This window comes from Thermobia domestica, chromosome 13, assembly GCF_964235325.1.
Source record: "Thermobia domestica chromosome 13, izTheDome1.hap1.1, whole genome shotgun sequence".
Taxonomy (NCBI): domain Eukaryota; kingdom Metazoa; phylum Arthropoda; class Insecta; order Zygentoma; family Lepismatidae; genus Thermobia; species Thermobia domestica.
This window is the reverse complement of record NC_137466.1, coordinates 32,014,488-32,230,312: the sequence shown is the minus strand read 5'-3', so window position 1 is coordinate 32,230,312 and position 215,825 is coordinate 32,014,488. Positions and strand designations below refer to the sequence as shown.

Here is a 215,825-nt window from a genome sequence, read left to right as displayed (position 1 = left end):
AACAGTTTTCATTTTGAGGAAATAAAGATTGTTGCACACAATAGATTTAAATGAAGAATTTTAAGCAAAGTCGTTAAAAAAATAAAAAAAGAAGAAAACATTATTTTAAATTAATTAGATTTTTATTACGTTCTGGTAGTCAGTTTCATGTATAAATATGTTCTAGTATAGAATATCTCAATGAAGGTACAGAGAATAGGAGGAATTATAAAGATATATATTGCACTTGTTGACAAATGATGAAAAAAACTACCGTATTTTTAGCGCTTAACGCGGAAAAAATCACAGTTGAACAAAAGGGAAGGGTTAGTACTCACCGCAACATTTATAAAAACTAAGAAACGGATCACTGCCCTCATCATCAGCTTCAGTAAATCTGGAAAAGATTGAAAATAGGAGATAAAATACATGTGGAAAAGTGAAAGGATAAAAAGGAAATTCATAAGCATAAGAGGAAAGGCATTGAATTTGCGTTTATCCCTTTCCACATTTTTCTATCGTTTAATTTTTAATCTTTTACAGTTATGGAAGCTGATGATGACTGTAATCTTTGAAAACGTTATTTAATGTGTATAAATATTACCGTTAATACTGATCTTCCTCTACTAGGGTTATCAGGGAAAAAAGAATGCCCAAAGATGAGACATCGATAGATCTTACTGAGATAAACAAATTGACATGTATATGTATGAGTCTAAAAGTTGTAGAAAACGGAGCAAAATGAATTTCTTTGTAAACATAAAAATTGATGCCGTATGAAATCATGTGACTTATTGAGGTGAAACTGTACTGTAAAAATTTGTCTTTTAGAGTAGAACTAAAAGATGGTACACGGGAATTTGGACTTTTTCCAATCACCTTTTATTATTAAAGTTTCTTCTTATATATAATAGTAATAATTGCAGTTCAAATAAACGTTCTTCTTAGATATTTGGTGGTTTTGTCGGTGAGTTTGTAGGAACCCAAAGGCCATCAAGAGTCCTACGATGACAGGATACAAGACTTTTTGGAGCCAAGGAATATGTATACGTACTTCTCAGAGAACAGGCGTCCTAGAGAGTGGAGGTAATGATCAATCTGTAGAAACTGATGCCTTCAGCAGTGTTCCGGCTCCTTTTATCTAGAAATGTTGCTGACTTGGTTATTCTTCGTCACTTGACGATTGTGTACGATGGTTCACGACGTCGTCTTCGTAGTTGTCGTCTGAAGTGTGTTTACAACCAGCACGTTGGGAGCACTTATAGAACCTTCCAATATCTTTATTAAGCTCTTCATTATGGCACTAGCACGACGGTAATACATAATATGGTTAATGAAAATAGCCTAAAAGTATAAATAATTCTTAAATGTTAATTTCTGTTTAACTAAAATATTGTCCAAAGATAACATATATCGAGCTAAACAAAATAACGTGCTTACGACTAAATTCTCATGCGTAATTTTTGAGTAAACTGGTAAAAAATTAACTTTTGTGGAGCTACAAGTACTCGTATGTAATTCATTACCAAATACAATTGACAGTTTTTGCTTAACTGGAATAAATGATCATTTATGTACTATATATGTAGAAAATTATACTGTTAACTAACAGATTGTATGTGTTGTTTTGGTTTTCCCTAACGGTGAGACATATTCTCCTCTACGCATGTAGGGGCCGCGGTGGCTCAGTGGTAGAGCGTTCACCTCTGGTGCTTGGGGTCCCGGGTTCGATCCCAGCCCCCGCCAAGTGAGCTTTGTGGTGGACAAACACCGTGTGCATAGGTTTTCTCGGGGTTCTCCCGTTTCCTCCCACTTTCTTCATTCCACCATTTCATTCATTATTCATCATCACCGTCTCCTTTAGCCTAATCGGCATAACCGTGGGACGTAAAACTCAAAGATTTCATTTCTAGCATGTAGTATTTGGGAAGTTCCGTAATGTGTGTATTTTGAACTAAGAATCAAATAATTATACGTTGTAATTTTAACTTAAAAAAGAAAAAGAGAAATAAAGATATGCTAATGCAATATAAATAAACTGACTACACTTTTCGTTTAATATTTTATTTTTATATATGTACAGAAGTCTATCAGAAAGTGTCCCACAATCCTCTGTAACTTGTTTAGTATTACAGTACAATGAAGTATTGTGGAAGAAACTTCAAAGTTTTAGTCACAGTAGCGTATCACTGCATCTAGAGTCCAGTAGCTTCCCTGTATCTCTATCTCCAGAGATTGGTTGTTACACCAGTTCCTGACACATGCAACGAGCTCCTCCGTACTCGCAAATGTCTTACCACATACATACGTTTCAAACTGCCAAACGATGAAAGTTTTGAAGAGACTAGGTCCTTGTGTAAGAAAGTTGCGATACTAGTGTCCATTCCGTTTTGTATTTACTTTTTTCGTTTTCATATGTGCTGTGTATGTTCTTACATTGTAGTAATGTAGCTAAATATCATTACCCCATACAGTCTCTTGGTTCGTAATGCATAATTAAGCTTTTTCATTGATGCACAATATTCCTCTATGTTGGTGATGACCTCACTTTCCAGAAAGTCAATGAAGATCGTTCCATTTTGATACCAAGAGAAACTGATGCTCAATGTATTGTATCCTCTGTTTTTTCTAGAAGGTTCAGAGTGCCTCATAAATCGCTTTTACTTTCAGTTATAAAGAAACAACCATACTTAATCTTAAGTATTAATACCGATCCGCCACTAAAGCTTCCAAAAATATCGTCACAGACACGTCATCTCCCTCATCAATGAATAGACACAAGCATAAAATATTTTCGCCGGTATTTTCGGTATCATTTGTTTCCTGTGGGTTCTATAGGCAAGCTATATATGGAACTTAAGTTGATTGTATTTTGTATTGACTCATAAATATAATGATAGAAAGACTTGCAATTATTTTTGTTTAAATTTCCGAAAGAAGAAACTTGAAAAAGCAAATGAATCAAAGATATTTACATGGAAGTGTACATCGGCCTATGCTTTCTTTATCTAGCAGACGTATTTGTCTTGTCTGGATACTTCTGGAACTTTGCACTGAGGTTGACAAGGAAAATTACGGAATTATTTGACTCATCCATAGCGTAAAAACTTAACATAGGTTTTCCTATAACGTAACATTTGAATATGTTATATAATGGTTTCTTAATATATATTCCATAAGGTACCTTGTTGTTATTTATCTGTCATGTAAAATGAGATTGTCCAAGGCTGCTCCGTTATCATTGCGTATGATGGCATGCAATCTACCAGAAGAACATAGTTTGTCGTGCATGGTGAAGTTACCACTTGTTCACATAGCTATAGTCCATTGAAGCATCACCGTATACTGCCAGACGATTCCTACTAATAATTGTGCTAATAAGTTATTGGCAGATTCGTACAAGAATTCCATCACAACAGTTGAGAGATGTTAACATAATTTCGTCATCCATCATGACACACCTGTAAAGAAAGGGGAAATCTTACTGCTGAATTGATCAGCTAAATCCAGAATTTCTTCGCACAAAATATAGTTGCTTTACCGTGTTACACAGAAAAGTTATGGAGGGTTTAGCTATACTTTTCACCTATTTTTCTATGTGGGCATTGTTTTCGATTCAATCCTGGAGTGTGGTTCCCATCCCACATTTAAAGTTAGGGCTACTCTACACGTGTACTTTTATTGCTTAAAGAAGATGCTAAACTCTTATCAAAATAGTTTCTATAATTGAGAATAGTAAACATAATAGACAATTCACTTACTTTATGTCTTAAAGAAACTTGAAGTTCGTCGCTGTAGAAATAAAATTTTGCCATTGGATATTGTGTACTGAGTCAATCCAATCAGAATGATTTTTATTCGACGTAATACTATTCTGCTTTAACTCTTCGGAGTAACTTTTCGTTATTATTGTAAAATTAATGTTTTATTTTATATTTAATTTTTGTTAAGAAGTTTTTTCTCTTACATGGTTGGAAACAAGAAAAGAAAAGAAACGAAAATATGCTGTATTTTTCTTTTTCTTAATACTCTTCTAAAAAGTCTTGATTATTTGTTACTGCTACATCCTGTAATTAAATAAAACTAATTTAAAATTTAGGCTGAAAAAAACCATTACAATTAAAAATTAGTGTCAGATAAAAGTAACAGTTAAATTAAAGAAAAAATGAAATCTTTGAGTTTTACGTCCCACGCAAGGAGATGGTGATGATGAGTAATGAATGAAATGGTGGAATGAAGAAAGCGGGACGAAACGGGACAACCCCGAGGAAACCCACGCACACGGTGTTTGTCCACCACAAAGTCCACTTGGCGGGGCTGGGATCGAATCCCAAGCACCACAGGTGAACGCTCTACTACTGAGCCACCGCAGCCCCTAACAGTTAAATTTAAAAATTAAACTATTAAAATAACTATTTTCACTATTGTGTAATGAGAATAAATAACTCCAGTAGTTTCCTCACTTCCTTTGATAACTAAAGTTCAAAGTTTCAGTTTCAAACAGTATGGCTAATAAATAAAGTAAGTATAGGCTGCCATATAATACACTTTTGTTTTCATACAATATGTTCCTTCATCATAGATCTTTTATTTCAACTTTAAAGTTTCTTGTTCCGGAAATTTAGGCAAAAATTATTACTCTGCACTTCTCTACAATTTTTAGAAGTCAACTGAAAATATAATCATTTCATACGTAGAAAGTTTCTTATTCATTAGTTACACAACCAGGTGTAGCTATAAAACTGCAGACATATCCAAGCATATTGTATTGAAGTCTAAATTGAATCAAAATTTGGCTACTGATATGCTCCATACAATATAGGTATCTTAAAAGTTATAAATGTTGTGAATTGTCCATATTTTAAAGTGTATTAAAGATTAAAATTGAGCTTGAAACGTTTGTTCTTATTCGGTCACAATTTTCTCAGTCCACCAGGACGTTTTTTTCATGTCTTTGGAACCTAGTAGATACGTCATACTTAATCCATCCATAATCTAGATATGTGAAAGTTAATGTAAACTTAGTGGATAAATTAAAGGGATGAGAACTTCAGTTGATTATCATGAAAAGTACTGTTTTCAAACAAAACATTAAATAAAAAGAAGTTACAAAGTACAGTTTTATTAATGACAATTTTGTAGGTTTTAATTTAATTTTTATGCATCTGCTGAAGCTATAGTGTCAGACGTAAATCTTAGAATACACGCGACTGTCATTCTACTGTGATACTATAATCTTCAGTAATTATGATTTGATTTTATAAGATCATGAGAGAAAATTTCCTCACTACTTACATTACACAACATTGGTCATGCTAGTTATTGGATAATTAATATTTAAAGAAAAAGACAAAAACTATTAAACAAAAAAATATATAGAAGGAATTCACCTTGCATCCGGTGCTTTTGTATCCGTGTTAAAACTTAATTTTCAATATTTGAGCGCGCTTGGGGTCGTGATTGCGAACATTTCTACTGCAAACTGGAAGAAATCACGTATATTTTATGTAGTTTTTTAGTTTTGTAATGACGAAACACTCCAAGGTTCCACAAAGCACTAAAAAAAAATTTAATAACTTAAGGGTTAATACTATATTTAAACTCGAAACAACTATAATGTCTCAGTCATTTCTTCCAGTTATTATTATTATTATTATTATTATTATTATTATTTTTAATCCTGAACCGAGTGCGGGCTGAAAAATTTAAGATTAAGTTTTAACACGATACAAAGGCACCAGATGCAAGGTGAGTTCCTTTTCTATATTAAATATGCATTCTACAGCATCTACAAGTTATTAAAACATGTATCTTTAATAATGGTTATTTAGCTCGACATTATACATATTTATTCTGAAGAATGTATTTCTTGTTTTAAGAAAAGCACAGGGATGCTGTTGGGTTGATGAGAATTATATCAGAACGATTTCTTGACGTAAAAGAAGAGTCCTGTTTGTTCTTCATCGACTGGCACAAACATTTCGAACGTGTTAATTGAACCAAACTTGTGAAAATACTTAAAGAAATCAGGGTCAACTGGAAAGACAGACGAATCATTTGCAACCGGTACATAAGACAAGTGAAGTTGTGCTTGAATGAAAGAGAAACCAATAGATTGGAGATTGTAAGAGGAGTCATATAAGAATGTAGTATGTCGCCCCAATTATTCAATGTTTACAGTGAATGTTAGTGAAGGAAGCATTAATGAGACTTGGAGATTTCAAGTTTGGAGGTCAGATCATTAGCAAGATCAGGTATGCAGATAATATACCTGTAATTATAGCTAGAACTCAAGAAGGACTACAGAAGATGATTGACAAAATAGATGACACAGGAAAATTGTATGGAATGGAAATAAATATTGAAGAATCGGAAGTCATGAGAATATCCCGTGAAAACAGGCCCTTACAGGTTAGAGTAGAACAAAGAGAACTTGAAGAGGTCGATAATTTCAACTATCTGGGAAGTATTTCGACGAGGGATGCTTACTGCATCAAAGAGATAAGGTCAAGAATTCTTATAGCTAAAGAAGCATTCAACAAGAAAAGATCACTGTTAACCAGCAGACTTAATTTTGGACTAAGGAAGAAGTTGCACAAGTGCTATATGTAGTATTGGACTGTATGGTTTAGAGAATTGGACATTACGGAAGTTAAAGAAGAAATATTTAGAGAGCTTCGAAATGTGGTATTGTAGGAAGATAGAGAAGATAAAATGAACAGAGAGAATAACAATGAAGATGATTTTAAAAGGATAGGAAAGAAGAGGACGCTTTTAGCCATCATCCTTCGTAGCCAGACCAATTGTATTAGGCACATCTTGCAAAGAAATTGTCTTCTTCATACCGCTATAGAAGGAAAACGAAAAATAAAAAAGAACACAAATGGTCGATGATTTGAAAAATAGAAGAAACTATTGAAAGTTAAAAGAGGAAGCTGAAGATTGAGAAACATGGAAGAAACATTCCAAGTCCATACCTAAAACGATAATTATAATTAAAAAAAAAAAAAAAAAAAAACATCTCATTAGTCCCAGGATCTGCCAAGAGGTAGAATACTTAATAAGAAGTTCAAAATTTGAAGGTAGCTTTCTATGTAAATAAGCATAATATATCATCGCCTACAAATACTTTTAGCAACACCAGAAGCTCCTCTATAATGGCACAAAGTCATGTGCCTTCCCAATTAACACGAAAAAAAAAAAAAAATTACTGTATAGACATTTATTCCTGTATAGGAATGAGGAACGACCGAACAAAACTTTCAGTCAATTTAAAATGGTATGTGGAACCTAAATAAATCCCCATGAAAGATTTGGCAGCATACCGTAAGTCACGATACTTGGTGGTGGGCTAATGGTAGAGTGCTCAATTCTGGTACCTGGGTCCCTGATTCGATTCCAGCTTGCTCTATTTAGCTCCATGTAAACTTTGTGGTGGACAGAGACCGTGTGGGTGGATTTTCTTGGGGTTCCCCAACTTGATTCATTCTACTATCTTCACCGTCCTCATTAGCATCTGTCCACATGTGTGGGACGTTAAACTAGAAAGTCAATTTCATGGTATGCGGTGACTTATCGGCCAAAGATCCCCCTATCTGGGGGGGATCCGTAACTCCGTAACAATAAAATACACTAAATACAATACACTACAACAACGAGATATCCTATAATGAGTGCAAGAGTTATATTAATATGTGCAAAGAAACATGTCTGGAATGAGCTCTTATATCTCACACATCGTGCACACAAGAGAATCAAGATCACTTTGAGTCATTTCGGACATATTTTATCTCTAAGATCTCTATCTTAAGCTCCTTTCAGAGCTTAAATACTTCATTGTCCAGATATTGTAAATAATTCTTATATTGTATAAAACAGTGTTAATTTTTCCACGTATTTGAGTGTACCTCTCGTACAAACTTTATAGCTTTTTTCTCTCAACTTTGGTGTGTGGCCTTGATTCCTTTGTGCTCTGAACACCAATAGGTAGGGGTAATGGGACTTTCGGCTCACCCTGTATGTACGTAATGGGTATGTATCCAAATGGTTGTTACATAATCGATTGAGAAATTCAAATTGAAGAAATAAGTTGAGAACAGTGTTGACAATATCAATTGATTTCCAATTCTCACATAGATTGAATTCTTCGTGGTGAGTAAGTACCGAGGTTTTATGTAAAATAGCTAATTCTGTAGAGCCTATGAAAGACATCTATTGAATATAAGATTATGAAATCGCAAATTCGTTGTTATTTTTCATGTAATATGCCTTCAAAGTGAAAAATCGTTGGAGGTTTCAAAGGCAGGGCTGATTTTGCAGAGGGGATTACTGATGTAAGTTTGCTCTTGTAGAACTCCGTAACCACTACTGAACAACACACCGTTACTTATACTTTGTTGGTAATTTAAACTTATCCTCTACAGCAGACATATCAAACAGTGCATCAAGTAGGCCAAATAGTCATCAGTAGAGTAACCCACATTATCCTTTATTTTTTGTTTAATTATGCTTTATTTTTTTCCTAATTATGCTTTATTATGCTCTATTGTTAATTTCAATCATTGTTTTACATTAATCGTGTATAATGTAGAATATTTACTATACATTAAATAATCTAAATATCTTGACCTGTTTATTAATATTTTATGAAGCAATTTCTTTCATATTTAATGAACTTTCTACTTAATGCACTGTAAAGAGATATGCTTTGCTCAAATCAGTTTTTTCTATCACTTGTGTGCACCCGAGAGGTGCATATATACAGAAAGGTAAAGTATACAGAAAGATGCACAAAAAGTACAGAAAGTGCTCAAGCTCGAGAGGCAGACATAATAATATAGTGTGGAGTTCTTGTGTACTATTCATTGTTGGCGGAAAGTTTTCTTTTTTTCTTTTCTCCACATCAAAGGGTTACACCGAAAAATTTACAGAAATAAAAATAAGCTTTTCATTGTTGCATTGTTATGTTCTCGATGATTTTGCATTGTAAATATTTTTTTTAAAAAAGAATACTAATATAGTATATGTTAAGCTTGCAATTAAATAGAATTTCCAAGAATTATGCTATATATTTTAAATTATGCTTTATGCTTTATTATGCTTTTAAAATTAGTTTCTTCTGGACCCTCAGACAACTACAACCATGTTCAGGGTACCAACCATATGTGTAAATTGCTATTATGCTTTTCATGCTTTTGGGTTGCTCTAGTCGTCAGTATGAAATAGCGCGGGCCACAAGAAAAAATCGTACTTAATGATGTATTTTAAAATTTTTATGTTAATAAATCTTCTGTTCAAGTTGGACTTAGAAAACTGATTTTGTAATTCAATAGCAGCCTACTTCTTATCTCTTTTTTGTGTGTATACAATGTTTTTTTTTTCATATCCTTATAAATATTTAAGTTCAAACCAATAGAAAGAAAGAAAAAAATAAAAAATAAAAGAAACGTCACAACGATCGCATTGATTGTGGTTCAGTCTTGGTGGGGGACTGTCACAAACCCACCAGAAAGAAAGAAAGACGAAAAGAAATTTGTTGTTAAAGTGATAAGAAGAACATTTTTTTGATAGCAGACGATTCTGCCAATTAAAATGATTTTATGAGTTTACGCCCTGTAGACTATGCTGAAAGAAAACATTAAATTATAGTAAGCGTAAACCAGAATAAAACTGAACAGAACCAACTTAATGTGGGATCCGAACCACATGAGCTATTTGATCTCCCACGATTAAAGCACGTACGCTTAGTCACAAGGGAGCTCGAGAAAATTCACAGACACGATGCTGTCTACCATAAACTCACATGATCTGAGATGGTATCAGGGACCGCATATAAGTCTGTGGCTATTTGAGAATGCGTTTTCGAAGCGTTACCCTCCAGAGCGAACGCGACCAAGGTGGCTATTTGGTAACTTTATTTTGCCAGAGCTATAAATCATACTGTGAGCCAATCAGGGTTTCCATGTCTTTTTTGCCAAGTCCAGGTCTATAATTACAGAGTTCCAGTACTCTGCACAAAGCATCTTCAAAGCAGCTGTTTCTTGCTAAAATCCCCTTGCCTGGCAACACGTCTTCCCCCCCCCCCTTCCTTTTGGCATCTTTTAAACAGCAGGCAGTCTATTGTTCCGAAACGTACCAAATACGCTCGAGCTGACGTTTTCTCAGCGTTTTTTATTGCTTTCGCGTTTGTGATTAGCCATCCACATATAAATATATGGTCAGCGTATTCCAAGCGTACGCATGAGCAATAAAAAATGCGTTGCGAATAGCCGCCCTGTAACCAAAGGTGTGCACTGTGTTACTAATCCACTATGTCTCCCAGAAAAAAAAAAAGTGTTTTAGCATGTTTTGCAACTAGATTAGAAACATGTGTGATGCATTTTCAACATAGAATAGTAGTTAATTAGTTAACTCAATATTTTTACACTTTTCTACTGTCTCCTTTATTTTTTGCTAAGGATTTGAAGTTATTAAACCTGATAACATATTTTCTCCCTTCTCTATTTTTTTAAGTCAAGAATAACACCGACGACAGGGCCGCTCTTCCATCGCGACATTCTGATTAACTGGTACTTATCCAATCAATTGGCTCCAATTTCAACAAAGGACTTGATAACAGGTATTTCTGTATACTATTTCTTGTCAGTGACACAATCTCTGTAAGACTGGTACCTGAGGAACTTGAAGGAAAAAGAGTCTAATTCATATCGAAGTAACCTTCACATCGCCTTATTATGAATTGAAGGGGGAGGGTCATATTTTTATTATTATTAGTAAGTAACAGTTGTTCCTTAGAGTGTTAATCGTAATAAACAAACATAAGGCTAGGTTAATAAATTTTTAATTTATTAATATTCAATAGAATCAAATTACAAACCGAAATAATAGGTATATACAAAAAAAAGCATCCGTAACAAATGAAACTCAAAATTTTTAAGTGAATTTAGATTGGCACAAAAGAGGATTGCTTATTTATTGTATGTCTACTAACAACTATCACTACTACTACTACTACTAATAATACTCTCCTACTTCTTGGCATAAGAACTTGAAATTTTAAGCTTCAAAGCTGATCAAAACTGCAGTCCTTGTTCTTGAGATGGATTGTGCCTACTTTCGAAACGTGGATCCACTAATTGACCAAATTAGGAAAGAAAGAAAAAAAGAACGAAAACATATCCCTTCATAACAGATGGAAACGAATGAAGCTGCTAATAAACCGGGATACAGAGTGACACTGGAAAATCTCATGTTTAGTACTCTCACCACAGCAGCACCAGCGCCTTCGTTAGTCCATTGCAGCAAATCCTTGTGGTGAGGATAAAACCAGCCTCTACTATTTTTTTGTGTGTGTTTGTTTTACGTGTTTGCTCCCTAATCTTCTAAGGTTCTTTTTGTCCTGTCTTGAAACTGCCACGCGATCTTCATTTTACAATTTGCCATTCATTAGACCCTACTCAGCGCAGAATATTTAGTTACGTAATGACAAACGTTTACTGAACTTCAAATACAACACGAAGCAAAAAATCCACGTTATTGATATTAACATCTCTCTTCTCTTTGCCAGTAATCATTAAATTGTTCTACAGTTAGTTGCCTTTGGGATATGGGACTATAAAAATTCATCAACAGCACCTGCTCTGACGCCGAAGAAGCCCTCGGCATCTTTTTCTCAACCATCTCCCACAAGAAGGAAAACATTTTCTCACCGAGAATCGCCGCCGGTGTTCGTTCAAACATAAATCAGAAGAACTGCTTTCTAAATCGTCTGAAACTTGTTTTTGTTCAGTTTTGGTTTTCCTCTCTTCAGACGTATCCAACGCTCCATCATTTGTCAACAAAGTCGTCCAGTTCTGGAATATTTTCGGCTTCTTCGCTACACCACACTTCATCAATTTCTTCGTTCTCAGGTTCAAAATAATAATAACAGCATTCCAATGACAAATATCGTCCGACTCTCTAGTTATAGGGTATATCTTAAGCCCCAGTAGATGATTGGAGACGGTCCACTGTAGCAAAGACAACAATGCAACTGGACCATAATCCAGGATGCTGGAACTAACAATCACTCTGCGGTTCATAGCTATAGGAAGAGGCATTGTTCCTCTCCAGTCACTTCCAAGAACAATAACACTATTGTTGGATCCATCCAATAAAATGTGAATCCGATCAGAAAAAACATAAGGCAGTCCCTGGTCATTAAATTGTTCCTCTGAGAAGGTTGGCAAGACGGAGAGCTGACCCAATCCATGTAACAACGTTTCGGCTCTTATAACGAACAATGTATGGATGGAAGAAACATGTCTATAAGTACATGTCCATCTTATGACGTCAATCATCTTTAAAAACAGCCTTTTTCTTCTTCTGGACATGTGCAGACTTTTCGACATATAATTCAGTTCAGATTCCATTTCTTCTGTTTGGATGGGTAAATTAGTTCGATGCACAAATAGTTTTCGGCATCTATGCATCCATTTTCTGCATCGAGGAAACAATGCTCTGACACAAAATCGACTCTGATGCTTACTGATGGATAAATCAGATTTGCTGCTCAAGTATTCAGAATCAGCATCATCAAGAATTTCAGATGTCTGCGATGATTTTTCTTCAAATAACAGACGTGTCCAATTTCTAAATAGTCTTGGCTTCTTGACTAAACCACATCTCAGCAAGCTTTTAGTTTTCAAGTTGAAAATTATAACAACAGCAGTCCAGTGACAAATATCATCAAAATCTCTGGTGATTGGGTGTATTTTGATTCCGAGCAACTGATTGGATATTGACCACTCCATGAAAGTAAACAGTGCAACTGGCCCATAATTGATGATTGAGCATCCAATAGTAACTTTGACATCCTGAACAGTGAAAAGGGACACTGTACCACTCCAGTCACTGCCAACTATTCCAACATAGTGCTCACTGTTGCTGTAATAAACGTGCAGCTGATCACAAAATGTATACGGAAGTCCTTGGTCTTCAAACTGGTCGGTTGAAAATGTAGGTAAAACAGACAGCATTCCCATTCCATGCAGTAATGTTTCACCACGGATAGTCATCAAATATTGAGTCGACGATAACGGTTTATATACAAAAGAATATCGAAAACGCTGGATAATCTCCATCAAGAGTCTTCTTCTTCTTCGTGTCATGAAGCTGCTATTTAGTGGAAGATGGCGCTGTGTTGACGTGGAAGCAACCACCTTTTCATGGTCGTATGCTGTTGCACTAACAGATTCATCAACTGTTCTTGGATGACAAATCAACCTTCGTATCCAAGTTGCAAACCGTGGCAACCAGCGACGGCAAGAGAAGAGTCGTGTTCTGTGTTCAGTTCCGGTCCTATTCAATGGCTGAGTAGAGGTGGTAGTTTCTTTGTATTTGAACGATGTTAAAGATCGATTCGATGGCAAACACGTAGCGGCTGATGTGGAAAAGACCAACACGGTCCTCGATGGTCTCAGTTTCACCGAAGTGAATAAAGTAGATGTGCAGGAAGTCATTATAGTTAGCGCTCAAAAAATTTCACGTTTAACTATTTAGATTCCGATAGCTCATCTGTTGCTTGGAGATTTTTACTGGCAAATCGTATTGCATAAATTATTGTTGCAATAAGCCAACCAAAATATTTTTATTCTAATTGTTGGTGGATAAGTGTTTTTTGCAGAAATACGATTAATTTTTAAGGTGTTGGGTTTCTTTTACATATTTTTGAAATTTACGTAATTTCTTTTACATAAATCCTTTTATATATTTATCATGTCTCTAGCTGTATCCGTCCGTCCGGCAGACAAAACAATGTCTGTCTGGCCGGAAGACAAACACTATCAAAAAATACTCGAATCAATATTGACCAGGATATACGTAAAAGAGCAATAAATTAAGTTCCAAATCGAGGTCGTTAGTTGAAATATTATTCAAACCAGAAGTGGTAGAAATCAAGCAATTCCGGTTTTAACGTTGATCGCTATAGAGTATAAACGGTAGTAAAAGTGGATTTCTGCAATAAATTAAGTGTTTCAGGAATATATTTAATTTCCACTATAATTCCCCTACTAACACCGGAAGTTGTAGAAATCTACTATTGTTACTGGTTTCAATATTTACTAAGAAAATCACGCCATAGAAACCAAACTCCATGTGGTACACACATAACACTGCAAGTTGTTTTTATCGATTTTACTAAACAGGGTTTCTCAACCCGGGGGTCTCGGCCCCTAGGGGAATCGCGAGAGAGTTTTATGGGGGTCACGAAGATAAGTGGAAAAGATAATTATAATAAGAACCTAATACCGGAAAATATTTTAAAATATTATTTTGAATTTTGTTCTGATAGGCATATTTTTATTTTTATTCATACTCTAAAGAACAACAAAAAATAGGTCTACTAAACATTTTCAACAGGTGCGGAGTTATTTAAAAATCAATTTAAATGAAACAGGTACGATATGAAACTAATGAGAAGTGCATATTGAAATACCAGAAAAATACAAATGCAACAAAACCTGCATATTGAAATATAATTAAAATTGAAAGCTAATGAGATACGGTACCTGAGCATGGTGTGGTTTCGCTAACGCTGGAATATCCGGTTCAATCTTTATGATGCACATTATCAAGCCATTTTCAACTGAAAAGCGATTTCTTGTCTTTGTTTTAATGCTTACCATGGAAGAAAAACAACTTTTGCAACTTTATTTTTTGTCATATCACTCAAAATTAAGGGAGTTATGAAGTTTTAAAATTTTCAAACGGCCTCCATTTTGAAACAGTATGTTGAATCGGATTCGATGTTTATAATATGAATGAACTGACTAAATTTGGTTTTAATCCATTTGCTTTTAGGGAAGTTACTGTATTCACTATGTACAAGAAATGGATTCTAATATTAAAGAAATAGGTAGATATCATGAGATCTCCGTAATAGGTACTTATATTAAAAATTCCACACAAATTCATTACAAACCTGAAATAGTAAGGGGGTCGCTAGCAAGAGAATGTGATAAAATGGGGGTAGTGATAGGAATTAAGTTGAGAACCCCTATACTAAAGAATATTTAAAAGTATATTAAAAACCGAAACAACAAAGCAACTTGTTGGTAAAATGTAACCTATCGTTAATTCGAGCCCAAATGACGAAAATCCTTGAGTTTTACGTCCCATGGTTATACCGGTTAGGCTAAAGGAGACGGTGATTATGAGAAATGAATGAAAAATGGTGGAATGAAGAAAGTGGGAGGAAACGGGAGAACCCGAGAAAACCCACGCACACGGTGTTTGTCCACTACACCCAAATGAAGAGTATGTGTTTTAACTTCTCTTCGATGTGATTGTTGGTTGATTTGGGGTTTATCGCCCCGTTCAGCACCGAGGCTATAATCAAGAGCGCCGATTTCCCTGTAACTTTGGAGGGGCATGCATAAAAAAATACATGTAACAATACATATAACAATAAAAATACATATAAAAATATATATTCATAAAAGTACATGGGGGCTCACATGGGCTTTGGGGAACTCGGGCCCCCTCGGTTCCCCAGGATCGGCGCCCTTCGATATAATACGTAGACCTGCAGTTTAACGTAAAATCTAAACCACACGAGTTCTCGCCGGAAATCGGAGCCTGGTCTCTCGTGCCAAAGGCGCGTACGTTAACCGTTCAGCCACAAGAGAGTTCTCGACGTGTTCATATCACTATCTAATTAGGTAAGGATAAGAACCTAGATTCGATACTCACGAAACTTTTATCACTTACTTTTAAAGTTAAAAAAAAAAAAAAAAAATAGCTTGGTGGTATTACCCTCATCACTGGTGTGAGGGGTCCCTGATTCGAACTCAAGTCATGTGAGTTTGTGGTGGACAAACCGTACCTGTATATGAGAGAAATATTGGGAATTTTTATTTTTTTTAAAGTAAGTTACTATATAGAAGATTATATGGAAAAGGACACGGCTGAAAGACGTCAATAAATGTGGTTTTTTGTTTAACCAAAACTGCAAAATGTTCGCAAATACTTTTTTTCTGAGTAGTCGAACGATTGTCCACGATTTTTAGGAGAATTTTTAAATCGATTTTTCATACCGATTTTCTCAACAGATTAACTAATTTCCAGTGGTTACTCAAAGTTGAAATATAATATTGTTCTTCCTTTGGTAGAAACGTATTTACATGGAATAAGCCAAATTCGAGCAACTAGTCTGGATGAGCAATCTGACACAAAATTGCTAATTTGATTATAGTTATACACGGCTATTAGCAAGTTTAATTATTTTTATAAGTTAAGTCTGACTGTAATGTGTACAAATTTTACACCAATTACACTGAAGTGCCGTAAGTGTACCTACTAATGTGTGGGACTTCCTCGAACACGGAGAAGTGCAACAATTCGACTTGGCAGGGACGCGACAAGTTGCTAGTAGTCCACTGGAGGAATGTGTTGTCATACAGCATCGATTGGTATCCATATTTTGGGGGTTGATCCAGGTGGAGGATCCTGGGCAGGGATGGCTCGTTCGATGATATCCCACCTGTGCTCGATAGGGTTCATGTCCGATGATCTACGGGACCAAAGTGGCTAGAAGTGGCCAGAATGTTCTTGAAACCAGATGCGCACCATTACGGCTTGGTAACATGGTACATTGTATTCCTAGCAAATTCCGTTGTTGGCAGGGTACAAGAAGTCCATAAATAGCTGGAGATGATCACCAATCAGTGATAGCGATGGCCGTTCAATGTCTCGTAAAGCTGACCAGAGAATCTAAACTATCCTATGTAAACACGGAATGTTGACAGTTTCGATCCTTGGTTTTATGGGGTCTGCGCGACAGTGTGACTCTACAATCCGCACGTACTATCTAGAAACGTGACTTATCTAATCACGCTACCGGTCATTCAAGACCCAATCCACATGTTCCCGAGCTCAAATGAGTCGCTGCTCTTGATAGTCAGAGGTTAGTAATGGCACTCATGTCGGTCTGGAACTGCAATATCTCACGGAGATGATATTGCGCTGTTGGTGGGACGTCCTGCATTGATTCATGCTATCAGTTTACGCACTGTTGCTTGTCTGTTTGCCCAGACGTCGCTGGTCGCAGTCACTCAGCACACGTGGGCGGTCATTGCTGCCTTGTCTCTCAGGGGTAGAGTGCCTCTAATGCTTTACTTATCGCCAGAGATGGAGTGGGTCAGTAGGTCAAGTTTTCTGAGTGGGTCAGTGGGTCGTGGGTCAACAGCATGTAACCCACTGTGACCCACCACCCATCATGATCCACTGCGACCCACCACCCACCGTGACCCACTGCGACCCACTGACTCAGTCTGATTTACCGACCCACTCTGCTCACTGCATTGTAGAAGTCTCTTAAGAAGACTGGCAAATTTGTCTTCGTTTTACTTTCATGACCTTCATTTCCCTTCCTTTTCCATTTGTTTCCGTCTACTTAGCTGAGGTGAGTATATCTAACCAAGTGAAAAAAGAACTTACGGCACTTTTGGATATTGATATTTTTAATTGTAATTATTAGCAATAGAGCTTATACTACTACTTGGCTTTCGAGGCCTGTCAGTTTTTCGAGGAGCTAACTACTGGAAACAATACATTTTTGAATCACTGTAATATATAAATTATTACATAAAAAATTGAATGTAATTATGTGTGCCTGATCATCACCATCAAATTACAAAGTCAAATGAAATTACTTTTGGTATATAGTTAGTCCTTAATCCACACTGGGATGTTATTTTGCTTTCATTATAATACATAATATCCTAAGGAGGTAGTGACGACCCGAATTTTTGCGAAAAAAAAAATGAGTATCTCCCAAGCCGTTAAACTTACGGAGCTGAAATTTAGTATATTAACTCTTTATTGAAAATAAACAGAATGTGTCCTAGCATTTTTTAAAGTTCTCCTTTATGGAGGGGGCACTTTCTATATATGGAAAATTGGTAGTGAGTTGGTTTGTAAAAATGATCGTAAACGATCGATATTAGTTAAGAAAAGAAATCAGAAACAAAAAATACAGTGTTTTGCTTCATATATCCATTGCTTTCTACTATAATAATTGCTGAAACTTATGTTTATTATATGGAGCCCTTACAACACAGGGCAATCAATCCATAAAGTTGTGAGAAAAATAAACAAAATGTGTACTGTAAGCTTAATTACACGGAAATTTTAAGTTTGGATTGTACGCATAATTATATGGAAAATTTTACTCTCCCCCCACTTTACATTGGTCTACTTACCTTGATTTGGGACTTTCAAATTTCATCCCTTTTTTCCACTGAAAAGTATCGATAATTCATCAAGGAAATAATTATACTATGATAATTTAATTGAAATTCTTCGTAATTTGGCCCATGGCAAACAGCAGTGTAGTAATTGAAGGGGAAGGAGGGAAATTCCCATTCACCTCTGAAAACTTCCCACGAGGTTTCCTTTCGCTTTCTAGACGGGGGAGGAAACTTGGTAATGGCATCAAACCTTCATGTGTAATTACAAAATTAAATTTATAAACAAATAAGAAATCATCGGTTTATCAGGCTTTAATTGATAATCTATGCACAAGATTCTTCTCTATCGAAGGAGTGGTAGATGAAGTTTCTGTTCTCCATGAGTCGACATTGCCAACTGACATGGTCGATATTGTAAAGATGTTGTATGGCGATAGAGAGATGATACTTCTTGCGGAGTATTTCAAAACTGACCGAGAAAAATCTTTACCAGACTTAAGTCTAACAAGCAGATTGTCGATGAGGAGTTACAGAATCGGGTAGAAGTATTATCAATTTCCACGACAGAGTGCGAACAGGGATTTGCCTTTATACATTTATAAATGACTGATATTAGAAATAGACTAAATCCTCAAACATTGTTTAACTTGTTGTTCATCAATATTAATGGCCCACTGCTAGACAAGCTCAAAGTAGACGAGCTATTTCTTGGCTGAAGGATGGACATCATTCCGCTGCGAATGATTTACCACGAAAAAGTTCTGGAGGCCAACAGGAAATCCTTTAAACTACGGAGGTAATTTATTTGACCTTTAAACTATATTTAAAGCGTTTTCGTAAGGGTTTACAAAGAAGTCCATTTCTTCGCTACTATTTATCGAAGACACATCAAACAAAAAGTGTTACAAACGTTATTGTAGTACCATTTTCATATCGAAATATCCGTAGTTAAGACAAGCAACAGGGTATTTTGAAAACGAAATATTCCCTAGTTCATGGTGGCAAATTACGAGTTTTGGAAAATGTATAGTTGTATTACTAATAGTTTATTACTAATTTTTAATAAGTCTCTTCTTTGCTTTAGGTAAACTACTTTGAATAAATATTCATAATAATTGCAATTATGCATATTTGTAACGTAACTTTAACGTGTGTTTTAGTGATTACACAAATTACAATTATTTACATACTTTATGGAGGTGCTCTCACAGAGGGTACCCGAGCACCTTTATGCACTAAGAAAACTCATTCTTCAAGTCTTTTGTGAGAAAAATACTGTGAACTGAGAAACCATAACCATTTCCATATTGTACAGGAGTATTTTCCTGCAAATAGAAGTTTCTTTTGGAATGCGTTGAGAAATTAACACTTGCAAGAATTCTCTCTTAGTACATGTATATTTTAGGCACACACTAATTTCCCCCCACCTCGAAGTGCTTCAATTTCCTCACTGACAAACACTTTATCATTTGATATTGTAAACGTCTAAGCGATTGACCAGAAATTCAAACTCCGATTAGTGACAATTTCACAGTCTTGTTTTATTACAAGTGTAAACTCTTTAGTCAGTACAGAAGAGGACATGGATCGTGTTCAGAGTTGATGACGATGAATTTTGGTGAGTCAGAGTAGGTCACAGTGGATGAGAGTGGTTCATGGCGGGTGGCGGGTCAGAGTGGGTCACGGTGGGTCATGGTGGGTGGTGGGTTAGAGTGGGTCATGGTGGGTCGTGGATCAGAGTGGGTCACGGTGGGTGGTGGGTCAAGTTTTCATTGACCCACGCCAACTCTGCCATAACCTCGCATGCTAACACCCAATCTTTGGTAATTAACCATTAAAATAAAATTTGAAACTGAAGATAAACTTTGAAATAAATAAAGTGGGTGTAAGCAGCGGGGATCATTCACTTATTTTTATTTTTTATCTCAAAATATCAAAACAATATTGAACATCGAAACAAGAAATTCAAACAAGCCTAGGCCTGTAGGTGTAAGTAGAGTTTGAAGTGTTGTAGATTTTAAATGAATTTCTACGGTTTCCTGAATAATCTCATAAGTGTTAACTCTGTGTATGGTGAATATACTATGAGTTCACCAACAATAATTTGGCGCCTAGTCCCCGTCACTAAGAATAATTTGGCCAATTTTTCGATGAGCTGAATTTTTACCGCATACTGTTGTCTACAAACTTTGGTTTGGTCTGGTTAAGAAGTGCTGCTGATAGTGTAATTAAACATGCATAGAAAATATTTGGGGTCGTAGCACCCTAAATCCTGCACCAATTTAGTTCGTATTCGGAATGGTTCGAAATGTCAGCCCATATATATTCTTTGAGCAATGCTTTATTTTGATTCGGTGAGGAAATGCAAGATAAATATGCAGGGCCTTATCCAGAGTCGTGTGATCAGGCCCACAACCAGAGGGGGCTGGAGGGGGCCTACCCCCTAAAATTTTCGTGGCCCCTCCAGACCTCAATACAAAATGCAATTATTAATACAAAAAAAAAAAAAAAACACAATTTAGATATTTATAAGAGAATTTTTAATTACTTGGTCCCCCTAATATATTCATGGCCCCACAAACCTCTGAGGCTGATTTCGGACCTGCGTCTGTTTAGTGCCATACTAAAGAGGTCGACTAACATATGTTTCCTGCAGTAGTCAGGTTTTTAGTATGATTCTAATCATACGTCAAAACGACTCTGCATAAGGCCCACAATACGTATTTGTGGGGACGTTGCATCCCAACCCCTCCACTGATTTGGCCACTCTCTAACAGTAACCGAATTTTTGACCCATACTAATCGTGTGTAAAACTTTGATTGATTTGGCTAAGAAATGCAGTGGACAGTGAAAATTAAACATGAATCTAGAATGTTGGAAGGGAACATAGACCCAAGCCCTGCACAGTGCACTAATTTAGCTAATCGAACGGGGCCGAATTTCTGCCCCATACGAGATTTGTGCCAAGTTTCGGTTCATGCGGTTAAAAAATTCAAGTGCAGCTGCTAACACGAGCTTAAAACCATTATGCACATGTGCATATTAACCAAAACCCTCCGCAACACATCTAAATAAGAATTTCTTCGAAATCTACCTTAGAAAGTATCGAATATCGAAGATTGACAATATGGATATCTGCAATACCGATATCGACAATATTGAATATTGATATCGAATATCAATATCGATGATATTGAATATCGATACCAACTATCGAATCGATATATCGCACGGCCCTAACTCTATGTAATACTGAACATTCTTTAGAGCCTGTCATCTGTCTCAAAATTGATTTCAACTAATTATTAAATGCCTCATTATTTTTAAATTCTAAAATTTCGCGACACCCCTATATGGGACTACGTGACACAACAATGTGTTGCGATACACCGTTGGGAATCACTGGTCTAAAATGTAATGCCATTATTTTAAAAATCATTGTAGTACATGTAGCCATTGTGATAATATGGTGGACTCTAAAAATCTGTGGCGTCAAATCGCTATGGGGACTGGAAATATGAGCCTGGCGCCTACGTAATTTAAGATAAAAAAAATAAATAGGTCTATGTATTAAATTGAATTTGTATTAGTTTGGTGCCTGATTCTTCATTTAAGTAAATGCTCTAATATTATTAACTCATTTTTCGGGTACTGGCTACACTGAATTCCGCTTGCTTTTATTCTTTTGTCTCATTGGTCACGTGGTCAATGTACGCCATCGTTAATAGTGTATTAAGAATTGCGCGAAAAAATTATAAACATATAAATCTGAATTTTCCTATTTTCGAATACCGTAGTGGGTTGCATTAAACTTTTTGACTTCAAACAATAATAGTTAGTGAAACAGTTCTCGGCATATTATTATTTGTTTTGTTGTGGACGGAAGGAACATTTTGTAATTCTAGCGGGAGTGAGAATTTCTTGTGAATAGAGTATTCATTTTTGAACTTCAGTAAATGAAAGCTGACTAAAAAGACATAGTATCAAAAGAATCGCAATGGGAAGGAAGTTCAAGAAAGGCGACAAGGTTTTTGCTAAAGTAAGAGGGTACCCACCATGGCCTGCAAGGGTAAGTTAGTCTTTGGAGTTCTGTACGACATCCAAAGAAGTAAATTTAACATGTTAATTAAGATAGCAAATTGTTACATATGATCTGGATACTAGGCATGAGTTAAGAAAAGGAGAGTCGTGTGTAATATGTACTGTTTTTGCTTGGATAGGTGTCGTTTCGTTCATCATAAATCTAGAGTTAAGCTTTATTGACCCGTTGAGAAAATGCAAAATGACTTGGAAGGAATGTGACGTGTCATTAACAGGGTTGTTGATAGCGGAGCTGAAACTTGTGAATTTCGGTCCCAGAATCTAAATAAACTTTCCCATTCGTTTACTTTACAAAGAGACAATTATATTTTGTCATAATTTGCAAACATGCATTAGCAAAATATCGTTAGTCTGCAAACTAATGGAGTAACTGTGAAATGACTGTTGCGCTCGGAATTGTTTTTTCGGGAAAAAAGATTCCCGAGGCGAAACCCAGTAGAACCCATTTATGGCTATCGATCCTGTTAGTTACCAATCCTTGTGATTTTTTCATGAGTTGGTATCGAATTAGAATACAGATCTTATGGGAAGAGAAATTTTTGATTGTATAGTAGACAAAATCTATACACACTTTGTTCAAAATTTTGAGTTATCCTGCCGCAGATGGCGTTCCCGAAATGCAAGTTTTGCTGAGAAATGAATAGAATCACACGAAATGTCAACATAAAGGTAAGAAAAGAGATAAACGTCATCACTATATCGTGAATAATTAGGGAGAAAAAGGAAGTTATATTGTGAACCAAGAATTCGAGTATTGATACGGTATTAGTAAAACTTATATTGTGGAGCATGACTACGTGTATTGATACGATATTAGTTAAACAGGCATAGAGCATAATGTGTCAGTGTTTCAAACCCGCTGTTTTATTAACATCCAGAACTGTATGGTACAATTATGGAGGGAAATACATAAATGCGCGAAGACTGGCTATGCCCTTGGCATTACTTCCATGACTACCTGGCTCCGCCCGGTGCCTTTGGCGCACGATCGCGCTTTTACGCGACATTTAATGCGTGGGATCGAGATACGTGTCTCCTTGTATGCCCCCATGTACATGATACAAGTAATTTCATATTTTTATTTTTGAGGTCTCAGGGAACATAATAAGGTAAAGAGTCATTGTTTTCGTGCAACGTTTAAAATTCAAAGGTACTAATTTTGTGCAGAAATATAATATGAAGGCAGTCACATTTACTGAAGAGCGAAGAAGGTTTGTGCATAGGAAATATTCATGATTACGTTAGGGGTGACGGAGGAGAGAGTAATTATGGGTAAGATATATTTAGATAAGAGGAATTAATTAGTAATATAACGCTGGAAAGAGGACAGGTCTAATCAGGGGTCGCGATTTACGGAAGATTTGCCAATTTCAATAACATATGCAGAATGATCGATCTTAAGTGTCATTGCCACCTCCCTTATACAAGATTACCTGATCTCCTTGTAATAATAATCGGACAATACGTAACATGAAACAAATTTCAATTCAAAATTATAATATTAAATACTAAATGTATTTCATATATTTGTAGAACAGTTTAAACGTAATTTTGTATATAAAGCCAAGGAATTGCAGGCAATGAGAATTATACTAATGTACACTCATGTCCAAAATTATTGTCGCATGTCTATAAATATGTTGTTGTAGGAATATAACTTCGAATTCGCCCGGTATTTCTTATAATGTTAGTATGTGTATAATCGACAGAGACATGTATGTGGCAAATTTCATGTCAAAACAACAGTAAATAAGAACAATAGAACGAAAATAAACTTTCTTGTCTATTTAGCAACATTTTGTTTTACTCATTCTAATTTTCATATTTTTAATCCTTTTCCTATGAAATTTATCACGAATATACAATTCTCGGTTATACACATAGCATCAGTATTAAAAATACCCTGCAAAATCATTATCAAATTATATTCTTACAAGAAGACAGTTATAGATATGCGACAATCATTTTGGACATGACTGTACATTCTTCAAGCGTAGTTCATTTGTATGTTTTAAATTTCAAATCATATTTCTGGTTTTCACGAGAAGCGCTAAGGAGTTTAGGTTTGATTTTAACATGTTCCAAGAATTTAGCACAAGACATAGTTGACCTTTACACAGAATTCACCTCTAAGTAAATTTGTGCTTATATGATTCCTACCTTTTGAACTCGCTCGTTGCAACGTGGATAGCGTACCCGAGTTCGATTCCCGGCGGGAGTTCATTTGGTTTACTTCGTGAGTTCAGAAGTTGAGCTTTATAAGTCTACGTTTCATATAGCCTCGCTGCAGAAAGGTGCGCTAAACATAAATTAAATTTTAAAAAGTAGACCTAGCTTTAATCCATGAAGCATTCACAGAATAAAAATTCGTTTTGGAGAGGAATTAACAACCAACTACAACTGATAACACAGAATTAGTTTTAGCATGTATAGAGCACTAGCTTTTCGGAGAGAAACTTATCCATTTGTTTTCTGCTGATCAGGAAGTATCTATGTAGGTGCACTGATAAGAGTGCAGTTTGAGCAGAACAAGTGATGTTTGTCACAGGATGTGACATTGGAGGAACAGGATCACTTACTTACGTAATAGGTGAGATTAGATGTCAATTCCTTTGAATGTTCTGCTTAAAGTGCACTTTTCCCGTTGTGGTAATTTTAAAACCATATTTTTCATACATTTCATCACCATCAAACACAAGTTGAATTTCTACCACGCGTTCAAATGAAGATAGATGTGTAGGTTCAAGTACAAAAAAGTAGCAAAAAGGACTAAACTGCAAGACTTGTAAACCAATATAAATTTACTTTGTCATAAAAATAATACATAATAATAATAATAATAATAATAAAAGACATTCAGTTCGTGCAACTAAACAATTTCCTTAAATAGCTAATGTCCGGTTAAAAACCAGACAAATGTCAACACCAATGCAGCAAAGTTCTAGAACACAGTTCCCCCTTCTCTTTTAGCTGTAATAAAGTGAGAGAGCAACGTGCCGTGCGGGGCCCTAACCCGCCTTCACTCGCTAACGTTCGCTCGGCAATACTATGTGAATTAAATATTAAACTTTGGTACAGAAAGGAACCAACCTAGCTACTAATCAATATAGGGGGGGACCTGTGTTCTAGAACCTTCCCCACTAATGCTTCAATGCTTCTTGGAGTGGATTTAACATTTGACACACTTATGCCGGACATATGGAACCACTCTGGTCCCAGTTTCAAGAAAATCAATGGACACTTGCCTCACATAATTTTATGTGGCTGGTGTACATTTCTTTAGTAAGTGAATATCTTGGTTATCGTTAGAACAGCTTTTGTATTCCTGTTATGTTAGTGTACGATGAACGATTCTTTCCATTGTATATGGCTATTCAATTGTAGAAATATGACACATTGTGTCCTACGGCTCTCAATGCTAGTAAGTCCTCCCTGATTGGCCCAGCCTGTGTTTCAACTTGCACATGCCTATTCTAAATGTTTAGTGGTACACTCATTCCAATGCAGAGGCTATTTTCAAAGTAGACATCAGGTATCTAGGAAGAATTTTCAGTTCATTTTAAGAGATTAGGCCTACGTAAGAAACACATTTTCAGTAATGGCTCAGGCGGGCCGGATTGAAGCGTTCAGTGGGCTGGGACCGGCCTGGAAGTCAGGTGTTGCACGTGGCTGAACAGTCAATCAGAGTAGTGAATCAGGAATTTTATAATTGTAGTTGACTCGCGATTATACTTAGGGACCGAGCCTTCCTCTGATACACAAAACCTTTGGTAAAACTGAGATTAGCTGTTATTAGGTACAGTAGTAAGTACTGAAAATGATAAAACATCTTTTTTACATATTTTTCTTTACAGTATACTAAAACTTACCCAGTATTTTTACATACATACAGTACCATACAAAACTTAATTTTTGAAAAAATCAGTGATTGTTTTCTGGGCCATCTTTCGGCCTCTTTTTGCTGCTGCGATGTTACACACGATGACAGTCAGGTGAGGCAGATTTGGAACTTTGCGGTTCGCATGCCAGCTCTTACAACAACTGTAATTGCGTTTTTTTATTTATTTATTTTATAGACTGCCTCGGTTAATCCAGAGGCTCCATTAATCGGAACTCGGATAACCGCGAGTCGGTTGTTTATTTTTGAAAGAAAATCACCCAAAATAAGAACAGGGGAAAAAATGAATTACGCAGCTTACCAACTCGCAAACTAAGAAACAAATTCAAGAGATTGTAACTCTTCTTATTTTCATCGATTTTATTCCAGAAATATGAGTAAAACATAACCATCTCACTATTCGAATACTGTAACCCGTTTCTATACGTGCATGTTAAAACTAACTAAATGTATGAGTAAATAAAGGAGCACACGATCCGAATTCACATAAACAACAAAATAGCTGTTTACTTACCTAACGTATGTTTCTTTTATTTAGATTCTTATGATTTCGATACATATTTCAGCTTCCTGGTATCTTCTACAGAGGACGTCTCCTTTGAGCGTTAAATCGGGTAGATGTTGCTTTTAGTATTCTTTGATGTACACAAATTTCCAGAAAGCAGTCACTGCACACTTCTCTAAAACTCAAATTATCACAAAAAATTATATCCGAAAACTTAAGAATATATATACTCCTTTGTAATGCAAAGTCACTATTGTAGAACATTGCTTATGAAAACTTGCTAACAGTTTTCTGGTCGGTATGGAATATTTATGTGTAATCACGAAACGACTGGAGTGAGCTAGTTTTGGAACTGCGTAGCGTAATGATATAATTTCAGTTACATTCAGCGATCTTTTGATCAAGATTTAGTTCCGGCTCGCTAGTCCTAATGTAATATGATTCATAAGTAGCGTTTTCGATTTGAAAGGCAGTTTTGTGGAATAATTGAACCTTATTGATGTGCGTTGCTAAAGACAACTGTTTAGACAGTGTTGATACCGCGAGGTCTTGATCCTTGGAGTCTCACTCGTTGATACATTTCTTTTGTCATTCCGATATAAGTTTATATACACTCAAATATTGCCCAATACGTGCCTGAAGAACTTAGATCATCCACATAGTAATTTTTGTATGCAGTGAACTTCATTTCAAGTGGATCCACTTTGGTGTGTGTATCTAGTATTTCTTTAGAGTGTACAGGTTAGTAGTGTTGATAGAAGAAAAATCGGCACATCAATTAAAGCAAGTTCACTGTATAGGCCTAAATAATAGATATGCCAAAGTCATGCTAGATAAAGGGAAAATAAAAGTGTTAACAGATTTATAAAGAAATTAACAAAAGTATCGTAAGTAAAATGGATTTCGCTCCTTATGTGGCCAATACTCTCGTACATACTTCAGAAAGTCGGTAACAAATGTGGTTTTAATGTAGCGCTAAAATCACCAATAAATTTAGTTTACGCACGGGGAGCAGGTCAAAACTCCCACACTCAGAAAATGTCAAAACGCCCACAAAAACGGTCATAACTCCCACACAAATGGACAAATTTCCCAAATCCACGAACAGTCATAACTCCCATAGCCAAAACTCCCACACTCAAAAAATGTCAAAACGCCCACACAATCGGTCTTAACTCCCACATAAATGGACAGATCTCCCAAATGCACTAACGGTCAAAATTCCCACACAGGTAAGCGGTCATAACCCCCAACGGTCATGACTCCCACACAAATGGACAAAACTCCCACACATAGCAACGGTCACAATCCCCATACAAATGGACAAAACTCCCACAGGCAGAAATTGTCAAACCGCCACACAAGTGGACAAATCTTCCAAATGCACGAATGGTAAAAACTCCCTTGGACTTCTTTTTATTATTTTCAGCGTGTCAAACTTACAAGACTGCAACCAGGATCATTTCAAAGTGTGGGAGATTTGTCCAATTATGGGGGGATTGTGACCGTTGCTATGTGTGGGTGTTTTGTCCATTTGTGTGGTAGTTATGACCGATTTTGTGCAGTTTTGACCTAGCCCTACGCATGCACTGTTTTTTTCTTTATTTCTTTCGTAATAAGAACTTTCCCGGTAGTTTTATGTTCCTTTCTGGTACGAAAAAGCAGCATTTTGATAAGCTTCAGTTACATCTGAAACATGTTTTGCTCTCTCTCAAGTTGGCATTTGCGGGCATCCCTTACAAAAAATCGAGAAGACGTTAAATTACTTGTTTTGAGCCGTGTGTTACACGTTTTACTGGCACTGTTTTCCTGAACGATGGAGATATATTTTCACTCGCCCACGATCATTTTGCGCCTCGTGTTGTTGTTTCACTATCTCAATTGAAGTTTTATACATTCAGTCCTAAATTCCAGTCATATATATCACTAAGTAATGTCATTAGTAATTGTTTTGTAGCGTAGGAATTAAATCATTGGAATCAATGAAACTGAAGAGTGATGATGAAAGATAACACAGTGAACTTATTACCATTCTTAAAAAGTTTCGTAAATAACAACAGTAGACATGCAAAGACCAACAAACTTGTAAAAGTTTTTAATTACTATATTTAATATGGACGGTACTATTTTCTGCGAAGCTGTAGTGTTTTCTACGCTCCTCTTATAGGAGAAAACTATTGATTATTTTATTATCAGAAGCGTTTGTGTAAATCTAGTAATGATTTTTTATAGAAAACCACGCAAATATCAGGTTGTCTAGAAAGTATTGAGATACTGGGAGGTCAAAATTGAGAATGCATTTATTGTGATTTTAAAATAGCATATGAAACTACATATGCAGCATTTTGTTTGATGACTGCCATTTTTCCGGCAACACCAGAATCCCGTCACTATAGAACGTGTATGATTCTTGGTCAAAAAGTTGTGACACGTGGTTTTCACATGTCTCCTGAAACTAACTTAACACTAATTCAGGGAGTTCTGCAGAAACCGAAATAATGGGTCCGGATATACGATGAAGACTTGAAAATTTCTCAGCTAAGTTCTTTTAATTTCTGACGGGTGGTAAAAATTGTATGCGGTGTGACGTCAACATGGTATACGATAAGGTTTCTGTTGACCGTCTTTAGAATTGCTAGGTAGAGTCGCACTAATTGTCGACAGTACGAGTTGGAGTTCATTCTTGAGCTTCTTTGTCACTAAGCGGTTAGCGTATGTGCCTTTGGCGTGGGAGACCCGGGTTCGATTCCCGGTGGGGACCTCATGTGTTTCGGATTTCATGTTAATCAGTAGGTCCAGATCTCATATAGCCTAGCTGCTGAAAGAGACGTTAAACTCTCAATCAACTGAATGGAGTTCATCCTTCTGCCCGGGGTAGTAGCTCATGATGCACGATGCCCTTTCAGTTCCACCAAACACAGAGGATAACCTTCCTAGGCGTCGGTGTGGGTTTGTTACAGATTGTGTAGCTTCTCCTTTCTTTGACCATGATGTTTTTCTCACATTATTATCTTAGATTATCCACTTTTCATTACTTGTAATCAACCACTGCAGAAATGACTAGTTCCGTTATATTTCTGTATAGATTTACAAATATTCAATGGAGTCACTGTGTTTGAGACAGATCATGTGGCACTTAAAGGTTGTGTTTCTTTTTGTGCCCAACTTTTTCTAAATCGCTTAACACACTTCGCTTATGGATGTTTAGGTCATTGGCGATGTCGCGACTGCTTACATGCCAATCTTCCTCAAGCACGTGTGCCTTTGGTGCACGTGATCCTGGGTTCGGTTCCCGATATCAGAGGACACAAAATAATTTCACGATCATTCACTTTCATCAATCGTCCGTCTCCTTTAGGTCGGATGTTATGATTGCTTACATGCCTGTCTTGCTCAACTTTAGCTAGAATATCATCCACGTTTTCTATGGTTGGTCGTCCATTCAGAGAAGCATCTTGGACGTAGAAATTTCCAGAACGAAAGTGACTGAACCAATTTTTGGCGGTTGCTTTTGGTAACATATCTTGCCCATAAACAACACAAATTTCTTCACGGGCCTGCGGGTTATTTGTGCCTTTATCGAAAGAAAATTGTAAAATGTATCGCAGTTCTGTGGAAAGTTTTCTCATCGTCACGGCGCGATACCTTACTTGTAATTATACGAATTCCAAGAGTATTTGCACATCTACTAGCTTCAACTATCAGTTGTTGAATGACGTTGGGCCAGACCCACTGCGACTCACCTTGAGATTTGGAACACTAAGGCCATCTCGTGCACAAAAGGCTCACTACTTTCTAGATAACCTGATACTAATGTGACAGCCTTATTCTTTTCTTTCTTTTTGTTTTTTCAAAATTGGAAACTGACATAATGTAAATTTCTTTTTAAATAAATTGTAATATTCGACAATATATGCACAGTAATCGAAAAATCCAGATGCACACTACTTTTATAGAATAAATAATAGTATTTTTGCAGTCTCCCTCGAATGGTAAATGTAGCAACGGCATAAAAAAATCGTAGTTCATTCTCTAATAAGGATAAAATGGCAACTTTCTTAAAAAATAAAATAATAATAGTAGTCACATCTTCCTTTGAGCAAGTTAGGTCATAACAATGTGGGATTAATACTTCGTGAAATGATAATTAAAAAAAAAAAAACTCAAAGAAAAATATCCCCATGGTGCTCAAAAATAATCCAAGTTGAGTATAGAGTTCCATTTCATACAGTCTCGGTGCTGGAAAAAGGATGTCAACTAAAAATAGAAGTAGGATAAGATCTTAAAAGAAAATGCAGTAAATAGACCGAATTTGTTTTAACTACTTTATTCTTATATAATAAACAGCTTTAATTCATTCCAAGAAACTAGAACTTAAACAAGTTTGTTTGGCCTTGTAGGGTCCAGCATTTGAATTTTCTGGCCTATTTGAACTTATATTGCAGTGCAACCTGTATTAAATGCAGTATCAAACAATTTTTATTTCCGTAGAAGTTATTCCCTATAAAGATCTGTTTTTCTGTTTCAGGTGGAAGCTGTAATTGAAGGAAGACCAGTAAAATATAATGTTTTCTTCTATGGAACTTTCGAAACGTAAGTGTGTGTTTATTAGTAGGGAAATAACATTCACGTATGGGTATTAACTTGGTATACGTCTGTCATATAATGATTGCTAAAATTTTCAGTGCTAACTTCCATCTTCCTTAGCGGCTGTTTGTGAAATTTTCAACAGCAAATTTGTTACATTACATACTATATTAAGATTAGTCTAATTTAATGTATGTAATCATGCATCAGTTAAGTTTCTTAATGATCAGATATGGAGTTTTTATCTTGGAAATTTATTTCTGGAGTTCTGTTAACCTGACATATGTATATATATACTCAAACGATGTTCACACAAAGATTTTTTTTTTTTTTTTTTTTTAATATAGTTAATATGTCAGTGTACTAGAAGATTATAGATTTCTTACTTCAGCGAGCATATGCTTTAAACATTAAGTGCGATTAACACTATATATTCAAAGGAAAAAAAAAAACGTGTTCTCTTTAAAGGGTTTACCTATAAGAAACTTAGAACTTGAAAATGATATACAGCAGAAACTACAAATGGTAATGAAATAAGTTTTGTTTTATGGTAGAAAGCATTCAGTGGGTGGAATAGAGTTTGGAAGTTCAATATGGCACCACTCTTGCACAAATATTGCACGGTAAATTTGCATTGTTTGTTGCTTATTCTCATAGACTTGAGATTACCCCATAGAAAATAGTCCAGGAGGGAGAGATCACATGATCTGGTCCAGTTCACTTCACCATTTCTCGATAGAACGCGTACGCCCCATAGCAGAACATGCCGCGATCTACGATGTGGTCGCAGAAAGTTTGCCGCGCCTGTGCAACAAAATTGCCAGAGGAAAAAAAATAGCCAACAGAAATGTATAAAAACATGTCTGCTATGTGTAGATGTCTTAAATGCACGGACGACTCGCATAAATATAGTGTGGACTGTTTTTTATGTCGCGTAAGGCGTATTTTTAACAAACACACGTGTTTCTTCTGCAATATTCCTGCAGAAAATTTTTGACTTACAAACGCTCATCGCAGAAAGAAAACAAAAGTTCTTCTATCGGACACATACGGTTCTGTCACATTGTGATCGTAAATTTGAATAACTTCTATGGATTATTAAATAGCTCCATGCTAATATGCCATAGACTGCTGCACACAGCTGTCATAGAGTAATCTAGCCAGTGTTCCCAGAACACGATTTCGAAGTTCTGATGTTCTTATTCGTAAACCCTATACAGCATTGGTACATTTGCCAGCAAGAGAATATATACTAATAACTCCACACATAATATTCTAACAATAACTTCCGAACGAATGTACAGTTCAAATTCGATACTTTATTACGAATGCTATTCTTTGCATGTTAACAAAATACTTAAGCTCGTTCTATTCGTTTTAAGGGTAACGACAAAAGAAGGTGGATCTATTGTGTATATTGTTTTGCTATGGATTGTAAAATCTTTGATTTGTAGTTTGGTATTGTAGATGGTATATCTGCTGGTGTATTATACGGGACGATCAGAGACTTAAGTTTTGAAGTTTAACCTTAGGTCTAGTATATGTCCCGTTAGAACAGTCGGAATTTGCCGACAGGGTCTCATTAAGATAGAGAAACTGTGCGATTATTCCGGACAGATTGATATCTGTATGCATTAAGGTGATCCAAAAGAATCAAATAACCATATCTGGCCATTGAGCATTTTTACAACTTATATATCAATCAGATCTGATTAAAGAACTCGATCGGTACTGAAATTAGACACATCCCGTCACCCACTTCCAGTACACGATACCTAAACCCTGTTCGGCCTAAGCTCTAAACTGCGATAAACAAAGCCACGTGAAACTAAATCTCGCCGATTTGCTTTTGGCCTACAGACGCTTATACTCCTCCGCAAAATAGTTCATGTGATTTGATTATTATTTTTACTATGAAGCTCCATATAAAATTGCTACATTATTATAAATGACAAAAATATAATATAAATTATCTTATAAAACTGCGATCGAGTGTAATTAATGAAACAATAGAAATAAATACTAAGCATGCGCAGTAATTATGGCGCCAATTCAACTGTGGAGGCGTGTTCTGTTTTCAAGCCTGAAAGACGGCTTGCATGAATCCCGGTTCCGCGAGTGTTGTGGTGAAACACCAACAAGGTAAACATTTACTCACTAAAGAACAGTTGTTTACCAGCGAAATTCTTTAATCTTTCGAGTTTTTTCTTTCTCTTCTGCTGCTGCTGTAAGTATCTGGACAACGAGACAGTACTGTCAAAATGCACGTGTATAATTTGCTCCCCTGCGTGGGGAGTGGGAGTGATACATCACTAGCCAATCGTATTTGTGACGAGCGGAAGGATACAAATATTTTGTTTATCGGAGTTTAGAGCTTACGCTGAACAGGGAATAATTCACTTTCCGGGGGTGAGATGTATTCAGCGGTTTCGCGCATTCATCTGTATATGAACTGAATCGTCTTAACCCAAGAAAGAGCCCTTCCCATTGGTTTAGTGGTTAGCGCGTGTGGCTTTGGTGCATGTGGTTCCGGCTTCGATTCGCGATGGCAGAGGGGGAAAAAAAACTCAAAATGATTCACTTTCATTAATCATCTGTCTCCTTTAACAGAAAGGGTATAACTGTTGAACTTTAAACTGAAAAAAAAGTACCGAAATTGGACATTTCCGATATGCAATACAAACAGGTACTGAGAAGTATTTAATTTTGGTTTGGGTCGTTTTCTTTCATCAAGATGAATTCATTGAAATTTAGGTGCATGTACACAATCAGGGACGTACGCAGGGGGGGTCACGGGGGTCCGGACCCCCCCCCCCCGAAATTTCGACTTTTTTAAAATTTAGCCTAATTTTAGGTGCAATTTTAGGAATTTTAATATAAAATACCTTCATATTTAGTTTGGACCCCCCCCCCCGAAATAAGTTCCTGGGTACGCTACTGTACACAATCACTGAATATACTCCACCCATGGAGAGTAAATAAGGTACCGTGTGCCGGAAGTGTCCAATCTCGGTACCTTTCACTTTCTTTCAGCAAGACGAAATGATTGGTATTGAGGTTTCGTGAAGGCAATTGCTGGATATACCTCATCAAAAGCAAAGGGTATCCATTGCACTATAAATTCATCTGGAGTAAACTGATAAGTGTTTTGAGATTGAAGAACATAAATGGCGCGAGCTGTTTTTACACTCCGATAAGACAAAAAGCAGTAAATTATGTCAACGTCTAGTTTCTTCTAGTACACCGTTTGAAACAAGAGATATCACCTGTGAAATGAAAGATCACGTATACTGTTGAATGTAGAGCTTAAATATTTTAGATGCTCAGCATAGAAGAGGTGAATTCAGGATGGAAATAGAGTTGTTGAAATGTGATCAACTTCCAACATAGACAAGAGTAGGTGGCCAATTTACAGAGTATTTGAAATAATGTCAATCTATTCAAAAGTGTGGTCAATGAACAGGTTTTACTGTATATGAAAATTAAGTTCGAAGAATGAAAAATTAGCTAGTGGACTGAGAATTGAATCCGAATCTCCGGCGTACCGGTAGATGTTCATTAAATTAGACACTGGGTTGCTCAAGCACAGCAGAAGTTACGATCTTAATGGCTGATCGTCGACATCAAGAATGATTTTTTTTTTGGTCTGGAAGCGGACTGGCACTGTGATCAGTAAACCATAGTTCAATGGCTTATTTTTTATTTTTGAATTTTATTAAATTTTCACCTATAGATATGTAAGAAAAGATAAATTGTTTATCATTTTATCATATACGAAAATTGTTTTCGTTTATAACAATAACAAACAATCTCTTCAAGTGATAGTAAACTGGTTCTATTCCTCGTTCTTTGTCAAAATGCCATTGCACGTTTAGATGAGAGTTATTCCTTTGTCATTTTCAGTCCTCGTCGCTGTCATACGTGTTGATACTTGACCTGATTCGGTGAAAATTTTTATAAACTCTTTCCTTTGTTAAGTTGGCTCCATCCGGTCAAGTTATTTCGGTCAGCAGATTATCCATCTGTTTCTGCTAAGGCTGTCATTAAAGCACTAAACTTGCCACATATTCACACGTATTTCTAACAGTAGTTTACTCTGTATGAGTCTTCACGAAATTCTGAGAATTAAGTATTCTTGAGAGGATCTCGTTTTGGAAATTGTTCAGTTAGGAGTTGGGTCTTTCTATTTTTTATGAAGTTTCGCGAAGTCACTAAGTTTTCAGTTAATTTGGAAATAGTTGATCTTAGATATAATTACTGTGTCTAATTATTTTTTTTTTCACCTGTAAACTTTCTATCAAAACTGAACTTCCTTTTTTTTTTTTTTTTTTTTTGTGCAGATCATCGATGATTAAAATTAAGAAATTGTTAGAATTTGTGAGTGATTTTGGATAAAGGTATGTTAATTTTAATTCTTAATTTTTTTATTTATTTTATTTTTTTTTATTTTTATTTATTTATTTATTTATTTTTACAGCGGAATATGTAAAGAAGAAGACGTCTTCCTATATCACGAAGCTAAGGATAAACTTGGGAAGCCACAAAAAAGGAAGGGATTTAATGAGGCCTTGTGGCAAATTGAAAATGATCCTAACGCAACTGTGCCGTTATCCAAGGTAAAGTTACATATTTTATACTATGTGAGTAATAAGTATAATATTACAAATCTTCAGTACTTGGTTTGACTTGAGATATATCCTAACTATATATACATCAGCTGATATAAATTATTGAGCACTTCATGTAGGGTTACAATGATTAAATTTGGCATGATTGTAGCTTTCCGGAACTAACCCAAGGAAAATTGTCAAAAGTGAATGTTTTTAATTTTGGGGGTCTAAAGAGGGGATGAATTTTCCTATGTTATTTACATGGACCTTTTTATGGACTTATCTCATGTTTTAGGTACTTAGAATTGGAATAAAAACTTGAAATTCGGTATACTTGTACGTTTTCGTTACCGTTACCTAAGTAAATCATCAAAAATAAATATTTTCAATCGTAGAGTGGTTTTATTAGGAACTGAAAAAAAAAAACTTTCCCATGTTATTTATATGGGACGTCTTCTACACCCCAAAATGTTTAGGCACTTCCAGCAGGATTAAAATGATGAAATTTGGCATGATTGTAGCCTCCAGGACTAACCGACAGAAAAATTGCCAAAAGTGAATATTTTTAATTGTTTAGGGGTCTAAAGGGAAATGAAGAAATCCTCATGCTATTTAAATGGGCGTTTTTTAAGGATACAAAATCTTAACTTATAGATAGTTGAAATAGGAAAAGAAACTTTAGAATTGTGGGCTCAAGAGGCGCAAGGCTGTAGGCTGAGCAACGGATGGGCAGATTCTGGAAATATGAAGAGCAAGTTCACGGAATTCACTGTTGATGCAAAGGCCGATAGATAAGAAATGTGAGATTGTAGGCCGAGCAGTCTGAGGGGCGGAGTCCCCAGGTAGCCAAAGGCTAGTGTGTAAATATAAAATTAAACTTAGTACTATTTTCAGCTTTGCAAAATTAAGTCATAATTACTAATTTGTTCTACTGGAGTGACATATTCTACTTGCTTTTGTTGGACAAGGAAAAGTCTTTCAGTTTTAAAATTTTATTTTGCCCCAAATAGTGCACTTCTTCAAGTATTTTAAGATCACTGTTCCGAGGGAAGAAAAGTGCTCATGTTAGTTTCGAGGTGTAATTAAGGGAGAAAGTGAAGTTTTATTTATTCAAAATCTTGAGAGAGAGAGATCGAAAGACAGATCGTCTGAATTACTGAAATAGGTTCTAGGCTGCATTTTTTAAAAAATGAACTCGTACCGTGCACCATGAATTCCGTTTCTGGTTAAGGTACAGTTATATTTCGGTTATCTGTGTGCATGTGCAATGTGAACTAAGACTATAATTCTATTCAAAATAGTGTTCCTTGTTCTGTAAGGAGACACCAGTCCCCGTGTATTCCACAAACCGTTCTCAATGTCAATTAAATTCAACGGTGAATTTGAATCCAATCACCATAACAGTATGGTAAATGATAGTGAAATATATTTCTATAACGTCTCATGGATAAGAGTTTAGTCCAAGGAAGTGATAAGATTCAAATTTATTTCTAGGGAAATACAGGGTGGCGCGTATTGTATCTACCAGTTGCAGTTGGCAACCCTGATCAAATGCGCGTACGAATGCTGCGCATGCTTACGGCACTGAATAGCAGGGCCTCTGGCAATTAGTTTACCATGGAGCGGTGGTCTGTGCAGACGCGAATTGCGGCGGTGGAAGCCTTTATACGTTAATGCGTGTGATGAATGCCTTCCCACGTCGCCTGCAGCAGTGCATCCAGGAAAAAGGCGGACATTTACAGGACGTTATTTTTAAAGTTTAGTGAGCTCCTTCGACAAGTGTTGTACAGTGTACAAATTGCCAGTCCATATACTTATATTCCATAACAGTTTTGCATTAAAACTTGCATAACACACCTTTGTATTTTCATTTGAAGTTGGTAGATACAATACGCGCCACCCTGTAGTAGGAAATTATCTTACCCAGGAAACTTCGAAGACTGATATAACCAATTCTTAGTTCTAAAATACATTTCACCACAAGTGGACAAGACACTTTATTGAACATTTATTCTTTAATATTTATTCTTTAATATATTTTTTCTTTACTACGAAAAACCATGGAAAACATTAAAAAGAGTGAATTTTCCTTTTACGAACTGCACAATTTCTCGTTTTGGAACGAAGCAGGTGTTTTGCTGACTTACTGTCGCCAGCACTGATAAGAAAACAACACTTTTGATAATGTGGAACTTATGTGCGAGAAAGCCAGACAATCAATCGCTTCCTCATAATTGCCAAATATGTTTTATTTACAAACTATTTTCTTTCTTATACGAACATATGGACTATAACAGTTTAATTTCATTTTACGTTAAAGTTGGTTAAAAAGTTAGTTTCGGACTGTTTCGTTTCATTTCAAGGAAAAACTGGATAATTATCTGGACTGATCTTGCCAGGACTGTAAGTTAATTCAGTGCAATTGTCCTGTATTAACATATATGAATACTGGTCTACTTTATAGTGACATTTCATAAATTGTGTGACAATCTCTTAAATGATCTGGAAAATTTCCTTTCTGGCAAGCCAAACCAAACCAAGCTTCTAGTTCTCAAATTAGTACATACTTGAACTCGGTAGAAGTAACTCGTCGTAGTTACTCCGTCTTATTATTCAGTTTTCTATATGTGGTGGACGAACACCGTGTGCGTGGGTTTTCTCGGGGTTCTCCCGTTTCCTCCCACTTTCTTCATTCCACCATTTCATTCATCACTCATCACCACCGTCTCCTTTAGCCTAACCGGCATAACTGTGGGACGTAAAACTTAAAGATTTAATTTTCAGTTTTCTATATTTTAATAGCGCATATTATTGGAACTGTGAGTTTGCATTGAATACTCGTTTCTAAAGTAAGAAAGCAATGGAGTAAAGATTCTTAATAATAGTGTGAAGTGAAATCATTACTGACATTTTCTATATATTGTGCTACATTATCAGTTGAATTTTTGTGAAAACACCAATCACTGTTATGTCACAATTTTTACATGGAGCAACCAAGAACATTAATGTGATATATATTACTAGCATTTCTTACAGTGGAATATCATCTTTGTCAGAGAAACATTACTCCTCCCTTCTTACCAAAATGATTAATACAGAGTTGTGTTTTTTCAGTAAGTGTGAGAATGCCGTGTATTAATGGGTGAGGATACCCCTTACGCGTTGCAGCTCAGAGAGTTAGAGGAGGCTTTCCCGCAGGTAGAAGATGAGCAATTAACAACTGATGTCTTCTGCCTCCAGGTGTCCGTTTATACATCCAGTCTTCGGAGGCGGAGCGGGTGGAAGGGATTCTCTTCGTGTTCCATCGGTGTGACGGTATCTGTCTGCTGCTTGTGCCGAAGCACGTGTTTTGTTCATTGATATGAAGGGATCTAGCAATAGTTATACATTTGTGATCATACATTAAATGATGGTGCTTTTCTTAACTTTTAATAAATTTTATTTCAAAATTAGAGCTCAATTGTGGCTAAGCGGTTAGCGTACGCGCCCTTGGCGTGGGAGATCCGGGTTCAGTTCCCGGTGGAAGCTCATGTGGTTTGGTTTCCACGTTAATCAGTAGTCCACGTCTCATATAGCCTTGCTGCTGAACGGGACGTTAAACTCAAAATCAACTCAACTCATTTTAAAATTACTGACATTAAAAACAATGCAGCTATTTGCGAATAATATTTATGGTATATAAGTTCAAATAAAATTTCACTTTCCATCTCTAATCATTCCTTAAATCAAATTTTTGTGTACTTTTTTGATGTTAATACGAAATATTCGAAGTATTATAAAACAAGATTGTTTCAAGCAAGACGTGCAAAACCATTTTGTAACGAAAGCAGCTTTTAAGAGAGAACACAAAAAATGTTATGGGAGTTGGAGAGTGTGCCATGGGGACACCCCTACTATCATCCGTCTCCAAAAATACGTAACAACGACTGTATTTCTTTATTTAGCAATTCGCAGTAAAATGGAAGAAAAAAGGACGTTAGAATTTGCGATTCAATTATCGTAAAATAACTTGTTCCCATATTCATTTGTTTGCTTCCACGCTGTGGAACGAGGTTTAATGATGTGCAGTTCTTGTTATAATGTTTAGATTTTTATACTTTTACTGTAGGAAAAAATGGTAAATAGGATCTCCATCTTGTTCGTATGTTGGTGTTCTATATCTGTATTTCGACAGTATCCTTGGAGCCTGGAGTTAGAGAAGCAAAATGGTTCCTCTTGTGACGGTTCATTATTATGTGTTATATCGAATGAAGGGATGAAACGAAAAGTGTTTCAGATGTTATACGAGTTTGAAATATTTCGCATGTTGATACGAAAACACAAATTCGGTGGCGTAGACGGTAGAGCGTTTACTTTTGGCACCAAACTTTCTGCATTCAAACCTTGGTGCGTGAACATTGGTTTGTGGTAAATAAATACCGACGGGGTGATTCTCCCGTTTCCTCTCCTATTTGCATTCGTTTTGTTCTTACAACATTAACTCAGTAATTACTATCTTGGATGTGCGACGTTAAACTAACTATTTAATATGAAGTATAAATACTGAGTAACGGGTTTTCGTCTGTCAATAACCGGGAAGCACCTTTGGGAATTGTGGAAGTTAATCACAATGATTGACTTCTTTCACTCGAGCAAATAATGTTCCGTAAGATTTTATTTTTCTCAGGAATAAGTTGTTGTTTGCTCGCTTTCTCGCATGGAAACTTAGTTAACTTTCACGATAATATTCGTTGCTGGAAAATTGAATTTTGTAAATACCCACATGTGCAAAATTAATAATTAAAACAAAGTAATAAAGCTATTATTGCAAGAAATTTCCAAATGAATAAATAGAAAACTGAGAACGAGTGTGTACATTTCGTTATCGTGTTTTAAGAACGTGACCCTGTTTCATTGTTTAAGTGCGTTAGTTCATCATTTTAATTTCTTAGAAACTTAACAATGCTCAAATGCCTGGATTAAACACACAAATTGGTTGTATCCAGATGGGAAAAGAAATAGCAAATGCAAGTTGATTTAATGCAGTGGATCGAGGGCAGGGTATGTGGAAAAAGAAAAATAGTTTATACAATCTTTAACAACAGGTTTTTATTTACTACAGCATATTGTTCTATAAAGGGCAATCGAGAAACAGGGGAGAGTTTGTAGTAACAGCTTTCTGCTGGTCTAGTGCGCTTGTTCAAGTTGCAGAGGCAGTATTGAAAGTGAAGAGGAGGTGTTGTGTTCAATGGTCGTTGTATTTAGTATTCCTGCGCAGATAACAAACATGACAGTTTCCAAGTATTCCAAGACCACGTTCAGTTCTTCCTGGTTGTTAAGATTTTTTTTTTTTTTTTTTCTCGTGGTCTGGGGAAGTCAAATATGACAAATTTTGTTCGCGCTCCAACGCTTTTTGCTGAGTAACATCGGATGGCAAGTGATAGCTAATTACTGGAAAGTTAAAAACCGTATATAGATAGCCTCGTCCGTCTCAATATTAGAAACATTTAATACCTTTGTGAATAATTAATAAATAAAAGGAGGAAAGATGTACTTGCTATGATCGTCACCCTATTTGTACCTCATCTGTACAGAACTTAAGGATTTCTGGTGATGTTACGTGCTCAAATGTGGATCCTATGACGCAAGTAGGTACGAGTTCGGAGTCGAAATAAAATAGTTTACAGCGATTCTTACTAAAATGTAGCATTACTGAAGCAAAATTACGATGGTGTATTCAAACTGTAATGACATACATCAATGCCCACTGCTTCTAAAGATGCCAAAATATTCAAACTTATGTTCCCAGACTTAGATTGCCAGGGAAATGCAGCTTCAACGTGACAAAATACTATCACTGTCGTTCATAAGGTGTATCACCAAACTTTAGAAGTGAACTAATTCAGTTGTTGAAGGATACACAAATGTGCGATTCTGAGTACCGTGAAAGGGCAAGTGTTCATGCGTTATTTGATAGGAAATGTTTTTAGGAAATTCTACAGCTTCTGATCTTTTAATTGCTTTCAGAGAGAGGCATTCACCGTCATTGAACTTATTTATATAAATCAATGATTGTCCCAATGCAAACTTTACATGTCTGCATACCTTCAAATCATATATAAAGACGTCGCCCAAATGACCGTGTAATACTTGATATAGAAAGCTGTGAATTAGTTTGCGTGGAGTATTTAAGATCGCAATTTGAGGCAACCTGCATAACATTATTTAAAGGTGTTTCAGCATGCTATGCCGAGTATACTCATAGAGGCTCAGAAAATTTTCCCGTCAAGTTTTTTGTTCTGTGTTGACTTGGAAATAGTAGTGTTGCTTACCGAACCATTGACATTTATCGCTATCTTCCGTTGTATATTCAGGTTGTTGGGAAGGATAAGTAAGTTTCCAGTTCTGCGAGCTGTCAGTTCGTGTCAGATATGTTGGAAGAAGATAAAATGATTATTCCTGAACTGATATTTTTTAAAGCACTTGCGTCAGAAAGAGAAACTTTTCTTTGTGAATTTAAGACGGACGCTTCTTTGAGTACATTTCTTTACAATACTGTATCGGATGTGATACTTTAGTTGTACAAGTTCATGTATAGGAATTGATGTGTAAAATGAAAATAATAAAATTAAATATAAAAATTTTTAAAAAATGTAAAAACTGTTGACATTGATTTTTGCTACACATATCCTTTAAGAAACATCAATTAATAACGGATTTGGACATTTTGGATTTTTGCCGAAATTGAAGAAAGTATGCACAGAAATTTGTTCTGTAACTTTTGGGGAAGTCATCTTTAAACTATAAATTGACTAGAACCTTTTCGTGTTTGGATCTTGATGTTTTTGCAGGACGTGATGTTGGAGTGAATGGCATGAAGTATCTTTTAACTGAACTAGTTGAAAATAGTTGGGTTAGGAGGCAGATGGAGTTGTGAAGTAATTCAAAGAGTTTTGTTTAAATCCAAATCGTAATAAAAAATACGTCAATATTCCAGAACTGATCAGCGTTTGGGTGACTTTTGACTAAATAATTCGGATACTTAATAGCAGGGTTGGCAAAAATCATTTTTTTTTAAATAAAGGAAACCGGTTTTTTGGTTTAAATAATTTGCTCTATGTATTTATATTACATATGGACAGAAATAAGTTAGATTCGCCTTGGTGGTATTATGCAACAACGGGGTTATGTTGGAAGGGATCACATACGCTTAAAGCGGAATCCAAAGTGCTTCTCGGCTTGCATCCGAGAGAAATTGTCCTCCTTTTGGATTGTAAACAGCAGAATGGAAGTTCCACCAACTCCACTCCAATACCAATAGTATATTCGCTTTTTCGGAAATCAGAACTGTCCCGTTTCATTATAAAATTGGGTGGTCCGGTTAGTAAATTTCTTAAATCGGGAAACTCCCGCCTTAGCCACTGGGAAAATCCTGTTATTACTTTCAATGCAAAGCAGTAGCGGGAAAATCCCGTTATTGCTTTGCATGTAAAATTTTAGTCAACGTTTCATAATCAGTACGCTAAAACAGGTATCAAATTACAAATTGAGTATGTAGATATCATTCAATAAAATTAAACTCAAAGTCCAATCCAAGCTAATGTTGTAGACAGTCGATAAATTTTACCAATTTCTATCAATATCTTGAAGCAACCTTGGCTTCTTTATAAAACAACGGGTACTCAGGCAAGCAGAAATACACAGTTTGGTTTCGTTTCGTATGTTTAAGCTTAACAATTTTATGTTATGTAATACCGAGTTTATCGAAGAGAAGACTTTCGCTTAAAGTGACATCCAAACAGCTACTTAGTTCACACATGTAAGAAGGGTTGTGGTTCGATCGAGAATTGAACATAGGACGCCTGATTAAAAGATGAAAAGGAGATAAAACTAATGGAGATGATTTGATATGTGGAAACGTCACCATACATTTCACATGATTTAAAGCATTTTTGTTTGTTTGTTTTAAACCACCTTGGTTTAATCCAGCCAACCCTGCTTAAGAGTGCAATGATTTAAGAGATAATGGTTGTAATTGTCTTGATTTCTTTCATGATAATTCAAATCTAGAAAGAGGATTTTCAATCCATGCGCAATGTGTAACAGATTATTTAAAAGCTCAGACTAATATCATGCAGAATTGTAAAAGTTATAGTAGTTTCTTTTGGTGACCTTGAGAAACTATCCATGATTCATTATGTACGAAATCCCTGTACTCGTTTTCCAGAAGCAACAAATCAACGAAGGGAGGAAGAGAAAAAGAAGCAAACACATAAAAGTCAGAATTAGCTTGAAGCTAATAATGGAGGATATGCGAAATAATGGCGTGGAAATAAAGCGTTTGAAGTAAAATATGTTACTTAATACTGTCGATACTTTTCTAAAGGTATGTCGTTGATACAGAACAGGTAGTTTTGTATGCACATATCTACTCTTTTTCGGTAAGTCTCTCACTGTGACTTATTCATGTCCTTTCATATGTGACGAAACTTTCATCAGAGATTTAAAATAAAAGTTTCAGGGAGGATGTCTAATATTTTTGCTATTTCTATTAAGTAAGGGTCAAATTTATTTGTAAAAATTACAGAACTTCTTTGTAAGTACAGAGACAATAATTCCGTGTTTATCGCAAGTAAAGGTGAAGGAAAGATATATTTTGCACGGGAACCCCTTAGCTCATGGCAGCTTCCAGGGTTTCTGTAGCGACTATAGGATATGGTATTATTGGTAACCTCTTTAGCTCATGGCAGCCTCCAGGGATTTTAAGTAAAGTGATACTCCGTCGTCTAGGGGACTTCAGGAGCGCGTGTTGTGGGTTATGCGATCTCTGGTCAACTGATAATTTAGACGTCTCCTGGTCCTCTTTTATAGGTGACTCTTGGGTGGTTCGTTCCTCTTCGGGTTCCGTCGTACAGGCTTCTTAGTTCATGTGTTGTCTGCTTGAACTGATGATTACAAACAATAGTACGTGTTTTATAGATGTAACGCACAAAAAAGTTCGAATACTTGCAATATTATGCATTGACATGGTTGATTAGGAAAAAAATATATTACTTATGTATTATCGTTGTCATTTTTCCTTGTTTGTCCATGAACATTGGAAAGTCTGTGTAATTAATAACAAAGCAGGAAAAAAAAAAAAAAAAGGAAACCTGAAAAAATCTAGGAATTCTTTCCTGTAACTTTTGTCGCCACCCTGTTAGCTCACATCGCAATGCGTAAAATCTTGGTTACAGACGACCGTAATATAATGAAAACAGTATTCTAAAGAGGAACGGAATTTTTGGTGCATGGTAAGAGTTCATAACATGTCTTTCGAGTTCACGTTGGATCTCACAGAAATACCACTTACAATTAGAAGTAAGATTTGTGTTATTACTGCAATTAGGAGCTTAAAACTACTGAAAATCACATTTTAGAAGAAACAAAATTTCCGAAGGAGAGTGATTCATTAGTAGTAGGTAATATATATATTCACATAGTTATTGAACAACAGTGCAACACTTTCATCCGGAGTTTGGAACATGAATTCGAAATTCTTTTGGAACATCTGTAATGCCTATTTGTTTTACTGTAGGTTGCTGTGTCTGTGTTACTATGGACACTATTGCAATTTAGGCTACAAGAAGCCACGAATTACTGTCTCGTTCGAAAAAGTAGGCAGAGGCATTTTCAGGGGAACAAAATTAATTTTTCGGCAAGTAAAGTATGATAGTGTGTATGATATATTAAGGAACCTTGTTATTTAAATAATGACAAACCAAGAAGAAAAATAAGTTAATTACTGGTTTAAAACACTCTTGTGAATGAGCAATTACCATTGTTTCCGAGCAGATGTTAAGCTTGAGGTGCCTTTAGGACTTCTGGCAGGTATTAAGCATGTTCAACATTGTTGTTGTCAGTATCTCATTATTCGAACTATGTTGAAAACCAGACCACCTGTAGAAGTGACGGAAATCGTGGAAGGTTGTTATGCGATGCCAAAGCTCTAATAGGCAGTTCAAACATTCTCATCGAAATGTGAGCTTTTTCGGAGGATTCAAACTACTATGAAAGGTTCAATTTTGATTTTAAGTCTTAAGCAAGTGAAATCATACGAGTATTTCGGAAATCTGAGGAACAGTTCTTGATTCCAACTTCCCAACTCGCTGACCCTGAATAGGAAAATGTTGAAACCATTTTACTACACACATCTGTTTTTGATTTCCGATTTCATGAAATCAAATTTTTGTTGAAGTTCAGGATCCTTTTTGAGGACCGTGGCTGTATGAGATGTAAACATGGAGTTCAATATAGAATCTGAACCACCGTAATGCGTTCAAATTGTGGTTTGTATTCTTCCACACGCAACCGAACCCAGCACCCCGTACACCAAAGGAGCACGCGTTAGCCATTGGACTAGCAGAATCATCATCAGCCAGATTGATACCTTTCTTGTTCTGAAGATTCTGATCATAGGTGCGTAAATTTTGGAAGGCCATTTTTCTACATTATTAAAGAGAATCAACGTTTTTCTTTTAAAATATAACAACACTGAGACGAAGGATGAGCTAATAGTATTTTCGGTATTATCTACAATTGACAGTGCACAGGAAATAGTCGTTTGCATTTTCTGATAGTAGAGATACCGGCTAGGCATCCTGGATATTTTCGTGAATTCGTTGCAGTCATCGTCTTCCACTAAAATTCTTCCCAGAAATGTTTAGTAGCCAAGGAGTAGTGAAACTTGAAACAAATCTGAACGTCATTACTCCATTATTACAGAGTAAATTACCATTATTCTTTGAGTGTGTAACATACATTAGATAGCGTAGTTGCACAGTATTGACTATTAGCATCAGTTCATTTTATTATAGAGAAAATAGGGATAAAGTAAAAATATAAAATGTGATAATTGCTTAAAACGGCCCTTTGATTCAATATACTAATTCTAAGAGACAGGTATTTCTTCTTCAAAAGAACGAATAACTTATAGTAAAAATTCAAATTAAAAAATCTCCAACATAAATGCCAAGAGAAGTAGTGCATAAATACTAATAAATCTTAGATTTGTGAGGAAGAAAACAGAATAATTTCTGGTATACTATTTATAAACTGTAGAATAGAGCTGAGTATAAAAGTCAAACAAGGTATTTCTGAGAACTAAATGAGTGCAATTAAATGCCTATATTAATGCAAAATTGTAATCTTTACAGTCATTATCAAATGTATGAGCAAAAGTATCAACATCAATTGTATAAATAGCAATAACACTTACCAACATACAGGTGTGCGTGGGTTGTCTCGGGGATCTCCCGTTTCCTCCCACTTTCTTCATTCCACCGTTTCATTCATTTCTCATCATCACCGTCTCCTTTACCCTAGTCGGCATAAACGTGGGACGTAAAACTTAAAGATTTCATTTCATTTTCACTTACCAACATGCAGTACATAGATAAAGTAAAATAGATTTTCCATAAACATAACTCATACAAAACCTCACTCAATAGGTCCTGTTAAACTTGTAGAACACTGATCTAATGGACCAAAGAAATGAAGAAATGGTATAACGTGCAATCTTCGCAACAAACTCTTCACAAAATATGAATATAATTAAATATAGCCATAGCCATATGCAATTTAATTACTATGTATCCCATTCGTTCCTTCAAATTAGGTGCTCCTTCACCTAGACGGTTCCGAAAGCAATTATATCGAGTGCTATCCCGTGCCTTCAAACGGAGAACTAGTAATTCCTAAGAATGCCGTCTAGTGTTGGTGGCTAACAACTCAGTGTCAAGACACTCGCTACTCCCGCTCGTAAGTAGCAACGCGAGGCTCCCAGGGCAGAAAATTATTCTATCGGTAATGATCAAGAATCTCAAACTCGTATTTAGAATTAAAAACAAGTACGAGAGACAAATCTGAATCTCTAATCGTTACAGGTGTTAATATAACTATGGATGTATATTTTTTTTTTACCTGGTGGGCGCGGTGGCTCAGTGGTAGAGCGTTCACCTCCGGTGCTTGGGGTCCCTGGTTCGATCGCAGCTCGCGCCGTGTGGACTTTGTGGTGGACAAATATCGTGCTCGTGATTTTCTCGGGGTTCTCCCGTTTCCTCCCACTTTCTTCATTCTACCATTTTACTCATCTCTCATCATCATCGTCTCCTTTAGCCTAACCGGCATAACCGTGGGACGTAAAACTGAAAGATTTAATTTCATTTTTTTTACCCTTCTCGTGCAGTGGCTCAGTGGTAGAGCGCTTACCTCTGGAGCGTGGGGTCCTTGGCTTTATCCCAGACCAATAAGCTTGTGATGGATATCGTGTTCGTGGGTTTTCTCGGGGTGTTCCCTTTCCTTCCCATTCTCTTCCACTAGTTGTTCCATCAGTCACTTGCCTTAATCATATCTACCTTAGCATAGAGGGCATAATAATGGATGTTAAACTCGAAGACTGAACTCGGAAGATTCATTTTGTAATGAACTGCTAAATTTCGTGCTTATAATCTATATACACTTATTTTCCGTGTGATTGATTAGTTATCTGAAACCGAACTCAAAATATTTAGATTTCCCCAAGAGAGTTACATAATATATGATAAATGGACAAAACAAATTATATCACACACCAAATCGTTTATGCGAATTCAAATTTTTGCAAAGTGCAAATATGCACGACTGAACCGAGAATCGAACTCGGGTATCCAACTTAACTGTACTGATGCGTTTAGCATTATACTGTGTTGCCTACTCTTTGAACAGTCGTACATTCTATCCCTCTTGAAGTCAGTGCTCAATCAACCAGAGCAGATAGACTCTACTATAACTCGTGTTGTGAGTGGACAACCAAAATGTATGACTGCTTAGGAAACGGACTGGTAGCGTAGTGGTTAACATCGACACGGAGTACTTCTCGCTGGTCAAGAAGCTAGCGCGTGTACCTTTGGTGCACGTGGGGCCGGGCTCACTACACGTACTGAAAATCTCAATCACTTTTGAGTGGAAACTGTAGAAAACAGAGTTGAAAGATTAAATGTCTCACATGTATGGACTGCATAAACGACAATAATTAAAGAGAACCCTTATTTAAATCTTTGTATACCTTTTTAACCTGACTAGTTTTAGTTATTCATGAGTAAAGCCCGGAATTAATGTCGAAATAAAAGCCCGAAAATGGCTGGCAGAACTGAAAAATAAACACCTAAGAATGGCAGGTAAAATGGCAAAATAAAATAAACAAGCAATCACGAACTTTGGGGAAAAAAATAGATACTAAAATATGTAAAAGCTATAATAGGCTATAATTCGTTTACTAATCGAATAAAATGTTTCATTTTGCACTTTGTACTTACCACTTAAAATTCTGGAAACTTGCACAACCCGTGAAGGGACGACATGTAACAATTCATTCGCCATTCTTCAATAGTAACAATGAAACAATAACTTAAAAACACTATCACATTTTATTCATGCGAGATTACATTAGCATAAACATTCAAAGTACACGAAATACTAAAGTGAAGTCATTTTACACTACACTAGCAGTTTATTTTCACTTACGAAAGGTTTTTCATATATTTGTTCTGAAATTATTAACATCTTCTTAAGATTTTCAAAGGAAAGACTTTGTCTCCTGTCAGAAAGAATTCGCTTTAGATGTGAAAATCATCTTTCCACATCTACAGATGTCAGTGGAGCATACTTGAAAATGTAATTGGGAAGGATCCATGTCACTGTCAACAGTTGTATCAGCATCACCTTCCATAGCACTAGCGATGTCCTTCAATTTTCCCAAATCTGGACTAGCACTTAACACGATCACACGCCGAATGTACTCGCCCCTGTCACCAGGTACAACACTCAGATCGTTGAGAGTACCATTGAAGATTTTCAGAGAGCTAGCGAGAGTCTGTTTTTTTTTTTTTTTTTTTTTTCTTTCTTCAAGCGTGGCAATAGCATCTGGTAACTTTGCAAAATGTGTTGCAATGAAGACTAACGTAAGTCCTTTTTCAAGGAATTATTCTTAAGCAAACTTTGAGCAACCTTAATTGAAGACGCATCATCCTCATCAAAAGTATCAATGGTTCTTTTGATGGGTTCAAAGTTGTCAGCATAATAGAGAAAAGCTGTAATCCATGTACCCCATCTCGTTAAGACAGACTGTGGTGAAAGCGGAAGTTCAGGGGCTAATTCGCGAAACGCACTTGTTCGTGGGAAAGCTTTCAGAAATACCTTTTTCACATTTGACACAAGAAGGTCAACGTCAGGAAAATGAGAACGAACTTCCTCTGAAATTCTGTGTAGCGCGTGTGCCAGACAGGTGACATGCAGCATACGTGGGAATAGAACCTTAAGGGTTTTTGCCGCACTTTTCATGTATGCAGCTTCGGCCTGTGACAAAAAGAAGGACCTTATCGTATTTTACACATTCTGGCCACAGAATACTCAGCGATTTTGTAAAAACCTATGCAATTTCCGTGCCATTTTCTTTTCCCAGAACTTCTGATGCAATCAAAAATGTTTGTATGCCTTTTTCCCCTTCCAAAGTTCCAATTACAACGTTGGTAATACAACGTCCTAGAATATCGCAAGTTTCATCAATTGAAATCCATATATTTTTGTCCCAACACTTTTACGGATATCGTCAATAGTTCTGCTGCACGCGCTATCAATGTAAGTCTCTCTCAAAGATGATTCACTTGGAACTTTTTGTTTTGTGTATTTCTTGAGAAAGTTTCTAAAGGAAACATTTTCTAACTTGCATAAAGGAATGTCCGCGTTAATTAGAGCTTCACACAGATCATTCGCAAAACTGTTAATGCGCGAAGCGGGATTCGTGACTGTTCCAAGAAGATTTTGAATCTTTTCATCAGTTGATTTGCGTGTCCTTGCAGAATTGTGTTTTGCAGTGCTTATATGGTGTTACAAAATAACGCTTTTCAGCGGAAACCGTAGTTTCACATAACTTACAAAACAGTACAGAACTGCCTGTTGAAAACATAGTACGCCCGAACTCACTCACAAATTTTTCCAACTTCTGTTACCTAGAAAGACCAACTTCCGGCATCTTGAAATACTGAAACGCACATAAATACCAGTTCTGTATCACACGCCTAAGATTCACAATAACTGCTCACGTGGCTACTTCTTGAAAGTAAGCATCTTCGTTTGTCATTCCAAGAACCAAACACTGTTTCAAACTTCCAAGAACTGAATACGTACTAGCATCCCCGCTCCTCCACTTGTCAATGGGAATAGACCAGTTATTATCAGACAACGAGATCGCTGGGTCAAATAAGAGCGACTCAGATCTGTGGTATGCTGTCATTCATGAGTAAATAAAAAGTAATGGAAGAGAAAACCTGTGACAATGGCAACAAATTGCTTCTAAATTGTGAAATTGCACTTTAGCTGAAAACATCATGAAAATTGCAATAATGGCACTTACGGCATTTTGCCATTAATTCCGGGCTTTATTCATGAGATCATTTCCTTTGGTCATAAATTAAAAAGCATCTGCTTTGGCCACCCATCAACCCTGACTCGTCATCAACCAACTACAGCTTGGTGTTCATTAGCTTCCTAGGAATGCAAATTTTTTTCCCTAGCAGTCAGGAAACTTATCAAAAGGTCATTTATCTTTGTATCTTTTAAATCCGAATACAGTGCTCGCTTTAAGATTTACTTATGTGAATAAATAAATAAATAAATAAATAAAATAAAAAAATAAATACTTTGTATAATCTAAAAGTTACCTTAAAATATTCAAATTTCCATTCCTTGTTCTGTGCGTACGTTACAAAGAAGAGTTGACTTATCTACAAGATCCGTGCCCTGGTAGTAATACCAGGTTACTTTTATAACATCAGAATTCGTAGAGGGCGTGCATTTACAGAATATGTTAATTGTGATATATATATATATATATATATATATATATAATATGGGGGCAAGCACATCGCTTTCGAGACCGTAGTTCCAAGTGGCCCTTAGCTACCTCACACAATACTGTGTCAACACTAACAATTCTGCGAACGAATGTGGGACCACGCACACAAAAGACAAAACGTGTTAACGGTTGGGCACAATTTCTAAATCACATTTAGCTAAGAACCACTGTTAAGGGTCGTTTGAAATGTAGTGTATGTACTGTCATTACATTTTTCGCCTTCAGTGATTTCCATGTGAGCCACTACTTGCTGGATAAACTTAAGCAATATTGCGCAATATTTATGGATCGATGTCTCCTGTTTCGTTTCTCATTGAAACTTGGTGAATTCAAGTCTCTCGTGTAGCGTTAATATTCTTGGAAAAAGAAAGAAAAAAAAAGAGAGGAGAAAGTTCGATAGATAGAAAGTGAAACATGTTTTACATTGGACCTCACTTAATTCGATTGTGTGAAATTCGTTTGGTGAATTGTGATAAGAATAGTGTAAGTGTTGCATCAGAGTATCATATGCTGTCTTTGACGAATTTTGTTCAGAGAATACTGTGAAATTCTCTTAGAAGCAAATCTCTGCTCGTGTTTATTATGATGTAGTTTTGTGTTATGCCCTTAGGCAATTGGAAGTTACTTCGATAAGAAATAAATGTCCAATAAAACATGCAACTCGGTTATGCAGTCAGTTATAGTGACATAATTGTGTATCGTAAGGTCCAAGGGAGCACGCTGGCTCAGTGGTAAAACTCTTTCCTTTGATGTGGGGTCCGTGGTTCGCGGGACAGGACGTTTGGGCGCCGCCATTTGGGCGCGGACGTTTCGGCGCTGCCGTTTGGGCGCCGGACGTTTGGGCGCCGGACGTTTGGGCGCGAAGCCGTTTAGGCGCCAGACGTTTGGGCGCGAGGTACATAGTAAAAATCACAATTTACGAAATATTAAGTAAGCTAGGCACTGAAAACTAAGCGCGAATCAAGATATATACATTTCCTACACTTCTATCTTTATCTAACCTCATTTATCTATTTTCTATCTTATTTATTCATCTAAATTAAATAGTTTAATGCGTTTGTGGCATTTGTTGCCTAACCTCGTCATGGATTGATTTTTCGCTTACTTCTGACCTAATGTTGATCTAATTTTTGTATTATATAAGAAAGCTAGAAAATGAAGGAATCAGACGAACTGTTAATAATTTTCTTAATGTTAATTAAAACATATTGATTTAATTTTTGTATTTTTTAAAAAAAGTTAATAATTACATACTTATGAATATTAAAATTTGCTTTCTTTCGTATTACGTTTGCCAAACTCTTCTCTTCCTTAAGTCCAATAAAGAACTACCAATAAAAGATTTCCGCGCACTCGAGTTGAGAGAAGTGGCCCCGCGTAGCGTAGTCGCTAATGCTCTCGCCTTCTGTGTGAGCGGTCCCGGGTTCGATTCCCGGTAGGGGCATTCGGTCGAAAAAGTGTAACACGCTTTTTCAGGCCGGCCACCCTGAATGTTTTCCTCATTCACACGAGGCAAATGCCGGGGTGGTACCTAATTTATAGGTCCAGGCCGCTTCCTTCCTTCCCCAATCTTTTCTTCCTTTCCTTTCCCCGGATAGTGTGCCCCCTCAAACGTGACGGGCTAAATGGCCTTACATGCCGAGAGCCCAGAAATCTAAAAATCCTAAATCCTAATCGATTTGAGGGAAAGCTGTTAATACAGGGTGTCTAAGACATTGAATTTAGGAACTGTAGTATGCTGTATTTCTGGTATCACTTTTTTTATTAACATTCCAATATAAAAATCAAAACTTAACACACTTTTTTTTCGTCCCATTGTAAGCATTTAATCTGCACTAAAGAAAGTGGCGAAAGAAAAAAAAGAACGATTTCAAAGTGAAACATAATAGTTGAGTGTACATATATTGATCATTTAGCCACTAAAAGTGTGTTTGACATCCATACTTATTGCATAACTACAGTAGTAGGCCTGCTTTAAGTTTTTTAATGGAGTAGGCTCACTATGTACGTAATGCAGTCAATCATATCTAGTCTGGTCTACTTACCTTTGGCTTGAAAAGTTATCAAATAAAAAGCATAGTTAACTTTGGTTGAAACTTAAATTTACAAAATTTAATTGTTAATTCAGTTTTTAGAATTTTGAAATTCCAGTATTTCTAGTATGTAAAACAAAATCCAGTATAATTCAAGGACTTCCACTACAGTAGACACCTTCTGATATCCTGATTCGAACTTAGTATTCAACGCCTAACATAATGACTTTTTAATTTAACTCGCGCCCAAACGTCTGGCGCCCAAATGGCTTCGCGCCCAAACGTCCAGTGTCCAACCGGCGGGGCCCAAACGTCCGCGCCTAAACGGCGGCGCCCAAACGTCACGTACCGGTGGTTCGATCTCCGGTCAAGTGGACAACATAGTTTACGTGGGTTTCCTTGGGTACTCCCGTTTCCTTCCACATTTCATTCTACCAATTCTTCCATCATTGTTCATCTACCTTAGCTTAAAGGGCACAATCGTGGGACGTTAAACTGGAAGATTTTGTACGGCGCAAACGGTAACATCGGATTTTTAAATAGATATGCCGATATTTAAATACATTTAACGGAAACATCTGGAGTTGGAAATACGTCAGTTGACAATGGTCATGTGGCGACTTCAGCGTTTGGCTGTTGGTCGTGGTGTGTGAAGACGAACTCCGTACTACGTGAGGGGCAGTGGAACGGCAGTTTGCAGTGAATCTGTATCAATTCCAAAGAGAACCGTCGTGCAACTGGATGCAGGTGATGGAGGAACTGAAGCAGCACCTGTAACAGCCTATGTCGACAATCACAGTCTACCTCGAGTTACATAACGGACATACCGAGTTCGGTTGCAGTATCGAAACCGCTTACAAGGGACTAACACTTCAGCACGATGTAATGGTGGTGCGAACATAAAAGATGCACCGCCGATTACTGGAAATGTATGATATGGTTGGGTGATTTATCTTGCGCCTTATTTCAGACTACGGCCCGTGTTTATGTATGACAGAGACCCAAAGAAGCGTATGTTCCGTGTTGTCTGCGCCAACCATGAAACATGACAGCGGCTCAGTGATGCTGTTGGCCGTGATATCCACACTCCTTGTATTATCAACAAACTTCTGCCAGGGCAAACGATTGAAAATGGCGTGTTTTGGGACAAGATATGGATATTTTAATTTAATAATTGCAACCACTATCCCTTTTTCTTTCCTACATTTATACGTTAAGTTTTTTAATTTTTTAAACAGCAACTTTGAAGCACACATTTAATTATTTTCCTAGATATGATCGTTTTATTATAATAATTGCTGCCTCTATCCATCCCGTATTTCATTTCGAATTTCCGAAAGTCTTTCCGTAGTGTTAAATTGCATCAAACATCCTTTGTACTGAGCAAATTTAGGTTTCAATCTTAAGCCGTTTGACATAGGCTTTGACAAGTCTGTCAGTCAGACTTCGTTCATATATTTAAAATACTTCCTTGTTATTGTTGGGTATGGACATGATGGTTTAGTGCTGACCTTCGATGCGAAGGATCCCGAAGTCATGCTATATGACATTGTAATGTATATCGTGTCTATTTCTCCCTTTATTTTCCCATTTTCTTCGGTTCGAATGTCATTCGATGTTCTTTCGTCGCTCTTTTGTTTCACCGGCGCTTTTCGAATGCTAATGCTATAATAAAACATCAATATTATCTTCCTTATTATAAGAAGTTAAGGAATTTTGATATCATTGAGAATTTATAAATAATAAGAAAAAAGGAAGAAAAATGGATTTCATTAGTTTGTAACTTGTACATACAAAAGTACTTGTACGCAAAAGTTAAAAAATTTTTGTATGTAGGATTGTGTGTAGAGACTAGAAGAAATACTGTTCAGCGGGATTCAGTAAATTTTAAATTTGCTTTTATCTTTTAAACAGATATATTTTTATTCGATTTTCTTTCCCGTCCTGAAATTAATTATATTTTGCAGTCTGCAGATTATTCCTGCCGTTGTCTCTGAAGTATGTCAATATCTGTTTAAGTAGTTATTTGTTTTATGGCTTTATTATTTGTTTTTTAAAAAATTCGTTTTCTTGTAGATTCCTCGTAAAGATGACGCTGGAGACAGTGATAATGAGGGTGCTCTCGTAATCGACGAAACAGGAAGTGGTGGAAGTGCTAAAAAGGCCCCGCCAGAAGCCAAGAAACCTGTGAAGAGGAAAAGAGATGAGCCCAGCATTGAGCCAGAGGTAAGGCTGTTCATTGAATCGTTTGTTGGTTGCAATGTAGAATAATTCGAAATGGGAGGGAATTGAGGGTGAATGGAACGGACTAGCAATGAGGAGTTGGAGATGGTAGAGAAGGCGAAAACTGAATGATCAGGGAGGGGATCAATGACTGCGTCCTTAACGCAACGAGGTTATAAAGGACGAGATCTAGTATTAACGTAGGCTCCCAACTACGACTAAGGTTTGAATCTGGTGCAGTTTGCGAGTGCACAGACCATCATAGAAAGAAAAGAAAAGAAGTTCTAGAAGGAAAGAAAAGAGGTAGAGAGAATGGGTTGGGGAAGAAGAAAGGAATGAGGGGAGGAGGAAGCTAATCTTTTTCTTTTCTTTTCTTTTTCCTTCTCTCCTCCTTCCTTTTCTTCTTATCTCTCTGTTTTTGAGAGACAGACAAAGAAAGAAAATAAACCCTCACCGTATAGGTGTTTCCCTCTCTAAGAGAAATTGATTGTAGGACCATCATAGTTTTCGTCAGTAACTGGCTGTGTTATTGTGTTCAAAGAATTTGTATTTTGGTGAAGCGTACGGCGGAAAGAAAAGGGGAGGGGAATTAATAGGAAAGTAACAGATGCACTACTGTTACGCCAATTAGAAAAGATTAGCAGTGGACCGCAGTTCATAGAAACTTGTCAATTTACGGCAAGTAAGTTGACAGTGAGTTCATAATATGGCTGGTAACGTTACCTGTATGTTACATAGAACTTCACGGCGTAGGAACGAAGGAGTAAACGAGAGAGCCCCGAGAAAATCTATATCAATGAGGATTTTTTTCTTTCTTTGCGCAGGTTTGTTTCTTCTATTATTCAACGTTTGTAATGAGGATTATTGTAATTTTCGACACTACTACACTTCTCCATAGGGCTTTCAAAAAATATAACAGTCATTATTATTATAACAACACTATCCATGGCTTCGGATTGGATATTGTAACAAACGAAACACTGAACGTAACACATTAGAGTTTAAAATACAGTGTTAAGTTGAAGCTTTGGTCAGTGTTTCGTTTGTTACATTATTTATTATTATTATTATTATTATTATTATTATTATTATTATTATTATTATTATTATTATTATTATTATTAGTATTAGTATTATTAGTATTATTATTATTGGTGGGTTGGTTCTGTTGATGAGAGTAGTATCACAGTGTCGTACACCTCTTTAATATGTATTGAAAATGAATATGTTCGTGCTGCTCACTCCTCACTTGCTGATCGAGCGTCTGGAGAAATTGAAACTCGCCTTTAGCTTTTATCTAAAGACAGTTTTCTTTCTAGAAGAAATGAATTGGTCAGATAATTGAATGAAGAAAAGAGAGCCGTGATACCGTAGAGTCCGATCTTTAAAATTTTGAGAAAGGCTTTAATCGTAGAATAACGATTACATTAGAAGTTCAAAATGTTGTGAATGTAAAATGAAAGATGCCGTGGTTTTTTAGTGTAAAAAGGTTTTAATGTAGTCAATTATGCGGATTACAATTTTTCCCCGTAATTTAGTGTAGATGATGGACGTAATTTATAGAATTATCTTCAGAGAAAGGAACTAGGTAAATAGTTGAAAGGAAATAGGACTTAGGTGATACACATAGTTCGTACTTTTTAGATTTGAAAAGTCTCCAAGCTTTCAGTAAAGAATTTCTGCAAGAATTCTTTTTCACAAAAAAAGGGTCTATCAAGTGGTCAGTTGTACACTTTTCAATTTCAGTTGTTCATCCTTGCACTTAAGCAGCAAGATTTTTCATAAAGTGATTCGATCTTCATGTGAATAACTTATTCTGTCGAGAAAGATCACACTGTAAAGTGACTGAAAGCATTCAGGAAAAAATTTGAAGACGCAGTAGCCAAGGTAGATCCGTATCATTACTTTATAGAATATTGTTGAATATGCTTCAGCTTCTTTCTTTAAATAATTTAATTCAATTGTTTAGAAATGATAACATTAGTGTGGACCTACCTGGTTTCTTGAGTCTTCTGTTTTAAGTTTTCTTGAACTGTTCCGTCCACTTCTCTCTGCCTTTTTCAATAGGGTAAGGTTTGTCCTAAAGATCAAATCAATTTATTGAAACATCTTGATCTTTAAGTGCAAGGGCTGTATAATAAAAGTTGTCCTTTTGATAAACTTGTTTTTGTAGAGATTTCTTGATGGAAACACTGGATTTAACAAATTTTCTATGGACACGAATCATCTACGTGGGCACCACTACTACTATTCTTGAAGATAATTTTAAATGTAACTTAGAACATCTATGCAAAAGTTAAAGGAAAAATGGTGATTTTATGCGTCAATACTTTTTTTTTTTTTTTTAGGTAAATAATTTAACTTAACTATTTAATTTTTAAATATAATATAAAGCAAGTTGCATATTCTGAATATTTCTATTTCAGCAACCAGATGCTAAGAGAAAACGAGTGTCGACGCCAGCCGCAACCCCTGTTTCAGCGAAAAATACTCCTGAAGTTAGCTCTGCCAAGCAACAGGAACTGTCGGAAGCTGAAAGAGTTAGTCGTAGTGGTAGAAAGATCAAACCCAAAAGGTTTGCTGATGATGAGACTGAAGCATCTTCGCCATCGGCTCATTCTATTCCAATACGAGTGGTGGATGTCACACCACCTGACTCCCACGACGAGTCGACTAGCGCAAGAAAGGAGAAGCAAACGAGAGCGTCAGCAGCAGCTGAGGAGGTAAGATAGTTACATATGTTTCAAAATTTATTTGTTTGGAATAACATTTCACTCTGCATATTTATTCAGACTTAGAAGTCGTGGTCCCGCGTAGCGTGGTCTCTAACGCTCTCTTGTTTGGTGCGAGCGGTCCCGGGTTCGATTCCCGGTGGAGACACTCGGTCGAAAAAGTGTAAAAGCTTTTTCAGGCCAGTCATCCTGAGTGAGGTTTTCCTGGGGTCTCCTCATTCACACCAGGCAAATGCCGGGATGGTACCTAACACTTAGGTTTCAGTCCACTTCCTTCCTTCCCTTTTCTTGGATAGTGATCGCCGAGGGACATCATCCTTTATACGTCACGGGCTAACATGGCCATAGATGCCAAAAGCCCATAAATCTAATTTCTAAATCCTAAATCAGATTAGAAATCGGAGAACAGTATTGACATTGTAGTAGTGATGATGGTGGTAACATCTCAGCTAGCCTGTGCCATCGGCTAAAACTGACAATGTTACAGTATTTATGTTGTATATGTAATGTCGATTTGAAGACCGCGCTGTGAAGGAAGAGCAACGATATTTCCTCTTTCTCTTACACATATACCACCAATAAGGGTCAGGTAATTGTAAGCCTCTGAATGGTCTGAATCTAAGGCTGTATAATTAATAATGTGATATGGAGAGCGCCACTTTTAGTAACCTTCATCATTCAGATTGTTGCAGGTACACGTTTGACTAAAGCTGAATCTTACTGTGGACGAGAAATGAACGGGAATAAATCTAATCTCTGTCGGGGGATGTTTGATTGCTTTATAGACGGTTCACCTATTACGCTGCTGTGGCTTTGTGAAAGAAGATTAGCAGTTAAAATAAATATATGCAGATGCTGATCCCTTTAATGGAAACACCTAAAGAATGCCTAACTTATCAGATTAATATGGCTTTACCTTTCCGCCTGATTCGTGTCTCCAAACTGTACCACAGATGTTCAATTATGTTCAGATCCGGGTATTGGACACGTCAGAGATGTTAAGGCTCATCTTAGTGTTCCTCAAACCACACCGCTACACCTCCAGCTGTGTGTGAACGGACGCATTATTATTCGATTGCCTGGAAACATCTGGACTATAGGATGCACATGGTCCCCTAAAATGGCGACATAGTGACGCGACCGGTAACCGTAATCACAGGAGCTACTAAAAACCAGCATATTGCGGCTCACATCATCACAGACTCATCTTGGAAGCAGTAGAGTTGTGGCGGATAGATTGGTCTGAATTCTACACCTAAAACGTGTTAAATTGTAGTAATTATGATAAAATGTCTTATAGACTAACTAACTAACTCTATGGCCTATGGAACCCGGAGGTTCAGTGCCGCGTTCACAAAAGCTCTCCACTGACTTCTATCCTTAGCTAATTGCATCCAGTTTCTACTTTGTATTCCTATCTCTGCGAGATCCATCTTAATATTGTCTTCCCATCTGCGCCTAGGTCTTCCTAATGGTCGTTTTCCTATGGGTCTACCAGTCAAGACTTTGAAAGCGTTTCTACTTTCTTCCATTCTAGCTACATGACCTGCCCACCTAAGCCTCCTAGACTTGACGACCCTAACAATGTTGGGTAAACCGTATAAACTATGTAGTTCCTCGTTATGAAGCTTCCGCCATTCCCCATTCTCGTTCCTCTTGGGTCCGAATATTCTTCTCAGGATCCTGTTCTCAAATACTTTCAGTCTATGTTCTTCTCTCAGAGTAAGCGACCATGTTTCACAACCATACAGAACAACAGGCATGATTATCGTTTTATATATTTTAAGCTTCAAATTCCTCGACAGAATTCGCGACGACAAGAGATTTTGAACCGAATAGTAACACGAATTCCCTGCTTTTAGTCGACATTTAATTTCTTCGTGAATATGATTTTCGTCTGTTAATATTGATCCTAAATATTTGAAAGTATCCACTTTATCAAAAGCATTATTTAGTATTTTAACTCCTCCACAATTTGCCGTATTACGGTCCCGACGCACTTCCATGTATTTAGTTTTCTCTGCATTTACTTCTAAACCCATGTCCCTGCAAGCGTTTAATAAGATCTCTGCATTTATTTCTACTGTTCTCCTATCATCCCCTATTAAATTTACATCATCAGCATATGCCATAACCTGGTGAATTCCGTTCAACTCTAGGCCCTGGTTGCTATCTTTGATTTTCCTTATGGCGTATTCCAGCACAAAGTTAAATAATAATGGCGACAACGCATCTCCTTGTTTCAGGCCATTTTCGACGTGGAAGCTCGTGGACAAAAATTTTCCTACCCGGACTTTACTTTGGGATTCACTTAAACATATCTTAATTAATCTAATTAGCTTTCTCGGTATTCCAAGTTCTGTAAGAACGTTGTATAATGTTTCTCTCCTAACCGAGTCGTAAGCCTTTCTAAAATCAATAAATAGTTGATGTAGCGGGGTATTGTATTCCCACTTCTTTTCGAGTATTTGGCGAATGGTAAATATTTGGTCGGTAGTTGATCGATTTCGTCTAAATCCGCACTGATAATCTCCAATAATTTCATCTGCGTATGGGGTCAATCTTGCTAACAGAATATTTGAAAGGATTTTATAGGATGTTGACAGAAGAGAAATGCCTCGATAATTATTACAGTCAGTTTTGTCGCCTTTCTTGTGAATTGGAACAATGATTGATTCTTTCCACTCTTGTGGCAATTCTTCCTTGTTCCAGATAAGGAGAATGAGTTTGTGTATCTTGTTCCACAATTTTTCGCCTCCAGCTAAAATTAACTCAGCCGGAATTTCATCTACACCCGGAGATTTGTGTTTCTTCAATTTCTTTATAGCGGCTTCCACTTCTATTCGATTGGGTTCTGGAATATACGGTTCTGCGGTGTGTATCTCCTTTTCTCCACGCATATTAGTTTTTGGCTGCGTGTTCAGCAAATCGTCAAAGAAATCTTTCCATCTATTTAAGAGGCTATCCGTATCGGTGAGAACTGTTCCGTCAGATTTCTTTAATATATAAGCACGAGGTTGATAGCCTTTCTTAAATTCGCTGATCCCCTTATACATGTCCCGAATATTTCTATCTTTACTATTATCTTCAAGTTCCTTAATTTTACCTTTCAAAAAATCCCGTTTCTTTGTTCTAAAAGTTTTGGAAGTTTCCCGCCTGATATCTGCGAAATTTTGTGTAGTTGTTTCATTCGGATTTTGTAGCCACCGTAATTTTGCCTGTTTTCTCTTCTCTGCTAATTTAATGCATTCTTGGTCGAACCATGGTTTGTTCCTACGTATTTCCGCGTGTCCCAATTTTTCTATTGCTGAACTTTTAATGCTATCTCTAATTTTAATCCAAGTATCCTCAACACTAGTGCACTCCGAGTCTTCTAAAACCGCGAATCTATTCGAAACTTCAATCTGGTATTCCTCTCTTACCTGGCTCTCTTCTAATTTCTTTAAATTAAATCTCTCCGTTTTTGGACATTGAATATTACCTTTATTCAACGATAATCTCTCCCGTATTATCGCTACTACCAGGTAGTGATCAGTGTCACAATCAGCCCCTCTAAACGACCGGACGTCAATTATGCTAGATTGTCTTCTTCTATCTACTAAAACGTGATCAATTTGATTATGTGTTTTTCCGTCTGGTGATGTCCAAGTGTATTTATGAACGTCGCGATGTGGGAATTTTGTACTCTTCACGATTAGGTTTTTGGATGTTGCAAAGTTCACGAGTCTAACACCGTTGTCATTACTTTCCTTATGCAAACTTTCGTTCCCTATAATCGGTTTGAAAATATCCTCTCGTCCTACCTTCGCATTGAAATCCCCTAACAGAATCTTCATATGGTATCGCGGGAGTTGGTCAAATATCCGTTCCACTTCTTCGTAAAAACTATCTTTTATATCGTCACCCTTATCTTCAGTTGGAGCATGTACATTTAAAACAATAATATCACACCATCGTCCCTTAAGAGTAATAAAAGAAAGTCTGTCAGTAACAAATTCAACCCGTTTAATTGCTGGTAATATTCGTTTGTGAACGAAAAACCTTATGTCTTATAGACACCTTTTATAAATAAAATTCTGAATAGAACTGAAGGTTTATATATTTTCTATTTAATTTTTTGTTCTCATGTGTGAGTAGAGAACACATTGTATGGAGAACTTATTTTCATCAAAGTTTTAACAACGATGAAACAAGCTTTTATAAATTATACATAACATTTAATATTCAATTGGCGCATAAACTTTATTTGTTACGATGTTACTACTAGGTTACATGTTAGTGGGGTGATAATAGGTTCGAGTCCCATATTAAATCACCTGCCTAGTATTATTTGACCTAATGGGTAGAGTGGTCACCAAATTATTAACAAATGAAGATGATCACTTTGATCTGTTTACACAGAAATAACGTTTCCTGCTGGATATTTCGCGATGTGTATTGTAGGGGTGTTCCAATAACCGGTTTCGGTTCGGTTTGTAGTCTAAACCGAATCAACCGGTTTGGACTTCAAACCGGTCCGGTTCGGTTTGGGAACGGTTCGGTTTGGGGACGGCTCGGTTCGGTTTGGGAACGGTTCGGTTCGGTTTGTAAAGTGTTCGGTTTGGGAACGGTTCGGTTTGGGGACGGCTCGGTTCGGTTTGGGAACGGTTCGGTTCGGTTTGTAAAGTGTTCGGTTCGGTTCGGTTTAAGAACTGTTGGGCCCTTTTTGAGGACTGTTTTGTTCGGTTTCAGTTCAATATTTGAAATCAACAGAAATGCAGTTTGCATTATTAGCAACCGTCCACCCAGACATTATAATAAGGGTGAATGTTACGTTTTTTGGTATAACTTTATTCAGATTAAAATTATTTCGATGTTACTGAAACAATTTAGGGGTCGTACTTGTGTGGGTACTTTTACTGATGCTTTGGATTTTGGAATAAAACTCTTAATATCAGTTGGAAGACAACTTTACGGCATGGGTGGATTTAAGAGACACCGTGCTAGGGGTGGCAGTTATTTGAAGGGTGGATGCTATTCCAGGAGAAGCTACGTTTAGAATGAAACATTAAATTCATCTTGAAATGACATGGGGGGAGGGCATGATTTACACCTGTATGTGGAATATATCGTGGTGTAATATTATCAGGTAACCAAGAAAATTTATGCTGTTTTTGAGAACGGTTACTTTTGTCGCGTTAGTGTAGTCAAATTGATTCTGATGACGCTACACAGTATGGCGCTAAGTTCGTTGTACAAAAACAGAGGGGTGATTCCTGAGAGAAAAAAAAAAAAAAAAGTTCCAGTACACATAGGACGAAAAGTGTGTTGTTTACGTGTTATATGCTGCCGAAAGCATGGAGTTAAATATTGCACAAATTACTGATTGTAGACGTGATGCGGCATGATATCGACAAAATATCCTAACCTGCTCTATCCAAATTTGGGAGTTTTCAGATTTGTGCAATGGCGGCACAGGGAATTCCCTGATATTTTATGACGTAAATTGAGTGGACAACAACATGTAAAGGACATTTTACTGCCTGGAAATAATATTACGTGGCAGGTTAGTACTCATACACGAAGATAAAAGATGGCGGATGAAGTAAAAATTACTGTGTGTGGTTGCGTACCTCCTCAAAAAGTACTAGTAAAGTCGTTGTATATACAAAACCTACATCGTGACGGAGAAGATAACCCAGAGCCGTAGCTGGTAGCAAGAGGGCGCCGAACAAGCAATAAGAAAAAAGAAGTGTTGAAAATGAGTAAACGATGTGGTGCCCCGTAAACGTATTGGCGCCCTATTAAATCAATATTGTTGTCGGTTTGCAAAGAAATAGATTTGTTAAAAAATTTCTTACTCGCTACGCTCGCAATCCAAACGTTTCAGTAAAACTCACAAGAAGATTTTACTTATTATTTACAGAAAGTAATTATATAATGATTTGTTAACGATGTGATATACAAGGTGCCGAGTATTGACTTACATTGTACGTGGGAGCACGGTCCAAGTCTGAAATATGTGTTCGGCGTTTTGATGATGATGAGTCTGGTTAGTTAATCACGCTTTTCTTATAATATTAATCACGACGGTGAGAATGAAAGTATGAAAAATGAGAGAAATGAAGACACACATGCAAGCTGCTATTTGAGCAGGAATATTAAAAGTGAAGGTAAACAAGAAGAATAATAACATTTTCGAATTTGAAGCTGTTGTAGAATGGGGGCTTAACAGGTCAGAATTTAACCCAACGAATTTCATCTCTTTCAGACTGATCACTACCAGTGATTTTTTTTTATTCCGTTGACATATGAAATGCTTCTAATTTGAAAGAATTTATTGGGATCATTTCTCCATCAAATACTTGTATTGCCACGATTTTTTTCTGCATACGTGGTATCTAGTTGTGTGATATTTTTTTATCTATCTACATACATACAAAAGATATACAAACATTATATATATATATATATATATATATATATATATATATATATATATAGATATAGATACACTCCAATGAGTACTTTCAGGCTCTTTGCTATTTTATTCTTTTATTATACACAAATCTGCTAACTGGTCGTATGTTACGAGTGAGTTAAAGATTAAATTCAGCTCCATGTGGACACAGCTGAATTTGCTTTGACGGAGTTTGCTTGGTTAGCCAAAAGTAAACGAAACGGGGACGCGGCAGAAGTCCTAAATGGCAGAAGTCCTAAAATGCAGAAGTCCTAAACGGCATTAGACCTAAAATGCACAAGTCCTAAAAATTATTTCGCGGCACAAGTCCTAAATGGCAGAAGTCCTAAATGGCAGAAGTCCTAAAGTGCAGAAGTCCTAAAGTGCAGAAGTCCTAAAGTGCAGAAGTCCTAAAATGCAGAAGTCCTAAAAGGCAGAAGTCCTAAAAGGCAGAAGTCCTAAAAATCATACCGAGGCAGAAGTCCTAAAGTGCAGAAGTCCTAAAAAAATCTCTTGTGGCGCTACCATCGCGTCCGTAAGAAGAATACTGTCAATCTGTTAGTCAAGTTTTAGATATACTGTTTCATATTACAGAGCCTTAGTTCTTACAAGTTATTTGTATAAATACATATTCTATCGTTCTGAAATAATAAATAAATAAATAAATAAATAAATGAAGCCTATTGTCCTTTCTTACTCTTTCCATGATATATTTCTATGTTGACAAAATTTTAACTTTCTACCAAATGTGATTCCCAGATCTTTCATAATGTCTGTTTTTCTCTATTTCCACACCATTGACTTCATAAAAGTAACATAATATTGTGTTTTAGTTATGTACGTCATAAATTTTGCTTTCCTTGTGTTGTTTTGAAGTAAATTATTTTTACACATATATTTCTTGTACAGAAGTCTTTCTGTAGCAAATAATTATCATATTCGTAATTAACTACTCCTGGGATACGGCTGTTTCGGTGTAGGACGTTTTGGTGCAGGGCGTTTCGGTGTACGGATTGCTCGGTGTAAGGACGTTTAGGTGTGAGGCTGGTTCGGTGTAAAAGTTCTAATGTTTACACCGAAACGTCCACTCTTCAAAATGAAAATTATTCGTTAGGGAGAAATAAATTCACGAAGTAGAATATATAAATTAATAAATAAAATAAAAATTAAATGTTTCTGTAATTGGCAAGGGTTACTTATTTATAGTGAGTCCCCTCGCTTCACTCTGTCAGAACTTCTTATATCCTCAAATGTTATAATTATTAATTGATTGGGAAAACGTTTTACGGTAATGATATATAGTAAAAAAGTGTGTGATGCATAAACATTGTGTACACCACACACACCTTATTACGGCAATAACTGCACAAATCGCAAAATGCTGCACAATCTTTGAAAGAAAATTTTCAAACACAGATGGTTTTTCTTCCAATAACCGCTTTTATATCATGCATACCCAATAAGATTAGCAAATCTAGGAAAAGAAAACTGATTATGAATCAGTGATGAGATCTTAATTATATTATTACGGAGATGTAAATTCGTGTTATAGTTGTAGAGAAGGACATGTCAGAAAATGTCTCAAGAAATTTTTTAACGGGCTAAAGAACACAACAAGAGGCTGAATCCTACCAGTTGTTCCTGCAGAAATTGTTTCTATTATGAGTTACTCTTTTGTTCTTAAAATAGGTCAAAGTTGAATTGTGACCACTCCACGAAACTAATAACAAAATGGACTTTGCATTAGACGCTTGAAGAAAAATCTCTTGGAACCACGATCTCACAAGACTTGATGTTAATTTTTCCGGATTTGATGCTTTTACAAGGATATCTTCAAATTTAAAGAGGTTGTGTTGGACTATAAGACCAAATGTTCCATTGTTTTCCTACAAAACAATTAAAAGTGGTGATAACAAAACACTATTTGCAGAAATTGAAGGCTGTATGATGTAGCTAAGAGTCATAGAATTTACTGACTGTACCACCCTTTCTACTGTTTGTGTCCCTGTAAACACTAGAGTATTTAAAAATTAAACCTATTGATCAGAGTTATAAATATTTAATTTTCCTGAAAGGCAGTTCTATTCTGAAGAGAATCATGTGCGACATATGGCCCTAGGGTAATTAGGGAAGTGTCAGGGAATTTTTACCAAAATATACTTCTGTATAGGGGAATTTTGGACATTTCAAGTATTATTTTTTGCGGGCTTATTTTTGCACGTAGAAGATTGAAATTGTGCACAAACATTCAGTCCACCGAGTAGTATCTACCAGATTTTTTAAAATCAGATTTCTGCGTTAAAACAGTGGGGTACAGAGGGGCTAAACCTTGAAAAAGGGAAATTTTTACCAAAAAATCCCTTTCACGAGATTTTCCCGCCTTAGATATATAATGAGGACAAGTGGATGGCACCGACTGAAAGGCAGTTCTATTCTGAAGAGAATGATGGGCGAAACATGACGCTAGGTTAATTAGGGATGTCTCAGGGAATGTTTAAAAATTTCCCTCTGTATACGGGAATATGGGACATTGTCGGTATATATATATATATATTTTTTTTTGGCAGGCTTACTTTTGCACCTGGAAAATTGGAATTGTGCATAAACATTCAGCCTACCGAGTAGTATTTACCAGATTTTTTTCAGGTCTCTGCGTTAAAACAGGGGGGTCCAGGGGGAGCTAAAATTTGAAAAAAGGATATTTAGACCCAAAAAATCCCGTTTTTTCTCATTTTCCCGCCTTAGATACATGATGGAGACACGTGAGTCATACCACCTGAAAGGCAGTTCTATTCTGAAGAGAATGATGGGCGAAACATGACCCTAGGCTAATTAGGGATATCTCAGGAATTTTTTTTACCTGAGATTATGGTGTTTTACGGTAATTTGGGTCATGGTGGGAATTCCTGATAAAATTTCTCTCAACTTGAAATTTGGCACACACATTCAGTATACCAAGTACTATTTCTCAGATTTTTTTAGATGGCTACGTTCACACAGGGGGGTTCCAGGGGGGCCCAAATTTCGAGAAAAAATTTCCCTCCGAAATTTTCACTTTGACATTTTTTCCCGCTTCTGGTATATGGTATGAGCATGTAAGTGGTACCATTTGAAAGCCAGCTCTATTCTGAAGAGAATGAGGTATGAACCATGATCCTAGCATAAATAGTGACGATGCAGTAGCTGCTTGACTGAAAGTCTAAAAAATAGCCCAAAAACACAAGATCCCAAAAGGGTTAATGGTCACCTGGCAATACATTCGGTCGCAGACAAAACCCACCCAAAAGCTTTAATGTCTAGAACAAAAGTCTACTAGATACATATTTTATGATTAAATATTAAATACACACTCTATGTACGAAAACGATGTATACATTAAAAGCTCAATAAATTTAAAATTGAAAGGACAATTAAGTTATTCAGTATAATTACTAGTTGATATGTAAAAGCGTAAAAATGAAATGAAATCTTTGAGTTTGACGTCCCAAGGTTATGCCGGATAGGCTAAAGGAGACGGTGATGATGAGAAATGAAGAAAATGAAGTAAGTGGGGGGAAACAGAAGAACCCCGAGGAAACCCACGCACACGGTGTTTGTCCACCACAAAGTTCACATGGCAGGAGTCGAGATCGAACCCGGGCCCAATGCACCAGAGGTGAACTCTCTATCACTGAGCCGCCGAAGCCCGATGTATAAGCGGAAAAAATAAACATATGTAACGATCACCTACGATCAGGACAGTATACAATGTGAGAATGAAAAAAAAAATCCAATATTAAACAAAATAAAGCTGTGTTTTCCTACAAGTTAACAAGAAACTGTTGGAAAAGTTTCCGTGGCTGCATTAAGACATGGAACACAAGCTAAAAATTAACTTCCCAAGTAAAATTTAGTTACAGAAAGTAGTTCGTGACCTGAAAAACCAAGAACAGTAAGGAGTATTTAAACTTCGGGTTTTGAGGTCACAGAGGTCTTTCTCGGAGGGTCCTACTGCACGTTTGCCGAGGAGTTCTTGATTAACAAGCTGCCTCGATTTCGGAAGAGAGAGGCCCAGAGTTCAATTCAGTTTTATTCAGCTCCATAAGCCACGCAAAGAGTTTGCTGTGGGCTGTGACTGTTGCCTACCTCAGAGGTCCTGAGATCCATACCGTTCTATATAGCTACGCAAAAAGGTTTGCTGTGGACTACCACTGATGCTCTCTTTAGAGGTCAAAAGTTCGATCCCGACTACGTAGCCACACAAAGAGGTTTGTAGTGGGCTCAAACCTGATCGCTACTCTAGGCTTGGAAGAGAAAGACGTGATGCATGTAGTGAATTGCAGTGCCTATAATTAGTATGCAATTAAAACAGTTATCGTGGGATATGAAAAGAACACGAGAAGCTGACTTCCAATACGAGGCCGAAACGTGTAAGTAGGAAGTAATGAAATTTAATGCATAAATGATAGATTCACTCTTAAAACAGTTCTAAGCGATATAGCCCAAGGCTTATCTTATGCCTGGCGTGTTATTTCAAATCATTTTGCTAATATGATAATCTTTGTAAGTCAAACAAAATATATATTATTTTAAACTCTGTTAAACTAACTTTTGTGACACACAGAGTTTGACCCTGGTTTAGCAGATACGCAGTAGTGACCAACAGATTCTCTTTTGTTGTATGTATATCTTATGTAAATAAACAATCATCATCATTATATATTTTCTCCCTTATTCCATTTTGCAATTGTTAAATAAGATTAACAAAAGTTTGTAAGAACTAATAGCGTTATATTAACAAAGGTTCACCAAGTAGTTTATAAAATAATTTAGTCCTTATTTGATGGAATTGCAGGGGCTTATCGCCCATCCTTGTTAGGAAGAAGAAGCATATACAGTTTATTGCATTGCAGATAGCATACCCTACAGGGAAATTAAATTATAGGTCACACTCTATCACTACTACCACACCAAACTAGTAATATTCCAAGACAAGAACCATTGTCTTGTTCTACAAATAACACTAGACTAGCAAGTGATAACACAATACGTGTACAGAAACCAATACATAGTCATTCAGGGAGTAGCCAGCAAGTTATTCTAGAAGGCCTTGATTTTTACAAACTAAAACCAAATCTAAAGTTTCTGTCAAGATTATGAAACAATTAATAACGCATAGATACATACGTATTTCAGAAGTGCATATTATTATTATTATTATTATTATTAGTAGTAGTAGTAGTAGTAGTAGTAGTAGTAGTAGTAGAATTAGTAGTAGTATATTTCATATATGCTACATTTCTGAAACTTGAGTCTTGAGAGTACGTGAAGTTAAAATCAAAGGTTATGTTACGGACGGCAAATGATGCCTTAACACCAAAAACACATTCCTGGCCGGGACCGGGGGTTAGTCTGTTTTATGTTTACTAAACGTGTTTAATAATTACAGCAAATGAAGGATGTTTATAATAGAATGTGAAAGAATAAAGTTTTAAAAGAATTAAACTACGTCAACATGTTAAAATAATTAAAAGAATCTAATTAATTAGCCACTTTGTACTCTCATTTGCTTAACTGGAATAACCGAGGCCTAAAGGAAAAGAGTTTTCTGCCCAAATCTTATAAGCAGTGGGATATTTTAATATTATAGAAATTGACCCTCCTTCCCCTTAGAAGTGTAATTTTCAAGATACTGAAACATATAGTATTTTATTACTTTTAGTTAAAAGTTCAAATACCGAGTTTCACGCATCTAGCTTAAACAAATCCTTCCTTAATTTATTTACATATTTTCTGAGTAAGTAATGGGGAATTCGAACATAAAAAAAGTGCTCCCTTTGCTCTTTCCTTTTTATGTGTTCAATTTTCAGTTTTTTTAAACAGGAAAGATTATATGCCAAGTTTCATTTTACTAGCTTCAGAAACTTGCGAGATACACTACCCTTTAAAAAAATCTTGCCCCACCCGTTTTACGATACTTATTTCCAAAAATTCTTTATGTCCTGCTTTCATAAGAAAATTATATTTTATAATTAAAATTTAACGACTCTACTTGTAGTAGTATGCCCCAAAAATCACTCATTTTTACTCTTTTATATAAGAGTACAGAAGATAAATACAGTCAAACAAATGGATTTCCATGAACAGTTTCCGATTTCTTATAACTACCTGATTCGTACATTTCCCACAAGCTGTGATTTTAAATTTACGCTCTGTCAAGGTCCAGGTTTAAAAAAGGAACTAACTGGAAATATAATAATATTATGTATTTGTGTACATGTGTAATATGTATAAAATTATTGTCTTATTGAAGCTTTCGTAATCTGGAAATAAACTTTTGATTTGCTTTTAATATATAAAAATCATGCTCCCCTAGAAAAATTTGCAGGCTACACCCCTAAATGACTATGTAGTAATTTCTGCAAAAATGGCACAGGACCTAAAATTTAGGTCTAATGCCTATATTTTTAGGACTTGTGCCATTTAAGACTTAGTAATGTCACCCACTGTATTGCATAATAAATGTTCTTTGCTCAATTTTAAATTTACTGCGTTCTTTATGTATACAGTTGGTATTTAATGTTCACTCGTGAAATGTCTAGTGAGCTTTTGTCCTAATTAAGTAAACTTTGGTGGATTTTTGTCCTACTCTTAATAAAATACGCTCCGCACAGTATATATTGCAATTCTGAATGTTTGCTTGGTTTCAGAAGTCTGGTAAAATATGCTTTTTAAACATTTTTTTAGTATTTATTTATTTATTTATTTTTGTTTTAGGAATTTGTCTTGGGATTCTCGTATCTCCATTCGAAAGAAACGAATTTCTTAACAAATTATGTAATTAATTCTTAGAATGAAATAGGTTGTATTATGTAATTCGTGTATAAGTGCAGAACAGATAGTGATAATAACGATCTTAGTAGTACAAATATAGCTGTTACTGTTGGAATTAGATACGTTCGTAACATTATTGCCAACTAGTTGCTGCATCGTCCCAATTTCGTGTGGTGGTGGCGAATTTCAGAACTAAAGCAAGTGAATGATAAAGGCACAAGTCCTAAATGGCAGAAGTCCTAAAAGGCACAAGTCCTAAAAATCATATCGCGGCAGAAGTCCTAAAGTGCAGAAGTCCTAAAGTGCAGAAGTCCTAAAGTGCAGAAGTCCTAAAATGCAGAAGTCCTAAAATGCAGAAGTCCTAAAATGCAGAAGTCCTAAAGTGCAGAAGTCCTAAAGTGCAGAAGTCCTAAAGTGCAGAAGTCCTAAAATTTAGGTCTAGTGCCCATATTTTTAGGACTTCTGCATTTTAGGACTTCTGGATGTCACCCAACGAAACCACGTTCCAAACCCTTTGGACAGTTTAGTTTGTCACAGTTCTACGGACAGTTCTGAACGGTACGATTCGGTTCGGTTTGAGAACGGTTTGGGTTCGGTTCGGTTTGGAAACGGTTCCGTTCGGTTTCGGTTAACCGTTCCAAACCGGTTTAAGTGGCAAACCGAAACCGCGGTTTACGTTTCCAGGAACTGTCCACCCCTAGTGTATTGTACCGTAAATTCTTCCATATAAAGTGGATTTTGTGTTTTAAAAAATATCTAAATGGAATGAATTTATTTACGTTAGAATTACATGTTTCAGGTACACGATGACGAAAATCTGCCAAAACTGTATCACTTCAAATATCACGAGGTTTTTTTTTCTTTTTCTTCTGATAAACAGTTTCAAGTGGATTTTTGTTGTTTTTAATATCCATCTAGGAAGTTGTTTATAATTGCTGTCATGTGGCTATGAAAACCCCAGTCATGTAGTTGTTTCAAAATTTCTTAGTGCCAAGTTGTGCCATAAGCCGTATCCAAATCAGAAATATAACAAAAGGATACCGAAGATAGAATAAAGTTTTTATCTGGCTGCCAGGGTTAGCAAGATAGTCTGTAGTGGATTGGAAGGATCGAAAACTAAACTGAATCTTGCTCAACAGAGAATTTGATTCTAAATACCAGCATGCGCTCAGGAAGCTTACAAACACAGCTCATAAGAGCAGTGGGTCTGTAGCTCGTGGCTTTTGTTGCAGGTGTGTCTGGTTTCAAGATTGGAACCAGAACTTGACGCCACCGAGTGGAAGAGTCTCCATCAACCAGATTCGATTAAACAGTTGCAATAATGATATCTGTGAATCGCTCGAGATGTTGCACAAGATATAAGATATACAATCAGTCCCTGGAGTAGTGTTGGACGACTCACTTAAGGCAATGTTGAATTCGTGTGCCGTGAAGGGGACATTACAATCTTCAATCTTGGTGCTACGGAAATTTTAAGATGTTCTCTGTACGAGTGCGAAAGCAATTAAACTCGACTAAATAGTGTGCAGAGTCACAGACAGACAAGTGTCGGCCCATTATGTTGGCTATTTCTTTCGAGTTAGTTTCCAGCACTCTGTAACAACAGTGGCCATTTATGGAGCGAACTTGACATTAAATAGAAGTTCAGCTACCAAGAGACGCTACGTAATCTTTCCAACTTCGGCACTTCGCAGATTTTATTAGGTATCTAGAACGGACATGAAGAATGCATAATTCTCAGCAGTTTTTTTGCCGATTTAAAGTGGCAAGAACACGTCGACAAGCCAAGATAGCTTTATGTGTTTCCGCTGACCACCAAGGAACTCTCGTTGTGGACAGTGCCTCCGTATTCTGGTATGTAACCGTGGGCACAGTCTGCTCAAATAGATCTACAGCTGCTTATACAGTTAAATACACCATACAGGGAGAGGTCAGTGCATGAGTACGTACCGGATTCTAGAAAAGTGATCATTTAAGGATGACTATTCCAATCTCATCGAGGAATTTCATCACCTGACGCCATGATTATCAGTTCAAATAGAGCCCGATAAGCGATGGCATGAATTCAGATTTCCGAAAAGTTGATTGTAAAGTTAAATCAAATCTGCTGCCAAAAAGGCTTCAGTACGAGTAATATACAAGAACAGATGATGATCAGGCGATAGAAGCAACCGGAAGTTTAAATAAATAGTCCGAGGATGAGGGTCACAGAGTACAGGAATGAATGTGCTACCAATAGAGCGATTATCAATATGTTTTTTATACCTGCAGATCATGTAACGAGATGAAACAGATGATTGAGTAGGCTTTAAATGAGTTTCCTGCAATCAAATAAGGGCTAGTGAGTTGCCAGTTATAGTGTTTCAATTTCTTAAGACGACAACGGAAGCTGTTTAGATTCCAGTATAGAAGTGCCATAGTTGGAAAGATGAACGTTTAAGACGAACCTTTCCTCGTGAGCCAGTTAATGTCCACTCACTATATATCAGTTCGCCCTCAACCATCCAATTTCAGTGAAATACAAGGGTTGGATATTAGTGATTGCAACAACGGTATATCTTAAGAAGTAGAGTACTTGCAAGGTTCGAAGTTTTTCAGGCCCTCGATGTAATCACCAGCATTGTGAATCACGTGTTCCCAGCGATGTGGAAGCCGCTAGATGCCGTTGGCAGTGCCTAATCTCTGGATAGTGCGGATGGAACGATCGGTCGCCCGGAGATCATCAACTGTACGGGAGTGTGTCCCACGAAGTGGTTCCTTCATCTTCGGGAAGAGGTCATAGTCGCATGGACTTAAATCTGGAGAATACAGGGGGTGATACAGCAACAAATCAGTGCTGAATGTGCCCTTGTATTGTCATGCAAAATGATGGATGGTGAATTCGTCAGGAAGTGGCGTCGTTTTCGTCTTACAGCTGCTCGTTTTGCAAAACATTGCAATAGTGATATACACTAACGATGTGTCCTTGGGGGACGGTATGGTTTATTATTACACCATCCAAGTCATATGCAATGACGAGCATAACTTTAACATTGGTTGGGGTATTCCGAACTGTTGTTTTTCTCGGTGACCCAGAATGACGCCACTCGCTTGATTGCCGTTTCAGCTGTGGTTCATACGCTTTGGCCCAGGTCTCATCAATAGCAATGATCTGCCGTAAGAAGGCCTCACCTTCACGTTCAACCGCTCCAAGTGTGTTCGAGCGGCATCATTTTGCAGCCACTTGTGTTGTTCAGTCAGATCATTTGGAACCCACCTTGAGGCGGTTTTACGCAATCCCAGGTTCTTCAGTGTTTTCAGCACAGTCGAATGCGCTAGTCCTGTATGATTGGCTAGTTGACGAATCATGGCGTTCCGATCCACTAGCACTAACGCGTGTACGTTCTGCACATCTTCTTCACTTACAGGAGGATGGCCGGAGCGAGGCATGTCTTGTGACATTTTGTCGTCCGTCATTAAAGGCTTTGACCCACCTTGCTACTGTACGGTATGGCAATACACTTGCACACTTCGTAGCACTGTTTTGTATTCCTATCTCTAGCGCATTCAATTTTCAACCAGCTCCTCTGATCTTGCTTCGTAAACATCATTCCGCGAACACTCATGCAGCGTGACTGTAGTCTACAAGCACTCACTTAGAACTGCCTTCTAACAGCGGACGTTGCGCGCGCGCATGGAGAGGAGGGCAGGTGAGTTCATTTGCTCTGAGAGAGGGTCGGCATTTAATCTACCGCTGGTATGAATTATAATGGAGTGCTTTATTCCTGAGTATGTGTATAGCAGTGTTGCAATTGCTAAAAATCCAACCCTTGTAAAAGGTGGCTTGAAAATTGTTGAGAATTTTGGTTTCCTCGGTGGAGGATAGGTCAATAAGACAATACCTAATATGCTGACTTAACTTTATGCCAGCAATATAGTGAGTTATGCTGCGATAGCGTTAGCTTCAGACACCGTTACGAACACGAGATGTTTTAGAAAGTTCGGGAGATAATGTGGTGGCTGGGGTTTTGATTCAGTGTTGTAGCTAGGAAGAACTCAGTTTGTGTGGAACGTTAGATATCTGTATAGTCATGGATTTCCGAGCAATAGCAGCAACAGAGAAGGACGGAACACGAAGCGAGGCTTGAATGTTCTCTTTTAGACATGCGAGGCTGGAATGCATTGGTTGCGAAAATCTTTTCGACAGTCATAAGCTTTCGGGTACACGTTTGTCCTTGAAAAACTGGACAGTCCCAAGACCAAGCAGAATGATGGATCACTTTTATAATTGACAAAAGGGCTTGGTCGCTGTACAGAAATTCGCACCAAGACGACTTTAGCCACCTTCGCACAAATAGCAGTCGCCACATTACACAACGTGCAGGTATACTCGAAATGCTATTTTAAACGAAGAGAACTGGGAATGTAAGGTCTTACTTTCAATCGATAATATCCAACCTTCACAAATGCCGGGAGCGTAAGCAAACTGAAAGTAAGAATCAGTGATTGAGTTGGAAGCAATTTACATGACTTCTTACTTTTTATTCAAACACTTCTTCAACATGTTGGTCTGCCAGTTGAACTTTAATTTCCTCTTCAGCGACGTTCAAATCATCCTAACATGTGTAATCACTTCTCGACTGACATTCAGTAGATGGCAAGATTCTACTGATTCTAACTTGTCTGTCGGGAAGATTGGCCCTTATCTTTAAGTTCAAGTTAGTCCCAACGGTATGAGGGGTGAGAAGGAGTAAGAAATAAAATGTCTAAAACGACCAAGGTTAGTATGGAATCCATAGTTTTGTGATGCGCCACTTCGTGCAACATCGCGCACTCGGGACACCTCACAAATAACTTACAGAAAATAGTGACGTGACAGGAATAATTCAATTTTAGTAATAATTATAAACCAGTTTATTTACTGTTGTGTGCAATAATGTTACCATTGTTAATCTGTTGTTATTCATTCAAATTTCCCAAGTGGACAGAAAATGCTTGAAATAATAATAATAGGCTAATACTTGAAATTTAAAAGAAAGTAAGTTAAAGTTTTGCCTGTAAATATATATGGAAAAGTTGCACATTCATTTTGCTCATTTCAGGACGAGAAAGCGAAAAGAACATAAATCAAGTGGTTACAGAAACAGCAAAGAAATTATCAGAACTTTTTAGAAACTATAAAACATTATAGCTTCGTCTACTGTCTTGTATGTTGTGAAGTAGGGATTCAAACCTTTAACAATATAGGAACTACTCTAGATTTACCTAGAATTAAGTTTATTTATTTAAAATAAATAAATAAATTTATTATTTCTATGTTGAGTAATTCATCTGCTTTTGCTGACCCTCTTATTTGATAAATTATTTATTTTAATGTATTGTAGAGTTCGGAAACTCCATCACCGAAGAGGACGTCCAAAGCAGCCAATAAAGAGAATGAGGCATCTCCTACACGCGAGAGTATAGGTAAGTTGAGACATTGTGGATAATCAAGAAGGCTTAGGCGTTATTTCAAGTTGTGTGTAAAATAAAGTATCGGAAAGATGTTCTCAAGACAGGCTGTAATTAGTGTGAAATTTATGCACAAAAGTAATGTCTAATTAGGTAGCTTAGTGCAGATCTTTTGGTTTGAGTTTAACGTCTAATTTAATCAGTGATCCATGTGAATTGATATCTAAAATTTAGGATAGAATTTGAGTCTAAACAACACGCTCTTTACCTTGGGTTAAACTCTGAAACATAGGCAACAACGCATGCAATATGATGCCTTAAAGTTCAGTAATTAGTAATTTGAGTCGTAGTCAGAAGTTCAAACACAGAAATTACGATAGTGGTTTCCCATAGTTAAGACTTTATATATATATATATATATATATATATATATATATATATATATATATATATATATATATATATATATACCAGAATAGAACGACGAAAAGAACCGGTAATCATTTGCTCCATCTGTTTTCACAGGGATCAACTAAGATATGGGAGTTCAAGAGCAAGCTATATTTTATTTATTTTTATCGAATAATAATTATCCTGGAGCGGTCCCGAGTTCGATTCCCGTTGGGGATACTCGGTCGAAAAAATGTAACAGCATTTTCAAGCCAGTCATCCTGATTGAGGTTTTCTTGGGATTTCCTCATTCACACCAGGCAAATGCCAGGATGGTTCTAACATATAGGTCCAAGACCGCTTCCTTCCTTCCCCAATCCTTTTTTCCTTCCCTTTCCTTGGATATTGTGATCGCTTAGGGACGTCATCCCTCATACATGAGGGGCTAACATGACCTTAGATGCTGAAAGCTCAGAAATCTAATTCCTAATCCTAATAATTAACCTAGTGACAGACCTTGCTTGACTTTGAGAACATGGTAACTTATATTGGTAGAATACTCACGTCTGGTACGAAACATCTAAGGCTTGATCGCAAGTCGTATGAGTTGATTCTGAACAACTTCGTATCCGTCTGTTTTCTTGGAGAGGATTTGTTCCTTTCTGTATCTTCATTCTTATCCCACTTACTTTAATTATCCGCTTTCTTTTACATGCAGGGCAGAATTGTGGAACGTTAAACCAAGCATCAAACTCTGTTTGTGCCGAAGTGTGCACATGACCGCTGAAAAATGTGTTGCTGGAAATATTTTTTCCCTTTCGTTTCTTGAACGTGGTAAATTTAGTTTTGTGGAGGGCTTAAGCGTAAGCATTCAGGACATTTTAAGTTAAAAAATAGTACGTTTATATGTATAATAATGAAAGTGACTATGTTTGTCACTTAATAAATATGAACCACCCGCTCGATCTCGATCAAATTTTCAAGATAGATTAGGTTCGCTCCTAGGATGTTTTTTTATCATTTCACCTTGACGGTACAACTCAGGAAAAGGGGAGGAGGGGATATATAAAAATGATGGAGAATGACCGATATTAGTGTCGAATCTATAGTTTCGGGGTCGCTAGATGAACAGTGACACTTCCGATGACATTTAAATCCAAATTCAGCCCCGCAACTTGGGGAAGGGGGAGGAAGAGATATACAGCGTGAGCATAAATCTTGCCCTGATTACAAAAATTTATTACAGAAGAATCGTATGACATAATAATGTAAATACAGGTCAGTTACATAGGTTAGTATTACAAGTTTTTTTAGACACTAATAGATGGCACTAGTGCTACCCAAGAGTGACGCAGTACGTTATTTGGCGCGCGGGTTAGTTAGCGAAATGGCATCGAAGCAGAGGAAAGCGCAATGCGTGCTGTGGTATCACGAAAGCAAATCGCCCATCAGTGTTCAGCATAAGTTTGTGACTTCGTATGGCCGCAGCCCTCCGGATATGAAATCAATAAAGCAATGGTATGAAAGATTTAAAGCAAAAGGCAGCGTTGAAAATCTCCCGAGAAGTAGGGGGAACTGGAATACCGCTTAGACATTCTCCGAGCTACCAAGGGGGCACACGTTGAAGTGGTCTAACGTAAATGGTCTTAAAAAAAACTTGTAATACTAACCTATGTAACTGACCAGTTTTTACATTATTATGTCAAACGGTTCTTCTGTAATAAATTTTTGTAATCAGAGCAAGACTTTATGCTTATCCTGTATAAAAATTATCGAATATGACCGATATTAATGCCGAATCCTTAGCTTTCGGGGTAGCTGAGATGAACAGTAACGCTTCCGATTCCGTTTAAATCTAAATTCAGCCCCGCAACTTGGGGAAGATATACACTGCCGGAAAATAAAATTGCAAAACCCTGTAAAACACGAGGGAGATTGATGTGCTTCCAGTATTGGGTTCTTTGGTGATAGTGAAGTAGATGAATAACTGTGTAACAGTTTCGGGCAATAGATGGCAGCGCCACAGAGGGACATTTGCGCCACCTGTGCCGAGTCTGTGTTATGAATTAGCAGAGGCCAAAGATCAACATGTGCATGATAGTGACTCACACAGTAAACACAAGCAAGACAACATGCCACGACGACGCAATCGTGCTCCACACATTCAAATGAGTGAGTTCGAACGGGGTCGTATTGTGGGCCTTAGAGAGGCTGGTTGGTTCTTCCTTCGAATCGGCAACCACGTTGGCCGTGATGCATCCGTGGTGCAGACGTGTGCCAAGATTGGCGTATTGTGAGGGCGGCATTGGCAGACCGCACAGCTACCATGTCCAGCATTCGAGCAAATGTGGCCCCTGAAGTTTCCACACGCACTATTGGGAACAGATTACTAGCGGCAGGACTTCGGACATACACACTAATTGCACCTGATGCCACATCATGGCCGTACACAGTTGACCTGCTGTCAGAAAAGGAGCACCTGGAGGAGGGAATAGCGTTCCGTTGTATTCAGCGATGAAAGTCTATTCTCTCTCTGTGCAAGTGATGCTAGATTGCGAGTGCGACGTCGACCGAAGAGCGTCGGCTCCCACTTTGCGTGCGTGCAGGACACAGTAGTCCCACTCCAGGTGTTATGGTGTGGGGCGTGATCAGCTACAACTCTCTCGCTCACCTTCAGTGTTTGTGAATGGGACATTGACAAGCACCTCTTACGTGCAACAGATGGTAGAACTGGTTTTACTGCCTTTCTTGACAGGAGGGTCCTGTACTCTTTCAGCAACATAATGCTAGTGAGAAGTTACATAAAAGCCCAATGAGTACTGTAGTGTAATAAATCAGAATGGATTATGGCTCCCTTCTGTAAACTTTCGGTCGAAAAATATGCTATACAGTATTTTAGGAAGTGTTCACAGATTAATGAGCGGAGTGTACATAGATCCAATGAACTTGAAAGGTGTTTCTGTCTTGTTTTGGTTGAATTACAGTTTGTCTTAAAGAACAATAAATGATGTATCAGTTACTCTTCTCAAACCACATAACAGATCTTCTCAACGTTTCAGTCTTCTTGTTAAAATATGTAATATACTTGAATTGCATGTTAATTTAGAATAGATTTGCTTATAAGTGTATGCATGGATAAACAGCTGTGTGATTCTAATAGTACTTTTACACTTTTTTCATTGTGAATGATGATGGCAAGAAGATATTTCTGGGACGAGATATTCAAGGCGTGTATCTACCCAGGGTCATTTTACGGGCTTCTAAAACTTCTCAGTATAAATTTTAATTAATACTTGTAAAACTTGGCATGATTTCAGTTGGTGTAAAACTGGTATGATTTCAGTTGGTATGTGGTTTTCAGAAAGTTCTTCATTGTTGAATGAACAGTTCCAAATTACTTGAAGATGGACCAAATATAAGCGAAGGTTTATTCAAGACTATCTATTGATACATTTTTGATACCTCAGTGGCAGTTTCTAATAAGTTCATAAAACCTCGCGAACCGCGTCATTTGACAACTGCACATTGTCTTGAATCTCGTTGTCTTTGGAAACTTCCTTCTCCAAAGTGATTTTTCAGATGTCCAAATAAAGTCTCAAGGTAACAAACTAAAGCATAGGAGAAGATTTCTAAAGTTGCCCAGTGCAATTCTTAGACTTTCGCTTGCTCAACAACAGCGGTATAATTTTCGCATAAGAAGTAGCAAGATGCTACAGATGGAAATTCTTGCATTTTTTGAACTGTTAAGCTCTTTGATATTTCCTGAAAGTTCGCAGTAATAGATAATGTTTACATTCATTGGGAAATTTTACGCACGCAACACTTTTAGCATTTTAAAACACGATCATGAGAACCTTGTCAGCAGACAAACGCGGTTTCCTATTCACTTTGAACGCAGATTCATACTGTACTTCTTTATTTCAGGAGTGTAGTGGTGTACCCTCGATTTATCATATGTAAGACTGTAGCATTGCGATCCAAAAGCATCTGCAAGATTTCAACTTGTATAGCCTTTCCCATCTTGGAGTGATTTTATGGAGTTGCAGCTCCTTTATAATAATCATCTGGATACTTCGGTAATTTATTCCAGTTGCAGCAAAATGTTAACATTTTACAATCAAGTATAATTTCGGTGCAGTTTTACAAGTACTTTATTATAGCATTTTATAAGTATTAAAAATATCGTTCCAAAATCGTGCTATGACGCTTGAATTTCGGCTCGTGAATACTTATTTACGATAAACAGTAGTATCTGTTAGTATCTATTAGACTGAGACATGCAATCACTTATTTGGGATCAGAGTACAGGTATAGGGATAACTGAATAGAGAGGAAGTGGTCTACGCCACGTGTTCGCTCGCCATCCACAACGAACTGTGGGTTGCTACCGTTTTTGGTTTATCGGTATCGTTAACCACCCGGCCCATATTTCCTCAATCATTGGACTATTTGAGTCCTTGAACATGAGGTGCACCTTCAGGGTTTGTTCCTCGACCTCGGTTTCGCTTTTGGCGAGTAACCCTGGTCTCACACCCAGAAAGTGGGATACGCCCAGTGCGCGGCCAGACCTAAATCCTTAGTGTCTACCAGTTTATTCTACTGGTCGAGTTTGCCTGCTAGCGAGTCAGGTCCTTTCATGCTCTGCAGTCATGGGGCCGGAGCGTTATATGGCAAACTTACCCTCCGCCAGTCAAGCATTAGCTACCGATTCCCACGGCTTGACCACAGCCCAGGAGAGTCCAACGCAATTCGAGAGCACCAGGCGAACCTGAGGGGCCTTCGATCATTCTCGGCCCTGCCTACATCTATCTTTGAATGACAATCGCCTTTCCCGTAGAGGCAATGCAAACACGTCAAGGTACTCCCGTATCTCATACCGGATCTAAAGGTACGTGTTAAGTACCATGTGGGTTTGATGCCACCCCTTATCCCGAAGAGACTCCCGTCCACTGAAATTGGAAATCTTAACCAGATCCCTAGATCGCCACCTGTCCCCAGTCGCCGTTCAGTCACTCTAAGCAGTAGACTGAAAGACCCTCCCCCCATAGGATCGTCCAATCAACGCAAGACTACTTCTAATTACTGTAGAGGTACACCGTATGTTACCAGAACCAGTGACTAATGTAGACTGTATTTTTAAACACATGGTCATTTGGAAGTAAAGTGCCTCCGTGGCAGACTCCAGTCCCCCCATCCAGAGGGACTTAGCGAGAGTAACGTGTTTCCACACACATCCTTTGTTTCGATCTCCCCTCCCGGAGTCCAGTCTACCACAATGCATCTGGTTTGGGAGAAGGAGGGGCCTCTCCTCCTTTCTCAGCATAGGCCTGGGACCGGTCACGGTGGGGTTGGGCGGCTGGATAGACAGCTTTTCACGCACGTTTCGTTAGGGTAGTGGTTCCCAATCTTTTTTGATTGGCGACTCACTTTACTGAACGCCCGCTGTGTCGCGATACAGTTGTTCGATTTTTTTTTAATTAATAATAATATCAATTTAGTAGTGTAATACCAAAAATTTCTGTAGAGTATTTAGTAGGAGAAAGCATTATTGCTGATTCTGAAGGCGTTCACTGATACAGTTCGTCTCAAAATTGACTTTAAGTAATAGTGTTAAATGCTTCATGATTGTTAAATACTATAATTTCACGACATACCCGATACCACTGCGCGACACACTGGTTGGGAACAACTGTGATAAAGTGGTAGAACATCCCTGGGGCACCAGGGAGAGATTGAGTTTTGTCACAAGTTCACTATTGCTATACCATTTCACTGAACCATCAACGTGTGCTTATTCCCCATAAAGTGTGTGGAATTTGTATGCTCACAGTACGTAATTTTGTGACCGCACTCGAAATAACTGAAGATTGTTGTTGTGTCTGAGTGCAACTGATGATGTGTACTAAGCTAGATTGGTAGCATCACTTCCTCCACTGATGGTACTTACAATTTTCAAAACGCAGTTGTTTTTAACCAGAGAAGAGTTACGTGTGTGGTGTTCAGAGAGAGAAATTATATTTCAATCAAAATGCGAATCCACTTAATTCATGTTAGCTGTTGTATGGTTATTGTGATCACTCATTGTAACATTGTTACAACCGCTGAAGAATTCATATAAAGCATATATTTGGGGACTCCCGTAATATGTGTCATAAGTGATGTAAAATTTTCTGCTTAGGTTCGCGTTGGAGGATTATTTTCAGTTTTGAGTTCTGTATATTCAGTTTTGACACATCATTCAGATAGTTCTGCTGCGAATCAGGTAAGACATGTATCACTTTTTAGAAATTGTTACTAGTCATGTGTGATATCCTAGAAGCAGTCACTCTAGTGAGAAAGGTATCATCTTACTGTATTTCAAACACCAGAGCTCTCTAGTGGCTCTATAGTTCGCGTACAATTCTTCGGTGCCTTAGACCCGGGCTTGATACCTGGTGGGAGCTCATGTGGTTTGGATTCCACGTTAAGCTGTAGGTCCACGTCTGGTATAGCTTAGATGTTGGAAGGGATTCTAAACTTCAAATCCACCCAGCATCGTATTTCATTAATCTGTCCTTTATTAATTACAAAAGAGGTTTGATCTCAATGTTCCGACACTGACAAATTTCGTTAACAAAAAGTACAATGGTATCTTATTTTTCAACATGGTGTCCTTGAATATGAATGCCCTTCTCCTAGTGATGCTCGAATTTCTTTTAAACGACTGTTTGACCCTTAGAACATACAAACATACTGGTATCAACATGGTGCACACTTAGTAAAATATATATATATATATATTTAAATTGTGTGAACCTTGGCCGTAATGAATGTGAATTTATTATGATGCTTCGATATTTTTATCATCTCAAAAAGAAGAATGTTCAACCTCTGTAAACTGTTATTTTACATTTCTGTGACCTCTAGCCTTTAGAAATCTGTAGTCAATGAGGGCAGTTTAAGGTAAGCGATCAGGATGTTTCAATAATCCAAAGGTTGTATTATTAATGGGAGCTTCCAAGACTGATTGCTAGGTGCAGTTGTCAGTATGAACATTCTATGTCACATCTCAACTTGACACGATATTTGTCTTTGACAGCAATATGTATTTTATAATTAAATCAACGTAATTAGAACTTATTTTGACTTTGAAAAAAATATTCTTAATAATAATAATAATAATAATAATAATAATAATAATAATAATAATAATAATAATAATAATAATAATAATAAACTACAATTGTTTATATATTAAGCGAATTTGATTTCAAATGTAGTAGGAATATGTTGAAGTTTATATATATTGCAAAGAAGAAATGCGGATGCTCTTAATTTTAAGTGACTCTATTAGATCGGCACATTTTTCATACTTGACACATGTGTAGTGGATTTTAGTTGCTTTCTAAGCATATTTTCTTTGTTTGTCAGGATATTTTATGGTCTTCGCGAACTGTATGTATGAGAATGTATTATTTCATATAGTACTGTATTGTTTATGTATTGGATATTTTATTGGTTGAGAATTTAAGAGTTCTTGATTCAAACGTTGACACAGAGACAGATATGAAAAGCAAACTTCATTCGAGTGTAACTGCTGCAAAGCAAGTTTCCTTCCAGTCCATCAGAATATTGGCATTGACGTTTGAATGTTCTCGTGGATGTGGTTGATAGTTGTATGCCACTAAAACGTCACCTAATCCAGGGCCACGTCACGTATGCCTAATCCAGTTCCAGACATGCTCAATTAGCGAGATGTCAACCATTGTGGTCAAGGGAGCTGAATGCGTTTAGAATATGCTGTGCCCCATCATCTTCATACGGATGGATTTTCCTGCTGGAACAGTTCGTTCTCTATTCACACAATGGCGTGGGAGGCTCGGGTTCGATTCCCGGCTGGAGCTCATGTGGTTCGGATTCCACGTTAATCAGTAGGTCCACGTCTCATATAGCCTCGCTGCTGAACGGGACGTTAAACCCAAAATCAACTCAACTCAACTCTATTCACACAAGAAAGATTTTATGATGTCTAAATTATAATTGTATAATACTGCTTTTAGAGTGGAACATAAGATAGTACACGGGAATTTTTTTACTTTCCCAATCCCCTTGTATTATAAAATTTCCTTCTATGTACAGTAATAAATAATTACAGTTCACATATTAAGTTGCTCTTAGATGTGTTGGTCGTTTGTTGATGAGTTTGTAAAAATCCAGAGACCAACCGTTCTGGGGTAACAGGATGCAAGGTATTTTGTAGCCAAGGTACCTCTCAGAGACCGACCGTCCTAAAGACTAGATCCTAGAGAATGGTGAGGTATTACGAGGACCAGACGCCTAAGCAAATGAGCACTCAGAAACCAGGTGTCCAAGCGAGAGATGTTTTTAGAGACCAGACGTACTAGAGAGTGGAGATCGATGCCTTCTGTACTGTTGTGGTTCCTTCTATCTAGAAATGTTGCAGACTTCATTAATCTTCATTACGTGACGATCGTTGATGATATCTTCGTGATTGTCGTCTCAAATTGTTTACAGCCAGCGCGAGGTGCACCACCGTGACGTAAAGGAAAAAATAATAAGCCTGGACTTATTTATTTTTGAATGCCACGTCATCTACTGCAGCTGCTGGACAGTTTCAAGGGTTCTAATGGCACATCATCCTGCCTCAGTGATGGTTTTGTGGGGAATGAGCCACTCAGGCACAACCCAGCTGCATTTTTGTGAAAAAGGTGTTAAAACATCTGCCAAGGTGTACCAGGACACAGTTCTAACACCTATGATGAAACCACTGTCTGCTACCATGTTCCCTGGAGAAAGATGGACCTTCCAACAGGATTCCGCTCCAGGCCACAAAGCGAAAACAACCCAGGACTGGCTGGCACCTAACGTTCCCGACTTCATTTCTACCGCTGATTGGCCTTCTGGCAGCCCGGACCGTAATCCGTTAGACTACAGACTTTGGGCAGTCCGTCATGCAAAGGTCTGCCATAAACGGCATCTATCTGTCGACAGTCTGAAACAATCCTTGATCCGAGTAGTGAACAATTTTTCTATGGACGTAGTGCGTAATGCCATTGACCAGTGGCCGGACAGACTTCGTGCCTGCATCAAGACCAGGGGGGGGGGGAGGGGCATTTCGAAAAATTATTTGTGCGTCAGGTGTGCAACATATCAATGTAAAACATGACCAAAATAAATTGCCTTGGTGTTAATACCCTCTGTGTTATTTACATTCAAACTTCAGACAGTATTTATGGTATAACTAGGTAATAATAAGTTGCCCCAGGACATTGAACAAAGTTATCATGTCTTGCAAAATGTTTTTGATGGAGACAAGGATCACGTTGTCATCGGGTTAGATCAATCGCCCTCAGAAAGTGAGGAAAACGAAAACTAGAACATGTTTTAAACTCTTGAAGTGGTAAGTTCCAGTTGTTTATTGTATCTATTTATGTGAGAATTTTCAAAATAATATTCAATCACGCCTGATAGTGCTTTATGTGAGATTGATTCTAAGTTGCATGAAGGGCATAAACAAGAAATAATAATAATAATAATAATAATAATAATATATATATATATATATATATATATATATATATATATATATATATATATATATATATATATATATATATATATATATATATATATATATATTAAATAAAAGACTAACATTAGTGCATCACGTTAACTCCTAATAGTAAATCACGTAATTGTTTATGTTTCGGTCTTGGGTCTAGCCTAGAAGGACTGGGACGATTGGGACCAAACTTGCAGGTTCCATAGCTAGGGCCTACGATTAAAAAAAAAATAATAATAATAAACTTACCTATTTAAAAGAGAGACAGGTGGCATAACCTATATAAAAGAGTGAACATGGAGGCATATTAAAAAAGAATGAAACAAAATTTGCTGAGCTTACTGTCTATGAAGAGTAATTTTTTTTAAAAAAATATTTCTCTGTTCAGCGGGAGCAGATGGGGGAATAAGAACTCTGATACGTGGCTCTTTTGAGATGCGGTGTGTCCATTCGTTTTCATAGATGATGGTGCAGGACGTCAAGTATGAGGAGCAGTCAAATGAAAACCGAACAACCTCCATAAAACACGTTCTTCGTAAAAGTTGGCAACACTGCTGTTACTTATCGATACTACCATCTCGGGAGGAGAAATGCGTAGTAACATGTTTGTTTATTGGTCAATAAGTGAGCGTAATGAAAAGTGTTCGTCCTGGGTTAGAAATGGAGGCAAGCAAAGAAGAGCAGAGAGGTGTGGCTCATTTTTTGGTGGCTGAGAGTGTTGGAACGTGCGAAACTCATCGTCGCATATCTAGTATGTATGGCGAACACCATGTCACTGACAGATGTGCAGGAGTAGCATAAGAGATTCCGAGAAGAACGCACATCACTGCAGGATGATTCGCACTGAGGACAGGCCCCTGATGTGATTGCGCGGATTGATGGTCTTATCCGGGAAACCCGACGAATCACAGAGGAAGAAATTTGTGTTCAAGTCTGAATTAGCCATGGCCCCATGCATATCATTATCAAAGAACGCCTGCACTTCTGAAGAAATGAGCGAAGTGGGTTCCGCATCAACTGACGGAGGGACAAAAGGTTGACAGAATGGCTTCGTGCAGTTGTACAACGAGAAAAAGTATGCATTTCTGTCCCGTATCGTCACATAGGACAAATTGAGCCCGAGAGCAAACGGCGAAGTCAACAATGGAAACGCCCCCAATTCCCTCCCCCCTCAAAGAAATCCAAAGCTGTTCAATCAAATTCCGGTAAAGTCATGACCTTCGGCTGAAGGGGCCCTCTGCTTGTTGACTTCTTCAAACATGGGGTCACAGTAAATGCTAATCGCTATGAAGACTCTTTGCAGAAATTGAGGCGCGCCTTAAAATAAAACTGACCTGGAATGCTGTCGGATAGAATAATCCTTTTGCATAATACTGCCAGTCTGGTGAGAAATACGCTTCAGAGGTTTGGCTGAGAAACATTTCAGCATCATCCATACCAGCCTTGATTTTATCCTTTGTGGTTTTCACATTTTTGGCGACCTGAAGAAAGTCATTTGTAGTTTCAGTCGGACGAGGGAGTGCAAGAGCGGGTGAGGTTGTGTATCAGTCAGCGACCTAAATCCTACAAGACTTGATCATCTTGTTTCCCAGTATGATAAATGTATTAACGCATCTGGCAATTACATTTGAATTTTAAAAAAAAATCCATTGTACTTTTTCGCGTGTGTTCGGTTTGCATTTGATTGCTCCTCATAAACCTGGTGGAGGAAGGAATTTCATCAACAAACACATTGAACGCATGGAGTGGACGGCCCGGTCACACTTTTCAACCCCATGAAACATGCGTATGATTCATTGGGAAGGCGAAGCAGAAGCTTTATGAGGCTACAGTGTAGTCTCGCTGCACTGTGTAGAACTTGTTCTCGCAAGTTCTATACAGTATCGCCTTGTAAGATTTTTGCTTGGCAAGTTGTTTTTAACACTAAAGTTACAAATTTCCGATTTTCGGATTTCATTAGAACTTGGCAGCGTTTCAAATCTCTATTCCTTGTGTGAACGAATGAAGTAATAAATGTACGAAAATTTGGCTGTATTTTTCACATTTATGTTTATAATGAGATTGGTTTTTACTTTGTTTTCCTCACCAATCCTGTCATTACTTCTAATCAAAATATAGCAATAAAAAAAAGAACTCAAGTGAATTCATGGTAAAATTTCAGTATAAGTTTATATAATCGAAAATTTTAGAGAGAGAGAGACTTGAGATACACACGGGATAGACAAAAATATGGAAATCCTGAAGAAAATGTACATTGCCTTTATTAATAGTGAGTAGGACCACCTTTGGCACGCAGAACGGTCTGCAGTTGATGGGTAATGGAGAAATACAGGTCGCGTATGGTTGTCAAAGGAATGTATCGTTCTTACGCCAAAGCAGCTGCAAGTTGTAGAGACGACGGTGGTGGGTAGCGGGCTCGCACCTTGGTCTCCATAACTGACCACAAGGACTCAATGATATTGAGGTCTAGCGATTGTGGAGGCTATGCCAGATGTGACATTTCATCTTCGTGCTCATCAAATCAATCCTGGACAATGTGAGCTGTGTATAATCTTGAAACACATTATCGTCTGGGAACAAAGTTTGCACCAGCTGGGATATAGCTGGTCACTTAATCTTTGAGACTGTCAGCTCAAACATGATTCACAATAACCTGCATGGACCAGTCGCTGAACTATTAACTGGCCCATCTGTTCGATTAGCCAGGTTGTATACCTCACAGAATGTGCCAGTGACTACAGCGACACCTACCATTCAGACGCAAATCGTGTTTGAAATGACTACATCTTTTATACTAGGTGTTTCCATATTTTCGTCCATCCCCTGTACATATATATGAGGTGGTATGAAAAAGTTTAGAGACATTCTGTATCACGCCAAAGATAATAGTGCAAGGTTGCACGCATAGGCACAGGGAGCACCGCCATTCATAGGTCAGTGTGCTAAGATACATCATCCTGTGTACATCGGGTGAGCGCAGCTGGTGCTATCTGACTACGTGCGTTACCACATCTGCGATTTCATTATGGACACAAGTTAGAACAATGAGCGAACGCGAAATTTTGTTTTGAAATTGGGCAAATCCGCCACAGAGACGCTTGACATGATTCGGCAACTGTACGGCAATGCTGGAATGAGTTGTTCGCCAAATAACCTCCTTAAAACCTGGCAGTAAAACTCGTATTGACAGTCTGGCCTCTGGGTATAATTTCATGGTGTACACTCATGTCCAAAATGATTGTCGCATATGTATAACTGTCTTCTTGTAAGAATATAATTTGGTAATGATTTTGCAGGGTACTTTTAATACTGTTACTATGTTTATATTCGGGAAATGTATATTTGTGGTAAATTTCATGGAAAAAAAATTATAAATACGAAAATTAGAATGAGTAAAACAAAATGTTGCTAAATGGACACGAAAGTTTTATTTTCATTTTATTGTTCTTATTTACTACTCTTTTGACATGAAATCTGCCATATAGATGTCTTTGTTGATTATACACATACTAAGATTTTAAGAAATACCGGGCGAATTCGTTATGAAATTATATTCCTACAACAACATATGTGTAGACCAGAGTTGGCGTGGGTCAATGGAAACTTGACCCACTACCCACCGTGACCCACTGACCCACCACCCACGGTGACCCACTGACCCACGACCCACCATGACCCACCACCCACCATGACCCACTGAACCACCACCCACCGTGACCCACTGTGACCCACCACCCACCATGAACCACAATCATCTACCGTGACCTATTCTGACTAACCAAAATCCATCGTCATCAGTGTCCCTGTCTCACATTTTTCATTCTTATTAACACTATTCTGAACAACAATAATATCTCCACCCCCCCGTAAACGTAATTGAATTTAAAGAATGAATGCAGGGTTGCCATTTCTCAATTCTCAAATCGTTGTTAGGGGCCGCGGTGGCTCAGTGGTAGAGCGTTCACCTCTGGTGCTTGGGGTCCCGGGTTCGATCCCAGCCCCCGCCAAGTGAACTTTGTGGTGGACAAACACCGTGTGCGTGGGTTTTCTCGGGGTTCTCCCGTTTCCTTCCACTTTCTTCATTCCACCATTTCATTCATTTCTCATAATCACCGTCTCCTTTAGCCTAGCCGGCATAACCGTGGGACGTACAACTCAGATTTCATTTCATTTCAATATCGAACTTTTCGCAGCTTTATGAAAATGATTTAACATTGTTTGAGGATGGATATTTAGGTGATTAGCGATGTCATGATCCCTTCCATCCTGTCTTGCTAGACATTTGCCAGAATATCATCCACTTTTGCTGTGTTTAGACGCCCACTGCAAGGAGCGTTTTGGACACCGAAATTTCCAGAACGAAACGGAGGAACCATGTTTCGGCTGTTGATTTTTATAACGTATTTTGCCCATAAAGAACACAAATTTGTTAACGGGTCTGTGGGTCTTTTGCGCCTTTATCGAAATAAAATTGTGAAATTAGCGCAGTTTTGCGGAAATTTCACTTGTCTTCATGGTACAGTCAGCGACAAAATTTATTTCCGTTTAATGAAATTAGTTCCAAAAATAACTTCGGAGTGAAAGGACAGTTTTAGTACAGTTTTCAGTAAATTTAAAAGAAGGTAATTTTCTGTAAGTTCCATCCTTGAAACTCGGTGAAACTGTGTAGTTCCAGTTATTCCCAAAATAAATTTTACCAAACGGAAATAACTTTCGTCGCTGACTACAATACTTACGTCTAAGTATAAGAATTCCAGCGGTTTTTGCATATCTACTAGATTATTTTTCACGAAGCTTTGCACCCTTTGTAAACAAAGCAGTCTGGAGCGTAGAAGTGTTGCCAACTAATCACTTTAAAAATGTTTATACACTGATCGCCAGTTGAATTAGACACACTTACCCAATACCGTGTAGCACCACTTTTCGCTCAGATCACGGCGGCTACCCGCTGCGGCATGGACTCCACCAGGGGTCTGAAATGTGGCATCTCAATCCATATCTGCCGCAAAGTTTTCCCAGAGCCCGCACGTTGGTCGGAAGAGGGTCTTCAGCCCGAAGGTGTCGTTCCGTGGCGTCGCAGATGTGTTCCATGGGATTGAAGTCCGGTGACCATGATGGTCAGGGAAATATTGTCAAATCAAAAGAGTGCTCATCAAACCAGTTGCCATCCAAAACAGCGGTGGGTCAGCTCATTTTCGTGCTGAAAGATGAAATCACCATCCGGATTTTACAGCCGAGCAAATGACAGGACATAATCATATAGAACATCGCGGTAGCGTTTACCTGTGACGGACCGTGTTACACCTGTTATGGAACCCATTTCGGTCCATGTAAACATGCCCCAGATGAGAATACCACCACCACCGGCCTGCACAGTTCCCTGCTGGCATAATGGATCCATTGCTTCTTGCGGTTTGCGATGCATCTGTACCCGTCCATCGGCATGTACCAATGTAAAACGTGATTCATCTGTCCAGGTAAACTTTTTCCACATTTTCACGGTCTAGTGGCGGTGTTCCTTTCACCATGCTAAACGTTTCCCTTGTTGTGAGGTTAGAAGGGGTACTCGCATGGGCCGATGGCTTCTGTACCCCCATGGCGAATAGATGGTTGTGTGGCTGCTAACACGGCATTATAGTTCTGCATTGAATCTCTCCGCGATTGGACACACTGTGGCCTGTCTATCGGCTGTTACGATGTGGGCCAATCAGCGTCTAGCTCTGTCGTCGACACGCCCCTGGCGGCGGCAGTTTTCCCGCGCGGATGCGGTTTTACCCGAAGCCAGGTACTCAGGATACACCCTTGACATGAGCCACCAAGTCGTCTAGCCCCTACGATTTGATCACGGCCAAATGCACTCAGGTCCTTCGTCTTGCCCATCGCACACTGTACTGATACGGATACCGAAAGAGGAAGCACACGGGTGATGCGTTTCATTCACATGCACCGGTGGAACCTCTGTAAGGTGGTTTTTGCAACTGTTCTGCTGTCTAATTTAACTGGTGATCAGTGTATATTGTGATAACAAATGAAGAAACAAATTAGAGGGGAAAAACAAGGAGATTAAAATCAAATGGTGTGCTAGAGGTAGTAGGACTAGGAACTATTTTCTCTCTCCTGAATCTTTGAAGTAGAATATAAACATACACGCGCACCGGTAGGAGGAAGGTAAGAACCGTACGTTAAATTTATCCTGTCATTGTGTTACAGCTAATCGTGACCGGTCATAATCTCCTCTGTATATCAAAGAGTTCATGTAACGGCACGACAGCTACAGTTTTGCCGCAGCTAAACTTTATATGCCTATTCCTAACGTTTCTGCTAGCTGCGAACCAATGTAAAATGTTGGAATCAGTCACCCTTCCTGTGCTCTGCTTTCTTAGTAGCCTATTAGCATATCTATAGTTGGATGGATGGAATAGAGTAGCGTCTCTTTCAGCAGCGAGGCTCTATGAGAAATGGACCTTCAACGTAACGTGGGATCCGAATCTCTTGAGCTTTCACTGGGAATCGAACCTGGATCTCCCGGGCCGAAGACGCTTAAGCTAATTATATACCTACAAGGGAGTTCACAAACAAATCTAAAAACATGCGCACTTATACATACTTCCCATTCAGAATATTGAGTTCCTTGTAAAAATGACAACACTAACTTTCTTTTACTCTGCTTATTAAACATTTTTTGAGAGGGCAGCTATTTTTTATAAGCAAGAAATAATATTTTTAACATTACAATACCACATGTCTGGGGAGCAGTCAGAGGGGAGGACGATGCAGAGGGTACCGTCCTCTAGCCCCGCTGTTGTCTTCACTGGCTCATACTTTTCCATGAGAGGCGAATTAAAGTTCGAAATAAGCAGTTGAAAACTATTGACTTTACTTATTTATTGAATAGAGGATTTATTCGTTTCTTTTCTTTTTTGTCGTACGTAATAAAATACCTATAAAGTATCATTTGAATCTTTGCGGCTTATCTTTTCGTTTGATACCCAACAGAAAATGTCACCCCACATACAAAGTATCAGTAGTGAGACTATGAAGAATCTATCGATACGTTACTCATAAAATTCTTAAAAAAAACTTTCGGTTCCACATAAGAATAAAGAATCACACAATCTGCATGCAGCACCTTCCTTTGAATTTTACCGCAACTGGGCGAAAATGAGCACAAAAGTTTTGAATCATCCTATTCAACAGGAGGCTATAAAATTCTTTCATCTTCAAGATTCCTTCAGATGTTTTGGCTCATGACACCGAACACTGAGTTTTCGCATTTCTTAAATATTCATTTAATTTCTTGGCATCGCAATATACGAATTGCTTAATAATGTATCAGGGAAATATTTACTATTGTTTTTCATTTTTGTCTCTTTTTTTTTTTATTTATTTAAATTTTGACAATTTCGTTATCTCTAACTATAGGCCATGATACTATTTGAAGTTGTATAAGGAACTTAATATTTTAAATAAGAACAACAAATACAATTCATTTTTTCATTTTCTTTCTTTTTTTTTTGTGATATAATGAACTTCCAGCCCATTTTTCTGAAATAACACTATTTAACAATGATTCTTGAAGGAAAAATGAAAAATAATTAAGTTGGCAACAGTGAGAGTGGAACGAATAGCAGTTGATTCTTCCGTAAGATAATATTCCACAGCAGATGCAATATATTAGTATTCTGATAATTAAGTTAATGTATCGTTAAAGCATACTAAGAATATTTCGGATCCAAGTAAAAACACATTTCTACATGTTGTCTAAACCTTGGGCTAAAATTAAATTTTTAAAAGAAGACGGTTACAACCAATGACAAAACACACGGAGCGCGCGCCACTATTTAAAGATGCCACCAAAGCAAGCAGGTAGGCTATTCTCAGTTATTATAATAGACAAGGCAAATCGTAAGAGCAGGAGAAAAGTAAATAGCTTATCAAGTGATATCAATGTTGCTTATTGTATTGAAGAAAATTAAAACTTCAAGTAGCTAATTTTCATGTTCTCATAATAGAATGTCCGCATTGCGTATTTATTCACTTATTTCGTATGTTCACACGCTACGCAAGGTGAGAAAGTACAAGAAATATAACTTAAAGGGAAAAGTTATAAGCTGTATTCATGGATTTACTGAATGACTTAGGTAATACTCGTGGATAAATATACGTGGTGTTACATACCGGCGTCAGCACTTAAGTCTCATTTCAGTTGATATTATAACTAATTGTGATTTTAGCTGTAATTATGTTGGAAAAAATAACAATGTTTGGCTCCGTACAAAGGAGGGTGAGATTGTTGAGCATTGACTATTTTGTTCCGTGTAAGGACGTGGTGAGAGTGAGACCAGAAGCAGCGATGCCAACCTGAAACCTTATAAAATCCCATCTCGAGAGGCAGAAATTCCCATTTTGCTCTTGAATTTCCCACGCCCTACAAAATTTTCAAAATTTATAAAATATAAAAAGCGAAGCTACTGTATGTCAGTCACTTTCGTCAATATATGAGTGAATTCGTATCTTCTATGTAATCAAACAGTTTATGAATAAGAATCAAGAGAGAGAATTGAAAATGGTGATGGAAAGAAGAACTTTTTGTTGTTACAAATTAGTATTTCCATCACGTATTTGTGTCGTAATTTTTGATAAAATATAACGAAACTAAATAGCTTCGTTCTCCAGTAATTTCGCGTGGAACGTTTTGAAAGATGATTGTTTCCAACTTGGTATTTTTTTTATCACCAGAATTGTTAATAAGTTTCATGATGCTTTTTTTTTCTTCTTCTTGGATTCTCAATCCATTGTATAAATCACATCCATACTAGCCTGCATTTTACAGTAACAGACTTTAACAATTAGCTCTAATTTCATGTTTATTGAATACTTATTAGTTTACTTCCCGCCCATAGAGAAGTCTATTGGCGTCGATGAAGTAAATATATGAAAAATCCCATATATACTGCTAATTTCTACGAAAATTCCCTTTATCCCTTTTGGAGAAATTGTCAAAAATTGCACAAAATGGGACTTTTCCCACAGGTTGGCATCACTGACCAGAAACCCACATCGTAGGGACAGGAATATAAGCACGTGCTACAGCAGAATTATTGCAGGAAGCAGATGAAATAGCCAATCATTAACACTTGTGCGCGAAGTGATAACAACATCGAGTTTTCTTTTAAGGCTGCAATGAATCGTGAAAAAGAATTAACTTCACGTATAAGCAGTTGAATGACGTTAGACCCGACGCACTGCGACTCATTATTTTGGACACTAGCCCAATCTTGTGCCCAAAAGACTTTAATACATTTTGTGCTGGTACCTGAGATTATCTTATTTGATCTATGACGGTCAATGCTAACACTGGAAATCCTTCATTTCTACCACTTCCGGTTTCAATCGAGTTAACAGAAAAAAAATAATCATTTTTGAAACGCTGTATCGATTACAAAAGACCACTTTTCGCTAACCGTCTTTGCTTTATGAAGATCAATATTAAAACTGGTAGCGGTAGTGAATTTCTCCCATTTCCGGTTTTATTATGGAGATGCGAATGAAGGTAAAGATATACCACATTGACTTGATACCTAGTCTTCCATTTCAAGCGCTGCTATCGAGTGAAGGAATTCCACTCTCTTTCGCTTAGCAACAGCTGAACCCTTATTGGCTCAACGTGCAGGTGTGTTGAGGGTGTGAGTTTAGTTCACATTTTTGCCACGGCTCAAGACATTTTGGCAGCACCATAGTATATTTTCTTGACTCAGAATCGATTCCAAAACACTTGTTTTTGTTCTACTACGATCAACGTTGAAACCATAATGGATGGGAAGGCGCGGTGGCTCAGTGGTAGGGCGTTCACCTCCGGTTCTTGGGGTCCCTGGTTCGATCCCACCTCGCGCCGTGTGGACTTTGTGGTGGACAAACACCGTGCTCGTGTGTTTTCTCGGGATTCTCCCTTTTCCTCCCACTTCATTCCACCATTTCACTCATCTCTCATCATCACCGTCTCCTTTAGCCTAACCGGCATAATCGTGGGACGTAAAACTTAGATTTCATATTTTTTCCTCTGGTGGAGGCTCTTGGTTTGATCCCAACTCCCGCCAGTTGGGCTTTGTGGTGGACAAACATCTTGTGCATGTTTTTTCTCGGACTGTATCCCTGACTCAGTCGTCCTGACAGAAGATTCCTTTAGTTTCCCGCAAAACACACCAGACAAATACAGGGATATTACCTCAGGTTCAGGAGCCAAAGGTATAAAACGGATTATTAAAACTTTTTTTTTAATGAGTTCTTTTGGGGAGAAGGCGGATTGATAATTGTACGTCACATGCTCCACGAGATAGCAAGAAAAATTCGGGAGTTTCACGATTTGAATTGCCGTTAGTGTTGAGAAGATAGAGGTGTATCTTTAGTAATTTCCTTTTTCTTTTTAATGAAGTGTTTGCGATTTGTAATTAACTCATCACAAACAATAGACCACATCGCTTCAATGTGAAAAAGAAATTACAGAAAATGCCCTCGTCCCAGGTCCGTATCCAGGGGGGTCTAGGGGGCCGGGACCCCCCTAAATTTTCGCTGCCCCCCCCTAAAATTTTCACGATAGGTTTGAAAATGAACTATAATATGGTGATGCACTATAATATGGTTAGGTCGCCCCCCCCCCCTACAATTTTTGGCTGGCTACCGGCCTGCCTCGTCCCTCTCAGAACGAAAATTTTCAGAAACTGTAACACATGTCCACTTATTTTTAATGAAGAGTTATATACCGAATTCCATCTTACAACTTGACGATCTTGTAACATACTTTATTTTTTAAATACAATTTGAACCCATCCACCTCCCCCTAAGATGCGCCCTTAAACCCAGCTCAAAAATTAACTTCAAATTGTTCAATCGTTTTCCCGTGATGGAATCACAAGCAACAGAAAACATCACTTTCAGTGGGAAGAAAGAAATTAAGGGAATTGCCTTCTGAGAATTCAAAAACGTTGGGACACGGTCCCACTTACTCTTAATATGGAATTTATATACCAAGTTTCATCTTCCTAACTTGTCAAGATCGTGAAATACTCTTTTTTTGTTGTTGTTGTAGATTTGAGTATTTTGATCCTCCGCTTCTCTCCTTAGAATACAGGGGGATCACGGTGGCTCAGTAATGGAGCGCTTACCTCTGGTACGTAAGGGCCTGGTTCGATCCCCGGTCAGGTAAGCTTGTGGTGGACAACATCGTGTCCGTGGTTTTCTCGGGGTACTCTCCTTTCCCCTCATTTATTATTCTACCAATTCTTCCATCATTCATTCATTCCCCTTAATTACCGTCTCCCTTAGCCTAAAAGAGCACAACGTGAGACGTTAAATTGAAAGATTTTATTTCATTTTTTCCTTAGAATACGCAGTTTAATCAAAGTAATATGATGAAAACCAGTTGGAGTTTAAAAACCCAGGATAAAAAATACAATTACATCCAATAATTCGTTTCAAACGGTTTAGCCGTTTCCCGTCATGAATCACAAACAAGATCCTTTTTATTTTTATAGAATAGATTACAGTTGAACACTTACAGCGAATTTGATTAATCGCAAATAAAATATGTTATCATGATTCCAAGCTTTTTTCAGTGGCATTTTGTTCAGGTGGTGATATCTTGAGAAATACATATTTTAAACCAATTCTGAAACTAGGCATGTACTAAGAAACATGATTGAAGAAAGTAATTTGGCTATTATTTCAATCCACGTTTTGAAGTATATTTTGGAAGTTTGTGGAAGAAGTTTTTTTGTATGTGTGCTTTACGAAAAAGTGGGGGGGGGGATTCCAACAATTCTGCAATTGGAGAACTACCTGAATTAAGAATTAGTGCACTCATGTCCAGAAAGCCAGAAATAATACCTGATAGTTGATGCGCTAATCACATACCTAGTTGAACGTTCTACATCTGGCTAGCCATAGCCCTTTATGGATTGTAACGGCAGTAAGTTTAGTACTTATTTCTATTTGTTATTAATTCACGGGTACTACAAACACGTATGACTAATGAAAACAGAAAAAAAAAAGTAATATGGCTCAGAGGGCTAATCAATGGAAATTAAAATACCGCTAATTTTACAGTAATTATATGATTCTTCCAGTAGATAAAAGATAATTGAAATGTGGAACAAGAGTGCTCAAGACAATATTATTTTGCATGAGATACCGTTATCACGAGTCGCCTAGTAGTTTTCCGTTTTCAACCATTTAGAAATGCGAAAATAAATGGCGATTATCTAAATGGCTGGAAATGGAAAGCAGAGAAGTGAATCGTGGTAACGGTATCTCATGTAAAATAATATTGTCTAGCGAGCTCTTGTTCCACTTTTTGATTATCTTCTGTTTATTTGAAGATATCACATAATTACTGTAAAATTAGCGGTATTTTAATTTCACCGTGATGGGGGGGGGAAAGCTCTTAAGAGTACATGCAAATTGTCCATGTGGCGATATTTCAGCAAGTCAGTGTGTCGGCTTATATACATAAGGCTTTCAGCGCTTCTTCGACATAGCAGTTTATTAACCTCATGATGTTTCTGATTTCGCCACTGCTGTATACGTGTTAAGTTAATACTTTTTAATATCATTGAAGTTCTAATTTCATATGAGAAAATTAAGTTAGCAGCCATCGGATATCGGTTCTTCATTTCCTATTGGTTTTCATGAGAAACTGCAGATGAAAGAAATTAAAGTAAAACCAGTTTCCCTGACAACTCTGCTTGTAACTGACATGTAAACAAGGACATCAGTTTCCAGCTTTGCGGCATGCACAGATAAATGAAACTATCATAGTAATAGTTATATACAGTATTCCCCATTTAGACTCGGCTAAATTAAATAAGTGAATCAGGCAATTAAATGATAGTCAATGTGATAATAAACACGATTGCTTGCTCTTACCCATCAATGTAGTCTGTTGGACAAAAGGACCATGCCAAGTGTTACGTTAGAAACGAATAGCATACTATTAAAACGTGGAAGAAACAATATAATCCAAAATCGAGTAACTAATCCCCGGCTCCGGCGCCACTGATGTTCATCTTATATAGTTCATCTTGTAATTAATTAGACAAAAGAAACAATCGTATTCATTTCGTTTGAGTTTATATCTTGATATTTATTCTGCCAAAGTTACAATGCACAGGAGTTTTTTTTAAGTAATTCATTGCATGGGGAGGAGATTGTGAGTTTTAATAGTAAAAATAATTGACTGGCAACGTTGCGAACTCGTATACAGAGGGCGCTAGTTGCACTTCATAGCAGAGGAAGACATTTGTAGAAATTGGCGCTTACACGGTTTGTGCGAAGCAAAGGAGGAAATAATTATAAGGATTACTTCATAATTCCTTTTTGTGTTCTGATTTAATAAATGAATCAAAAAGAATGCTTACAATTAAGTGTACTGCTAAATGTAGATTAATTTAATAATAGGAAACTTATTTCGTTTACAATAAATGCTCATATGTCTCTTAATTTCTGTGTGCTATTTGATATAATTTCAGCGTGATTTTGAAATAATACACATTTTTTGTTCTTTATAAATCAGTAAATCGTCAATAATGCTATGGAACGAGGACTTGTAGATTAGAAGCAATAATATAACTGTTGAAATTTATTAGATTATGTAGTAATAGTTGAATTTCTGAAATTTGTATTTGTATATCTTTATCTGTAATTTGTACAACAATTATTCATGTTTCATTTTAGGACGAGATTTTTCGTACAAAGAAATTAGCGTAATATTAATATGTATATTCTGAGACAAATTACGTAGTTAACATTTTGTGGATACATTGTTGTGGCGCTTGAAATGTGATGTAAATATGATATTGAAGAATCAAAATCAATATTGTTAGCAATTGCGATTAAAAGAAGTTTAGTATTTTTTTTTTTTTTTTTAACTTAGTTCTATGGTTATTCGTATTCTCATAATATGCTTAGAAATTGATCAGTCATAAATACGAAGCAAATTTCTCGCTGCAGAACAAATGGAGTTTCACAGACATTTTAATCATATTTAAGCGTAATTTATTGAATCGTTAGGACCATTTACAAATGAATTGTAATGGCTGATGGAATGTGGTCCCTTTTTTGTGCTTAGCTGAGGGAGGCATAAAGTAGTTCGGATTCAACTTATCAGGTCGTCTGAAATGTGGATGGAGGACTGTAAAACCGTCTATCATTCGTCATTTTATTCGAAGATGGAAACAGTGAAGGAAATCTTGTTCGGCGGTTTCAGACTTGAGCCTAAATGACAGGCTTACGTTTGGAATGCAAGATGCAATACTTCATTGCACACTGATTATTAGGGCAGGATTCGTGTGTATTCCTCTTACGAGAAAATCTTTCTTGCTCGTTGTAATATCACGGGCGCCGATTTTGGAAGGAAAGGAGGGGTAGAAGTTACTTGGGTCTCCGTGTTTATTGAAATTCATCATTGATATCTTGTTTGAAGATATCCGACAGCTAAATGCACATACTTGAACGAGCCCCTAAAATTTATACAGAAATCGGCTCAATGTAACATATAAATGAACTCTTTAAAACACACTCTTAGTCGCGATTGCAAATTCTGAGTTCAAATAGCATTTCATTGCCTCTTAACGTTCGGTCAATACCAAAAATGTGCCACACCGGGAGCATGTGCATCCAGTCGTTCTTTCAGAAAAAATGTTCCGGGGGGGCACTTCCGGTACTATTTTATTTATTATTATAGACATTATTTTGGACTCATCCGGGGGCACTCTCAGAGCTCCGGGGGAAGTGTCCCCCCCAAAAAAAAAAAAACATGTCTGGAAGAAACACTGCGAATCAGAACACTCATTCTAACCATTGAGATATGTGAGAGCGAATAGTGCTTGTAATCCTCTCAGCTCTTCGGTGGCGGACCTAGAAAGTAAAAACTAGGGGCAACCAGAACCCAGACTTACGATAGGTGTATCGTGAATTATTTTTGTCACTCAACTGGGGGGCCTAGGCCCTCCGGCCCCGGGCTAGATTCGCCTCTGCAGCTCTTACTCAGTAGCATTTTACTTTGTGTGTATAAGTCTCTCTCTGTCTTATACGTAATTCATGCCCTTAAGTAAAAAATGTACTACCGACATGGCAACACATGTCCGTAGGTTTCCTCGAAGTTTGCCGTTTCCTCCCGTGTTTTCGTTCCACCAATTATTTCCTAATCATTCACTTTCATTAATAATTCGTCTCCTTGAGGCTAAAGGACATAACTTGAGTTTTCACTTTCAAAATGATTACATATAATATTTAACAACTACCCCATACCAGTAATAATAGTAAATTCATAGTTTATTTTATATAGCTAAGTGTGTGGTCTATGACACCTAGAGGTTCATTCCCTGCCTTTGTTATTTCATTTGCTTTCTGTATTGTATTAATAAGACAAGGGTTAATACTTATTGTAATTGATTGATTAGTGAGAGTTTAGTGGGGAGGTCAGCAGCGAGGAAAATAGGGCTGGAATTATGTTTCTTTTAGGGATAACCAAAATTTTCCGAAATCGAAATTTTCTAAATTACGAATTTTTTCCGAAATCCGGAATTGGCCATTCCTAATTTCTTTTGTGTCTAAACTTCTAAACTCAACTCAAACGATACCAATTGTTTTAAGTGACACCTAGGAACCGATGTTAATTTTTCTACCCTACCCTACCCTAAGGTTTCTTTCCCGCAGACTTCCTAGTGAGAATTATGTGCAACCCGTGTTCAATTTTCAGACATCAAGTTTTATTACTTTTTGATCGTCAAAATAAATTAATTGAAAATGTAAACTGATTTACATATCTTATTAGTCATACAAACCGGATTTTAGAAAATATTTATCCAGTCTCTGAGTTTCCATCGAGGGATTTTCGACAGGCAAGCAAGGCAACTGACTACGGCTGCCGGCAGACCTTAGATGCGCCACAAAAGAAACGTTCAACATTTGGAACATCCTTTTATGTAAATTATTGTTATGTTTGTTTAGTACATTTCATTATTGCTCAAAGTTAACAAATCTAAGCTTTATGTCAAGCTCCTTCGTGGTTAAGCGGTTAACGTACGCACCTTTGGAGTGGGAGACTCGGGTTTAATTACCGGCGGGAGCTGATATGGTTCAGATTCCACGTTAATCAGTAGGTCTCATATAGCCTCGCTGCTGAAAGACGTTAAACTAAAAATCAACTCAACTCAACTAAGCTTTATGTCAAAACACACATTCAACACTAGTCAGAATGCAGTGACATCATTACTAAACTGCTGACCCCAAAGATACCTTTACATACTGCAAAGTAAGTGTGGTGTAGACGAGTATGAGGTTAAAGCAATACTGTCAGAAATATGCTGGGACGATTTCATTAACGGACGGCTTATCAAGGGGTGGATGTAATAGAGGGTGAAGGGCCTCCGGCCATAAATTGCTAAGGGCTACAAGATGACTAAATCCGCCATTGTTTCCCGATGTACGTACGCGAAAGGCCATACCGTACAATATATCAGTTATCAATAGGTAAACTTTCAATTCCAGGGGAGGTTTGAATTTTCTTCCTACCCCGACAAATAAGGGTAATTTTCTGGAGGATGAAAATGGAAGTTGCTGTTTTGTCTCACACGGCTTTTAAATAAGCATTTCAACAGTCTGCAATATAACAGTACTTTATTTTCGAACGACAGTGATAGTGGGTACTTCCTGCTAGTTTAGTGGTTAGCGCACACGTCTTTGGTTCGATTCCCAGTGGGAGAGCCTTAAAATTCGAGAACATTATGGTTGTTCGGATGCCACCTTAAACTGTAGTTAGTTCTACGTCTCGTATAGGCCGTCTCGGAGGAGTCGGTGCGTGCTGAAAGGGGACATTAAACTCAAAGCAACAACAATAGTAGTGAAATGTCTTGTGATCGGTGGGAAATTACAATAGTGATAACAATAAACGAGATTTTTACGAAGGTATATTTTTCATGATACTAAAGTATATCAAAAAAATGTTTGTAAAACAGATGTTTTACGTCCCAATGTTTTGTCCGTAGACTAAAGGAAACGGCAGACGGATAAATAATGAAAATGAATTATTGTGAAATTAAATTTTTTTGTGCTCTCCCACTGGGGCCACATGCATCAAAGGCACATGCGCTTAGAGCTGGACGGTTTAAGGAGTCGTAAACCTTAGTTTCGGTTTGTAATATGAACCGATTTCAAACCGTTAACCGAACTGAAAACTCTTCTGTTTCCCATTGATCATGAACGTGTTCTCCCAAAACTGAAACAGCAGATCCACAATTCCTTAACCTAAAAAGAAATTTCATACATTTGGGAACTTTTCCAAAACATGTAAGAATATTCGGAAAAGTGTCAATCTAGTGTCTTGTTTTTCGAACCGAACCGAACAAAATTGCGGGTCTTTTTTGAAATAAACCGACACATTCGATTTAAACCTTGAACCCAGCCCAAACCGGTTAGTCGGGTTTTCGAACACTTATACACGCGCTAGCCAAGTAGACCAACGAGGAGGGAGAAACTTTTGTTTTCTTTTCTTTCTTTTTTTTTGTGTGTGTATGTGTGTGTGTGTGCGTGTGAGAGAGAGAGAGAGAGAGAGAGATTTCCTCCGTCTCTTCATTTCCATATATACATGCCATACAGTTCAGTGTGTTGAGACCAAATTGTAAAACTGGAGTAATATTCTCCGGGAGAATGTTCCAAATTTACTCGTAGGGGAGATCAGTGGTATTTGAGTATAGTAAGAGAGAAAACTTTTTTCCCTGAAAACTAATGCAGTATACTGTTTAACTTCTAACGTCAAAATATTAGTAAGATATCACACCACAACATAAGAAAGAACGAAAGTCTTACTAATAAAACCGATAGCACTAGTCGGCAAAATGATTTTTTTTTCGCTCCCACGAACGAAAATAGGTGATTCCTATAGGTTCCGAGCTCCAGAGTTCGAACCCGTAACCTGTTTTTTTTTTTCCAGGACGTACCAGTTTTCAGGGAGGAGGTGGGGTGTTTCAATATCCGCCCAAAGATGCTATTCTCCAGTCATAATAATTTGCACGTTATAATTTAGATATCAATATAAATTATGCAGATAAAATTGCATAAAAAGTTAGTTTAACACTTACGTGTCACTTGGTTTTCCTACTCCTCTTGTAATTACTACAGGGTGTCTCGCGTGTCACATTCCAACAGTAATCTGTCAACATATTCACACTCCATTTACCACTGTAGCGCCTCTCCATGGTAGCTATTTGCTGGTGGAACCTTTCCCTGTGTTCGTGAGAGACCTCCCCCAAGCTGTACATTTCAGGGAAGAAGTCCAGGTGGCAATGCAGGAAGTGTAATTTTAGGGACATATTACATCCCATGTTACGAAATGAAGTAATTAACCTGCGCACAATGTCTTTGTAATCAGGGGACTTACGATTCCCTAGAAAGTTACTGCACACTTCTCGAAAGGCCTCCCAAGCCTCACCTTCGACTTCATTAAGCTTAGAAGAAAATGTAGTGTCCTTTAAAACGTCTCTGATTAGGTCCCGTAAAAACACCTTCTTTCACCTTGGCCTCGCTGAGTCTTGGGAATAGTTTTCTGAGATGATTAAATGCTTCACCATCCCGGTTCAGGGCCTTGACGAAGACCTTCATGAGCCCTAATTTGATATGAAGGGGTGGTAAGAATATTTTTTCCGGATCCCCAAGACGTTCATTAGCCACGTTCATCTCCCCTGGGACCAGTTGCTTCCTTGGCGGCCGTTTTGTGATGGTGTACTGATCTTTGGCTCGACTATCCCAATGACACAAGAAGCAGCAGTGCTTTGTGTAACCTCCTTGTAAACCGGTGAGGATGGCAGTAACCTTAAGGTCAGCGCATACAGACCACTGGAACTGTTCGTACTTTATTTTCTGCAATAGGTTTCGCATGTTCTCTTATGTTTCTTTCATACGTACAGCATGAGCAATAGGGATGGCTGGCTTTTCATTGCCATTGTGTAGTAACACTGCCTTGAGACTTATTCTAGAGGAATCTACGAATAGCCTCCAATCCCCAGTGTTGTAGTTCAAGTTGAGTTGTCCCATAGGCGATGGAATGTCACTGCAATACACCAAATCACCATCCTTTGTAAAATTAGGAACTAGGCTTACCTCTCTTTTCCTATACATCGATATATTCACATCTTGGTTTAGTAGATTCCATTGTTGAAGTCGTGATGCAAGCAACAGGGCCTTAGACTTGGGAAGGTTTAAGTCTCTGATCAGATCATTCAGCTCTTCCTGACTTATCACATGTGGTTCATTAGTGTCAGGCACTGGAACGTAATTGGGATCTGACTGTGTACTCGAAGATTGTGCAACATCCTCACGAGCAGCAGGTTCTTCATCGGATGAAACACTGCACAGGATGTATGAGAGTCTGGTGGTACGGGTACAGGCAGACAAACATCATGTTTCACAGGTCTCCTCGCGGAATCCAAGTTAGGATACTGTATTTTATGCTTCATGTTTTTTGAGAAACCTTTTATATTAGTCAGGCAGAAGTAACAGTCTGAAACATGATCACGGGGCTCGCGGCAAACCATAGGTACGACGAACGGCATCGATTTATGTGTACCTTTCAACCATCCTGTGAGAGTACGCGCACACGAGTTACAACTTTGTTTCGGAGCCCAAACGCGATCCTGGTCACCGATTTTACACCTGAAGTACAGATGGTAGGCTGTCTTCAGGAACGGTGACAATGGTCTACTTTGTCCCTTGAAAATCACCTCCCCACATATGTAGCAGAATGAATCTGTCGAATTGTTGCAAGTTCTCGGCATGTTCGTTTAACACAAACGTCAATATTTCACGCAGAAATATTTTTCACCTATTCACATCCTTCTAACACGAAGATCAACTCGAAACTAAAATATTTGTTTCACGCGACAACGTGGTGTATGTCTTGGCGCCTTTTTTCAACAATCTGTCTGTCTTCTAGACAAAAGGGAGCCGATGAATGATCTCAAGTTGATTACGAAACCTTTCTCCGTCAATAACGCCTAGGTTTTAGTGTATGTAGTATGGAACGACAATAAATCTTTGCAACCCAAGGGGAGGGGACACGTTGCCGGGGGGTCGTGAGCTAGAGAAAAGAATATTTCTAGGATATAGCCTAGTAACAGTTCTTGGATTAAGATAAAAATTCAGAATTATGCACTCCAAACACGGAAAACACATATTAAATACGAAAAATACGATTTTTCTGTCAATTATGGAAACAGCACCCCGCCCCCCAAAAAACTTACGTGCTGGAACTTTCTCGATGAGATATTCGTAATCAGCGTCTCGAAATCTACCCGGTACACCGTTTCACCCTCGTGGGAGAATTTTCATGCCGACCAGTGTAGTCAGGGAAAAAAATTGAAGGGAAAAGGCAGAAAATGAATTTTACTATAAAGCACGGGGCTATTTGAGTCGTTGCTGTGCATTTGTTATATCTTTGTAAAATAATAATTGAAGACTCGCTGTAGGAAACAATGTAAGTGTCACCTTGAAATTGCTTCACTTATTTTTTTGAAATACGTTTATGCCTTAGGTGTTCATACTTCGTTATATGCTAGGTTGTATTTTAAGCAATAGTATTTTCTATTTTCTAACGCTTGGGCACAATTTACTAACTTTTGTCTATTGTTCAGTAACTATTGTTTCTGGCACTTACATTGTTTTCTACAGCGAGTTTTCAATTATGTAAGTTTCATGCTAAGTTACTGAGTGAAAATTAAATGAAAATAACTATTGTAGAAAAGAGTTCCAGACTAATTTCTAATGTTATCCAAACTAATTTTTACTCATTAGAAAGACATAGGCTTAGAAGTAAATACAAAGAAAACTAAATACATGGAAGTTTGTCGAGATCGTAATACAGTGGAACCTGTCAACTTGGCCACTTCTCTAAGTTGGCCACCTGCTTATCTTGGCCTAGTTCGTCTTGAACCTGCATTTTCCCATAAGACATTCGTTACTTTCTACTCTATAAGTTGGCCACCTGTCTATCTTGGAAGTTAGCCACACTGAAGCAATGTTTACCCTATGATGATAATGATAAATTTACCTGCGTATCTTGGCCACGCAAAATACCGTTGTTATTTTTCTTAACTCTTTCGAATTCCCATGTGATAGGCAGATGTTCTGTATTTTTGACTGGGCACAAAGAAGCATAGATTCGCACGATTTGTTCTTGGAGGTCAATGGCAAGAACACTACCCTCATAAAAGGGTGGTGAAGGAAGATGTGAATAAGAGAAAGCACGTGCAGGAATTCAGGAAATGGTTGTACGTATTTGTTTACCCTGTCTGTTTTGGTAAAACCATTAGCTATATCGGCTTCTTTCATCAGTGGGAAGCTTTAGTAATTCCGGAAAATTCTCATGGTTAAAGCTCAATTGTCATTTATTGGCACCTGACTGCATGTCAAAAGGTAGCGGAGGTTTTGAGATATGAATTCCCTCAAGATTTTCTCAAAACATCTTTTGCTCCGAGGGAAACACTTCTAAAACAAGAGGTAGTTAACTACAATATTAGAATGTGCATATCTGCCAAAAAGAATAAAGCAAATATGTCTAGAATGAACCACCATTCAGTAAAAACTGAAAAGAAGTCATATAAATTGCATATGAATTTCTCAATATATAACTTAGCTTTTCTTGTTTTCAATCTGAATAACTTAGTGTGCTGTAATATTAATTTTAATAAACTGCATACATACACTTCTATTTCATGGTTGTTTGTGTTATTGTGTTTTCTTATCAAGAGCACCGATCCTGGGGGACCGAGGGGACCCGGGCCTTTCAAAGCTCATGTGGCCCCTATTTTATTTATGAGTATACAATATTTGGTATAATTTGAGTGCAAATTGTCTTAAAATCTTCATATATATACCCTCTGCATCTGAATGCCCCCCCCCCTTCCAAATTTACACAGAAATCGGCGCTCTTGCATACTATAGTAATATTTTCTAGTGCCACTGCTTATTATAATTTTACAATCAAGTAATACTAGAAATCCTATTATAAAAATTCACAAATTACACTAATTTTCTGTAAGTTGGCCACTTTTCGATGGAACCGATAGTGGCCAACATAGACAGGTTTCACTGTACTGTATTATGATTTATGGATGCTTTAAAATATCAAATAAAGTGGATAGGATCAATATTAACAGACCAAAACCATATTCACGAAGAAAAATTTCTACTAAAAGTAAGAATCTGCGTTATCATTCAGTTCAAAATCGTTTGTCGTCGCGATTGCCGTCAAGGAATTTGAAGCTTAAAATATATAAAACGATAATCATGCCTGTTGTTCTGTATGGTTGGGAAACATGGTCGCTTTTCTCTGAGGGAGGAACATAGACGGTAAGTATTTGACAAGATCCTAAGACGAATATTCGGACCCAAGAGGAACGAGAATGGTGAGTGGCGGAAACTTCATAACGAGGAACTGCATAATTTATATCGTTTACCGAACATTGTTAGGGTCATCAAATCTAGGACACTCAGATGGGCAGGTCATGTAGCCAGAATGGAAGAAAGTAGGAACGCTTTCATAGTCTTAAGTAGAAAACCAATTGGGAAACGACCATTACAAAGGTACAACCGCAGATGGGAGGACAATATTAAGATGGATCTCGCAGAAATAGGAAAACAAAGTAGAAAGTGGATTCGGTTGGCTACGGATAGAAGTTAATGAAGAGCTCTTGTGAACGCGGCACTGAACCTCCGGGTTCCATAAGCCATAGAGCTAGTTAGTAAGTTAAAAGCCAAAATCACTATACTACGAAAGTTACGAACTAAGAGAGTTTTAAAATTGTTAAAAAGCTCCCACACACATCTCATTATATCATTGTTTAAACACAAATTCGATAGACTCAAATAGCACCGTTATTTTCTTTTGAATGTAAGAAAGTGGCATTCGCAGGCGTGACGGAGAAAGGCTATGAAATAGCGTCAAGTATACAATTATTGACTGACATATGCAAACGCTTCAGTAAATAATAATATGCACTAATACAGTTTTGGCACCTTATCTGTCTTATGCATAACATTATGCCAGCCCAAGAAAATAAGTGTTGCAAATCACCTTCCTAAGGAAATATTCACTTTTTCGAGAGCTATTGAATAAATTGAGAATAATAGAAAACACCAACCGTTTACACAAACACCAAATTGAAAACTGAACGGAAGTTTATGCACTGCTGCGCAAGTAAGTGTGTAGTGAATGCTGCTTTACTTATTTTGACTCGAATAGCTCTGGTCTCCCCTACCAAAATTTGTTCCGAGTTTGATTTTCAATGGGAGAGCACAAAAATTTAATTTCACGGTCATTCACTTCCACTAACATCATCCTCCTTTGGCCTAAAGAGCCTAGTGGTGGGACGTTATACTAAAAATTTCATGTCATTTCGTACCAAAATTTGAAGATAGTTTACTGGAAAATGAAAAACAAAATCCTTTGTGTTCTTACACAGATAGCTGTAACGATTATGTTTAAATTTCACAAAATCTCATTAGCAACTCTAAAGTATCGTGTAATTAATTTTTCTCAAAAAATTTCAGAGAGTAGTTTACTGCGTTTGTTTAGTTACGACAGTTTTCTGGAAAATGTATATAATGAGTTTTTCATTTTGTGAATAACTATTTTCTTAACTCCATAATGTGACGTAATCCATTTCTTTCTGAGAAACTCCGAAAAATTGTATTTTCATTGATGGCAGTTTAAAAAATATATATTACAGTTTGATTCATATTTAATAAATATTTATACAACACCTGCATAATATGATTTAATTTATGTAATAGGAACGAAAAAGTTCAGTGTGGTGGTCCGTACCATATACATGTTTTTATATACCGGGCGGGTGTATTAGAGTTCAGTTGGGAGGGGGCCGGGATAATTTTCCCCTTGCAGTACACAGATATTTTCTGGGTAAATTTTAAACATTTCTGTAACTCTTCTTCCTGCCCAGCGTATTACCGTTCATATTACCCAACGGGAAAATTAGTGTTGTACGGGAGCTTAGACGAATGATCAGCGTTTTTGTTTCGCAGTCAGGGGGACTCGCTATGCTTTTCGTATTGAATCCCGCCAGGCAATTAGTCATGGGTGATTTTTTTCTTTCTAAAAATATAGGAAATAAATATATAGTTCCCATGTTATTTTAAGTGTAAAATCGCTTCAGAAGTTTTATAGAATCTTGTTGATAATTAACAACCTTACATTAACAGATGTTAAAAATCACAATATAAATCTAAAAATTTTCAAAATATTTTATATACGTAATTTTTAACCCAAGACAATCGGAATATCCGCTCTATCCAGTTTATTGATTTATTGAAGTTAACATAGATTGTATTGAGAAGAGACCTACTGACTAAAGAATCCATATCACTATTCGGGTTTTCTGCTGAAGTTGCCATTATGATTTGCGTGTTTTACTATCGTGCAGTTTGTATCTGTGCCATTAATAATTGAGAATCTGCAAAGAATGACAAAATCAGAACGAGCAACCATAATTGAAAAGGGAAAGTATCACATATTTAATATTTTCCTTTTGTGTTGGTTGGAATTATTTTTTACTGTTTTGTGAATTTAGGTAAAACACTGTACGAAAGTTCAGTTTTGTTCACAACATCTGACATTGTATCTTTAATGTTATAAAATCGTTCTAATTTAACTTGCCTCTGCTAGATTTCAGAGAAGTCTTACTTCCAAAAATTCATTCTACGTACAACTTTTATGATGTGAGCTCCAGGACGAAACTCGTTAAAATTAATTTATTCAGCAACTGATGGTCTGGGTCGTCTTAGTAGTTCCTTTGCTATCTCTGCACGACTGCCTCCGCCTTTGGAAGCCATGGAAGTAAGCAGACTTATGTTCACTCGGGATGCTTCTCAGCATTTGTCACAGTCTATGGATTGCTGCAATATCGTCATGGCATTTCTTTGAAAGGTCTCGTGACGGGGACACACAGCCCCGATGCTGACGTCTCCATAAAACCCCTACTCAATCTATCTACCTTTCAAGAGTCATATTGGTACTAACAATCTTTACCTCCGTCAGTAATGTTTTAAAATAAACATGGGACAATTCACACGTTTTCCAACAGTTCAGTAGCAGTTATTCCTCGTGTTTGATTTCTTGTTCCTTTGTCAGTGTGGGAGGAACAAGTTCTGTTTGAATCGTTATTCAGTTTGAGCTCTTCTTATATCATGCAGTCAATAACGTGACGGCATTATTGCAGTAACTGCTTCGCACGTTACACATTTACAGCTGTATATGATGCTGACTGGTGGTCAACTTTGGAATTGTTATGTACTGAAACTCTGCTTTCCCGAAATATTTTGTCCCATTCAGTGACACGGCTTCTCGATAATACCTCATCATCATATGCTTCTTATAGCAAATTCCATGTTTCAAAAGTTTTCCCTAGCTTAGTGCAGAACTTAATGTTAACTATCTCCTTGGTTGAGTAATTAGTTCTAGTTTAGTGTATGTTTCTGCAGCTGGACTATATGAAACGCGAACCTACAGGTAACGTGAACTCAAACCACATGAGCTCCTACCGGGAATCGAGCCTGAATTTCTAACGCGTACACCAACCATATAGCAACGAGGAAGCTCTGCTTGGGATTCTTGTCCAAGGCTGTAGAACACATATCTGGTGACTGAATAACATCCATTTCTTACCGGTGTTTGAATACCACTGGTAAAGAATCGAATAAATATTCAGACTTCTGTGACAAAGGTTATATTTTCATTTCGACTTCTTAATACTACAGTTCTTAGGATGACTTCATATTAAACTTTTCTCTTATTTCTTGTGTTGTAATCTGGCGTACTTACATTCTACGACACTGGGTAGTTCCCTACCAAAATATGTATGATAGTTGAAATATGTAAACGATTGACAATTCCTTCTTTATATTGTTTCGTATTGCTTTCCCAAAATCAAATGAACCACAGTGCATGCGCAATTTTTACTTCTTTTAACTTCATGTGTAGAAAATTCCTTTCCATATTAATATAATAAATTCTAAACTTTCATATTTGGAAAGTAATCGAGTTAGTTTTGACCAAAAAATTCGTACTTGTGACACAATAATTTGAACCTTGTACCCAGAAGTTAGTTTTAGGTGTCTTCTATATGGCTTCTTATTGATAGTCTTAGATTCTTTTTGTTTTTCTGTACAACTGTTCCGCTTAGCTCACACATGGCAGCCTTATCATCTTTGACATACAACCGATAGCGCAACGTAAAGCGCAGTGTCAAAAATTAGGAATAACAAATTTCAAAAACGGTTATAGAATCAGAGTAAACGAAAACAGTAGTGATTTTGATAGCATTTAAAACATAAGAGTAGGTTTAAATCAACCAGGACGTCCGAAACTACCTTCAAAAGTGTTAAAGAAGTACCAGTATAGTCTACCTAATAATCAATATAGAATCGCGTCACGGAATAGTGAAGAAACAAGAGATTTATCAGAAAATATGAAGTTCTAGAAGAGGGTGCGAATATCCGAACGAAATCAGAAAAAAAGTTAGAAAATGAAAATACTTACTTGGCTTGGCAATTGTTTTGTAGTTACAAAGTACAAAAACATTATTTTTGATATAAATGACGTGAGAATAAAAGGCATTAAAGAAACGGTAAGTATATATGGTTTAATTAAAGAGTTTGAAGGTAATGACACATGTAGTAATCGTAACATTAAATTTTCCAGCAATAATCATCTAAAACTCCAAACAATGAAAGCGAAGAGTAAGATTCGAAGATACCCAGAAAGGGAAAATAAGAGAACACCTTTAAGCAGTGAAACGATTAATCAAAATCAAGTAGACGACAATAAGAAAAATACAGGAACGGAAAATGAATGTGCGTCCAGAGGAAGTAATAGAAGAAACATCCCAACTCATAAGAATATTTTGAAAGGAAATAATGTAATAGAAGCCAAGAATAAACGTGAAAAATCACAGACAACGAGAAAGAAGAAATGTAAGATTTCTAGCCAAGATAATCCAGTAGAAATAAACGCTATAAATGCCGAAGTGAAGCCGCAAAGATCATCGATAGATGAAAGAGAGGAATCATCCCAGGAAAATGATAATTCTAATCATGGTAATTCAGATAGAAACCAAGTCGCAAAACCCAAGAAAAAAGTTGGGAAAATATCGACAGAAGAAAATGGTCCAGAAGAGCAGGAGGTCGAGGAAAAACAGCCAAAGCCTCAGAGGAAAATTGATAGAATCCCTCAGCATGACATCCTATCTAGCCGACATAATCTACAGGAAAGCGATCTTGAGAATTGTAGGAAATCCCCAAGAAAAAAAGATAAAACCTCGAATAAAGGTAAACCGTCCAGTCAAAATAAACCAGAAGTAAAAATTATTAAGGAGAAACCAAATAAGTATCCGAGAGTACTTGACGGAATCCCGAAGAAAAGTTACTCTTCTAACCAAGATGATCCTGAAGAAAGTCAAGAAAAGCTAGAAAAATCCGTAAGAGAAATTAATAGAATTCGTGAGAGAAGTAAACCTAGTCAAGATAATACGCAAGAAAGTCAATTTCCAGAAAAGAAACGTGGGAAATTGCCGACACAGGATAATAAAATATTATCAAATATAAGTAAAATCCCCAATCAAGATAATTTAGACAATGACCAGAAGGAGGAATTTAAAAGTGAGTCTGGCAAATTTGTAACACAGGAAAGTAGCCAGAAGTTAAATAGTAACGAAATGCTTATTCAGTCGAACGCTGAAGAGAATCAGATAATGAAAACGGATGTGAAATGTGAAACACCTCTTCCAAATGGAGATGATAGGGAGTCCATGAGAAGCGAAACATTCGGTCAAGGTAACTCAGAGGAATTGAAAGAAGTGGGAGGCAGTATTCTAAATGCTTCCGATATTCAGGTTATGAAAGTCGAAAAAAACTGTCCTACAGACGAAAATAAAGAATCTCAGAAAAGTAATATTTCCGATCATAGTATTCCAGATGGAAGTCCAGTAATGAAAATTGTGAACAAAGGTGGGAAATTGGCGCTAGAAAGCAATAGAAAGAAAACTAGAAAAGTTAAAAGCTCCTACCAGAATGGTTCGGAAGAAATTAAAACCGAAAATAAACTTGAAAATGTAACAGCAGAAGATACAGAATGTAAAATCGATGAAACCTGTAGTGATGTCAAATCAAGTAAAGTCCAGAAAAATAAACATTGTAAGCCGCCAAGAAAAAGTGGAAATGATTATCATAGTGGGGAATCTTCTTGTACCTTGGATTTCTCAATGCAAGATGTTTCAGCAGTACAGAATCGTGAAACCATATTGAAAGAAGATAATGTAAAATGTATGGTGGAAAAACAACTTGCGATTAATGAAACAGAATCATTCGATAACGAACAAGACAAACTTACTACAACTTCATTATCTTTAGTAGAGAACACAGATCAAAATTTGGTCATGGAAACTGAATGTCCATCAGAAATAAAGGATGAGAAACCAGTTAGGGGACAAGTGTCAGTGCAAAATGAAGATAAGAAGCACATTTCGATTCCACCAAATGTTCAAAAGAATGTCCGTGATAAAAGAATAACCAGTGATAGAGTTTCAAATATGATGCAAGATGTCAAGCATTTGAGAATGTTAGAACAAACCAGTCATAATATGTTGGGAAATAATTTTGGTAGGTATTGTTTTCAAATTTAGTCACTTTAGAATCAAATCAAATGTCACGTGTAGTTCATGGTGATTCGTACTTTAGTTGAATATATCAGTTAACCATTTTGTGCGTATCTTGTTATAAGTTACGTAGAAACTCATTCGATAGTCCTTTCCAGTAATCTTAAGTTTATTTTCTATAGTGATTTACCTTCCCTTCATATGTCACACTATCTAGATTAAATGCAATATACTGAATGTAAGTAATAGGTTAGTATGTATTATATTAACGTATGCTTTTTAACGCTCTAAATTTATATATAAGAGCAAACGTTGTTACCTGTGGTGTGTCTTGGAATACCTTTCGCTGCAATATTTCGGAAACCTCACTGTTTCCTTTTTCCACCAGGCCTTTTCTCTATTACTTCTAGAACTGCTACATACTTATGTTGTTTTTCACGGAAAAAAGGGAAACTTCAGCACGTGAAACCAAAGTTAAGTAGACTAGTACGATTACGTTTTTCTTAGAATTAATAAATAGTATACAGAACAGTTTAATAGGAACTATGGTAGCCATATTAATTTTTTTTTGAAACGAGACCTAGGGGGAAAAGCAAACAGTGAGGTTTGAGAAATTTAACTCTACAACGCCCTACAGATAATAATATTTGCTCTTTTATGTAACTTAGGTTTTATGCGTCAACTGTATGCTATCAGAATGCAGTTATATATATATATATTTCTTGTCTTGAACACCTAATCTGTTTTCGGATTAAGCTATATTCTTCATCAGAAAGTTGTAAGGTATTAATATGAGACTTGGATAAATGAATAATATATTAATATCATAATGAAGTTTTTATTTATTTATTTTAATTCTCGTAAATATTAGCATTGCAACTTAGTTCATTAAGTTTTTTTGCATCTATCCCTCCCCAGAAAATTCTGATGAAGGATATCGCTTGACCCGAAAAGCGTTGGTGTAAATCCAAATACTATGATGTTTTAGAAAGAATGAATGATAGGATTTTATATTGATTTTTTGTCCATCATCTTCGTTATCAGTTAAACGTTGAAACTGAGAATACAAATTCAGTTCAATCGATTGGTGTATGAAAACTCATCCCACCTGTTTTTGCTTAAATTAGGATTTTTGATTAATAACATTAATATATCAAATTTTAATTCCATTGTCATCTTCACTTTCCTCTAACGCTAGTAGACCATTAATCGGATTGTGAATTAAAATGTAATTGCGGTTTTTTTTTTTCATTGAGTATACTATTTCAGTAATCGAAATTACAACTCAGGTACGAGATAAGCATATCTATTTGATTGGTTTGCCGCACTAAACCGTATTAGTGTAACACGGAAATAGTACATTAAGGTGAAGATAGCATGAGATTACACATACTAGCAATACGTGAGATACATTGGGCCTTATGCAGAGTCGTTCTGACTAGTGATTAGTGCCATACTAAAGAATTCGACTAACCGTGCTGCAGTAGTCAGGCTTTTAGTATGAAGCTAATCATACGTCAAAACAGCTCTTCATAAGGCCCATTATGTTTATTTGCCGTGAGATGTCACATACAGAGTTTCAGTATAAAAGGAAAACGTACAGGCAACCATTCCTATGAATGATATTGGTCAAGAAACTCACCCATTTGTACCAGAACAATTGTTTTTAATATATAAACCGTGACAAATGTCTTCCTTATTTGATTTCACTTTGTACACTCCGTCACGAATTTATGGCCAGTGATTGTTCTAGTTTGTACCAAACATTAAATCAAACCAAAAAATTGAATTGGAAAAAAGTAGAGATTACGAATGTAGGTCCTATACATTCTTCGCGATCTCTTCCTGATTTCGGAATTTACCCACACTATGGCTGTCGGAAGGATCCTCAACACACTATTATTACCTGTAGGAGTAAATTACTTACATGAGGTAATTAGCTTCTACTATCTGTCCGTTTGAAATTAGATTCTTGACAAAGATTCAAAAGTAGTGACTCCATGTATTCTGACTGTTATCGTCTCCCAGTAGACCACCCTATATTAACTCCAAATATACTTCAATCCGCTTTTAAAATTTTGCGAAAGACTGAAATTTTTTATTTTTTTGCAGTACCGTATATGTTTTGTAAATTAAAGAAAAAAACAATACTTGTATATTTGCATCTGATATTCAACATGTCTCATACGCAATATGTGTAATGAGACAAGTGTATTGAAGATTTTGAAGGTATATGTACAGTGTGTTTGGGCACCCATCCCAAAAAGTCCTATATTTTTACCCACAGCTGGAATTAAGTCGTATAAATGTGCATTTTCTTTGATCGATCGAGGTCTTTAAACAGAGCCAAGGTATTAGAATTTCCTATATACTGTTGCGAAAACATGAACTTTTAAATCAAGGTGGATGGCCAAGAATTTTTGAACAAGACTGTACATATTACCTATACTGTTGGTTATCTGCAATGTATGTATCCAACTCGTGTGCATAATCATTAGTCGCTTTATTTCTTAGAAACCCTTTCAGAAGATCTACAATTGTATGTTTCTGGAAGTAAATAAACCCAAGGGGGAGAACTTGTTTATTGAAAGTAAAAATACAAGTGGCAGTGGTATTGTTTATTGATTTTACGTCCATTGTCGTGAATGTATGGTCAAATTGACGTTAAGTCTTCTCACTGATATGTTATATAGGAAAACATTTGTTAGTTCGGATCAGATGGATTTGAATGTCTTCAGTTTTCGTCAGGTTTGGAATCCTTTTCCTTCCGGTAGCTTGCAGGAAATTTAGAAGAGTTGACTCAGATTCATGTTATAAAGTTAAAAAAGAAAGGAAAATAAGACAACAGACATTTATTTTGCCCTCCTTTGCTTGCTGATAGCAGAGCGAATGCAAATGAACACTCAACAGGGTTGGCAAAAACCACGGTTTTTATTTAAAAAAAAAAAAAAAACAGCTTTTTTAGGGTTTAATCCCCCTTTTGTTTAAACCAGGGTTTTTTCGGTTTTAATAATTTGTTCTATGTATTTATATCACATATGGACAGAAATAAGCTTGTTTAGCCTTGGTGGAAGAACCGGGTTGTGCTGGAAGGGGTCACATAAGCTTAAAACAGAATCCAAACCGCTTCTCGGCTTACATCCGAGAGAAATTGTCCTCCATTTGAACTCGAAACCGTGACTAATTGGCCACAAATGCGATACGCCTGCCGACTCACTCACGAAAAATTCCTAATAATAATAATAATAATAATAATAATAATAAAACGTTGTACTGATCTTTACACACTTGTTAATATAATTGTAAGGGTCATTTCAGAAGGACAAAAAGATAAACAGTTGTACAAGTGAAACCAATATACAGAATTACATTTGGACAATTTCAAAATACTGCAGAGTACAGAAGAACTAATTTAGTCCAAGTTAGCTTACTACGACTTTTATTAGTCCAATTTAAAGAAATGCGACGACTTAATTTGCGTATCACTATGTAAAGTCAATAAAGATACGAATTATTTGAGTCCATTTTGGCTCTGATCCATTTTACATAAATAGGTACTAAAGATTCTTCTGATTTCAATAAGTGCCTCTCGTGGGGTTCGTATGACCCCTTCCCCCAAAAAAAAGTACGGCACTGCGATGTATTTTATCAATAGTGAACATTATTAAAACGAAACAATATTGGGAATTTTTCTTTGATTGCAATTGCATAACAATAATAAACTACCAAAAAAATCACAAAAGAAACATTCATAAACTTATATGTATATATAAAAAAGTTGCTTTTGTAGTATAAACTTTCTGAGTAATGAATGGGGAATTTAGGTCTAAATATAATACGAATAATATACGGAAGTGAAACGTGTGATAACCCACAAATGTGTGACGAACACTTACACTTTTACGAACATTTTTCGTTAAAAACGAGCTGGTTTAAACCACCTTGGTTTAACTCAGCCAACCCTGATACTCAACAAGGTAATTTTCCACGTTTCAGTGAGTAAAGGGTTCAGAGACTTTACCAATGTTTTGAGCACTTACTTGAAGAAACGATCTTATTTGCGTCTATCGTCGTAGTTGGGAGAAAGAAAACAAAGAACGTGGCTGAGTTTTTGTAGGTTGTTAATATGTTGAAACTGTAACATTTAAAACAATGTGTGAATGACAAATTAAGACAGATATTTATTGTTTAAGATGCTTTCATATGCAGAAATATTTTTTACTGTATGTTATTTATGAAGTACAATCTGAATAGTTATTCCATTAGAAGTGCTTTCATCACTATCTGTATTAGTTTTTGCTTTAAGATACGTTTATTTTGTAAGTTGGCCATTTTTCAGTGGAACTAGTGGCGACCAACTTATATAGGTTTTACTGTAGTTTGAAGGTGACAGCAGCCGCTAATTTGTAGAAAGGAATTTTGTTTGTTTATTTTTACGTAATTCCAAGAATTGAATTGTCACATTTCGTATTGAATATTGATTTTTTTAAATGCTTCATGTAATGTACTCTATTAGTAGAGTAGTAATATACTCGACTAGTTACTGTTGAATAAGAGTGATGTACTTACACTGAGAAACTTATTTCCGAGCAATTTACTAATTTGTTATTAACTAGGTATACTTGGAATTAGTGACTTTTTTCTCCCTGAAAAGTATTCTTATGTTAAAATATTCACAGTATAAGAGTTCTAATAATCTTTAAAATATAATTTTTATATATCTTGACGTAAATTTCGTAATGACGTAATGACTTGATATATTTTGACGTAATGACGTAAATTTCAGTGTTTGCAGATCTTACAGTAGCTCTCTGAAGTTGTACGGTTTTAACGTAAGCTTGGCTTTGTAGGACAGTACCAGTGATACTGACTACAAGAGTAAAGGAGGGAAGGGGGAGAGGATTTGTACTTAAGATTTGTATATTTGTTATGAAAATGAATTGCTCTTCTGATATTTTACGAAAATCGAAGCGGTAATATTCGTATCATTTGAATTAGATTACCTTCTCATCTACCAGTTTAGTCCTCTTAGCGCTGACTAGTCTTGAGTTTTCTTTTAGGGATAACGGTTTCAACTGTAAGTTTCCAGCTATTGCCTACATTGAACTCATAATGCGCTGTAAGACGTCGTACGGGAAAACAAGGCATTCATTTGTTTTGTACTTTTTTAACCGATGTAGTTCTATTATAGCACACTATCGATGAAAATTTTCTTTGTTCTGTTAAACGGACGACAAAATCTCGTGATTTTAAAGTGTAAATTCATAGCTTTTCAAATTTATTCCCTGATTCCTTTTGACTGCAATAACGTACAAATATCTATAATAATTATAATGTTTTCGCTTCATAAAGTGTACTTGGTATATATATATTCCAAAAAGAGCATATTCTGTCCGTTCGATTAAATTTCATTGCACTTTCATTAATTGTCAGTTGTCGAAGGAAAATGAAAACAATCATGGCGTGCACGCCTGTAAGAATTTTTCACGTAGTACAAGTTCTACTCAAGGAACTCGTAGAAGTTATATTCAAGGAGAGAAACGGTATGTATACATACATGGTGAACCATTTATCCTGATATGCCCCTGTAACTTAATGGATAATAAAATAATAATAAAAAAATGCAGTTATCAGCAAGGAGATATTGTTTGTGTGCTCTGTGATATCATAAGATTAATAATGTCAACTCAACATAAAATTGTACTTTTTAAAATGTCACTATATCAGATTATTACACATTCCAAATCAACGTGTAAAATTAAAATATACAATAAAACATTTGTCATACAGTGTTTGCAAACTTAGGACGCCATAGTAAACAAACCTCGAGAAACAATCTAAGTTTGGAGAGTTCCACAATAGCAATAATGCAAGTAAGACAAACGAGGTACTGGACATCCAAAGTACCTTAATGTCGAATACTGTGGTCATCATATGACGTATTTGAAACAAGTAAAACCGAAGGTGCAAGGAATTGAAAATTTTAACTTTTTTTTCAAAATACTTAAAAAATGAAAGATTTCACAAAAAAGAAAAAAAAATCAGATAAGTATCACATTGAATTACGTATATGGTTTCCAGTTTAGAGATGGAGATCATAAAACCGTTTATAGCAGTTGTTATTTCAGGCCATTTGGAAGATATAAAAGAAATGTGAAAATCTGATACATTACTTGAAATAACTTATTTGTTTGAACTTTTAAAAATAATTTTGATTCACTTTGCTTTTGTAATACTACAAAAGTACTTTTTAGTAAGTGTAATGTACAATAGGTTTTCGGAATTACATAATTTTAAATAGTGTTCCAAACTTAAACTGTATCTCCAGAACGATTTGAGATATCAAATTACTGTAAACAAAATTGTGATTTTCACATCCATTGAAAAGCTATGCAGTTGGATGAGGAAGCAGTTTTTCGGAATAAAGGCATTTGAAAAAAAAAAAAAAAAAATAGTCTAATAACCTGACGTAGTGACATTTAAAAACTAATATATTTTATATTGGGTAGTCAACATTGTTAACCTTGTGGTATCAGAGTATACCAAACAATGTACCATTGCCGATATTTGCAGTCCAAAATTTCAGCGTTCTTTGTTCATTAGTTTATCAAGGGCGTTCTTTGTTCATTAGTTTATTAAAGTATCAAGATATAATCCACCCTATATATATACGTAGGTGTTTATATATATATTATGTTACATATAATACACCATTGCTGATAGTTATTTAAGTAACTGGAATATTGGCTTACTTCTTTTTTAAAACAATTTGTGATTCATGGTCAATCGATTTGAATGTTAATCGCCAGTTGTTTTGGAAGTTACTTAGTATATGAGGAAATCTTATTTTATGCATAAGCTATAAAAATTGTATACTCATTTATATTTCATTTTGTTCCAGGAAAGAGTACTAGTAACGCCACTCCGTCAAGGAAGGGTAAAAAAATCTATGCCACAACAAAGGATGGCCAACATGTTGAGATTGATTACGACACTGATCGCCCTGAAACGTTTACGGTAAGTTTCATTACAAAAAACATGGATCACTAGAAAATGAACTGCTCAAAGCTTATTTAAATATATATCAGCCGAAGATGATTGGCTAATAATTGTTTCATGTATGGTACATTATTTTTTTCTTTTTCCTTTTTACATTTACCTCTGGCAATGTAAAGGCCAAGTTTATAATTGGATTCTAGCTTTAATCATTTCATTACTTCTATCGTTATGTTCTTCGACCGTTTACTCTATGCGAATATTTCAGTGGCCGTTTCGTCTTCCTGTCGAAAAAATTCACACTTTTTCGACCAGTTGTGAATATGTTTTTATTGTTATTTTTTATTTTCATTGTTGTGTTTAAACTAATGTTCAGTTATCTTCTTAAAGATGAGAAAACGTATAATCTTTTTAAAAAATGACATCCATCTCTCTTTAGAAAGCCTTCTATTCTTATCAATAAATGGAATGTGGGGTAATGTAACGAAAAGATACGAACTTTTTTCCGCCAAATGAAATCTTTATTCAGGGTAAAGTATTAAAACTTACTACGTACGCCAGAGAGAAAATGTACTTTTAAAAGATAAGTGAATGATCAGTTATTTAACAAGACTAAGAGTTTCTCTCTCTCTCTCTCTCTCTCTATATATATATATATATATATATATATATTTCCATAATTCTTGATAATGGACAATTCCGTTCATTCAGTTTATGGAAATGGTTGTGTGGTGTGTTATTTGCTGTATAAACTGTTAAATTCTGTCAGGTATTTGAGTAACTCGGTGTGTGAACTAAGATGTTAATGCTTTTATTTTATTTTAATTTTCCGGTTGACGACACACACACACACACACACCTATATATATATATATATATATATTTGATAGATAGATAGATAGATAGATAGATAGATATACGTACGTAGTGGCCATTGATAAATGTACCAAACGTCGAAATCATGAATCTGTTTATTTGTAAATATTTGTGAAGGATACAACGAGATACTTTGTATCGTTTAATAATTACCTGTACCTTGGGCAGAAAGTGCTCATACTCAAGCACTATACTTGATATAATGTTAATTTAAAAATAACAAAAGAAGAATGTTTTTAATATATGTAAGAAATGTACATTATTGTATAATTCGTTGCTATGTAGTTGTTTATGGATACCTAATCAACATGTATGTTTGCAAGACAGTTTTGAGTGAAAATACGTTAAAAGAGTATCAATTAATAAACCATTTAATACCGATCATCGACTTGTAATTTCGATAGAAAAGGTGAGAATAATAGTGTATATAATTATTGAAGATATTTTTATGTGTAAACAATTACTACCACTCAAGATTTACTTATAACATTAGCCGAACCAGGTTGACGACTACCTTTGGTGAGTCGTTGTAAAATTTTTGGTTTACCTCACCCGGGAACTTTGTAAATTCTTATCCTGAAGTATAAAGTAAGGGTGAATTTACTTCTGTAATAAGGTTCATGACTACGAACTTTACTATACTTCGAAGTGGTAAAATAATCACAAGAAAAATGATGATCGGTGAGGCAATGGAGAAAGAAAATGGTGACAGTGGTAACGAAGAACAAAATCCAGCTCCTGTTGTACCCGAAATGTTATCGTTAGAAGACAAAATCTTAATGGCTTTACAGAGACAAGAACAACGATTGGAACAAAGTTTAGCCCAGATGTCGGAAAATTTAAAGCAGACTTCCAGTAAACAGTATGAGGAATTAAAACAGACGATGGAGCGGAAATCCGAAGAATCCAGCAAACAGTATGAGGAATTAAAACAGACGGTGGAGCGAAAATCCGAAGAATCCAGCAAACAGTATGAGAAATTAAAACAGACGGTGGAGCGAAAATCCGAGGAATCTGGCAAACAGTATCAGGAATTAAGTAAACGATTGGAGCAGACATCCGAAGAGACGAAACAATCTATTATCCAGGCGATGAGTGACATCACCTCACAGTTCGATGAAAAGCTTAGAAGGGTATCTGAAGATTGCCAGGATAATTACAACCATGTTATTCAAGAGGTCAATGGTGTAAAAAAGGATTTGGAAGTAATAGAATCTTCTGTACGGCAACAAAAGATTCAGGTCACGGATAATTCTACCAAAATACGTGCGAATACTCAGTTGATATCTGCATTACAAGAGGAAATCAGGATGCTACAGATTAAGGACAACGCATACCACAACAACATGGTTAATGATCATTTGGAGTTCCCTTGTTCACAGGAGATGACCTCGCATTCACCCGTAGTAGATCAATGTGGACCTCACATTATCTCATCTTCTAGTAATCCATCCGATGAGGACATTATTTTGGAAGGAATCCATCCAAGGAATACAGATGGGCGGAAAAGAGATGGTGGAACTACACATCATGCAGTAGGTAGGAATTGTCACTCAACACGAACACGGAAAGGTGAAAGAAAGGTAAAGTTAAGTGTAAAGATGAGTGAAATACGTGCTATGAGTAAGTTCAGTGGTAAATGTAACGAAAATGCTACCTCTTTCCTAGAAAAATTTCAGGATGAGTGCAATATAATGTGTATAGATAAATCGCAATATATGAAACTAATCCCTCATTTATTACTCCCACCATGTTCTTTATGGTTTAAAGCAGTACGAGATCACGTCAATACATATGGTGAATTTAAAGCTGCGCTGATTGCAAATTACGAAAATGACTTTTTGCTTGCAAACAGAGATGCCACGATTAGAAATCAACCTTTCAATCCTCGTTTGCACAAATCTGTTGTTGATTTTGTTGTAGATACATATAACGAATTAAAAGTCGTAAATCCGTTGCAATCGGAATCTAGAGTAATTGCATCAATTCGAAATTTGCTACCGTTTAAACTACAACAGATCCTGTTTTCTACCCAGTGTATGAGTTTTAATCACTTATTAATGATTGTACAATGTTATGAAACTCAATACCACGCTCAGAATCATCAAGCAGGAGTAGGCAAAATTAAAAATAATTCAGATCACTTTGTACCTGTTCGTAACCTAAATATCCGTAATGCGAACGATACGGAACACAACCCAAATCGAGTGAATTTAAGCAATCCGAACGAGCAAAATAGGCAAAGATATGTTGGAAATCCGCCTAACCTAATTAATCGTGGCAATCCGTATGTTAGACCATATAACCAAAATAGATTCAAAAACAGTCGAAATTCATGGCGAAATTCTAGAAATGCTATAAATCCTATGTATAGACATAATCGTAGTTCAAGAGATGTCACTTTGTATCAAAATCAAGATCATGACGCAATTCATGTACAAAACAATGCGGAACCTAATCACGATTGTGCAGTACAATGTACTTTATTAGAATCATATGCAAGTACGAATTTAAGCTGACTACAGTTGATGAAGTAAGGGTTAAACCCATATCAGCTACTGATTCTTATGAATATGTTTGTGTAAAAATAGATTTATTTTCTCCCTTTTGTTCGTCCGAACATAGGTTACGTTTAATTTTTGATTTTTACTTAATTTAATTTTCTTTAATTCTCATTAACCAATGATAATTTTCAAATGATTTTAATTCTCTCTTGTTAATGTGAAGAATTATAATTCGATTTATAATTGATTAAAGGCAAAGGTTATTTATATTATAGGTATTTGTGTTGAGAATTTGTTGTCAAAGATTATGTTAAGAATAAGGTTCATTCTATTAAGCTATTTATCCGACGACTGTCTTTATGCGCTACTTTATATATTACCCGAATAAGATTCTTCTATATTCTGATGCCTTATGGATACAATGTATATTTTAAAACATCATCTAACGTAGTTATCATATAATGCGCCCTGGAAAGATCAAATATTATTTTTCTTAACATCACCGTTTTAATAATGGTTGAAAATGCTAATCATTGTGACTTATGTTTTTAAAAAGTAATTTGCCTCTTACGATTTTGACTGCGCACCCTTCATTAATTATATTATTAAGCGACGACGTTTTTTTTGTAATAAAAGATAAATGAGAATGGAATAAAAGATTTATTATAAATGTATTTATATATATGAAGCTTAATGAAGATATATATATATATACGAGGGGCGATCAAAATGTAAAGGACATAAGTAATGTAACATCATTATTGTAAACGGACCAGTGGTTCTTAAATATAAAAGCTAAGCTCGCTTGTAACTTTTATATTCAGTCCCATCGTCGGGCGACATTTTTATACAACGAGATACTTTGTATCGTTTAATAATTACCTGTACCTTGGGCAGAAAGTGCTCATACTCAAGCACTATACTTGATATAATGTTAATTTAAAAATAACAAAAGAAGAATGTTTTTAATATATGTAAGAAATGTACATTATTGTATAATTCGTTGCTATGTAGTTGTTTATGGATACCTAATCAACATGTATGTTTGCAAGACAGTTTTGAGTGAAAATACGTTAAAAGAGTATCAATTAATAAACCATTTAATACCGATCATCGACTTGTAATTTCGATAGAAAAGGTGAGAATAATAGTGTATATAATTATTGAAGATATTTTTATGTGTAAACAATTACTACCACTCAAGATTTACTTATATCATTAGCCGAACCAGGTTGACGACTACCTTTGGTGAGTCGTTGTAAGGACAAAGATAAGATATAATGTCCGAGAATTTAAATTAGTAAAAATGGATCGGTATCTGAGTCTGCATGTTTTAACAAAAATCTCAATTTAGTTCATGATGCATTCTTAGCAGACGAAAACTATGCATAAAAGAGATACACAAAAATAATACCAAAAGAAGATAGTTAAATTTACTCTAGCATTTCGTTGAATTTGATATTTTTAGACCTAAGTAAGTAATTCAGCGTAAATATATTACACTCCATTGTCTGCTACAACTGTCAAGAGTTCCCACCGACGTGGTAAAGTGAGAGATTTCAGTTTTCCCGTAAAAAGTTCCGGAAAAATCAGGGAATTTAAGTACAAATCTTTACTTCTCAGAACTCGTTTCTCTTTTTTGCTTTACCCGGCTGTTTGGTAGGAAAATTTAGTTACACATCCATTCTATATATGTGCAGTCATGTCCAAAATGATTGTCGCATATCTATAACTGTCTTCTTGTAAGAATATAATTTCATGATGATTTTGCAGGGTACTTTTAATATTGATACTATGTGTGTAATCGGGAAATACATATTTGTGGTAAATTTCATAGGGAAAGAATTATAAATACGAAAATTAGAATGAGTATAACAAAATGTTGCTAAATAGACATTTTTTTTTTTTTTTTTTTTGTTTTATTGTTCTAATTTACTGCTCTTTGGACATGAAATTTTACACATAGATGTCTTTGCCAATTATACACGTGCAAACATTATAAGAAATACCGAGCGAATTTGTTATCAAATTATACTGTATTCCTACAACAACTTATTTATAGACATGCGACAATAATTTTGGACGTGAGTGTACATGCATAATAGACGAGGAATCTCCTGGTCACCAAAAAATATAGTTGCTCTCTTACATTAAATATAGACCTAGAAATTTGTAAATCGTGATCTGAAAAATCCGGAATAGTGAAGGAATGTTTGGTCGCCAAATAAGTGGGAATCCTGAACCTTGTACTTGTATGATAATGCTGGTGTACCTCTATAAAGATATTTAAAGTAAAATAATTAAGCAGGAGAAAATTAGGATTTCCAATCTCGTCTCACTTCGATCCATATTTCCATTTCATAGAATGAATCAGTGTTTTACATAAGATAGTAGTCCGTATGAATAATATATAATTTATTTCTGTTTTAATACTGAATTTTAGCAGTTTATGCATCCTATTAGTTGCACATGACATCCTATTGTTTTACGTGATCTACATAACAGGCTTGCTTTTGGTCTTTTTTTTTTTTTTTTTTTCTATTTTATATTCAGCATATGTTAGATTTGTATGAAATATCGAAATACAGTGAATTATCATTAGAAGACGAATGCAGCAACGTTATTATGAATAGAGATAGTATAAGCTCTTTCGTCGAAGGAATATTTTCCGAGGGTCTTCTGATTTACCACGTTTGTTGCCCTATGTTGAAACATTCAATATGATAGGTTTCTTTGGAAGGCGTTGTAATAGGGATTATGCGTTTCAGCCATTCTTTTAAGTAAGAAACTAATTCTGCATATGACAGTTCAATTAACAAGGGTCTAACTGCAGAAGAATCTAATTTAACAGATAGTATGTCGTAATGTGTATTGTTATGCTATGAAAATAACGGAAACTTTGGAACCTCAACCGGGGGACCGGAAGTTACATCCTTCACGAAACAGATTTTAATATTATCCGATCTGTCTGGTTATAGCTGGTGCTCTGTATGGCATGGAAATTGTGGTGAGAGATGGAGCGGTTATATCTTCATAAGATGTATCTTATATACGTAGAAACTGAAGTGTGTCTCGCATTTGCGATTGTTATGTCATTTGACTGTACTCAGAATAAGCTTTTAGGTATCTGTGATGTTTTCATCAATTTTTCTTTCTTGTTGTTTATATGCATAATGTTTAGGGGAAGATTGTACAGCGGGGGGCACTTCTAAATGGTACAGCCATATGGAGATTTACGGCTAAGGTGTACCATTTAGAAGTGTCCCCCGCTGTACAATACTTCATAAAAATAAGTTCATCAGAGCTTAAAGACTTCTAGTAATACAGTAAACCTTCTATAATCCGTCCGTGCGCTACTTTGACTCGTCCAATAATGCGGCGTTTTCTGGTGGATACTGCAAGCGTAGATGGGGAACAACTTGTCTATGAATGTCAATCATTACTTTTTCTTTAAAATAGTTTTCCTATAATCCAGTGATTTCGATAATCCTCTGCAACCTTGGTCACATTTCTCAAAATTACTAGTTTTATTAATTTTACACGTCGTAAATTATCGTGAATACTAGAATAATGGTAGAAGTCATTTCTAAATATTAATGCTGATACTTGTAATTTGCCTTGATTTTATTGTATTACAAATGTAAAATACGTGATTTTGAAGAGTTTTACACTAGTATTACAAGACTAATAATTTTGAGAAACAGGTCCGTGTTTGGCGAGAGTATTGTATCACCAACTTCTACTTAAGAAAGAATACGTTGTATTAAAGTCGCAAGCTTGCATTGAGGTTTAGATACAGCAATGTTTAAGAAAGAAAATTTTCTCTTTTCCGAAAAATTTTTTAAAAAAGTTCAATCAATTCGTAGAATTTGTTCATTAATTCCGCATACGTTTGCCTTTTTGAGGACATTAGCACAAACGGTTTTATTAAAATATAATATGTCCGGTTGTGGCCAGAAGGCTTTGGAAATGTGGTTCATTATTTCTGTATATAGCTGTTTCTCTCAAGAATATTGGTAAAAATTCCTGAATTTAAATCGTGTTATATCGATTTTTTTCTGGTTTTCGGATCAAGAATTGTATATAGAAGCTCTCATTTCATACATATCTTTTTTGATATGAAAATGGCCTGTAACTTCATAATCATTTTATTTATTTTTCGTACAGTCTGAAAAAGCTCGAGTATGGTGGGATATGGCTGTAGCGAAGAATGTGTTAAGACTAAAGAGCCAGATAGAATCTGGCGAATACATTCCACCTGATATTCAGGAACAGCTCAAAAAGAAGATTCACGTGAAGGAGGAAGTGAAAGAACAGTTAAAGAAAGAGAAAAGACTGGAGAAGAAAAAGAGTAAATTAAGGTTAGTATTTAAAGTTTGATACTGTTGAAATCGAGCGTAGCTATTTAAAGTGGCGCAACTTCTCCCTGAATTATTATTTTTTTCTTTCTTTTTTGAACGTGTACGTAGTAGAAAGTACATAGATTTATTGGATTTTCAGTAAAAATCTTAGCATTGTTTTAACTGTAGTAAAAGTCACTAAATTATTATATGAATTACAAAAAGTTACTAGTTGCAGCGAGATATATCAACTTCTTATTTAGAAGAGAGAGAATTTAAGATGTAGATAGTTCAGATATGATCAAATTTTTTTTTAGCTCCAATAAGCCTAGTGGTTTGAGATTACACCAGAGTTTTTAGAACTAATCTAACCCTTTTTACTCATATTATTGCTTCAGGTGATCTTAGTTCAAGTAGTGTTACGTGGTGAACCTCTTCAACCCTTAGCAGCAATCGACTGTTTGAATTCCGTTCTCTTAACAAGACTTTACTGTTATTTCACCGAAAGTGAAGTAATTTTGTAATTATAACGTTATGACTTCTCGAATTATCAGTCTTCCTATGTAACAAGCAGTGCAAAAGCAGTTGATGCACTATTGCTCTAACCTACAGTCAGTACTCGAAGTTCAAATGTCTTTCGCAAGCGCCTATGTACGAAAACCACTTTTAAGCTGTGCATCAGTGTCTTCGCGGAATGGTCCTTAAAAACAAGCGCAACGTGTCAGGATCCAGTGTGTGAATATCTCAAAATACAATCAACCGTACTCTGCGTCACCATTTCTGGCGGCTGAAAGCATTTAAAATTTACAGTTGTCGCCTTGCTGATGTATATCGGCGCAACCCAAATACTACCGGCTCCATTTGTTAGGTGAAAAGTGAATTTTGTTGCGACAGTGGGTAGGCATAGGTTTTCTTAAATTGCCTACGATACATGTCAGCAGATCGGAAAGATTCTTGTAATTTGGTCCATCTCAGAAAGGTGTCACGGTTGTAGCAGTCTGTTACTACATTGTACTAAAAATCACAAAGCTAGCGAAAACTGATTAACACTCGAGTTATTGCCAGCAACAGATAATCAAGCCAATCAGCATGAAAGAACTAACATTCATGCATGGAAACAATGCCAACCTGTTCCGCGAGTGCTAAGGCAAGATGTAGGAGCTAACACCGAACCCAAGATTCCAGGATATTAATCAAAACTCCATATAATTATTTGAACTAGCTCCTTCGTTGCTAAGCGGTTAGTGTACGCGCTTTTGACGTGGGAGATCTGGGTTCGATTCCCAATGGGAACCCATGTGGTTTGGATCCCACGTTAATCAGTAGGTCTCGTCTCATATAGCCTCGATGCTGAAAGGGACGTTAAAATCAACTCAACTATGATTTGGGCTCCTCAATAGAAGGCTTTGTTTTCACTACCTTAGAATCCTTTGTAACGATGATTTATACACAAACTAATTTCATTGTTGTATATTTAAGCATTACATACTTACAGGGCTGTAGAAATTATATAAAACAATTATCAGAGCACTGGAATAATAGAGCTACACGCCACAAGATCGTGTACACGTAATTGCTATGGTTGAAAAATACTACATCATGTGACTTGGATGATCGTAAGCTGCAGAGTAACTTTCAATTCTTTCGCTCAAGTCTTGAGTCCAGTGTTTAATCAGATGTTTTTCGGTAGAAATCTCGCTCTCAAAATCCTTAAATGTTATATTGGTCCGCTCGCGTCGTCTGCAAAAAAAGCTCCCATTGGCTATTATAGTTCTACTGCTTTTAGTGTGTTTGGTGGGATACTATCAAGACCTTCCCACAGGTCGAGAGATAATCATGAACAATGGGCTATTATAGTACATGAGTCAAGAACTGAGGAAAACTTCCAGTTGCACAGCAAACTGGCCCAATAATTCTGTTTCATCAAAAGTGAAAGCAATGCTCAAAATAACGTAAAATAAAAACTAGTACAAGGATAATAATAATAGTAATAATAAAAAAACTCAAAACAGATTCGTTCATTCTTGCTTTGTACTCATTATTTCACCATCGTAATTGAATCTATCCAGTGTTGTATAGATTTGAAAGGAAAATGTGTTGAATTAAAAAGGTTTAAATAGTATAGAGTGCTATACGCTTCTCTAACTGTCTCAAAAAGAACGTTTGATTGGTTGAAGGATCGTAATGAAGAAAATATAAGTGGAGGGAAAATACTGATATATAAAAGATAGTGTAACGATTATTTAATAATCTATTGTAATAGTTCGCGAAAGTTTAGCTCTCTCAACTGTTTTATTATTTATTAGTTTCCTGTATCAACACATTTATTCTGAATATGACAATCATGTGATGCTTAACATGTGGTCATAATTGTGTAAGTTCAGAATTGAGTGTAAATTAAGTAATTATAACTATTGTAGCAGGAACTTGGACGTGAGAAACGACATTTCTCTTTTTCAGTTGTGTGTGTTGTTCCTGACTGATACTGCCAGTATATACGTACGTGGAGTATTGATCAGTTTAAGTTTTCAGGGCATTGAGATACGAATATATTTTCTTGCAGATGGCTGAAGATCGAAGCACGCGTTGTGGAAATTGATGCCCTTATCAAAGCGAATCTGAGTATGAGGCATGCAGATTGCGACCGTTGCTTACAGTTGATGGATGAACTCGCACAACTCTATGTTGCACCTCTTATGTTAAAAAAACATCCGGAAGTGGTTGAAACCATGAAAAAGGTACGTTGTTTTAGGTATGGTTTTAACGATTTTCCAAGTAATGAAATAGAACTATAATTTTTAAGGTTTTTATATATACACATCTATATCTTATCTATGAAGTGAATTTAACATAAATATACGAGGCGTATACCGCGTACTACTGTAGTACTACAGTGTACAAACAATGCTGTTTACTCTTGTTTGTAAACATCACCACATGGATTTACTACACACTACTTGGGATTACTAGAGCAGTAGACGGCGAACCACTGGCACCTCGTACGAAGCACATGACGACCGCCATCCTCGAGGCCTATAAATTCGACAGCAACCGACGGGCCAGTACCAGTTTTCTGGTGTCCCTCTTACTGCTTGCTTCGGGGCTCTGTTGGAGATCCTGTCCTCGGTCATACAGTCAAGGACTACCTAATTTCAACCTGATAATTTAGAGCAAAACAACTTTGTAGTATTTTCTGTAAATACTGTTATATAGTGAATTTTTATAAAATAAACTGGTAGTGAGAGTCGATTTCGAACTTTGTTTTATTACCAGCTCAACCTATCAGAAAATTTTACAATATAAAAGAATCGTTTTGTTATTGCAAAGGAGAATCAAAAATTATTATTGATTCTATACTAGTACATACCTTGGTTATATTTCTGCATAGTCATCACGAAGCTGCTAATATTTTAACGAATGGCACAAGCTTTCGTAGACCTCTGTGTAGAAATCTGCATCTTAGACTTCAGCCAGTCGAGAACCGATCTCTTGAGAACTTCACTGTTATTGAAAGTTGTAAAGCAAGCCACATTTTCGTGTGAAGGAAGAAAACTTCCTGGAATTTGAAGATAAATCTGCAATATAGAGTTTAGCAGACAGAAAATTCCTTTCACACAAAATATCTGCTGTAGATCAATGATCTGATGAACCACCATACAAAATAGTAGAATTCTTTGTCCATAATAAATTGCTTTATGGTTTAAAAAAAAAAAAAAAAATAACAGTAAGCAAGAACTATGGTGGAGAGCTAGTCATATGGCTAAGAATTCCGTGTGGAACTTCTTCCTGAGAAATCCACTCCTTCTTTCCTTACAACTTCAAACATGAAAGAACTAACATTCAGCAAGTAATATTTCCCCTCACTTTGTTTCGAAAATCCCCCCATTACCCCAACACTGAGTGTAACTTTTCGATATTTCAATGCATATTTACATTTTTAACTAATGTGTTTAGTGTACACTGCTTACAATTACCGCATGAGCTACGAGTAATCTAAATGTGTGTACCACTTTATACCGTACACCTCTCATTTACGAACAAATACTCATTCCCGATTCAGGGTTTCACTATGTATGTAGTAGATATAAAACTTCGAGTTAAGTATTGTTCTGTAAGTTAACTTCTAATTATTTAGAATTCAGATTTCTAAACACTAGCATTTATGCGAAAGTTAAAGAGGGGGAGGGGGTAATTTTAACATTTAAATGACCCAAGAGAAAAACATGCCAAACTCATTTGTCAATTTTTAGATAACAGTAATTTCAGATAAGCTTCTGACACTTTTTCTTGTATTGACTTTCGTTCTAAATTTTTTCACGACTATTAACGTATTTTCTGCATGTAATGAAACATGGTGTCTGTCGGTCATGAAAGTCAAGAAATTTAGCTTTTGTGTCACGAATTTTTTTATCTGTACAAATACGAGGGCTGGAAAGAAAAAAGTGGCAACACTGTCCCATCCCCGCACAGGGAATTTTGAGCGAGCTGCAGTTGACAACACTTGTAGCGGGTGGGTGAAGCTACAACATGGGTGGTGGCGCTAGTGTAGGCGCGGCAGTGATCGTAGTGAAGTGTGTTGAATGCAGGTTGGCAAAGCAAACCGCTCTAAAGGTGATGTTTTCCAAGTTAGAACAACGTTCATGGATAAAGATCGAACTGGCCAGTGCTAAAAACGCCACGGAATGTCACTCCGGACTACGTGAAGCATGTAGGAATGACGCATTGCCGTATCGGACTGTGGCACGTTGGGTAGCAGTGTTTTGTGCAGGACGTGGCAGTGTGCAATAGGAATCAGGTGGAGGACGCCATGCGGTCGACAACCGAGTCGATGCTATCGTTGCTGCATGTGGACAGGAGATGGACTTTAAGGGAATTGGCGAACGAGGTAGGAACATCCCATACCACAGCGTTGAATGTGTTGCACAATGTCCTTGGATACCGAAAAATTGCATCCCGGTGGGTACCGCACCACCTTACAAGTGTTCAGAAATGGCTGAGATACGCCCTCGCAGGTGATAAGTTGGCACGGTACAGACGGGAAGGTCGCGCGTTCCTGGACAGGATTATCGAACTTGACGAAACGTAGGCGCGCTCGTATGAGCCAGAACTGAAGTGCCAAGCAAATGAATGTCGCCACCTATCATCTCCCCGACCCAAGAAGCTGCATCAGGAACCTGGGAATGAGAAAGTAATGCTGAAAGTGGCATACGATGTACAGGGTGTCATTTTACGGCATGCATTTCCTCCGAACCAGACTGTCAATGCAGTGTACTACCGCAGGTTTCTAGAAGAACATCTTTGTCCTGCACTCCGCAGGAAACGACCCAACTTCATAAGGGATCCGCCCATTGTTTTGCATGACAACGCCCGTTGTCACAACGCAGGTGTTGTGAGGGACCTGTTTGCGCGATTGGGGTGGGAGGTTATAGAGTACCCACCTTATTCACCGGACATGATCCATGTGACTCATCTGTTCCCTTTGATGAAATAACCACTGCGAGGGATGCGTTTCCGCAGTAGATATGCCATACTTCGAGCTATAGGGCGCTCTCTTGCAGACATCAACAAAGAGGGCACCGCTGCTGGTAATCTGCGACTTCCCCACATCTGGCAACGGGTGCAACATACTGCAGGGGATTACATTGAAGGCTGTAGAAGTTTCATGATTGTCCAATAAAGGGTTCGTGAATGATTTGTCTGTTGCTACTTTTTTCTTTCCAGCCCTCGTATAAGTACAGGCCGGAAATTTTTTTTCTATAAAACGTCAAAATTCACCACCAAAAATGTCTATGGTCGGCTTCAGACGCTACCAAATCTCAATCAAAGTATGCTTCTATCGCATGTATGAAAATTCGACCTAATTCGCACCCAAATTCGCACTTGAGAATATTACAAGAATGAGATTTTATGGTTTGGTAAAGAAAAGGTCACGAAAAAATAACGAAATTTCATTTTGAAATTTTAGTAGACACTGTGAAAGGGAAATCTAAAATTACATTCGAAGTTACCACATTGTTACTTTAAAACATTAAAAATCAGGCTTAATAGTTTTTAATGTGGAGTTTCTGTGGCACATTCACTATTTTGGAGGAGAAAATTCTCATTTTTTATAAAATGCAGATAGAAGTCTTAGGAAAATTAGATTTGGTTACGTCTTCTGGAGAAAGAAGGAAAAACATTAAACTCTTAATATAATTTTGCGAATAGTTGTAAAGTATTAGGGAACTTTATATGAACAGGACTTATCATGTATCCTCCTTCAGAAGTAGACATGTTTGTCAGTAGGAAAAAAAAGTAACATCAGTAAAAGAGGAGTTCTTTGTATTTAAATACTGAATCGACAGTAAAAAAATCATTAATAAAAATCCTAACTACAATATAATGCAAACTAAATTTTCTTTTTCTTTTTCAGTTGAGAAGATACATTGGTAATACATCAGAGTGGACAATGTCAGAAGAAGAGAAGGTATGCAAATAAACATTTTCTTCAGTACTCTTTCTCTAAGTGTTCGAATTACCCTTCGCGTTCGATGTTCAAACTTATTTTCTGTATTTTGTCCATTTGCACGTTTCTGAATGTCACCAACTTTCGATTTCTTTAATTTTCACTTCCTCGAAAACACCGTATATATATACCGAGAGAAAATACAATGTGTGACATTAATCTACATTTTGTAAATTACGTAGGTATTCGTAAATTTTGAAATACAGACAAAATCATTGGTTCTGTAAGGTTAATCATCATATCATTTGGTTAAGAAAAATGTGCCAACGGTTTTTAATTTTCTTCATAAAACCTTTTAAAATGTGATTTTATTTATGATTTGTTTTGTTTGGTAATAGTTTTCCATAAATTTGTTAGATAAAAAAGTAAAAATGAAATGAAATCTTTGAGTTTTACGTCCCACGGTTATGCCGGTTAGGCTAAAGGAGACGGTGATGATGAGTAATGAATGAAATGGTGGAATTAAGAAAGTTGGAGGAAACGGGGAACCCCGAGAAAACCCATGCCCACGGTGTTTGTCCACCACAAAGTTCACTTGGCGGGGGCTGGGAAGATAAAAAAGTAAACCTATCGTGGTACACATATTTAAGAATTAACATCGACATCTAACGTTTCATGTTGTGTAGCGACACTGCTTAAGTTCGTAATTCGCATCTTATTCAAGTGGGGGGAAAATCATCCTCGAAGAGGGTAGCGACGACTACAGAGTATAATTATTAATGTACGATGAAAAAATGACTCGATTCATTCCAACGATCTTTTTCTCGATGACTGCCAGACATGCTAATAGGTTTTTCTATAATATAATGACAGAAGTAAGGAGTATTATATGTTCGAAATATTTTTCTTGTGCATTTGTACCGTTTATCATAATAATCTACTTTGCGCCATAAAAAATAATTAGAACAGTAACCTGTTTTAGAGAAAATCAAAGTTCATTTTGTAAAATTTGTGATCAATAATATGTTGACATGTTGATAGTGTGTATGCACTTACATAGAACGACAAGTGTTTATATTTTCAGTGCTGATATTCGGTAGAACATTTTTTTTTTTCCAAAAGGTATGAATGAAATAACGAACATCGTAAAATAAGTCCTTGTTTTTATCCTTTGGTGGAAAATGCTGTGTACCAGTAAATCGAAATTGAATACTTCGATTAATATGGGAAACTAAATCAATTTGGAATTACAATATCTGGATAAATTCTGTAGTTTTTCTTGTGCACATGTTAAAATTGTAGTAGATGATTTAGAATGTAACTATTGTGATGCGACAGCTGAGTACTTCTTTCTGTTGTATTATTTCGTGTTGAAATATGTTGTCCGAGAGGAAGTACGTACTAATCGGCTTGGAACATAAAGTCAGTGAATACTGTAGTTTTCTCTGCTTATTAAAGTACCTAGAAAAAATGTTACAAGGTAACGTAGGGAAATTGGAGATCTGCGTTTTAAATAACAAACTATTGATATGTATCATACTGTGAATTTTTTTCTGTAAAATCGTAACGTAAACGAAATTATTCATGTAACTAATACTGTGTTCTTTATACGAAATAACTACTCAACTTACGTTTATATATTTCAAGGACACAATCCAGTAGTAGTTATGTTGGTGATTTCTTCAAATAAATTATACTCTGATGTGAATCTTTATTTTTTGTAGGTGACATTTGCATCAAAGGCGTCTAAAATTAGAACTAAAGCGGAATATATTTACAATAAATTTAAGGTATGTAATTACTGTAGACTATTAAAATTTTTGTATTAGATATTCTTGTAAACTACTTACAAAATTATAAAAATAGATGTTTATTGCTTTCTGTAATCCTCGCGTAAACTGATCAGAATAATATAGGAGATACCAAACGAAAGAAAAAAAGTAGCGTTGCATCGAAAAGTACCGTGTTGCTGTGTTATATGTAGACATCGGATTTTTATGCATTTAAAATTCATGAAATATGCATGCAACTATGTGTTAAATGTGTTAAAATATGCATTTAATGTGCACTAACAATGCAGTAAAAGAGAGCATTTTCAAACATGCAGTGTAGTTGTGACAAAGTTTTGTAGGTGAAATATAACATCGAAAGCACTTTACTTTCAGGAACTTCTTTTTAGATTTTTTTAATGACAGTTACTTTTTTTTTTTTAACACACATGAGATTAAAATAAACACAGTGATATGAGAACGCGATCTCTAGTTTTTCTTCACATTTGTAAAGTAGAGTGGATTTACTTTACAGGAAATAATACGAACCTCACTTCTCTATGTGTTTCCACTGTACATACATACACACACACAAAAGTGTTCGTTTTTAATTTACTTCCTTAATGAACCGTACAGTACATCACAAGATACTTCTCTTCATTTATTGGTGTCAGTTTGTGACATTTGTAGCCAGGCAACTGAAAATTAATCCTTGAAGTTATTTTCCATGGCTTCTAGAGCTAAACATTCACTGAGCAGCGTTTCTCACGTCTCTTGTTTCTGAATTGATCATCACGATATTATCATTATCAGATTAACACGTCTTTATCATCATCAGATTAAGCGTCTATGCTCTGCTGATCGGTTGCTAACATTATTGGTCCTTTATAAACTAGGCATTCTTCCATTCTCCCATGCATAAAGCCGATCTGATATATAGACGTGTAAATGTGTTGAAAATACAAATTCAAACTGGATTTATTCCATGCTATATGCATACGTCGAGGCACGAGTTTTTCGCAATGCGCGATAAAACGAAATGCGTCAGAATTAAGTAATTTTCAGTTTCTTGACGTTTTATGATATTTTGTGAGAGTTTTCATTGGTTTCCGTTGCGCGATATAACGTGAAATTTTTAAAATTTCTTTTCATTACTTTAAAAACGCTAGTTTTCAGCTGACGGAACGGTCGACCGGAGCATGAACAGTACATTTTGGTTGATTCGGACACGGCTATAGGGAACATGTTGCGCGTTAGCTATCACCATCACAGCTGGATGGAAAGTTCCAAAGTGATGATTGAAGTTTGTTGTAAAAGCACTTACATACCGTGGCTTCCAACAAGCAATGCCATTTTTTTAAGTATGGACTGGTGATAAGTGACAAACGTACAACAATGAAAGAATAAAGTGGAAGTATGTAACATGCTTGTGTTTAATACTTAAATGTAACTTGTGCCTATGAGTTTTCAGAAGATAGTAAAAATTTCCTACTCATAGTAAGTTTAGTACTGATTTTCCTTCAGTTTGATTTTAAAAAATATAATTTTCTATAAATTGACAGTGCCAAGTGAAATATTCAGTGTATTTTGCTTTTAGGTAATTAGTGGTTTATTTTTATAGTGATCTATGGATAAAAGGAACAATTGTGAAAATGCCAGGGAATTCTTTTTCACAAGAGTTACAAAATGCGAAACTTTATTTGGAAAATGCGACGAAACGCGAAATTTTCAAGTTCTTGGTGCGACAAACTCGCGCTCCTATGCATACGTCTGAAATAAATACAACATAATAATAATATATTTGATGATTCCCTGAACTCTTTGTACTTTGTAAGGTCAAAACAAAAGCAGGGGCCAGCTGTTCATGGCCTCAACACTACGAAATGCGTACCTAAATTACATGCCCTTGTGCTATGTGTAATTAAATAAATATGACCGTGAATTAATTTGAACTGAAGGATGGAAGTATACCAAATTTCAAGCTTCAATTGTAATAATTTTCTGTATGTTGGTAAGCAAAGAAGAGGTGCCTTTCACATTGGCATGAATAATGGATTTCAGGATAGGGGAGCAACGTAGTTCCGCGGTATATATTTTTTCTGCATGTAGTGAATAAGCTGTAAATCAGTTGAAGTACGTTTGTAAGAACAGCTATCTTACAATACTGTGGAGAAGTCGGCTTAGTAATTTACAAGCAAGTGGAAATCAATAACCCATTTGTACCATCACTGCGCAGAAAACTTCGCACATGTTGGGGCATGTCATGGAGTATAAAAGGAAATTTCAGTTTAACGTCCGTGCATACCCTTAAGGCTGAAGGAGACGGGTGATTAAGGAAGTGAATGATTGTGTAAATTAAATTTTTCTGCTCTGCCATCGGGAATTATGTTATGGAGAACATGACTGTTGAGGCTGGAATTCTCTCATGGCAATCGCGAAAGTCAGTTCACGTAGTCCCTCGACATCCGAATAAAAGGAAGCCGATGTTTGTATTCAGTTCGATGTAACAGATGTGAAGAAGGCAACTATCAGTAAAGTATTTGCACAAGCAGGAAAACCTTAGGGGATTTTGCTCCTATGGTTTTCTATCTGACTAGACCTAGTTTTTAAAGAACGATCGAACACATTATTAATAGCCGCTTATTATAGGGAGCTAGCTTTAATGCGAGGCTGAGGAATTCAGAGTTGATTGGCAGGTTCCCCACCCCGTCGCCAAGAAACGGTCACTCGACGGTCCTGGGCAGGGTTGTCAGTGCGTTGTCAAAAAATTCAGCTAATACTCACTTAATTCAAAGAGTTTATCCAATTATGCAATCCCTATCGAAGATCCCTGTATACGTGGACACACGCAAATTAGGCTGTGATAACAAATGCTTCAGTTTTTTATCCCTCGCTTCTTCGTCGCACTGCACTATGGCCCTCATTATTACTTCTTTAGCTTCGCTGTGTATAATTTGCCCTCTCTTACGCTGTGAAGCCATTGTCAAATGAATAAGCAACAAAACCGCAACCACAACAGCACACAACAAATAACCAACTCATACTAACTCTTCAGAATGACATTCATGTGACAAATTTTTAACCCTGGCAACGCTGACATATAGGAGGAGGAAAGAGAGTATTGCAAGAGTCAGGCAGAAAAATTGTTGAAATTTTTCCCCCTTTACCTCAGCCCCCGCTGGTAAACAAGCTAGCTCCCTATAATAGGTGTCTCCTTAGTAAGTCCATATAGCGCCAACTGGTGTCAGGTCTTTGTAGAAATTGTGAAAAATATGTACTAGGCGGTATAGATTAGAAGACATTCAGTGTGTCACGTATTCTTATAGATATGCGAGAAGGAATGTACTTTATGACGTAATTTCTTGCTTTCCATAGTACAAAGATGTCGTTTCTATAAAGCACAGCTTTTCAAACTAGCGGCATGAAAGACAGTAAAGGAGGTGCAGGCTTCTGAAAGATCTGTCGTATAGGCTAAACAGGAAATGATGTAAAATAAATATTCATTGTCATTTAAAATCCAAACAAGATTACATGGAGCAAATGAATCTTGAAGGGAAGAATACGTATATTCTAAACCAAGGTTTTTCAACCTGGGGATCGCGAAGATAAGAATGGAGATAAGAATAATTAGAATCTAATACCAGAAAATATTTTAAAATATTTTGAATTTCGTTCTGATGGGCATATTTTTATTTTTATACATACTGTTAAGAATAATAAAAATAGGTCTACTAAACATTTTCAGTAGGCACAGTGTTGTTTAAAAATCAATTTAAATGAAAGAGGTATGATATGAAACTAATGAGAAACAGAAATACAATTAAAATTGAAAGCTAATGAGATACCTGTATTGTGTTTGTTGCAAATAGCTGTGTTGCGTTTGTTGATAAATCAACAATGCACAAATTAATGTCGGCAATAAAAGGGATTACTTTGTTTAGGATCCGTTGTTCTTTTCAAAATTGTACACATATGTGTACGAGCGAATAGTCTTTTTTCTTTCAGCAAGCTGGCCACGATGAAGCTAGCAAGGTATATTTTTGGTGTGGGATTTTGTTTCCTATATTTTAAATATAAACAAGTTGGTTTTGATAGTTTTGGTGATACTGGACACATACACAACAATGTAATAATTTTACAACAATATGAGGAAACTCAAAGTGGCTGCTTCTCGAAAATTAAAATACTCAATAACTTTTTTAACAACTGTCCAAGTTTTTAAAACCAAAATTAGAAATCACTTTATTATTATTATTATTATTATTATTATTATTATTATTATTATTATTATTATTATTATTATTATTATTATTTATTTATTTATTTTTTATCATATGACCCAAACTTAAGGAAGTTTTAAATTTTTCAAACGGCCTCCATTTTAAAACAGTATGACGGATCGGATTCGATATTTGTAATATGAATGAACTGATCAAATTTGGTTTTAATCCATCCGCTTTTAGGGAAGTTACGTGTCCATTATATACAAGAAATGGCTTCTACTATTATAGAAATGGATTGATATCGTGAGATCTCCGCAATAGGTATATTAAAAAATCCCACACAAGCTTATTACAAACCAGAAATTATAAAAGGGAGCCATCCCAGGTCAAATCAATACAATTTGAGAACAAAATTTACCTTACCATCTCAGATTGTCATGAAATTTTGCACACGGGTACTTTTCATATAGACTAAGAAAAATACCAAATTTCAACTTTATCTATCGACCGGTATTGAAGATTTAGCTATGTAAAGTTTGGAAAAAGTGCCCAAAATAGCATGTTCAATGTATTTTGAAATTGGAATTGCTGTTCTCCTAATTGAGCTAGCGAGCTGGTTGAGGTGTCATTTTACAGCATTTTTCATGCCATTTCCTGTGGTATACGTCATAGAGGCTAATACAAATTTTTATTTTCAAAATGTACATATTTTAAAATTTTGAAATTTATTCCATGAATGTATAGTATTGTTGTAAAGCACCTGGCAAAATATGACTTTGGGATGATAATGGGTTCGTTGTCAAACCTTATTTCCTCATACTTTAAAAACTAACTTAAAGCAAGGTAAAGTGCTGATATTTTTGAACTTTAAAATAATATTAATATAAGTTTCACAATCAAAAATGTTACTGTAAATAAACGTGGTTTGTAAAAAGTATACATATAGCACTGGTACAATAGGGAGGTTGGCAGGTTTAAACCAGGTATATATATATATATATATATATATATATATATATATATATATATATATATAAAACAATGCATAATGACACAAATCGTAATCACAAATGCCACATGAATTTCATAGTGACGTTTTCACATATGTCGAATCATCTGTGTTAGTTGAATCTAATTTTCGCCTTGTAATTAAGGAACTCACAAAATTTCTTCCAGGTGGAAACCGAGTAGTAGTTCAGATGCCACTTCAAGCAATATGTCCAATCCTTCATAACTTCGCTGTTACATAAGGACGTTTAGCCTAAACAAACCAAACGAATTGAAGCAGTTTTAGCGGGTAGGCATGAGTTCATTGACAAGCAAGAAAATCTCAAAGAATCAGAATTTGCTGTCATTTGTGAGCACAACGCTACAAGATGAAACATAGAGTTACCACTGGATAAGCTAACAGGTCACAATCCATCCTTTTGTTTTATATTTCAAACAGGAAAACAAAGTTGAAGATGTTAAATATGTAGTTGTTTCCGATTGCCTGGAGCGCAATACAGTTGCTGCTTACATCTTTCAACAAAAGACTCATATAATTTTTGACATCCAAATTTCAAAAACTTCCAAGCAGGGTTTTTAATTTTTCGGACACGTCTACCGCGCAATACAAAAGTAAGAAATACTTTTTGAACCTCTGCTTCCATGAGGCAGCTTTTAAAGTGAAAGGAGGGTGGTACTTCTCGGCTATAGCACATGGACAAGGGCCTTGCGATGGAGTAGGCGGTTCAGTAAAGGGATGGGAGTTTGTGCTGGTTTGCAAAGATCCTATGACAATCAAATTCAAACCCCAAGATAGCTTTTTGATGGGCAGTAGAAAACATTACCAAAGCAAATTTTGCCTACTCAACCCAAGAGGAATATACTGAAGCTGAAATGTTCCTGGAAAGTCTCTTCGATCAAGCATTGACTATCAAAGGAACACAGCAATATCATGCATTCATTCCCAAAATTACATCAACATTATTGGTGAAACACTTTTCAGATGGTTTGCAGGGTTGGGAAATGTCACAGTCTCCAAATAAACTTCAATTAGAAGCAGGTTGGCTGGTTTAAACCAGCTGTTAAAAGGTTTAAACCAAAAATCGAAAAATGTTCGTAAAGGTGTAAGTGTTCGTAAAATCTTGATGAACACACCTTTGTGGGTTATCACGTTTCACTCCCGCATATTATTTGTATTATATTCAGACCTAATTCCCCATTTATTACTCAAAGAGATTATACTACTATAGCAGCTTCTACTTTTTTAAATATAAGTTTATAAATGTTTTTTCTGTGATTTTCTTATAGTTTATTATTATTATTATGCAATTGCAATCAAAGAAAAATTCTAAATATTGTTTCGTTTTAATAATGTTTACTATTGATAAAATACATCGAAATACCGTACTTTTTGGGGTAGGGGTCATACAAACCCCACGAGAGGCATTTATTGAAATCAGAAGTATCTTTGGTAGTATTTATGTATAAATGGGTCAGAGCCAAAGTGGACTCAAATAATTCGTATCATTATTCACTTTTCTTACTGATATGCAAATTAAGTCGTTGTAGTTATTTAACTTGTACTAATGAAAGTCGTTGTGAACAAACTGGGACTGTTACAGTATTTTCAAATTGTCCATACGTAATTCTTTTATGGTTTCAATTGTGCAACTGTTTATCTTCTTGTCCTTCTGAAATGACTCTTGACAATTATATTAACAAGTATGTAAAGATCAGTACAACGTATTTTTATCATGAGTCCTCCTTGAGTCGGCAGACGTATCGCATTTGTGCCCAATTAGTCCTGGTTTCGAGTTCAAATAGAGGACAATTTATCTCGGATGTAAGGCGAGAAGCGGTTTGGATTCCGCTTTAAGGTTATGTGTCCCCATCCAAGATAAACCCGGTTGTTGCATAACGCCAAGGCAAAACAAACTTCTTTCTGTCCATATGTGATATAAATGCATAGAGCAAATTATTATTCAAAAAAAAAAAAAAAGTTTAAACCCCAAGAACTCAGTAGATGGAAAAATACAGGGAATCCTATAGATAAAATCATTATTATAAAACTGAGTTGGCTTAAAGTAGACAACGCAATAATCTTCTTTAAATCATATTCATAATTAGCACCAATACCAGCTATAAATATTGTTATACCTGACAATAGGAGTAATACATCACTTGCATACACATTTAATAAAACATCTCTAAAAAACGAATTAAATAAACCCCGGCGGTCCCGGGTTTTTTGGTTTTCCCAATAAAAAACATGGTTTTTGCCAACCCTAATTAGAAGACATATCTATCAGGCTATGTCACCGCTGCCTATGAAGGGAATTGGTGGTTCGGGTATGTTTTACAGGAAAATGAAGAACTTGATGAAGTAAAATTAACTTTTCTTCATCCACGTGGCCATCTCCGTCAATCTCATATCCAAGAAACGCTGATGTTCTTTGGATGTCTGTAGTGGACGTTCTGACAAAAGTGAATGCTGTAACTCCCGATGGAAGAAGTTACGTTCTCCTTGAAAGTAATGTATACCGAACATATGTGGCTCTTTCAGAATTCAATGATAAACATATCCTATTACTTATTGAAAAGTTTTACTATGAAATCATCTGTACTCTTTCTTGAGATTAGAGTTCATTTTTATTTCCACAGAAGTGTAAAACTTAGTATTCTTGTGTTATTACCTTACGTACAGAGTATTCTTGAAAAAAAAGTATGTGTTTTGAATTTTTTAATCAATGAACCCATTATCATCGCAAATTCATATTTTGCCAGGTGCTTTACAACGATACTATCTATTCATGGAATTAATTTTAAAATTTTAAAATTTGTACTTGAAAAATGTTGAAGTAAAATTTTGATTTTGAAAATAAAAATTTGTATTAGCCTATATGATGATGTATACCACAGGAAAGAGCATGAAAAATGCTGTAAAATGACACCTCAACCAGCTCGCTAGCTCAATTAGGAGAACTGCAATTCCAATTTCAAAATACATTGAACATGCTATTTTGAGCACTTTTTCCAAATATTACATAGCCCAATCTTCAATTCCGGTCGATATATAAAGTTGAAATTTGGTATTTTTCTTAGTCTATCTAGAGGGCATCTATGTACCAAATTTCATTAAAATCTGAGATGGTGAGGTTAAGTCACTGTGTAGAATTGATATGGAATATCCCAGGGGTCACTGGTAAGAGGATGTGATAAAATTTGGGTCGTGATAGGAATTAGGTTGAGAACCACTGATATGGATAAAGGAAGCCACATCCTACTACAAGGCATTATGTAAACACTTAACTTCAGTTAAAACGCCCTTGCATCCTAATACAACAGGTTCAACGAATTGACTTGGACACCCGACTTGACTTTTGCGTTCAAGAATATTAACATTTCAGGAAGTTTATTTGGGAAAAATGTAAGTAGTATTGGCACCAATGATTAAACGCAACACACAAAGATTGAAAGAAAAGATCCTAAAGATTTAAAACAACATATTTTTGCTGAGCACGACTTTAAGTGTGATAGAGCGTAAGTCTGTTAAGGGAGCGAATTGTGTAGCGTAATGTTAACGCATCCGCCCAATATGCTGAAGACCCAGGTCCGACACAATTGAATTCACACTATAGAGGAGTTGATGTAATGGGAAATCGGTTCCGTTATTTCCTTCATTTATCATTTTATTTCCTTAAAATGAAAAATACCATTGTTAATAATTTCATTCTAAAATTTGGTAACTGTCTAGTGATAAAATATTATTATTATTATTATTATTATTATTATTATTATTATTATTATTATTATTATTATTATTATTATTATTATTATTATTATTATTATTATTTGTGAAAGTCTGTATACTATGTAATAAGTGAACATCAATCAAGTTTTGTTTTTCATTCTTTTCTTCATTTTTTTTCTGGAATTAATTGAAATTACAAGAATAAACAGATAAATTAAAATATCGAAGCTGAAAACCATAAACTTTGGACGGCTAGCCATATTATGACATAGTCGTGAATTATTTGAACCGAAGCAATTAATTTTCTGCAACTCCAGTTTTTGCGTGATGTTTGCAAGTTCATTAATTTTTATTTTATTTTATTTTATTTTATTTATTTTTTTTCTTTCTTCAGAACATGTTTGCTGTTCCGGAAGGTCAGTCATTTTGGGACGTTTTTGCAGAGCATGTGACGCAGTTTCGTCAAGTGACGCAAGATATGAAACCAGACCACGTATTTGCTTTAGTTTATGACCCAACATGTAAGTAAACGGAATCTTTCTAATTCCTTTCTCTTACCTGCATGGCTGATAATCCAAGACACTACGACAAATTTCGGCCATATTCATGTCTGTAACTACACACTACTTTCCAGACAATAAGAAAGAAAGTCATCTCTGCATTATTGTACACCTTATATGTTTAACCATGGTGCATCTTTCCTTTATGCAAGAGACAGTTTCGAGATTAACTAATATCTTTGTTAGTTTTCATTAATTGCGAAATCCTAACCCTTGTGTTCCTTTACATCATCTCTGTATTCATGTCTTGTTGGTAATTGTATATTGCTGCGAGAGTTGTTTATAATTTTGATTCTTATTGTTATTTTGATACCACTGAAGAGTGTGTATAACGCACCGGATTCTTTCAGCTTCAACAAGCTCACATATAATAAATATTTAGTTTATCTTCATTTGCCGCGTCAGTGTTGTTTCTTGCCGATATCTTTTCGATGGACACTTCTACTTTCAGTCGAATAATTTTCAAGCAGTTCTTCATATCCTTAATCCATGTGTTTGTTTCTTCATTGCAGTTGTTCATTCAGGTGATGGAAAAACTAAGGTGAGCTCAACTAAGGTGAGCTCTTTATTATAAACAACAAGCCTCAGGTGTACACTCCGACTTATTACGTTCGGGACATAAACGTAATTAGAGAAGATATAAAGGAATACGAGGAAGATTTCGCATCTGTTCAGAAATAATGAAGATATTAGTCAATATCGAACCTGTCTCCAGCATAAAAGAAACTGAATAGTGGCAAAATGCACAATTTGCCCTTGATTGCACTCTATAGCTAATAAGGGACAATGAGAAGTGAGTTAGGATGAAGCAAATGCAAAAAATAAAACCATGATGACCTAGGAGAATTAAACCAGCCAGTGTGCGAGAAGTTGCCACCGGAGAGAAACAGACTGTCAGGGTGCAGAGCATAGAGCTAGAAATGACTGGTGTATGTATTTATAATGAAACAAAGTATTCAAAAATATTACCTTACAATCCAGCACTGGTCCTAGTTTAATTTCTCCCTTGTGAATTTTCGGAAAGCCCGTCATGAATAGTATCTTACCTTCTTCATTTAGGACTTTTTTTTATAGCCTTCCTTCATTGATGATACTGTGTTTTTTCGTTAATTTCTTCAAACATCATCATGTTGCGTGTCATTTCATAAGTTTCGTCACAGAGGTCACTTTTTTATTTATTTATTTATTTCGTTATTTGGCTTCACATTCTTGTTTACAGAATGGGACTTCGTAGAATCGCGTTATTGTTAGTTGGCTCGCATATTTCCAAAACCAGCATACATTTTAAATATGAGCTAGTGTACGCTATTTTAATTATCGGCTTCGGTGGACCTTTACCACCCACGAAAACTATACTTGAAACAAACTTCATTTAATATGTTACTGGCTTCAGCGTGACAAGCGAACAAGATAAGTAGCCGTATTCAGAATGATTTCAAACTAGATCAAACAGCTTCGTGAAGTGATTCTATTTGCGAAAAGTAAGATTAAAACATTCTTGGATATTTTCTTCTTACAGACTTGGTTTAAAAGTAATAAGCCCTTTGAAAAGTTCCACACTTTATATATACCTAACATCCTGTGTCTTTGAAACCCAAAGAGTTGAGTATACAAACACACAGTACCAAAACTTAGTTCTATAGAAAGTAATAACAACATGAGCAGTCATATGATTTCACGGGGTGGCGGTGGCTCAGTGGTAAAAGGTTCACCTCTGGTGAAGGGGCTCCTGGGTTCGGTTCCAGCTCGCGCCAAGTGAGTTTTCTGGTGGACAAACACTGTGTGCATGGGTTCTCTCGAGGTTCTCCCGTTTCCTTGCATTTTATTAATTCCACTCTTTCATTTATTTCACATCACCACCGACTCTCTCAGCCTAGCCGGCATAACGTGGGACGTAAAACTTGAAGATTTCATTTCATTTTTCATACAACTTCACTCAAAGTAGGATAATGAGACCGTGCGTGCAATACATTAACTCCCTTAAAGGGAAAATTGCAGTACGTTGAAAAATGTATTATAGAATTTTTAATGATCCAAAGTAGAATTTACTCTGGAAGTTTTTGATTCAGAAGTCTGGCACCGTAGGACAAATTGGTAAAATATGTGTATCAGGTAAAAATAGATTAGAATATGGATAAGTTCAGTGTTTTCAAATGCAATTTGCAGTTCTATGGAAACCAAATGCCTTAAGAGGTCCAGTGGTCAGCTTAGAAATTTCAGTTGGTAACTCCTTAATAAATAAATAAAAAACTGCAGTAAGAAAAAATGTTCTCTATCACTTTCTTGAGAAAACGTAAATCTTTATAGAGTTACAGACATCTAAAACTCAAATGAACAATTTTTGGGTATTACAAAAGCGATTGAAATAAGAGTTACTTTTTTTTTTTTTTTTTCTATTGTGGAATCCAAATTCCAAAAACAATTCTTGTGGGGTTACCATTTGAAATTTTCATGTTGAGCCAGAGCTCCTATGATGATGGCCCTGGGAGCATTCGTTTTTACAAATTTGCAAGTTACGTCTATAAGTATTAACTATTGCTCTAATCAATTTTTACCTCAGATGCATCATTTTGTAGATGAATTCATAAGATTCCTTGCCTGATAACCAAACACCATTCATTCAAGGTTTCAAATCCCTGTAACTCATAATATTTACGGTTCTGTGATAAGAGACAAAAGTTACGTATATTTTACTGTAGAAGTCGTAAACTTAACCTTTAATAGGAGGTTACCAATTGAAATTTTGAAGTTGTTCTCGGGGGCTTTATGATGGGAAGTGAGGGTACTTAATTTTCCGAGAAGAGTAAACTATGTTTAAAAACTATTGAACTTTTATTCTCGTGTGTTTTTACTTCAAATATATATTTTATCCTTTTGTCCTATGGTGCCAGGCTTGAATTTCTCTTTGTATCTACTGTGTTTTTGTACGTCATTGACTCTCTAATTCACCAAAACGTGGATAGAGGCGCGTTTACCTTACACTACACATTTTAAACATGTTTCACCATAAACTATACTTTAGACGTTTAAGTAGAATACAAGAACAAAACCTTTTTTTCTTGCTTATATACACGTTGCAATTTACCTAGTATGAAATGTCTTTGCTCGTTCGACCCTGAAAAAACTTGAACTCATGAGGACCCGGATGTTTGTCTCAAAAGTGTAAGGAAAAAACATTACCTAAAAACTATGAAACAATATATATATATATATATATATATATATATATATATATAAACAACTTTTTCTTCCTATTGTTTAAAATACACTTGACTAGAGATGGCCAGAAAATTTCGGATTCAGGGTAACGGTTCCAAAAATACCCGGTTTCGGATAGAATAAGAATCGGGTACCTGGCTTCAGAACCGAGAGTGTCGTATCTAATTCCAGAACTGAGAATCGGGTATTTAGTGCAGTCAAATTACCAAAAAGAAATGAACAAATTAGTAACAAGCTGAAACTTGGTGCATATGTTGGAAATGATGTTCTAAACAACATATTAAAAGTCTCCTTAAATCCCACGTGACCCTCGCCGCCATATTGGAAAATGGCCGCTGGAAGTGTCAAATGAGCAATACCCAGATAAAAACAGCAATAGCTGCGCTATGGTTGAACATAGAGATAAATTTAATGTCGTTTTCATAAAACATAGATAACAAAAATTTGTTAAAATAATTGAGGACGAAGAGAAAGGTATTAGGCTAGAAATGGAGATAGAAGAAGAAAGAAAAATCAACTTCATGGACATGACTATAGAGAAAATAGGAGGAAAATTCGAAACGAGATGGTACAGGGAAGAATGCGATGCCGGGATATACTGCCACAAGAGGAGTGACGTAGACAGAGGAACTAAGAAGAATTTTATACAGAACATGAAAAAGAGAATAGAAATGATAAATAACGAATAAAGAAGACAGAAATACTGTGCCAATTATTTAAAGGTAAACGAATACAGAAGAGAAGATTTAGAAGAAAGAAAGAGGAAAAAGCAGAGAAAGAAGATAAAGGATGGTTTGGTATTGAAAGTTCAGGAGAGAAAACAGAGATACTGAAGAACCTGTTGAGGAAAGAAGGGATTAAAACATACAGGGAAGGAGGAAAGAGGATAATAGACTTAGTGAGAAAGAAAACAAAGAAGAAAGAAAAGGAGATAAGATCAGAAGAGGAAGGAGTAGTGTACCACGTTAATTGTAAAGAGTACGATATGAAGTACATAGGGGAAACAGGAAAGAGATTAGAATAAAGGATAAAACGACATAAGGATGAATCTAGACTAAAAAGAGAGAACAAAAAATATATAAACATAATAAAGAAACGGGACACGAAATAGATTGGGAAGGAATAAAAAGATTAGAAAGGGAGAAAAGAAGTGTGATAAGAAAGTGAAAAGAAGCCCAGTGGATTAAGAAATATGGGAAGGATAAGTTGATGAATTGGTCTAGTAAACTGGTAATACATGAATTATGGGAAAAGATGATAGACAAAATAGGAAGAAAGCATTAAAAGGATCAACACGAGTTGTTAGAGCAGGTGTACTATGGAGAACAGCAGATGGACAATAGCGAATAGAAAGAGAAAGTGACTACAGTAATTAAATTTACTTTGAAGAGCGATACCATCAAACTGATTTAAAATTTTATTGAACTTGTAATTATTATCAAGTTAAAATTTGACGTAGATATTGATAAAGATTATTTATATAACATACTAAAATCCCACAATTTCTTCGTTCGCCATATTGGAAAATGTCCAGATGTCCCCAGTAATCGAAAGATAATATTATGTTAAGTGAAATACAAAATCTGGACCGGACTAAATATTTGAGAAACTGTAAATGCAGTCGATCTGGAGCCAATTTGGATCAATGCAGATGCGAGGGGGACGTGTTTAAGGTTGTCGCCCGCCATCTTAGAATCAACTTGTTTATTTTAAATGGCAATATGGTCGTGTGACATATTAAACAACATCCTCGTTCGAAGAAAAACCCAACGGTAAGATCATCTTTTCCAAAACCCGCAACGGTTTTGAAGTTGTGAATAGATTTAGGATGTGTTGTGTGAAATGCTGTGAAATGTGCTGTGCCAAGTTTGGAATTGAAGGATAAAGTAAAGAACAAGCTTTATAACATATTTCATTACGTATTCTTTAATAACCAGGAAAAGAGAAAGCTAATACACATAAGACAATTATAATCACATAACATATTCAGCATGCCCACTGTTCTGTTCTATGCATATCCGTGACCGTGCGACAGTGCTTGTGTACTCTGCGAAGCATAGTTCGTGATATTTGTTCACAGGCCGTAATGATTCTCCTTTTCAGGTAGCCAATGTCATTTATTTTACACTGGTAGACGATAGCTTTAAAGTGCCCCAAAAATAGAAATCCAACGGAGTTAGGTCTGGGGACGTTGCTGGCCACTCAACTGGTCCATGCCGACCTATCGAGCAACCGTGAAAATTATCATTGAGCCATCGATTACATTACGACGATAATGCGGTGGTGCCCAATGTTGCCAATATTGATGAAATCACCCTTCCTCGTTCAACAGAAGTGGTATAACAGTGTTTTTAAGCACCGCGGCATTATGCTCTTAATGTAATCGATGGTTCAGTGAACACTTTGCCAGTTGTTGGGTAGGTCGGCATGAGCCAGTTGAGTGGCCAGCTAGGTCCCCCGACCTAACTCTGTTGGTTTTCTATCTTTGGATGCACTTTAAAGCTATTGTCTACCAGTGTAAAATTATTGACATTGGCTACCTGAAAAGGAGAATCATTACTGTCTGTGAACAAATATCACCAAGTATGCTTCGCAGAGTGCCCAAGCACTGTGTCTCAAGGATATGCATAGAACAGAACGGTGGGCATGCTGAACGTGTCATGTGATTGTAATTGTCTCATGTGTGTTAGCTCTCTCTTTTCCTGGTTATTAAAGGATACGTAATGTGAGATGTTATAAAGCTTGTTTTTTACTTTATCCTTCAATTCGAAACTTGGCACAGCACATTTCACAGCATTTCACACACACAACACATCCTAAATCTATTCACAACTTCAAAACCGTTGCAGGGTTTGGAAAAAATGACCTTACCGTTGGGTTTCTCTTCGAACGAGGATATTGTTTAATATGGTGGACGACAACCTTTAAGCACGTGTGTTTCCCCCTTTGCACCAGCATTGATCCAATTTGACTCCGGATCGACTGCATTTACAGTTTCTCAAATATTTAGTCCAATCCAGATTTTGTATTTCACTTAACAAAATATTATCTTTCAATTATTTGGGACATTTGGCCATTTTCCAATATGGCGAACGAAGAAGTTGTGGGATTTTAGTATGTCATTTAAATAATCTTTTATCAATATCTATGTCAAATTTTAACTTGTTAATAATTACTTCCCAAGTTCAGTACAATTTTAAGTCAGTTTGACCGTAGTTTTCTGAATTCTAGAATTTAAAGTTAAATATTTCTAAAAGTATGCGTTTTATAAAAAAAATATTGTGTTATCTCTGTTTTATGAAACGACATTAAGTTTATCTCTTTATGTTCAACCATAGCAAAGCTATTGCTGTGTATTGTTCATTTGACACTTCCAGTGATCATTTTCCAATATGGTGGCGAAGGTCACGTAGGATTTCAAGGGACTTTTAGTATGTTGTTCAGGAATCATTCCCAACATCTGTACCAATTTTCAGCTTGTTACTAGTTTGTTCCTTCCTTTCTTCCGCAGACAGAAAATACAGGTGATTTACAGGCGCCTGTGAAACATGCATAAACAGGCGTATTTTTACACATTTATTGGCAATCATGATCATTGCATGTTTCCGTTCACCTTTACATTGCCTATACACTGCACGTAGGGAGTTACACATTTCGCATATACACGAAAATGATAAATGTAAAATAACATATTCTACATCATACATTTCCCATGCTATACGCTAATACATGGTATTTACATGTAATGCGAATGTCACACATGTATATTACATGTTGATAAACAGGCACCTTCCTTGTACTTTTCATTCTTATTGTATTGCGAATGTTATCAACAATCCAATCAAGATACTTTCCATGCATATACAGTATGTCCTCCATTTACTTGCATGTGAGTGACTACGTGTACATTGGATGTTCTCATTTTAATGTACAGGCTCTATACAACGCTTGTTTCCGTGCAAAATTTCCAACAGAAGTTTAATACTTTTTTGACATGCATATCACCTGAAGACAGTGTGCCTGTAATATTTTCTTTACATGTGTTTTCGCCGAAACAGGTGCCTGTATAATGCCTGTCAAAATTTGACAGGCTTTTACTGGCAGTTCCATGTACAAAACATTGCATGTTTCCTCAAAAATTTTCATAATAGTCATTAAAATTTGAGCTGCATTTACTGCACTAATTTTGATCCTTTATACCCGGCTATTTCAGGATTCAATCCTGGTCATCCCTATTGCATTGAAATATTTATGAAATGAGTTTGAAATTTGTCTTTGATAGTCACGACAGTATTTTCATTATGTGTAGAACGTCTGTAGAGGTAACGAAAGTCAAGGTTTGTGTACTGAGTAATTCACAAATTTTGAGTGTCAGTGGCTTAAATGTGAACTTTTATAAACTTAATTGTTAGCTTTTTGTCCATTGATTATTATTACAACACTTAGATTTGTTTTCATTTTATTCTAGTCAAAGATAATCCACAGAATGACCTTGGTCAGTTAGGGGACTCATCAGATGAAGAGAAGGGGAAGGAAAATGACTCAGATGAAAAGGAGGTAAAGGTCTAATATGTATGTGGTGGTAAAAAGTAATAATTCGTTTTATATAGCACTGGAAAATGTGAATGTGTAAGAGTACGGAAAAATCTAACAGCCATTTTAACTGTAACTGATACTCAAACTGGATTTGTACGAAACCTACTTGCATTAGGTGCATATTTGATAATAATATAATAATGATTTGATTATTTGATACTTAAGAAAATAGCAGTAGTGTGAATATACAAAGTTAGCGAGGTGGTATCAATTTTCAAAAAGTCCGTGATGTAGTCACTAGGAAAGTTTTAAGACAGATCTAACAGGAAACTGCAGGGACAGTTTTTTGTTGGTATGAGAAAGTTTCGTTTTTAGTAAGTATATATGCAAATTCTTGCGAGTGTCACGTCGTATGATGGAAGCAGTGTTGCCACGTGATCACAGATGTAATCAGTTATTCTTGAGTCATAGAGCTGGAAGGGGTTTTCGAGCAATGATTCTGTACGATTATGAAATTGGTTTAAATGAATCACAGTTACTTGAACGGCAATCCTCTGCCTTTGGGAATACTATACCTTCGTGTGAACAATTTTCAATGATTTTGCGGAGTTTCAGCGGTCCGACTCTCTCTCTAGATGATGAGAGGACATGACAAAGCTATGGAGAACATAATTAAGAATGTTCTATTACTAATATATACTGACATCAAGCGTGTCCTTGGCATTAATTGTTGAGTGTTTCAACGACCCTGCACAAATACTTTGGTGTGGGAAAGATTTTTCTCTCTGGGTACCGCACAATTTAGCACAATACAGAAGCAGCCATAAGTGGAATGGTGCGAACATATACTCAGGAAATTACAAAATGAGGACTCCAGGAGGGTTTCCGCCTTTTTGAGTGGTGATAAAACAGATCTATCAGTTTGACTCCGCAACAAATCGCCAGTCACCAGTTTAAGGGGGGGGGGGGGAGGAGGTTTCCGGACAAACTCTGCCACCGAAAGTGGAGCGGTCAAGAATCATGTGAAAGAAATTGTGAAAACATTCTTTTCAAGAAGTGCAGTGGCGGCGTAAGGGCGGGGCGAGCGGTGCCCTCGCCCCGGGCCCCGCCTTCTGGGGGCCCCCGACGGTAGGTAAAAAAATAATTACTAAGGAACTTTGTTAGCATGAGCCGTACAAGGGCTGTCGAGGTTTATAATCCACACCTTCCCTAAAAGGAAACGCAATTAATTGTCAATCAATATTACACCAAATGACGGATGAAACAACAGAAATATATGTCTAATAAAGCTAATCAGTGCCGGATTTCTGTATAAGCTGTAAGCTTCGGGCCTCACTCTCTTGGAGACCCAAAAGAAATTTAAAGAAAAAACTGAATGTAGATTAAAAATAAATAAAATAAAAGTTTCATTATCTTGGAAGCTCCCAAAGAAATTTAAAGGGAAAAACTCTGAATATAGGTGAAAAATAAAGTAAACGTTTCACTTTCTCGGGACCCCCAAGAAAATCAAAGAAAAAAGTTGAAAAGATGAAAAATAAATAAAATAAAAGTTTCACTCTCTTGGGGCCCCAAAGAAATTTAAAGGAAAAAATGTATGCGGAGTAAAATATGAATAAAATAAAAGTTTCACTTTGTTGAATAAGCTCAGAGAAATTTAAAGGAAAAACCTATGTAGATTAAAATATAATATAAGAAAGTCAAAATATATTGTTTTGTTTACATTCTAAGCTCTTATGATGCAAGTAATGGGGTCCCATCTACTACCTGCCTGCTTCCTAAAATATCACTGTTTATTTATTTATTCACATATCAGTCCAAGAGAAGGGTAGAAAGAAAGGATTAACGTAATGCGTAATGCTTTATTACGGTACTAGCATTCTGTTGCTAACTGAAAGCTCTTAGGAGCAGACGCTATAGTCGCAGATTCACTTTTTCTTCTGTCTTTTTCTTTTGTCCTGTACAAGTCGAATTTTCAGCGAGCGAAACCCTTTTGCTCAGCTGGTTTCTCCTTTTCTGCTCTTGTGTTTTGGCGTATGAATTTACATTTCAGCCCACAAATTTAGAATGAAGAAAATGTTCAATAAGAAAACAGGTGTTTAAATATTCAAAATACTTCAGCATTATATTGAATTCAACTACTAATTGTAGAACAGTTCTCACAAATCATTCGATTTGTTGACATACAACGTGATTCTGTTCAAGTTCATGTTCTGTAACGTTTTTGGTATTCCTCTCTAGATCTACTCACCGATGGAATGTACTGCAAAATCACGTAAAGATTGGTCTGAAACGTAAAACTGACACTAGATGGAGTTCAAAAGCAGAAACTTTGGAGACACTTTCTAGTCAATTGGATGAAGTAATTGATCTGTTGGAAGATCTGCGTGACACTTCGACTGAAACACTTGATACTAGAAGAGATGCTGGTCTTCTTGCAAGCATCCAGTCATTTAACTTCATTGCTGTACTATATTTCTGGTCTGCAAATCTCTCATATATTGATCGGATCCAAAAATTCCTTCAATCTCAGAATATGAGTTTCAATCAAACTCTTATTCAGTTACAGAGCCTGGTTGACACCACTGATACCTGGAGACTTGGGCTGGGCAAGGAAATCATATCTGCAGCTGAAGGAAGTTGCAGGGCATGGAACATAACTGTAGATACACACAGGAGAAAGAGATGCATGCCTGGAGAAGCAAAGAATGAACCCCTGACTGCACAGGCCAAAGTGAAGCGCTCTATCAATGAAATTCTAGATGAAATGAGACAACAAATGAATGATCATTTTACTCAGAGATGCATGACCTGACAGATTTGGATTCCTGTGTTGCATGGCCAACTTTGTGCAGCAGCTAGATTATGAGAGCAAGGAAAGGCTAAAAGCATGTTGATCTGATTTGGCTTTGTTCTACCCGAATGACCTGGATGGCTTGAAATTATTTCAGGACTGTAAGGATTTAATCCGTTCACTAAGGTGTGCTCAGAAAGCTAAAGAACAGCTTGACTTTCCCCACAAGGCATCCTGAAATATGTATCTTCAATGGGGCTTGAAATTTACTAAAGTTTGCCAACCGCTCTTCAGATTTTGATAACACTGCACGTATCTGTCGCATCGTGTGAAAGGTCTTTCAGCAAAATGAAATTGATAAAATCATACTTGCGTTCCACAGTGAGTCAAAGATTCACGAATCTGGACATTCTTTCTATCGAAAATGAAATAGCATCTACTTTGGATTTTGATAATATAGTTGAGACTTTCGCTGCTACCAAAGCAAGAAAGGTCTCATTCTGAAAGTTGGTGGAACACAGGCTAATATGGTAGTGGAACTACGAAAAGTGGTCGAAAGTAGTAGTAGTTTCATGTTTGAAGTGAAGGCAATAAACATACAAACATACCAAAAGAGTAATATAATAAAAAGCCGTTAAGATCTGTCAATTGACTGGTGATAGCTGGTAATGAAAAGTAGGATGGTATAACCCGTAGTAGAATTCTGTGCTTACATATTTAATCTATAATATATTCCCAATTATTCAATACATTCAGAATTTTTTGTTATAATATATTCTAATACTATGTTAGTAAGAGGTAATGGAAATATTCATAAGTGACAGAATATAAACATGACTGAATTATTAAATACAAAATAATATAAACATGAAATAAGTGTGAAATCTGGAAACAATAGTAAAATAGACAAGCAGGAGAGAAATATTCTAGTGCTTAACTATTCATTGATACTTCGGCAAAAGTAATGGGACTAAATAGATAGTACATTATCACTGCAGAAAAACCTAGTGAGAGATAAATGAAGACGACACGCAGGAGAGAAATCTATTCTAGCTATTATTTACTGATAGTTCGAATAAAAAAAAAAAAGTGTTTAAGTATTGTGTATGATCACTGGAGAGAAACCTAATGTTAAAGTGAATGGGGCTAATTGTAGAAGAAAAATCTAATCAAACAAAACACATGTAGCGCAAATTCAGACAGGGAGAAACTATGAATAAACTGACTCATATGAGAAATTGCACAGGAGAAACACCAAAGGAGAGAACCAAACAAAGAATTCTAGAAAACATAGAGCTTACATTTAGTAATCTCGTCGGTTATATTATTATTTGTATTTTTTTCAATATCAGCTCATTGGTATATTTTGTAGGTAAATTTGTCTGTAAATGTATTATTAGGAGCATTACTTCCACTATTCCATCTAATTACAGTACGCGTTGATACTAGGATAGTATAGGTGTAGGATAAATTCTGAATTCTAAGATTATGTTATTTTTGTCCTGGGTTGTAGTTTCCGTTACACTTGTATCCCTAATCCTTTTTCTATCGTGTCCTTTGTTTAAAAATAAATAAAAAGGAAAACAATATGCAATGATAGTCTTGGTCCAGTTTTATTTTTAGATACCAGCCTGAAGGAGGTTCTAAGTATTAAAAAATAGACAGGGATGCTGAATTTCATCCCATTTGTTTTATATAAGATTAAAATGATTAAACACACACACCAACGGGAGAAGGGGAAGAGTAAACAGAAAAAGTGACTATGTGAATGAATGTCAAAAATAGAAGTGTATAAATCACGATTGTTCGAAACGGGGGCCCCAATCTACTTCACTGGCCCCGGGCCCCAGTTTGCCTTACGCCGCCACTGAAGAAGTGGATATGTAACTACCGACTGTTCCTTCCCATTGATGTTTTATATCTTCATTTTTGAACATACTTTGAAATAACTACTGAAATTGCTAATACATGTTTTATTCCTGAGTTTTAGTGTATAGTCTGTATTCATATTTTTAAACAGCCTCCGCGGGCCTAATACTTAACACTCTTACTTTTGGGGTGTACGGTTCTAATTAGGGTTTTCGGGCATTGGCCAAGCGTGATGAGGATAAGTGGAGAGACTGCTTCAGTTTAAAAGCAGTAATTTTGAGCCAAAAAGGTCAAAAGTAACAGCATTGAAAATCAATACATTATACACCTGGACGTACGCCATGAGACCGGCCGGAACTTTTCATCGGCTACGGATTTCGAAATATTACTTTGTGGAAATGTATTATATTCCTATAGATCGATTAATAAAGCGTGAAATTGTAATTTTTCTCGAATCTAGTTCTCACAATTGTACTACTTTAATTTGTAGTTATAAATTACTGTGTTACATAAAATAATAATTTTCATACAAAACCAGTGTGTTAGACGCGTAGCAAGTGAAAAGACGGAGCTCGATTGCCCATCAGTCCAATCTTAAATTCGAAATGAATTTTATAGCTGGTTTGTTTGTAACATTACAGTCAAATTAAAGGTAATATACATTGTGTATAATTTCATGAAAATCTGAGAGAACAGTTGAATTACTTTCTTCCTTTTATTCTTCATTCGTTTTCATTGTTATTGCTGTATGAAAATGAAAGCTAACACAACAGGTGGTCTTTATGAAAACCATCTACTTCGATATTTAGATACTAGACTGTGCAATAAAGATTTCAGTGGTAGGAAATATTGTCATTTAAATTTGTTTCTTCAAGTTACAGGACTTCTCGCATTCCCAATTACTGTATATTTTAAGGCGATCAGCTGTTCTATTTTGTATAATCACATGCAGAAGCTGGACCTTAGTTTATAGATATAATGAACTGTTTTGCAGATAGTAAATGGAGGAGAAGAAGCAGATAAGAATGAGAATTTATCAGACTCCAGGCAGTCCCTTTCCAGTAACCAAGAAGAGCCACCTAAGAAAAAAGGGAGACCAAGAAGGACTTCATCACTGGTTCGTTAATTTATTTATTTTAATCAAACGATTCGTCAGGATATCTGGTTTATTTCATTGTACTTTACTCGGATACTTTTATTCAAACGTACAATTAGTTTAAATATAATTGAATTGGTACACAGTAGTCAGTACAGGCGCGCACCCAGGAATTTTTGTTGGGAGGAGTCCAAGCTTTGGGTGGTGTGGGGGGTGTCCAATACTACAAGCTACTACATGTATGTAGTATTGAATGTGTAATATTCTGCACCCGAAAAGACGGCAGGTAATTGTAAAATACTCCGACGTACATTTTAAGAAAAAATTATAGAACTAGTTTTTTTTTTTTTTTTTTTTTGTTGTTTTTAAGAGAAAGAGTACATATCAAATTTGCATACATCAATCATTTCCTTGTTAAACAAGTATAGTTTTATTGAGAATCTTTTTGGGAGATTATATGTTGAATTGGGAAAGTTTTTTTCGGGGGGCGGACCTCGTGGACCGTTCCTCTCCCGTGGGTGCGCCCCTGACTCAGTATAAACTTTGTATATTGTTAATATTGATAAGTCTACAAGTTTGAGCTGCTGCATTTTAAATATATATAAATTATGTATTCTTTCAGAGTGTAAATTACGCATAAGATTTTTTAATAAAGACTGTGAAATCAGTAGGTTCACGGGGTGAAGCTTTAAAATAACAATAGATTTATGCTTTTACATCCATTATTTTTTGCTGCAGAGTAAAATCCCTCAATTTGTATTAAACTACGCTCTTCAGCACAACCCTTGTCTACGCTGTTTATTTCTATAATTGAAAAGAGTATTGTGAGAAGGCGCGTCCTAGTGCATACGTGTAAGTTGCAGAATTCGAGAGGTACAGACACGAAAACTTCAGTAATTTGTGATTTACATGCGAGCGCTGGAAGAAAACTGAAACACAGCACTTGATTTCAGGAACGTTTTACAAAATGGAAGTGGTATTCTTTTGACGTATTAAGTACACACACGGAAAACAAGGACAAATATAATAAATTATGCATCATAGAACTGATGTAGAAACGACACCTAAGAATTTGAATCAGCTAGTAAAAAATCAAATGACATATCTGAGACTGATTCAGTTCGAACCGAACTATTCAGTGCGGAAGGAACCACCGATTAATCTACCTAATAATATAGAGGTTAGCTGCGAATATACTGAATAAGCAGTCGCGGACAGACGACTAGGAGTGGTCTTCCAGCTTGGGGGTTTGGGTAAGGCTAACAACCTCATCCTGTGAAAAAAGGCACTTGTTCAGAAATATTCACAAAAGCCTCGGACAAGGACTGATAACTTGGCACGACCTCAGCAAAAGAAAATGGACATGAGATTTGGAACATGGAATATTAGAAGTCTTTATGGGGCAGGCGCGTTAAAATCCGTAACGAGTGAGTTGGAGAAATACAGGATGGACCTAGTAGGAGTTCAGGAAGTTAGGTGGGAAGGAAATGGATCTGCGAATTCCGGAAATTTTACATTCTTTTACGGGGGAGAAAATAAAAATCACCAGTTAGGAACAGGGCTTTTCGTTCACAAACGAATATTACCAGCAATTAAACGGGTTGAATTTGTTACTGACAGACTTTCTTTTATTACTCTTAAGGGACGGTGGTGTGATATTATTGTTTTAAATGTACATGATCCAACTGAAGATAAGGGTGACGATACAAAAGATAGTTTTTACGAAGAAGTGGAACGGATATTTGACCAACTCCCGCGATACCATACGAAAATTCTATTAGGGGATTTCAATGCGAAGGTAGGACGAGAGGATATTTTCAAACCGATTATAAACGAAAATCTGCATAAGGAAAGTAATGACAACGGTGTTAGACTCATGAATTGAAGAGTACAAAATTCCCACATCACGACGTTCACTTGGACTTCACCAGACGGAAAAACACATAATCAAATTGACTACGTTTTAGTAGATAGAAGGCAATCTAACATAATTGATGTCTGGTTGTTTAGAGGGGCTGATTATGACACTGATCACTACCTGGTAGCAGCGATAAGAGAGAGATTATCGTTGCATAAATGTAATATTCAATGTCCGAAAACGGAGAGATTTAATTCAAAGAAATTAGAAGAGAGCCAGGTAAGAGAGGAATACCAGATTGAAGTTTCGAATAGATTCTCGGTTTTAGAAGATTCGGAGTGCACTAGTGTTGAGGATACTTAGATTGAAATTAGAGATAACATTACAATTTCAGTAAAAGAAAAATTGGGCACGCGGAAATACGTAAGAACAAACCATGGCTCGACCAGGAATACATTAAACTAGTAGAGAAGAGAAAGCAGGCAAAATTTCGCTGGCTACAAAATCCGAATGAAATAACTTACACAAAATTTCGCAGATATCAGGCGGGAAACTTCTAAAACTTTTAGAACAAAGAAACACGATTTTTTGAAAGCTAAAATTAAGGAACTTGAAGATAATAGTAAAAATAAAAACATTCGGGACATGTATAAGGAGATCAGCGAATTTAAGAAAGGCTGTCAATCTCGTGCTTATATATTAAAGAAAGCTGACGGTACAGTTCTCACTGATACGGATAGCATCTTAAATAGATGGAAAGATTTCTTTGACGATTTGCTGAACACGCGTGCAGAAAACAAATGTGGGTGGAGAAAGAGATGCACACCGCAGAACCGTATATTCCAGAAACCAACCGAATAGAAGTAGAAACCGCTATAAAGAAATTAAAAAAAAAAAAAAAAAAAAAAAAATCTCCGAGTGTAGATGAAATTCCGGCTGAGTTAATTTTAGCTGGAGGCGAAAAATTATGGAACAAGATACACAAACTCATTCTCCTTATCTGGAACAAGGAAGAATTGCCACAGGAGTGGAAAGAATCAATCATTGTTCCAATTCACAAGAAAGGCGACAAAACTGACTGTACTAATTATCGAGGCATTTCTCTTCTGTCAACATCTTATAAAATCCTTTCAAATATTCTATTAGCAAGATTGACTCCATACGCAGATGAAATTATTGGAGATGATCAGTGCGGATTTAGACGAAAGCGATCAACTATCGACCAAATATTTACCATTAGCCAAATACTCGAAAAAAAGTGAGAATACAGTTTCCCGGTACATCAACTATTTATTGATTTTAGAAAGGCGTACGACTCGGTTAGAAGAGAAACATTATACAACGTTCTTACAGAACTTGGAATACCGAGAAAGCTAATTAGATTAATTAAGATATGTTTAAATGAATCCCAAAGTAAAGTCCGGGTAGAAAAATTTTTGTCCACGAGCTTTCACGTCGAAAATGGCCTGAAACAAGGAGATGCGTTGTCGCCATTATTATTTAATTTTGTTATCTCGCTTTGAATGGTATTTATCAGGTTATGGCATATGCTGATGATGTAAATTTAATAGGGGATGATAGGAGAACAATAGAAAGAAATGCAGAGATCTTATTAAACGCTTGCAGGGATATGGGTTTAAAAGTAAATGCAGAGAAAACTAAATGCATGGAATACATTTCTGACCGTAATACGGCAAATTATGGATCCGTTAAAATATTAAATAATACTTTTGATAAAGTGGGTAGTTTCAAATATCTAGGATCAATATTAACAGACGAAAATCATATTCACGAAGAAATTAAGAAATCATATTCAGTTCAAAATCTCTTGTCGTCACGAATTCTGTCGAGGAATTTGAAGCTTAAAATATATAAAACGATAATCATGCCTGTTGGTCCGTATGGTTGCGAAACATGGTCGCTTACTCTGAGGGAAGAACATAGACTGAAAGTATTTGAGAACAAGATCCTGAGACGAATATTCGGACCCAAGAGGAACGGGAATGGGGAATGGCGGAAACTTCATAACGAGAAACTACATAATTTATACGGTTTACCCAACATTGTTAGGGTCGTCAAGTCTAGGAGGCTTAGGTGGGCGGGGGTCATGTAGCTAGAATGGAAGAAAGTAGAAACACTTTCAAAGTCTTGACTGGAAGACCAATCGGAAAACGACCATTAGGAAGACCTAGGCGCAGATGGGAGGACAATATTAAGATGGATCTCGTAGAGATAGCAATACAAAGCAGAAACTGAATCCAATTGGCTAAGGATAGAAGTCAGTGGAGAGCTTTTGTGAACGCGGCATTGAACCTCCGGGTTCAATAGGCCATAGAGTTATTTAGTAAGTTTAGATAGATAGATAAGATAGCTATACAAAGGGTATTCAAAAAGTTTTGCACAGTGGTCTCTATTTTTTATTTTTATTTATTTATTTTTTTTTTATTATTATTTATTTGTTGCAGGAAGAAAATGAAATTTTTTGTGAACATACTTGGAACATTTAGCTAGACACTGAGGTTACTCAATGTAGCCTCCATCAGCTGTGACGCATCTGGTCCAACATTCTTTCCATGATGAAAATGTACTTTGGTAAAATTCTGGGGATTGACTTTTATACCATCACTTGACACAGGAAATAAGGTCTTTCTCACTATCAAATGTTCTACCGCGCAGGTGAGCCTTCAGACGTGTTTTGCTCTCAGGTTTGGACAAAAAGAACCATGTTTCATCCTGGGTAATGACGCCGTCAAAACACTGTTTCCACTCTTCAGTAAAAATCGCCATGAGACCCTCGCACACATCCTTCCTTATATTTTTCATTTCTCTTGTCAATAATCTAGGCACGCAACGTGCACAGATTTTTCTGTACCCTAGTGACTGTACCACCGATACCACACTACCCAGTGATAAACTAGTCATTTCAGCAAGCTGTCGTGTCGTCACACATGTCATTTTGGATGATTTGATTAATGGTCTCCTTATTCACATCACTCACTACCGTCGATGATCTACCGCATCATGGATTGTTCAGTAGAGAGAAATCACCTTCTTTAAACCACTGCAACCACCGCTGGATACTGCTGCGATCCAATGTGTCCTCCCCATAAACAGGGAGCAACATCCTGTGAATTGATGGGGCAGTCATCGTCCCTGTTGAAAAGAAACTTCGTTGTCGTTCACCGACCGTTGTCGCAACCTGACATCTAGTTCACGGTCCATTATGGCTCACCTGTAAATAAAAGAAAATACTTTTATATACCAACTTAACTAAATGTTCCAAGTATGTTCACAAAAAATTTCATTCTTCTTCTGCAACAAATAAATTAAGAGACCACTGTGCAAAACTTTTTGAACATCCTTTGTATATATGTAAAAATGCCCATATTTAAGAAAAGCGACAAAAATAACTGTTACTATTGAAGAAAGACACTGCGATCTTGGTCTTACCGGAAAAATTAGGCTTGTATCCAGATAAAATGATGGAGAGAGCATCGATGTGGTTTTAGATGTCTTAGGTCAGATATAGTGAAAAAGTGGGAATATGACTGTACCATTAACCAAACTATTCGTAGACTTTAAGGGTCTATGTGGTGTGAATAGAAAAGGACTGTATATGTTGCAAGAACTCGGAATTTCGAAAAATGGTAAATTCCGGGAAGTCATATCATATTTATAAAAGACAAATATGTCAGTGTGTCATGCTAACAAGTGTCGGTAGTTGCGTGCCTAACGCTAATAAATACCACTAGCATGTAAATAAATTGCAGATTTAAAACTATTGAGAAGTTTTAATTGCAATTAAAAATTGTATTGTTTCAGTTTAATTATTTTAAACTAGAACAAGAGTCTTCGCTAGCAGTAATATTTATTTCTAGAGCAGTATATTGTGACGATTTAATTGCAGATTAAATGGTATTCTTTCACTTTATTTCACAATGGATAATGATACTGAACATAACAAGAACCGTAACCGTATTTAGATTTGAGCATTAATATTTGTGCGCAGCAACTACTTTACGAAGGGTAGTCGAAAAGTTCCCGGCATGTTTTAGTTTTGACATTTGTGATGCATTCACAATGAATTTTGTACAGTACACTCCTTAGGTTGCCTAATTATGAATTTGACAAGTATTAACACGTTATATATGGCAGGGTACGAGTAACTTAACTGAACGAAGTAGTGTATGATGATCAGTTAGTGTAATTTCACAAATCGAGCAACACGCAAACAAGTTCATGTGCAAATTGAGGAAAATCTGCTTCAGAGACTTTGATAGCTTTAAAGACAGTTTGTTTGGCTCTTCCCAAAGCAAAAATGGTTCTTTTCCGTTTCGCCAACGCAGAAGAGATCAAAACAAATGCGAAGCCTGAATTTCGGAAGATACTGAAAGAGGACTTTCGTCGGTGCTTCCACAAATCGAAGGAGCGGTGAAACAAACGTGTGTGTGTGTGTGTTTCGAAGGCGATTAAATAAATGTATACTTAAATTGTGGTAATAAAGAGCTACAACAAAATTCCGGGAGATTTTTTCACAGCTCCTCGTATATTAAAATAAGAATTAAAGTTTTAACAGGAAGGAAAGTGTCCTTCTTCAGGAGTTAACTGTATGAAACAAGGAAATGACTTACATTACATTTCACGCTTTAGAATATGTGAAATGAAAGATAGTAAAACAGGACTACTACTTACAGAGATGTATTGTTTTGCAATTGGGGATCATGAGCTGAGGTCAGTGTTCTCAATAAGGCTTGCAACCATTTACCTCATTCGGCTCGGGTCACTTCCCTTAGTGGGGCTGCTTCAGTCAGACTTCACCTCGCTGTCCACTTATAGCACTTAGTTATTGAGCAACGAGCTGGGCTTACGAGTTGGGACATCTCAGCTACTGAATAGACTGATTTAATTCCCTCTATACTTAACCGAAATAGAATTGATAGGAGATAATGTAGGTAAACGCGACTCCTCTTGTAGCAGTGTATAGAGAAGTAAGTCTTAAGTCATGATAACAACCTTAGGTAGTATCAATGGAAACAGTAATAATAGTAGAGGGAATGAATAACTTCTTATCAAGAGTGTTAAGAAATAAGAATGATCGAAAAGGAAATAAAAAGAACATTAATGGTAGGAAACGCATATTATTGTTCTCGACGAAGTATTTCACTGTTGCGCCTAATATCAGTAAACATTCGTAGAAGCATAGTTGCTGGTCGTGCTGCATGAGTGTGAAAGTTCATGGCAAACGCACAGAGAATTGACATACTATTTCCAAAACTAATCTCTTGAGAATAATACTTAGCGCGAAAAAGTTCGTAAAATTTAGAAGTTTACAAAACTCCAAGCCTTGTAACAGCAGAGACCGCTGCATATCAGACATAATACAGAAAGTTATAAGATTATATCGCATCGAATTAGGAACGCCATGGTACCATCTGGGAAACGAAGCTAGAACGACAAGCCTGCTACCGTGAGTAGTATTGTGTATGAGGTCTTTTTCAATGTTCGTTTTCCTTACGTACACATAGTGAAACAGCGTTGGTAGGATGGGTTCACACTCGGGATGACTACTGGGAAAACTGTTCTGGCTCGTTTTATTCAAACCAGAAGCCCGTGGCAAAACAGTCGCCCATGAAAAGCAACAGGAAAAGGATTCCAATGAAAGTGACACTCGCAGTGCTGCTGGTATCCGCCGATTGGTGTGCCAAGAAGATCCACTGTCCCAAGGTGCGATGGGTCAATGGATTCACTTTGGCACCTTCGATTGGGAACACAGCCATTCGTATATAACGTCGGCTGAGGTGCCTCTGTAAGATCAGCGTATACGACCTGCTCCCGCACCGAAAAACGAACTGCAGGAAACTCTATGAAAAGCACCTACCGGGGTCCAAATGGCGGATAGTTATTATAATGGATGAAATATACATCCATCTCGCGGCCCGTGGTCATTATCGGCCGTTGACATATTGCGACAGGGGTTCCAAAGGCCACTACGACTTCCCACTGTCGGGGAAAGTGCTAGTACGCAAGGGTGATAAAAACGCGAAAGTGAATGCAAAGTACTTCCAGGAATCCATTATTACATTTGTCTTCCATATCGACATCCCATAATTGTACGATGTGAACGCCAATCAGGTATGGACAAGGCTTCAATTCATGACTTCAGAATTTCTCTGCGGTTTTTTTTTTTTTTTTTTTTTAAATCAGAAAATGGAACGTGAATTAGGAATTGATGTCACTCCGTGTGGAGACATTCCTGTGAAATGCCAGTCCAATGGATTTGTGCAGCTTTAACCTGTTGAAATGATGCCTCCAACATTGCCGTCTGCGCAACCTCGCTGGTCTCTGGAAAGCTTGCAGGCAGGAATGGGATCGAGTTTGCTTGCGTACTCTTCGCTGGAATTTTCTTTAATGGAAACTTCAATGTTTTGGACAGTCCATAATGCTGGGGATCCAATAGAACAACATCGGTGGTGACGGTGAGGTTTCTTGTAAGGTATCATTGAAAATCAGTCCTATGTCCCCAGCAACCTTCTGTAAAGACGAGATATCTGAAATTGGGAAAGCATATTGCTCGCGGGGTATCGAGTCGCACTTAAGAAGCCTAGGGTAAAGAGACCTTTGAGTAGATCAAAAAAAATGGGAAGATAATAGAGCAAGGATCTTTGGTATATGAATAAATAATAATATAGAATGATTGGCTTAGCACAGACTAAAATCCTGTGAAGAGACTTTGTTTCTGCAGCAGTGGCCCAGTAGAGTTATGTGAGGTTTTCGTAATTTTCACAGATTTCGAGAAACTTTCTTACCTCGAGCTCTCTTCGTATCGTTAAACGTCGAGCCATCTCATTAACATTCGGAAGATGGTATGACCGATCTGTTGGCACTTGTCTCAATCTTAGTGATAGGTTGTGTCAGGTTGAAAATAAAGGAATTTTCTGTTTTCAGACTGAACAGTACTACATATTTCAAATGTTAAAGGTTATCCTAATTTGTTTTTATTTATTTATTTAATGCGCAGCAAATGAGTAAAGAAAGATTTCTTTTCTAACACTGGTAATTATGAACTGCAATATGAGATTTTAATGTTCGCGGGAGTTTCATTAAAGGACCCCGCACTTTTCTTATGAAAAAAGCTGTTTTCGTTAAGTTGCTTAAATACGCGATATTTTAGTGTTCACAACTTTCTGGACATAAGTCGTAACAGACATAACCCCGAAAAGTTCTTATCAAGACCATAAATAGTGTTTCCTACCAATCTTTTTAACTTAACATAGTTCTTTTTCTGATCACTTTGATTTAACAAATCATGAAAAAAGATGCTTCATTAATCAGATAGAATAAGTCTATTATTAGATGACAGAGTGATCCAAAGATGGAATTTTAATGCACTTGTCTCCACGAATGAAGACTGATGATTATCTATGGAATTGAACGTGTGACAGAGATACCTGGGGACCACACTGAAGGCCATATGACACAGGCCCACAGCAAATGGCGACTATAAGGTACCTACCATATGCGGATTTATCCTGCCAGTTGCACAACTCTCCCGTTTCGAAGCGCCAGAAACGTTCAGTGTTGTATGTGATCACCCCTAACGGCTATACAGGTTGCACAATGTTAAAGGTTTCAGGTTGCACAATACTGTGGATAAAGCCACCTAGAGCTTTATATGGTAATGCATCCTACTCTTGCGCAGACATTCGTCCAAGAGCGTCGAAGACACGTTCAGTTGGATTAACAATTTGGGAGCGTGGAGCACTGGCGCAAATCCCGGGGGACATGCCCTCCAATCTTGGAACTGGGGAGACTGTCGCCCCCAATAATCCGATTTGAAATGTGTCTTTTGGGGAGAAATGTGATGATTTGTGTTCTTCTGCCACAAAGGAAAGTGAGATGAAATTGATATCCCTTGCTGTGTAATATACAACAGGTTCACCTCAAAAATCAGATTCATCTACCGTAATATGAGTCTCATTTCCCACACCTCCCAGAATAAGCCTCAAATCCTTCCGCCTTTCAATGTTAATACAACTCTACTCCTCCGATCCTCCACAACATTGTTTTTCAACTTCATAAATACTTTGAACATCGTTTTAATATATATATATATGGGTACGGTTTTACCCGTTACCCCAATGTTGAAGACAGATTTGCACCGATGGCGTGGAGACCACTCCATATGCATGATATCGTTCGAGTCCCAGGTATTCCTCCTATCCCCTGCGCTTTGTATTAATAGGCATTATCGTCACTTAAACGAAACCTAGAGCCATATGCACCACAGAAGAATCTCATATATTGTTGCAGGATAACGTCTCAATACATAGCATTCGCACAGTACTCACAGTGCTGTGGGAATACTTGCAGACCTAACCTAACCGAACCGTACACCTAACATGGTGCCACCTCAGACCGTAACGCCGTCACTATCTTAAGAATATAGTTTTACAAAATTGGTTATGAGGTATGATGTTCCTGATCCGCACTATATTTCGCCAATTTTGTGAAACTGTATCGTTGTGGCGGTGTAGTGGTTATGGTCCGGGGTGGCATTATGTTAGGGGTACGAATATTCCTGTATGTGTTCCCACATACTACTATAACGAATCGAATCTATTGGAACGTTATTCTGCAATATTTTAATTCTTCCATCCATGGTGCATATAGACCTAGGTTTCGTCTAATCGACGATAATCCCCATCAACTCAGGGTGCAGGTAAAAGAGGAATAACTGGAACTCGAGGGTGTTGTTCATATGAAGTGATCACCACACTCCCTGGTTCTTAACCAGATTGAACATATCTGAGACGCCCTTGGACATCTGATTGCAACCTGAAGTCCACCAGGCATAACTATATTCTTCGAACGAATGTGTGCAAGAGTGGGATGCTTTACCATATGAGCTGTTTGATAGCCTCATTCACAGTATGCGAACACGCTATACAACCTGTATTTAATCATTTGGGATGATCACATCTAATGCTGAACATTTCTGGTAATGTTTAACAGGACCGATTTTCAACCGACAAGATGGGTAGATGCCTTACAGTCGCCATTTGCTGTATTTCTGTCTCATCATATGACCTTCAGTGTCGTCCTTGGATATCTCACTCACACGTTCAATTCTGCAGATAGGCAATGGTTTCCAGTCTTCACTTGTCTCACTTTCCTATGGTGTTCTTTAACTTACACATAGGAGTGTATTAATAATCGAACTTTGGATCACGCAGTCATCAAGTAATGTAATTGCCTACTATTTAATTAATGAAACTTCTGAAACAGTTTTATTTTTTAATGATTGTCAACTGAAGTGGCATTTAATTAAAAAGGACCTATTTAAGTTAAAAATTGGTTGATAGATATCCTGGGGCCTTAATAAGAGCTTTTCGAGAACTGGAATCAGAAAGATGTGAAGAATCGAAACATCGCACATTTAAACAATTTAACGGAGGCCCCTTTTCCATAAGAAGAAATGCGGGGGTCATTTTTTAAAAAAATTGCTAGAGAGTAGTTAGTAGTTTCGCTATTGTTAATAGTTGCACTATTACAATAGATTGATAACCCGTCAGAATGATCGTGCGTGGATGAGCGATAGGAAGGGGCTTTAGCTAGGGTTGTAAAAAAACAATTGTTTACTTTTAAATATGTAGGTTGGAGTTGCAAGCTAAGTCAACATAAGTTACTTGCAACAATATACGCTAACTGCGAAATTCTTGTATTCAGTAGTACATATTAGTGAAAAATCTCCCGTACAGTTATACGATGAGCATACTAAAAGTAAGTAAGAATATTTGTTTTTACTAAAACAATCAGAATAAATCAATATATGCAAATGAAGTAAACCATTGCAGTGTAATGACCTCGTGAATGCATCGAGGTAATATTACGTCATTAGCTGTGTATATAATTGTTTGAAACTGGATAACAGTGATCTTTTATTTTGAGAACTCTGTTTGACTTCCTTGTTATAGAGGAAATTGCTGCTGCTGCTGGAAGTCGTACTTGATTTCAGCGCGCGTACATAGATGTATGTGTGGGTGCTACCAGTGTTAAAAGATAGATAAAACATTTTAAAGACGGAAGTAAAAGGGTTGAAGATGTGCCTCGGAGTGGTCACCCAGGAACTGCCTATACGGAACGCAACATGGAAAGTGTTGATGGAAATATATTTGGTCTAGGAATTAATTCGTGCGGGTGGACAAGAGATGGCGCAACGAACGGAGCGTCCCACAGTTCCGTGTATCCACACATGTGTTGCAAACCCCTGTCATCGCGTATCGTTCGTAGTATAGGGCAGTGGATTAAAGCGTCAACAACACCAGTTTGTAGTTAAGTGAACATGGCGCAATTTGTGCCTGATAAAGTGTTTTTGCGGGGTGTCCTGCTGCATTACTTTAACATGCAGAAAAGTGCGACTGAAAGTCATCGTATTTTGGTGGAAGTGTATGGTGACCATGCTCTAGCTGAGCGAACGTGTCAGAAGTGGTTTGCACGGTTTAGAAGTGGTGATTTCGGCTTGGCAGACCAAGAGCGAGCTGGACAGCCAAAAAAAATTCAAGACGAAGAATTGACAGCATTGCTCGAGCAGGATTCGTGTCAAACGCAGGAACAACTTGCAGCAGCATTAGGCGTTGATCAAACAACAGTCTCCAAACGCTTGAAAGCCATGGGAATGATTCAAAAGATGTCACATTGGGTTCCACATGAATTGAAAGACAGAGACGTTGAAAGACGAAAAACCATTTGCGAATTGCTGCTTCAACGACAGAGCAGAAAGGGGTTTCTGCATCGAATTATTACGGGTGATGAGAAGTGGATCCATTACGAGAACCCTAAACGAAGAAAGGCCTGGGTGAAACCAGGTGAACCAGGTCCATCACAACCAAAACGAGATATTCACTGTGCAAAGGTTATGCTGTGCATATGGTGGGATATGAAAGGTGTGGTGTACTATGAGCTGCTGCAACCGGGTGAAACTATGAATGGAGAACGTTATCGACGACAATTAATGCGTTTGAAGCAAGCTCTGGCCAGAACACGACAGAATGGGAGAACAGACATGATAAACTTATTGTTCAACATGATAACGCTCGCCCACATGTCGCAAAACCGGTCAAAACCTATTTAGAAAATGTCGGATGGGAAGTTTTACCCCACCCGCCGTATTCACCAGACGTTGCTCCTTCGGACTACTACTTGTTCGATTGCGAACAACGATTTGATTGGACAGCGGTTTACTTCTTCAGAAGATATCGAAACATGGGTCTCTGACTGGATCGCTTCCAAGGATGAGGACTTCTTTCGCCACGGAATCCGTACATTGCCTGACAGATGGGCGAAAGTGGTGGCTAGCGATGGACAATATTTTTCTTAAGGTATTTATGTATTTTGTGTATGTACAGCTTCAATGTGTGCGTACCAACCGCACGAATTAATTCCTAGACCAAATATTAAAAGAAATATATGGATTACAGTGTACATATTTGCACCAATACTTGGTATAGAACAGTGCAGTATAGGAAATAATTTCAAGGTTCGACTATCGAAAAATTCGTTGCCACTGGCCCGACGCTTACTGACGGCTGAACGCAAAATGCAGATATTGAAAGGGAGATTATTTTATATCGAACACTGCGAAAGCTGTGAATGAAATTTACCATGCATTGCGGGAAGTAATGATTTCGGAGGGAGAATTTCCCCCGGGACATTTCTCTGGGTTGTCAGATTTTCACAGTACTGTTTTCACTCCCCGTTTATTGAAAGACTAGCGGAAGGGGGGGCTATTCTGAAACTATCAGTGATAGTGGTACAAACGTCCTTGAAAAAAAAAATACGAAGCTAGCGATATTAGGCGATGGAAGGCATACAATGAACAGTGCATCAGTATCTTCTAGCGTTAAAACAGTTGTAGTGAAAAGGTATTTTTAAACGTACAGAAATGCGTCTAAAGGAATGGAGACGTAGTTGAATAGTTAAGTCTGTAAATGTAGTATCTTGAACAAAACTAAAACGTGGTTCATAAAAAATAGCTCATTACCTTCAATATGTTGGTCGTATTTCTCGCACAATACATCGTGAAGTTAGTGTAATATTGACGTACCACGAGCAAAGTGCAGGTTCGATCGAGTAGCAGTACTCCATTGAATTTTGTGTGCGATTCGGAAAATTCGGAGCAGAACTTTTGACATGTAGGCAGACTTTGGGAACGAGCGCTTAGATTTTTACTTGGCATAAGAACTTCAAAAAGAGGAGAGAGAAGGTGCAGAACGAGGGTTGACCGTCTACGGACGAAAATGTGGATCGTGTGCGCAACCTTATGAACAATGACCGACAAATGAGCGTACAGTTAACCGCGAATGAGTTAAACTTGCCGATAACACAAGTTCACGAAATTGTGACGAATGCATTGGACATACAAAATCCATTTGCAGAGTTGATGCCAAAAGTTCTGAACGGCCGCAACAAATAGATACGAGTGACATTGTGTTACAAATCGTTAAAACGTGTGGCAACAGATCCAAATTTTATGTAGCGTATGATCACGTGTGACAAATCGTGGGTCTTTAAACACAGTTTGGAGACGAAAACGCAACATGCCGCCGGAGAAGTCTGTGATGAGCAACTCTGTTATCAAAATAATGCCCATTTCGTTCGACGATTCGAAAACGATCATCCAGAAAGAGTTTGTTCCCCTGGAACGACGGTGAATGAAGCTTTTTACGTTTATATGGTGGCAAGACTTCGGAAACGCATCGTTCGAGTTCGTCTCAAGAATTTCCGACAGCTGGATCCTCCACCATGACAATGTGTCGAATCACACTGCATTGATAACGAGGGTGTTTCTTCTCAACAATAACAAAACGCCAATGCTGCCGTACCTACTCTTCATCCGCGACCTTCTCTGTATGACTTCTTTTTATTTTCCCGACTGTAAAGAGATACGAAAGGACATTGATTTGTGAGCACTGAAGCTCTTTCCAAGGCCTTGATAAGAAATCTTTGCAACAGGAGTTCGTGAAGGCATATTGACAATGAAAACATCAGCGGGAGTGCTGTGTAGCTGCACAAAGGACCTACCGTATTTCAAATATTATTTGCTCGTATCTGCAATGAATTGACTTTACTAGTAATAGTCTGGTCACCTTCAGAACAAATTTTGTATTTATAAGTAATTAGCTAGAATTTTTGCAGTTTATTTATTTATTTATTTATTTATTTATTCATTCATTCATTCAGTTTAATGCGTTTTGATTATTCCACAACTCAGTCATTTGACTTTGCTAAAATGATGCTTGTTAGTGATGGTATAAGGAACTAACGGTTAGTTTTATTTATTTTTCAGCCAGCCACAGAAGGTCGGAAGAGATGAAGGTAGATACTCTGGCGAACCATCAGTATCAAATAAAGTGTGTGTGTGAGAATACTATCACTAGGAATATACCTATTTTCCTTATCCGTGCAAATGAAGTTGGTCAAGGGAGAGACTTGATAGAATATATACATGGATGGAATTGCAGCTCGCTCCTGCACCAAATCAATTGTATATTCTTTTTAGCATTCTTTTTTTTTTAAGAAAAAAATATAGCAGACAATTGCTGTAAGCAGTATGTGTTTTTCTTTCCGTAGTTTGTCCGAATCATTTGTTAAAAAAAAAGTTTTGTTGACTTTCCAAGACCGTCAGAAGGTCTTAATTGTTGGTTCACTAGAATACTTTAGACTAATTGCCATTTTCGAATCAGAACTGAATTTAGAATATTGTAGTATTGAAATTGCAAAATAATTTGTAATATGAATGTGGAGGTAATAGAATTCCTTATGGCTATTTGAAAAAAAAGAAAAAAAAAATACTCTCTTGGTTATTGAGAAAATATGATGTACAGACGGCACCATGAATATAAGATTACTGAATTTTAACAATAATAGTAACTGCCAAGGTCAACGTAATGAATCAAATCAGATAAATTGTCCGGAATTTGCTTTCGGACATTGAGTTAATTGCTTGCAGTATTTTAATGCTGTTATAGTATTTTGTAACAACTTGCCATATGAACAGTCAAATTGTATTGAAAGCAAATAATTAAAGGAAATTGTAAATCTTTTGGACACAACTAAATCAAACTATTAAAAGTGAATCACTGATTAGTATTGTCCCGTACTACATTAACATACTGTATTATTTATGTGTCATTTCGGATGCAATTTAAGAACGAGTTTACTTCATTTAGAATATGATAGATAACAGTACTATACAAAAATGTTAATATTCTATAGGAATAGTAAGATTAATATAGCCTTCCTTACCCGTGAAATATATTAGAAAAATGTGTACGTAACACAGTGTTGTTAATTTGAAAGATAGAAGAAGCGATGTTAAGATATTAATAAGTAATTTAAGATCAGAGAAATTTTGCATAGTCTGTGTATGTGTATAATGGGATGGATAACTTCCATGTAATACTTGCTGATGGTCGATATAGGATACATATTGATAGATTAAAAATAAGTAGATACAAGGTAAGTACTTATTTTTAAACTATCAAGTAAGTTCATTTTTATATGCATTGGTTCATGTAGACCTTACACGCGTTATGCCTTAATCAGGGTTCAAAGGCCAAAACTATATACAGGAAGTTTGGGAAGTGAAAGTATTGCTCGAGATAAACAAAAATGTCGTAATTAACATGAGTCCGAGATTATAAGAAATTTTTTTGGCAAAATAATTCCAATAAAATAATACAGCAGTGAAGTACAATCCTGATTACATTATCAATAATGATGGCATATCTATTTCGTATAAAACTTAAGTACGACGATTCTTAAAAGTTCAAAAGGAATTCCATCTTAACTTTGAGTACGGGCTTCTTTTAGAAGTTCCTTTTGCAGTTTTCGTAAAAACCGTAACAATAATGTATTTGAATAAAATATTTTACTTATTTCGATACGATGTAGTATAGCTTGCTGTATGTGTTAGTGTTCATACTATTTTAGATTTACATGGTCTGTAACACCTCCGAAACGAAGAAATTTTAATTCAATAGTGGTTGTATCTTTCAAGCACTACTTTCATCTCAGATTTCCTGCGCATAGTTTTTCAGAGCCCTTTAATGGTATAACAAGGTGAGGGAGCAGGAAATAGGATCCACACATCGATTCACACCTTCTGAATTGGGTGCTGATGAACCTTCATTATGTTCTTTGAACTGGAGTGGATGAATACTCTTCACAACTAGGAAGTTAGAAACTAATGGGGAGACTTTTTTCACTTCTCATTCTCCTCAACATAAGTATGAAATATTGCTGGCAGCATATGCAAAAGAGAAGCAGATTATTTTATTAATTACTCCTGTTCCGGTTATTTGGTAATCCAGTTAGTAAAGACATCTTTGCTGAAGAATATCATTGACTTAGTTTCAAGGTACCATAATTTATTCGGTTATCTTCAAAGATTTTTCTTTGATTATCCTAACATCATTATTAATGCAGACACGAATTCCTACAATATTCCAATGTTATTCTTCGAAAATGGCACTTAGAAGTTTAAGTTTTTCCTCGTTGAAAAGTATTTGAATTAAAACGAGTCGTCCGTAGAGGAAGAAAGAATATTTTAATATTTCCTAAGTGTTTCTTGATAGGAGGAGAATAAATATTCAACAAAATATGACGCTACATATTTTACGGAGTTCATTGTTTGACGTATTTGCATTTTTTTTTCGTGTAAAATGCTGTTTCATTAAGCTAATAACATGTAGAAACATTATAAATAAATAGAAATGTAGAATCAGCATGGTAGGACATTTACGTAATGTGTACTGCTTTTTATTACATGTTTATAAATAAAATGATTTCCTCTATGTAAACGTTGTTTTTATTGTATCATTGAATGTATTTCGTGATTTTATTGGTCATTTGTTTTGAATGGGTATATAATACTCCTTCAAGTATCGTATTATCTATAATATGACAGGGTGTCTACTGATACTGGAAATACTTGAATTATACTGGAATTTAATTTTGATATTGGAAATACTGGAAATATACTGGAATTTTGATCAACATACTGGAAAAATCATGAAACTGATAATTTGTCAACAATACTTTTTTGTAATTGTTTTAATCGTCTTAGGAACAATTTTGTATCATTGAGATTGTAATTTTTTCCAAAACAAGAGTTGTATACATTTTGTAATTAGACATTTAAAGGAATTGGTGGAGTGGAGAGCTGTGAGGGGAGTTGGGAGGCCCTTTAAAAATGTTTAAAAAAATCATTAGATTTCAAATAATCAGGGTTAACTAAATTTATTATTATATATATATATATATATATATTTTGATGGCAAAACAATTACAAACCTGAAATCATCAAGAGTGTGATTATTCCTAAAGAACTTTAAAATAATCATTATATTAGGTACAGGAATTTTGCTGATAGTTATACTGAATATACTGGAAATATATTGGAATTTTGAAAATGAAACTCAGTAGACACCCTGTATGTATACAGGGTGTCTCAAAAGTCCCCTGACATATAACAAATTATTATTATTATCACAGTTAGAACAAAATGTAAGAGGGGAAACCGTCTCTAAATATGATGTTTTCAATCTAAAATGAAGGATTTTTTTTTTTTTTTTAAATCGGACGAGCCGTTTGGGCTGTACTCTCTTCATGCGCCCAATGTTAAATGAAAATGCAGCGTTGCCATTTACCTGGACCCACAACATAACGTGAATGGGAACATCTTTGAAATGGGGGCTGGCCATTGACACGTTAGCGTAAAAGACAGTAACTTCATTCACTTATGTTGTGGGTACAGGTAAATTGCAACGTTGCATTTTCATTTAACATTGGGCACATAAAGAATATACAGCCCAAATGGGTCGTTCAATTAAAAAAATTCCTTCACTTTAGATTGAAAACATTATAATTGGAAATCTAGAATTCGATAATTTAAGGGCTATGAGAAGTATAGGATACACATAAATGCAAAGACAGTAGCGTACGTAGAAGTTCGTCAAAAGGGAGGGAGGGTTTGAAGTCCTCTGTTTATATACATATTTTAATATTGTAAATATTTGCTTTTAGACAATATTTTGCTCAAGTGTGAGTTAAACCCTGAACCTCCTTTTCTTTTGCGTACATTACTGCGCAGAGGAATGCAGTATAATTTAGAGAAACCTAACGATCCTTAGTATGGAAGCATTAACTATCTTTAATATTTTTGTCTATTGACCTGAAGGTGCTATCAGTGACATTTAAGAAGATATTATGGAAATTTTCATACAGTGTTTACAAGGATAGTGATTACACATTTCAGACGTTAATAATAAAAGCAATAATAGCACCAAGTATGATTTTTTTCTATTATAATAATACGTACAGATTTACAGATTAATGCTCGCCATAGGTAATAGCATGGTCTGCAATGCTGTAAAATAAATCGGAAAACAAGCAGATCGAGTTTCCAAAGGAAATCACAGGTAGTCTTATTCGCATATCCAGCGTGTGACTACGTGACCTACACATTTGGAGTTCCTCACAGGGTGTAATCTGACGGTGTTTAATCGAGAGATCTGGGCGATACGAAATTTGTCATTTGCTTACATATATTTTCCAATGTATTTTTGCAAGAGAAACACGAATCTGCGTTAGATTCTTGTATTACGTACAGTTTTCCTTTAAAAATTATACATTACGCGTATTACGTAAGAATCAATTGTGAATTCGTTTAAAGGTTTGTCTCCAGTGCTTGATAGTAGTGATATCGCTTTCAGTTTCGCATTAGAATCAAAAGAAATCATGTAGTATATTGAATCATATAGTGAAAAATTTGTTACATAGCAATGACCGTGCTGACACGTGACGAACAAGTATTGCCATCTGTTTTGCGCTGTGCATCATAAAGGTTGTGCTTTGCAATTGCAGGTGTTTGTAAAGTTTTAACGTCTGTGTTAGGTTTCTGCCAGTGAGGTGTGTTCAGCGTATCAGAATGTCCCGTCAGTGTAAGAGTAACCTTGATTCATTTTGTTATATATGTGGTGAACTGACGCTGAAGAGTCAAAGAAGTAGCCATACCTCTCTTGCCAAAAAGAATATGAACTGTATTTTGGATGCCGAATAGGGGATCAACATAAGCGATTGGGATCTTACATTTGTTGCTATTCTTGTGTTAGGAAGTTGCGAAACTGGATGCAAGAAAAGCAAAATGGGCTAAAATTTGTCGTGCCAATGGTTTGGAGGGAGCCCAGAGACCACATAAGTATCTTTTTTACTTTTGTTTGATAAATGTAAAGGGCTTTTCTTTAAAATCAAAACATCACATCCAGTATCCTAATTTAGAGTAGCTGGCACCCAGTGCCCTACAGAGAAGAGCTGTGCCGAAAGCTCCCTACTATTGTACATTTGATGTAGAAGGAAGTAAGTACAGGCAACGAGGATGTCGGCTTTCAGCCACCATCCCTCTCATGTGCGCCACATCTCATCACACAAGAAGAGTTTAAAATAATCTGGCACGGGATTTTAATCTATCGAAAACAAAAGCGGAAATCTTAAAACCTCTCGACTTCAGGAGTGGGGTTTATTGGAGAAAAATGTCTAAGGCTATACGTTTTAAACATGACAGAGTAATTTTTCATTTTGCTTTTCGGGGTGTTTTAGAACAATGTTAATGATTTATTTCAAGAGTTGGGCCATAAACACAATCCAGCAAAATGACGGTTGTTCATTGTAAGATAAGTCTGAAGGCAGTGCCGCTCCATTATGACAATGCTTATCCATGCGTCGCAGTGGCGTATGCTGTTCAAACAAAAGAAATATACGAGGTAATGTGTGACATACTGCAACACATTCAAGTGGCGAAAACTTGAAAGTTATTGGAATCGTCACAGGCATCCAGATGATGTTGCTTTCTGTGTGAATGAGATATTGGGAGAGTTAACTATTATGTGCGGAAATCATGCGGGAATCCAGAACGTATCACGTTAACTACTCTTGAACCCTGAAGTTGTTTTTCTTCCCCCATTTGATGAAAATTTTCAAGCATTAAATCAGATGTGTCAGCTTTCAAACATCTGAAGACAAAATTCCGAAGACTAGGTGATGCAAAGGTAAACGAAGGTGTGTTCATTGAACCACAAATAAGAACTGTCATGAAGGATAGCGAGTTTAAATGTACACTGTTGGACATAGAAAACGCAGCATGGCAAGCATTCAAGTTAGTGTGTTCTAATTTCGTTGGTAATACTAAAGCACCAAGTTATGAAAGTATTGTTAGTGATATGATGCACTGAATCCAAACTATGGGATGTTACATGTCCCTGAAATTACATTTTCTGAATTCACATTTGCACTTCTTTCCACAGAATTTAGAGACAGTTAGTGATGAACATAGGGGACGATTCAGTCATGACATTACATTTGAAAAACTGTTTAGTGGATGATGGAACAGCAGTATACTTGAATATTGCTGGTCTATCGTCAGAGAGACTTCTTCAGATAGGAGTAAGATAAGATCACAATTATCATTTAAGTACAGTTTTGAACAGCCTGTCAGGAAAGTAAATATACAACTGTTTTTGAGTCGCATTCCTGCGCTCCAGCCATGGTGAATATGAGAATCAATCAAATGTTTACTGAGGGGCAAGAAGAAAAGTCTAATCTGAATAAGACATTGCAGAGGGGCACAAGCTGTGAATAAAAATAGTGCATAGTGTAAATAAAGGACGACACCGAAAGAGAAAGCCAGAAACAGCTGCTAAACGGAGAAAAAAAGAGTAAAAATTGTCGAAGTGGGGACATAAAATACAAATACCAGCAAATACGCCAACAAGTAAACGTTTACCAAGCAATGATCTTGGTGTAGTGGTAAAGATGCTGGCTTACAAATGCAAAGGATGTCAGTTCGAGTCCCCTGCAAGGAGATTTTTTTAAAAAAATTGTTAATAATGCATACAGCTCATGAGAGATGGTAAAAGAGGTCGTATTTAGTTTTTCGTAGCAATTATATTGGTAATGTTTAATACTGATAATACTTTTTGTCTTTGCGTATTGCTTTTATTCTTGTTTTCATTTCGAAAGAGAAGAAAATCCGAACAAATGCCAACCAAAAATCCTCTTATTTTTGAATGTAAACGCCATTTGCAATTAGTAAAGAATAAAAATTGAACGTTCCGACGTAGCTAAAAAAAAGTTTTAAAAAAATGGAAGTGGAGGGGTTCGAATCCATACTCATGGTCATTTAAAATGCAATCACTACATGCCTTAAACCTCTCGACTACTATATCTACGTTGAGTACTGAGAGGCTTGTGTTTAGGTTAGGCTGTTCAATACGTTTTGCAAAGAGGCCCGGTTTAACTCTCACGCAGCACGGGTGCGAGAAAAGAAAAGGGTGGGAAGCACTTGCCGATCATCACCCTCTGAGACAAAGAACACTTTCAGTTCGAAAGTTTCTCTGTGTGTGTATGTATCATCTATCTATCTGTATATATATATATATATATATATATATATATATATATATATATATATATATATATATATATATATATATATATATATAACGCTTTCTGTGAATGCCATAACACCGTAATTTTCAGCAAAAAGTTCCAAGGGAACGAAATTTCGCCCATAAATGGGTATTCGCAATGTTTGAGGGACTTTTCCTCTTTTACTGAAATATTTGTGTGCAGGGACTTATCCTCTTTTATTGAAATATTGGACCCGATTAATCAACTAAAGAAGGTTCACGCTTTTTTTTGCAGGGGAGGGGATATTTTCCTATCGGAACAAGACTATTGTTAGTGATGATATGAAGTTACACATTGAAAGTGAAGTAACTTGTGAAATGTGTTATTTGAAAGAATAATATAATAAATGTGCTTTCCCCTAACAGAGAGAACTGTAAATCATGTATTTCGAGTTCGGGATCGTGAATGGCGAGGAGTGTTATTTGATTTGCTGTTTAGTAACACATTGCATTGCTAATAGTGGTAAGCAAAATAATAATAATAATTATTATTATTATTATATATTACGAAAAGGTGTTGTTTGTGGCAACGCAATATCTTCCTCAATTCATCATCAAACGTAATGATTGAAACGCCATATCTCCCTTACAGGCAAAATATTAACAATTTATACCGAGAGAACGGGAAATGGTAGAGTGATGGGAGCAACGTTATGAAGTATGTACTCAGAAAAATAAACGATTTCAATGCAAAATGAACGAAGAGGCATTATCATGGGGAGTCATGGGACCACGGCAGAGCCCTCTTTAAGTAAAATGTCACTTATATCAAGAGAACAGGAGGTGATAGTGGGATGGGACCAACGTTGGACACCGTGGACCCATAAGGCGCATCGAAAAAAATATGAAGGAGCGCCAGCCAGCCTCACGTATTTCCACATGATAATATAAAATTATATTGTGCGAAATATACGTCCGAGTTAGCTAGTAATATTTAATATTATTATTGTTATTATCAACAGCGTCTTTTCATTACGTGTGCATGTTTGACATGAAACCAAAGAGAAGACCCATCATTCGTAGAAAGAATAAGAATAGATAGTTACTTTAATTGTGAAGGACGACGAAAAATACGAAAAGAGTGACTACCTGTAGCGAGAAAGAAACACTACTTTCTCTCAAATGGATAATATCAAGCTAAGATAGCGCCGGCCACCGGTGTTTGAACCTAAAGCCCAGTGCTTTGTCCACTCACCCACTGAGTCGCATCAACGAGATCGACCAGAAAATGAAATGAAATCTGTGTTTTACGTCCCCCAGTTATGCCGGTTAGGCTAAAGGAGACGGTGATGATGAGTAATGAATGAAATGGTGGAATGAAGAAAGTGGGAGGAAACGGGAGAACCCCGAGAAAACCCACGCACACGGTGTTTGTCCATTACAAAGTTAACTTGGCGGGAGCTGGGATCGAACCCGGGACCCAAGCACCAGAGGTGAATGCTCTACCACTGAGCCACCGCGACCCCTATGAGATCGACCAGAGTTGACAGAGGGGGAAACAGATGTGTAGTAATACAACTACTTCGGTTCAATTGATAATTCGTTCTGTATCCTGTAATAGATCGTATCACAACACTTATGGGAGAGCAGACAAATACTTATTAACCCTATCATAGAAACCTTTACTAACCCGATCATATAGATTTAACTGCGAGTACTACAAGTACTACAACTTGGATTTAACGAAAGCCGTTTAGACATTCAGTGGTTTGCAGGGTTGTATATTCACTAAAAGATAAGACACAATACAATTCTTCATACCTCAGCTTCCGGTAATTTTTGGTTAGATAATGAAACTGCTGTCGGATTTTAATACATAACGTATTGCAGGATACAAAATGTTTTGCATTACTTGTTTGTAGCCAGCTATTAGTTTAGTGTTCTGAAAGGTTGTGTGTAAAGTAGGAATGGCCAATTCCGGAATTTTTACTTTCCGGCCTCCCGAAAGTAAAATCGAACAAATTCCGGAAGTCGGAAAAATCCGATTTGGAAAAATTCCCGAATTCGGAAAAAATCCGGAATTTTGCCGAATTCCATAATTTTCCGAAATCTAGAAAGTGAAATTTCCGCTTCCGAAAAATGAATTTGTCTCGGTTAATATGTATCGTGGCGGACATAAGTCTTCGACCAGGTAATGGCGACTGCTTTGAAACAAATGCAGAGTATGAGAATTAAATCTGTCATATCTGTAGTTTCGTGTGGAGAAGAAACAAACTTTTGAACCAAAGGATTAAGAACAACTCAAGTTATTAATATACACTTTGCCGAAGATTATTCACTTATATCATCGTAATAGAAATACGAAAGACGTTTTGAATCGAAGAAATATAACATACAACTTTGCAAGCGGAGGAAAGAAACCTAACGTAACAAGAGAAAGACGAATCGTTTACCTCGTAGTGATCTCGCTTCAGTGGTCGAGGCGCTTGACCAGTAATCTGGAGGTTCTTCTTTCGAATCTACGTCGGGCATTTTTTTTCAGGATTTTTGATGGCGATTGATCGGCGATGACATACGTTTTATTATATTGAGATATATCAATACTCGGATGTTTCAATACTTGAACTATCAAATCTTCAGGAATAATAGTAATAATAATAATTATCTCGTAGAAGATTAAAAGCTAGGAGCTAATTATCGCTCAGGTCATACCATTACAAGCAGAACGTGACATTTGGAAATAATATTTAGGTTTAGTTTAATGTTGCCAACGAGAAGAGGAATTTCTCATCTCGCTTCTAAAACAAACAAAATAACATGAGAATTAACATTTTACATTCGAGACGGGACAAGGCTAACTCAAATTATCGTCTCGTTTTGGAGATGAGAATCGAGACGAGACGAAAAGTATCGTAAACATTTGTCGTCGTGTTTCGATTCTCGAAATAGTCTATACCCATTCTTTAAGTAACAGTTGCTCTGTAGACTGAATCTTATAGGCTATTTTGTTACTTTCTATTTCAGAGCTCATTGAATTATGGTCTCTGTAGGTACTTTTGTAGCAAAGCGTTTATAATTACCTACACATATCCTAAAAAATAGTTTATTGTATGCCTTATTGTTGCGTGATATTCAGTTATTTTTATTACAGTTATTTTCTTTAAAACATACAGTAGAATACTTTCTACATGAAACTTCAGTGGAACGCTCTAAAATCTATCTCAGATAAGTTGATAGGAACTTCTATCCCCACCACCCACCTGCTAGCTGCCTACAGTTTGAGACGGGGGTTGTGTTGCTGTTCTCTTTAGCAATACAAACCCCCATTCGCTGCTATATAGATATTAAAAAAAAAAAAAAAAAAAAAACAGTGTGTAAATAACGGATTGAAACTCTCAGGTAAACGTGTACGTACTTCTTGGTTCTTGGGTTAACAAGTAACTGTCAACTCAATTTAAGTATGCTCATTAATTCAAAAAGCGGGGTGTGTGCAGAAGCGTTGGAATAGCGGACTATGTCTGCTACTCGAGTGCACATTACAACTAATGGCAGAGTTGGACCTTGTACACAATTTATTGTATCGGCACGATGATTTTATCAGGTTTCTTTTTTGTTAATACACCAACATACGCATGAAAAAATGAAAGGACATATTTAGTTAACGTCTCGCACGTATGCCATATAGATTAAAGGAGACTATGATAATTGAAAATGAATGATAAGGAAGTATTGATGGAAGAGGAAAGTGGCAGCAAAGGGAGAACCCCGAGAAAACTCACTGACACGATGTCATTAGCCACGAATTTACATGACCAAGGACCGGACCAGAAGTAAATAATTTACCACTGAGCCCCCATTCCTCCGTAACATATGGCAACAAAAGTATAACAACATATGATAAGAAAACTAAAAAGTGTGTCGACTCCTTTTCAGGCCCGTATCAAAGGGGGTCTAGGGGGCCGGCCCCCCTAAATTTTTACTGGCTTCCCTAAAATTGTCACTGTAGACTTGAAAATGAACAATAATATGTTGATGAACCATAATGTGATTGGATCGCTCCCCCCCCCTAAATTCTACCGGGCTCCCTTTACATTTTTGGACTGGCTACTGGCCTGCAGTTTTCCATGAAGATAGCGGAGATACTTTCTCCTCCAGATCACAATATCATCCCTACCAACTATGAAACCTTTCCTGTTGCGCAACACGTATTTAAATTTCATAACTTTTAATAGTCTGTGCAAAATTGCACGAGAGAAAAATGGAAGGTCATTATCGGTGTTAATTGCTGACAGAATTTTATCTAACGTTGGCAACTCATTTCGGAAAAAGACTGACGTACCTTCGATCGAATGGCCGACTTCGTAAAATCGTCGTATTTTTCAAGTAGGGAAGTGCTTTTGCGCGTCTTTTTTGGACTTTTCAGTTTATTTTCATTAAATTTGGCCTCCCGTCGGATTCTGTACACAGTTGCTTGTCCCACCCCTGTCTGTTTTGCAGTCACGTCGGCCAATTGTTCTACATTTAAATGAGGATGATGTTCTCTCAAAGAATTAAACACATTCAAAACGCAGTGCCTCTCGCCACTTCTCAAAGCATTTCCGCGTTTATGTTTTATCACAGAACTGGAAGACATTCTAGAATCTTGCTTAACACGCACACTAAAAACACGTTACAAATAAATAAATATATTTTGTATGTATTACACATACATCCACTAATACACTTTCTACTATATACAATCACTACAGTATTTTCACACACTATAGAGTTCACACACGTTAAATGAAATGAAATGAAATTTTTGAGTTTTACGTCCCACGATTATGCCGGTTAGGCTAAAGGAGACGGTGATGATGAGTAATGAATGAAAATGTTGGAAGGAAGGAAGTGGGAGGAAACGGGAGAACCCCGAGAAAACCCACGCACACGGTGTTTGTCCACCACAAAGTTCACTTGGCGGGGCTGGGATCGAACCCGTGACCCCAAGCACCAGAGGTGGACGCTCTACCACTGAGCCCACACACGCTAAATTCATAAATCTTCACAGCGATATTCCACGTATTCGATGTCCAATCGAATATACAACTATTTTTGTTTTTTTACAGTGCGAGCATATGTCAACTATTCCTCATAACTCTCTCCCCCCTTCTAACATCAAATAAAAGAATCAGCATAAATTTGGTTTATAAATAACTTGTTATACTTTTTTTTAAATGGTCAAATCAATATTTATTAATCCTATAAAATACATAAACAATGCTCTATCCTTTTCTTAAAATAACCATATTAATTGAAGTTGTGAATGATGGATGGGTTAAGAGTAGCTAAAAGGAACAGCAAACTCCCTCACATTGACAAAAAGCGCGCGCGTAGTGGAGTGGAAAATTTAGATTTTAAACAATACTGATATGATTGTCTCAAACGTTTCCTTCCCTGCCAGGGGTGGTATTCCTGCTTTCCCCTCTTGCGGCGAGAAAGAGGAGGAGAGTAGGGGTTTTCTTGTTTTCCTATCAACTAGTCTGAGATAGCGTATAGTTTAAAATTTTCGTAGTTGTAGAGGTGTGTCCTGAAGGTACGGAATCCCTTCCCCGAAATCTCTACTTTTAAGTACGTTTTGCCAAATTTTAGGGCAACTTTAAAACTTTTAATGCCATTATTATTATTATTATTATTATTATTATTATTATTATTATTATTATTATTATTATTATTATTATTACTGAAGTGTTGTGAATTGAATGGTTCAACCTGTTCCACCCAGCTCCTGCCTACTAGGCATTGTGCTGGACAAACACCATGTGTGTAGCTTTTCTATGGGTTCCGCTTCCTCACACTTTCTTTATTCCAAAATTTCTTTCATTCTCATCATCAACGTCTTCTGTAGCTTAGCCGGCATAACCCTTTCTTAAAAACAAATTTTCTTAGGGCTCTTGTGATTTCACTAGCCCTATTTTCTACATGAAATTTGCCTGGAAACATTCCATTTAACATTTAGCTAGTTGTAGGGACGTATGCAGAGGGTATGTCCTGATTACTCTGACACTTCTCTCCAATCCCAACAAATTTGTAACTTTAGCCTAACGCTAGGGGCGATTTTTATAGATTTTAATACAATCTGGCCTCCTACGGAATTTATCTTCTATATTATTATTATTACTTAATATTTGAGACCTCAATATTACGTCCTATTAAAATGCAAATACGCATGCTGAAGTTAAGAAAAACGAAAAGAAATTTTTGGACCCTCTATAAGGATGAATTGCCTTATAAGAGATACTCTGTATGGAAAAGAAGGGGAGAAAGGTGTCAGCTCCTGAACAATACGACAATCGAACCTTCGGATGATTAAACAGAAACTATGTAGAATTTGTCTTCATCATGACACATAGTAACGCCCTCTCTTTGGGTAAAAGACCTTGAATTATGTATGCGTTATATTTATATTTTAACAAAATATGCATACAAATATATTTAAAAAATAGTTCCTATTTACAAATTTTGGTTGAACAGATATATGGAACGTGTTGGAAATTCAAACAAAAATATTATTATTTCTAGTAAGGGTGGAAGAACAGAAATAATTCCACAATGAAACAGTAATGTTTCAGACAGATTTATGACTCGTACTTTATGTATTCATGAATTGTTTGCTAAACACGCTAAGTTTTCAGGGAGTACGAATCGAGATTGTAGACTGTGACGTCATGTTGTCAGTATTTCCCCTGTGAAGGAAGTCGTTTCAACCCTAACTTGTAAGAACGAGAGAAATTACCTATTTTTCATGTTAATATACGTCAGAAATATCAACATTCTAAATGATAATTTTTTCTTAATTTCCTCACAGGGAATCGATCCGCGGACCCCTAAGTTACGAAAGGAATGCTCAAGCCACTACCCCAAGACTGCTATGTTAAGTAAGAATCAAGAAACACTCGTCTATGTAGCAAATTGCACACGTTTAGGGTTCCAATATTTTACTAACGATGAAACACTGATTTCGGTCATGATAAGTGGCAATATAGTGTCCGTTTTCAAACAAAACTGAACCAAATTACGGTTCACTTTCTGAGATAAACGAACACATTCTGTTTCAAGCTTAAACCGAACCCAAACCAGTTAGCCGAGTCGTGAGTCAATGAAAATTTGACCCACCAACCACCGTGAACCACTGACCCATGACCCTCCACCCACCATGAACCACTGACCCACCAGCAAAACACATCGTCATCAACTCTGACACATGATCCACGGCCTCTTCTCTACCAACTAAAGAGTTTATACTTATAATAAAACCAGGTTGTGAAATTCTAACTAATCGGAGTTTGAATTTCTACGGTAAATTTCTCAAGCACCGCTCTGTTACAATAACGATCGATCTGACCTTTACGATATAAAATGGTAAAGTGTTTATCATGGGTAAAATTCGACGAATTTCAATTATCATGGTCTAATTATTTCTTTGTTGAACTAAAAATACTTTCCAGTGGAAAAACGGATGAAATTTTTAAAGTCCAAAGTCAAGGTAAGTAGACCAGAAGCTTACATTACAAATTTTATGTCTACTTTTCTCACAGCTTTTTTCGTTGATTGCCCTGTCCTCTAAGCGCTCCATATAATAAACAAGCTTCAGCAATTATTATAGTAGAAAGCGCATGGTAAGCATATATGGATATACGATACGAAGTACTGTACTGTTTGTTTCTCAACTACGAGTAATATCGATCGTTTTCGATAATATTTACAAACTAACCCACTATCAATTTACCATATGTAGAAAGTGCCGCATAAAGAAGTTTTAAAATGCTAGAAGACATTCTGTTCATTTTCAATAAAGAGTTAATATGCTGAATTTCAGCTTCGTAATTTGAACGGTTTGTGAGCAGTGTTGGGTAAGTTACTTGTAAAAATGTAACTCGTTACAAGTTAATTTACTTTCCCATAAAATGTAACGCGTTACTTGCCCCAAGAATGTAACTCTTACCCTACTTCGAAAGTAACGCGTTACTTTTAGGGCCGAAATTTTGGATATGTGAAAAAATCTTATTACTTCAATTTTCCGTATTATTATTATTATTATTATTATTATTATTATTATTATTATTATTATTATTATTATTATTATTATTATTATTATTATTATAGTATTATTATTATTATTATTATTATTATTATTATTATTATTATTATTATTACACGTTCTGAAACGCTTTAGGCAGATGCAAGAACAAATTCTTACTTGATAGCTATGTGAACATTTTCATATAACTCTGACTAAAATGCCAATTTTATTTTTAGTTTTAAAAATTTTAGATTTTCAAAATTTGTTTCAAAATTTTATTTGAAATCTTTTAGTTTGAAAATTTTTGTTTTAAATTTTTTTATTTGAAATTTTTTAGTTCGAAAAATTTTTTTGAAAAGTTTAAATTTTTTAGTTTGAAAATTTTTAGTTTTCAAAATTTTTTAGTTTTGAAAATTCTTGCACTCAGCGGAACCGTTTCGAAAAAGAATCGGAGCAGTTTAGATTTTCAAAATCTGGCAACATTGTTTTCATCAATGAAGCGCTTACTGATCAACAAACGCAGAGCGTTTTAAAATCGCTCGAACAATGAACTAATCAGATTTAAGCAAAGAGTCATCTTTTTATTTAATCCATGAACGGATACGAAAAGATACTAATTAGGTCCAAAATCACATCATCCCATCCCTTTTATTCATCTCAAAATAAATATATCCTTTCAAAGTAAACCATTGGCAATTAAATACTGTATATGTTCAATATGCAATGATACTGACAACGAATACGTAAGCACATGTAACACAATATAGCTGACGTTTGCTTCTAAACATATGATTATAAGCGAATGCACGAAGAAGCTTTTTTTTTTTCATCATTTTTATTTAATCTGCGAACAAAAACGATATAAATTAATGTTATTAACCAGACCCGAAATCGTTCCTCCTTTACACCTCTTAGAGATATTCAATAAACGAACTGACATTATACTCTTCGTAAAAGTAGATTCTGCAAGTTCACAACAATTCGTATGCGTAACAACGAGCAGAAAAAATGTTTAATGTAACATAACATGTCCATGTTTCTTTTCATAGGTAAAATTGTTCACACCAAATGGGACACGGTGGCTCAGCGCTTGTCTCTAACGAGTGAGGTTCCTGCTTCAATCCACAACGAAGTAAGTTCATGTTTCCTCCTATCATTTTTTCATCATCGTTTCAAGGGAACGTTAAACTCAACATTTCTTAAACTAACACAAAAAAAATCGAACTCGGGACCATGACATAGTAATCAACAAACTGAACTTCTCAATGGGCCATGGTGACTCAGCTCTTATTTCTGATGTGTGAGATCTCTGCTTCAATCCGCAAGCAAGTAAGTTTATGATGTTTTCTCATTTCTCATCATTGGTGGGGACATTAAATTCAACATTTCCAAGAATCGAACTCGGGACGATTGCAAGGTTCACCCCTGAAGCGAAACAAAATGGATCACAAAGTACTTATCAAATTTAAGGAAATAATTTAAATACGTCTCCATATAACGTAATAAGCTCCAAAGGGAACGATAACTCCCAAAAAGTAAACCATTGTACTCTATTATATAACGAAAATGTCTCGTGAAAAATAATAGGATAAGTTAAAAAAACCTTCCGAAATTGATATTTTTATACTCATCAAATGGAACGAGGCCCCCTCGTCACGTGGATCAAGGTGATCTTATGTGTCCTGAGTGATCCCTGCCCCCCTGAGTAAACATAAGCAAAAATTTCAATAGGTAATGCAATCCCGGCCAAAGCATCTCTAACTCATTCATTATGGTCCATGTGGGGGTCCCAAAAGTGAAATAGGGTCACCCCGACGTCAAACAATCACATTACCTCTACTTCATTCGCACCAGTAAGGAAGGTGGTGGCTCAGTGGTAGAGCGTTCACCTCTGCTGTATGAGGTCCCTGGTTCGAAGTAATTTTGTGGTAAGCAACATTATGCTCCAGTTTCCTCCCACACTTTCATTCCTTTCTCATAGTCACCGTCTCCTTTAGCCTAATCGTGGGACGTAAACTAAAGATTTCATTTGCACCAGTGTTAGTCCATCTCATCAAAGGAATAACAATCCGAACCGCATGAGCGCCTTCCGGGAATCGAACCCTGGTCTCCCACGTTGAAAGGGAACGAAGTAACAGTAATATGTATTAGGTTCCTATACTATTATACCAAATGTTTAAATTGGGCAATTTCCAAAATTTAAGGGGTGGGCCAGGTGGACCATCCAAATTTATCATAATACATATTAGGGTCCTAAGGATAAATTGGACCAAAAGACCAAACACATGGTACAACGTATTGCTTACGTTTATATTTTGACAATTTTGTACCCCTAAAAGGGAACGAGGTAGACCACCCAAATTTATAATAATCTATATTAGGGTCCAGTACTATGATACCAAATGTTTAAATTGGGCAATTTCCAAAATTTAAGGGGTGGGCCATGATACTCCTCCCAAATTTTTCAATGGGTGTATTAATATACCCATATGTTATGAAAGGGAATGGACCCCTGTATACGCCCATATAACTATATAAGGTAATAACACCTCATCCAAGGGGATAAATTAGGTCAAAAACCCCCGAAATTTGACTTTTTGGCAATTTTTTACCCATAAAAGGGAACGACATAGACACCCAATACTGATAGAGGTACATACTATGGTCCTAGGCTACCACACACAATTTTTAGATTTGGCAATTTTCAAAATTTAAGGGGTGGGCCATGATACCCCTCCCAAATTTTTCAAGGGGTGCATTAATATACCCATATGTTATGAAAGGGAATGGACCCCTGTATACGCCCATATAACTATATAGGGTAATAATACCTCATCAAAGGGGATAAATTAGGTCAAAAACCCCCGAAATTTGAATTTTTGGCAATTTTTTACCCATGAAAGGGAACGACATAGACACCCAATACTGATAGAGGTACATACTATGGTCCTAGGCTACCACACCAAATTTTTAGATTTGGCAATTTCCAAAATTTAAGGGGTGGTCCTATGTACCCCTGCCAAAATCTAGAGGGGAGGTCCTAAGTACCCCTAGGTCATTGACACGGGCCAGGGACCATGGGTCCTGGGGGGTGGTCCTATGTACCCCTGCCAAATTTTAGGGGTGGGCCATGGTACCCCTAGGTCATTGACCCCGGGCCAGGGACCATGGGTCCTGAGGCAGGGACCCAGGGGCCAAAAAGTGTCCTCAAGTCATGCGATTACTACTGTCGTGTATCGAGTAGAGCCGAGCTAAATCGAGCCAAATCCTGTGTGTAGTTTCAAGTAATACCTTCAAGATCCTACATAGACAATATAATTATTATCAATGATACTACTACTACCTATTATCATTATTACTATTATTATTTATAACAACACTTTATAAACATGAAAGATAGACGGTTTGTATCTGAATACTAAAAAAACTAGTTGATTGCCAACCTCGGTAGTCGTGAAGTTTAGGAGTCAAGGACATTTTTCATGAGCTTCTGAATTTGGGTTGAGAGTCTAGGTTTTGAGTATTCGGGCTCGAGCTAAACATTGTTAAAAGTTTAGCTCGCTGGCCAAGTATGTTCAAAGCTGCCCAGCCCGGGTTTAGAATTGTCAACGACTCGAGCAGCTCGGCTCGCAGCTTATTCACTATCGACCCGAACCGAGAAGTGAGCGAGCCAACAGCTCACCGAACTGAGCCGGCTCGAGCCGATGGTTCACCTCAAGCGAGCCGGCTCAGCCATCGGCTCAGTTGAGTCGAGCCGAACCGAACTCGTTATAAAAATCTCTTTTGGTCTTGTTATCGAGACGAGACGAGATGCGAGTAGTGTCCCCTCTCGTCCTCTAAAAGTATTTTATATTACTGCTTACATTTCTCATGACTCCTTTCCCAGTGTAATCAGGCTATGATTTCAAAACGAACTGGACGAGTGAGCCATTTATCAAACTCGAAACTTGACGTCAGAAACAGTGAATTGGCTTGGAATTCGACTCGAGAAAATTACCTTTGATTCTAGAACACATGAACTAGGATTGAATCAAAACTTGCTAGTAACTCTAAAATTAATACTTTTTTAAAAATCTAGTTGTTCAAAACACTATAATCACCGGGGCTCTTAAGATACGCATCAACCATCATACCATCATGCATCATACCATCAACAAATTATTTTCTAGTAATGAAGCAGCCTGCTCATCAGAACAGTTTATTCATATTAACCCCTTACTGTATATATATAGTTCATTATGACACCCTAGGTGTTGATAAATATTTCCCGCCGCGGCATTTCAGACACTTTAGGCCTTATGCAGAGTCGTTTTGACTTATGATTAGCGTCATACTAAAGAGTTATACTAACATATATTTCCTGCAGTAGTCAGGCCATTAGTATGATGCTAAGCATACGTCAAAACGACTCTGCATAAGGCGGTTTATTTTTAAATCTGTCCACCATCATCCTCAGCTTTTAAGAAAAAGTATTCTTTCAAATGTTCGAATGGTAAAATATTTTCGTTCTCCATCTGTATAGAAACAACGTCAATCAAAGTAAAATAGACTACCGGTCCCATTGCAGTTGTATTTCACTTACTGAATGTACTGATTTGGAGCTCTCAAAATCTATGACAAAATCTTCCAGGTGCTTGCAATCAGTGCACGTAATTTCCCTGATAGTGTCCACATCTTCCAAAAACAACAAATGACACTAAGATCTTATCTGTTTCTCTGTGTCTCGGTGACTATCGGTCACTGATATACGTAGTCCAAGCTCCAATGTTCCATTCTGAAAAATTCACTTACAGAAAAGAAACATTTGTTTCCGAAAAAAATATACATATATTGTAGTTACTCATCGAAAATGTAACGCAAAAAAGTAACGGAAACTAGGTATGTTACTTGGAAGTTTGTAACGCGTTACCGTTACAGTTACTTTGGAAAAAATGTAACGCGTTACTAGGAAACGCTACTTAAATAGTAACGCGTTACTTGCGTTGCGTTACTTCCAAGACTGCTTGTGAGATACTCAATTTTTGGTAAAAATTCTTATCTCAAGTTTTAAATCTGCCTCAAGTTTTATTTTTTCACTTAGAGATGCTCATCTCAGGTAAGTAAACAGAAACAAATGAAAAAGGGAAATGGAGGCCTTGAAAGTAAAACGTGGACAAATTCACTAGTGTTCAGAAGCATATTTTTAAATCACACTCGACCCTACTCATAGGAGCTAAATACGCGGTTCTGGTTAGTTAGAGTTATCAATTTCTCGCCACGTACCATGAATATAGCAGAAAGCAAATGACTGTTACTGGTAGTCTTCTTGGGCAAGCGTACTAGCGCAGTGAGCTAGTAATTATAATTGCTTTTGATGTGGGTTCCAACCCGGACCAAGGAATTGTTTTTAAAAAATAATACTCAAAAAAGTGATTTACTTACCTTACGTGTGCAGTTTTGCTATACGATTCCACTATATAAGTAGTAGTAGTAGGAATGGCTTAGAAGCTCCGCGCGGCTCGTTTTGTTCCACCTTAACTGCCAAGATATAAATTTAAACTCAACTGCTTCTTCAATGTTCTTCATCTTCAATTCCAACAAAGTGACAATTTTCTTCTATTGCTACTATAATACACAATACGTACACAAGGTTTGGACAATCGCAAACTGCAACCAATCAGAAACGTGTTTTAGTTACTATCGCTAGGGTCGAGGGTGAAGAAAAATACGCTGTTCAGATGGTATCTATAATGCAGTGGTCGTTGGGTCAGTAGATCATGGTTCGTGGTGGGTATCATGCTGTTAACCCACGGCCCACTGACCCACTCAGAAAACTGGACCAATTTGACCCACTCCAAATATGGTGGAACCCGTCTAGTACCTAGATTGTAGTTGATACTAGTGTCTCGTTAAATCAACTGCCATTATGTAGTTCAAATTTGGAGATAAAACCCTTTAGTCCGCTTTTCCCGCCCATATATATATATATATATATATATATATATATATATATATATATATATATATATATATATATATATATATATATATATATAGGGTGTTAATGAACTAGACCGACAAACTGTAAGAGGTGATTTCTCACATCAAAATAAGTCAAAAAGTTCCTATGTACCTGTGGGGAAAATTGCATCGTTTCAGAGCTATGGCTGTCTAAAATCGCGAAAAAAAATTAAGAGGCCCTATTTCGAATTCGAGAAATCGTGGAGTGGCGGTTCTATCAGCGTAAAGGAAGTCATGCCTACACAATCCAAAAATGTATATTTCATTAATGTTCAATGGGTGTGATGAATGTTTCCTGCAGGGTGAAATTCCCAGACATGCCATCAACCAATTTTGAGACATGCTCTGACTTATGATTGGTCCAAAGTAGCCAAACGATATACCTTGGCAGCCATAACACGGAATTCTTTGGCGCGAAGTCGGAAGTGTGAGAATCGTCAACAGCAGGGTCTCTCGCACTCGGAAAAAAGAATGCTGCGATTTTTTCTTTGCGGTTATAAGTGAAGAAAACGTGAAATATACCGTGATAAAATACATCACATCACACGTTATTCCAAACACAAAAAACACGGAGCTTCAAGTTCCTAACATTTCCGACTTCCCTCCGAAGCACTGGATGTCGATTGTTGTCAAGGCTTACTCCTGTCTACTTTGGACCCTCCTTGAAATCAAGGTATATCTGAAAACTATTGAGAGGATATTTGAGAATTATACCGTGCACGGAATACTCCGTACACCCATTGAAAATTAATGTAATAAGCATTTTTGGATTGTGTATGTGTAACTTCCTTTACACTGATAAGGACCACCATCAGCAATTTCGGGAATTCGAAATAGGGCCTGTTGAAATTTAGCTTTTTCGCGATTTTGAACAGCCTTAGCTCCGAAACTATGGAGTTTTCGCCCATAGGTCCATATGAACTTCTATTATTTTGATGTGAGGAATCACCTCTTCCAATTTGTCGATATAGTTCATTAACACCATATATATATATATATATATATATATATATATATATATATATATATATATATATATACGAGGCCTGTCTAAAAAGTATCCGACCTTAATTTTTTCCACGCAAAGTAGTGATTCTCAGGCGGCGCCACCGTGCACGGTGGAAGGAGGAACCTTAATGCGCATGCTTGAATTTTTTCACCGCGTTCGCGTGTGCCAGTCGTGAGCTGGTGGTCGCGAAGTGAGGTGCTGTTGGTAGAGTTCGTCGGATTTAGTGTTTCTCGCAAGATGACTGAACGAATTGAGCAAAGATACTGCATCAAATTCTGTCAAAGGCTGGGTGATTCTCAAAGCCAAACAATTCGTAAGATTCAGCAGGTGTTTGGAGAAGATGCGATGGGTGTAACACAAATTAAACAATGGTTCAACCGATTCAAAGATGGCCGCACATCAGTCGAGAGTGAGCAGCGTAGCGGCAGGCCCCAAACTGCTCGGAATGCAGCTGTTGTTGAGCGGGTGCGAAATTTGGTGATGGCAGATCGCCATTTGGCAGTGCGGGAGATTGCAGAAAATGTTGGAGTGAGTAAAGATTCTGCACATGCAATTTTGCGTGACGATTTGAACATGAAACGAGTGACTGCTAAATTTGTACCCAAAGGTCGGATACTTTTTAGACAGCCCTCGTATATGGGGTGTTCCAAAACAACAAAGACGACGTGTAGGTGTGATTCCTGACACCAATATAAAACAAAAAGGATATTCCAACTTGGGTGCACAAATGTTTCCTTTCGGAGTTATAGGCTGTCGAAAACAAGAAAAATGAACGTTAAAAGGCCCATAGCTCCAAAACTATGGGACACGTTCCAGACACATTTACGGGATGTCCCGAGAAAACCCACGAGCACGATGTCCATTTCGAGCTTACTTGCCTTGAGAATGAACTTACCTTGATTTCGGACTTTAAAAATTTCATCCGTTTTTCCACTGAAAAGTATTGATAATTCAACAAGGAAATAATTAGAACATGGTAATTTAATTGAAATTCACCATAATTTTACCCATGACAAACATTTTACCATTTTATATCGTGAAGGTCAGATCCACCGTTATTGTAACAGAGCGTTGCTTGAGCAATTGACCGTAGAAATTCAAACTGCGATTAGTTAGAATTTCACAACCTGGTTTTATTATAAGTGTAAACTCTTTAGTCGGTAGAGAACAGCCGTGGATCATGTGTCAGGGTTGGTGACGATGTGTTTTGGTGGGTCAGTGATTCATGGTGGGTGGAGGGTCATGGGTTAGAGTGGTTCACGGTGGGTGGTGGGTGAAATTTTCATTGACTCACGACTCGGTTAACTAGTTTGGGTTCAGTTTAAGCTTGAAACAGAAGTGTCCGTTTATTTCAGAAAGTGAACCGTAATTTGGTTCAGTTTTATTTGAAAACGGACACTATATTGACACTTTTCAGAATTTCCGTGTATATTTTGGAAAAGTTCGAAACGAAATGTAATGGTTTCGTTTTAGGTTAAGGTATTATGAGTTTGCTGTTTCACTTTTGAATGGAATGACGATTACCCATGTTTTTTCTCTATATATTTTTTTGGGAAAACACGTTAATGAGCAAACGAAAATATAACTTTCTAGGTTCGGATTGGTTTGGGTTAACAGCTTGAAAATGTAATCTTTACGTTTAATGTCCGACGATTATACCTGTTAGATTAAGGAAGACTATGATTAAACCAAGTGAATTATGGTGAACGAATTGGTGGAATAAGAAAGTGGGAGTGTCCCGAGAAAACCCACGAGCAAGATGTTGTCCCGTCTCAAGCTTACTTGTCTTGGGAAGGAACCAGGCACACCACCCATCATAGTTTAGTAGTTGGGGTCTCAGTTTCGATTCCCGGTGGAAGATCCTTTGAAATGTTAAATGTCGTCGATGTATCTGTGATCGTGTCCCTGTCGTTCAAGGTTACTGCAAATAACTGTAAAACGAGAATAACCGAATATAATAGAGATAAGTTACGGAGATATTTTCGGTGAATCAGAAAAAAAAGTCTGAGGCTCCAGGTTAAGGATTCGAATTACTCTTACGACCACTTTCTGCTTCATGTTCTTGCGTGTTTCTAAGTCTTTTTAAATTAAATTTGAATTCTCTGGACTAGTATTTTATCATGACCGAAATCAGTGTTTCATCATTAATAACATATTGGAATCCTAAATATGTGCAATTTGCTATATAGACTAGTGTTTCTTGACTCTTACTTAACACAGCAGTCAGGATAGTGGCTTGAGCATTCGTTTCGTAACTTAGGGGTCCGCGGATCGATTCCCTGTGAGGAAATTAAGAAAAAATTATCATTTAGAATGTTGATATTTCTGATGTATATTAACATGAAAAATAGTCAATTTCTCTCGTTCTTACAAGTTAGGGTTGAAACGACTTCCTTCACAGGGGAAAATACTGACAACATGACGTCACAGTCTACAATCTCGATTCGTACTCCCTGAAAACTTAGCGTGTTTAGCAAACAATTCATGAATACATAAAGTACGAGTCATAAATGTGTCTGAAACATTATTGTTTCATTGTGGAATTGTTTCTAAGTTCTTCCACTCTTACTAGAAATAATAATAATATTTTCGTTTGCCATTTCCAACACGTTCCATATATCTGTTCAACCGCACTAGGTTTATACCAGGGGTGTGTCTCCAAGAGCGATCTAAAAAAGTTGATGTCTGTTGTGCATGCTCAGTAGATGATTATATTGTTATTTTCACACTAGATTTCTACCAGGGATGTGTCTGCAAGAGCGACCTTCCAATTATTACATTCCCAAATATGAAACATTTCGTGAATATGTTATAGAATTTAAATTAGGAACAGCCATGAGCGGAGTTAGGAATTGTTTGCTCGAGGGGTAGACGTTGTCGGTCTTGGACCTGTGGAATATAGGTAGCCATCTTATAGGTGGCATTTTTATTTTTTTGTCAGAAATTTGGAGGGCAATGCTCCGCCCAAGGGAACAGCCCAGCATTAAAATAAAAATTTTACAATGAAATGTATTACTTCTTAAAGAAAGGGCAATGAGAAAAAGGAAAGCAACTATTACGTAGGAACAAACTTTGGTTCGATTACGAATGCACTAAATTAGCTGACAAGAGAAAACAGGCAAAATTGCGTTGGCTAAAAAATCCGAAAGAAATAACTACACAAAATTTCGTTGACATCAGGTGAGAAACTTCTAAAACTTTTAGAACATAGAAACCCGATTTTATGAAGGGTAAAATTGATGAACTTGAAGATAATAGTAAAAACTAAAGCATTCAGGACATGTACAGGGTTTACCCTTAAATAAAGAGAATGGCTGTCGCGCGGCGCTTCAGTCGCCAGTACCGCGCTTCCCGGCGGGGTATTTGTGGTGCGGATCTAAGCTTAGCAACACACGGTTGGCAGCAGTAGCGTAGCTTTAAAATGTCGTCCCCCCACAGGATTATTTTTGGGGTTCTTCCCATGTCCATTCACTTCTCACTGTAGCTTATAGTTTTTGGAATTTTCTTCGCGGCGGGTCCCCAAACTCTGCGCCCCCCCCCCCCCCGCACTGCAGGGCCTGTGGTCCCTCAGTTCCGCCACTGGGTGACAGTTGCGTTCGAGCTTGAACACAATGAGGAATATATTTAATTTTCACTTAGCAGTGTTGCCAGGTTGAGTTTCAAGAAACGGATTTGGCGATTTTTAAAGTGCCCTGGCAACCAAAATTTCAAATTGGGTGACGATTCTTTTTATTATCTGCAGGCTATTACTCTTAAGAATTCACTACTTTATTATTTTCATATATAAAATAACAATTTAGTTTTATATCATACAATAAAAGTTTTGTTTGTTGAGAACTCAACTCACATTGAGCAAAAGTTTTATTAAAACTACCATGTTCGATATTAGTAGAATCCTTTTTTTGTAAGTACCTTTTAATCTCCAGCAGGCTTGGAAACCATAAGATAACACTGATCTGCAAATTTTCAACTTTGAAGTTAGTTTGAAATAAAATAGTGTATCCGAATCGTTTTTTTCTGCAGATTACGAAAATGGCCAAAGTTGTATATCACGTCAGGTTTTTTCACAAATCACGAAAATGTCAAAATTGAAAAAAAAAAACACGAACTTTTAAACCTGTAGACGCCTGCCAGGAAATTCATATCTTGACGTTGTCATCCCTGGCGCCTCTTCTAATCGTTGCAGAGACATGAACTCCCCTTGTTGGAAAGCTAATAGAACAAGTAATGCAACGAGCTATGTTTGGTGCATCTGAGCTCCCATTCGTAGAAGAAATTCGAAATATTTGTAAAGAATGTCATTTTTTGAATTTCCAGCCATGCTGGTAAACATTGTTAGTTATTCTACGTTGCTAAAAAAAAAAATACGAGTTCTTTACATAGTCCATATAGAAAAATGAAAGCCGTAGCTACAATAGGAAGCGAGGGAAAAAATCAAAGTGCAACCACCGTTTATAAAATTTTTTGGTTCGTAAACATTCACGTTGTTACCCCTGGTGCCTCCTAATTGTCACAGAGACATGATCGACATCTTGTTGGAAAGGTAATAGAGCAGGGAATCCAACGAGATATTTTTGGTAACTCTGGTTTCCATTTGTATAAGAAAAGGAAGAAGAAAGTCGAAAAAGTTGTAAAATATGTTAATTTTTTGAGGTCGAGTTTCGAGTCGAGTCGAGTTTAATATTTGGCTCGCTCGTTTAGCTCGTTTTAAATCATGGCCTGATTAGACTGGAAAGTGAAAGCCACGAGAAATGTAAGCAGTAATGTGGAATATTTTTGGTGTTGCTAACGACAGGGGTGCATCTCGTCTCGTCTCGATTAACGAGACGACAGTGGATTTTTATAACTAGACAGCCTCAAATGTCGTGAGCACCAGTATAAGTATATATTGTAGTTCTTACCATCAAGGTTGAGAACTGCACGGTCGAAGCTTTGAGTCCAAGCAGAAACCCAACCAGGTTAGTGATATCAACAGGCTCAGTTCGGTTCAACTGAGCGAGCAGCTAAAGCTGGCGCGTTGGAGTGAGCCACCGACTCGGTTCAGGTGAGCCATTGGCTCGACCTGGCTAGATTGGGCGAGCTGTTGGCTCGGCTCGATAGGGAATGAGCTATGAGACGAGCCACTCGAGCCGGTGACAACCCTAAACCCGGGCCGAGCTTTTTTGAACATGTTTGGCCGGCGCCCTATAACTTTTAGGCCTGACAATTTTTGGCTCGAGCCCGAATACTTGCTCCTTCGGAACTGAAACACAGATTCTCGTGAACGATGATCTTGCCTGATAGTCTTCACGACTACCGCGGTCAACAGTCAACTAGTTTTTAGTATTCAGCTACAAACCGTCTATCTTTCATGTTCATACACTCTGTTGTTATAATAATAATAATAATAATAATAATAATAATAATAATAATAATAATAATAATAATAATAACAATAATAATAATAATAATAATAATAATAATAATAATAATAATAATAATTAGTTGTAGTAGTAGTAATAAGTATCATTGATAATAATCATATTGTCTATGTAGGATTCCTGAAAAAGGTACTTGAAACTACAGACAGCATTTGGCTCCTTTTGGCTCGACTCGACTCGGAACTCGAGTAAAATTCGAGTCAAGTTTCGAGTCGAGTTGGAAATTTTTCGAGCCGAGTTCTCGAGTTGAGCTCAAAGATGTCTATTTCGAGTCGAGTCGGGTTTCAACGAAAACTCGCTCGAACACGGTCGTGCCCATCCCTAAAACAATGTGTCCGATGAAAAGGAAATTAGGACTCAGATCCTGATGTACAACAGAATCACTCATCGTTTCAAAATGTGGAGAGTCCATCATCCAAAACAATACATGTAAGTAAAAAATATAAATATGATTAGAGTTATTTTGCCATGGGCTTCATGGATACTCAAAGCTGCCCTCAAAATGTAATACGTGGTAGAGTTTTACCTAACAGTTCCATGGCTCCTGCAAAATTACTGCGTCATTTTGAAATCAATCACCCAGACTCAAATAAAAAGGGATTTCTTTGAGGGAAAACGCCGTGAGTTACTAAATCCACAAAAGCGGTTAGCTCATATGTCATTTACTATTAATGAAAAAGCGCGTAAGTTATAGATTAGCAGGGGCAGGCGAGGCCCACACTATAGCGGAGAAACTGATAAGACCTTGCTTGTTTGACATGGTTAACTGCATAATAAACGAAAAATCCGGTAAACAACTCTCATTAATACCACTTTCAAATGACGCATTCGCTCCTCGTATTGAAGATAAGTCACGTTACGTAGAGGAAGAATCGTCGGCTCAAGTCATCTCCCTTTGCACTGAAATAGATGAGTCAACCGATGTAACAGATCTGGCTGTCCTGCTTGTGCTTCTGCGTTACCATTATGAAGAAACTGTGGAAGGAGATATGCTACTATGTAAACCTCTCCCATCTAATGCATCTTTCCCAGAAATTTTTAGAATTATTAATTAGTATTTAGAAGAAAATCAGATACCATGAGACAACTGCGTTGATGCTTGCACTGTTGGTGCGAAGGCAATGTTAAGAAAAACAGCTGGAACTCTTACAGTATGAAGGAATTGGCGAAAAATTGCAAAAGTAGTCCTTGTATATTACACCGTCAAGCACTGGTCATAAAGAAAATGCCACAGCTCCTTAAAAAAGTTTTTGATGACCCATTCATAATCATGAACTTTATCAAGTCAAGAGCACTAAATGCAAAGCTCTTTAAAATTCTTTGTGATCAATCTCTCCTTCTCCATTCAGAAGACAGATGATTTTTTTGCGGAAAAGCTTTAAGCAGGCTCTTCGAACTGAGATTTGCGGTAAGAGTTTTCTTCATCAATCACGACTTCGAGCTGGAAGAACATTTGAATGATCAACAGTGGCTGTTTAGGCTTGCCTATCTAGCTGATATATTCGTGAAAATGAATTAGGTCAATCTTTCCCTTCAAAGAAAGAACGCAAATATATTTACAGCAGAGGACAAAATCAATGCTTTTAAGGAGTTACACTTCTGGAGCAAAAGTATCATTCAGTGTGAATATGACGTGTTTCTACATTAAAAGATTTCCTTGAGGAGAACAAAGGGAATCTCGGAGAATTTGATACCATTAATGAAGAATTTATTGAATATTTGGAGAATTTGCAGCACACTGTAAATCAGTATTTAAAAAAAAAATGAATATCATCAACACCAGTGGATCAAAAATCCATATGACATCCAAGGAAACTCTCTTCGCCTCACCGTTGACGAATACCAGAAGGTAATAGGCTCGATGTCCAATTTCAGTTTAAGAAACTGCCGTTGATAGACTTCTGGTGCCAGTTGAGAAAATAATCCTCGGGGTTATCGAAGAAAGCTATTGAAATGCTACTTTCTTTTCACGCACTTGTGTAGTGAAACTGGATTTTCTGTATATCCTCCAAAAGCAAATACTGAAACAGATGAATGCGGAATCAGATGTGAGACTGCAGCTCTCCGCCATAAAACCTGATATTAAAAAACTCTATGGGAGCAGAAAACAAGTCCATTCCTCCTACTGAAGTCTCAGCACATGTTGTGTGCTGCTTTATATGGAAAATGATTGTCATGTCACATTAGATTTCATGTCACATTTCAGAAATTAGGTTTTCATAAACACTTCAAAATATGAAATTATTGTAAATATCATTTTTACACTTTTATAAGTACATGAGCTCATGCGCATATAAAAGTGTAAAAGTGCACATTTACAGTAATTTAATATTTTGAAGTGTTTATGAAAAACTAGATCCTCGTGTAAATATAAAACAGTTTAAAAGTTATCATATTTACAATAGGCCTAATTTAAATTTATTGCATTTAAAAATAATAATGTGATGATAACATACACAATAATACCAAATCTTAAAAAAAGTGTATTTTCTGTACAGTTATAGTGCATAATAAATGGTATTACTATGAAAAATTGGCGACTAATTTAATACTATTTTCGTGGGTTCCGCTATTTTATTTTGGACGTGAAAGGGTTCCATAAATGAAAAACTTACAGAAAAGCTGTTTTATGCTATTACTGTCAGCCTAGTTCATTATTAATTGCACATATCTTTACAAGGGGCATACCGCAAGTTTTTAGATGCTAAAATTCAAATAGCGTATCACGTTTAAAACCGTATGTTTCTAGTGGTGAAAGGTATAACTGCAAAGCCACAGGTTTTGTTCGTTTGAAAATTAGAGGGCTGGAAATGTAGATTCAGTGTTGCCAGATCTATTGATTTTGCAGGAGGTCTCCTGATTTTTCTACGTTCTACTGATCTACTGCGAAAGAAAATGAAAAGTAATCAATCTCCTGCTTTTCCCTTACTTCGAGAAGTTAAAGAAATATATTATTGTTAATATTGAATTTTCAATGTTTCCTCACATAAAAAGATGAAATTTCTGTTATAATATACAACGCTCTGTAGAGCATATAGTTATAGTTTTACTGTATATAATATGAATCCAAAGGATACAACTGTATGTCATCTATATGCATTATGGTTAGCGTTTTTATGACTTCCTGTAAGATTTACAAGTAAGTGTTGTTTAGATTGGGATTTGGGTTGGAAGAGTGGCTTAGATAATTTCTCCACGATCGTCAGCAAGAAATCGTCTTACTCCACTATCACGTATGACTGTACCATATAGCTACGTTATTGCTACGTGCGTGAAAAGACATTTTTCCACTGCACTTTGCTCTTTCACTACGTTTTACTTCACACACGTGTGTATCAAATAATATTAATATAAATCGGGACTTCTCCCTTTCATTTGCTCAACGTAGTTCATCAGTAGGGATGCGCACGAGACGAGTCGAGACAGGATTTTTCTGAAAAAAATCGAGTCGAGACACGGTTCTCCCAATAGAGAAATATACATTTTTCGAGTCGAGAAATCACTTTTAGAGCACATTTTCGAGACGAGACAGCCACAAATCTTGTCTCGTGCGCATCCCTATTCATCAGAAATGAATTCTGAACTGCTTGTTTTGACTACTGCGCCCGTAATAATGGCAAATTTTATTGCCACTCCCCCGGATTTACATTCAAACGCCACCACTGTATGTGTCTACTGCTTTCTCCTGTTTTTTTTTTTTTTAAATCTTCGAATCTCCTGCTTTTCCAACTGACTGGTCTGGCAACACTGTGTAGATTAGTTTGAGCCTGTCAGCCAGCAACAATGGTGCTCGAGCATCGGGATTTGCCTGCAATGATTTTTTTTAAATTATTATTTTAAGTATAATTTAACGCAAGAGCAGTGCCATACTTGTTTAGAAAAGTCCTTCATGGATTTTACCTCTCCACGCAACCGTTTTTGTTTGTGGAGTTTAAACACGACCAAAAAAGCCTGACATAAGTCTCGCTTTGGGTGTCTTAGCATTGCAGTTACGGATAAAAATATCACAACAGTAAGAAATCTTGGGAAGGAAGATAGCCACATGACACACGACAGAATTCAGTCAACATTGAAGATTACATCAATTGCAGTCAAGTCCATAATAAAAGATTATCTTGGCCTCGCCAAGTGTTGCACACACATGTGCTTACGCGTGAGTAAAAGAATGACCACGTGGAATAGTGGCGTTATATGCTTAAAAGAATTTCGTAGGGGTAAAGTACAGACGATTTATAATCATAGGTGGCGAAATGTGGCTTTGCAACTATGATCTCGAAATAAAACAGCAGTCGACAGTATAGTATTTACAAAATGAAACTTGACCTTCGAAAATTAAACAAGCCTGGAGAGTAAGTTAAGTTGTGGTGGCATTTTTTTTTTGCAGACTTGGGAAGTAACGTAACGCAAGTAACGCGTTACTTCCTAAGTAACGTTTCCTAGTAACGCGTTACTTTTTCCAAAGTAACTGTAACGGTAACGAGTTACAAATTTTTAAGTAACGTACCTAGTTTGCGTTACTTTTTTCGCGTTACATTTCGGATGAGTAACTACAATATATGTATATTTTTTTCGGAAACGAATGTTTCTCCCCTGTAAGTGAATTTCTCAGAATGGAATAATGGAACATGAATTACGTATGTCAGTGACCGACACACAAAGAAACAGATAAGATCATAGTGCCACTTGCTGTTTTTGCAAGATAAGGACAGCTTCAGGGAAATCACGTGTATTGATTGCAAGCACCTGGAAGATCTTGTCATAAATCTTGACAGCTCCAATTCAATACGTTCAGTGAGTGAACTACGAGTGCAATGATACCGGTAGTATATTTTACTTTGATTGGTATTTGTTTTCATAAGACGGAGAGCAAAAATATTTTATCGTTCGAACATTTGAAAGAATACTTTTTCTTAAAAACTGAAGATGATGGTGGACATAATTTAAAAGTAAAGTGGTGCCCCGGCGCGATATATTTACCAACAACTAGGGTACCGTAATTAACGATATACAGTAACGAGTTAATATGAATAAACTGTGTTCAGATGAGCAGGCCTACTTTATTGATGTAATGTTGATGGTATGTAATATTAGAGTTCTTCTAGATCAGTTTGCATATCCTAAAGTCCCGTTGATTATAGAGTTTGGAACAACTAGCTTTAGAAAGCATGTATCGATTTTAGAGTTGCTGCCAAGTTATGATTCACCCTAGTTCATGTGTTCTTATTTTATTAGTTGCAGTGTAATGCTTCTCTATATTCTGTATTTTTACTTTTACATAACAACATTGCTATTATTATATAATTAGTTTAGCAGAATAATAATAAGCAGCCATTTTTTCTAACGCATAGGGATGGGCACGAGTCAAGCTAAAACTTGACTCGAATTCAAGTCGAATTTCGAGTCGAGTCATGGGTAATATTATTAAGTCGAGTTCCGAGCCAATTCACTGCTTTTGGCGTCGAGTTTCGAGTTGATTTGAGTTTGATAAATGGCCCGCTTGTTTTGAAATCATGGCCTGATTACACTAGAAAGCGAAAACCATGAGAAATGTAAGCTAAGCTTTAATATAGGATACTTTTAGTGTTGCTTACGAGAGGGGATACTGCTCGCATCTCGTCTCGTCTCGATAGCGAGACTACAAGAGATATTTTATAACAAGCTCAGCTCGGCTCGGCACAACCGTGCCGATAGCTCGAGCCGGCTCGATTGGGATGAACCATCGGCTCGCGCTGGCTTGGTTGGGATGAACCAACTGCTCAGTTTGGTTCAACTGAGCCGAGTCGGTTGGGTGAGCTGTTGGCTTGGCTCACTTCTCGGTTCGGGTCGGTAGTGAATGAGCTGTGAGCCGATTTGCTTGAGTCGTTGACAATTCTTAATCCGGGCCGAGCAGTTGAAGATATTTGGCCAGTGCCCTATAACTTCTAACAATGTTTGGCTCGAGCCCGAATACACAACCTAGACCCTCAACCCAAATTCAGAAGCTCGAGGACAATGCCCTTAACTCCTTGACTTCACGACTACCGAGGTTGGTAATCAACTAGTTTTTCAATATTCAAATACAAACCACCTATCTTTCTTGTTTATACAGTGTTGTTATAATTAATAATAATAATAATAATAATAATAATAATAATAATAATAATAATAATAATAATAATAATAATAATAATAATAATAATAATAATAATAATAATAATAGCGGTAGTAATAGTAGTACGGAAACTTGAAGTGATAACTTTTTTCCCCACATATTCAATGTTTCGGACCTAAAAGTAACGCGTTACTTTCGAAGTACCAGTTACTTTTTTGGGGCAAGTAACACGTTACATTTTAAGAGAAAGTAAGGTAACTTGTAACGCTTTACATTTTTACAAGTAACTTACCCAACACTGTTTTTTTTTTTTTTTTAACATCGTACATGTAGCAACTATACAGTTAGATAATTAATGTATAGGGACAGGGAGTAGAACGTTACTTACTGCCTTCTGAGTGTCTTTGAAGCTTGGAGATCTGCCCACCAAAAGTCTTCACTGTCTCACTTTCTTCTTCATCTCAACACTACACAGCCACACACAGCAGCGAAAACTTTTAAGTTTCTAATAGAAAGTGGAGTCTGTATTCTACCGTATTAGCTAGTGTGACTTTGCTTTCTTCTTAAAACTCAAGGAAAAACTTCGAGGACGACGCTTTCAAACAAGAGAAGAGGCTATCACAGCGTATAATAATGAAATTTCTGATATTTCTAAAGATAATTTGTACGAACATTTGACTCGAGGTTTTTAAGAATGCAGTGTATTGAAGTGCATATAAGTTTTATATATACACAAATTGTTACACACGAGTCGTGTGATATCCCTTCATTCTGAGATTCATCACTTGAGTAGCAATACTGTATTTTTGCTAGCTGAAGAGGAAAAGAGTTGGAGAAACCCCACATATAGTTCTATCAGTAAAGCACCTTTATTAAAGTAAATTATGTCTACCGACAAGGGCGCTTAAGTGGTTTCCAAGAGGGGCAAGTATAAACGACCCCATAAGCATTCCGCCAGCGGGCCGCCATAGGCCCATCGACGTGCGAACGGCGGGCCGCTGGCGGACGCCGCCGCCGGGCCACCTGCTCGATTACACTAATTACGCCTAAGTCCCGCCGGCGGGGTATCCGCCATAATCCCGCTGCTCCCCCGCCTTTAGCCGATACCCAGCCGCTGAAATCCCCCCACGTATTTCCCTCATGTGCAAGACGTAATCGGATCTACCGCAAAGCAGAAACCATGGCGGATTGCTCCCAAAAATTTTTCTTCATGCCGCCTTTAATCATCTACTCAATTTTGGCAACAACGTATTGGCACTTAACCGCTGAAACCTTTGTACCAATACATGGTTAAAATACAGATTTAACACCATTTTTTCAAGAATTTCATTCTCATCCTGGGATGGGTGCGCTATAGTTTTTTTTTGTAAGTGACTAGCCCGTCCGGCTAGAGCCCTGTTAGAGGGTTATGCCCTCTCTTAGGGAACTGAAGTATGGAAATAGTAGCTGTGTATGACTTTGTGAGGGTCTCAGAGTTCTGTATTAAAGCTTATGAGAACTATCAAAGACTTGATGACCTTTGCGGGCTTTAACATCAGGTAGGGAATGGGTGGCAGTTGTGGGTGGATTTATTGAGCAACATAGGATGGAAAGATGAGCGGAAGCTGGTCAGGAATTTGGTAGTCAGCAAGTAACTCCAGGTCTAGTGCATCAGAAGGTAGTGTGTAGCAGTACAGAGTATACAGGAGTGAGAGCGGCGAATGGAAATATCGAAATGCTGCTGGGTGGAGTGCCATATGATGCATAGTAGTCAGAAGTAGAGGATGGTGTGCTTCATAACGATTGTGTATGTAGGTGAGACGTAACTTTTCAAGATGAAACTGTAGAGATGGAAACTCAATGCGGTTGTATAATTCTGCTGTTGGGCTAGGTAACTTAATGCGAAATGCAATACGTAGTGCATGTCTTTCTAAGATTAAGAGCTTTTCGTAGAAAGAGCGTGCAGCAGCAATCCAAGCAGTGTGACCGTATGTTAGAGTCGGTCGTAGGAAAGCTTTGTAGGTATTTAATACTGTAGTAGGTTTCAAGCCCCATGTTGTTGCGGTTAACCTCTTTAGAAGATTGAGTCTATTGTAAGCCTTGGCGGTGACTGTTTGAAGATGTGGTTTCCATGTTAGATGTCTATCGAATGTAATGCCCAGATAGGTCACTGTTGAGCGTGCCTGTATAGGTGTATGGTTGACATGAAGTGTGAAGCGGTTGGGATTTCGACGGACTCGTGAGGTTTTCTTAGAGGGAATGAATACAATCGCCTGAGTTTTCGTGGCATTAATTGTAAGTTGCCATCTATCACACCAGCGGAGGAAATCGTTAATAGCTGTTTGCAAAGATTTGTTTATTGATTGGATAGTCGATCCCAAAGCAAGGAATGCAGTGTCATCGGCGTACTGAAAAAGATGGACTTTATCTGGTAGTGGAGGCATATCAGCAACGTAGAGAATGTACAGAAGTGGCGATAAAGCCGATCCTTGAGGAACTCCGGATAGCAGAAAAATAGGGTGTGATAGGCAGTTGTTAATAGAAACATAGGAAAGGCGACCCACTAAAAAGTTGTAAATCAGACGGATATATGTGAGTGGAAAACGGTGCCGTATTAATTTATAGATAAGTGCTAAGTGCCAAACTTTGTCGAACGCTTTCTCTAGATCAAACAGTACAAGACATGATGGCTTGACGGAATTATAATGATGTGTGACCATAGTGGATAAGCGAAGCAGTTGGTCGTTGATAGAATAGCCTGGTCTAAATCCTGCTTGATGGATGGGAAGAAGGTGACGTCTGTCGATGTATGCGTGTAGACGTCGGACAAGAATGCGTTCTAAGATTTTACTGAAGGTAAACGTTAATTGTATTGGGCGATACGATGATACGCTTTCAGGTGGTTTGTGAGGTTTTGGAAACATTAACGTCTTTGAAGTCTTCCACTGGATAGGAAAATAGCCTGTTCGGAGAATGAAGGTAAAGATGCTGGCAAGCAGAGTAAGCAATGGGAGCGGACTTTCTTTGATACGTCGATAAGTGATATTATCGAATCCTGGTGCACTATTACGTTTATTTCGAACAACAGTGATGATGTCCTGAACTGTAATTGGTTCTGTCAAAGGTTGATTAAGTGGAAGAGTATGGTGTGGATGCGCTATAGATACCTTCCAAGCATATCTTAACTACTATCTCGTAATTGTCAGTGAGAATTGTAATTTTGGAGTTGATTATTTACAATGAGCATAGCTTTAGGCAGTATATTTGACATCTTGCCAAGTAACAAATAATGCAACATGTACAGCTGTAACCGGTCACGAAAATAGTTTTGTAAGCCAACGAACTGTCTGACAATAGTTACATGAGTACAGTGCTGCCACCTGTTGCTTTTATATCCTAGGTCAGCAGACGTTACCGAGTTCTCTTCTGTTTATATGAAAACCATAACAAATGACGTTCACCACGCGAAGAGTGAAGAATTGTGGGTAATGCAAAGCCGATCCGTTCCCGTCACATGACCGTAAGCAGGAACAATCGCCACGATCAGCGCATGGTCCGAAGGCTACATCCGTCGCAGTACCGCGTTCGCGGGTACCCCGACAAAACAGTCATCGGTCCGCCAGTGGTTGCAGTTACTCAACCGACTCGATGTCCCGCTTCGTTCCCGCTCGAAATCCGCTTATATACCGCCATAGTAGCAATCGGCCCGACGATGTGCGGCGGACAATTGCTCATGGGGGACGTTTCAAATATAGGTGCAAATTTTGCTGTAATTAATGGAAAAATTCTGTTGGGTTTTCGATATTCTGAAGTACAATTTCCTCTAGGGGGCGAGCACCCCACTTTTCCCTTGTCTACCGAAGTTTGGTTTTTTGCAATTTTTCATATTACGCATGCATTACAGCGCAAGATAAGAATAACGAAACATATAAAAAGGTATTAACATAAAAACGACTAAAATACTGTGAGGTAAAACTACTAAGCTCACGCCAGCCAGTTTACTGTAAGTGGGTAGAGTGGCTCCCAACGTAATAATATACTGTATATGATTAGTAAAAAATGTATAGTTGCAAATTTTGTTAGGCTAGTTTTAGACGGAAGCATTTATCGTAGCATTTCTCGTAGCAAAAATCGTATCATCGATATTCTACCGTGTAAAGTAGCAAATGCTATAGCATTTCCCACGCCATGGCATATCCTATGGCATTTCTTGTCGATAGAACCTGCTCTATTTCGTAGCATTTTTCCCAGCATTTCTGCTCCGATTGCAGCGCCGTGGTGTGTTAAAAGGAAGCGATGTGTGGGAAATTGAATTGTAGTAAAGAAAAAAGTTAGAGTAGGGATACTATTATTATGTTGATTAAAAAAGTATGAGGAACATCCTTGTTAGTACAAAGTTAAAGCGTGCAGTTTCACTATACGGATATATACAGAAATTCATTTTAAAAACTTTCTCGTTTCATTTATTGATGTGCTCTTGCATTCTCCGGTGCAGGTTCACTTTAACAGGTGGCAACGTGTATTTTTACTATACGGATCCATAGTATAAGTAGTAGTAGTAGTAGTAAGAGGAGGAGGAGGAGGAGTAAGTAGTAGTAGTAAGCAGTAGTAGTAGCAGTAGTAGTAAGAATAATAGTAGTAGTAGTACTAGTAGTAGGAGGAGAAGTAAGTAGTGGGTTAGAAGCCCCGATGGGGATGGTTGGGTTCTGTTTTCGATACAAAATGGGGAAGTTACAGACCTGCCAAAATTTTATGGCAGCTTATTGAAAATTTTGTGCATTTCAGGTTCGACTTTAATTTCTATATTTCCACATAAATACCCAT

General features: G+C 36.8%; 2 protein-coding genes across 2 annotated transcripts; both read left to right on the top strand.

Annotated features, from left to right (window-relative positions):
- The first annotated feature begins 21,893 nt into the window (after positions 1-21,893).
- Positions 21,894-179,838, top strand: Jasper (JIL-1 anchoring and stabilizing protein). Its single transcript, XM_081735595.1, has 15 exons — positions 21,894-22,279; positions 31,243-31,307; positions 35,779-35,917; positions 55,931-56,080; positions 58,504-58,800; positions 77,425-77,506; positions 123,060-123,175; positions 130,702-130,895; positions 133,438-133,612; positions 137,287-137,340; positions 139,044-139,109; positions 148,444-148,570; positions 156,297-156,385; positions 162,019-162,141; positions 177,324-179,838. Exons 1-15 carry the CDS (start codon positions 22,208-22,210, stop codon positions 177,348-177,350), a joined length of 1,776 nt encoding a protein of 591 aa, XP_081591721.1. The 5' UTR covers positions 21,894-22,207; the 3' UTR covers positions 177,351-179,838.
- On the top strand, positions 100,727-116,185 carry LOC145667981 (uncharacterized). The gene is made up of 2 exons (XM_081735408.1): positions 100,727-100,760; positions 114,208-116,185. The coding sequence occupies exon 2, from the start codon at positions 114,233-114,235 to the stop codon at positions 116,183-116,185; it is 1,953 nt and encodes a 650-aa protein (XP_081591534.1). The 5' UTR covers positions 100,727-100,760; positions 114,208-114,232.
- Positions 179,839-215,825: the final 35,987 nt, after the last annotated feature.

What these genes read in the sequence shown, in the direction of transcription:
- LOC145667981 (XM_081735408.1), top strand. Translation starts at nt 114,233, where the DNA reads ATGAAAGCGAAGAGTAAGATTCGAAGATACCCAGAAAGGGAAAATAAG.
- Jasper (XM_081735595.1), top strand. Translation starts at nt 22,208, where the DNA reads ATGGGAAGGAAGTTCAAGAAAGGCGACAAGGTTTTTGCTAAAGTAAGA. An exon ending in CGTCAGCAGCAGCTGAGGAG is followed by an intron (nt 58,801 to 77,424) that starts GTAAGATAGTTA and finishes AATGTATTGTAG; the next exon opens with AGTTCGGAAACTCCATCACC. An exon ending in AAGAAAAAGAGTAAATTAAG is followed by an intron (nt 130,896 to 133,437) that starts GTTAGTATTTAA and finishes ATTTTCTTGCAG; the next exon opens with ATGGCTGAAGATCGAAGCAC.